Source organism: Thalassophryne amazonica, chromosome 16, assembly GCF_902500255.1.
Source record: "Thalassophryne amazonica chromosome 16, fThaAma1.1, whole genome shotgun sequence".
In the NCBI taxonomy this organism is placed as follows: domain Eukaryota; kingdom Metazoa; phylum Chordata; class Actinopteri; order Batrachoidiformes; family Batrachoididae; genus Thalassophryne; species Thalassophryne amazonica.
Window position 1 is genome coordinate 81,862,583 of NC_047118.1, and position 288,358 is coordinate 82,150,940.

At 43.8% G+C, this 288,358-nt stretch overlaps 3 protein-coding genes across 3 annotated transcripts in view; 2 read left to right on the forward strand and 1 right to left on the reverse strand.

Moving 5' to 3' along the window:
• The first annotated feature begins 65,866 nt into the window (after positions 1-65,866).
• Positions 65,867-197,131, forward strand: gsg1l (gsg1-like). Its single transcript, XM_034191055.1, has 4 exons — positions 65,867-66,112; positions 137,564-137,716; positions 159,259-159,370; positions 196,169-197,131. The coding sequence occupies exons 2-4, from the start codon at positions 137,614-137,616 to the stop codon at positions 196,548-196,550; spliced, it is 597 nt and encodes a 198-aa protein (XP_034046946.1). The 5' UTR covers positions 65,867-66,112; positions 137,564-137,613; the 3' UTR covers positions 196,551-197,131.
• Positions 197,132-231,460: 34,329 nt separating this feature from the next.
• Positions 231,461-276,196, reverse strand: LOC117528771 (UPF0722 protein C11orf88-like). Its single transcript, XM_034191399.1, is given in 4 exon segments — positions 231,461-231,553; positions 275,672-275,946; positions 275,949-276,055; positions 276,057-276,196. Coding segments are annotated over 4 exon segments (615 nt in total).
• Positions 276,197-285,042: 8,846 nt separating this feature from the next.
• LOC117528772 (myosin-11-like) overlaps positions 285,043-288,358 on the forward strand; it is a 14,262-nt gene continuing 10,946 nt past the window's right edge. Inside the window, exons 1-2 of the mRNA XM_034191400.1 lie at positions 285,043-285,352; positions 287,604-287,774. Coding sequence (XP_034047291.1) covers positions 285,188-285,352; positions 287,604-287,774 — 336 coding nt within the window. The 5' untranslated portion in view covers positions 285,043-285,187. The remainder of the gene's footprint in view (positions 285,353-287,603; positions 287,775-288,358) is intronic.

A 288,358-nucleotide genomic window follows, 5' to 3' on the forward strand; every position in this document is an offset into this window, starting at 1 on the left:
GTCAGGGCATGTTACAACATGTCCTGTGAGGCTTCATCACGGAGGTGCTGTTGCTGCGGCATCAGCTTCGTGCCGATGAATTTCGCCGCCACTCTTTTCATGGCAAACTCTTCTTTCACAGTGGAATGTGCTGAAAAAATGCTGATGTCCACCTCTTCCGCAATTTCTCGGATAATCACACGACAGTCCCACATCACCACAGCGTTCACTTTGGAAATGATCCGGTCATTTCAGCGTGTTGATGCCGATCGGTGCGCGGCGCGCCCTCCACCGTTGTGTGGACGTCTTTAAACCAGTTGTAGTTTGTGGCAAAATTTGATGCAGTTGCGCTGCTCCAGTCATTCCGCCATTTCCTTGCAAAGAAAAACGACGAGAGACTACACCCATCCTCACACAAAGGCTGCTTACAAGCAAATGACGAAACCGACAGGCGTGAAAAAAATCACACATGCGCATGAAGGTTCAAGGTTGGCTCACGCAAGCACACGTGATTCAAATCCATCAGGTTTTTGAAAAAAATAAAAAGGTTGGATACTTTTCTAACAGACCTCGTATGTAGCCCTGCGACAGACTGACATACTTTCTAGGGTGTTCCCTCTCACTCTCTGACTGCCGGGAAAGGTTCCAGTCCCTCGATGACCCTTGACTGGAGTGAATATAGAAATTGTTTGTATATTTTATTTATTTATTTTGCATTTTCTGTGTGTGACCAAATTGGTCTGGAATATTTTGGTATTTCTGACAACACTGTCTCAAATTGTTTAAATTTCAAAACATAGGTTGCCCTCAAACAAGGAAGAGGAAATGTGACCCGACCCAAAGGAAGCCCTGGCCTACGTCTGGAGCCAGGCCTGGACAGAGGACCCGTCAGCAAGTGCCTGGTAGCTGGACTTGCCACAGACCCGGCTGGTCACAGCCTGAAAAGGCAATGTGGACTCCACCCTGTGGCTCACCACCCACAGGGAAACCGCTGGGGTTGGGTGCACTGTCCTGAGGGTGGCAGTGAAAATTGGGGGCCTCGACAGACCAGATCCAGACAGCAGAGGCTAGCTCTGTGTGTGTGGAGTGTTACCTTGCTGTGTGGGAAGGAGCCAGAGCTTGTGCTGGAGGTGGAACCCTACTAGTTAGATCTGGTGGGCCTCATCTCCACACACCGCCTCAGCTCCGGAATCACTCTCCTTGATAGGGGTTGGACCTCATTCTTCTCTGGAGTTGCCCAGGGTGTGAGGCACTGGGCAGGTGTGGGGATTGTCACAAGTCCCCGGCTGAGCACAGCTACGTTGGAGTTTACCCTAGCAGATGAAAGGGTCGGATTGAAGAGGAATCATGCGGGTTCCGTCCTAGCTCTGAACAACCGACCAGCTCTTCACTCTCACAAGGATCCTGGAGGGGGCCTGGGAGTATGCCCATCCAGTCTACATGTGTTTTATGAACTTGTAGAAGGCAAATGATTGGGTACGTCAGGAGATACTGTGGGAGTATGGAGTGAGGGGGGGTTCCCTTCTCAGGGCCATCCAGTCTCTATACTCACAAAGCGAAAGCTGTGTTTGGGTTCTCAGCAGTAAGTCGGACTTGTTTCCAGTGGGGGTTGGCCTCCATCACACTGCATCTTGTCACCAATCCTCTTTGTGACATTCATGGACAGGATATCGAGGTGTAGTCGGTGGGAGGAGGATTTCCAGTTTGATGGATTCAGGGTCTCATCACTGCTTTCTGCAGATGATGTGGTCCTGTTGGCTTCATCAGCCTGTGACCTCAAACACTCACTGGATCAGTTTGCAGTCGCATGTGAAGCGGCTGGGATGAGGATCAGCACCTATAACTCTGAGGCCATGGTTCTCAGCACGAAACCGATGGATTGTCTACTCCAGATGCAGAATGAGGTCTTGCCCCAAGTGAAGGAATTCAAGTATGTCACAGTCTTGTTCACGAGTGAGGGGACAATGGCGCGTGAGATTGGCCAGAAAATTGGCCCAGCAGGGGCAGCATTGCATTTGCTGTACTGTACTGCTGTGACGAAAAGGGAGCTGAGCCAAAAGTTGAAGCTCTCCAACTACTGGTTCTTACAACTTTGGCTCCTACTCTTACCTGTGGTCCTGAAGGTTGGGTCATGACCGAAAGAACTATATTGCGGGTACAAGTGGCCGAAATGGGTTTCCTTAGGAGGGTGGCTGGTGTCTCCCTTAGAGATAAGGTGAGAAGCTCGGTCATCCGTGGGGAGCTTGGAGTAGAGCCGCTGGTCCTTGAAAGGAGACAGCTGAAGTGGTTCGGCATCTGGTAAGGATGCCCACTGGGTGCCTCCCTAGGGTACTGTTCCAGGCACATCCTTCTGGGAGGAGACCCCAGGGAAGACCCAGGATAGATTATATCACCACACTGGCCTGGGAACACCTCAGCATCCCCAGACAGATGTGCTTAATGTGTCCCAGGAAAGGGAAGTTTTGAGTCTCCTGCTAGAGCTATTGCCCCAGTGACCCGAGCCCCGAAAAGCGGTTGAAGATGAGTGAGAGAGTGCCCTCGCATTATGAAGTGATTTGAAAACTGTAGGTTTGATTTAGATCTTAATGTTTTTATGGTTACACCCAGAATGGTCTCAGAACTGAACACATCTCCCGTCAAAACAAGTCAGTAGTGAGAACTTGGCCAGGGGCCCACGGGTAAACTGAGTTTCACACCGTGAATGTCTGCAGGCGTAGCATGAAGATAGATAGATAGATAGCTAGATCGATACTTAATTCATTCCCTCATGGAGAAATTCAGTTGTCATTCAGTAGCAAGTATGGATTGAAAGAAAAGGGACAATAAATATATAAAAACACTAAAAGCCAAGGCTTAAACCCCCCACACATTTAAATCAACAGTCTTCATTGTAAAATCAAATAGCAGCAGGAATGAAGGATTTTCTGACACGCTCCATCCAGCAGCACATGGAGAGGAAACGCACAGATCTATTGCTTCTCTGGGCAGTCAAAGTCTCATGCAGAGGGTGTCTGGTGTTACTAAGGATTGCTTGCACTTTTCTCCCCATCCACCGCGCCACCACTGCCCCCACGGTGTCCAGTGACTCCCCGGCCACAGATCCCGCCATCTTAACCAGCTTGTCCAACCTATTGCAGTTTTTGACAGATATGTCATTGCCCCAGCAGACAGCAGCATAGAAAAGGACAGCCGCAGCAACAGATCGATAAAACATAGACATTTGCTTACACACATCAAAGGACCTCAGCCTCCTCAGGAAAAAGAGCCTGATCTGACACTTTTTAGAGAGCCTGTCTGTGTTGATGTTCCAGTCCAAGTTGTTATCCAGGTGAATACCTAGATATACTGGTGGTTGGCTCTCACTGCGGTATTGTATCACTTCCTGTTCCGGAGCACAGCGGTGTTTTGCTGTATCTGTTAGCTGTTTAATCTGCGCAGTTAGATTGATCTAGTTATCTAGAAAGCGATTTGTTTCCCAGTGTAATCTTCACGTGCCTTAACTAAAGCACTCCCTCTGCTGAATCACCTCTAAATTATTTACACATTATTCACTTTGCGTGTTTTTAGGAATCCGCTAGCTTAGCGCAGCTACTAGCTCTTAGCCGATTTAGCATGGCGGCTTCTCCTGTCTCTCCCGCACTTTTCTGCTCTGGGTGTGAAATGTTTAGTTATTCCTCAGCCTCCTTTAGCAGTAATGGTACTTGTAATAAGTGTAGCTTATTCGTAGCTTTGGAGGCCAGGCTGGGCGAATTGGAGACTCGGCTCTGCACCGTGGAAAATTCTACAGCTAGCCAGGCCCCTGTAGTCGGTGCGGACCAAGGTAGCTTAGCTGCCGTTAGTTCCCCTCTGGCAGATCCCGAGCAGCCGGGAAAGCAGGCCAACTGGGTGACTGTGAGGAGGAAGCGTAGTTCTAAACAGAAGCCCCGTGTACACCGCCAACCCGTTCACATTTCTAACCGTTTTTCCCCACTCGGCGACACACCCGCCGAGGATCAAACTCTGGTTATTGGCGACTCTGTTTTGAGAAATGTGAAGTTAGCGACACCAGCAACCATAGTCAGTTGTCTTCCGGGGGCCAGAGCAGGCAATATTGAAGGAAATTTGAAACTGCTGGCTAAGGCTAAGCGTAAATTTGGTAAGATTGTAATTCACGTCGGCAGTAATGACATCCGGTTACGCCAATCGGAGGTCACTAAAATGAACATTGAATCGGTGTGTAACTTTGCAAAAACAATGTCGGACTCTGTAGTTTTCTCTGGGCCCCTCCCCAATCGGACCGGGAGTGAAATGTTTAGCCGCATGTTCTCCTTGAATTGCTGGCTGTCTGAGTGGTGTCCAAAAAATGAGGTGGGCTTCATAGATAATTGGCAAAGCTTCTGGGGAAAACCTGGTCTTGTTAGGAGAGACAGCACCCATCCCACTTTGGATGGAGCAGCTCTCATTTCTAGAAATCTGGCCAATTTTCTTAAATCCTCCAAACCGTGACTATTCAGGGTTGGGACCAGGAAGCAGAGTTGTAGTCTTACACACCTCTCTGCAGCTTCTCTCCCCCTGCCATCCCCTCATTACCCCATCCCCGTAGAGACGGTGCCTGCTCCCAGACCACCAATAACCAGTAAAAATCTATTTAAGCATAAAAATTAAAAAAGAAAAAAATAATATAGCACCTTCAACTGCACCACAGACTAAAACAGTTAAATGTGGTCTATTAAACATTAGGTCTCTCTCTTCTAAGTCCCTGTTGGTAAATGATATAATAATTGATCAACATATTGATTTATTCTGCCTTACAGAAACCTGGTTACAGCAGGATGATTATAATAGTTTAAATGAGTCAACACCCCCGAGTCACACTAACTGTCAGAATGCTCGTAGCACGGGCCGAGGCGGAGGATTAGCAGCAATCTTCCATTCCAGCTTATTAATTAATCAAAAACCCAGACAGAGCTTTAATTCATTTGAAAGCTTGACTCTTAGTCTTGTCCATCCAAATTGGAAGTCCCAAAAAACAGTTTATTTGTTATTATCTATCGTCCACCTGGTCGTTACTGTGAGTTTCTCTGTGAATTTTCAGACCTTTTGTCTGACTTAGTGCTTAGCTCAGATAAGATAATTATAGTGGGCGATTTTAACATCCACACAGATGCTGAGAATGACAGCCTCAACACTGCATTTAATCTATTATTAGACTCTATTGGCTTTGCTCAAAATGTAAATGAGTCCACCCACCACTTTAATCATATCTTAGATCTTGTTCTGACTTATGGTATGGAAATAGAAGACTTAACAGTATTCCCTGAAAACTCCCTTCTGTCTGATCATTTCTTAATAACATTTACATTTACTCTGATGGACTACCCAGCAGTGGGGAATAAGTTTCATTACACTAGAAGTCTTTCAGAAAGCGCTGTAACTAGGTTAAAGATATGATTCCTTCTTTATGTTCTCTAATGCCCCTCCCTGAGCCTGGTTCTGCTGGAGGTTTCTTCCTGTTAAAAGGGAGTTTTTCCTTCCCACTGTAGCCAAGTGCTTGCTCACAGGGGGTCGTTTTGACCGTTGGGGTTTTACATAATTATTGTATGGCCTTGCCTTACAATATAAAGCGCCTTGGGGCAACTGTTTGTTGTGATTTGGCGCTATATAAAAAAAAATTGATTGATTGATTGATTGATAATGCCATATACCAACACAGTGCAGAGTAGCTACCTAAACTCTGTAAGTGAGATAGAGTATCTCGTCAATAGTTTTACATCCTCATTGAAGACAACTTTGGATGCTGTAGCTCCTCTGAAAAAGAGAGCTTTAAATCAGAAGTGCCTGACTCCGTGGTATAACTCACAAACTCGTAGCTTAAAGCAGATAACTTGTAAGTTGGAGAGGAAATGGCGTCTCACTAATTTAAAAGATCTTCATTTAGCCTGGAAAAAGAGTCTGTTGCTCTATAAAAAAGCCATCCGTAAAGCTAGGACATCTTTCTACTCATCACTAATTGAAGAAAATAAGAACAACCCCAGGTTTCTTTTCAGCACTGTAGCCAGGCTGACAAAGAGTCAGAGCTCTATTGAGCTGAGTATTCCATTAACTTTAACTAGTAATGACTTCATGACTTTCTTTGCTAACAAAATTTTAACTATTAGAGAAAAAATTACTCATAACCATCCCGAAGACGTATCGTTATCTTTGGCTGCTTTCAGTGTATTTGGTTAGACTCTTTCTCTCAGATTGTTCTGTCTGAGTTATTTTCATTAGTTACTTCATCCAAACCATCAACATGTCTATTAGACCCCATTCCTACCAGGCTGCTCAAGGAAGCCCTACCATTATTTAATGCTTCGATCTTAAATATGATCAATCTATCTTTGTTAGTTGGCTATGTACCACAGGCTTTTAAGGTGGCAGTAATTAAACCATTACTTAAAAAGCCATCACTTGACCCAGCTATCTTACACAGCTAATTATAGGCCAATCTCCAACCTTCCTTTTCTCTCAAAAATTCTTGAAAGGGTAGTTGTAAAACAGCTAACTGATCATCTGCAGAGGAATGGTCTATTTGAAGAGTTTCAGTCAGGTTTTAGAATTCATCATAGTACAGAAACAGCATTAGTGAAGGTTACAAATGATCTTCTTATGGCCTCAGACAGTGGACTCATCTCTGTGCTTGTTCTGTTAGACCTCAGTGCTGCTTTTGATACTGTTGACCATAAAATTTTATTACAGAGATTAGAGCATGCCATAGGTATTAAAGGCACTGCGCTGCGGTGGTTTGAATCATATTTGTCTAATAGATTACAATTTGTTCATGTAAATGGGGAATCTTCTTCACAGACTAAGGTTAATTATGGAGTTCCACAAGGTTCTGTGCTAGGACCAATTTTATTCACTTTATACGTGCTTCCCTTAGGCAGTATTATTAGACGGTATTGCTTAAATTTTCATTGTTACGCAGATGATACCTAGCTTTATCTATCCATGAAGCCAGAGGACACACACCAATTAGCTAAACTGCAGGATTGTCTTACAGACATAAAGACATGGATGACCTCTAATTTCCTGCTTTTAAACTCAGATAAAACTGAAGTTATTGTACTTGGCCCCACAAATCTTAGAACCATGGTGTCTAACCAGATCCTTACTCTGGATGGCATTACCCTGATCTCTAGTAATACTGTGAGAAATCTTGGAGTCATTTTTGATCAGGATATGTCATTCAAAGCGCATATTAAACAAATATGTAGGACTGCTTTTTTGCATTTACGCAATATCTGTAAAATTAGTAAGGTCTTGTCTCAGAGTGATGCTGAAAAACTAATTCATGCATTTATTTCCTCTAGGCTGGACTATTGTAATTCATTATTATCAAGTTGTCCTAAAAGTTCCCTGAAAAGCCTTCAGTTAATTCAAAATGCTGCAGCTAGAGTACTAACGGGGACTAGAAGGAGAGAGCATATCTCACGCATATTGGCCTCTCTTCCTTGGCTTCCTGTTAATTCTAGAATAGAATTTAAAATTCTTCTTCTTACTTATAAGGTTTTGAATAATCAGGTCCCTTCTTATCTTAGGGACCTCGTAGTACCATATCACCCCAATAGAGCGCTTCGCTCTCAGACTGCAGGCTTACTTGTAGTTCCTAGGGTTTGTAAGAGTAGAATGGGAGGCAGAGCCTTCAGCTTTCAGGCTCCTCTCCTGTGGAACCAGCTCCCAATTCGGATCAGGGAGACAGACACCCTCTCTACTTTTAAGATTAGGCTTAAAACTTTCCTTTTTGCTAAAGCTTATAGTTAGGGCTGGATCAGGTGACCCTGAACCATCCCTTAGTTATGCTGCTATAGACTTAGACTGCTGGGGGTTCCCATGATGCACTGTTTCTTTCTCTTTTTGCTCTGTATGCACCACTCTGCATTTAATCATTAGTGATCGATCTCTGCTCCCCTCCACAGCATGTCTTTTTCCTGGTTCTCTCCCTCAGCCCCAACCAGTCCCAGCAGAAGACTGCCCCTCCCTGAGCCTGGTTCTGCTGGAGGTTTCTTCCTGTTAAAAGGGAGTTTTTCCTTCCCACTGTAGCCAAGTGCTTGCTCACAAGGGGGTCGTTTTGACCGTTGGGGTTTTACGTAATTATTGTATGGCCTTGCCTTACAATATAAAGCTCCTTGGGGCAACTGTTTGTTGTGATTTGGCGCTATATAAAAAAAATTGATTGAAATTGATTGATTGATATATGTATTTGTGCACACACTCAGTGTCCTGTCCATGTATGTTTACTGGCTGGATAGAGTTGCTTTCCTTGCCAAAGTTGATGGTCACTTCTTTGGTCTTATTTGTGTTCAGAGATAGTGGGTTTTTGGTGCTCCATTCACAAAACGCTGTGATCAGGTCTCTGTACTCCCCCTCCTGGTTGTTCTTAACACACGCCACAATGGCTGTGTCATCAGAAAACGTCTGAATGTGACACGTGTCTGAGTGGTAATTAAAGTCAGACGTGTAGATGGTAACCAGGGAGGGCGCATGCACAGTTCCTTGTGGAGATCCAACGCGGCACAAAGCAGTGTCCGAAATGGTGCTGCCCAGCCTCACGTATTGAGGCCGACCCGTCAGGTAACTGTGGATCCAGTTTGTGAAGGTCGAAGGTGCAATTCCCAGAAAACTAAACAAGCAAATAACAATGAAAGTCATCCGTGATGGACATTTTGGTTCTGTGTACCCCTGCAGCATGCTGTCACACAGTATTTAGGATACTGGGAGTGCCTTTGCATGGTTGACGTCATACTTGAGCAGTCATTCTCACTGTGTTTTGTACAGTAACACTACCTCTAACGTTAGTAACATGAAATTTGGGGTTCCACAGCGGTCCGTCTTAGGCCCCCTGATTTTCTCCTTTTATATAGCACCCCTTGGGCACATATTGCAGCGCTTTGGGATTCCCTTTCACTGCTATGCTGATGATACTCAGTTATACATGCCGATAACTTCTGGTAATCTCATCCACATAAAATCTTTAGAAGTTTGCCTTGCATCAGTGAGAGGCTGGATGTCTAGAAACTTCCTACTTTTAAACTCTGATAGACTGAAATGATGGGTCTTGGTCCAGTGAGACATCAGCATCAATTTGACCAGTTAACGCTTAGCCTAGGCTTGTGTGTCATACATCACACTGACAAAATGAGGAACCTTGGGGTAATTTTTGATCCTACATTGTCATTTGACCTCCACATTAGAAATATTACGAGGACTGCTTTCTTCCACTGCTTTCTTCATAGCTGCTGCTTTTTTTTACCTGTTTAATACTTCTGTTAGTTTTTCAGTGTAACTGCTGTGAATTTTAATTCATTTATTTGCGTCTGTGTGAGCTTTAGGAGTGGTTAGCTTATCCATTATTGGCTAGCTTGTGTTTGCTTGGCTACATTCTTGAATTTCTTAGTGTACAAATTGCACTACTAATCCTACTTTACACCCTCTGTAAATCCTGCGTGATGTTGGAAGATAGGGTGGCTCTCTTAGAGAGCCGTGTCCGTAACTTAGAGCAGCTTCTTGCTCAATGGAGTTAGATGTTACGGGCACTCCAGATGAGGTTAGGGTTGGGCCGGCTAGCGAGCCCATTAGCATCAGCTTAGAAACGCCGGCTGTGGTGGACGGATTTCAGACTGTGGCTAGGCGGAGGAAGCCCCGTAGGGCTTGGTGCCCGGTTGTGGCACCCCAATTACACTCACCAGTGCGAACTGTGAATCGGTTCTCCCCCTTAGATTTGCCTGATGTGAATTCTCTGAATCCACAAATGACTTCCACTCCTGTCTCCAGGCCGAAACACCGGACTTTAGTGATAGGGGATTCTATCACCCGCAAAGTCAGGTTACAGACGCCAGCTGACGTTAAATGTATTCTTGGGGCCAGATCTCCTGATATTGCATCTCATCTTGGGGTGCTGACGCTGCAGAAGGGAAGACAGACGAAGGAACATGACATGAGATATAGTCACATAGTTATTCACGTTGGCAACAATGATATCAGGATGAAGCACTCAGAGTTCACAAAAATGGACATAGAGAGGACTTGTGACCTTGCCAGAAAGATGTGTCGGCATCGATTAATAGTCTCTGGTCCCCTCCCCTCCCAGGGTACTGATGAGGCGTTGAGCAGGCTGACATCGTTAAATAGGTGGCTGGCGCAGTTTTGTAGGCAGCAAGGCTTTAGCTTTATTGATAACTGGCCTTCGTTCTGGGGCCTCCATGGCTTGCTGATGCCAGACGGCCTCCACCCTACTGGGGAAGGTGTTGCCATCTTGTCTGCGAACATAGATAGAGCTCTACAGGGAGGGTAACATTAGGAATCTACAGCAGGCCACGGAGCAGGTGATTAGAGACCTTGCAAGGCTTACAACAAATGTGGGTGTGGAATCCATTAGCTTAGTGGGGAAATTAGTGCAGAAAATCCACTATGGTGATAGTGCAGTTTATTTGCCAGGAAGGGAATTTCAACAAGTTGAGACTGTGTCCTGCTTCCGTAGTCGTGTCCATAAAAATCATAGTGATATGCTTTCCAAACTTAATACCCATTACTATATTGGAAGATGTTGAAATTGAGGATGGCCCAGTGGTTGTTCCAGCAATAGCAAAGATTTCGTGTCTGCTACCTACAACGCTCGTGGAATGTCTCAAACCTAAACCTACTTCTAGGCATCTTATATATGCTACTCTGGAACCACCCCTAAAGCCAAACAGTTCAACTGTCAACCCCACTGAGGTCCTTAGACTTGGTCTCATTAACATAAGATCACTGTCCTCAAAATCATTGTTGATCAATGATCTAATTATTGATCATCACTTAGATATGATTGGGCTATGTGAAACCTGGCTTAAACCTAGAGCTGTCCTCCCCTTAAATGAGGCCTGCCCACCAGCATATACATTTAGTCACGTCTCTCGTGATGCGAAGCAAGGCGGGGGTGTTGCCCTTATTTATAAATCTAGGTTTAGCTTATTAGCTGTTGGGGGTTACAAATATAACTCGTTTGAGCATCTGATTCTCTGCTCTGCTCAGGATATTACACATTGCCAAGGTCAGAAGAATAAAAATCAGTCGTATTACTTTGTCACTTTATATAGGCCTCCTGGCCCATATTCTGAATTCTTAGATGAATTTGGTGCGTTCATCTCTAACTTATCAACTAGTGCATATAACATTCTGATCACTGGTGACTGTAACATTCATATAAATAAGCCTTCTCATCCCCTCTGCAAATCATTTATGGAAATTGTGGATGCATTAGGATTTCGGCAATGCATTCGGGATTCGACGCACATTAGTGGAAATACTCTGGATCTGGTTCTTGCACGTGGTATTGCTGTCGCGAATATTGACATCATGCCTCTTACATCAGTGGTGTCTGATCACTCACTTATTAAGTTTACAGTTTCGCTGCCGTGTTTAGTGGAACAACAACCTTATATATCATTACGACGATGCATCAACTCCTCAACTAAGACTGAACTCGAAGCTAGACTGCCTGATGTTTTAGCTTCACATTTGACAAATACCCATTCAGTAGACAGACTTGTTGATAGTTTAAACTCAGTGCTCAAAACTACACTCGACATGATTGCACCACCTGTGTTAAAAGCGCGCTCCCCCAAATTACAGTCACCTTGGTTCAATGATTATCTGCGTGTCCTGAAGCATAAAGCAAGAGGTCTAGAACGGAAATGGCGTTGTTCAAAACTAGAAGTATTCCACCTTGCGTGGCGTGATGCTATCTTAGACTATAAGCATGCATCATTGGCTACAAAGCCGACCTACTACTCTGATTTGATCAACAAAACAAGCATAACTCAAAGTTCTTGTTCAACACGGTGGCAACACCTATGCATGGACAACCACCTGTAGTTCGCTGTCCTTTTACAGAAGATTTCCTGGATTACTTTGGGAAGAAAATAGAAGACATCAGGTTAAACATATCCCAGCATGCCTTAACCCAGCCACTACACCCTGCTATTGAGGTGGGCGCCACTACTGAGGTATTACCTAGATTTACAGAATTAGATAGTATCTCACTAGGCATGCTGACAATACTCGTAACATCAACAAAAAGCACAACCTGTTTACTTGATCCTATACCATCAAAACTGTTTAAGGACCTGTGGCCCACTCTTGGGCCGACTGTGCTGGAAATTATTAATCTTTCTTTAACTTCTGGATCTGTTCCTAAATTTTTCAAATCTGCAGTGATTAAACCATTACTTAATAAACCTAATCTTGACCCTAGTGTATTGAAAAACTATCGGCCGATATCAAATCTATAATTTTTCTCTAAATTTCTGGAAAAAGTGGTGTCACGGCAGCTCGGAGACTATCTTACTGAGAATAATCTCTTTGAGCCACTGCAGTCTGCTTTTAGAAAATATCATTCCACAGAGACGGCTCTCACTAAAGTGGTGAATGATCTTCTGCTTACAATGGATTCGGACACCACTACAGTTCTGTTGCTGTTAGATCTCAGTGCTGCATTTGATACAGTGGATCATCATATTCTACTTGATAGGCTGGAAAATCTGAAATGATGGTTCTTGGTCCAGTGAGACATCGACATCATTTTGACAAGTTAACACTCAGCCTAGGCTTGTGTGTCATACATCACACTGACAAAGTGAGGAACCTTGGGGTAACTTTTGATCCTTCGTTGTCCTTTGGCCTCCACATTAGAAATATTACATGGACTGCTTTCTTCCACCTACAAAACTAGTGAAGATTCATCCCATCCTGTCTATGGCTGATGCTGAGACCCTGATCCATGCATTTATCTCTTCTAGATTGGACTACTGCAATGTTCTATTTTCTGGTTTACCGCAGTCCAGCATTAGGGGTCTCCATTTGGTTCAAAATGCTGCAGCCAGACTTTTAACACGAAGCAGAAAGTACAACCACATTACACCCATTTTGGCATCCCTTCACTAGCTTCCTGTCCCAGTGAGATCAGATTTTAAAGTGGATATGACACTTAAAGACAACATAGTCTTATTACATGTAACAAAGGTTATATAATTTGGTCAACCTAAGCGTTTTGGGAAAATGGACGTGATTCTCCCGTTATATATAACATTTGAACGTCCCACCACTGAAAAATGTGCATGCCCCGTGACCAGCTTCCCGCTGAGCACCAAGCCTAAAATACGTCACTACATATAGACCGTATCGGCTTGCGCGACTGGCGGCCATTGTTTACACTTTTTTTAGCGGCAGAAACTTTGATTAAACACAGCTCTCAGGGACTTGTTTGTCGATATGCCTGACCAGTGTGTCGCAGCATATTGCACAAACACAAGGGCAAAAGGTTTTAACCTTTTCAAGTCCAGTCAGATTGATCAAAAGCCGCGGTGTTGTGTGATGCACGAAATGTCCGACTGCCACTCGCTCCACTCGCACACCTGCATTTGCTCCCGACAGCAGACCCTTTCCTCTACCATCTCCATGTTCTCGCACCACTCACAGGAACACATAAAATGTCAACCCCAAATAATATGTTCACAATAATCTTGAAATGGTCAAGGAACTTACGTAGTAAACACGGCGGCAGCATGTAAACACGGCGGCGGCATGTAAACATGGCGGTGGCATGTAAACACGACAGCGGCATGTTCAGTGTTGTTTTCGGCGACCTTTTTCGAAACTTTCGCTGTTTATTTCCTATTCTTTCGTGAAAATAATGTAACTAAACACGGACGAATGCAATGCCAGGCACTCAAAAACGGCAAAACCCGAAGGTAATGACGGTGGCCCACAAGTAATAGCTACACTATCACGGCTCCGGAACAATAACAAAGGCAGTAAACAGACGCTCGAATCGAAAATGCTATACATTAATTAGAGGGTTATAAACAGCAGCATCAAAAATCAAAGCCTACCTTACCATTCCATATTCTGCAGCCTTTCAAAATCCATTGGAATTGGCACGTCTCTTGCCTCTGCTTTGGCTCCGCCATAAGCACCATCAGCATTATTTTCGCTGCCAGAATGCTCCTGGTTTGAATGTTCGTCCAAAAGAAACGGCTCCAATCTGTAGGGTCTAATCACTGCTGCGACATCCTCAGGATCCGAGTCAGAAATAATCCACACTTGAAGAGGAGTCAGAAAAGTTCTTGATCTTGTCACTGTCCATGCTGAGGTCCATCTGTTCCTGTTGTTAATCTAACAGACAAAGACAGGAGTCTACACGCTGTGACATCACGGCATCACGTGATCGCTGATGGAACGCTACCAGCGCGCTTTCCAAGAAACACACTTTTGAGAAACTGTACAAACTTTATTTCTCAGTGATATAATTAAAATCACGTTCAACTTACTATACTGTATGTATATTTTGATATTTATATCAGTTTTACCTAATTTTTTAGGTGTCATATCCACTTTAAGGTTCTGCTACTAACCTATAAAATTATTCATGGACTGGCACCTCCCTACCTGATCTAATTAAACCTTACGTACCTGCCCGGGTTTTACGTTCTCAGGGTGCAGGACTACTTTGTGTCCCTAAGGTGAATAAGAAGTCTGTGGGTCACAGAGCTTTCTCTTATCGTGCCCCTGTTCTGTGGAATGATCTCCCTGCATCAATAAAACAGTCAGATTCTGTGAAGACTTTCAAGTCCAGACTTAAGACGCACTTACTTTCCCTTTCATATGACTAGCATATTGGTACAGTTTTGTTTTATGTGTTTTACTCTTTTAATTATTTTATTAGTAATTGGAACGGGCCGCAGCCTCAACTTTACCTAGATTCTGGGTCTTTTAGTGAAGTTTAGGACTAGTGGCCGGCGATCACCTTAGTATTTCTTCTGTTTTTCTTGTTGTTTAATGTTGGCAAATTATACAGTATTTTTTTGTCTTTCTGATGCCTAATTTTATTTTTTCTCTCTCTTTAAGGTGTAGCTCTATCCAGAGATGGGAGTTGTATTTGTCTTGGCGACCCTCCTGTCCTGTGCGCCAATAGCATTTCTTGTATATTCGTCTGTGAATTTTTTTGTGAATTGTTCTGTAATTTATGTTTGCAGCATGGCCCAAGCAGAGGGTCCCTTTTGAGTCTGGTCTGCTTGAGGTTTCTTCCTCAGAGGGAGTTTTTTCTTACCACTGCTGCTCTGGGGGTTAGTTAGGTTAGACCTTACTTGTGTGAAGCGCCTTGAATATAATATAAATATATATATATATATATATATATATATATATATATATATATATATATATATATATATTATACTATATAAATGAATGAAAATAAATTGAAATTGAAAATTATTTCCAGAAAGTAACAACAAGTCTCAGCACATTGGACTGTGCCTTTGGTAGAGCTGGTGGCAGTGTGGTCGCACTGAGGTCAGCAACAATGTGATTGGTGGGTTCTTACAGACAGTCAGAACTTCTTTGTGCAGTTCAGAGGTGTGTCACAGCTCTCCTGAAGCCCGTCGGGTAGCTTCACTGCTTCTATTCATCTGCCTCGCTATGCTGCTTCTCATGCTCACGGTCGCCTTTTTTTCTCTGTCGAGTGTTCGATGGAAATGCTTTGAAATTGAAGTTGTGTCCCTCAGAGAATTTAAAATGCTGAATTAAGAAGTCTGATTCTTTCTGTGCAGAATTCAGTTGTCTTTTCAAGTGAGGCTCATCAAACCTGAAAGGGAGAATTTTAGGGGTTTTTTTTCTTGCTGGGTGTCATCATAATGTTTTGTGTGTGTGTGTGTGTGTGTGTGTGTGTGTGTGTGTGTGTGTGTGTGTGTGTGTGTGTGTGTGTGTGTGTGTGTGTGTGCGTGCGTGTGTGTGTGTGTGTGTGTGTGTGGTGTGAGTTTGTCAAATGACAATGCATAAATTTACAGTCAGCAGTTTTGTGTGTTGCATGTGATAAATAAATTTGAGTTTGCCTGTGAATTTCAACAGTGGCAAAAACTAATATTTTTGTAATTTTTTGATGAACAGTCAAAGCACTTTTGTGGTTTGTGCTGCGCTGTTCATGCTCGCTCTGCACAGCAGCCTTCCACATAAATAGAGGCTTAAATACAGACGTTGCCATTTCTGTCATCCATTGGAAATGCCGGCCTTGTTGAACAAGTTAAATAGTTTCACTTGCCCTGGTGTTGTTAAATTAGTCTTGCGATGTTGAACGGCTGTATCGAAATGTTAAAGAAACCTGACATGAACACAAACATACACACGTGTGTGCGTGAGACAACCTCAGCTGACGACTCTATGCACAAGTGCTCTGTGTGCTTCCACTGACAAAACGCGGCATATTTACCAGTTTGAAAAAATAAAATCGTTGGAACAATAGAATGTAACAGAACCATTAAATGATGCTTAGTTATGTGGGTGAGTTCATGTCCAACGGAGCACTCACGCTGTGGATGCAGACAAGAAGCACTTTTAACCTCTGTGCAGCTCATGCAACTGCAAATAAAATATTGTGAGTAATTGCACACAAATCATGGAGTTTCTTAAAAAACTGAGCAACAGGGTGCATCACATCTATGAATAAAATGCAACAACAATTAGAATTAATAATTGTAAATGGGGCATGTCAGAAGCTCTGCCAGATGAAGTACTGGACAAGTTCTTGTCACAGTTTTTCCTCTAAATTTAAGAAAGCAGACGTGCTCCATACACACTCAGCAGCTCAGCAGTGTGTCAGCGAGTCCTGCAGGGCAGAGTGAACTGCTGGGTACACTGGCCCTCCGATTCCTGCAACAAGAAGAAATAAAATAAAATGATGCAGATCTATTTAGGTGTCATATAAAACAAATAATGAATGTTTTGTGCAGTGGAAAAAATCTTCCCATTCACTGATGCCTCATGAATGGTATGTTCAACTCATGCAAGTGTGATCACCTTTGCACTCATAGACATTTGTATATATGAGATTCCAGTCAAAGGTTTCCACACCCGTTCCCATTCAATTGAATGGGAATGTGTATCCAGACTTTTGACTGCCAGTGTGTGTGTGTGTGTGTGTGTGTGTGTGTGTGTGTGTGTGTGTGTGTGTGTGAGAGAGAGAGTACATATGAGGGGTGATTGAGATGTTTTGAGCCTGTCCCAGAAAAAGTAGGAAGTGGTTGGCCAACATTTGCATTTTGAGAAACCAGCATTTCTGAACTCTGCATCCACTGAGTCAAAACTTCACACATTCTTGAGAAATGTTGGCTCTTCGAATGCAAAAGATGGAGAATCACAACTTACTTTTTCTGGGTCAGGTGCAAAACGTCTCACCTCTTGCCCCTTGTGTGTGTGGGGGGGGGGGGGGGGGGGGTACTAGCAGGTATACCCGTTGCAAGGCAATTACATTCCAAGAAAGTATATCTCTTCCATTAAACAGGATAAAGCTTGAAAGTTGGTTTCGTGTCCAGCAGGAGCAGACAAAGGCAATACAGGCAACCTTGCATAATCCGAATCCTCCCATAATCCAAATGAAATTTATGGTCCCTTTCCTAGATCAAGTGTAATCTCATGCTGTAATCTGGATGGATTTTTGTTGGGGTCCCAACCCATTCGGATTATGCAAGGTTACCTGTATTGCCTAATGATGGGCTTCCAGCACCTCAGCATCACAAATTGGCATCATTAGTATCATCCTGATGTGCATATGTGTGCAGAGCATCAGGGTACCATTTTCTTTTTCTTTTTTCTAGCATTTTATAGCAGCTGGGGTTAGCCTCCCCAAACTCAACTTTTTTGTAGGCATTTTGTTAATTTCAGAATAGAATGTAAAAAAAAAAAAAGTAGTCCTCCACAGGTAGCACCTCTGTTGAACAGGCAGGAAACAGTTCTGTAACAAATTGATGCAGCTACATTGTAAATGTCTTGCCAGCTCAGGATGTCAGTGAAGTGCTTTAAAAATATCGCATTTTCAGGCTAAGGCAAAAAAATAAATAAATAAATAAAAAAAAAATAAAATAAAATTATGTTTACTGTCACCTTGTGCCTTCCATAAAGTTTTGTTCACCTTTTTTCTGTTGCTTTTTTTTCCGGGGGGGGGGGGCTTTTTCACCCATGGTTGCTATTCCAGCAATGTGAAAAGAAATGTCTTCCTACCCTACCTACCAGATCTGCATGTCAAACAGATAATTTATAAGGCCAATATTTCAGTGAAATGGTGCCATTCATTCTACCATGAACAACCAAGGATTGTTTTTTTGACATCTCAACTTTATTTGATTTTTGGTTGGCTGTGAAGGCCATACACTCCACACACTGGTTTCCTGGCTCATGGTAATGCAGTTATCCACCACTAGGAGCGCTGCTTTCTTAGAGAGAAGGAGATTAGCGATGTTTTGCCAACTTCTAAAGAAGATGAACAAAAAAATACTGCTGTTCATGTGAATATTTCTTAAAACATACCTATTGCTGTGAAGGTCCCACATACCAAACGTGACGTGTGTCAGGCCAAACTTGCTTAATTACTGTGCCGCATGGCGCACAGCAACGCCATGATGCAGCCTCACGGGACATGTTCTGGCATGTCCAGGCACATCCACAATTTCTCGGATAATCACTCGATGGAAAAATCACTGACAGCTGTCTGAATGCCATCTCAAAGCCGTCCTGTGAGACCAAAACGGAGGTGTTCCTTTGTCTTGCTCCATCAGCAAATCGGTCGTGACGCGCGAAGCCTCTGCTTGGCTTTCCATGACAAAATCTCGTTAAAAGTGAAATCTGACGGAAAATGGTTGATGTCCAGCTCTTGTGATAACCAGAGAAAGTGCACATGATGGTCTCACATCCACAGAGCCATCTGTTTAGAAATGATCCGGTGGTTTGTGGCTCTCTACTTAAAGCTGTAGTAACAGTCCTTATTCTCTGTGAAGCCTGTAAAATTTTCACCAAAAGCCAGATAAATTTTTCTAATGGTTTCCAGCTGCCAGTCTCTAACAGTTTCTGAAAAAATTCTGATTGGAAAAAAGCCCAAATCATTCCGCCATTTCCTGACAATGAAAATCCGCCGAGGGGGTGGACCACTCCTCACTCAAAGCCTGCTCACAAGCGATTGATGCAACCGACAGGGGTGGAAAAACTCATGCATGCGCACAAGGGTTCAAGCTTGTCTGACGCAATCACACGTGATTCAAATCCATATAGTTTTTGAAAAAATAAGGTCGGTTTCTTTTCTAATAGACCTCGTATATATATATATATATATATATATATATATATATATATATATATATATATATATATATATATATATATATATATATATATAATATCAAAGTAAATCAATTTTATTTATATAGCGCCAAATCACAACAAACAGTCGCCCCAAGGTGCTTTATATTGTAAGGCAAAAGCCATACAATAATTACAGAAAAACTCTAAAGGCCTTTTAACAGGAAGAAACCTCCAGCAGAACCAGGCTCAGGGAGGGGCAGTCTTCTGCTGGGACTGGTTGGGGCTGAGGGGAGAGAATCAGGAAAAAGACATGCTGTGGAAGAGAGCAGAGATCAATCACTAATGATTAAATGCAGAGTGGTGCATACAGAGCAAAAAGAGAAAGAAACACTCAGTGCATCATGGGAACCCCCCAGCAGTCTAAGTCTATAGCAGCATAACTAAGGGATGGTTCAGGGTCAGCTGATCCAGCCCTAACTATAAGCTTTTTCAAAAAGGAAAGTTTTAAGCTTAATCTTAAAAGTAGAGAGGGTGTCTGTCTCCCTGATCTGAATTGGGAGCTGGTTCCACAGGAGAGGAGCCTGAAAGCTGAAGGCTCTGCCTCCCATTCTACTCTTAAAAACCCTAGGAACTACAAGTAAGCCTGCAGTCTGAGAGTGAAGCGCTCTATTGGGGTGATATGGTACTAAGAGGTCCCTAAGATAAGATGGGACCTGATTATTCAAAACCTTATAAGTAAGAAGAAGAATTTTAAATTCTATTCTGGAATTAACAGGGAGCCGATGAAGAGAGGCCAATATGGGTGAGATATGCTCTCTCCTTCTAGTCAGTACTCTAGCTGCAGCATTTTGAATTAACTGAAGGCTTTTCAGGGAAGTTTTAGGACAACCTGATAATAATGAATTACAACAGTCCAGCCATAGTCCAGTGATATATATATATATATATATATATATATATATATATATATATATATATATATATATATATATATATATATATATATATATATATATATATATATATATATTTATATAGCACCAAATCACAACAAACAGTCGCCCCAAGGCGCTTTATATTGTAAGGCAAAAGCCATACAATAATTACAGAAAAACTCTAAAGGTCAAAACAACCCCCTATGAGCAAGCACTTGGCGACAGTGGGACATATATATATTGGCGCCACTTTATTGACAGTATAAAGTCAAAAATTTTCACTGAAAACCAGCTTAATTTTTCGAACCATGTCCACTTCGATGTGTCTCACAGGTTTAGAAAAAATTTTGATCAAACAAAGCGCCAGTCTCTCAGCAACTTCTCAGACAAAGGAATTCCGACGAGGGGCTGGACGACTCCTCCCACAAGGAGTGCTCACAGGCGAATGACGTCACCGACAGGCGTGGAAAACTCACGCATGCGCACGAGGGTTCAAGCATGTCTGACGTAAAAACATATGAATGAAATCCATATAGTTTTTGAAAAAAATAAAAAGGACCGTTACTTTATTGACAGCCCTCGTATATATATATATATATATATATATATATATATATATATATATATATATATATATATATATATATATATACACACACACACACCATGGTCAGTGAGAATTCCATGTCTAACTGCCGTGCATTATTTTCATATATACGCACACGTAGTTCGGCGAGGTAAGTCACTGTAATATCACTCCGCTCTGGTTGTCACCATAGCAACGCATAAATCAGTTGGCGCAGATCAGCTGTGTTTTGACAGGTGAATGCGATAAAACGTGGATTTCCAAGTGAAATTTTATATTTTGGACCAAAATAAAATGTTTGAGGAATGGAAAGAGGAGGAGAACAAACGAGAATAACAGCAAAAGCAACAGCGTAAAGATTTAACATCAGACGAACTGGACAAGATTGAAGACGGGCAAGAAGAAGAGAGCGGTTCTATCCTAGTCGGAGCGCTCTGCATCAAAACAGCGAGCATAGTTTCTGGACCTGTTGCCAGAGTTGGTCGCAGCTCCACAAAGCAGAGAGGGGGGCGGTGTGAGTGGCCCGCTGCGGCGCTTACCAAGCCCGCAGACACGGTAAGTGCATCGGCGGCAAAATGTCTTGAGACTGGCATAAAATAGTCCTAAATACTTACACATTTTTATCACGTTCTGTTAACTTAAATAAATATTTGTGTGTTAGCTCACTGTGTGGGACCATGGTATAAGCGGATTAAACAACGAGAAGCCGTGCATTATACGGTTTGAATGCACTTTGCGGAGTAACACCACTCTTCACACCGTGGTGTTTTAGACTCCACGTCGTGCATTCAAACCATATAATGCACGGCTTCTCTTGTTTAATCCTTACATATATGTAAGTATTTGATCCACTGTTGATTTTGCAAGTTTTACCACCTACAAAGAATGGAGAGATCTATAATTTTTATCACTGGCACACTTCAACTGTGAGAGACAGAATCTAAAAATAATAATAATAATAATAATAATAATAAATCAGAAAATCACATTGTATGATTTTTAAATGATTAATTTGCATTTTATTGCATGAAATAAGTATTTGATTACCCACCAACCAGCAAGAATTCTGGCTCACACAGACCTGCGAGTTCTTCTTTAGGGCCCCTTCGCACGTAACATGATTGAAGCTGGCGCACGAAGGAGGAATTGCATGCCACTCATGAAAAATCAGAACCGCCTCGTACAGCTGTCGCCACAGCCATTCACACACAGCAGTGGCCGAAAGACAGCGAGTGCCCTGCGAGTGCTATTCGATCCCCCTCTCGGCAGGTGTCGGCAAAATTCCAGATGTCACACACGAGCATCCAACACCTCTCACTTGGCACTTAGAAAAGGCAGGACTATTCACACTCCTGGCAGAAGAGTAGAGAGCAGATGGCCACATTCGAGCTGTCTGTGAAAATTGTCAACGTGCAACACGAGGGTGGCATAACCTGGCAACACATCGGTGTGGCTGTGCCGAGCTCCCTCCCAGCACCCCCCCCCCCCACACACACACACAAATGGCTCATAGAGTGTGTGCGCCCCCCCCAACACACACACCATGAATCCAACGTTGTCAGCTGTGGCTGAGGGTCCCGGAGTCCGGTCACTGGTCAGTGCAGTGCGCTGCTGGAACAGCTGACCGCTGTGTTCTGCAACTCCGCTTGTGAACACGCGATGCACATGTGTGGGCGGGCGTTCGTGCCCTCATGAGGACCGGCCAGCGTCTGAGCGCATGGCACAGTTCGAAAGTAATGAGCTGGCTGGGCAGGCTGCTGTCACTTCCACTACATAAATTGTTACGTAAATTGTAGTTTACATGACAGACAGACAGAGTGGAAATTAAATAAACCAAATTAGGGTAAAGACATGAACTCTTTCATGTGTTGTTGCTTTGCTCATATGCCTTCCTGTGGACATACGATGCATGTCAACTGACCGCAGAATGACTCTCAGCTGGACCTGACCGTGCACACTAGGTGTTAAATTAAAAACACAGACATCAGACAGATGCAGGGCAAAAAATAATAATACATACATAAATTTAAAATCACAGAACAAAGGAACAGAAAGTGAGCCTTTGTTGCTGTGAGCTGACGAGGTCGGCAGACAAAGGTGGGCGTGTCCCTGTGACCTGCAGCTGTTCAGATATCTGTGGTCGCAAATCACAGCTGGAGAACACCTGTAGTGACTTCTGGAATATGACGTTGCATAACTTCACCGTGAAGCGCAGACGTCAGCATGCTGTCCTCACATAGAAATAAATTAAAACACATATCGCCTGTCAGCTAATTGCCGCATTTATGCCCCGGCTCTCCCTGTGTCAGCAGGGACGGCGTGTCCCGAAAGGCCTATGCTGGGAATCCAACTGTCTGCTTTTGTTGTGTGGGCCACCAGAAGAGGAGGTACTGCTGGCCCACCACCACCAGAGGGCACCCTGCCTGGAGTACGGGCTCCAGGCACCAGAGGGCGCTGCCGCCTAACAGGAGTAGCCGGAGTGACAGCTGACACTCATCACCTATGACAGCTGTCACCACTCATCTGATCAGCATCAGTATATCAGCAAGGCATCATCTCCACCTCTTTGCCGAGATATCGCTCTACAGACGCACCCACATCTGACTGTTTCTGTTCCTCGCCAGCAGTACCGGATCCGACGAGCGGAGGCAGTGGCCACCTGGGAGTTCGGGACTTGGCGGCTCCAGTATTCCCGGGGTTCGGTGGTGGAGGAAATCAGGTGGTTCCGGTTCGACTTGGACAGACGTCTCCTATCTTCGAGCCTGCCCACACGACACCGTTGGAATTCGGCTTATTCTTTGACATTGTAATCGGTTGTGTTTGTTGTGCGTGTTTCACAACAGTAAAGCATTGTTATTTGACTTCCTCCATTGTCCGTTCATTTGCGCCCCCTGTTGTGGGTCCGTGTTCCTACACTTTCCCAACAGCTTTATGAAGGAGTGGTGTTGCTCCTTTGTGTGCAAAGTGTGCATGTCCCGCACTGCCTGTGCAGGGACCTTCACCGCAGGACGGGTCTTGTTTGTCGCTTCGATTGGCAGTACAGTGGACGTGAGCCTTGTGGAGTCCGTTCCAGAGAGCTACACACAAGCAGTAACAGCGCTCTCAATTAAGATAGACCTTGGACAAGTGCATAGCCTTTTGAACTGCACTAATATAACAACAATTGCTGAACCTCAACCAGACCCCAAAATATCTACGTGCAGAAATCCAGTGTTCAAGAAGCATAGGCGTTCAAAATTGTTTACTACTCTGAACAATGCCCAGATTATGTGGGATCCAAGTTATAAGAAGACTGGCATGCTCGGAGGTCACTTAAATGTGCGCAATATGGTATCAAAACGTGAACAATTAGAATATTTAATGTGTGAGTCAAATCTTGATTTTTTTTTTTTCCTTAATCAGAAACATGGCTAACTAGTGCCTCACCAGATTCAGCGGTACTGATACCAGGCTATAATATTTTTAGAAAAGACAGAGACCAAGGAAAAGGGGGTGGGGTACTGCTATATGTCAGGAGTAAATTTAAATGTAATCAAATGGTATGGCCTAATAAGATCACACTAGAATGCATTGGAGTAAATATTTCTCTTTCTGTGGAAATGTCATTGACTGTAATCTGTCTCTACAGTAAACCATCTTCCACAAACGAGTTTCATGATCAATTGCGGGATCTCCTTAAAACATGTGATCATAAAAAGAAATTATCATATTAGGAGACTTCAGTGTCAAATGGGATGACAAAAAAGACAGGAAAAATCTGAAATTAATTACTGATCAGTTTAATTTTACACAATTAATTGAGAATCCGACCAGAATTACAAGTCGTTCAGCATCTCTAATTGACTTGCTTTTCTCAAATAGGCCTGAAAGGATTACTAAAACATATAATTTATTGACTGGTCTCTCAGACCATAATGTTATTCTTTGTACAAGAAAATTAACTAAGCAACGTTTTGAGCATTCATACTCCATCATGTTAGGAAACAAATGTCTAAAGTTATACCAAAGAATCAACAACAAAACTTGGGAAAAGCATTAAAAGATCTCTTGGAAAAGTGGAACCTCATGTGACAATATTGAAATATGCTCTGATATATTTCTTAACAAAATTCCATACGTTTGTAGTTCTTTTACAAAAAACATGAATTATAAGAAAATAAAATCTTACTCTGTCCCATGGGTAGATTCATATTGTATAAATTTAATTAAAAAAGAGACCAGTTATTAAAAAACTCAATTAAATCCAGCTTGACAACAGACAGAGAAATATACAATATGAAATAGAGTAATATCAGAAATGTGAAGAGCAAAAAAAACTTTTTTTTTTAATCATAGTAATGCAAAACACAAACAGAAATGGAAAACAAATATGGCAGAATATTAACAACTTTTAGTGTGGCAGAAAAAGAAAGATGCAAATGATTTGGAATTGAAAATTAATAACCAGCTTGTGAATGATCCTAGGATTTTAGCAAAAGAGCTGAATTTATCATTTCTACACTCTGTTGAAGAGATGGCAGCATGTTTCAAATTGCCAGAAATAACCTACAACAATCCAGGGCACAGTCAAACGTTTAATATAGAACCAATATCAGAGGTTGAAACTCTAAAAATTATAAATGCCATGAAGGAGTCCAAAGCTAAAGACCATCATGGCTTTGATGTTGGATTCCTAAAAACACATAAAATGGCTCTAGCACATCCAGTTACGCATTTAATAAATTTGTCAGTTGAGCATTCCATTGTACCACAGACATGGAAGATGGCCACAATTACCCCAATTTTTAAGGCGGGTGACAAAATAATATTAATAACTACGGACCAATTAGCACACTGGCAGTCTTTTCTAAAGTTCTTGAAAAGTGGGCCGCCAAGCAATTGATTCAACATCTACAAAGTGGCCAAACTACTCTGCATCCCATGCAGTTTGGTTTTTGTGCTTATCATTCAACTGAGACTGCCATAACAATGTTCATGGAAAAAGTGAAAAGTCATTTGCATAAAAACAACTGTGTAGGAGTAGTTTTCTTAGATTTGCATAAAGCATTTGATCTAGTCCATCCAAGCTGAAGAAGGAGTCCTACTTATCTTTGTTGGTAGGTGGGACCCTGGAGGCAGCTGACAGGTACCGGCAGGCCAAGCGTGCCGCAGCCCGTGTGGTCACAGAGGCAAAAACTCGGGTCTGGGAGGAGTTCGGGGATGCTATGGAGGAGGACTATCGGTCGGCCTCGAAGAGATTCTGGCAAACCGTCCGGCGCCTCAGGAGGCAGAAGCAGCTCTCCACCAGCACTGTTTACGGTGCGGGTGGGGAGCTGTTGACCCCTGACTGGGGATGTTGTCGGGCGGTGGAAGGAATACTTCGAGGATCTCCTCAATCCCATTGTCACATCTTCCGAAGAGGAAGCAGAGACTGGGGACTCAGAGGCGGACTCATCCATTACCCAGGCTGAAGTCACCGAGGTGGTTAGAAAGCTCCTCAGTGGCAAGGCTCCTGGGGTGGATGAAATCCGTCCTGAGTACCTTAAGTCTCTGGATGTTGTGGGACTGTCTTGGCTGAGACACCTCTGCAACATCGCGTGGCGATCGGGGACAGTGTCTCTGGATTGGCAGACCGGGGTGGTGGTCCCTCTGTTTAAGAAGGGGGACCAGAGGGTGTGTTCCAACTATAGGGGGATCACACTCCTCAGCCTCCCCGGTAAGGTCTATTCCAGAGTACTGGAGAGGAGAATTCGATCGATGGTCAAACCTCGGATTCAGGATGAGCAGTGTGGTTTTCATCCTGGTCGCGGCACACTGGACCAGCTCTACACGCTCCATCGGGTGCTCGAGGGTTCATGGGCGTTCGCCCAACCAGTCCACATGTGTTTTGTGGATCTGGAGAAGGCGTTTGACCATGTCCCTCGGGGCACCCTGTGGGGGGTGCTCCGGGAGTATGGGGTCTGGGGTCCTTTGCTAAGGGCTATCCGGTCCCTGTACGACCGCAGCAGGAGCTTGGTTCGCATTGCCGGTAGTAAGTCAAACCTGTTTCCAGTGCATGTTGGCCTCCGCCAGGGCTACCCTTTGTCACCGGTTCTGTTCATTATTTTTATGGACAGAATTTCTAGGCGCAGCCAGGGTGTAGAGGGGGTCTGGTTTGGGAACCACAGAATCTCATCTCTGCTGTTTGCGGACGATGTGGTTCTGTTGGCTTCATCAAATCAGGACCTTCAGCGTGCACTGGGGCGGTTTGCAGCCGAGTGTGAGGCGTCTGGGATGAAAGTCAGCACCTCCAAATCCGAGGCCATGGTTCTCGACCGGAAAAAGGTGCTTTGCCCTCTTCAGGTCGGTGGAGTGTCCTTGCCTCAAGTGGAGGAGTTGAAGTATCTCGGGGTCTTGTTCACGAGTGAGGGAATGATGGAGTGTGAGATCAATAGACGGATCGGTGCAGCATCTGCAGTGATACGGTCGCTGTATCAGACCATCATGGTGAAGAGAGAGCTGAGTAGGGGGGCAAAGCTCTCGATTTACCGATTGATCTACGTTCTGATCCTCACCTATGGTCATGAGATTTGGCTCATGACCGAAAGAACGAGATCGCGAGTACAAGCGGCTGAGATGAGTTTCCTCTGCAGGTGGCTGGGCGCTCCTTAGAGATAGGGTGAGGAGCTCGATCACTCGGGAGGAGCTCGGAGTCGAGCCGCTGCTCCTCCACATCGAAAGGGGTCAGTTGAGGTGGCTCGGGCATCTTTTCCGGATGCCCCCTGGACGCCTCGCTGGAGAGGTGTTCTGGGCACGTCCCATTGGAAGGAGGCCCAGGACACGCAGGAGGGACTACATCTCTCGGCTGGCTTGGGAACGCCTTGGGGTTCCCCTGGAGGAGCTGGGGGAGGTGTGTGTGGATCGGGAGGTCTGGGCGGCTTTGCTTGAGCTGCTGCCCCCGCGACCCGACTCCGGATAAAGCGGAAGAAAATGGATGGATGGATGGATGCATTTGATCTAGTGAATCATGATAGTCTATTATTAAAGTTGCAATCTTTTAATTTTTCTGAGCATGCCATAAATTGGATGGCATCTTATTTATCACATAGAAAACAAGCCACTGTGGTTAATGGTATTAAAACCCCCTACTTACATTGTGCACAAGGAGCCCCCCAAGGATCTATCTTGGGGCCCATTTTATTTTCATTATTCATTAATGACCTACCAAATGTTTGTGAGGATGTGGACATACAACTTTACCCTGATGACGGCGGTAATCTACACAAGTGCAAGATCACCTGAGGCAGCAGCTCAAACTCTTATGTCAGCCCTAAAGTATATTTTAAATTGGCTTAATGGATCATGTCTGAAATTAAACATACAGAAAGCTGTCTGTATGTATTTTTCAAAAAAGGCTTCCAATATTGAGCGCTCCAATGTGTATATTGGAGATGATGAACTGCAGTTAGTTAAAGAATTCAAATATTTGGGAGTATTGCTGGACTCAACACTCTCCTTTTAAAAAATAATTTTAAAATGACAAAATAAAATTAAAAATAAAATAATCAAATACAGTGTGTTTAATTTCAACCAAATGAGGTCAATGACAGATCAAGCGGCTATGGTGTTCTTGCACTGTATGATTTTTTTCTCATGTAGGTTACTGCATAACCAGCTGGTCTCTCACAGGTGTGACAGTTTTAAAACCGATTGAAAGGCTTTATAAAAGAGCACTGAAAATTTTAGATAAAAGACCATTTTCATATCATCACTGTAAAGTTTTAACAAAGTACGTATAACTTATTTAGTATAGAAAATTTTATAAAATTTAAAATGCTTGTCTAATATATAAAACTTTACATGGGTTGGCTCCTCCACCTCTTGCGAATTATATTAAATACAGAACAATTGGTCACCAGGGCTATGAGTAGAGGGGACTGTGAAGTGTCTGTGCGAAAAACAGCTTTTGCACAAAATGTTTTGGCAGTGTCCAATGGAACGCTTTGCCAACCAGTGACAGAGGCCCCAAGCTTTAAAGCTTTCAAAAATCACTTAAAGGAGTGGCTCAAATCAAATAAAAAATGTGAGCATTATGAACTAAATTGTAGAAACTAATAAGAACTGTAGGGAATGTGCAGTGCACTACAGCACTTTATAAGTTACTGTTCTTAAAGCTATGGTTTTTAAAATATATAAATGACTGAGTTTGACTGAGTTTGTGTAAGATAACCATGCTCAGATCATGTCAGTGTCCTTTTGTTTCCTGTCTTTGTCTAGTCTGTGTCTTGTTGTAGTAGTTAGTGACCCCTATGTAATGTAGTCTGTTGTTGTATTGTAAGCTCCTGTGAAGTTTGTGTGTTTTTACTGTAAATTGTTTAATTTTTATAGTCTGTCAGGGACAACAGATGGAAATTAGCCAATGGCTATAATCTGACATATTTACACTTTATGAGTACATTAATATGTGTTGTCCCTTTTAAATAAATAAATGAAATGAAATGAAAATTAACAAGCAAAGACGGGGCGAGGATCACCACTTTGTGAAAAACTGCGTGAAAAAAATTGTCCAACAGTTTAAGAACAATGTTCTTAATTCAATTCTCAATGTTCAATTGCAAGGAATTTAGGGATTCTATCATCTACAGTCCATAATATAATCAGAAGATTCAGAGAATCTGGAGAACTTTCTACACGTAAGCGGCAAGGCCGAAAACCAACATTGAATGCCCGTGACCTTTGATCCCTCAAGCGGCACTGCATTAAAAACCAACATCATTGTGTAAAGGATCTTACAGCGTGGGCTCAGGAACACTTCAGAAAACCATTGTCAGTTAACACAGTTCGTCGCTACATCTGCAAGTGTAAGTTAAAACTCTACCATGCAAAGCGAAAGCCATACATCAACAACATCCAGAAACGCCACCGTCTTCTCTGGGCCCGAGCTCATTTGAAATGGACAGACGCAAAGTGTAAAAGTGTGCTGTGGTCTGATGAGTACACATTTCAAATTGTTTTTGTAAATCATGGATGTTGTGTCCTCTGGACAAAAGAGGAAAAAGACCATCCAGATTGTTACCAGTGCAAAGTTCAAAAGCCAGCATCTGTAATGGTATGGGGGTGTGTTAGTGCCCATGGCATGCCATCAAGACAATGCCAAGCCACATTCTGCCCATGTTACCACAGCGTGGCTTCGTAGTAAAAGTGTGCGGGTACTAGACTGGCCTGTCTGCAGTCCAGACCTGTTGCCCATTGAAAATGTGTGGCACATTATGAAGTGCAAAATATGACATCGGAGACCCCGGACTGTTGAACAACTGAAGTCGTACATCGAGCAAGAATGGCAAAGAATTCCACCTACAAAGCTTCAACAATTAGTGTCCTCAGTTCCCAAGCCCTTATTGAGTGTTGTTAGAAGGAAAGGTGATGTAACACAGTGGTAAACATACCACTGTCCCAGCTTTTTTGAAACGTGTTGCAGGCATCCATTTCAAAATTAGCAAATATTTGCACAAAAACAATAAAGTTTATCAGTTTGAACATTAAATATCTTGTCTTTGTGGTGTATTCAGTTGAATATTGGTTGAAGAGGATTTGCAAATCATTGTATTCTGTTTTTATTTACATTTTACACAACGTCCCAACTTCATTGGAATTGGGGTTGTACCTAAGATAAAAATGACAGACCTCTCCATTCTGTGTAGGTGGGAAAACTTGCAAATTGACAATGGATCAAATACTTATTTGCCTCACTGTATAGATAGATAGATAGATAATGATACAATATGGAACATTGCTAAAATCCAACGCTGCTCCCAGAACACTGCTCCCAGAACGATGTGGCCCAGGACATTGCCTCCCCTCGCAGGAGATTAACCAGGTAAGCTATTTTACTATCATCGGTGGAATATCAATCAATTCAATCAATTTTATTTATATAGCGCCAAATCACAACAAACAGTTGCCCCAAGGCGCGTTATATTGTAAGGCAAGGCCATACAATAATTACGTAAAAACCCCAACGGTCAAAACGACCCCCTGTGAGCAAGCACTTGGCGACAGTGGGAAGGAAAAACTCCCTTTTAACAGGAAGAAACCTCCAGCAGAACCAGGCTCAGGGAGGGGCAGTCTTCTGCTGGGACTGGTTGGGGCTGACGGAGAGAACCAGGAAAAAGACATGTTGTGGAGGGGAGCAGAGATCAATCACTAATGATTAAATGCAGAGTGGTGCATACAGAGCAAAAAGAGAAAGAAATACTCAGTGCATCATGGGAACCCCCCAGCAGTCTAAGTCTATAGCAGCATAACTAAGGGATGGTCCAGGGTCACCTGATCCAGCCCTTAACTATAAGCTTTAGCAAAAAGGAAAGTTTTAAGCCTAATCTTAAAAGTAGAGAGGGTGTCTGTCTCCCTGATCTGAATTGGGAGCTGGTTCCACAGGAGAGGAGCCTGAAAGCTGAAGGCTCTACCTCCCATTCTACTCTTACAAACCCTAGGAACTACAAGTAAGCCTGCAGTCTGAGAGCGAAGCACTCTATTGGGGTGATATGGTACTATGAGGTCCCTAAGATAAGATGGGACCTGATTATTCAAAACCTTATAAGTAAGAAGAAGAATTTTAAATTCTATTCTAGAATTAACAGGAAGCCAATGAAGAGAGGCCAATATGGGTGAGATATGCTCTCTCCTTCTAGTCCCTGTCAGTACTCTAGCTGCAGCATTTTGAATTAACTGAAGGCTTTTCAGGGAACTTTTAGGACAACCTGATAATAATGAATTACAATAGTCCAGCCTAGAAGAAATAAATGCATGAATTAGTTTTTCAGCATCACTCTGAGACAAGACCTTTCTAATTTTAGAGATATTGCGTAAATGCAAAAAAGCAGTCCTACATATTTGTTTAATATGCGCATTGAATGACATATCCTGATCAAAAATGACTCCAAGATTTCTCACAGTATTACTAGAGGTCAGGGTAATGCCATCCAGAGTAAGGATCTGGTTAGACACCATGTTTCTAAGATTTGTGGGGCCAAGTACAATAACTTCAGTTTTATCTGAGTTTAAAAGCAGGAAATTAGAGGTCATCCATGTCTTTATGTCTGTAAGACAATCCTGCAGTTTAGCTAATTGGTGTGTGTCCTCTGGCTTCATGGATAGATAAAGCTGGGTATCATCTGCGTAACAATGAAAATTTAAGCAATGCCGTCTAATAATACTGCCTAAGGGAAGCATGTATAAAGTGAATAAAATTGGTCCTAGCACAGAACCTTGTGGAACTCCATAATTAACCTTAGTCTGTGAAGAAGATTCCCCATTTACATGAACAAATTGTAATCTATTAGATAAATATGATTCAAACCACCGCAGCGCAGTGCCTTTAATACCTATGGCATGCTCTAATCTCTGTAATAAAATTTTATGGTCAACAGTATCAAAAGCAGCACTGAGGTCTAACAGAACAAGCACAGAGATGAGTCCACTGTCTGAGGCCATAAGAAGATAATTTGTAACCTTCACTAATGCTGTTTCTGTACTATGATGAATTCTAAAACCTGACTGAAACTCTTCAAATAGACCATTCCTCTGCAGATCATCAGTTAGCTGTTTTACAACTACCCTTTCAAGAATTTTTGAGAGAAAAGGAAGGTTGGAGATTGGCCTATAATTAGCTAAGATAGCTGGGTCAAGTGATGGCTTTTTAAGTAATGGTTTAATTACTGCCACCTTAAAAGCCTGTGGTACATAGCCAACTAATAAAGACAGATTGATCATATTTAAGATCGAAGCATTAAATAATGGTAGGGCTTCCTTGAGCAGCCTGTCTATCCACTATCCACACTGGTACACCCGTGTGTCCTGTGTATCAGTTAATGTCCACATGATGGACGGACCATGTGGACATCGCAGTCGAGTGTCACGTGGTGCACATGGTGCACATAGCGTGAGGCGCAGGGTAGGATTTTTAGTTTTATCTCTTGTGGCGGCTGTGCACACTGCTGCCCGTAATTCCACCTGCACAGGGCCATGCTGTATATGTCATGATGGGTGTTTGACAGCTGTCAGATCCCGCTGACCTTTGTCTGGTGGCAGCCCTGTCACATGCATTGACTCGCCATGGGGATGCAGCATGCTGTGTGCATCTGCACGTCTCATATTACAGCTGTGATGATCATGATGTCTCAAATACAGTGTGTAACCCATGGGAAGGAATGACAAAGTATGTGGTAAATGACGTCCATCATGGACATGACAGATTGTCCGTGTCATTTGTGGACCTCGGCGGGGGGGGGATGACACACTTGCACGCCAGAAATGGTCAGAACATACGATATGTGGTGAATAAGGCGAACCAAACTAGACTACTTGAAAGAGACTTGCTTTCCGGCTGAACTTAGACCTTTTCAAGTGACATTCTGATATCATTGTTGCACATACATCTTCATGAGGTTGATCAGTGAATCAAGGTCATTCGTTCTTGACTTGTACTTTAAGATCATCTACATAGAGTAGGTGGTTGATGGTAACAATCGTTTTCAAAATGTCAACTCCTTGTGTGCATCTGAATGAGCGGATTCAGGCTTATGTAGAATGGTAGTATGAACAGTACATTACCTTGGTATATGCTGAATGTGATGATCACTTGTATGGGGCAATAGCATTATTTTGATTTCAACAGCTGCATTAAGTTCCCAGTGAAGACTACCAGTGTCCTAAAGGCTTAGCACAGTGCTAAGCATTCCAGCATCTATTTGTTGGATATTGACATTGTTAGATATATTTGTGTGCTTATTTGTTATTTTGTTTGCCTTGCTGTTTGTTTTGGTATTAAGTAATTACTTTACTTAAATGGTTATATTCTTAGTTTGATACACATTTAGTGTGCATGTTGAACTGGATTGAACCGGTTTTACCACTTAAAACAAAGAGATTCAGGTTACACTATAAATCATATGTCCTGTTATTGTGCGGGTTATGGGCAGGGGGCAGGACCTCCCCTGAATGCCCAAGGGGTTAGGGTTGATACAGATAAAGATTTTTGATGAGCATGAGCATGATATGAGTAAAACTCATCAATATCTGTGCTCATGCTGAAGGAAAATTCTGATTGGGTAACTGACTGTCTTCACGCTCTGTGATTGGCCAGTCACACACAGCGCCCGCCCCTCCATACGCAGACACGTCTCTGCACCCGGACCTCACTCTCGCACACACACAAAAAGGGACTGATCTCTCTCTCTGTGCTTGGCTTGACTCTACCTCACGTTGCTCTCAGTACTCTTTAGGTTTTCTTCAATTCCCCTCTATTTTGGTTTGTATGGTATTTAAAGTTACTTGGTGAACTTTTTTGTAATGTACGTGGTGCATTTGACAAGACATACCTGAAAACAGCTCGTGTTGTGTCAGTCACCGCCTCCACTCCAGTTGGGTATTTTTTTTTTACCGTTTGTTTGCTCTTAGTTTGGCTGGTGATATAAAGTCAGTTGGAAAAGTTTGCTTGTACTGAACGCGGTGCTTTTGAGAGGAATACAGTGAACAAGGCTGACATATTATTTCCCTGTTTGCCATCACTGGATGTTTGCATGAATCACCGAGTTCACACAGATCATTAAAAAATAAACATTCTTAGAACAACCTCTCTCTCTCCCTCTCACTCAGTCACACACATACACACAGACACACGCACGCACAGACCTTAATCAACATTGTTTAACTTTGTGTGAGAAAAATGCCAAGAATGTTAGGTAGTAAAAATAAATTAAATAATTGGAAAAAAAAATCACAGTTTGATCCTAAAATTAAAAAAATAATAATAATAGTAAAAAGAAAGTTGTGTTGACTTTGAGGTTGTTCATGCATATTTAGTAGCTCATAATTTCCTACTACATTGAATGTCAGTTCTGAGGCTGTTCTGTTATTCATTCATACACTTAAGAATATTCATGCTCTGAGTTTATAAAAAAAACATTCTGTAAAATAGTTCCTTTACTATTGTGATCAAAACATTGAATCTCAATTCTGAGGCTATTCTATAAATATTCATTCATACACTTAAGAATAGTCATGTTCTGAGTTCATAAAAAACTTTAACTGTAAATAGTTCTCTTATTTTTGTGATCAAAATCATTCATTTGAGTCTCAATTTTGAGGCTGTTCTGTAAATAGTTCCTTTACTATTGTGATCAAAAACACTGAATCTCAATTCTGAGGCTGTTCTGCAAATATTCATTCATACACTTAAGAATATTCATGTTCTGAGTTCATAAAAAAAAACTTCAACTGTAAATAGTTCTTTTATTTTTCTGATCAAAATCATTGATTTGAATCTCAAATTTGAGGCTGTTCTGTAAATAGTTTTTAAATAAACAATAAATATAGCAACTTCTGATCAATCCATATCAATTTCAGGCTTAAAATAATGCACCGATTTAAGCCCCACCCATTTCCGGTTAAACCATACGCACTTCCGGTTTAGGCCCCGCCAACTCCAAGTACAGATACAGGTACAGATCATTTAGATGGTTGAACAGATACAGATACAGATAGTGGTGTACTCGCTCATCCCTAATGGGGACCAATAAAGGAAGTATTTTCAAAATACTTTTTCGAAATGTCACGCCCATGTTGTGCTTTATGTGAACTGTTTTACTCCATTGTACGTGGTTCTGAACAGATGACTCTCCTGCGAGAGAGAAGTTCTTCAGAATCCAGGCCTGTTTTTCACCGTGACTTTGAATTAATTTAAAAGTGTGAAATAGTTTGACTTTGTACATTGTGAGGGACAGTATTACAGTAAGAACGGGTAGATTTAACAACTTGTAGGCTTTCTTGCAGGCAACACAACTGGTGCTCAGTTTGTTCTGTTTCTTGTTACAGTCTTGAGTAATGGCTCTGTCCATCTGTGCTTCTTGTTTCTACTCAACTTCAATTCACTTTTATATTGTGTCAAATCACAACTTAAGTCACCCCAAGGCAATACATGTGAGCACGTTTTAAACCCTACTCACCCCATGAGCAAGTATATTGGGGACAGTGGTAAGGAATATGCCCTCAAGTGTTTTTTGAATATAAGAAGAAACTTCAAGCAGGATAGACTCGGGGGTGACCATATGATTTGGCCATATTAACCCTCTGGTGTCCGAGGGCATTTTTTGGACAGTTCACTTGCCTGGCATAAATGTTTTATTATTGCTGTTAACAGCTCTCCCTGCATCCCACAATCAAGTTTTATGTCTCTTTTTTTCAGGACATCCTGTGCTTTTGTAATATATATCCTTTTGTTGTGTTTTATAAGTGTAATAAAGGTTTACAATCATAAATAAGAAAGGAAAAAGTAAAGCGGAAATAATTTTCCACACACATTTATTCAAAACACACAGCAAACTATAATAAGCAACTGTTTTGACACTTTATAAAGGTCTTGTGTGAAAGACTGTACAACAAAACAGTTCAAACAATAAACACAAATGCACATTTTGAACAATATATACAAAATGGTCTATGCGTTTTGTTTGTCAAAGCAGTTTCTGTCTGCTATTACACAAAGGTTACATCACAAACTTCTACTTCTACTGTGTTTTGGAGTGTTCTGTGCTGCTTTCATTCACACTTTGGCCCACTTTGGCTCCTTACAGTCTGAGGAGCGGCCCTCCTCCTCGCTCTATTGATATGGTAAACAGTGCTTTACGCCGAGAAAGCAACAGAATTATCCAGTAACATTCACATGCAAACTAGTGGAGCAATCCTGATAGTTACACACTCTTTGTTTGAGCACGTGAGATTGTCATCAGAGGCTCTCTGTCTGCTTTCACTGATTGCTGTGCGTAATGGCACAGGGCGCATTGGAGCCCAATAGTATGTACTCATTGGAGCACCCAGGGGGCTATTCAAATGGGCCAATGAGTAACATAACACTCCTGAAAACAATCTTTAGCTTTTCACGTGAGGTAAATCTGCCCTACGATTGGATTTTGGAAAACCATGTGATGGTGAACCAATTCCAATTGGACACTCACATTGCACACGTCATCACACAGCTTCTATGAGGAGTAGAAAGATGGCCGATGGTTGGCTCGAAAGTCCGTGGAGTTAACTTTTCAGCAAAAAAAAAGAGTAAGTTTCTATCTCAAATCATTAAAACATTATTTATAATTTAGTAAAGCTTAGTCTTAGCCGTCATATACAACAGTGTCGGCCCCAGAGGGTTAACAACTACAACAAACACACAACACAGAATTGTCAGAATAGGCCATGAGGGAGTCTTCCCAAGGGATTAATAAAGTTCTATCTAATCTCATCTGACAAAAATGTTGCAGCTAACACAACTACATACACCAACCAGCCATCACTTTGTGACCACTGACATGTGAAGTGAATAACACTGATTATCTGTCAGTAGGTGGGACATCACAATTTAACATTTTGTCCTTGAAGTTGATGTGTTAGAAGAAAAATTTGAGTTACTTTGATAAGGGCCAGATTGTGATGGCTAGATGACTGGGACAGAGCTTCTCCAAAACTGCAGCTCTTGTGGGATGTTCTCAGTCTTTAATGGTCAGAACCTAGCAAACAGATCCAAGGAATTAAACCCGGTGAACCAACAACAGTGTTATGGGTGCCCGAGGCTCACTGATGCATGTGGGGAGAGAAGTCCAACGAACGGATGCTAACAACTTGATACCAGATACCACAGCACACTTTCAGAGGTCTAGTGGAGTCCATGCCTCAACTGGTCAGGGCTGTTTTGGTGACAAAAGGGTGACCTACACAACACTGCACAGGTGATTACAATGTAATGGCTGATCAGTGTAAGTCCAGTGTTCACAATGAGAGATGGCTGAACCCAGCAGTGAAGACCAGAGTCCTGGCTAAACAAACCTCTCAGGGTGTGATGATATCTTATGCCACAAGATCACCAGATATTAAAACTTGATATTTCTCATTGAAGTGAAAAGCTGTCTTGCCTTCTTTGTTGTTTTGTTTATATTTTTATTTTGTTTTTGTTTGGGTGACTGCTTTATTTTGAAAATCTCTCAACTGTTCAGAAGCTGTCAGTCACTGCAGCTCCGAAGTGGAGTACAGCGTGCGCGGTCTGAGGTAACAAGCAGCAAATCAATCAACTGTTATTCCACACAAACGATCAGTTTGGAACAGGACTGTGTGTGTGTGTGTGTGTGTGTGTGTGTGTGTGTGTGTGTGTGTGTGTGTGTGTGTGTGTGTGTGTGTGTGTGTGTGTGTGTGTGTGTGTGTGTGTGTGTGTGTGTGTGTGTATTGAAAGCAGTAATGTGATATATAGTGCACGGATGCTGGTTAATAAACGTTGCAGCCCTGTGTGACGCTCCGTGTGGTCCTCCCTGATGTCTGTGGTCTGCCTCAAGTTGCCACTCAAGGAACTACAAGATTTTCCAGAAGGCCGGAGGTTGGATCTTGTACAATATGTATCAGCTAAATACATAAAGACTAATGTACTAGTATTATGAAGGGGGGGTGGGGGGGTCAGTGCTTGTGAAACCCAGAGAACACAGACGAGTTTGTGGTCAAAGCAAGCAGTAAGTATTGATGTTCTCAGATGAAGCCCACCTGGAAGAAGAAAAAGTTGCGGTTCCTTGACTGGCAGCTTGATGCTGACTCCAAAAGTGAGCAGGTTCCCATTTAAGTCCAAGTTAAAACATCCAACTTCAAAACAGAAATAACATATTTAAAACCTGGTATAAAAAGTGGTTGCACAGCGTGATAAGGTCATCCAACAACTGATCTCTCGCTGCCAGCGCATCTTGTAATTTCTGTGTCACGCTGTTGGTAATGCAGCCTGCAATCAAATCAAATCAAATCAATTTTATTTATATAGCACCAAATCACAACAAACAGTTGTCCCAAGGCGCTTTATACTGTAAGGCAAAAGCCATACAATAATTACAGAAAAACCCCAACGGTCAAAACGACCCCCTGTGAGCAAGCACTTGGCGACAGTGGGAAGGAAAAACTCCCTTTTAACAGGAAGAAACCTCCAGCAGAACCAGGCTCAGGGAGGGGCAGTCTTCTGCTGGGACTGGTTGGGGCTGAGGGGAGAAAATCAGGAAACAGACATGCTGTGGAAGAGAGGAGAGATCAATCACTAAAGATTAAATGCAGAGTGGTGCATACAGAGCAAAAAGAGAAAGAAACACTCAGTGCATCATTGGAATCCCCCAGCAGTCTAAGTCTATAGCAGCATAACTAAGGGATGGTTCAGGGTCACCTGATCCAGTCCTAACTATAAGCTTCAGCAAAAAGGAAAGTTTTAAGCCTAATCTTAAAAGTAGAGAGGGTGTCTGTCTCCCTGATCTGAATTGGGAGCTGGTTCCACAGGAGAGGAGCCTGAAAGCTGAAGGCTGTGCCTCCCATTCTACTCTTACAAACCCTAGGAACTACAAGTAAGCCTGCAGTCTGAGAGCGAAGCGCTCTATTGGGGTGATATGGTACTATGAGGTCCCTAAGATAAGATGGGACCTGATTATTCAAAACCTTATAAGTAAGAAGAAGAATTTTAAATTCTATTCTAGAATTAACAGGAAGCCAATGAAGAGAGGCCAATATGGGTGAAATATGCTCTCTCCTTCTAGTCCCCGTCAGTACTCTAGCTGCAGCATTTTGAATTAACTGAAGGCTTTTCAAGGAACTTTTAGGACAACGTGATAATAATGAATTACAATAGTCCAGCCTAGAGGAAATAAATGCATGAATTAGTTTTTCAGCATCACTCTGAAACAAGACCTTTCTAATTTTAGAGATATTGTGCAAATGCAAAAAAGCAGTCCTACATATTTGCTTAATATGTGCATTGAAGGACATATCCTGATCAAAAATGACTCCAAGATTTCTCACAGTACTGCTAGAGGTCAGGGTAGTGCCATCCAGAGTAAGGATCTGGTTAGACACCATGGTTCTAAGATTTGTGGGGCCAAGTACAATAACTTCAGTTTTATCTGAATTTAAAAGCAGGAAATTAGAGGTCATCCATGTCTTTATGTCTGTAAGACATTCCTGCAGTTTAACTAATTGGTGTGTGTCCTCTGGCTTCATGGATAGATAAAGCTGGGTATCATCTGCGTAACAATGAAAATTTAAGCAATGCTTTCTAATAATACTGCCTAAGGGAAGCATGTATAAAGTGAATAAAATTGGTGCAATGCAGTGATGTCCCAGCCTGCCTCGGCTGATAAAATGCAGAACTCTAATTCCACGGCACTGTGGGTGCTCTGACAGATACTATACTAAATAGCCTTTTGGAGGCTGTTGGCCCCCATGAGATGGGTGAAAACTTTACTGAGTAACCCCTCATATGTCTTGAGGACCAAAGACTTGTCCTTATACAGAGCGGTGGATCCACGTCAACACTTCCTCTCAGAGCAAGCTTGTAAGGTAGGCTGCTTTACTATTATTTGTAACTGGAGGGTCTCTGAGAAAAAACAATGGAGCAATGGGTAGCAAACTAATGAATCATGTGCCGATGTAACTGGTGTGTTAGTGGTCATTTACTGTTGCGGGGTCTGGATAGTGCTCAGGGTTGGACCTGTACTGAATGTAGGAATCATGTAGGAGCACGGTGAACTGTGCGCAGAGTTGCGATACCTGAGTTGATAGATGTTGGTTGCTGTCACGGAGTTGCTGGATTTAGTGATTGGGTTTACCAAGTCCTCTGTCCTGAGAGGAGACCACATGCTCCAGCTGAGTCCATGCGGGCCAGATTATTCTGTTGTGGTAGTACTGGGAACTGGACACGGACTCAAAATGCTGTGAGGCAGGAGTTAAGGGATAACTGTTTATTATAACAAGTCTGGACAAAAATGTAATACTGCAAGTGACGGAGACCAGAAGATAAAGACACCCTAGGACGGGCTGCAGGTGCGGGAAGCCAGGCAGGCCAGTGGAACTGGTGGTGGTTTTGGACTGCAAAAAGACAAACACAAAATTAGAATTCATTCACAAACAAGAAAAACTACAGGTCAAGAGCATCTCCAAGACAAGAGACATCACTTGACACCACTATTACCACACCGGAGAATGGAATAATTTGATGGTGTCCTCCTGGTCAGCTGAGGCTTAAGTAGGTGCAGCTGATTTGAAGCAGGTGTGCCGCAGTTGCAGATGTTGGTGATGATCAGCTCCACTGGCAGGAAAACACAGGAAGGAGGGGAGAAGAACAAATAGCAGTCACACCAATTCTCCAGACCAGAACAGTTTCTTCCTCCAGGACAAGTGTCTTAGGTATGGGTATCGAGAACCGGTTCTTTTCAAGAATCGTTAAGAAGTGATTCGATCCACTGACATCAATAGCTTTTTTGCTTAATGATTCCCTTGTCTGTCCTTCAGAGCATCTGCTATTTTTGAGGGTGTTTTATCGGGAAAATTATCATTTCTCTACATTGATTACAGCCCCTGCAGCAGGTCTGTAATTAACCGCTTCTGCAGCTCGGCTCTACTTGAAGCTTGAACCAACGAAGCAGTGCTCTAATCTGCTGCTTCATTGATTCTCTGCTTCGCTGCTTTTCAGAAGCAGCAAGTCCGCTTCTTAACCCCGTCAAAGCTATTTAAAAATGTCAATCATGAGTCAATTTTTTGCGGATTAAAGTCACTAACCGGGACTCTTGTCTTGTTGTGAGCAAGAAATGAGAATCGTCCTCCGTTTCGCTCGCACAGCTCCAAATGCTGTGCCGCTCTCTGTCGACTCACGCTAGAGTCCGCTCGGAATTAATAACTTCAAAGCGAATCACCATTTTAAATCAAATGATGCATCTTTCCAAATGTAATACAACCAATAAACTACAATCGACCAAAAGGTTTTTTCCTCCCAAAATGAGACGTCTTGCGTTCTTTATGAATTACATTGGTGTTGACGGGCAGCACAGCTGGCTGAGCTCAGCTCAGAGCCTATGGAATTACATTTATCCCATTAATGTCTGAAAGGAAATGCTTTTGACAAAAACTACAGATTTTGTTTATTTCTACGAGGTCTATTAGATAAGAAACCAACACTTTTTTTTTAACTATATGGATTTGAATGACGTGCGATTACACAAATCATGCTTGAACCCTTGTGCGCATGCGTGAGTTTTTTTCACGCGTGTCGGTGGCGTCATTTCCCTGTGGGCAGGCCTTGAGTGAGATGTGGTCCAGCCCTCTCGGCTGAATTCCTTTGCTTCACACACTGCTCGAGATGGCGCGCGTTGCTTTATCAAAATGTTTCTGGACCTGTGAGGAATATCCGAGTGGACACTATTCGAGAAATTAAGCTGGTTTTCGGTGAAAAGTTTAATGGCTGATGAGAGATTATGGGGTGTTTCTGTCGGTGTAAGGACTTCCCATGGAGCGGGATGTCGCGCAGCGCTTCCAGGCGCCGTTGTCGGCCTGTTTCGACCTGAAAACATCCTAATTTAAGGCTTAATTCACCCAGGACATCGTGAGAGAACAGAGAAGATTCAGAAGAGGCCGGCATGAGGACTTTATGCGGACATTCCACTGTTTAAGGACAATTTTTAATGAAAGACGTGCGCGCAAATTCGCCGAGTCGTTTCCGTGACGACTCTGCGAATCTGTGTGCGCCGCGACAGGAAAAACACCTCCGTGTTGAAAACCATTTGTAAAATTCAGGCGGCTTTTGATGGCTTTCAACAAGTGAGTAACTGAGAAATTGTTTAACAGCTTGGGCATGTTCCAACTTGCCCGTTAAGGTTTCCAACTGAGGTGTTTTTCCTGTCGCGACCCCCCGCGGTCGGGTCCGGCCCGACATGCGACTCTGCCCGCACGTTCTTTCATTACAAAATGTCCGTTAACAATGGAATGTCCGAATAAACTCCTCATGCCGACTTCTTCTGAAAGTTCTCTGTTCTCTGACGACTTACTGGGTCAACAGAGCCTGAAATGTGGAAGTTTTCAACTTGAAACGGCGAGACGCTGCCGCCTCGAAGCGCAGATCGCCATCAGGCATCGTGGGCCGTCCTTACGGCGACACTACCAGACCAAAATCTTTCATCAGCCGTTAAATTTTTTACCGAAAACCAGCTGAATTACAGTTTTGAAAAAATTTTGATCAAACAAAGCAGCAGTCTCTGAGCCATTATTAAACAATGAAAAAACGACGAGAGGGTGGGCGACTCCTCACTCAAAGACTGCCCACAGGCGAATGACGTAACCGACAGGCGTTAAAAAACTCTCGCATGCCCACAAGGGTTCAAGCATGTCTGATGTAATCACACGTGATTCAAATCCATATGGTTTTTGAAAAAAATAATAAGGTCGGATACTTTTCTAATGGACCTCATATTTATGTCCACAGATAAAGGATCCAGTGACCAATATCATATTTATTTACTTTAAGACTCAATAAAATGTTGACATAGAAAACCTGTAAAGTCTACTTTTAGTACACAGAAAATTTACAAGATGTATTGATAATTAATTAATTAATTATCAATTATTAATTATCAATTATTAATTAATTGGGTTTTTTTTTGCCTCCTTGCTCTCGGCCGAGACGGTCGCATTTTTCTCTTCTCCCTCCCTCCTTATCTTTCCTGCTTCTGTGGCGTGTTGTCTGTGAGGTCTGCCAGCTTTGCTCTTCTGGAAACAGCAAAAATGGATTTGTTAAAGTGGTCTCTGAACGCAATTGACACTATTTTTTCTACAAGACACTCGGGAGTGGAGGACCCGACCTGTTCTGCCGGGACACGTGATGGGCTACGTGATGGACAGTTGGAGGAAATGACAGGTCATGTGCCTTTACACGCTGTCTGTGGAGGACGTCGAAGATGTGTATATATTTGGCACGGTGGTGACCGGGTTTCTGCTGTGTGGAGCGGGCATAGCGCTGGTTTACCGGAAAATTAAGAAAGTGGAAGCGGCAATAATTGGCCCGTCCAGGCTGCCCCACATGATTGATTCGATTGGAAGGGCAGTGTCAGCTCAGTCATCGGGTGTTAACCGCGCGTTGGATACCATCTCTGTGAAGATTGCTGCGCTGGAAAACTGCATTGATCGTCAGTAATGACCACATTTCCTCTTTTAATTCAGATGTATTGGAAGCAACTCTCTCAGACTGTGGAATCTTTCAGGCGTCTGCTAATCTGGATTTTCATTCGGCTTCCCAAACACAGCTGCACTTCAAGGTCGCTGTGATAAAAACCTCCTGGAGAAGAACAACGCTCATGTCTCCCCCCCCGTCTCCCCCCGCCCTCAGCTTCTCCAGCTCTGATGTTGACTGTGGACAGTGGACTGTTCAGGGCTAGGCCCCTCCTCCCTCCAGTTTGGTCGAACAAGGCCGTTGATGGCGCCTAAAGGCGGCCTCCGGGTGTTCTGTCTGATAACTGGACTCTTACAAATCTCGGTCGTCGTCTCTCATCCTGTTGTTGTGTGTGATCATTGTTCATTGTGCTGATGGGTTTTTTTCCTGCTTTGCTGCTGCTTGATTCAATGCAGCAGCAATGAAGGTTTTTCTTTCCCAAGTTTTACCTTGTGTGTGCTTTTTATATGTGTTCATGTACCGGGCTGGCTTATGTGTGTGTTATGTGTGTGTTGTCTGTCGTCATGAGGCCGGTCAAGGTTTGCTCAGCCCTGCTGTTGACCTAAGGCAGGGATATACATCTGGAGCTGGTCCCTGGGCACCTAAAGGTGACTTCTGCTCCTAACTGGCAATTAGGATGGGTTAAATGCAGTAATCACATTTCATTGTGCAGGGAACATGTTCCTTTGTGCATATGACAATAAAATTCTTTTGAATCCTTTGAATCCTTTGAATCCTTGAATTGATAAGGGAATCCATAAGAAATCAGATCGATGAGCTGAATCGATAATGGCATTGATATTGATAAAATCTTATCAATACCCATCCCTGATATGGACTGAATTTTTTTTCTAACTTCTTTCAGGCAAAGCTATGCATAATTAGCCTTCAAACATTACGTACACACTTTTCAGGCAACTTTATTCTGTTTTTGATTTGTTTATTTATTTATTTTTTATGTGCGAGGGGATTGGCCCAACATGAAAAGCAGTAATTTACTGAAAAGTACAGGGCAGCTGTTCAGACGGACTCTGTTTCGTGTTTGTGAAGTTGTTTTTAATGCTATTTTCCAATGGACTTTTTAAATAATTAATACAAATTGAGTCACAAAAAACATTTCTATACTGCTGGAATTAAGCCAAATGTGGTTGGATGACTGATTAATCAGACTTCAGAGCTGCCTGGCTGCAGGCAGAAGGAAAAACGAATGACCAGTGTGTTCACTAAAATTACAATCAAATAATTAGTGAACTCACCTGAAGGTGTGTGTTAACGGAATCTGTTCCGTTACCGTTGTGTTGTCTGAGGGTGATAAATGGGACTCTGTGTGTAATTAACATACTGGAGCAGAGTTGTTTAGTGTGTGTGTGTGTGTGTGTGTGTGTGTGTGTGTGTGTGTGTGTGTGTGTGTGTGTGTGTGTGTGTGTGTGTGTGTGTGTGTGTGTGTGCGTGTGTGTGGAGGAACAGGTTGTTGTGGGAATACTGATGGTGCCGTTAGTTAGTCCTGTCATCAGGTCACAGACGATCTTTGTTACTCTTAATTACATTTTAGATTCATGCTCCAATCAGATGCTCTGCAGATCACCTTTAGGCTGTGGAATATTGTCACTTTCAGCAAGTCATCAACACCTTGGTCGGTTTCATCTCCCTCGCTCTTTACATTGTCATGGATTACTCATCTTGCAAAAATTAGAAGTACTGCAGAGATTGTTGGTAATATTTCCCATGTAGCTTGAGGCTGCGTTGACAATACTTTTCGCTTGAGGCCATGTGGAGATGGAATCCACACCACCCGCATGACTTTGGAGTTTGAACAAATAATTATTGACCTTTAGTTTGTAATATGACTCACATCTATCTGTCAGTCAAGTTTAATGAGGGTATCTGTGCCTGTTCATTAGTTGCTGTGTTCGCAGTGTTGGTCACAGACAACTGCACTGAGAACCGTGGCAAATATTTGTCAGTGCTTTTTTTTTTCCCCAAAGGGATGTGAAGTCAGGTGGCTGCATCTCTACACAAGGGCAAACAGGAGGCTGCGTCTGACTGTGGGCCTGTCATGGTCTCCTGGTTTGTTTTACGTCGATCCTCTGAACAATCAGCCTGTGTTCTTGACCCTCGTTTATGAGCCGTTCATACGCACAGATTTGTGTTTAAACTGCACTCAAAAAAGTGATGTATTGGATGAACTCAATTCAATTGCGTGCAGGATTTCCATCTAATAAATATATGTAGCCCCAATTCAAATAAAGTGCATCCATGCAAGATAATTTAATTTAATTTAGTTGGGACTATATATATTTATTATATGGAAAGCCTGGCCATACATACAATGTTCATACAATGAGTCATTTCTTTGTGTGATACACTCAAAAAACTGACTCTTTGGATTGGATATCATCTAATAAATATATGTAGTCCCAACTCAGTTAAATTACATTATCTTGCATGGATATGTTTTATTTGAATTGGGGCTACATATATTTTTAGATGTAAATCCTGCACATAATTGAATTGAGTTCATCGAAAGAGCCATTTTTTGAGTGTGTACATATGAACATTTCTATGCTAAATCTTGCTGACATAACTGAAGTAATATTATGTTCACACCACAGGAAAACATGATTGATAACTTTAACATTAGAAACCTAAAAGCTCACAAAGGAATACACGTCCAGTTATGTCTGAGCCAGAACACTCACAGAGGAAATAAAATACAGCCAATTAAGCCTGAAAGCTTGTAACAAAAAAAAAAACCATGGCTGATTACATTCTGAGTTTGGAAGCTCAACTTGACAGGTTACTTTCTGAGCCTGGAATATCACGGCACAAAAAACACGACAAGTTACATTCTTGAGCGTGGAAGCTCACATCGGAAAAAAATCACAGGAGGCAACGTTCATGAGCACAGAGCTCACAATGGGAAAAAAACACCACAGGATACATTCATAAGCGTAGCGGCTCACAATGGGAAACGCAGCAGGTGGCATTAGCTCCATAAACAGTGAGAGACGTCAAACCAAGATAACTGTGCAGACAAAACATAAAGACCAGGTTACCGGCTGGGTGTGTTGTTGGAGCACAGCTGGAACCCAGGGAAACCCGGAGGTTCTTGGAGAGAACCTGGGATCAACCAGTGGACGATCTGAGGTTATGTACTGATTGTGATGAGAATCAGCTGTGACGCACCGCTTTGCAGGAATGACAGTCAGCTGTGAGACACCACTCTGACAGAGCCCACATGCTGTCTTGACAGGAGGAGCGCAGCCCTGACATAAAGAGGCCGCTCAGACAGCTTCCACGTGCTGCCTTAACAGCAGGGGAAGAGCCATGACATCACCAACAGCCGAAGCATTGTCCGAACAGAAAACTGCCACAGTAGGCTAAGGCTACTAAGCTTCACCTGGAAAAACAGACAGAGCAGGAACCAGGAGAGACCAGACAGGAACCCAGGGCAAACCCCAACAGCTCCCCCCCCAAAGGGAGACCCCCAGGCAAACTACCTGGCCAAGCTGGAGGCCAACATCCCAGAGGAGGAAGGCAGAGCTGGGCGAAACCTCAAAACCTTGACAAAGATGGAGCAGGAGACAAAGACAGGGCGGGAACCATGTGACCCCAACCAGGGCCCACGGTGGAGAAGAGGTTGCCATGCGACACCCTCCAAGGTCCACGGTGGAACAGAATCAGAGCCATGCGACCCCTCCAGACCCACGTTGGAAACACGGAGGCCGTGCAACTGTTTGAATCCATTGCCAAAACAGGGTAGGAACCTCACAACCCTCCAGGGCTCATGATGAAGAACAGATGCCATGCGACCTTTAGGATCCAAGGTGGACACGAGGAAGGAGCCTCACAACCCTCCAGGGTCCATGATGCAGAACAGGTGCCATGTGACCCTGCTAGGCCGAAGGCAAAACACAGGAAAGGAGCCTCATGACCCTCCAGGGCCCACGACAGAGAACAGGGACCGTGCAACCCTCCAGGGTCTAAGGCAGACACGGCGTAGGAGAGGCCTGTTTGCAGTAAAGGTCTGTCTGGAATGGACGAACTCCACTCAGGAAAGGTGAAGCGGAACATGACCAGGAATAAACAACAGAGAACAGATGTGGGACATATTGCCTGGGGACCTGACTTGGACATGAAGGAACCTAACAGACTATATGCTATACATAAACACACTGCTAGGGACTACCCAAGGAAGCCTACTCGGGACAGTAGGCAAACCAGGAAGGCGGATCAGGTAACACCATGACTGGGAACTCAACACGGGACATGACTAGGGACTCAAACGGGCCTTGGGAACCACATTCAAAGCCCAGGACTAAAGGCAAAAATCTGACTATGGTAAGCACTCTGAGCTGGACACAAACCAGAGAGGAGACTTAGGAACAAAAATGATACAACCAAGAACCAGGAAACATGACTATGACACAACAAGGCCCAAGAACATGAAATCGGACGAGGGTCAACCCACTTAGCTGGACATAAACCAGAGAAGACGCTTGGGAGCCAAAACACAACCAGTGACCAGGAAACATGACTAGGGATTACTAGAAACCTAGACTGGAAGCGGGATTCCAAAAAACCAGGACTTTTTTCCTAGGACCAAAACACAGCTAGGGACCAGACACAGACAGAATAAACAGATTTAGAGCTAATGCTGCAGGAGGAAACAGAGTGACTACAGGAGCAGGAAAAAAATGTCTTAGGAGACTAAGAAAAAATTCCTAGGAGACTAAGACTAGGAGCCTAGGAACAGGCCAGACTAGGAGACTAAGTCTAGGAACAGACTGGACCAGGGATAGACTAGGTAACTAAGAACCAACTAGACTCAGAACCGACTAAGGAGACAAGGACTAGGAGACTAAGGACAGGCCAGACTAGGAACTCAGACTACGAGACCAAGGACAAACTAGGAGACTAAGGACAGGCTGGTCTAGGAAACTAAGGAGACTAAGACTAGGAAAATAAGGACAGACTAGACCCGTACTGCTCCCACTGGGTCTTTGTTTTGGCCAGAATCTTCTGTTATGGTTTGGACCAGGTTTGGATGTTAGACCCAAGTGTAGGGAGCAGTAAGGCAGACGGGGGAAATAAACAAAAGTTTATTAAACAAAAAGGGCACTGCACAGTGGGAAGACTACCACAGGATGGACCACGAGGACCTGACCGATGAGACAGACAGGATGTACCACGGGGACCTGACCAACGAGACAGACGGGACAACAGGACAGGGACTGCAACCAGGTGACACGAACCTGTGAAGCTGCTTTGGACAGGATGAACTGCTGGGGAGAACGTGGGGGCAGGTGAGAATTTCCAGGTGCACTTGGACACACACCCAGATATGAAAAGTCACAACTAAATTCAAACAAGTTCATTCTGAGTTTCAGTTCAGGATTGAAGTTCAGTTCATTAAGGAGATCAGTTCAGATCAGAGTTGAGTTCATTCAGGAGTTCAGTTCAGAATCAAATCTCACTTCATTCATGATCTTATTTCAGATCAAAGTTCAAGATCAAAGTTTACCCTTACCAAAAAGTAGTATATGCAAGTATGTTTCAAGTATACTTCTAGTTTACTTTTATATACTTATCAGTACTATTTTTGGTAAGGGTAAGTTCATTCAGGATTTTACTTCAGATCCAAGTTCAGGATCAATGTCTCAGTTCTACATGAAACACCTCAAAAGTGTGCATATGTGGCAGACAGATGAAGTCTGATGACAGCTCCTAGTGCCAAGGCTCCAGACTTGCGCGGGGCACACTGTAAACTGCAATACAACTGAGTCAGAATTCTCTGGGTGCACATGGGCCAGCCGGGCAGATGCGGTCGCTCCTGCCCATTGCAAATGCAATGTGTTTTATGTATTTCTACGTGAGGACAGCATGCCCATGCACGTGCCTCATGGGGGAGTGCTGTCAGGTCAAATCCTTCATGGAACGGTATGTGGAGACTAGGGATGGGTGTCAAGAACCGGTTCCTTTCGGGTATCGTTAAGAAATGATTCGATCCACCGACATCAATAAGCTTTTTTCTTAATGATTCCGTTATCGGTCCTTCAGAGTGGCTGTTGTTTTGGGGGGTGTTTGTCAGGAAAATGATCATTTCTGTACATTGATTACAGACCCTGCAGTGGGTCTGTAATCTTTTCTGCAGTGCGGCTTTGCTTTGAACCTTGAACCAATCGAAGCAGTGGTTCGCAGATTGAAGCAGTGCTTCGATCTATTGCTTCATTTATTCATTTTTTTCTTTCGCTGTATCTTAATTTTCCCCCGCTAAAACCCTAAAGCGCATATGTCTGTGAGTATTATTTACCTTTTATATGTTAAAACGACCTGTTATGGTCTTCTGACACAGTTGATAGATGTATTTTATAACTTAAAAACGGGAGCGATGCTAACGTGTTAGCATGTCTATGGCATTTTCAATGTTAAAGTTAGCATTAAGTAGTTGCAGCTGTCATCACGTTCGGGTGCATTTGTTTTCTGTATAATAAGCATTTGTTATCGTAAAAGAGTCAAATGTATTACAAATTGTAATATTTTTTTAATTTATTTTGTTTATATATTAATAATCTAATGATTAGTTATTATATACAGTTATAGAGAAAGAGACAACAAGAACCTGAATAGAAACACAACAGAAAATATAAAATCAACTAACAATGAACATAAATAAATACATACATACAGAAATAAATGTGTTTCCTGTGAACACCTAGTTGACTCTTACACTTCCATTTCATCCCTGTCTCTTTTAAGTTTAATGACGGTTTGTTTTGGTCAAACCATATTTTCAATTTGTTAATTTCTTCAGTGATTTCCTCCAGAACTATCTGCCAAGCTGGAAAACTGCTGCATCCTTCCTTGTAAGAGCAGAATTTGAATTTGAATAAGGAATAAGGAAAGTTGAATAAGGAAAGTTGTTTTTTTTTTCTCACCAAAATGGATGCTGCACTCACTCCAGTTTATCGTCTGGAATAGTCCCAGATTGCATTTCAGAGCTTCTAGAATTCAAACATTTGCGTGCAGGTGGTGTTGGGGGGTAATTTTGGGTTTCAGCTTTTTTTGTTTTTCACCACTTTCATTCCTGAATATGTCCATCGTGAGTCAGTTTTGTGCAGATTAAAGTTGCTAACTGGGACTCCTGTCTTGTTGTGAGAAAGAAACAAGAATCATCCTCCATTCTGTTCACACAGCTCCAAACGCTGCGCGGCTCTCTGCCGAGTCAAGTTAGAATGATAGAGTCCAGTCGGAATGAATAACTTCAAAGCGAAACACTGTTTTGTTTATTTTTATGTCCAGAGATCAAGGATACAGTGACCAATTTCATATTTATTTACTTTAAAACTCAATGAAATACATAGAAAACCTGTAAACCCTACTTTTAGTACAAAATTCACAAGAGGTGTCGATAAGGAATCGATAAAGAATCGGATCGATAAGCACAATTGATAATGGCATCGATATCGATAAAATCTTATCAATACCCATCCCTAGTGGAGACGGAAGGATTTTCAGGCTGTCTGTGGAAAGAAAGAGTCAAGACATTGACCGTTCGCCAAAATAACAGGCTCTTTAATATGAAGCTTCGGACACTGTGTCAAACAGTTTGTTCTGATTGGAACAGTATAAAGTATGGCTCTCTGGGTTCTGCTTTTGATTTTTTTTTTATTTAATCTTTATTGAACCAGGTAAGTTATTAAGAAAAAATTCTTATTGACAATAATGACCTTTTATGCACATGTCAGGGCAGGGGGTCCCATGGGCCAGTTTGATCCCTCTGTTGTTTCCACAGGCCTGAACAGCTCCCTTCTGCTTGTAGGTGACCATTAATCACACTCCTCCTCGTCCCTTCCTCTCACATTTTCTCCTGCTTATAGATCTTCTACTGTACATCACATTCCACAACATATCCCTCATCTCCTGAAATCTTCCACTGGTATTTAATTAAAAGCCTTTCCAGTGTTCATTCTCTTCAGTATATGTTGTGTGAATGGAGTCAGTCCTTTGTTTCACCTAAAAAAAAATTTAGTATTTAAAGCTGGCAAACACAGAGTTTTTCTTTCTTTTTTTTTTTTTTGGATGTTTTAGGGGAGTGGATATAGCTGTGGGCCTGTTGGCTTCTCCTGACACTGAACATTCTGAATTATGGCTTATGTTGTGGCGGCTGATCTGTGACCTGCAGGCTTTCACCATTGTTCAAGGTTGGCATTCTGAAGCCACAAGATAAACCACAGGAACCACAGAGTCTGCATTTATAAATATTTTACCTTTGCAATATTTCTATATTACTACTTGCATTTCTTAACTCAGCTACTTGCACTGCACAAGTCAGTGCACATTATTGACATTGGAAAGGAAAAACTACCTCTTTTTATTATAGGAAGAAACTTCAAGCAGACCATGCTCATTTTTTTGGGGGGGGGGGGGGGATTTGTTGTGGCATTATTAAAAAAGACAAAACTAAAAGCACAACACAAGATTAGCACACCAAGCAGTGAAAGAAATGTTGCAACTAAACAACCGTATATAGGTCAGTGTGGACATTGACGGATTAGATGAAATTGCAACAACAAGGTGCCGATGACCATCCCACTGAAACATTAGTAAATCAGTTATTGTACTGATCCCAGATCAGTCAATCAGACATCAGATATTGTGCAGCTCATCCTAACCCAGATGCACCTCCAAATATTCTCCAAGGTGCCCCATCATACAAGACTGTAATGCATTTACACTGTTACTTGGAAGGATAGGAGGACAGAGAACAACATGATGATGGCTACAGTACCTCTCCATCCATTGGGGAATTCACAATTTGGGTTCTGTCTGTTTTGGGTTGCCCTTTCTGTCACACAGGGGAAAATTGTTCCCCTGAAAAAGCACAAGGAAGGGCTCAATATGGTCCATCCACAAAATGTGTCAGGTGCACATTTTTGTGATTTGTAATGATAAAGTTGTCCTGTTGGACATTAATTAATCACCTTTTATTTCTTCATTCTTGCTTTGTTTTTGGGAAATGTGTGAGATCTGTAAACAAAGATTGAACAGACCTGAGGTTGTTCATGGTCTGTCAGGTTGAGTTTGGAACAGAAATTAAAAATGTAAGCAGAAAGGCCCGTGAGGAATGAGATGCAAAAATGACTATATTCACCAAGATATAAAAATTCTCAAAAGCAGAGACAAAGTATATATATATATATATATATATATATATATATATATATATATATATATATATATATATATATATATATATATATATATATATATAATTTTCATGATTTTCCTTTATAGCTCATTGGTTGTCTGGATCAGAGATTTCAGTTAAATAGTATAGCAAACAGATATTTGAGAAACAGGGTTCTCCCCACACAATGGAACAACGGCACTGCGCCATTATAGTGTGCCCTGCTCTCAGGTAGTTTTCCTTCTGCCTGCATAGCTAACAAGTGTAGCACATGGCCTCGATTCGCCCTAATTAAATAAATACATTAATGCTGTCTCAACAAAAACCTGAGTTTTGAACTGCAGACAGAGACGGTGTCTTCACTCCCAGTTGAGAAATTCCTGTGCCACCTGAAATCTGGAGATGAGATGGAGACTTACTTGTAGTTCCTAGGGTTTTTAAGAGTAGAATGGGAGGCAGAGCCTTCAGCTTTCAGGCTCCTCTCCTCTGGAACCAGCTCCCAATTTGGATCAGGGAGACAGACACCCTCTCTACTTTTAAGATTAGGCTTAAAACTTTCCTTTTTGCTAAAGCTTATAGTTAGGGCTGGATCAGGTGACCCTGAGCCATCCCTTAGTTATGCTGCTATAGACTTAGACTGCTGGGGGGTTCCCATGATGCACTGAGTGTTTCTTTCTCTTTTTGCTCTGTATGCACCACTCTGCATTTAATCATTAGTGATTGATCTCTGCTGTCTTCCACAGCATGTCTTTTTCCTGATTCTCTCCCCTCAGCCCAACCAGTCCCAGCAGAAGACTGCCCCTCCCTGAGCCTGGTTCTGCTGGAGGTTTCTTCCGTTAAAAGGGAGTTTTTCCTTCCCACTGTCGCCAAGTGCTTGCTCACAGGGGGTCGTTTTGACCGTTGGGGTTTTCTGTAATTATTGTATGGCTTTTGCCTTGCAAGATAAAGCACCTTGGAGCAACTGTTGTTGTGATTTGGCGCTATATAAATAAAACTGAATTGAATTGAATTGAATTGAGACATCCCACATGGGCCAACACTGGTCTTCACAGCAAAACAGGCCTGTAACTCAGAGTTCTTCAAAGGGAGCCCTTCCCTTTCTAATGGTTAAATTTCGGTCACTATGAATTACATGACATTATAATTGCTTCAGGTCAGAGTTTGAGCTTCTTCAGGCCAGAAGAACCCACTTTTATGGCCTCACACCAAGGCCAGACCCTCTCAAGACTGCAAGACGATATCACTTCCATGATAAGAGTGGAAGGGATATAACAGCTATTATCTTTAGGTCTAAGTTAAGAAAGACATTCTTAAAAATAAAAGAATTGCATCAGTATTCTTTGATTCATATATAAAAAGACTTCCAATGTTGTTTGTACTGATTAATCAAACAAAATGTTTTGCATAAATCATTCCATTTTATTGACATGTGTTCCTGGTAACTGATGTGTGTTTAAGTGTGATCTTTCTGCATTATCAATATGTTGATGGTGAAGTATTCTGTTTATCCAAAGGATGAGTTGAAGTGATGATTAATAATGTGTATCCATTCGAGTGTCTTAGAACAATATATACCAAAATAGTTAATGTGTTTAAATAGTTGAATCATTTGGGTCTGCCCTGTGAACACATGAAGTATTCTGTGAAATTACACACCCTAAATGGGTGGAGTTTGGTGACGTCAGTCCCCCTTAAAAAGTTAGAACAGAGTGCTGCTCTCGCTCTTGCCCTTCTTTTTTTGTCTCTCTTGCCTCGCTCTCTTCCGTTCTTAAACACTTAATTATTTATGGGTCAATAAGGCCCCATGCTAAGCTAACCTAGCTGAAGCTACCATGTGGCGTTTATTCTTTGTTTTATACTTGTTTCATTTTTTGAGAATTTTAAGCTGACGCTTTAAGGTGCGTCAAGTCTTTCGAAGTTTTAAGAAAACGTCCGATCGGAACTTTTCCAAATAATAGCAAATTTACAAAAAAGCAATTTTCTTTTTCTGTCGGCTAATTTTTTCAGTGCTCTTAAAGTTTTTATCTTTTTTCTAAAGTCACAAAGACTTTTAATCTGGCTCCAACAAATTTTTAAAAGCTACCAGAAACCATCTTCAACAAACGCCTTCCACCTCTGGGGTCCAGCAAGCTGACGACCTGACTGCAAGCCAAGTAGCCATCCTGTCGGTAAAGCCAGCCGACACAAGCCTTTGTGATCACCCAGGGAGACCACTGAGTTAACCCTTGACCCAAGTGAGAACGCTGCAGAACCTACATCAACGACGGATGGATGGATCATCCGAACCACCTTTTCAATGGATCAGCTAAGTGACCCAGTTAAAGGTTCCAGAAAAAGGGTTTGCTGTCAATGGATACAAAGTGGCTTCTCTTTATTATGCTTCTGCTTTTTAAACATATTAATAGGTTTGTTTAATATTTTTCTTAATAATTGGCTTCAAATTTCATCACTAAATTCTAATCAGATTTATTCACTTAAAGTCTTTAAGCTTCATCTATCTCTTTCAACGTCTCCTGAGTTAGTAAGAATTGTGTCCATAAATGAACATATTTAATCACTGTCCACAGAAATGCCAGTAAACTGTTCATTTCTTGTATAATTGTAAATAAATTGTAAATATTTCTGCTGTGGTTCATTTGGCGTTCAGAAGGAAACCTTTGGTCAGTCGTATCATAGAATTCAGACTTTCAGACCCGAGACTGATTAATTCAATTGAGACTGATTGATTTGAGACTGATAAATTAATAAATGTTTAAGTTAAAGTACCTATGCTTCAAATAGGTGATGCCCCGAGTAAATTAAATATTAAATAAAAATTATTAAACCCTAAAATTGTTAATTATTTTGGTGACCCATTAAATGGTCTAGGCCAATCTAATTCAATTTGGGAGTTTAACAATACCTAATTACATTTTATTTTGGTGCTCCTGTGGTGAGCCGATCTAGAATTGACCAAATTTATTACATCTTTATGGTGCCTCCGTGTGAGGTCTAGCAAATACTTTCACTACACAAGAGAGGGAAAAGAGGGAGAGGGAGGAGAAGAGAGTGTGAACAGCGGATGCTACAAGCTGTAAAAAAGCAGCGAAGCAATTTTAATCAACGATTATCTTCACCACACAGCCTCAGTGAAACAGTAAATTGAAAAACTGATTCAGAAAGTTTTTCATCCAATGAAATGAAATGAAATATGAAATGAAGTTTCTAGTATTTAAGATACTAATAATAAGATACTTATAGTGGGCGATTTTAACATCCACACAGATGCTGAGAATGACAGCCTCAACACTGCATTTAATCTATTATTAGACTCTATTGGCTTTGCTCAAAAAGTAAATGAGTCCACCCACCACTTTAATCATATCTTAGATCTTGTTTTGACTTATGGTATGGAAATAGAAGACTTAACAGTATTCCCTGAAAACTCCCTTCTGTCTGATCATTTTTTAATAACATTTACATTTACCCTGATGGACTACCCTGCAGTGGGGAATAAGTTTCATTACACTAGAAGTCTTTCAGAAAGCGCTGTAACTAGGGTTTAAGGATATGATTCCTTCTTTATGTTCTCTATTGTCATATACCAACACAGAGCAGAGTAGCTACCTAAACTCTGTAAGGGAGTTAGAGTATCTCGTCAATAGTTTTACATGCTCATTGAAGACAACTTTGGATGCTGTAGCTCCTCTGAAAAAGAGAGCTTTAAATCAGAAGTGTCTGACTCCGTGGTATAACTCACAAACTCGTAGCTTAAAGCAGATAACCCGTAAGTTGGAGAGGAAATGGCGTCTCACTAATTTAGAAGATCTTCACTTAGCCTGGAAAAGAGTTTGTTGCTCTATAAAAAGCCCTCCGTAAAGCTAGGACATCTTTCTACTCATCACTAATTGAAGAAAATAAGAACAACCCCAGGTTTCTTTTCAGGCACTGTAGCCAGGCTGACAAAGAGTCAGAGCTCTATTGAGCTGAGTATTCCATTAACTTTAACTAGTAATGACTTCATGACTTTCTTTGCTAACAAAATTTTGACTATTTAGAGAAAAAATTACTCATAACCATCCCAAAGATGTATCGTTATCTTTGGCTGCTTTCAGTGATGCCAGGTATTTGGTTAGACTCTTTCTCTCCGATTGTTCTGTCTGAGTTATTTTCATTAGTTACTTCAATCAAACCATCAACATGTTTTATTAGACCCCATTCCTGCCAGGCTGCTCAAGGAAGTCCTACCATTATTTAATTGCTTCAATCTTAATATGATCAACTTATCTTTGTTAGTTGGCTATGTACCACAGGCTTTTAAGGTGGCAGTAATTAAACATTACTTAAAAAGCCATCACTTGACCCAGCTATTTAGCTAATTATAGGCCAATCTCCAACCTTCCTTTCTCTCAATAGATTCTTGGAGGGTAGTTGTAAAACAGCTAACTGATCACCTGCAGAGGAATGGTCTATTTGAAGAGGTCAGTCAGGTTTTAGAATTCATCTAGTACAGAAACAGCAATTAGTGAAGGTTACAAATGATCTTTATGGCTTCGGACAGGGACTTATCTCTGTGCTTGTTCTGTTGGACCTCAGTGCTGCTTTGATACTGTTGACCATAAAATTTTATACAGAGATAAGAGCATGTCATAGGTATTAAAGGCACTGCGCTGCGGTGGTTTGAATCATATTGTCTAACTAGATACAGTTTGTTCATGTAATGGGGAATCTTCTTCCAGACTAAGTTATTATGGAGTTCCACAAGGTTCTGTGCTAGGACCAATTTTATTCACTTATACATGCTTCCCCTTAGCAGTATTATTAGACGGTATTGCTTAAATTTTCATTGTTACGCAAGATGATTACCCCAGCTTTATCTATCCATGAAGCCAGTAGGACACACACCAATTAGCTAAACCTGCAGGATTGTCTTACAGACATAAAGACATGGTGACCTCTAATTTCCTGCTTTTAAACTCAGATAAAACGGAAGTTATTGTACTTGGCCCACAAATCCTTAGAAGCATGGTGTCTAACCAGATCTTTACTCTGGATGGCATTTCCCTGACCTCTAGTAATACTGTGAGAAATCTTGGAGTCATTTTTGATCAGGATATGTCATTCAAAGCGCATATTAACAAATATGTTAGGACTGCCTTTTTGCATTTGCGCAATATCTCTAAAATCAGAAAGGTCTTGTCTCAGAGTGATGCTGAAAACTAATTCATGCATTATTTCCTCTAGGCTGGACTATTGTAATTCTTTATTAATCAGGTTGTCCTAACAGTTCCCTAAAAAGCCTTCAGTTAATTCAAAATGCTGCAGCTAGAGTACTGACGGGGACTAGCAGGAGAGAGCATATCTCACCCGTGTTGGCCTCTCTTCATTGGCTTCCTGTTAATTCTAGAATAGAATTTAAAATTCTTCTTCTTACTTATAAGGTTTTGAATAATCAGGTCCCATCTATCTTAGGGACCTCGTAGTACCATATCACCCTAATAGAGTGCTTCGCTCTCAGACTGCAGGCTTACTTGTAGTTCCTAGGGTTTGTAAGAGTAGAATGGGAGGCAGAGCCTTCAGCTTTCAGGCTCCTCTCCTGTGGAACCAGCTCCCAATTCAGATCAGGGAGACAGATACCCTCTCTACTTTTAAGATTAGGCTTAAAACTTTCCTTTTCGCTGGGGCTTATAGTTAGGGCTGGATCGGGTGACCCTGGACTATCCCTTGGTTATGCTGCTTTAGACATAGACTGTGGGGGGTCCCATGATGCACTGTTTCTTTCTCTTTTTGCTCTGCTATGCATCACTTCCGACATTTAATCATTGATCGATCTCTGCCCCCCTCCACAGCATGTCTTTTTCCTAGTTCTTTCCCTCAGCCCCAACCAGTCTCAGCAGAAGACTGCCCCTACCCTGAGCCTGGTTCTGCTGGAGGTTTCTTCCTGTTGCCAAGTGCTTGCTCACAGGGGGTCGTTTTTGACCGTTGGGGGTTTTTCATAATTATTGTATGGCCTTGCCTTACAATATAAAGCGCCTTGGGGCAACTGTTTGTTGTGATTTGGCGCTATATAAAAAAAAAGTTGATTGATTGATTGATAGTATTTACAGAAAGTGTGCAATAATTATTTAAACAAAATTAGGCAGGTGCATAAATTTGGGCACCCTTGTCATTTTATTGATTTGAATACATTGATTATTGGAACACAAGTTTGGTTTAGTGAGCTCATTGAGCCTTGACCTCCTTACACAGGTGAATCCAAATATGAGAATGGCTATTTAAGGTGGCCATTTACAAATGTTTCCCCTCTTTGCATCTCTTCTAATGACTGGCAACATTGGAGCCTCTAAACAACTCTCAAATAACCTGAAAGATTGTTCAACATCATGGTTTAGGGGAAGGATACAAAAAGCTATCACAGAGATTTCAGCTGTCAGTTTCCACTGTGATGAACATAGTGAGGAAATGGAAGACCACAGACACAGTAGTAGTTTAGGCACGAAGTGGCAGGCCAAGAAAAATCTCAGATAAACTGAAGTGTTGGATGGTGAGAAAAGTCATAGTTAACCTATAGACCTGTTCCAAAGATCTACAACATGATCTTGCTGTAGATAGTGTCTCTGTGCATCATTCAACTATACAGCACACTTTGCACAATGAGATGCTGGATATGAGAGTGATGCAGAGGAAGCCTTTTCTGTGTACACGCCACAAAAAGAGTTGCTTGAAGTATGCTAAAGCACATTTGGACAAGCCAGCTTCATTTGGAATAAGGTTGTGTATATATATAATATATATATTATATATATATATATATATATATATATATATATATATATATATATATATACGAGGGCTGTCAATAAAGTCACGGTCCTTTTTATTTTTTTCAAAAACTATATGGATTCATTCATATGTTTTTACGTCAGACATGCTTGAACCCTCGTGCGCATGCGTGAGTTTTTCCACGCCTGTCGGTGACGTCATTCGCCTTGTGGAGCACTCTTGTGGGAGGAGTCGTCCAGCCCATCGTCGGAATTCCTTGTCTGAGAAGTTGCTGGAGACTGGCGCGTTGTTTGATCAAAATTTTTTCTAAACCTGTGAGACACATCGAAGTGGACACGGTTCGAAAATTAAGCTGGTTTTCAGTGAAAATTTTAACGGCTGATGAGAGATTTTGAGGTGATTCGGTCGCTTTAAAGGACTTTTCACGGTGTGAGAACGTCGCACAGCGCTCTCAGCCGCCGTCATCAGCCTGTTCAAGCTGAAAAACCTCCAACATTTCAGGCTCTATTGATCCAGGACGTCGTGAGAGAACAGAGAAGTTTCAGAAGAAGTCGGTTTTCAGCATTTTATCCGGATATTCCACTGTTAAAGGAGATTTTTTTTTAATGAAAGACGTGCGGAAGGGTCCGCGCGTCGGGACGCAGCCGCCGCGACGCGCCGCCACAGGAAAAACACCTCTGTTGAAAGCCTTAAGGACAAGCTGGAACATGTCCTGCATGTTAAACAATTCTCATATACTCACGTCCACTGAAAGCCATCAAAAGCCGCCTGGATTTTACAAATGGTTATCAACACGGAGGTGTTTTTCCTGTGCCGCCGCACCGCGTCGTCTGCGTCCTGACGCGCGGATCCGTCCGCACGTCGTTTCATTAAAAAAATCTCCTTTAACAGTGGAATATCCGATAAAATGCTGAAACTGACTTCTTCTGAAACTTCTCTGTTCTCTCACGACGTCCTGGATCACTAGAGCCTAAATGTGTATGTTTTCAGCTTGAACAGGCTGATGACGCTGCCTGAGAGTGCTGCACGACGTCTCGCACGTGAAAGTCCTTAAATCGACAGAATCACCTCAAAATCTCTCATCAGCCGTTAAATTTTCACTGAAAAACCAGCTTAATTTTTCGAACCGTGTCCACTTCGATGTGTTCTCACAGGTTAGAAAAAATTTGATCAAACAACGCGCCAGTCTCTCAGCCACTTCTCAGACAAAGGAATTCGACGAGGGGCTGGACGACTCCTCCACAAGGAGTGCTCACAGGTGAATGACGTCACCGACAGGCGTGGAAAAAACTCACGCATGCGCACGAGGGTTCAAGCATGTCTGACGTAAAAACATATGAATGAAATCCATATAGTTTTTGAAAAAAATAAAAAGGACCGTTTACTTTATTGACAGCCCTCGTATTATATACACTCAACAAAAATATCAAACGCAACACTTTGGTCTTGCTCCCATTTTGTATGAGATGACTCAAAGATCTAAACTTTTTCCACATACACAATATCACCATTTCCCTCAAATATTGTTGCACAAACCAGGCTAAATCTGTGATAGTGAGCACTTCTCCTTTGCGGAGATAATCCATCCACTCACAGGTGTGCCATATCAAGATGCTGATTAGACACCATGATTAGTGCACAGGTGTGCCTTAGACTGCCCACAATAAAGGCACTCTGAAGGTGCAGTTTGTTTTTATTGGGGGGGGATACCAGTCCAGTATCTGGTGTGACCACCATTTGAGTGTGTATATATATATATAGAGAGAGAGAGAGAGAGAGAGGAGAGAGAGAGAGAGAGAGAGAGAGAGAGGAGAGAGGAGAGAGAGAGAGAGAGAGGAGAGAGAGACAAACAACCATGAGTACCATCCCCAGAACCAAACACGTGGGACATGGGGTTCAACACATACAAGGAAACACCAAAACAGAACACAAGAAGTACTACCACCCCCCACACTCCAACCCCAGGGCAGCACAGCACAGGATGACCCAAAACAAGGCACAACAAACAAGGACAGACCACAACAGGAAGCAGGAGCTGGGCAGGTTGATGGGGGTTTAGAAGATGTGTAAAACCAAAAGTACAACAAAAAGAAGCTATAGCAAAACAACAGATTGAAGGGTGGAGGGGGCTGGCACTGAAGGTCAAATCTGGCACAAAAGGAAACGTGTCAACAGAAAACACACAGGTCATCAGGTGGGGCGGCGGCCATACAGCCGACAGAAAGGTGCCTGGAATTGTGGCTGAGCTGCCAATCCCAGGATGGGAAAAAACATCGGGGGCCCCACTGTCCAGGAACAGGATGAAGTGTGGAACACTGTCCCTCAACTGCTTGGAGCAGGAACAGGGACCTCGGGCAATCATCAAGCACAAAACTTTATTAATCCCACAAGGGGCAATAAATTTACGCAGCCCATAAAAAAACCACATAACACAACATATAAGAACAATAAAACAAATAAAAACAGACTTAAGTAGGAGTTAAATGGATAGCCAGAATAAAAATAAATAAATAAATAAAATACACCAGACCGAATCGAACCGCCGAAGTGATAACCGACTTTAAAAAAGGTTGGTTCTACAAACTGTTGAAGCATAACGGCATCCTGTAGGAAGCAGAGAAAACTCCCCTAAAAGAACATGACCTGACAAAGACATGATGCTCTCAGCCTTCTGGAGGATCTGTTGATTACAGAAAAAATTTAAATCTTTGTTTTACTCCGTAATCTTTGAACAGATTTAACAGTGTAATTCAGGCTGTTCTGTCTTTCACTGAGAGGGCTGTGAAACGAGCAGATAAATGAAAAGCAACAGAAGACTCTCAATAAAGGACTGATAAAAAAGACAAAGGATGACAGACAGAAAATGAAATTCATTTTACGGAGAAGATAAATTCTCTGCTGTCCCCGCTTCACAATGGCGTACCGTGTTTACATCAAACTTCAGGTTATCATCAAAAATAGTGTCACGTTCTGTCTTAGTCCTTTGTTCTGTTTAACCGGTGTGTGTAGTTTGTCTGTTTTCCCTCCAGGTGGAGCACTGCGGAGCTGAGGAACACCTGCTGCTCGTCAGCTACTCACACCAGAGGCTTATCTGCGGCTCATCAGGAGCGGGTTACTTAAACCCCAGCTTTGAGCTCAGTCACTGCCGGATTCTAGATGTCGACTCTCCATGAGAAGTCCATGACCTTGTCTACGCTGACGCTTCCATGCACTCTGATGTCTGAGCTTTCCGCAGCTCATCTCAAGGTAACCTGGCCAACTCTAATTTCCATATTAGAGCTTGTTGATCTTTTTGGTGTTTTTTGGTGTCTCATATGCTCCTGGCTCCCATGCCACTACCAAGCACTACGTCACTTAGGAACTCTTCGGATCTCAGCTTCAGAACACATAGCTCTGCCATGCTTCAGTTAAGTTCCTGCATGTCATGTGAGGCTCCCGTGCTCCACGGCTGCACCTGTTTGTGACTGTGCATAACTAAGAACTGTTTCCAAGAACTAGTACCAAGAACTGTTTTCCAAGAACTGTATGAACTCTGATATAGAACCACTAAAGAACTTTCCAAGTTGTTTCTAAAAATCAAGTCCTGCTTAATTGGAACTGCGTCACAAGACACGCAGCACCTGACCTCTGAAGGACTATTCATGAACTGTGAACGAATCCTGAAACAGTGAACCTTATTTCCAAACAGTAAGCCTTATTTCCTAGAAAGTGAACTTTATTCCTGGACCTGTGAACATTCCTGTTTTTAAGCCTACTGTGAACTTTTGTTGCTGAAGGTTACAGTGTTACAAGTGCTCACTCACCTCTGTGCTCCTCCATCCTCCTAGTTCCTCATCCTTGGCTCTGTGCCTCCCACCTGGCTCTGGATCCAGTTCCCAAATACTCCAGGATTCCTGCTCCTTCTCAGACTCCAGAGTCTGTCCGTGTGTACACTGCAGCTCCCAGATTTCCACCGCTACAAGCGGGCCCCTGTCTTGGCTTCAGCAGGCTGTATAACCAGTGCACCATTGTTCATTTGTTTATTGTAAATAAATCTCTTTTCATTCACAACCAGTTCTGTTCCTTGCTCCCAGCATGTAAGTCCATCACCTGTAACGGTCCGGTCCCGTCCAGACCCCTAACCATAACAAACAGTCCCAAAATACTTATATGATGTGACAAGTTCCACTTTTTCTTAGTGTATAATACACTCCTTGGCCACATCCCTGTTACGTCTGAAGTCAATGATCATTTCTTTAGTTTTGGACACATTTAAATACAAAACGTTATCACACCAACAAATGAAATCTGATAAAGCAGCTCCGTGGTCTGATTCTGTACCATGGAGAAGGAACAGCTGTATGGTGTCATCAGAAAATCTGACCAGATAGCTGCCATCTTGAGAACTCCTGCAGCTGTCTGTAAACATAATAAAAAGGAGGGGCGAAAGAACGTACCCTTGTGGTGTGCCTGTGGACAACACGACAATGTGAGAGGCAGCCATTTACATAGACCCTCTGCTCTCGGTCAGATAAAAAATTCAAACTCCATAGGATAAGCTGGTGAGGCAGGTGGAAATCATTACGCAGCCTTCTACTCAAAGATTAACACCCCTAAAAGATATGGCTGCATCGTATTAAATGCCAAAGAGAAGTCTGCAAACAAGAGTCTGGCATGTGCCGCTGGCTTCTCCAGATGTTTATACAGGGAGTTGAGAATAAAAGCTTCCCATCCTCCACCCCTCTCCCCTGCCTGGTAAGCAAACTGAAGTGTGTTCAGGGCTCCATCCACTGTTTCCAGAATAAGATTCTTCACAATTCTGTCAAAGCTTTTCATTATTAATGACGTTTAAGCGACAGGTCTAAAATCGCTAAGTTGCTTCGGTTTAGTCGTCTTTGGAACTGGAACCACTGTAGATGATTTCCAACTGACTGGGATTTGGTTAGAATTGAGAGACATTTTTGCAAATATAGTGGAGTACACCACTAAGCTGGTCTGCACATATCATAATGTGCGCCCACAGATGTTATCTGGACCAGGGGCTTTCTAATGTTTACACTCTTCACAATGTTTCTGACCAATTCCTGGTCAATGACAACATCAGACTCAGGACTGAAAGACTCACTAAACAGGGAGATATTTCTGGAAAAGTCATGTTTTCAAAGCAAGAATAAAAACATTTACCATATTAGGGAGATCAGAATCCTTGATTCCCTGTCAATACAGCTGTCCCTCTGAGTGGCTGAGGACGTGGATTTTATTCCTCTCCAAGCTGCCCGTAGATCACCACTATTGTACTTCTTTCCACTTTATCCTTATACTTTAGCTTTCCTTATCTCATACCTTACTTCTGTTGTGATTTCTTTCTTTTCCTGGCTATTCCCTGTATAAAAAATATGGTTGTTGTTTGGGAATACTGTAATGACCTTCTGGGGAATATTAGAGTTCACACAGAAGAATATATACGATGAAATGCCAAATTGTGTCTACCAGAGCTATAAAAAACATCCCAATCAGTACAGTCCAAACAAGCCTGTAAGCTGGTAATGCTGTTTTCTGTCCAGCATTTCACTATTTTAACGGTTTGCTCACGAGTCTTACAAATAGGCTTGTAGGTTTGTAAGAGAAGACACTGTTGTGGTAGGATGCTCCAAAGGAAGGCAGAGGTAACGCACTGAAGGCGCCAGGTACTGAGCCATAGCATAAGTCAATGGTGGAATTCCTTTTAGCAGTTGTACAAGTAACATATTCTTCATATGTTTTTAAAATCTTATGAACCTGGCAGTGATTAGGGCGGGTGTTGTGGTGGCTGCAGCAGTCTCTGGACTCTGTGGCTGTGATGTTTGCTCAAAACTGAATATGGAATAAAAAGTAAAAGGCCTTGGAAATAGTCTTCCTTTAAATGTACCAGTTCTGGAAATGATTTGACTTCTTTGGAATGGGTCATGAACATGTCCAAAGCCAGGTGATTGTTGTATAATGAAAGTCTAAATCTCGAATGTTACGGGGAGTGTTTCTGGTTGAATAAATAGTCTGTACACACACATACAGACAGTTAACTAATACATTTCTTATGAGTGCCCTGTTTGTTTTTAGCTTTCCAACAGGTTAATCTTACTTCTGCTCTCAGTGACAAACACGTTTCTCCGTCCAAGCAGCAGACGACTGCACAGGTTTTAACCACACTGTGGTGTCACTGGAACAATACGAGCTTCAGGACCACTGTGTCATTGCTGCTCTAGCGACTCCTTGACTTGTTATTTTTCATGGTTTGATACAATGACACTAATGTTCCTTTTATGTTTTTCTTTTTCTGTTCTTTTCCGTTTCCTTGTAAATTCATTTTCATCCTCACATCATATTCTCTTCCTTCCTAACCACTTCATCTTCTGTCCCTTCGACCTTTCTTTCCTTCCGTCTTTTCTCTCCTCTCTGTCATCCCCACTTCATTTCATTTTCCATTTTCCCTTTTCCAATCTTCACTCTACATTCTCTCCTTTCTCTCTGTCTCAGGTGAGAAGTTGTCGGAGTTTCATTGATCTTGTCGCCGGCGTCGGAGAGAGGTGAGTAATGACTGCCATTAAGCATCACTACTTCTGCTGTTGACCACCTGTTCATCAGCTTGAGGGAAGTCATGAACACACAGGAAAATCTAAATTTTACAGACCACACCTCCTTTTGTAGTCCCTCTGAATCTTAAACCTGACCACACAATATCTTTGAAGCGCTGATTAATCTCATCATACATTTATGACATAGAACTTATTTTTTCCTTCTCATTTGTGTTTTTGCTGCCTTTCAACGATGTACTTTTACATCGAATCAATAATATACAATTATAGACTTTTGATTTTGGTGTTCTTCTTCTGGAAGGGCCTCTGATGTTGTGTTTACAATCTGTTGGACCCACTCTTCCAATTTGGGGGTTGCAGCTCCTAGTGCCCCTATTACCACTGGGACCATTTAGGACTTTACCTTCCACATTTGCTCCACTTGCTCCTTCGGGACTTGGTACTTCTCTGTTTTTCTTGTGCTCCTTCTTGGTGCTGGACTGTCTCTGGATCACATCTGCACAGCTTGCAATGTAGGTCGTGTCAGCTGTGGTAGACCCCTGCCTCTATGGATCTGGTGCTTAGGGCTTGTTCTTGTGCTGCCATGATCAGAGCCTGTGTGCTGTCCTTTTGGTCGGGCTTTTCAAGCCACTGGTAGTAGCTGGATAGTGTAGTGGTAGAAATGCTGCCTTTGAAACAAGACATTGTGGGTTCAAACCCCAGTCAGGACACACATCCAGTAAGGGTCCCCAGTTTAGACCCGCATTTACTCCCCATCCTACCTTGAAGTCATGAGAGAGATAAATCAAGTAATACTGGATTAACAAGGTCTGCGTCAGTTGCATGTTGAACATTAATTAATATGAATCTGTATCTAGATACAAATGTGCGCAAACCGAGGGCATCAATTTATTCAGTGTGCATCATTTCAATTGACAGGTGAAATCGTGATGCATCGCTCGCTGCCTGCTTGCATCGATTTTTTTTAGGCACATTGAATGCACCACGGACGGAAGCCAGAAAGCACATTTCTACCACAGCATACATGATTACATCAATAACCTTTTTGCTTAACGATTCCCTTATCGGTCCTTCACTTCGGGGCACCAGAGCGGCCATTGATTTTGAGGGTGTTTATCGGGAAATGATCATTTCTCTATGTTGATTGCAGACTGCAGGGGTCTGCTGTTTGCTGGTTCTCTGCTTCACTAAGCGGCAAGTCCACAACTTCCTTGGTGTTTTATAGCTGCAGTGATTAAACCATTGCTTAAGAAATCTAGTCTTGACCCTGGTGTATTGAATAATTATAACCCGATATCAAATCTGTCATTCTGCTCTAAAATTCTGGAAAAAGTTGTTTCACAGCAGCCTGTGGACCATCTTACTGAGAATGATCTTTTTGAGCCACTGCAGTCTGCTTTTAGAAAACATCACTCCTCAGAGACAGCGCTTACAAGAGTAGTGAATGATTTTCTGCGTGCAATGGATTCGGACACCACTATGGTTTTGGTGCTTTTAAATCTTAGTGCTGCGTTTGATACTGTCATGTTTGACTTGATAGGCTGGAAAATTATTTTGGGATTACTGGAGGTGTCCATGTTTGGTTCACATCATACTTGTCCAGTCGTTATCATTGTGTTGTCTATAATAACACTACCTCTGGCCTTAGTGACATGAAATTTGGGGTTCCACATGGGTCTATGTTAGGCCCCTTGCTTTTCTCCCTTGATATAGTGTGCCTTGGGCATATTCTGCGGTATTATGGGATTGCATTTCATTGCTATGCTGATGGTATTCAATTGTACATGCCGATAACTGCTGGTAATCTTATCCACATAAAATCCCTAAGTGAGAAGTTGGTTGTCTAGTAACTTCCTACTCTTAAACTCTGATAAGACTGAAATGATGCTTCTTAGTCCAGCCAGACATCGGCATCAATGTGACCAGCTGGCGCTTACATCATACAGACAAATTGAGGAAAGTTGGGGTACCTTTTGATCCTACGTTGTCCTTTGACCTCCACATTAGAGATGTTACAAGGACTGCCTTCTTCCATCTGCGAAACATAGCGACGATTCGTCCCATCCTGTCTATGGCCGATGCTGAGATTCTGATACATGTATTTATTTCTTCTACTTCTTCTTGTATGGCCTTGCCTTACAATATAAAGCGCCTTGGGGCAACTGTTTGTTGTGATTTGGCACTATATAAATAAAATTGATTGATTGATTGATTGACTCTAGACTGGATTATTGCAATGCTTTATTTTCTGGTCTGCCACAGTCCAGCATTAGGGGACTTCACTTAGTGCAGAATGCTGCTGCCAGACCTTTGACACAAAGCAGAAGGTTTGACCACATTACACCCATTCTGGTGTCCCTTCATTGGCTTCCAGTTTCTGCCAGATTGGATTATAAAGTCCTGTTGCTGGTCTATAAAATTGTTCATGGACTGGCTCCTTCCTACCTGGTGGACTTGGTCAAACCCTACGTACTGGCATGGCTCTTGCGTTCGCAAGGTGCAGTACGTCTGTGTGTTCCAAGGGTGAATAAAAAAGTCTGTGGGGTATAGAGCCTTCTCTTACCATGGTCCTGCTCTCTGGAATGATCTACCTGCATCTATAAGGCAGTCTGACATGGTGGAGACTTTTAAATCAAGATTGAAGACCCACTTTTTTAGACTGTCTTATTGTTAATTTATTATGTTTTTATGTTTGATTTGTAATTTCTTTTTATTCTACTATGTTTTTACATTTTTATGTGCCCTGTTCGATTTTAATTCACTTTGTGCTGCTATGAATTGTATGTTGTGTGAAGTACCTTGAGGCGAATCTGTCATGAGATGGCGCTATATAAATTACGAAAATTGAATTGAATTGGACTTCTTCATTAACCCCTCTCAAAGCCATTCATAAGATGTCAATCCTGAGTCACCTTTGAGTGGATTAAAGTCATAAACTGGGACTCTTGTCTTGTTGCAGGTAAGAAATGAGAATCGTCCTCCATTCCACACCGGAGTTTTATGCAGTGGTTCTCTGGCGTGAGCACCAGCCGGTGCGTAAACTAAGGTTGCCCATCAGGTAAAGGAAATAATAATTAGTGGGGCAGATATGCGCAATATCTGAGGTGAATCGTAACTTTGACAATAAAAGCATGAAATTTGGCCAGTTAGACCATACCAACCAGATAATTTTTGCCTGTAGGGATATTGCAGAGGCGGCCATTTTCCAAAATGGCTGCCACAGGTTGTTGTTTTATCATTTCCTCAGGCTCTAGACCATCAAGGCTCTTGATTTTGGTGGCTAATCCTACACATTCAAGGATGAGGAATGCAGTAGTATTATTTACAACATGCTAGCACCTATGTAACAACATATGGCTAGCATTCAGGTAATTAAATAATTGTAATACCATTAAAATATGTAATATTAGTGATATTATTTCAACATTCAGTTAGTTTGGGTCCGATGCCGATCTGAATTTTTGGGACTAATCTGTATGTACATTTGTGTGCTTTCAGCTGACCTTGACTGGCCTGATGCAGCTAAAGGTGCCCTGACAATTGCACAAATTTGATCCGTGCACTTGTATGCACTTCATCATGACAATCCCACCTGCTGTGTCACTCTCTGTCTCACTCTCATTCGCTCCATGAGGTGGAGAATGTATTGGAACCGTCTAAATGGTATTTCTAATATTTCTATTGTAATGGGTTGGTAAAACAGTTGCATGTTTTTCCTTCTTATGAGTAGCTGTAAAATGATGTTTATGATAGATGTAACATCTCGTTATAATCGTTCGTTTGCACAAAGTTCACATGAAGTTGACATTATTAGTGCGTGATGGAGATTTTGAACATTTCAAAATTTTCTTTGCGCACTTGCATGAAGCCGCGCACAGTTTACAGCGGTTTATGAGTTTGAGATGAGTTTACTCTCCTACACAGCAGAGTGCACACAAGTGCGTGGATCAAAGTTGTGCAAGCGTCAGGGGGTCTTAACTGTACTCTTCCATATGACTGTGCTGGCAGCTGACAAACCTTCCTGGTGGTTTCAGCTGATGCTGGATTGGTGGTGCTAGAGCTAGTACATACTGTTCTTTAAATTGCATAGTGTATTGTGAGACAGTGGCCAAGCAATTCAAGTTAGTGGACCCTACTGAGCCTGGAATGTCAGACACACAGTGCCTGACCACAGACTGGAATAAATGTGTTCTGTGTCAAGAAGACAGAGAAGAGATACTGAAATATCCAGCTAATTCAACATGTGAAAGAGATGGGACAGGATACAAGAACATAGCTGACACTCTTGTGTCACCAGAATTCTACCAAGAACCTGTCTTGAACTCCTCTGCTGTGGATGCAAGAAGGGATGCAGTGAAAAGTGCAAATGTTTCAAGGCAGAGCTTAAGTGCACTGCGATTTGCCACTGTGGTGGCTCATGTTTTCAGAACTAATGTTGTGTTTAAATATAACTTTCTTTTTTGTGTCACTATGCCACTGCAGTTGTGTTTTCAGAGCTAGCGTTGCATTTCAGCATTCACTGTAACTGTGTGACCTCTTTTCTTGTTGTCATTAAAAACAAACAAACAAAAAACCCCATTAGATTTCACTGATTTAGATGAAAGCTTTTAAAGATACACTAATCCTAATTCAAAGGTTTGACCTAATGGTGGCACTAGAGGGAAGGTCCTAGGGTCACCAAAATCAATAGGCATCATCCTCAGGAGGCCATGAATGTTTCCAGATAATTTGAAAAGAATCTGATGAAAACTCTTGGAGTTAATGTGCTAATGTGAAAACTCTGCAGTGGCGGACACAGTGGTGGTCCACGAAAAACCATAATATCCCTCCCTGACTCATAGTTTGGGGATATAAATAATACCACTGCATTCCTGATCCTTAAAAATGTAGGATTAGGGACCTGGATCAAGACCCTGTTGGTCTCGAGTCTGAGCTGCTAATACAACAATGTGTGGTGGCCATCTGGTAAACGGCTGCCTCTGCGATGCCCCTACAGCCAAAATTATCTTTAGGGTATGCTTGAACACTGTGCCAAATTCATGCTTTTATTGTCAAAGTCACAATTCATCCACATATCTGCTCCGCAAATAATAATAAAAAGATTTCAGTTGGAATTAATAACTTCTTTCACTGTTTTAAATCAAATGACACCTCTTTCCAAATGTTATAATACAAACAATAAACTACAACAGACCAATAAATTTACAACCCCAATTCCAATGAAGTTGGGACGTTGTGTAAATGTAAATAAAAACAGAATACAATGATTGTAATCCTCTTCAACCTATATTCAATTGAATACACCACAAAGACAAGATATTTCATGTTGAAACTGATAAACTTTATTGTTTTTGTGCAAATATTTGCTCATTTTGAAATGGATACCTGCAACACATTTCAAAAAGCTGTGACAGTGGTATGTTTACCACTGTGTTACATCACCTTTACTTCTCACAACACTCAATAAGCGTTGAGAACTGAGGACACTAATTGTTGAAGCTTTGTAGGTGGAATTCTTTCCTATTCTTGCTTGATGTACGACTTCAGTTGTTCAACAGTCCGGGGTCTCTGTTGTCATATTTTGCGCTTCATAATGTATCACATTTTCAATGGGCGACAGGTCTGGACTGCAGGCAGGCCAGTCTTGTACCAGTCTAGTACCCGCACTCTTTTACTACGAAGCCATGCTGTTGTAACACGTGCAGAATGTGGCTTGGCATTGTCTTGCTGAAATAGATGTAGCAATGAACTGTGTTAACTGACGATGGTTTTCTGAAGTGTTCCTGCGTCCACGCGGTAACATCCTTTACACAATGATGTCGGTTTTTAATGCAGTGCTGCTTGAGGGATCGGAGGGATCAATGTTGGTTTTCGGCTTTCCCGCTTACGTGTATAAAGTTCTCCACCGTGGCTTCGTAGCACCACAACAACGCGAGGGGCGCAAAGGAGAAGCAAGTCGGGGCGCCGAAAAATTAAACCTGTTTTAATTTTTTTGGCGTCCTGTGCTCAACGCAGAATCGGAGTGGTTCCAGCGCAAGTTGGGGCAAAGAGGTGTAATTCAGGGCAAAGAGGCGTTACCCGGCATGACTTGGAAGCCAATTTATGATTCCTGCTGTGTTACATTGTTCCCGCAGTATAAATCACGCAGGATTGTTTTTATACCATGTACTTAATGCAGTAGAAACTACATGCTGAAAAAGAAGACCACAGAAAGAAATACAAACTGATTGCCAGAAATATCGAGTAAAAAGTCCGGACATCTCTAGTCCACTCATGGACGTTCGTTCACGTATGCACATGTAAACAATTAAAAGAAAAAAAAAGTCTGGCTGCAGGCAGTTAGTTCCTTGTTCTCTGCTCAAACTCTCACATCACAGTTAAAAAAAGGACAAAAAAGGACATAAGTCCTGAGACAGGACATGTCACATCAAGTAGAACTCCAGACATCACATTTGCTCAAGGACGGTTCGCGCGCACGCATCTCGCGGTTAAGGGAGGAAAGATAAACTATAACAGAACTCAGAGCACAGCCTGCAGCTCAGCACAAGTAGAAGAGAAGTCAGAGTGCACAGTCTGTCTGCAGCCAAACTGTGCACTCTGACTTCTCTGTGCAGAGAAGCTGCAGGCTGCATTCTCACCTCCTCTCTGCCCCCTGCTGCACGCACCTGATGCAGAAATTGGGAGCAGCCCCGGTGTGAAAGGAGCTTAAAGTTACAACACAAACTTTTTAATTCCATGGCGTTTGACTCCCTCTTGGAATGTGTTCCTGCATTGTACACAACCTATCTTCACAGTTTGAGGCCCTGTTAACACCCTTCCCCCCATTCATATGCGCGACGTTGCACTTTACGCATGAAGCCAGCAGCCAGAGGGCTATTCAAACAGCATTCACAATCACAAGGTAAAGGTGCACTGACGCGAGCATGCCTTTTCTTCATGACACATCACGACGTGTTGTGTGGGCCGCTGAAGAGGAGGTACTGCTGGCCCACCACCACCAGAGGGCGCCCTGCCTGGAGTGCGGGCTCCAGGCACCAGAGGGCGCTGCCGCCCTACGAGAGCAGCCAGGGTGACAGCTGTCACCCATCACTGGACACAGCTGACTCCACTCAGCACGGAGGTATATCACCAGGACGGCGTCCTCCACCTCAGTGCCGAGATATCGCCTTAAGATAGAGGTAACGATTCTCTGCTGTATTATATTGCCTTTCTTGTTGAGCATTGCAGGACAGCTGTCTACTAAAAGCCGTTGCTTCAGATAAGTTACTCACCTTCCTGCAGTATTGTGACGTGAGGTGGAGACGGCTTCTCCCCTCTCTGTGTTACTGGGTGCAAGCCGCATCCACACCTGTGTGTTTGTGTCTCTTGCCAGCAGTACCGGATCCGACGAGCGGAGGCAGTGGCCACCTGGGAATTCGGGACTTGGCGGTTCCAGTACTTCCAGGGTTCGGTGGCAGAGGAAATCTGGGTGGTTCCGGTTCGACTTGGACGGACGTCTCCTACCTTCGAGCCTGCCCACACGACACCAGTGGAATTCGGCTTAACCCCAAATTGTCAATTGTTGTATTGGTTGTGCACATTTCACAACAGTAAAACCTTGTTATTTACCTTCTCCATTGTCCGTTCATTTGCGCCCCCTGTTGTGGGTCCGTGTTCCTACACTTTCACAACAGGATATCTCGGCCAGCGTCATGGATCCCGAGGGGCGTCAACCGGCTGTTGAACGGCCAATGGAAGAACAGGGCGCGTCGGCATCTTCGGGAGGGGTAATCGGTGAGTTGCAGCGGATCCTCACCGCTTTCACCACTCGGATGGATTTAATGACCGAGCAGAATGTTCTCCTAAACCGCAGGGTGGAGGCTCTCGCCGCACAAGTGGAAGCGCGCCCTCCGGGCGCCGCTGCGGCTCTCCCTCCCGTGGATCCTGCGCGTGATAGTGACGTTCCACTGGTCGTTCAACGGCCCCTCCCTCCGTCCCCAGAAGCATACATAAGCCCTCCAGAACCGTACGGAGGCTGTGTGGAGACGTGCGTGGATTTTTTGATGCAGTGTTCGCTCGTCTTCGCACAGCGTCCCGTGATGTACGCGACTGACGCTAGCAAAGTAGCTTATGTAATAAACCTGCTTCGTGGGGAGGCACGCGCTTGGGCTACAGCGCTCTGGGAGCAGAACTCACGGCTCCTTCATACATACGATGGGTTTGTGCGGGAGCTCAGAACGGTGTTCGATCACCCCAATAGAGGAGAGACCGCTTCAACCGTGCTACTGTCAATGAGACAGGGGCGTCGGAGCGCAGCTGCCTATGCAGTCGCCTTCCGCATCGCGGCGGCGAGATCCGGCTGGAATAGCACTGCCCTCCGCGCCGCCTTGTAAACGGACTGTCACTGGTCCTAAAGAGCACCTGGTGGCGAAGGACGAACCGCGGGACTTAGATGGGCTCATCGATCTAGTCATACGACTCGACAACCGGCTAGAAGAACGCCGTCGGGAACGAGGCGAAGGGCGTGGCCAGGCACGCGTCGTCCCTCTCCCTTCCGGTTCCGACCAAGCTCCGCCCTCCCCACGCTCCTCTGTTCCTGCGCTCCGTGCGCCTACGGCTCCCCCTGCTGACGAAGCTATGGACACGAGCAGGGCAACATTTAGGGCACCTGAAGCACAAAGGAGGCGGGCCTACGGAGCTTGTTTTGTTTGTGGCTCGAGTGAGCATCTTGCAAGCGACTGCCCCGAGCGGTTAAACTCCAACGCCCGCCCCTAGAGACTGGGCCAGGGGTGGGCCAAAACATTCACGTGGGACACACCCACATTGCCACACGACTCCCAGTCACGATCCTGTATGAGGATTCAACCCTGAAGGCCCCAGCACTGGTGGACACGGGCTCTGAGGGGAATCTGCTAGACAGTAGATGGGCCAGGGAGATAGGGCTCCCTCTGGTGGCTCTTACCTCGCCTGTACAGGTTCGGGGCACTAGATGGCTCCCTACTCCCACCGATCACGCATAAGACACCACCAGTAACTCTGGTGGTGTCAGGTAACCACCGGGAGGTGATCGAGTTCTTTGTGACTCAAGCCACCTCCCGTGTGGTTCTGGGTTTTTCCTGGATGCTAAAGCACAATCCCCGGATCGATTGGCCGTCCGGGGTAGTGGTACAGTGGAGCGAGACCTGCCATCGGGAGTGTCCTAGGTTCCTTGGTTCCTCCCCGGCTCCCACGCTAAGGAGGAGGTCCGAGTCCCGCCCAATCTGAAGGCGGTGCCGGCGGAGTACCATGACCTTGCAGACGTGTTCAGCAAGGATCTGGCTCTCACGCTTCCTCCCCACCGCCCGTATGATTGTGCCATTGATTTGGTTCCAGGCAGTGAGTTCCCGTCCAGTAGACTGTACAACCTCTCACGGGCCGGAACGCGAATCAATGGAGACCTACATCCGGGACTCATTAGCTGCCGGGTTGATCTGGAATTTCCACCTCCTCGATGGGTGCTGGTTTCTTTTTGTGGGTAAAAAAGATGGCGGGCTTCGTCCATGCATTGATTACAGGGGTTGAACGAAATCACGGTTCGCAACCGATACCCGTTGCCCTTGTTGGATTCAGTGTTCACCCCCTTGCATGGAGACCAGAATCTTCACCAAGCTTGATCTTAGGAATGCGTATCATTTGGTTCGGATCCGGAAGGGAGACGAATGGAAGACGGCATTTAACACCCCGTTAGGTCATTTTGAGTACCTGGTCATGCCGTTTCGGTTCTCACTAATGCTCCCGCGACTTTCCAAGCATTGGTAAACGATGTCTTGCGGGACTTCCTGCACCGGTTCGTCTTCGTGTACCTAGACGATATACTCATCTTTTCCCCGGATCCTGAGTCTCATGTCCGGCATGTCCGTCAGGTCCTACAGCGGTTGTTGGAGAACTGCCTGTTTGTGAAGGGCGAGAAGTGTGAGTTCCACCGCACTTCTTTGTCCTTCTTGGGGTTCATCATCTCCTCTAACTCCGTCGCCCCTGATCCGGCCAAGGTTGCGGCGGTGAGAGATTGGCCCCAACCCACAAGCCGTAGGAAGCTGCAACAGTTCCTCGGCTTTGCTAATTTCTACAGGAGGTTTATTAAGGGCTACAGTCAGGTTGTTAGCCCCCTGACAGCCCTGACCTCACCAAAAGTCCCCTTCACCTGGTCGGATCGGTGCGAAGCCGCGTTCAAGGAGTTGAAACGGCGCTTCTCATCTGCACCAGTTCTGGTGCAGCCCGACCCTAGCCGCCAGTTAGTGGTTGAAGTGGACGCCTCGGACTCAGGGATAGGAGCGGTGCTCTCCCAGAGCGGGAAGACCGATAAGGTCCTTCACCCGTGTGCCTATTTTTCCCGCAGGTTGACCCCGGCCGAACAGAACTATGACGTCGGCAATCGAGAACTCCTTGCGGTGAAAGAGGCCCTCGAAGAGTGGAGACATCTGTTGGAGGGAACAGCCGTGCCATTCACGGTTTTCACTGACCATCGGAACCTGGAGTACATCAGGACCGCCAAGCGGCTGAACCCCAGCAAGCCCGCTGGTCACTGTTCTTTGGCCGTTTTGACTTCCGGATTACCTACCGTCCCGGGACCAAGAATCAAAGATCGGATGCATTGTCCCGGGTACACGAAGACGAAGTCAGAACGGAACCGTCGGATCCCCCGGATCCCATCATCCCGGAGTCCGCTGTCGTGGCCCGCCCTCACCTGGGACGTGGAGAAGACCGTCCGGGAGGCCCTGACCCGTGACCCGGACCCCGGCACCGGACCAAAGAACAGACTCTACGTCCCACCGGAAGCCAGAGCGGCGGTGCTGGACTTCTGTCACGGTTCTAGGCTCTCCTGTCACCCTGGGGTGCAAAGGACCGTGGCAGTCATCCGGCAGCGCTTCTGGTGGGCGTCCCTGGAGGCCGACGTCCGGGACTACGTCCAGGCCTGTACCACCTGCGCCAGGGGCAAGGCCGACCACCGAAAGACCTCAGGGCTGCTACAGCCGCTGCCCGTGCCTCATCGCCCCTGGTCCCACATCGGCCTGGACTTTGTCACGGGTCTCCCGCCGTCCCAGGGAAACACCGTCGTCTTCACGATAGTGGACCGTTTCTCCAAGGCGGCCCACTTTGTGGCCCTCCCGAAGCTACCAACGGCCCAGGAGACAGCGGACCTCCTGGTCCACCACGTCGTCCGTCTGCATGGGATACCATCAGACATCGTCTCCGATCGCGGTCCCCAGTTTACCTCACACGTTTGGAGGAGCTTCTTCGTGGCTTAACCCCAAATTGTCAATTGTTGTATTGGTTGTGCACGTTTCACAACAGTAAAACCTTGTTATTTACCTTCTCCATTGTCCGTTCATTTGCGCCCCCTGTTGTGGGTCCGTGTTCCTACACTTTCACAACAACGACGTGTGTTGTGCTGGAGAGTAAACTCATCTTTAACTGGTACAGACAGGACGTGAGAGGGGCACCTGTGCGTGCTATTGCGCGCAAAGAATTTTGAAATGTTCAAAAAATCTTTCATGCACAAATGTCGTGCTATGTGGCATGATCTAATCTCCAGCTCGACGTGCAGCTCGTCAAGTGGAGTAAACAAGCAGTGAACAGAGCGAGTGGTGACGTCAGCGGATCACATCAGAGCACAGCTCATCTGAAGGATTATAACAAGAAGTTAAATCTGTTATAAACATAAAAATAAATACTTTAACAACTGCAGACAAGGAAACACACATAACTGTTTTATAAAGCCATGACAATGTAAACAAGACAAATAATTACCTTTTAGACGGCTCAAATGCTTTCTGCAGCTTTTTAGGCGTGCGCGCAAAGCTCCAGCTGCAGCCTCCTCTGTGATTAACCCTCTGGGGTCCGAGGGCATTTCTTGGACACTTCACTCGCCTGGCATAAATGTTTTATTATTGCTGTTAACAGCTCTCCCTGCATCCCACAATCAAGTTTTATGTCTCTTTTTTTCAGGACAACCTGTGTTTTCAGAATATATATGTTTTTGTTGTTTTATAAGTGTAATAAAGGTTTACAATCAAAAATAGGCAAGGAAAAAATAAAGTGAAAAATAATTTTCCACACATATTTATTCAAAACACACAGCAAACTATAATAAACAACTGTTTTGACACTTTATAAAGGTAATTTGAGGTCTTGTCTGAAAGACTGTACAACAATAAAGTTCAAACAATAAACACAAATGCATATTTTAAACAATATATACAAAATGGTCTATGCATTTTGTTGTCCATTGATATGGTAAACAGTGCTTTAAGCAGAGAAAGCAACAGAGTTATCCAGTAACATTCACATGCAAACTAGTGGAGCAATCCTGATAGTTACACACTCTTTGTTTGAGCATGTGAGATTGTCATCAGAGGCTCTCCGTGTGCTCCTGCTTTCACTGATCGCTGTGCGTAATGGCGCAGAGCACACTGAGTATGTACTAATAGTATGTACTCATTGGAGCACCCAGGGAGCTATTCAAACGGGCCAACTAGTAACATATCACTCCTGAAAATGATTTTTGGCTTTTCACGTGAGGTAAATCTGCCCTACGATTGGATTTTGGAAAACCATGTGACAGTGAACCAATTCCGATTGGACACTCACATTGCGCACATCATCACACAGCTTCTATGAGGAGTACAAAGATGGCCGATGGCTGGCTCGAAAGTCAGCGGAGTTAACTTTTCAGCAAAAAAAAAAAAAAGTATGTTTCTATCTCATATCATTCAAAAGTTATTTCTAATTTAACACACACCAATTAGCTAGGCTGCAGGATTGTCTTACAGACATAAAGACATGGATGACCTCTAATTTCCTGCTTTTAAACTCAGATAAATCTGAAGTTATTGTACTTGGCCCCACAAATCTTAGAAACATGGTGTCTAACCAGATCCTTACTCTGGATGGCATTACCCTGACCTCTAGTAATACTGTGAGAAATCTTGGAGTCATTTTTGATCAGGATATGTCATTCAGGGCGCATGTTGGGCAGATATGTAGGACTGCTTTTTTGCATTTGCGCAATATCTCTAAAATTAGAAAGGTCTTGTCTCAGAGTGATGCTGAAAAACTAATTCATGCATTATTTCCTCTAGGCTGGACTATTGTAATTCATTATTATCAGGTTGTCCTAAAAGTTCCCTAAAAAGCCTTCAGTTAATTCAAATGCTGCAGCTAGAGTACTGACGGGGACTAGAAGGAGAGAGCATATCTCACCTATATTGGCCTCTCTTCATTGGCTTCCTGTTAATTCTAGAATAGAATTTAAAATTCTTCTTCTTACTTATAAGGTTTTGAATAATCAGGTCCCATCTTATCTTAGGGACCTCGTAGTACCATATCACCCCAATAGAGCGCTTCGCTCTCAGACTGCAGGCTTACTTGTAGTTCCTAGGGTTTGTAAGAGTAGAATGGGAGGCAGAGCCTTCAGCTTTCAGGCTCCTCTCCTCTGGAACCAGCTCCCAATTCAGATCAGGGAGACAGACACCCTCTCTACTTTTAAGATTAGGCTTAAAACTTTCCTTTTTGCTAAAGCTTATAGTTAGTTATGCTGTTATAGACGTAGACTGCTGGGGGTTCCCATGATGCACTGTTTCTTTCTCTTTTTGCTCTGTATGCACCACTCTGCATTTAATCATTAGTGATCGATCTCTGCTCCCCTCCACAGCATGTCTTTTTCCTGGTTCTCTCCCTCAGCCCCAACCAGTCCCAGCAGAAGACTGCCCCTCCCTGAGCCTGGTTCTGCTGGAGGTTTCTTCCTGTTAAAAGGGAGTTTTTTCCTTCCCACTGTAGCCAAGTGCTTGTTCACAGGGGGTCGTTTTGACCGTTGGGGTTTTACATAATTATTGTATGGCCTTGCCTTACAATATAAAGCGCCTTGGGGCAACTGTTTGTTGTGATTTGGCGCTATATAAAAAAAATTGATTGATTGATTGATTGATTTAGTAACGCTTGGTCTTAGCCGTTGTGTACGATGGCGTCGGCCCCAGAGGGTTAACACATCGCTGCTCCTAACAATCTTTGGCCTACCACGTGAGACTGCTCTGTCCTACAACTGGATATTGGCAAACCATGTGACGGTGAACCAATTCTGATTGGACACTCACATTGTGCACGTCATCACACAGCTTCTATGAGGAGTACAAAGATGGCCGATGGCTGGCTCAAAAGTCCACGGAGTTAACTTTTAAGCAAAAAAAAAAGTATGTTTCTATCTCATATCTTTAAAAAGTTATTTATAATTTGTAAAACTTGTACTCAGCTGTCGTATATGACTGTGTCGGCCCCAGAGGGGTAAATTAACCGTTAACCGTATATCTAAGCTACACCCTTGAGTGGATGATTCTATTACACTGGAGCTTCCTGTGTGGCAGCTGTTCACATAGAAAGTGAAGGCATGTAGACATGGTCAGGAGAATCGGCTGAAGTATCAGAGTGGTGGAAGAAGTGTACTTTAAGTGACTTTCGGCCGGTATTTTCATGCACACTGTGGAAAGGGTGAAGAGAACAAATGAGAAAACCAAACATAGAGTGAACAGTGGTTAGCAGAGGAAACATGTCTTGTTGCTGCAGAGAATGTTTCAAACTGATAAAACAACACCAGTGAATTAAATCAGCACTTCATCCACTGGTTGATGCACAGCAGGTACTTCATCAAAATATTTCACTGATGGTTTCATGTGCTGATGTCATCTGGAGGATGTGCAGGAGCACTGCTTTGCTCTGCAGCCATCAGTGGTGGATAATATATGATGTATAACACAGGGTGACTTTGTTTCTCACACACACACATTAAATCACTCAGTGCCAGATTTTACACAGTGTGCACAGCTGCTCTTTAGTGCTGATGTTTCTGTATTTATGATAAAACAGGGAGGAACTTCAGACCACTTTGTGGGAGGACACAGTCTGTAGAAAAGGGCGGGGTTACGCCTGGTGTTGTAATCACTTCTTTGGCTCCTGAGCTGTTGCTGTATCATCTGCTGGAGTAATTCATTATACTTAAATATTCATCCATTTGCTTCCACTTTTCCCATTAGGGGTCAGTGAGGTCACTGGAGCCCATCTTAGCGCACACTGGGCTCTGCAGTCCATCACGGCGCGAACAGCTGTTCACTTTCACACCTACGGTCAGTTCAGTCATCAGTCAGTCAAACCTGCGCGTCTTTGAACTGTGGGAACAAACAGGAGCACCCGCCTAAAACTGACTCACACACGTGGAGAACATTCAAACTCCACGTCTGTGAAGTCCGTCACTACGCACTGCTCCGCGCTGCTCCACCATACACGAATTTATGCCTCATCTACAGTATTAAATCATTTTATAATCTGCATCCAAATGTTACCAATGAACAAGCATCAGAACACAACAGAATTTGTTTGCAGTCGCTCTCGTCAATTTTTGCAGTTGTCCTTTGGACTGAGGTCCACAGGACCATCACGAGCCACAGTCTGATGATTTTCTGAAAAAGTGTTTGATTAATTTTTGTGAAATTTGACACAAGCAATACTTGGGGGACGGTCTGGTCCTGGTAAGTTGGACTTCCTGAATCCCTGTGGGCCCCTAACAAAGACAAAACATGGCATTGTTCACACTGTACAGTTTATTGCAGAAAAAGTGTTCGGTAACTTCTCTTATTTTGTTTAAACATTCTTTGGGAGGCTGCCTGCAGGCAAGAAAAATGCCATTGTCTGTGAATCCTCCTAAGGGCCCTCTAGACTCCTCCAAAATGGCAAAAAAAAATGTGCAATTTTTCTTACTATTCGATTTATTGCAGAAAAAAACTGTTCAATAATTTTCTCTAATTCTGCATAAAGATTGTTCAGGAGGCTGCTTTCAAGTTAAAAAAAAATAAGTTATTGTTCTTGATTTTGTGTAAGGGTTGTCCAGGGCCTCCAAAATGGCCAAAAATGCCATTTTTCACACTTATCAATTTATAACTGAAAAACTACTCTGGACATTTTTTCATTGTTTCTACATTTGGATTCCTTGAATCAATGGCAACCTGCACAAGTATCTTTTTTGAATTTGTCCACACATTTGGTCAACATTGCTCTTTTTGTTGAAAAGTCTTCAAGGTCTCCTGCAAATGACAGGACCCAGAATCACACTTTACTTATTAATAAAACTCATTATCGAATCAAACACTAAACAGTATGAACTCCAATAAGAAATAGATTGTGAATTGTAAATTTTCCCGGGTGTAATGGGGAGCAAATTCAAAACACTCAAAAACCACAGATAACAGACTTCAGTTTTAAAAGTTGTATTACTTAAAAATCTTCTCTGGACAGGAACATGCTACACAGCCTGCAGGCTGACTAACCCCGCCCCCCGCCTGCCTTTTACTCCCCTGCACTCCAGCCACGCCCCCAGATGGGCAGGCCACTACCCTCAGCATGAATCTACAGTAAAGTTATATGTGTTTGCATGAAACATGTTGCATTTTAACATGTGATGTGTGGTGTGCTGTTCGCGTTGTTATATAAACAATGTGTGTAAAAGTAAAACTGTGTTTGTCTGTGTAGCGTCATAAGCAGATAAACAGTATGCCTCATGGCGTTCCAGAGAAAATATTATTATTATTATTATTATTATCAATTATTATTATTATTAATATCATTATAAGATTTGAGGTTTGCAAGTTATTAGTAAATTATATTCTGATTTATATTACAAAGAAATTAGCCATGATGTTGTGTGGGCCGCTGAAGAGGAGTACTGCTGGCCCACCACCACCAGAGGGGGCCCTGCTTGAAGTGCGGGCTTCAAGCACGAGAGGTCGTCGGAGCACAGAGAGTGACAGCTGTCACTCATCAACAGCACCAGCTTCACTCATTCTAACATCACCATAAAAGCCGGATTGCAACTCCACCTCCCCGCCGAAAAATCAGCTACCACTCAAGTTAACCTTCTCTGCGGTAATTTTCTGTGTCTAAACGTTGTTCTGTGTGCAGGCCGTTTTCCTGTGGCTACAGTCAGAAGCGGATTGGCAGAAAGTGTGAGCGCGACGTCTTCGCCTCTCACTCCTTCCAGGGAAGTGACTGACAGGAGCTGCATGGGTGACTCTGTTTCTGGAGGTGGAGGTTCTCCCTCCCAGAGGAACTGATCAAGAAAAGATCACTGGGTGTGTCTTCACACACCCACCATTAACTGTTTCTGTTTCTGCCAGCAGTACCAGGTCTGACAGCTGAAGACGGTGGCCACCTGGGACTCGGGACTTGGCGGCTCCGGTGTTCTTCAGATCCGCTGGCGGTGGAAGCCGTATGGGATCCGGCTCTTCTCTGGACAGACATCTTCTATCCTCGAGCCTGCCCACACGTCACCTTGTGTATGATTGACTGTACTCCTCTATTGTTATTGTCTGTATTCCGTATGCAATTCACAACATTAAATTGTTACTTTTTGGCTTATCCATTGTCCGTTCATTAACGCCCCCTGTTGTGGGTCCGTGTCACTACACCATCACAACAGGATTTCTCGGCCAGCGTCATGGATCCCGAGGGGCGTCAACCATCGCTTGAACAGCCAATGGAAGAGCGGGGTGAACAGACGTCAGCAGGAGGCGTGTTAGGTGAGCTGCAGCAAATCTTAACCGCTTTCACTGCTCGGTTGGACTTAGTCACCGAGCAGAATGTTATTCTCAATCGGAGGATGGAGGCTCTCACCGCCCGGGTGGAAGCGCATGCTCAGGGTGCTGCTGCAGCACCTCCTCCTGCTGACCGGAGGCCTGAAACAGACATTCCAGTGGTCGTTCAACGAACCCCCCCTGCTTCCCCTGAAGCATACATAAGCCCTCCGGAGCCGTACGGAGGTTGTGTCGAGATGTGCGCAGACTTCTTAATGCAGTGTTCGCTCGTCTTTTCACAGCGTCCCGTCATGTACACGTCAGACGCTAGCCGGGTGGCTTACGTTATAAATCTGCTTCGAGGAGAGGCACACGCCTGGGCTACGGCGTTCTGGGACCAGAATTCACGGCTCCTAACGGCATATACTGGGTTTGTGAGGGAGTTCAGACAGGTGTTCGACCACCCTCATAGACGCGAGACCACTTCAAGCGTGCTGCTGTCGATAAGACAGGGGTGCCGGAGCGCAGCTAAGTATGCCGTCGACTTCCGCATCGCGGCAGCGCGAGCCGGCTGGAATGCTGTTGCGCCGCCTTCGTAAAGGGACTGTCTCTGGTCCTTAAGGAGCACCTGGTGGCGAAGGACGAGCCGCGGGATTTAGACGGCCTTATCGACCTGGTAATACGGTTGGACAACCGATTAACAGAACACCGACGGGAGCGAGACGAAGGGCGTGGTCAGGCACAAGCCGTCCCTCTTCCTCCCGGGTCCGAAAGGGAGCCGTCTTCCCCACGCTTCACAGCCAGGGTACTCCACGTGACAACAGCTCCCCCTGCTGCTGTTGTTAGGGAAACGAGCAGGAACAAAATGAGATCAGATCAGAGACAAAGGAGGCTGGTCCGTGGGGAGTGTTTTCTCTGCAGCTCAACCGAGCACACGCAGAAAAACTGCCCCAACGGTCAAAACAGCAGCACTCATCCTTAGAGACTGGGCTAAGGGTGGGTCATAACACTCACGCAGGGAAACCCCGATGATCTGCACGCATCCCAGTTATGATCCTGAGTGGGGATCTAACCCTTCACGCCCCAACACTGGTGGAGGTGGAATCTCTACCATTGTTGTTACTGGGTGTATGTTACTGGGTGTACACACACCCACTTCTTATTGTTTCTGCTCTTCGCCAGCAGTACCAGATCCGACATTCGGAGACGGTGGCCACCTGGGGACTCGGGACTTGGCGGCTCCAGTATTCTCCAGGTTCGGTGGTGGAGGAAATCGTGTGGTTCCGGTTCTTCTCAGGACAGACGTCTTCTATCCTCGAGCCTGCCCACACGTCACCGTTGTGGATTGACTGTTTGCAAAATTCTGTATTCCTCTGTATTGTGGTTGTGCTCATTCACAACAGTAAAGTGTTCCTATTCGACTCTTTCATTGTCCGTTCATTTACACCCCCTGTTGTGGGTCCGTGTCACTACACTTTCCCAACAGAGGAGATTGTGTTTTATGTAACACCTTCTACCTCCCGAGTGATTTTGGGTTTTCCATGGGTGTTAAAACACAATCCCCGGATTGATTGGCCGTCTGGGGTTGTGACGCAGTGGAGCGAAACCTGCCACTGGGAGTGTTTAGGATCCTCGGTTCCACCAGGTGTGACAGCTAAGGAGGAGGTTTTAGTCCCCCCCAATCCGGCGGCGGTGCCAGCCGAGTACCATGACCTTGCTGATGTCTTCAGCAAAGATCTGGCACTCACGCTGCCCCCGCACCGTCCGTACGATTGTGCCATTGATTTGATACCGGGCGCTGAGTACCCGTCCAGCAGGCTGTACAACCTCTCATGTCCGGAACGCGAATCAATGGAGACCTACATCCGGGACTCGTTAGCTGCCGGGTTGATCCGTAACGCCACCTCGCCGATGGGTGCTGGTTTCTTTTTTGTGGGCAAAAAAGATGGCGGACTCCGTCCATGCATTGACTACAGAGGGCTGAACAAGATCACGGTTCGCAACTGATACCCGTTACCTCTGTTGGATTCAGTGTTCACGCCCTTGCATGGAGCCCAAATTTTCACTAAACTGGATCTTAGGAATGCTTATCACCTGGTTCGGATCCGGGAGGGAGACGAGTGGAAGACGGCATTTAACACCCCGTTAGGTCACTTTGAGTACCTGGTCATGCCGTTCGGCCTCACCAATGCGCACGCGACGTTCCAAGCGTTGGTTAATGACGTCTTGCGGGACTTCCTGCATCGGATTGTCTTCGTATATCTAGACGATATACTCATCTTTTCTCCGGATCCTGAGACCTATGTCAAGCATGTACGTCAGGTCCTGCAGCGGTTGTTGGAGAACCGGCTGTTCGTGAAGGGCGAGAAGTGCGAGTTCCACTGCTCTTCTTTGTCCTTCCTGGGGTTCATAATCTCCTCCAACTCCGTCGCCCCTGATCCGGCCAAGGTTGCGGTGGTGAGAGATTGGCCCCAACCAACAAGCTGTAGGAAACTGCAACAGTTCCTCGGCTTTGCAAATTTCTACAGGAGGTTCATTAAGGGCTACAGTCAGGTAGTTAGCCCCCTGACAGCCCTGACCTCCACTAAAGTTCCCTTCACCTGGTCGGATTGGTGCGAAGCCGCGTTTAGGGAGTTGAAACACCGGTTCTCGACTACACCAGTCCTGGTGCAGCCTGATCCAAATCGCCAGTTCATAGTTGAAGTGGATGCCTCTGACTCAGAGATAGGAGCCGTGCTGTCCCAGAGCAGGGAGTCCGATAAGGTTCTCCATCCTTGTGCCTACTTTTCCCGCAGGTTGACCCCGGCTGAAAGGAACTATGACACCGGCAATCGGGAACTTCTGGCAGTGAAAGAGGCTCTGGAGGAGTGGAGACACCTGTTGGAGGGAGCGATGGTACCATTCACAGTTTTCACGGACCATCGGAACCTGGAGTACATCCGGACCGCCAAGCGTCTGAACCCCAGGCAAGCCCGCTGGTCACTGTTCTTCGGGCATTTTGACTTCCAGATCACATACCGCCCCGGGACTAAGAATCAATGATCTGACGCCCTGTCCCGGGTGCACGAAGAGGAAGCCAAGGCCGAGTTGTCAGACCCAACGAAAACCATCATCCCCGAGTCCGCTGTCGTGGCCACCCTCACCTGGGACGTGGAGAAAACCATCCGGGAGGCCCTGGCACGGAACCTGGACCCGGGGACCGGCCCGAAGGACAGATTGTACGTCCCACCAGAGGCCAGAGCTGCGGTGTTGGGCTTCTGTCACGGTTCCAAGCTCTCCTGCCACACGGGGGTGCGACGAACCATGGCAGTGGTCCGGCAGCGCTTCTGGTGGGCGTCTATGGAAGCCGACATCCGGGACTACGCCCAGGCCTGTACCACCTGCGCCAGGGGCAAGGCGGACCATTATAGGACCCAAGGTCTCCTCCAGCCTTTACCGGTGCCTCATCGCCCCTGGTCCCACATCGGCCTGGACTTCATCACGGGCCTCCCGCCGTCCCAGGGCATGACGACCATCCTCACGATAGTGGACCGGTTCTCCAAGGCGGCCCACTTCGCGGCCCTCCCGAAGCTCCCGACAGCCCAGGAGACTGCAGACCTCCTGGTCCACCACGTCGTGCGTCTGCATGGGATCCCTAACAACATCGTCTCTGATCGTGGTCCTCAGTTCTCCTCTCAAGTCTGGAGGAGTTTCTGCAGAGAACTGGGGGCCACCGTGAGTCTCTCGTCTGGGTACCATCCTCAGACAAACGGACAGGCAGAGTGGGCGAACCAGGACTTGGAGCAGGCCCTCCGCTGCGTGACCTCCGCGCACCTGACAGCCTGGAGCAACCATCTGGCCTGGATCAAGTACGCCCACAATAGCCAAGTCTCGTCTGCCACTGGCCTCTCCCCATTTGAGGTATGTTTGGGGTAGCAGCCCCCATTGTTCCCGCTCGTGGAGGGAGAGGTCGGGGTGCCCTCGGTCCAGGCCCACCTCAGAAGGTGCCATCGGGTGTGGCGTACTGCCCGTTCTGCCCTGCTCAAAGCCCGGACGAGGGCCAAGGCCCATGCAGACCGCCGGCGTTCCCCGGCCCCTGCATACCAGCCCGGGCAGGAGGTTTGGCTGTCAACCAAGGACATCCCTCTTCAGGTTGAGTCCCAAAAACTCAAGGACAGGTTTATTGGACCATTTCCTATCCTGAAAGTCCTCAGTCCAGCCACAGTGAAGCTGAAGCTGCCAGCTTCACTGCGGATTCATCCTGTTTTCCATGTGTCACGCCTCAAGCTCTACCACACTTCACCACTCTGCACCCCCGGACCTGCGCCACCTCCTGCCCGGATCATCGATGGGGAGCCGGCATGGACCGTGCGTTGGCTCCTAGACGTTCGTCGGAAGGGCCGGGGTTCCAGTACCTGGTGGACTGTGAGAGGTATGGACCTGAGGAACGCTCCTGGGTGAAGAGGAGCTTCATCCTGGACCAGGCCCTCCTGGCCGATTTCTACACCCGACACCCTGACGACCCTGGTCGGGCGCCAGGAGGCGCGCGTTAAGGGCGGGTTCCTGTTGTGTGAGCCGCTGAAGAGGAGGTACTGCTAGCCCACCACCACCAGAGGGCGCCCTGCTTGAAGTGCAGGCTTCAAGCACGAGAGGGCGTCGGAGCAACAGAGAGTGACAGCTGTCACTCGTCAGCAGCACCAGCTGTCACTCATTCTAACATCACCATAAAAGCCAGATTGCAACTCCACCTCCCCGTCAAGAAATCAGCTACCACTCAAGGTAACCTTCTCTGCAGTAATTTTCTGTGTCTAAACGTTGTTCTGTGTGCAGCCGTTTTCCTGTGGCTGCAGTCAGAAGCTGGACTGGCGGAAAGTGTGAGCACGACGTCTTCGCCTCTCACTCCTTCCAGGGAAGTGACTGACAGGAGCTGCATGGGTGACTCTGTTTCTGGAGGTTCTCCCTCCCGGAGGAACTGATCAAGAAAAGATCACTGGGTGTGTCTTCACACACCCACCATTAACTGTTTCTGTTTCTGCCAGCAGTACCAGGTCTGACAGCTGGAGACGGTGGCCACCTGGGACTCGGGACTTGGCGGCTCCAGTGTTCTTCAGATCCGCTGGCGGTGGAAGCCGTGTGGGATCCGGCTCTTCTCTGGATAGACGTCTTCTATCCTCGAGCCTGCCCACACGTCACCTTGTGTATGATTGACTGTACTCCTCTATTGTTATTGTCTGTATTCCGTTGTGCAATTCACCACATTAAATTGTTACTTTTTGGCTTATCCATTGTCCGTTCATTAACCCCCCCTGTTGTGGGTCCCTGTCACTACACCATCACAACACATGAAACATAATATCCAACAAAATAAATGCCAGTAGTAAAAACGTACAAAAAATTAAAAGAAATGGAAAAACAGGTGAGACATATATAGAGTCTATCCCGGCAATCATAGAGCATGAGGTGGGGGACACCCTGGACAGGACGCCAGTCTGTCACAGGGCCACATACAGACAAACAGACACATTCACACCCGCACGCACAACCACGGACAATTTAAAGTTTGCAATCCACCTAACCTTCACATCTTTGGAAGGAGCACCAGGAGAGAACCCACACAAACATGGGGAGAACATGTAAACTCCACACAGAAAGGCCACAGGTGGGAACCCATGACCTTCTCATTGTGAGGCAACAGTGCTAACCACTAATGCCCCGTGTTGCCACACTTTTACGCACACTTATGGTCAGTTTAGATTCACCAGTTCACCTAAAGCCTGGTTCACATGGCAAGTTTTTAAAATTATCTGTAGGTTTCCAAAACCTGAGAGACCACACACGTGGAGATAAAAAAATCATAGATCTGACAGGTTTGGTCGTACAGTGTGTGGTGTTCAGCCACACGGTGAAGTCAACACACCACACACTAACAGATTTCACACACGAACATTCCCAGGTCAGACAGGAAATCTCACAAAATCTCTTCAGATTAAATGTGACTTCAGAGTAAAGAGACAGTTTGTGGACTATTTAAAACAGAGTGACAAAAATGACACAAAAAGAAAAGGAAAAGGTGTTCTTTAAAGGAGTGGAGACAGCGCCACCACCAGACTTTCTGGTAAGTCAGAACAGCTGTTCTGATTTTATTTTCCACTCCGTTCATCCGTCACCTCGCTTTCTGATTGGCTGCACATCACCTTCAGCAGGCTGCGTGCTCGTTTGTGGCTGGATCAATCAATCAATCAATTTTTTTATATAGCGCCAAATCACAACAAACAGTTGCCCCAAGGCGCTTTATATTGTAAGGCAAGGCCATACAATAATTATGTAAAACCCCAACGGTCAAAACGAGCACTTGGCTACTGTGGGAAGGAAAAACTCCCTTTTAACAAGAAGAAACCTCCAGCAGAACCAGGCTCAGGGAGGGGCAGTCTTCTGCTGGGACTGGTTGGGGCTGAGGGAGAGAACCAGGAAAAAGACATGCTGTGGAGGGGAGCAGAGATCGATCACTAATGATTAAATGCAGAGTGGTGCATACAGAGCAAAAAGAGAAAGAAACAGTGCATCATGGGAACCCCCCAGCAGTCTACGTCTATAGCAGCATAACTGGATGGCATGGATGACACCACACACGCTGCGATATCGGGACAAGACAATCCAACATGTTGAATATCCTCGATTTGTGATCGGAGCACCCCAGACGTCCTTTCGAGCAGATCAGAGCGCTCTTAACACCACATACGGTAGGAATATCTGGAAAGATTATATTTAGCGTCATCACGATTGTCGGGGCGTCCTTAACCCTCTGGGCCGATGCCGTTGTATACGATGGCTGAGACCAAGTTTTACTAAATTATAAATAACTTTTTAATGATATGAGATAGAAACTTACTATTTTTTTTTTTGCTGAAAAGTTAACTCCGCGGACTTTCGAGCCAGCCATCCTTCCACCATCTTTGTGCTCCTCATAGAAGCTGTGTGATGACGTGCGCAATGTGAGTGTCCAATCGGAATTGGTTCACCGTCACATGGTTTTCCAATATCCAATTGTAGGGCAGAGCAAGCTGCTGGCTCCATGCGTAAAAGCGCAGCGTTGCGCATATGAATGAAGGTGATCAATGTAAGAAGGCCTCATACAACCTCACGTGGTCCACCAAAGATTGTCACTGGGAGAAATAACTCACTACTTGCCAGGAATTGTTGAATAAGCCTCTCTCACTCTCACTCGTACAGTGCCAGTTACACATATGAATTGAATGGGGGGGGGGGGGGGGTGTCAAGAGGGCCCCAGAGTCTGAGGAGAGGCTGTTTACACTGCAGGAACACATTCCAGTAGAGAGTCAAGCTCCATGGAAATAAAAAGTTGTGTTGTAAGCCTTTGTGTAATAACAGACAGAAATTGCTTTGAGATGTGGCATAAAGACAAACAAAACGCATAGACCATTTTGTATATATTGTTCAAAATGTGCATTTGTGTTTATTTTAAAACCTTTATTTTTGTACATTTTTTAAACAAGACCCCAAACAATCTTTGTAAAGTGTTAAAATAGTTGTTTATTATAGTTTTCTGTGTGTTTTGAATAAATGTGTGTGAAAATTAATTTCCACTTTATTTTTTCCTTTCTTATTTCTGATTGTAAACCTTTATTACACTTATAAAACACAACTATAGCATACATATTCTGAAAGTACAGGTTGTCCTGAAAAAAAGATACATACTAGTTGATTGTGGGATACAGGGTGAGCTTTTAACAACAATAATGAAACATTTATGCCAGGCGAGTGAACTGTCCAAAAAATGCCCTCGGACCCCAGAGGGTTAAGATTGTCGGAAGGTGACGATCGGGTCCGATATCAGCCTAATTATCTTGCCGTGTGAAACAGGCATTACCTGCATGTATTTGGAAGGGGGAGGAAGCCGGAGCACCTGGAGAAAACTCACGCGAACACGGGAAAAACATGCAAACTCCACAGAGAAAGGAACAGGTAGGAATCAGTCCTAGGCTTTTCTTGCTGTGAGGCAACAGTGCTAACCACTAAGCCACCATGCCCAGGAAACATTAGCCATTTGTGATTTAGTTTTTGACATTTTTGAAGGCAAAGATTAATTGATGCGTGTAATTAATAGGTAGATTAAAGGATAATGAAAATAACTATTAGCTGCAGCTAATTAATTTCCCATGGACCATAGTGGTTGAGATGAACTGGCCTGACTCCCAATTCAGCCACAGTATGAAGCCGATTAAACTTTGTTGTTGCTAAGCTCATTAAACCTCGGAGTGCAGACGTCTTAGTGTGGAATCATCGGAAAATCTCTCTGACAGGAGGCGTCATAAATGTATAACCAGTACATCTGCATGCTCACTTATAAACTAATTAAAGATGTGATAGATGAGTTTGCAGTGTGGCTCAGGCTTACGAGCTCCTTCTTTCCTTCCTGTTATTAGTCTTCTGGTGCCTCCAGGAAAGGTCCCTCAAAACATGTTTTATTTACTGTTTTCTAATTAATGAAGTTCATTCTGATCCATCTGCTGATACATATTCATTGTGACACAAACTGGGGTAAAAAAAAAAAAAAAAAAAGATTGCTGATGTTGCTGCACTGTGAATTTTCCTTGCAGGCATTTTATACCCTTGGAATTTGTTTCATCAACTGGCTGGAAATGAACCCTGCAGCTAATGAGAAAGGACAGGTTCAGGCTGTGGCTGCTGTATCTGACTGGCTCTTTGGTAAAAATCACATTTTGCTTCAGCACTCCTGAGTTCATTATCTGAAAGGTCTGTCACCCGTTTCTCATACGTTTATAACTGCAGCAAAGTTTTCTGTCCGGGGGACACTGCTACAGAGTGTCACATGTTTTGGACAATCTAAACAAGACCCCCTGACCCATAGTATCGTGATTTGAGCCTTATGCGTGCATCAGTACTGGTGTCATTTTAGGATATTTTGTGATATTGCTGTGGTGTAACAACAGAGTAACAAATCAAAACTAAACTAAAAATATTTTGCATCATAACATACAGTTTTGTAGTATTACAGTTTTTGTCCTAATATTATGAAGAAACCTGTCATATGTAACTTTTAGGAGTTAGCCGTGATTGACATCGTTGATACTTTCAGTTGCTTCTAATGAAATGTTGAGGACACACTGTCTTGTCCCCTCTGGGTGAGACACCCCCGTATGATGTGCTAGAACCACTGCAGTCTGTCCGTCTGTGCTTACACACACCTCGCGGACAGCTCAGATGATTCCTACGACAGATTTATGATGTTATTCTTCAATCAGTCACGACAAAATTATGATTGATGACACATCAGATAAACTGTTCCAGGTTTACAGGCATGAACCAAGAAATGTTTCAGCTCTTTGACAAATATCTCAGCAACCATTTGTTGGCTTTCCAACATATTTGGGTTTACATTGTGTGCTGGGATGTGCGGCGCAGGTCAGACGCCTGTATCAAAAAGGAGGTTCAACAAATACTTGAGTCTAGATTATATTAGAGATTAGATTACATAGAACTTTATTAATCCCTTTGGAAGACTCCCTCAGGGGGATTAAGGTTCCAGCAGCATTGTATAGTAGCACACGGTAAGAAAGCGCACAGAGTATCAGAAGTGAAAGTAAAAAACAATTTGCAAATATAAATATCCGACATACTGATCAATACTGGTTTACTGTTCCTCTCCTTCCTGTCCTCTGTCTTCCTGTTAAGTGAGTGAGGAGTTGTACAGTCTGATGGCCTGAGGGACAAAGGAGTTTTTCAGTCTGTTGGTCCTGCATTTGGGAAGGAGCAGTCTGTGGCTGAAGAGGCTCCTCTGGTTGTTGATGACGGTGTGCAGAGGCTGACTGGTATCGTCCACAATGTCCAGCAGTTTGTCCAGTGTTCTCTGCCACCATCACCAGAGAGTCCAGCTTCATGCCAGCTACGGAGCCAGTCCACCTGATCAGATTGTCCAGCCTGGATGTGTCCTTTTTGAATGTGCTGCACACCATAGTGTAAAAGAGGACGCTGGCTACCACGGACTGGTAGAACATCCACAGGAGTTTCCTACAGATGTTAAATAGCCATAGCCTCCTCAGGAAGTACATCCTGCTCTATCCCTTTCTGTACAGGTGGTTGGTGTGGGTTGTCCAGTACAGTTTGCTGCCCAGCCACAGCCCAAGGTAGTTGAGGGAGGAACTTGGTCTGGACTTCCCAAAGTCAATGACCAGCTCCTTAGTCTTCAAGGTGTTGAGCTGTAGATGGTTTGTGTGGCACCAGGCAGCAAAGTCCTTCACTAGCATCCTGTACTCCTCCTCTCTGTCATCCCTGATGCATCCAATAATGGCTGTGTCATCTGTGAACTTCTGGATGTGACACAGCTCAGAGTTGTAGCAGAAGTCAGAGGTACAAAGAGTGAAGAGAAGAGTGGCAAGCACCGTGCCCTGGGGTGCTCCGGTGCTGCTGATCACAGTGTCAGATGTGCGTCCCTCAGCCTCATACAGCAGCCTGTTGGTGAGGTAGCTGGAGATCCAAGTGACCAGGCAGGAGTCCACTCTCATCCTGTTGAGTTTGTCCTGGAACACAAGGGGCTGGATGGTGTTGAAGGTGCTCAGGAAGTCCAGAAAGAGAATCCTCACTGTGCCATTTCCCTTATCCAAATGCGAGTGGGCTCTGTGTAGCAGGTAGAGATGATAGGTAGGCAGGTAGATGGTGTCCTCCATACTAATACCTGCCCAATATGCAAACTGCAGACAGTTCTGGGCGTGTTGAACTTAGAGTTTGAGGAAGAACCGCTCCAGCGTCTTCATCAGATGTGAAGTGAGTGCCACTGATCGGAAGTAATTCAGCTCACTGGGCTGGTTCTACTTAGGAACTGGAACGATGCGTGATGTCTTCCAGAGGGTGGACACTCTCCCGAGCTGCAGGCTAAGGTTGAAGATACATTGTAGCAGTTCTCCCAGTTCAGTCGCACAGGTCTTCAGTAGCTGCTGCTGCTGACCCTGTGCCTTGTATATATATTCTATGGCCACAGGGGTGCGCATATTGCACATTGCCAAAGTTTATATTGCAAAAGTTTATACAATAGGTTAGGTTAAAAAAAATGGTCCCAGTTAACTACACCAAGACCTGGAGAAACTGCATTTCGTTCTGCCTGTAAGGGTCGAGTGACAATAAAAGTGAGTCTGAGTCTGAGTCTGAGTTTAGTCGGGGACACACCTTGTCCGGGCCTGCAGCTTTCCTGGGATGAAGCTTCCTCAGCTGTCCTCTGACCTGGTCCACAGTGATGTATGGAGAAGGTTTTGTTGAGGTGGGGGAGGAGGTGGGGGCTACTGCTGTGATGTCTGGGGGAGGTGTGCTGAGGGAAGAAGGAGAGATGTCTGCAGTGAGGGAGAGGGTGGGGGGTGGGGGGGAGGGGGGATCATGGACTGGTTGAACCGGTTGAAGAAGTTGTTAAATTTGTTGACCCTCTCCATTGTCCTCCTTGTGACTCTAGTCTTTGTGTTATGGCCTGTGATAGTTTTCACACCTTCCCAGACCTCTTTCATGTTGTTTTCTTTCAGCTTCTGCTCCACCTTTCTCCTGTAGCTGTCCTTTGCTTCCCTCATGCAGTGTTTCACCTCTCGCTGTGCTGCCTTCATGGCCTCCATGTCTCTGCCTCTGAAAGCGGACTTCTTCCTGTTGAGGACAGCTTTGACTTCCCGCGGTACTTATGGTTTGTTACTGGTGTAACAGCAGATAGTCTTGTTTGGGCAGACCGCATCTGCACAGAAGTTAAAATAATATGTCATCTAGTGTGTCGGCCCTCTGTGTCCTCACTGTGAGGGTTGATCAGCTCATCCCAAACCGCGGTGTTGTCGCAGTCTCTCAGGGCACTTTCCATTTCAGGGGACCACCTCCTGACGGAGCAAGTGCTGCCTTTAATTGGCAGCCACCATTAATTGACATGTACAGAATGGACAAAAAACTCTTCAGCTATAGCTGACTGAACCCAGAAAAAAAAAATCACCACTACATCATTCCTGAACTTCCAGTATGCCAACAACAACAGCTTGTCATCCTTGATGGAAGAAGGTGTTCAGAAAATCCTTCAAACCTTTGACAAAGTTGACACGACGATTCCTCTTCACATCAACTTGAATACGACACAGGTCCTGTATTAGCACGGGGCCCCCAGACTGATGCACATGTCATTCTGGGGGCCCCGTGCCTCTCCCTGGAGGAATTTCATTCATCCAGGAATACCTTAGAGGAAAATCCACACTTTGTGTATGATCACAGTGTGCTATCATCGGCTAACCTAACTCACTTCTCGCCCCCCTCCAGACTTCCACTTTTCACTCACACAGCCCCACCAACACTCAGGGACAAAGAGGGGCTCACCTCTTACAAATTGGCCGATTTTCAATTAGGGAATTCTCACACTTGTCTTCACTGAGGGATTGGAAGCAATGGAATTGCATAAAGATGTTTTCCTCATGGATGTGCACTGTGGTGGGCCCAACTGCCTCTGAGGATGGGCAAGGCACCCTAAGGCCCACCCATGACACCAGGACTGGTTTAATTAGGTCAGCTTAGGTCACCTCAAAATCCATGTGTATTTTTTACCTAATTCCTTGTTTTTGTAGCATTTTTTTTTTTGTATTGATACTGGTATAGACTGTCTTGGCTGTGTTAATGGCCAAAAAAAAAAAAAAAAAAAAAAAAAATAGAAAAAGGTGTTTTGGACATGGGGGGGGGGGGTGTCTCTAAATGAACTTCTGTGTTCTATGCTGACCGCTTTTTTCAGTAACGAGTAATCTAAGGTGTTAATCTTTCCAAATCAGTCATCACATTAAAGATACTTCTCCAAGTCACTGCATGCTACTATTATTTTTGCATTGCGTGTTGCTCACAGCATTAAACTTGGTCCGTGGGCAGGAGGTCGGGGTTCGGCTGAACTGCCCACGTTCAGCGAGCTGCGAGCTTTTCATCCGTGGTTTTCTGTAGCAGCTACAACTTGTCCTCATCTCTCAAAGTGCAATGACAACAGCACACCTGCAACTGATCTTAACAAAGACATTTTTATGCTTTTTTCCTCTTAATTTAGAACTCTGAGCTGAGCTGTTCCGTGTCTGCTCGCTAAAAACAGCTGATCCGCGACGCATCAACAACTAACACTTTTTTCCACTCAAATGCACCTAAACTCTTTCTGAGGACGACACGTTCATAACAAAACGATAAAACTTTCTTACCTGTCAATCGGATTATGTTTTCTGCATAAATAACATTTTCCATTCTTCCTAAGGTGAAGGTCTAGTGGTTAAGGTGTTGGGCTTAAGTCCAGAAGATCATGGGTTCAAATCCCCGCCTGACTGGAAAATCACTAAGGGCCCTTGGGCAAGGCCTTTAATCTCCTATTGCTTCCGGTGTGAAGTGAGCACCTTGTATGGCAGCACCCTGACATCGGGGTGAATGTGAGGCATAACTGTAAAGCGCTTTGAGCGTCTGATGCAGATGGAAAAAGCGCTATATAAATGCAGTCCATTTACCATTTTCCTGCTCAGACGCTAAAGCAGGGGTGAATCCAAATGGAAAGGGGGCATGGGGCGGGGCAGGGATGTGCCCCCCACAACACCCCTAGATTAAAGGTTCAGTTTTGAAGCTGTTTTTTATTACTACCAATACTACTTATAATAATAATAATGATTTCAACAACTAAAATGTTTATAAAGAATTTAAATGTTGGAAAGAATTGAAATGTTTGAAAAAATTTTGAAACAATTTAATAGTTACATTTATAAACAATGTAGGTTAGAAGTTTTACTGTTACAGTGCTGTCAACAGTTAAATATGAGGTCAAGAAAGGTGTCTTTATTTTACTTTTTATAAAACAAGTATTTATGTTCATTGAAGTCAAGAAAGGGTGACTATGACATGTCAGGATGTGAGTTTTTGCTTTGTTTTATTTTATATTTTGGTTTGCTTCGTTTGTTCAGTTACTTTCTGGTTTGTTTATTCTCTTGCTGGGTTTTTTCCTGCTTGGGTTTGTCTGTCCCTGTCTCTCTTGTCTGTCTCTTGGTTCTTGGTGGTGCGTGTTTCCTTCTCTCTGGCCACACCCTCGTTCTGGTGCTTTCCACACACACCTGTTTCCTTTTTGCAGCTCATCACCCCATTTTTTTAAGCTCCTCATTTTGCTCTGCTCCTTCGATAGATTGATGCACCTTGTGCCTTCTCTCCAGCTCTGTTTTGTGTATTCTCGACCTGCTTGCCTCTCGTGTGTTTTGACCGCCTGCCTCTATTACCGTCCATGCCCAAGCCTGACGTTCCTTGTACTTCTGCTCTTGTTGGACTGCCTTTTTGTGTACCGGCCCCCATTTGCTGTTTCAGTAAATGATTTTTACACACAGCCTTTTGTTCGAATCCTGCATTTGTGTTCAACCATCTCTGTTATCCAAGGCTGATATAAAGTGACTATTGGCAAAACAGGTTATCATTTTCATGTTGAGGTGGCAGAGGGTTGTTGTTGGCAGCTGGTGAAAGCAACTAAAAAAGTAACTAGTAATCTAACTTAGTTACTTTTACAATTGAGTAATCAGTAAAGTAACTAAGTTTCTGTGTAGGCTCTCAGTTGTCCAGGTGGTTTCCATAGTAGAGAAGCTTGAATCTGCGAAGCCTCCTCCGTCCAACATCACAGGAGAAGAACAGAAAGCTTTGGCAGCACTGCAGAAGGACCAAAGCATCCTTATCCTGCCAGCAGATAAAGGCAGATGCACGGTGGTCCTGAACACATCGGACTACGAGGCCAAGATCAACAACTTGCTCAATGACTCCAGTACATACGAACGTCTGAAGAGAGACCCCACGAGTGGCTATAAGAAGAAAATCATTAGCTGCCTCCAAAACCTGGAGAAAGAGGGACTCATCGACAGGCAGACATACTACAGACTGTACCCGGGGGATGCCACTCCATGCATCTATGGACTGCCCAAATCCACAAACAGGACATGCCACTCAGGCCTATTGTATGTAGCACAGATTCCATCACATACAATTTGGCCAAGCACCTCAAGTGGATTTTGGCTCCTCTAGTGGGTAACTCAGACCACCATGTGGAGAACACACAAGATTTTGTGAACAAAATCAAGGACCTGCAGCTGGAGGCAGATGAAACTATGGTGTCTTTTGATGTGACTTCGTTGTTCACCTGCATCCCCACCACTGAGGTCGTCTCAGCTGTGAGGCAGAGACTGTTGGAGGATGTGTCTCTACCTGAAAGGACCAAACTCACACCAGACCACATCTGCCAACTCTTGGAGATCTGTCTCAACACCACGTATTTCCTGTTTAGGGGGAATTACTACAGGCAGATCCATGGTTGTGCGATGGGGTCTCCGGTATCCCCCATTGTGGCCAGTCTGTACATAGAGCGAGTGGAGAAGACAGCCTTGACGTCATTCATGGGCATCTCTCCCAGTCACTGGTTCAGATATGTCGATGACACATGGGTTAAAATCAAGCAACAGGAGGTCGAGGACTTTACAAAACACATCAATTCGGTGGACTCCAGTATCAAGTTCACACGTGAGGATGCCAGAAACAACCATTTAGTCTTCTTGGACTGTGATGTTACGATTGGAGAGAACAGGCAGCTCCAGACAGGGGTTTACAGAAAACCAACTCACACTGACCAATATCTGCTCTTTGGCTCAAACCACCCCCTTGAACACAAGCTCGGGGTGATCAGAACTCTTCAACACAGAGCCCTACAGGTGCCCACAACTGCAAAGGGAAGGGCTAAAGAATAACAACTTGTACGGAAAGCCCTCACAGTATGTGGGTACCCACGTTGGTCCCTGGACAAAGTGCAGAAGTCCCAGAAAACAAAGAGACCAGATAGACAGGAGATGGAGACAAGAAGAAGAGGAGTGTCTCTCCCTTATTTAGCAGGAGTAGGAGAAAAACTACAGAGGATCTTCAGACAGCACAAAATCCCAGTTTACTTTAAACCAGTCAACACCTTGAGACAGAAATTAGTTCACCCTAAGGACAGGATCCCTAGTTACAAACAGAGCAATGTAGTGTATCATATCAGATGTCAGGAAAACTGTAATGAACACTACATAGGTGAGACGAAGCAACTTTTAGACAAGAGGCTATACCAGCACCGCAGAGAGGTCACCAGTGGACCTCAGTCTGCAGTTCATCTCCACCTGAAAGACACTAACCACACGTTTGAGGACAAGGAAGTTAAAATCTTAGCCAGAGAGAAGAAATGGTTTGAGAGAGGGGTCAAGGAAGCATTGTTTGTAAAACAGTTGAAACCCAGCCTTAACCGCGGAGCAGGTGTCAGACACGCTTTGTCCCCTGTTTACAATGTGGTACTCAGGTCAAAGCATCAGGGGAGGCTTCCGTCCTGTCATCAGGAGAGTGCTAACTAGAGCACAATAGGTGCTAATTAGAGCTATTGTTTAGTCACTAGCCTATAGCAGTCAGCCTCTCGGTAGGAGGGGTCTGGTTAGGTTAAAAAACTCCAGCTTTTGTTGGCTTCTGTTTTATTCTTCTCTACAAGAGTCAAGACAGAAGTCAGACCACCAGAGCAAGAATTTTAGCTGAGAAAGCTTCTGTGATTTGAAGCGAAACGTCCTCCCGTCAAGCAACCCAGTCCAGTCAACGATTCAAGCTTCTCTACTATAAAGTAACTAAGTTACTTTTTCAAGGAGTCATCAGAAATCAGTAATTAGATTACTTTTTCAAAGTAACTGTGGCAACACTGGTCATCAATCCCACGTGGAGTTGGTGAATGTGATTGGTTAGTTCTTGAGTTTTCCACCAATGGTAACACCCCTCTCTCCTGCTGCACTTGAGGGAGTTGTATTTTATTCCAACTAGAGCATGACACGGGAGTGGATTTTCACTCCCGTCCCATCCCGCTCCCAGAAAAAAAAATCCCATCCTGCCCAATCCCGGACTGGAGTAAAAAAATAAATCCCATCCTGTCCCACTCCTGTATGTCTCACGCCGTGATGATCAATCAGGGACTTGTGACGTGGAGATGTCTGGAGATTGACTGAAGATGTGAACATGTCCTGTATCTGGTAGCAGCCTGTGAGCAGGACTTATGTCTCTTTTGTCCTTTATTTCACAATTATGACAGAGTTTTTGGAGTGAGCAGAAGCACCACAGCAGGGCAGAGGCGTAGTACCAAATTGTGGGCCCTAGGTACTAGCCATATTGAAGACCCCCCCCCCCCCCCCCCCCCCCCCCCCCCCCACTGTTATGTTCTTTTTTATTAACACAAACACCAAATTTCTAATGCGTAGTCAAACCAGGTCTAAATCATGTATACCTTCGATCACACCTGGGAATCAGAACCCTTTTTAAAGTTGGGGGAGTAATATTGAGTTGGGGGGTCTGGGGGACCAAATCCAAAAAAATAATAATTTGGTCCCCCAGACCACCCAACTCTATATAGCTGGCTTTCAAGCTCACCTCTCTTTTCAAATAATTTGGTTAGCAGCTTGCTTTCCCTCATTTAGTTTTCTTTCCCTGTCCTTTTTTTCTCTTCTTTTTTGAAATCCAGACTTTGATTTTTTTTTTAGGAAAGACATGTTTTATTTCAGCCTAAACACCAGGGCTGCAACTAACGATTATTTTACTAATCAGTTCATTGATCGATTATTTTTTTTCAATTAATCGTTTTTTTTTTTTACTTACATGTGAGTTTTGCCATTATTTCTTTAAGTGAGCTATTATTAAAGGCCTTTGTCACACATCAACTGTTTGACCTTTGTAACAATGTTATGTTATATTCTCGTCAAAAACATACCTGGAGTAGTGTTTTGTTTATTTTGCACATACATACATCACCGACACACCACAAAGAGATTTCCATCAGGTTTAGATGCCTACAGCAACTATCTCAACCACTGACAACATATTACAGCAAGAGTCCAATAAAGTATTTTAAAGGCCTGACGAAAGTGTAATATGTTATATTTAATAAGATATTTTCATGAAAAAAGACAAATTGTTATGTGTCGACGCGGATTGAGGAGCGAACCTGCGTCAGACAGGACCCAGCGCTAAAAATAACCAGAAAGCGGTTCCAAACAAAAACTATTTATTATACACCTGTGTTTAAAAGTGTAAAAACATAAAAAACAACGTCCCTCTGGTAGAGTGATTCGTGGCTCGCTCTCCAGCGCCCGCAAGGATTAAAGCCGGCGCTCCTGGACTTCCTACCACCGCCAAACATCCCCCAGGTGGACACGACAAACTGATTCTCTGTGAAGCAAAGAGACGGTGAGGTAAGTCAACAGATACAACTATATCTTCCAATAAACACACGCTGCCAGCAACACACTCAGGTCAGTGTTCTTTCTTTTACTTTATGCAAATGAGCAGCTTCTCACAACAAGTGGAGGATCACTTATCCTTCACGCCACAGCAGTGAGAAGCAAACTGCGCAATTCTCTTTACAATTCCAGTATACTGTGTAACAAAACACCAAGTTACTATCAACAAGTACCTAAACACTTAATTACCTTTCGTGTGTGCTGACAGCATGTGTCCTCACCCCTCCCTGCTTCACGGGCTCGATGTGTCAAACCCAGGCGCGGTCCTCAGCATCTCACAAACGAACGTCACAAGGTCGAGTTCCCGGCAGTTCTGCTTGAATCACACATGACTTAAATGCAGAACGCCATCCAATTATCTGCTCAGCTGCAAGTCATCCAGGTTGCACGTGAGCACCAAGCACAGGTGCTTTCCATGATGTTGATGAGGGTGAAGACTCTTCAGCCAGCACCTTCTTCACAGACAAATCAGCCCTCATGCCACCTGGAGAGCAAAGAAAAGAAAAGACACCAAAACATCCAGCCACGCCCCCCCAACACACAACAGTACCCCCCCATCAACGGGAAGCCTCCCGGCGACCGAACAGACCAGGCCCGAGAACAGCCCCTCCCTCCAGGGTCCACGTCAGGAAGCAGACGGCAAGACAGGCACCGCAGCTGGAAGGCCGGCTGGAATCAACAAAAGCCCCAAAACATTCCCCAGAACAAGTCCACTCACACAAAAAAAACATAAAACCCACCCAAAACCTCCCCAGGGGACCGTCCCATCAAACCCGGGAGGAAAAGAAAAACTCCAAAACCAAAAACCCAACACAGTCCCACAACACAGTACAACGTAGATGCATAAAGAAAAATAACAAACAACCCCCCCAGAATGACCTGCAGAGCCCAACCCCCCCTCAGAAGGCCTTCATTGCCAGTTCCAGGAGGAACAGCCAAAACCGTGATCCCACAAAGGTCCCCAGGTATACATGGAGTGAAACGGTGCCCCCAGGGGACCGTATCATCAACCCCAGGAGGCACCCTCCCCACAACCCCGGAACCCCAGATCCGGTCACACTTGGCCGGCCGGTCCCAAGCCAATTCCCCCCCAGAGGACTGTCCCATCAACCCTGGAGGCGGAACCCGGAAGGAAACAAAATAAAACCAAAAACCAACCCCCGGAGGACAACCAAAAACAACCCCGGGGGGATATAAAACGACCATAAACCCCGTTGCCCTCCCCGGCACCCCGAAAGACCCCAGGTCCCTCCCAGAGCCCTTTGGCGGCTCTATTTTGGCAAACGGCTCAAAATAGTAAGCCGGAGAAGGGAACAGGTAAAAACTAACCCAGCTCCAACCCCAAAGCGCAGCGGAGAACCGGAAATACGTCCGGTGTCCCAACTCAACCATACCCCAGCCACTCGGGAGGGGTGGAACTACCGAAATGGCAAACAGCAACAGATCGGCCCACCCCTCCGACTGAGGCATGTCTCCGCTGCACCACACCCCCGGCAACACCCATGACAATCGGTCCAAAGGCTCACCGAGGCTGGAGTGGAACCGGGCCCTAACCAAACCAAAAGAACGCCTCTAACACCCCCCCCCCCCCCAGGTGCAGAGGTCTTCTGAGAATGCTCAGCGTGACCAACCTGCACCACCCCACAACCCACAAGACAAGTGGTCTAAGGGCAAGTGAGGTTGGGGTTAGGAATGTAGAGAAATAAAAACAACAAAACAAAACGACCCCCAACAACCCAAACAGAAAATACCTAAAAACACATACACAATTGACAGGTAAGTGAGCCCAGGCGGGCTTCTGACCGCCTATCACTCCACCAGATACGCCCCTACCTCCCCAAACAAGTATAACCCCTGATTAAAGAAACCAAACATTACGTGTGCTAAAATTTTTTTTTTTTTTTTTGTTATGTGGGTTCTGTTGCCTGTCCAAGAACACTTGGAGTTACGTCACCGTTATTTCTCTTGACGCTTACGTGTCAGGGCAATACAGGAATCTCGACTCGTCCGAGCTGCATGGGCTCGTCAATAGGAGGAGCCGGAGGTCCCGTCGGAGAGCCTCAGTGGGGCGAAGAAGAGGCGGCCCAGCTTTGTGTCGGGGAAAGCCCCGAGACAAAAAAAACCGCTCTGATGGGCGTCCTCTCTCGCGTCCACGCTCCTTCATCCGATCATCTAGACGAATCACCAACGATATTAGCTCGTCTAAATCGTTTGGCTCATCACGGACCGCCAGCTCGTCTTTAATGACTCATTTAACCCGTCTACAAACACGCCCCGTAATGCTGCGGCATTCCAACCTGATTGAGCAGAAAAAATCCGGAAATCCACGGAATACTCCGCCGCACTCCGCCTCCCCTGCTGAGATTCAGCAACCGTTGAGCAACGGTATTCGTTTTCATCCGAATGGTCAAAAACCAGTCGGAACTCCCGGGAGAAATCCTTAAAGGACCCTAACAATGGCGAGTTGTTACTCCACAACACTGTGACCCAAGCTAAGGCGTCACCTCGGAGCAAATTTGTCACATACGAAACACGACTTCCATCAGAAGAGAAGGAAGCCGGTCGCTGAGCAAAAACCAGAGAACATTGCATCAGAAACGAAGCACAAGCTTCGACGTCTCCCGCATAAGGCTCCGGATGACAAATGATCGGTTCAAACACCGAATCTTTGGGTGACGGAGTTATCTGCCTTGGTATCGATGATGCCGCAGCTGGCGCTGCAGGAAGCGGAACGGCTTGAGCTGCAAGCTCCGTAACACGGGCGTCTGTTTGTTTAATTTGATTTGCGAGGTGCTGTAATTGCTCCCATATTTTCTCCAAGTGTTCTTGAATCTTTTCGGCAAAAGGAACCGCCTCTGCCGCTGGGTCCATTATGGAATGGCCGGGAACTTCTGTTATGTGTCGATGCGGATTGAGGAGCGAACCTGCGTCAGACAGGACCCAGCGCTAAAAATAACCAGAAAGCGGTTCCAAACAAAAACTATTTATTATACACCTGTGTTTAAAAGTGTAAAAACATAAAAAACAACGTCCCTCTGGTGGAGTGATTCGTGGCTCGCTCTCCAGCGCCCGCAAGGATTAAAGCCGGCGCTCCTGGACTTCCTACCACCGCCAAACACCCCCCAGGTGACACGACAAACTGATTCTCTGTGAAGCAAAGAGACGGTGAGGTAAATCAACAGATACAACTATATCTTCCAATAAACACACGCTGCCAGCAACACACTCAGGTCAGTGTTCTTTCTTTTACTTTATGCAAATGAGCAGCTTCTCACAACAAGTGGAGGATCACTTATCCTTCACGCCACAGCAGTGAGAAGCAAACTGCGCAATTCTCTTTCAATTCCAGTATACTGTGTAACAAAACACCAAGTTACTATCAACAAGTACCTAAACACTTAATTACCTTTCGTGTGTGCTGACAGCATGTGTCCTCACCCCTCCCTGCTTCACGGGCTCGATGTGTCAAACCCAGGCGCGGTCCTCAGCGTCTCACAAACGAACGTCACAAGGTCGAGTTCCCAGCAGTTCTGCTTGAATCACACATGACTTAAATGCAGAACGCCATCCAATTATCTGCTTCAGCTGCAAGTCATCCAGGTTGCACGTGAGCACCAAGCACAGGTGCTTTCCATGATGTTGATGAGGGTGAAGACTCTTCAGCCAGCACCTTCTTCACAGACAAATCAGCCCTCATGCCACCTGGAGAGCAAAGAAAAGAACACCAAAACATCCAGCCACGCCCCCCCCCAACACACAACACAAATGTGCAGTTTACTGCGTTTTTTTTTTTTTTTTTTCTTGTGTAAAAACACAGCTTAGATGTGGTTTGACCGAAACAAATTGTCATTAAACTTAATAAAACAGGGATGAAGTGGAGGTTTAAGAGCCACTAGGTGTTCACAGGAAACAGTTATTTCTATATTTATTTATGTTCTTTGTTGGTTTGTTTAATCTTTTCTGTTTTGTTTTATCATATTCTTTTGTCCGTTTCTCTAAAACTTTGTGGCATTATTAGTATTATTTACTACAGTATTATTGTTGTTGTTTATATTATTATTATTGATATATGAATAAAAATAAATGAATAAATATTACAATTTGTAATACATTTGACTGTTTTAGGACAACAAACGCTGGAGCCATGAATTATTATAAAGAAAACAAAGTGCTGACAGCTGAAACAGCTTAATGCTAACTTCAGCATTGTAAACGCCATAGACATGCTAATGTGTTAGCACCGGTCCCGTTTTTAAGTTATAGAATACATCTATCAACTGTTTCAGAAGACCATAACAGGTCAGATTAACATAAAAAGGTAAATGTTACTCACAGGCATAGGCTCTTTAGGGTTTTAGTGGGGAAAAATTAAGCGAAAGAAAGGTGATGGTCTAGTGGTTAAGGTGTTGGGCTTGAGTCCAGAAGATCATGGGTTCAAATCCCCGCCTGACTGGATTGCTCACGGTGTGTAATGAGCGCCGTGTATGGCAGCACCCCTGACATCGGGGTGAATGTGAGGCATAATTGTAAAGCGCTTTGAGCGTCTGATGCAGATGGAAAAGCGCTATATAAATGCAGTCCATTTAATAAAACAAAGCACCAGATCGAAGCAGTACTTCAATCTGCGAATCACTGCTTCGATTGGTTCAAGGTTCAAAGCAAAGCCGCACTGCAGAACGGTTGATTTATATGGACGAAACGAACATTTGCGGCAAAACAAAGTTATTTAACAACTAATTGATGACTAAATTAGTTGACAATAATCGATTAAATGATTAGTTGTTTCAGCACTGCTAAACACCTCCTCTTTCTGTAAGATCCCGTTTGGGATGTGTGTGTGTGTGTGTGTGTGTGTGTGGACTAAACTATTGTACAACTCTGCAGGGGTGGAAGGGCCCCTCAGAGATCTTTCAATATTATTGTTAGAGCAGAATTATGTTTTGCAACATTATACATTCATTCTAATTATATTCATTTACAACATGAATTGTATGGACGTTAATAATATGCAACACAAAAATGTATTTAATGCCAGTTTTTTGTGGGCTCCCCATGCTCTGGGCCCTGGGTACATAGTACTCTTTAACCCCCCAGTCCGACGCCCCTGCAGCAGAGGGAGCAGTTTTTTTGGTTTTTGTTTTTTTTCTTTTTGCTTTTTTACGTGCGCGTGCCGAGCGACTCGTCTATGGACATTATTTTATAATTAACTACACAGATGTATAATAAAACAAATGGTGACTGGTTTCTAAACACAATTATGACAGAGTTTTGGGGGGAGAGCAAGCAACAATACCACAGCAGACAGCAGAGTTTCTTTTTTATTATTATTATTATTGTTTACCATGCGCGCATGTGAACGGGACAGTTGGTCCTCAAACTGCGCCTGCAGGACCGCTGAAAGCGGCCGTCATCCAGACACAGCTCCTGAAGCAAATAATGATACTGATAATGAGCTTTCCACAACAACTCACTCCGTGTGATCAACATCCGTCATGTTAACTTAACTTACAACCGGAGCCGGCGAGCGGAATGGAAGCTCCTCCTATTTGATGATGCACCAGGGCGAATTTTCGCAGCAAAAGCAGAGCGACACACCGAGTGAAGGAGGCGCGTCCGTCGCCACGCGACCCCCACGAATTTGTAGCGTCTGATCGCGGTGTGAACGTGTTTTGGTTGTTTTAAATAGATGAAAATCATCATCTATTTTTGGCATTTCCTGCTCCCGTCCGCTCCCGTTCATTTTATTCCCGTCCCATCCCAATCACGTGATTGATAAAATTTGACTCCCATCCACACGAGAATCCCGCGGGAATCACGTGACCCACGGGAAATCCCGAAAAATGTCATCCTATAATTCCAAAATCCTCGCTGCTACAGCTGAATCAGGAAATCAGCCGTTTTCTTCTGCTGCACTCTGCAAACCACGCAGCGAATATGACAATACCATCCCCCCCAAAACTTGTGTAAATTATTACTCATAATTTCTGCTATGACCAATTAATTAGGTCATGTGACTTTTTGACGTGAGGGTGTGTCATTCAACTCCAGAGGGTTAACCACTGCAGCTTTAAAACATTTTGGAACAGATCCTGAGGTTTGTCACAGATGTAGAATTTCCAACACAATAGGCCCAAGAGTGGACCACAGGTCCTTAAACAGTTTTGTTGGTATTGGGTCAAACAGACACATTGTTCTTTTCTCAGAAGTTACAAGTTTCTTCAGTACACCCAGTAAAATAATATCAAATGCGGTAAATCCAGGTAATATCAGTGATGGCACCCACCTCAATAACAGGGTGTGGCTGGACTAAGGCACGCTGGGATATGTTTAACCAAAGGTCATCTATTTTTTCTCTAAGTAATCTAAGAATCTTGGGCTGTAAAAGGACAGCGACTTACAGGTGGTTGTCTCTGAATAAGTGTTACCACCATGTTGAACAGGAACTTTGAATTATGCTTGTTTTTGTTATCATATCAGAGTAGCAGGCCACTTTGTAGCTAGTAGTGCATGCTTGTAGTCCAGTATAGCATCACACCATGCAAGGTGGAATACTTCTAGTATTGAACTACAGCACTTTTGTTCTTTACCTTGAGACTTATGCTTGAGACCATGTAAGAAATCATTGAACCAAGGTGAATGTGATAGGAGGGCACGATTTTAATGTTGGTCGAGCAGTCATGTGAGTGTGGTTGTGAGTACTGAGTTTAAGCTGTCCATAAGACTGTCTACTGAATGGTCATTTTCCAAAAGTGACGCTAAGATATCAGGGAGTCTAGCTCACAAGTTCAGTTGTTGTTGAAGAGTCTATGATCGCAGGCGAGTGTGAAGCGGCTGGATGAGGATCAGACCTCTAAATCTGAGGTCATGCTTCTCAGCAGGAACCCGATGGATTGCCTACTCTGGGTAGGGGAATGCAGTCTTGCCCAAAGTGAAGGAGTTCAAGTGCCTCAGCGTCTTGTTCATGACTGAGGGAACAATGGAGCGTGAGTTTGGCTGGACAATGGGCGCAGCATTCGCTCTACCCTACTGTTATGATGAAAAGGGAGCTAAAGCCCCTTTCACACCGGGGCTGCTCCCAGTTGCTCCCTGTTGCGTCATGACAATGCAGGAATTTTTGCGTCAGGTGCACGCAGCAGGGGGCAGAGAGGAGGTGAGGACGCAGCCTGCAGGTTCTCTGCACAGAGAAATCAGAGTCCACAGTTTGGCTGCAGCCAGACTGTGGACTCTGATTTCTCTTCTACTTTATATTTGTTCTTGTGCAGAGCTGTAGGTCTGCGCTCTGTGTTCTGTTATAGTTTATCTTTCCTCTTTTGTCCGCGTGATGCACGTGTGCGCGCGATCGAACCGTTCATGAGCAAATCTTGAGATGTCTGGAGTTCTACTTGATGTTGACATGTCCTGTCTCTGGCAATCAGTCTGTGAGCAGGACTTATGTCCTTTGGTGTCCTTTTTTAAACACAGTGATGAGAGTTTGGGGGGAGAACATGGAACTAATGCCTGCAGCCAGACAGTTTTTTTTTCTTCCTTTCTTTAATGTTCACATGTGCGCACGTGAACGAATCATCCATGAGTGGACTGGAGATGTCCGGACTTTTTCCTGGATGTCTCTGGCAATCAGTTTGTGAGCAGGACTTTTATGGATTTTATTTAAACACATTTGTGAGAGAAGAAGGTGCTTCACAGTGCCTCTCTTCACCAGACAGCTCCACACAGAGAGGAGCAGCAGCTGCAATCAGCATTTTTTTTCCTGTGGTCTTTTTTTTAAGCCTGTAGTTTTTACTGCATTGAGTACATGGTATAAAAACAATCTTGCATGATTTATACTGTGGGAACAATGGAACACAGCAGGAATCATAAATTGGGGTTGGGTAACATTGTCTTGTGAGTGTGTGGCTTTCAGTCACGCTGAGTACCGTCCTGTTGCTCTGACTTGCACTGAAACCACTTAATTCTGCGCAAAAAAAAATTAAACATGTTTAATTTTTGTTTGCACCCATCGCGCTGTTGTGGCACCGAGCTACATCATCTCGGCACTAGGTCACTTCCATGCGGCCTCGTCACAATGACGCACAATGCAACCAGGAGCAACTTGGAGTAGTCCCGGTGTGAAAGGGGCTAGAGCCAAAAGGTGAAGCTCTCGATCAAGCTTTGTTTCTCTCACCTATGGACATGACATGGCATGTCTTTTTCCTGATTCTCTCCTCTCAGCCCCAACCAGTCCCAGCAGAAGACTGCCCCTCCCTGAGCCTGGTTCTGCTGGAGGTTTCTTCCTGTTAAAAGGGAGTTTTTCCTTCCCACTGTCGCCAAGTGCTTGCTCATAGGGGGTCGTTTTGACTGTTGGGGTTTTTCTGTAATTATTGTATGGCTTTTGCCTTACAATATAAAGCGCCTTGGGGCAACTGTTTGTTGTGATTTGGCGCTATATAAATAAAATTGATTTGAATTGATTTGATGACAGTTGGGTCATGACCAAAAGAACTAGATCATGGATATAAGCAGCTGAAATGGGCTTCCTTAGAAACGTGGCTGGTGTCTCCCTTAGAGATAGGGTGAGAAGCTCTGTCATCCGTGGGGAGCTTGGAGTAGAGCCACTGCTCCTTTGCATTGAAAGGAGCCAGTTGAGGTGGTTTGAGCATCTGGTGGGGATACCCCCTGGGTGCATCCCTAGGGAGGTTTTCCAAGCATGTCCATCAAGGAGGAGACCCTGGGGAAGACCCAGGACTAGGTGGAGAGATTATATCTCCACACTGGCCTGGGAATGCCTTGGGATCCCACAGTCAGAGGTGGTCAATGTGGCCCAGGAAAGGAAGTCTGGGGTCCCTTGCTGGTTCCCCCTAACCCTAACCTTAACCTGATGCCATCTAAGCAGTTGTAGATGCATGATAACTCAGTCTATGTGTCGCCGCAATGATAAATTAGGTTCTCGTTCTAGTAAACAAGGCAACGAGACTGAGACCACTGACGCAAGAGGCATGATGTCAATATTTGCAATATTGATGCCGTGAACGAGGACCAAATTCAGGGTATTTCCACTAATGTTTATTGAACTTGAATGCATCGCTGGAATCATAATACATCTATAATGTGCATAAATTATTTGCAGAGGGTGTCAGAAGGCTTATTTTTTATGAATGTTAAAGTCACCTACAATCAGAATGTTATCTGCATAGGTTGCCAAATTAGAGATAAACTCACCAAATTCATCTAAGAATTCAGAGTATATACGGTGACAAAATAATGTGGTTAATTTTTATTCTTCTGACTTGGCTTTCCTGGGCAGGACAGAGAGTCAGATGTTCAAATGAATTAACAGCCAGTAAACTAAACCCAGATTTATAAATTAAAGCAACACCCCAGCCTTACTTCATATCATGAAGGAAGTGACTAAATGTGTATGCCGGTGGGCAAGCTTCATTTAAGGAGAGGACAGCAGTAGGTTTAAAACAGGTTTCACATGATCCAATCATATTTAGGTGGTTTTCCATAATTAGATAATTTATCAACAGTGATTTTTAGGACAGTGACCTTATGTTAATGAGACCAAAACTAAGGACCTCAGTGGGGTTGACATTTGGACTATTGGGATTCATGGCTGGTTCCAGAGTAATATATAAGATGCCTAAAATTAAGTTTGGGTGGATGACGGCAATGACGCTGTTTATTTTAATGGTGTTATTAACTGTGTTATTTTGTGGGTTCACCCACAAATGCAAACAAACATGCAATGCAACATTAGCATTTCTAAACTGGAACTACAGACATTACTTTCCTCTCTGTTATGGTTAGAGGTCCGGGCGGGACCAAACCGGTGCTTGGTTATGAACTCAAATGCTGGGAACAAGGAACAGAACTGGTTGTAAATAAAAAGATATTTATTTACAATAATGGATAAATAATAATGGTGCACTGGGGAGCCTGCAGAGTGGAGAGTCAACCCGCTCATAGCGGTGGAATATAGGGAGCTGCAGCTTCCTGAGCCAGTCTTGTAAGAGAACTGAAATCCTGGAGTATATGGTAATGGAGCTGGGACCGGGTGGGATGCACAGAGCCGAGAACAGGAACAAGGAGAACGGAGGAGAGCGGAGGTGAGTGACTGCACTCGTAACACTGAAGCCTTTAACAACAGACAGTTCACTGAAGGCTTAAAACAAGAATGTTCACAGTTCTGCAAATCATGTTCACAGTCTAGGAAATAAGGTTTGCTGTTCTGGAATTGTTCACAGTTCATTATTTATCTTCAGAGGTCAGGTGCGTCTTGTGACGCAGTTCCAATTAAACAGGACTTGACTTTAGAAATGACTTGGAAAGTTCTTAGTGGTTCAGTATCAGTTCATACAGTTGTAGAAAAACAGTTCTTGGAAATAGTTCTTGGTACTAGTTCTAGGAACAGTTCTTGGAGCCAGTTCTTGGAAACAGTTCTTAGTCATGCACAGTCATATACAGGAGCAGGGTGAGAGCGGGATGTCACCGAACATGAACTGACTTCACTGGAGTGTGGCAGAGCTATACACTCTGTAGCTGAGAGCCAGAGAGTTCCAACATGACGTGTTGCAGATAGTCGTAGAGCCAGGAGTGTAAGCAACATGGAAGCCGCACAGGAGAGTGTCTGGAAATACCAGAAAAAACAGTGAGCTCTAATACGGAAATTAGAGTTGGCCAGTTTACCTTGGAACAAGTTGTGGAGAGCTCAGATGTCAGAGCGCATGGAAGTGGCAGGAAAGACAACCTCAAGGTCATGGAAGCTTCGGCAAGAATCTGGCTTGGCGCTTGGATCATGGATCATGGAAGAATCTGGCAGTGAATGAGCTGAAAGCCTGGTTTTAAGTAACCCGCTGCTGATGAGCTTCTCATGAACGTCAGGTACATGAGCGTTGATAAGCGGTGTGCCATTTGGGGGAAAAACTCACAAACTACACAAGGTTAAAAACAGACAGGAAAGAGAGGCAGACAAAGGCAGTCCACAACACCCTCACTGAGATAAAAAAAAAAGCAAGAATGTACATGTGAATGAGTACAATATAATTTTAGATTTATTTGATGGCCAGTTGTGGCCTGTTGAGGTGCAGTAAATATAAAAAAAAATCTAAAATATCTATTGTGTTTGATTGTTAGACTATATAAACATAGCCATGATAATATCGACAATAATGTATTAACTTTGATAGATGTCTTGTCTCACGTTGGGCCACAGAAACTTTAAGATAGTATAGATTAGTGTACAATGTTTTTGGTCAATAATTTATTCTATTAAGTGTCCATTTCATTCATTAAACATTTAATATTCAGTTTTATAAATAACTGAACATACAGTTAAATTTAAAGTTCCATTAAAGGTGGGGGGAAGGGGGGGCAGAGATCCAAATTCCTTGACATATTTGAATATTTTTCAAAAAAGTAATGCAATAGTTACTTTTCCTAGTAACTAATTAGTAGTAACTCTGTGTGCCCATCTGGCTCCAGATCCAGTTCCCATATACTCCAGGATTCCTGCTTGTTCTCAGACTCCCAAGTCTGTCCATGTGTACATTGCAGCTCCCAGATGTTCCACCGCTACAAGCAGGCCCTGTCTTGGCTCAGCAGGCCATCTAACCAGCGCAGCATTGTTCACTTTTTTATTGTAAATAAATCTCTTTTCGCTCACAACCAGTTCTGTTCCTTGCTCCCAGCGTTTAAGTCCATTACCTGTAACAGTCCGGTCCCGTCCGGACCCCTAACCATAACACTGTCCGTGGACAAAGTCAGTTCAATCAATCGAGTTTAGACAAACAACTCCAACTTATGACAAAAGTTTTATAGGAATTAGTGTAAAATTACACAGACGAAATTGCAACACTTCATACAATGATTTCAAATCTGTACAGAGTGAGATTCGATGAGATGATGTAATTTCAAACATTTAAAATTGAACAAGCTTAAAATGGACAAAATATTGAAGGCCGTCTGTGTTGTGATATGTTGTTATGGGACTATATTACACTTACGCGGAGTAATCTATACTGTAACAGGGCCCTTGTAATAACACTGCATGTTCTGTGTTCTACGTCAGTCAGTACCTGAGTTAAAACGGCAACTTTATCTCCGAGACTCCTCATCATTGTGTACCTAATATATTCAATAACACATCATGGTGGCAGCGGAAAAAGATCACCAACAACGCCATTCAGCACTACCTTGCGCCGATAGAAGTCACCAATAAAATTGTCCGAGGATAATTTATTTCTCCGCCTGACGGGTGAGAGCACTTCAATGGCTAGCGGGATCAAGCTAACGCTAAGTGGCTGGTTGCAACAGTTCAAGCTCGATACCAGAGAAATGTAAAAAAAAAAATAAAAAAATGACTTCACATCTGCCAACAATGAACTGGTCCAACCCGGATCTGAGTGAGGCTATTTCACTTTTCAAACAGAAAATGTGTCTATATCTGGAGAATGAGGAGATAGAGGACGCAGCTAAGAAAGCTAGGAAGATATGCCGAGGGATTGGAGATGAAGGCCTAAAGAGACAACGCAAGTGGACTCAGTGAAGAGAATAAAAAGAAACCAAAGCAGTTGTGGAAGTTTTTCGAAGGTCAGTTAAAACTAAACGTGAATTTCAGAATACACAGACTTCATTTGATGCAGTACAGACAGAGGTCTGATGAAACGATTGACGACTTTGTTACCAGAGCTAGGACGCTAGCGCTGAAATGTCAGTTCACAGACGAGGAACTGAGTGAACATCTGATTGAGCTCATAATAGCCAGTACCCCACACGACACACTGAGAAACGATCTATACAGTAAACCCAAAGGCTACTCCTTGGCTGAAGTGCTAACTGAAGGAAGAAAATACGAAGCGCTGTCAGCAGGCAACGAGCAGTTAAACCAGCTGGGCCTGACTACTGCAGAAAAGGTTCACGCCATACACCGAGGACGGGCATGTCAGAACTGCGGCAGAAGCCATCAACCGCGTCAGTGCCCTGCCTATAACGATGAATGCTCTGCGTGTGGCGTGAAGGGACACTGGGCGAGTTGCTGCAGGAAGAACCGACATCAACAGAAGCCAGGCTCCACTCCACAGAGAAAAAGTAAGCCCCGTCCACCACCACCACCAAACAAACATTACAACCAGCACCGGGCAGCCAGGAGAAGAGACAAGCCACACCATAGAGCCACAGTTGATGGAGTTAACTGTGAGGACCCAGAGGATGAAAACATCTACCAACAACAGTTCCATTCCATCACCATAAGCGAAAAATGCATGCACAGCATCAGAAGCAAACCACCTAGAGATGAAGCCTACACAACACTCAACGTGAGACCACCCGACGTACCTGGCCAAGGACACACACTTAGGCTGAAGATCGACACAGGGGCATCTGGGAACACTCTTCCTCTGTGCACATTCATGCAGATGTACGACAATGACACAGGTGCATACCAATGCCTGAAGAAGAACAACATGAAGCTGTCAGCATACAGTGGACATGAAATACCGTGCTATGGAACCATCAACATCCCATGTCAGTACAAGGACTCCAGATGGGTAAACGCCAAGTTTTATGTTGTGAATGTACCAGGGCCTGCTGTCATTGGACTACCCACGAGTGAACTGCTTAACCTTGTTACCCTGCATGTGGACACTGTAAAGAGGAAGACTGATAACACTAAGGAAGACAGGGAAAAGCCAAAACACTTGAAAGTAAGCAATTGTACTGATCTCATGAGAGCATACCCCAACCAATTCGACCAAATCGGCAACTTCAAAGGAACTGCAAAACTCATCCTGAAGCCTGATGCTGAACCATTTATCGACCCACCACGGAAATGCAGCATCCACATCAAAGACAAGCTCCAAGGGGAACTGAACAAGCTAGTTGCACAAGATGTCCTGAGGAAAGTAGAACACCACACAGACTGGTGCTCCAGCCTTGCATACAGCACAAAGAAAGATGTATCCCTGCGCATATGCCTTGATCCACAAAAGCTCAACTCCAGCCTGAAGAGATGCCCACACAAAATACCTACCGTGGAGGAACTGAATCCCAGATTCGCAAACTGCAAAGGTCTTCAGTAAGCTGGATGCAAAAGCAGGGTACTGGTCCATACATCTGGATGAAGAGTCACAAATCCTGACAACATTCCGCACCCTCTTTGGCAGATACTGCTGGAAACATTTGCCATTCGGACTGAGTGTGTCTCAGGATCTCTTCCAGGCCAAGATGGACCAAATCCTGGAAGGACTTCAGGACGTGGCCAGCATCGCCGACGACATTGTCATCTACGGGAAGGATGAAGAGGAGCACGACAGAAACTTGACTGCGCTGATGGAGCGTGCTGCAGAGGCAGGTATGGTGTTCAACAGTGATAAGTGTGTCATCAAGCAAAACAACATTTCATTCTTTGGCAACCTGTACACAGACAGTGGCATAAAACCAGACCCTGCAAAGATCAGAGACATTCAGAAAATGCCAACACCACGAAGCAAAGATGAACTGCACAGATTCTTGGGAATGTTAACCTACCTTGCCACATACATACCAAAGTTTTCAGAGAAAGCGCACACACTCAGAGGACTGTTGAAAAATGACGCTATGTGGATATGGGAAGCCGACCACCAGAAATGCTTCGATGACTTAAAATCTGCCATCACAGAGGACGCATGTCTGAAATACTACGACGCCAGCACACCTCTGACACTGGAAGTAGACGCATCACAGAAAGGCCTTGGCATAGCACTGGTGCAGAACAACAGACCCATCACATTCAGATCAAAGACCCTGACTGACTGCCAATCCAGGTACAGCAACATTGAACGTGAAATGCTTGCAATTGTTTATGGAATGCAGAGATACCATACCTACCTGTATGGGAAGTCATTCACTGTGATTACAGACCACAAGCCACTTGTCATCATCTGCTCGAAACCACTGCATGCTGCACCACCCCGACTCCAGTGTATGCTGATCAAGACTCAAGGCTACAACTACGAGGTGAAGTACCGACCTGGCGCAGAAATGGTCCTGGCAGACACCCTCAGTCGACTCCCAAACCCCGAGAACGACGGCGACATCTAGCTGGATGAGCGGATAGACGGCATCGACACAGAGTTTGAAGATCCAGAGAGGCACACCATCGCCATTGTCAACTTTTCACCTGAAAAGCAAGACACTCTACGCAACCAAACTGCTGACGATCCAAAGCTCCGTGCACTGACAGAACTCATTCAGCAGGGATGGCCTGAAAACATCAAAGACTTACCCAAAGATCTTTGTCCATACTGGTCCTTCAGAGACGAGCTTGCCATGGAGTCAGGAGTCATCTTCAAGGGCAGACAGGTACTCATCCCCGACACTATGACTGCAGACATTCTCACACAATTACACATAGCACACCAAGGTATATGGAAAACAAGTAGACTGGCAAGAGAAAGTGTCTATTGGATTAAAATGAATGATAACATCGAAAGAGTTTGCAGGTCATGCAGCGTATGTACTGAACACCAAGACGCCAACCCAAAACAACCTCTTAAGCCACACGAGACACCATCCAGACCATGGCAGTCTATAGCCTCTGACCTGTTCGAAACCAACGGACGCCACTACCTATTGACTGTAGACAGATACTCAAAATACCCACTTGTTGACGAAATGCCCACTCCAGTATCCAGCCATGCAGTCACACAAAAGATGCAGTCTTACATGTCTCTGTTCGGACGACCAGGCGAAATCCTTACAGACAATGGACCACAGTACATGGGACAGACTTTCTAAGCATTTGTGAAAAGGTGGGGAATCACACATGTAACCAGCACCCCCCACTACCCCAAAAGCAACGGGTTCATCGAAAGGCATGTCAGACACATCAAAAGCATCATCAAGAGGACACAGCAGAACAAAAGTGACCTCCACATTGCCTTGCTGCAAGTCAGAGCAACACCCATCGACAGCAAGCTGCCTTCACCTGCAGAACTGCTCTTTGGGAGGCCTGTCACCACCCTACTGCCAAGCCGAGCAGAACCAGATAAAGAGCAACACCGTCAACACCTAGCCCACAGAGCAGTTGTGATGAAAGAACACCACGACTGCAGCTGCCGCAGAGCACTACCACCACTCCAGCCTGGACAGCACGTGACGGTGTGGAGCAAGGAGAGAAGGACATGGCACCCAGCAGTCGTCCAGCAGAAGTGTAAGGAGCCAAGGAGCTATATCGTCCGGACACCCAATGGACACATGCTGAGGCGCTGCAGGAGCCACCTGCGTGGACCCTACAACACACACACCACACAGGCACAACAACATGCTGTGAGCAGAACACACCCGGCAGTGCCACAAATGCTGGGTGAACGTCAAGAGGGTCACAGTGAACAGACAGAGACTGCACCATCCTGTGAACCTGTAAGCAAACCACCAGACCCACACACCCCTCAGTCAGTCCGTACACGCTTCGGAAGGGCTGTGGTCAAGCCAGCGCACTTCAAAGACTATGTCCAGTAACAAGTATAATGTACTCTTGCTCACTTTCAGAGACTAAATGTTAATATGTGTTTTCTAAATTGTTTAAAAATATGTTCCTCTTGTCATTTGACAGTGATTGCCAGATGTTTACAGCCTCGACTTAATCTGTTTACAACCTTGAATTACACGGTTCACAATTTTGCATTAATATGTTTACACCAGTATTGTGAGAGATATAGTAAGCCTTAAATGACATGTGAATTGAAATGTTCAGTCTATATAAGAACAAGTGACCATAACTAAATAATACAGTGCTGATGTGAGTTTAAATGAAACATTTAATAATAACCAGAGCTGAATTTTGTAAAATTAAATGAATGCAGTTCATGGCAATGTTTGCTACACAGCTATGCATCGGATCTTATTTTCTAGGATTGTCTCTCAAGCTAAACAAGGGGGATGTTGTGATATGTTGTTATGGAACTATATTACACTTACGCGGAGTAATCTATACTGTAACAGGGCCCCTGTAATAACACTGCATGTTCTGTGTTCTACGTCAGTCAGTACCTGAGTTAAAACAACGGCAACTTTATCTCCGCGACTCCTCATCATTGTGTACCTAATATATTCAACAACACATCAGTCTGGAGATCCAATCCTGTCACGAGCAAAAAATGACTACTTAGCTGTTTAAATTATCACCAGATCGGAGGCTGATAATTCTGTTTTCTATTGTGTAACATGGCAAATATATGATCTTGTACTTTTTTGAGATTAAATTGAAAGCTGTGTGTTCTGGTGGTGAATGTCACTCCTCAGACCAGTCTCTGCGGCACGGTGACCAGCTCCACTCTGCTTTCAAAATGTTCACATTTTCACTGTGGGGAAAGGAACAGTGGAACCATAAAACATCACAATGTTCAGATGGGATTTTTTTTTTCTATCACAGTGCTTGTTGTACAGCAGTGTGTCACCGTAGGGCTCAGAACGTGGAGTTATCATCCAAACAGATGGCATGGCTCCACCCTCTCTTCCCTCTAAGGGCCAATCACCATCAAATACTTCACCTTGTATTGATCTCTGTCATGCTGTGCTTGTACTGTGAAGATTTATAGTGATTCTAATCAAAGTTTCATCAGAAACATCTGGAATATCAAACAGCATGACTGGATAAAGGTACTTCCATACATAATGAATGGAAGGACAATCTAATGTCCACACCCTGGATTTCATCCTGGAAGACAAAGTTACAACAAATACAGGCTCTAATTCTCAGATCCATCACTGCACATGACAGGACTGGACCCGGAATCGTGTTGGGAAACACATTTATTCTAAAATGTGTGTTGGGTGGTTTGTGTGGCTGCTGAGCGCTCACATCACAGTCACATTTTTCTTCATCCTGTGAACATTAAAACTCATCCAACACCCGTTTAATCCCTTCAGACGTGACTTCTAAACCACTCAGTAGGCTTCACCCAAACAAGCATCTGTTGAAATTGACGTTGCCAATGTAGATGATGATATGATGTCAAATTGAAATGTGTTCGTTTCTCTTCGCAACCTGTTGTGATCTTCTCTCTGTTACACTTTATCCCGAGCTCTTAATCTGACGTCTCTTCTGTGTTCTTGTGGCTTCACAGATCTCTGCACTGCCCTTTCTAATTGTTTGCTGGCCTTTGTAACTGTTGTTAGATCACATCCTCCTGACCAGGTTGTCTGGCTTTTTGCCTGCTCTCTCGTGTCATTTCATCGTGTTTGCCTTCATGTTTTTTCCATATTTACTGATTTGTATGTAGTTTTGGTCGCCTTTTAATGTTTGCTAAATATGCACCGAACCTCTTCCTGTATTCTCAGATTACTCTTCTGCTGCTCCCTCTCAGAACACCGTTGGTGATTGACCTGATCTCCCATGTTCCTCCTGACTGCTACCTGTGTAATACCTTCAGCTGTTGTTGTCCTGTTGGCTGCTCCTGTTTTTTTTGGGGTCGCCACAGCAGATACAGCCAGATCCGCATTGGTATTTGGCACAAGTTTTACGCTGGATGACCTTCCTACATTGCATTGAATCATGTTGCTACCTTCAACCAATTGCAAGGAATTGTGGCAACCAGCAGGGTGCTGCATGATCAACCTCCACACTACCATGTTTGATAATAATTAGGTTGCACATGTTTGTGGCACAGCATTGGGATGAGCACAGTGACAATGTGCTCATTTTTGAGCTGCAAAGGGATTGTAATAGACTACTGAATTGGATGTAGTAGGCACTTGATCATGCTCTGTTAAGAAAATAGTGGGAACAAAATAAAATATTTTACTCCTTCGTGATTTATTTCATCCACCCCCAAACCATCCGCAATGAATCAGAATCGTTATTTTAATTCCTTGGCCTGCTCAACACATTTTTGTCCTGCTTCTGGAGAGCCATGATATCATGTGAGGTGGTTCTGTACTTCCACAGCTGTAAGGGCACTAGCATCAGATCTGCCAGGATAAATCCTCTCAAGCTGATTCTTCCTTGTAGACGGCAAAAGACCGGAAACAGACAGCAATAGACTCCATCTAATGGCCATTTCATCACCATCTGACAGCATACAGTAATTTATGGTCGGCGTCTTCTGCATTCTGGGATTTGTGATTGCAATGCGATAACAAGGCAGTTGAACACAATCACACTAATCTGAGTTATGCCATGGTCTCCAACCACCGTTTTGCCTAATGTGACTAAGGTATGAGTGACCAAGAGAACTGCGTATCGTACCAAAGAGTTGAAGTCTTTCTTGGCACTGTGACACTATTCTTTAGTAATGGTTCAATAAAACCAGTTTTTGCTCAGATACATTTTTACATGATTCTCTGCTTTGGGATCCTCTGTTAGTCTTTACAGAATTGTCAAGATCAAAAACTACCATCATGTAACAGTAGTTCTCTTGTCCATTTGGCCCACCCACTATGTAGTCATGACAATAGTGAGACAGTCACACAAACAATACTGCTGTACATTGCAGTCGTGTAGGCCTGAAAAAATACCAGCAACAATCAACAAATTGCCAAAATATCAATATGAAACATCACAAATATGATGTGATGCCACTACAATATATAAATACAGCGACAACATGTTGCAACAAAGCAGCCAAAGGTTGTATGTCTCCAGGGAAAGCAAATCAAAAATCAAATCAAATCAATTTTATTTATATAGCGCCAAAGCACAACAACAGTTGCCCCAAGGCACTTTATATTGTAAGGCAAAAGCCATACAATAATTACAGAAAAACCCCAGCGGTCAAAACGACCCCCTATGAGCAAGCACTTGGCGACAGTGGGAAGGAAAAACTCCCTTTTAACAGGAAGAAACCTCCAGCAGAACCAGGCTCAGGGAGGGGCAGTCTTCTGCTGGGACTGGTTGGGGCTGAGGGGAGAGAATCAGGAAAAAGACATGCTGTGGAAGAGAGCAGAGATCAATCACTAATGATTAAATGCAGAGTGGTGCATACAGAGCAAAAAGAGAAAGAAACACTCAGTGCATCATGGGAACTCCCCAGCAGTCTAAGTCTATAGCAGCATAACTAAGGGATGGTTCAGGGTCACCTGATCCAGCCCTAACTATAAGCTTTAGCAAAAAGGAAAGTTTTAAGCCTAATCTTAAAAGTAGAGAGGGTGTCTGTCTCCCTGATCTGAATTGGGAGCTGGTTCCACAGGAGAGGAGCCTGAAAGCTGAAGGCTCTGCCTCCCATTCTACTCTTACAAACCCTAGGAACTACAAGTAAGCCTGCAGTCTGAGAGCGAAGCGCTCTATTGGGGTGATATGGTACTACAAGGTCCCTAAGATAAGATGGGACCTGATTATTCAAAACCTTATAAGTAAGAAGAAGAATTTTAAATTCTATTCTAGTTAATTCAAAATGCTGCAGCTAGAGTACTGACAGGGACTAGAAGGAGAGAGCATATTTCACCCATATTGGCCTCTCTTCATTGGCTTCCTGTTAATTCTAGCTCTGTATGCACCACTCTGCATTTAATCATTAGTGATCGATCTCTGCTCCCCTCCACAGCATGTCTTTTTCCTGGTTCTCTCCCTCAGCCCCAACCAGTCCCAGCAGAAGACTGCCCCTCCCTGAGCCTGGTTCTGCTGGAGGTTTCTTCCTGTTAAAAGGGAGTTTTTCCTTCCCACTGTAGCCAAGTGCTTGCTCACAGGGGGTCGTTTTGACCGTTGGGGTTTTACATAATTATTGTATGGCCTTGCCTTACAATATAAAGTGCCTTGGGGCAACTGTTTGTTGTGATTTGGCGCTATATAAAAAAATTGATTGATTGATTGATTGAATTAACAGGAAGCCAATGAAGAGAGGCCAATATGGGTGAAATATGCTCTCTCCTTATAGTCCCCGTCAGTACTCTAGCTGCAGCATTTTGAATTAACTGAAGGCTTTTCAGGGAACTTTTAGGACAACCTGATAATAATGAATTACAATAGTCCAGCCTAGAGGAAATAAATGTATGAATTAGCTTTTCAGCATCACTCTGAGACAAGACCTTTCTAATTTTAGAGATATTGCGCAAATGCAAAAAAAGCAGTCCTACATATTTGCTTAATATGCGCATTGAAGGACATATCCTGATCAAAAATGACTCCAAGATTTCTCACAGTATTACTAGAGGTCAGGGTAATGCCATCCAGAGTAAGGATCTGGTTAGACACCATGTTTCTAAGATTTGTGGGGCCAAGTACAATAACTTCAGTTTTATCTGAATGTGAAAGCAGGAAATTAGAGGTCATCCATGTCTTTATGTCTGTAAGACATTCCTGCAGTTTAACTAATTGGTGTGTGTCCTCTGGCTTCATGGATAGATAAAGCTGGGTATCATCTGCGTAACAATGAAAATTTAAGCAATGCCATCTAATAATACTGCCTAAGGGAAGCATGTATAAAGTGAATAAAATTGGTCCTAGCACAGAACCTTGTGGAACTCCATAATTAACCTTAGTCTGTGAAGAAGACTCCCCATTTACATGAACAAATTGTAATCTATTAGATAAATATGATTCAAACCACCGCAGCACAGTGCCTTTAATACCTATGGCATGCTCTAATCTCTGTAATAAAATTTTATGGTCAACAGTATCAAAGCAGCACTGAGGTCTAACAGGACAAGCACAGAGATGAGTCCACTGTCTGAGGCCATAAGAAGATCATTTGTAACCTTCACTAATGCTGTTTCTGTACTATGATGAATTCTGAAACCTGACTGAAACTCTTCAAATAGACCATTCCTCTGCAGATGATCAGTTAGCTGTTTTACAACTACCCTTTCAAGAATTTTTGAGAGAAAAGGAAGGTTGGAGATTGGCCTATAATTAGCTAAGATAGCTGGGTCAAGTGATGGCTTTTTCAGTAATGGTTTAACTACTGCCACCTTAAAAGCCTGTGGTACATAGCCAACTAACAAAGATAGATTGATCATATTTAAGATCGAAGCATTAATTAATGGTAGGGCTTCCTTGAGCAGCCTGGTAGGAATGGGGTCAAAATGGGGTTGTTCTTATTTTCTTCAATTAATGATGAGTAGTAAGATGTCCTTGCTTTACGGAGGGCTTTTTTTTATAGAGCAACAGACTCTTTTTCCAGGCTAAGTGAAGATCTTCTAAATTAGTGAGACGCCATTTCCTCTCCAACCTAGCTTTACGGAGGGCTTTTTTTTATAGAGCAACAGACTCTTTTTCCAGGCTAAGTGAAGATCTTCTAAATTAGTGAGACGCCATTTCCTCTCCAACTTAGGGGTTATCTGCTTTAAGCTGCGAGTTTGTGAGTTATACCACGGAGTCAGGCACTTCTGATTTAAGGCTCTCTTTTTCAGAGGAGCTACAGCATCCAAAGTTGTGCTCAATGAGGATGTAAAACTATTGATGAGATAATCTATCTCACTCACAGAGTGTAGGTAGCTATTCTGCACTGTGTTGGTATATGGCATTGGAGAACATACCAAAGAAGGAATCATATCCTTAAACCTAGTTACAGCGCTTTCTGAAAGACTTCTACTGTAATGAAACTTATTCCCCACTGCTGGGTAGTCCATTAAAGTAAATGTAAATGTTATTAAGAAATGATCAGACAGAAGGGGGTTTTCAGGGAATACTGTTAAGTCTTCAATTTCCATACCATAAGTCAAAACAAGATCTAAAGTATGATTAAAGTGGTGGGTGGACTCATTTACATTTTGAGCAAAGCCAATTGAGTCTAATAATAGATTAAATGCAGTGTTGAGGCTGTCATTCTCAGCATCTATGTGGATGTTAAAATCGCCCACTATAATTATCTTACCTGAGCTAAGCAATAAGTCAGACAAAAGGTCTGAAAATTCACAGAGAAACTCACAGTAACGACCAGGTGGTCGATAGATAACAACAAATAAAACTGGTTTTTGGGACTTCCAATTTGGATGGACAAGACTAAGAGTCAATCTTTCAAATGAATTAAAGCTCTGTCTGGGTTTTTGATTAATTAATAAGGTGGAATGGAAGATTGCTGCTAATCCTCCCCCTCGGCCCGTGCTACGAGCATTCTGACAGTTAGTGTGACTTCGGGGGTGTTGACTTATTTAAACTAACATATTCATCCTGCTGTAACCAGGTTTCTGTAAGGCAGAATAAATCAATATGTTGATCAATTATTATATCATTTACTAACAGGGACTTAGAAGAGAGAGACCTAATGTTTAATAGACCACATTTAACTGTTTTAGTCTGTGGTGCAGTTGAAGGTGCTATATTATTTTTTCTTTTTGAATTTTTATGCTTAAATAGATTTTTGCTGGTTGTTGGTGGTCTGGGAGCAGGCACCGTCTCTAGGGGGATGGGGTATTGGGGGGATGGCAGGGGGAGAGAAGCTGCAGAGAGGTGTGTAAGACTACAACTCTTCTTCCTGGTCCCAACCCTGGATAGTCACGGTTTGGAGGGTTTAATAAAATTGGCCAGATTTCTAGAAATGAGAGCTGCTCCATCCAAAGTGGGATGGATGCTGTCTCTCCTAACAAGACCAGGTTTTCCCCAGAAGCTTTGCCAATTATCTATGAAGCCCACCTCATTTTTTAGACACCACTCAGACAGCCAGCAATTCAAGGAGAACATGCGGCTAAACATGTCACTGCCGGTCCGATTGGGGAGGGGCCCAGAGAAAACTACAGAGTCCGACATTGTTTTTGCAAAGTTACACACCGATTCAATGTTAATTTTATTTATTATTATTATTATTATAAGTAGTATTAGTAGCAGTGATAGTATGAAAAAATGTCTTCAAAAGTGGACCTTTAATCTGGGGCTGTTGTGGGGTGACACCCCCCCACGCTCCTTTCCACGGTTTTTAAAGACCGCTTTAAATGCCGATTTTTATCTTCTAATGTCTACTCCACTTTTGAACTTCAGTTGTTTGTGATGGAGTTTGACTGTCCTGTGCTCTGTGCTGTTGTTTACCATCCACCAAAATTTAATAAGGATTTTATTCAGGAGTTTTCTGAGTTTCTGGCAGATTTTATCCCAAAATATGACAAATTTTTGGTCTGTGGTGATTTTAATATTCATATCTGTTGTCCTTCTAATCAGCTGGCTGATGATTTTAAAAGCCTCCTGAACTCTTTTGGTCTAACACAAGTTGTGGATGGACCAACACATAATCTTGGACACATTTTGGACCTGGTCATGTCTTATGGGCTCTCAGTTTCCCTTATGGACATATCAGACATTGCTATTTCAGATCACTTTCCTGTTATTTTTGAATTTATTGCTCCTCCATCTGCTAGTAAGCCACTTGTTCCTGTCTCTCGCCGCCGTTTGGTCACCTCCTTGACAGCGGGGGACTTTGCTGCTTCCTTCATGGACTCTCAGTTTTATGCTATGAATGGACTGGTTTCTCCATTACTCCCAGATAACATCCTCTATTCTTTCCACTCTACATGCACAGTAATTTTGGACTCTGTTGCACCGATGCGCTGCAAATCCAGGAAATCAAAATCCGACCCCTGGTTAAATGCTACAACCCGTGCGCCCAGGCAACGCTGCAGACGGGCGGAGAGAAAATGGAAAAAGGACAAACTACAGGTGTCTCTGGGTTTTCTGAGGGACAGTCTAACTGACTATCAGGAGGCTGGGAGGAGGCAAAAGCACAATATCTGTCTCATATTATTTCGAGCAGTTGTCATCGTCCCAGTGTGTTATTTCAGACTATAAACTCAGTTGTAAATTCACGCACCTCTGTTTTGATGGACGCTACAACCACAACCTGTGAGGAGTTTCTTCAGTTTTTTATTGACAAGGTTTCATTAGTCAGACAGAACTCTGATCAGAGCTGTAATGTTGAGTTGTCTGCTCCTCGTGCACATTCTGCTGTGGTCGAGCAGTTTGAGCCCATTTCTTTTGCATCTCTTGCTGATGTTGTCAAACACATAAAACCCACAAGTCGTCCTTTAGATGTTGTTCCAGCTAAGGTGCTGAAGGAGGTTTTTAATACTGTTGGGGCGGGTCTCCTAACTTTTATCAATGCTTGTCTTAGATCAGGGTCTGTTCCAGCTGCTTTTAAACATGCTGTGGTTCGACCTCTTCTTAAAAAACCTCACCTGGACTCATCAGTTTTATCCAATGTTAGACCCGTGTCTCATCTGCCATTTCTGTCTAAGGTTTTGGAAAAGTTTGTCTTTTTACAGTTACAATCATTTTTAGAAGACAATCACATCCTTGAAAAATTCCAGTCTGGGTTTAGATCGCGACACAGCACTGAGTCAGCACTTTTAAAAGTTCATAATGATGTTACTCTGTCGGTGGATGCAGGGAATCCTGCTGTGCTGGTTCTGTTGGACCTCACAGCAGCCTTTGATACTGTGGATCACACAGTACTTGTTTCCCGGTTGGAACATTTTATTGGCATTCAACATCCTGCACTTAAGTGGTTTAGATCATATTTGGCTGAAAGGAGCTTTTCTGTCATGATTGGGGACCTCTCCTCATCAACTGCTCCTTTGTGCTGTGGAGTGCCGCAGGGATCTGTCCTTGGGCCGATTCTATTTTCTTTGTACATTCTGCCATTGGGGTCAGTTATAACCCAGCACAACCTGTCCTTTCATTGTTATGCAGATGATCTTGCAATCTATCTGCATGTGACGACTAATGGGAGTGATGCTTTGTCATCATTATTTAATTGTATTCGCGATGTAAAGCAGTGGCTGTCCCAAAACTTTCTTTACCTGAATGATGGTAAAATGGAGATCATGGTGTTTGAGCGCTCTGGCACACCAAATGTGGTAAAACCAAATTTTGGTGCTTTGGCTTATTATGTAAACCAGCTGTCAAGAATTTGGGAGTGATATTTGACAGCTGTTTGAGGTTTGATCAACAGATAACCTCTGTTGTCAAAGCTAGTTTTTTTTCCAACTTCGCCTTTTGGCTAAATAAAGCACTTCCTCAGTAGACGTGATCTTGAGACGGCCATTCATGCTTTCATCAGCTCCAGACTTGATTATTGTAATGCTTATTCTGGCATTAATCAGTCGTCTCTTGCAAATCTCCAGTTGGTGCAGAATGCTGCTGCTCGTTCTTTTAACAAACACTTAGATGTGAGCATATTACACCCCATCCTGTACTCACTCCACTGGCTTCCAGTTCGTTTTAGAATTGATTTAAAATTTTAATGTTTGTCTTTAAAGCTATTTATGGCCTTGCAACCTCCCTACTTGACTGAAATTTTAACTTTGCGCACCTGTTGTACAGTAGGACATTAAGGGTGTCTGGCCAGCTTTACTTAGATGTTCCGAGGTCAAGATATAAATGCTGGGGTGATCATGCTTTCGCGGTAGCTGGCCCCAGACTGTGGAATGACCTACCTCTTGAGTTACATACTATTCCTGACCTAGCACTTTTTAAAATATAAGTTAAAGACTTATTTATTTAAAGTGGCTTTTAACACTTAGTGGGGAGGTGACATGTTCTGTTTTTTATGTGCTGTTTTAAAATTTTATTCTATATGTGTTATATTTTTGTGAATCTGTGTTTTTAATGTTAAGCACTTTGGACACCAGTCGGTGCTGTAAAGCGCTTTATAAATAAATGTTGATTGATTGATTGATTGAAGTATTTAAAGTTTACCTTTCCCACTTGACTTCTTGCAACCTCATTCACACACATGCATAAAAGAATAAAAATCTTTCAAATCTTGCTACTATTGACTTTCATTCCCCTTCTCTGCAGAGTGTATCCCCACCTCTCCAGGTTAGTCTCAACCTCACTGCAGATCACAGTGTCATCTGCAAACATCATAGTCCCTGGAGACGTCTGACTCCTGTCTGATTTCATCTATCACTATTACAAACAAAATGGGGCTCAGAATCGATCCTTGAATTAATCCAACCTTTTATGGTTAGAGGTCCAGATGGGACCGGACCATGACTTGGCAATGGACTTACACGCAGGGAGCAAGGAACAGAACAGGTTATGAACAAAAAGAGATTTATTTACAAAAAGCAAGAACAAAACTACAAGGTCTGTTAGAAAAGTATCCGACCTTTTCATTTTTTGCAAAAACTATATGGATTTGAATCATGTGTGATTGCATCAGCCAAGCTTGAACCTTCGTGCGCATGCGTGAGTTTTTTCACGCCTGTCGGTTGCGTCATTCGCCTGTGAGCACGCCTTGTGGGAGGAGTGGTCCAGCCCCCTCGGCGGATTTTCATTGTCAGGAAATTGGCTGATCGACTGCCGCTTTGCTTCATCAAAATTTTTTCAGAAAGTGTGAGAGACAGCCAGGTGGAAACCATTTGGAAAATTCAGATGGCTTTCGGTGAAGATCTTATGGGATCACATAGATTAAGGACAATTACAACTGATTAAAGACGGCCCACAGCGGCAGATGGTGCGCCGCGCACCGAGCTGCGATCGACAGGCTCAAATGCCCAGATCATTTCCAAAGTGAATGCTTTGTTGATCCGGGACGTCGTCTGACTACCAGAGAAATGGCAAGACAGCTGGTCATAGCACTTTTTCGGCACATTCCACTGTTACAGGAGTTTTTGTAATGGAAAGAGGAGCGGAGAAATTCGCCACGGAGCCGCTCATGGCGCGTGAAGAAAGCACCTCCATGTTGGTCTCACAGGACATGCCCTAACATGCCCAGCTCTTGCACCATTCGGAAAATTCAGACGGCTTTCGGTGGCTTTTCAGTCATGTGACTATCCGAGAAATTGTGGACGAGCTGGACATGCCACAACATGTCCTGTGAGGCTTCATCACGGTATTGCTTTTTGTTCTGTGCCCTGCGCCTCCGTCCCGACGCGCAAAGTCCTCCGCACGTCTTTTCATGCCGAAAAAGTGCTGATGTCAAATTCTTCTGCCATTTCTGTGGTAGTCAGACGACGTCCCGGATCAACAAAGCTTTTACTTTGGAAATGAATGGCACATTCCACTGTTACAGGAGTTTTTTGTCATTATTATTATTATCTTCAGAGGTCAAGTGCCGTGTGACGCAGTTCCAATTAAGCAGGACTTGATGGCTTGGAAAGTTCTTAATTGTTCAATGTTAAAGTTTATACAGTTCTTAGGAAGAGTTCTTGGAACAGTTCTTTAACATGCACAGTCACAGGCAGGAAGGAGTGTGAACGGAATCCCACTGAGACATGAAGGAACTTAACTGGAGCGGAGCAGAGCCGCGCGCTGTGAGCTGAGAGCAGTAGAGTTCTAAACTGACATTGCTGTGCAGGTAGCAAGGAGCCAGGAACCAGGGCAGCGTGGGAGCCATGCAGGATAGCATCTGGAACACCAGGAAAGATGGTTTGCTCTAATGCGGGAATTAGCGAGCTGCCCTGGTTACCTTGAGTTTAGCTGCGGGAAGCTGCGTCGTCTTAGTGCTTGGGAGCACCAGGAAGACAAAGTCAAGGTCAGGAGTCTCGGTGAAGCTCTGGGAAGCTCCTGGAAGAATCTGGCTTGGCTCTTGGATCATGGATCAGTGATCATGGAGAATCTGGCCTCAGTAAAGGAAAACCAACCAAGAATCTGGCAAAGAATGAGCTGAAAGCCTGGGTTTAACAACCCGCTCCTCATCAGCCGCTCATGCACGGCAGGTGAGTGGCTGTAATAAGCAGTGAAGCACAGTAGGAGTGATTCAGCTCTGAGTGCGCCATCTGGGGGAAAACTCAGAACTACAAACAGTGTTAAAAATAGGACAGGGAGGCAGACACACCCTCCACCTTGAATGTATCTCACCATTGTCACAATATCCTCATACACATCCTGCACCACCCTCACATATTTCACTGTGCATCTGTTCTCCCACAGTTTTGTTTTACTCAGTATAAAATAGATGACTTTATTTTGGATGTTACTTATTTTATTTTATTTTATAAATAAATGTTTTACTTACTTTTGCATTTGAAACCTCTTTGAAACAAACATATTGCATTGTTTTGTACAATTAGGATAGAAATGAAATAATTGTCAATCATTAACCACAGAAATTCCTTTACTTAAGGCAAGCAAAATAATACCGCATACCCTGTGTGGTGTGCATATGAATGAAACCACCACATGCATAACCTGATGTGAACAATAAGATGTCAAAATCAGCAGGATATTTACATTCTGTTGACCATAGACAACATTTGGTGCAGCTTAAACCTGTCTGTACTTTCATATGCAACCTCCCCCTTGGAGGTGTGTGTGTGTGTGTGTGTGTGTGTGTGTGTGTGTGTGTGTGTGTGTGTGTGTGTGTGTGTGTGTGTGTGTGTGTGTGTGTGTGTGTGTGTGTGTGTGTGTGTGTGTGTGTGTGTGTGTGTGTGTGTGTTCTTCAAGCTCTTCTCTCAGAGGCATGGTACTTTCAGGGTTCTGCACAGTATCCAGAAAGTGTGCAGAATGTTCTACAAGTTGATCAGTTTTAAAACCCCTTCAGCCCTAGAGCCTATTTCACCAAACTCACATACCCATACATTATGATTTATTTCTCAGCTTGTACAAGGTCAAAAATGCAAAAGTTTGGCTCAGCTAAAAGACAGGTCCTAGGGGATGTTGTGGATGCAAAAAATTGAAAGTAAATAATACTTGGTAGGAGTAAATGAGTTTTTTTTTTTCCAAAAAAATCAATTCGGATTTATGTCTTTATTTGCTTGGCGTTTCAGCTGTGGTTAGTTAATATGTGATTGAAGTGGATACTTTTGTAGAAGAGACTTCGCTTGACATTTTGATGTGTAATAAGTGTATGTTGTTGTCAACATTGGTTAGTTATGAGTGTTCAAATGTTCCAAAACAGGGCAAGTCCCCAAATTTGGGGACTCTAGGGTTTAAGAGGTTAAGAAGAATCTGGGGTTTACACAGATGCCAGACCTTCATTAAATTCCTTGTCAAACACACACACACACACACACAAACAGGATATTGACAGCCTAACCTTGAACATGACCCTTTGCCCTGCTCATATCAATCTGAATCACTGAATATCACTAAATCATTCACGTCAGTAAATTCAAATGTTTTTGAATTTACAAATGTATATCAGTCTAGTTATGCCAGCAATGCTTCTTCCACTATCCTTTATGTCCATTTCGCAGAACATGTCAGACATAATATGATTGAAGGTACTGTATTGGTGCAACATAGAGATAATAATAATGTAATTGTCCTGGTTCAATGGTAATGAAGGACTTTCTAGTCTAACTTTCACCATCATAATCTGAAAAGCATAATCTCCGCATCCTCCTGATATTGAAATATGACTAAAATTCATGATTTGCATCAATAGACTGTCCTGCAGTTATCAGAGTCTCAGTGTCCATCACCTCCCCACAGAATAACTCGGTAACCATGGAAACGGGACGCTCAGTGATCGTGGAACCAGCACGACACCATGTGAAGAGCTCTCATGATGTTCAGCTGCTGCACCTGGTTACAAATTAAAAACCCAGGTGGAGTAAGAAAATCATTTACTAACCGACGTGCAGTCAGAACTAATTCTCAGCATCACTTCTGACCGGAGTAAATTATTTTAGTTTTAAGGGGAAAACTCAACTTGGTCAAATCAGTACTAATTAAAAAAATAAACTTATTGTTTTAGTCAGGTTCACAATAACATTGATTGCACAAACACACTTTTTCATGATATGTGTATATGAAAAATGTGTCCTGCAGGAGGTGGATCTGGACACTATGGAGAGAGAGGAGATGCTTCCTCTGCCCTGCAGGAGCATCTCCATCAGTGCCTCGGCATAAAACTGTTGCATCAGTTCAACAACAGTGAACTGATGCAGCCATGATTGAAAAATGTTACCTGTAGTGCTGGTCAGACTGTTCTGTGCATAAACATCTCCATCAGATGAACGCAGCACTCGTGACAAATCAAAGGCATTTCCCATTAAAACGCACCGGACCTGGTGATAGAAGAACAACTGCTCACCTGACGGCAGGTGGTAACATGATGTCGACAGCCATATGTAAAGTAGAACTGTGCGTGTGTTAATGGCCATAAGCACAAAATGGAACTGAATCTTCCACTTGCAGCTATGTGTGTTACGGTTAGGGACCAGACAGGTACTTGGCGATGGACTTAAATGCAAGGGAGCAAGAAACAGGATGGAATATGAACGCAAAGAGATTTATTTACAAGTAAGCAGAGAATAAAGTTGAACGGGTTAGGTGGCCTGCTGAGGTAAGAGTCAGCCCGCTCATAGCTGTGGAAATCTGGGTGCTGCAGGATTCCAAGCCAGTCTTGAAGGATAACATCAACTAAGGGTTCAATGACCAAGGCCAGGTGGAATGCTCGGCTCCGAAACCAGGAAGTAAGGGAGAAGACACACAGGGTGAGTGAAATGCACTCATAACACTGAAGCCTCAGAACAGTCACAGAACAAAACAGTCTTAACACAGAATGCTTCAGAGGTCAGGAAATAAAGTTCTCTTCTTAAGAAATAAAGTTGACTGTTCAGGAATTGTTCATAGTTCATAAGTTGTATCCAGTGGTCAGAGGTCAAGTGCTGCACATTGTGAGGCAGTTACAAATAAGCAGGACTTGATACAGCTGGGTTCTCAATTGTTTGATATCAGAGTTCATGCAGTTCTTAGGCAGAGTTATTGAAATAGTACTTTATCATAGCACAGTCACAAACAGGAACAAGTGAGAAAGGGATCCCACTAAGACAAGGAGGACCTTAACTGGTGTGTAGTCGAGATGTGCTCTGCACTGAGAACCGAGGAGTTCCAAAGTGATGTTGCTGTGCAGGTAGTCAGGAACCAGGAGCCAGGGTGGTGTGAGAGCCACTCAGGATAGCATCTGGAACACCAGGAAAGACAGTTCACTCTAATACGGGAATTGAGTGGGCCAGGTACCTTGAGTGTAGCTGTGGTAAGCTCTGATATCTTAGGCGCATGGAAGCAGTGGGAAGACGCGGTCAAGGTCACACGGAGGCAATCAGGCTTGGTCCTCATGGAATGGTCTGGATACACATTTGGCCACATGGCACAGACAGGAGATGAACACCATCTGGCTTCATGGCATGGAGAAACAATCAACAATCCAGCAAAAATAAAATACTAGCCTGGGATTATATAGCCCGCTCCTCATCAACCACATATGCACGGGAGGTGAGTAGTGGTCAGCAGAGGTGCGCAGCAGGCGAGAAACAGCTCAGAGTGTGCCATCTAGGTGAAAAACTCAGAACTACACTCAGGGTAAAAAAAAAGGAAGGAGAGAGAGGCAGGGCAGAGGCTAGCCATGACAATGTATAAAATAAGACAGACTTTTTAACTGAAAATGTTTTTCTATTGAACATTTACTGAATCAAGAATGAATGTGCCTTGAAAAGCATTTGTCTTTAGGCCCATTTCCAAACTACCATTCATTTCCAAAATTATGGAAAAAGTTGTGTTAACACAGCTGCTTTCCTTTCTTAATTCAGCAGAGATCCTGGAGCCATTTCAATCTGGCTTTAAGGCCCGCCATAACACTGAGACAGCCTTGTTAAAAGTAACAAATGACCTGCTGCTCACTCTTGACTCTGGTGACAATGCTATCCTTATCCTGTTGGATTTGAGTGCAGCATTTGACACTGTAGACCACACAACCTTGCTGACCCGGCTTGAACAGTGGGTTGGGATTAAGGGTTCTGCACTAAAATGGTTCCATTCATACCTCCAGCAAAGAACCTTTTCTGTGTCTATAGGCCAGTACTCCTCACTCCCTGCCCCTGTGTCTTGTGGGGTCCCTCAGGGGTCCACCCTGGGTCCTGTTCTTTTCTGTTTATATATGCTTCCATTGGGGAACATAATCAGAAAATGTAATATTTCATTCCACTTTTATGCTGTCGATTCTCAGTTGTATCTTCCACTCAAATCTGGAAATTCCCTGCAGCCTCTCCTGGATTGTCTGTAAGAAATTAAAATTTGGATGGCCAATAACTTCCTCCAGTTAAATGAGGATAAAACTGAGGTTATAATTTTTGGCCCCCCAAAATCCATTAACTCCATCTCCAGGAATGTTGGCTCCCTCACTCCATTTGTCAAAACGTATGCAAGAAACTTGGGTGTAATTCTAGACTCCCAACTCAATCTTGACAAACAAATCTCTTCTGTTGTTAAAACTAGCTTTTATCAATTAAGAATTATTGCAAAACTCAAATCTGTTCTGTGTTACAGTGACCTGGAAAAAGTTATCCATGCCTTTATAACTTCACATCTAGACTACTGTAACTCTCTTTACTTTGGTCTCCCTCAAACACTGGTGTCACAGCTTCAAATGGTCCAAAATGCTGCTGCTAGGTTGCTTATTAACAGAAAAAAACATGAACATATTTCACCTGTCCTAGCCACATTACACTGGCTTCCTGTCCAGTACAGGATCCAATTTAAATTACTGTTAATGGTTTTTAAAGCTCTTCATGGCCTGGCCCCTAACTACATAGCTACTGCCATTCATCCTGCTGTTGCTCCCAGGTCTCTGAGATCTTCCAGTAAAGGTCTCCTTCATGTCCCCCGAACTCGTCTCAAGTTAAAAGGGGACAGAGCTTTTGCAGTCGCTGGTCCCTGACTGTGGAACCATCTGCCTCCTGATATCAGAGATACCCCATCTATTACTGTTTTTAAATCCAAGCTCAAGACATACCTTTTTACACTAGCATTCCCTACTAATTAACCGTTAACTGCTTATGCCATGTCTTGTCATGTCAATGATTGTTGTGTTTGTATCTTGCTGCTGATGTTGTAATCAGTTGTTTTGTTTCTTTGAATATTTCTTGCTTATTTATTTATTTTTAACTATGTACAGCACTTTGGTCAGTGTAAACTGTGTTTAAATGTGCTTTAGAAATAAATTTTGTTGTGTGGGCCGCTGAAGAGGAGGTACTGCTGGCCCACCACCACCAGAGGGCGCCCTGCCTGGAGTGCGGGCTCCAGGCACCAGAGGGCGCTGCCGCCTTATGGGAGCAGCCTGGGTGACAGCTGTCACCCATCACTGGACACAGCTGTTCCACTCAGCACAGAGGTATATCAGGAGGACGGCGTCTCCACCTCAGTGCCGAGATATCGCCTTTAGACGAAGGTAACGTTCTCTGCATTTATATTTTGACTAAATAGCTAACAGATTTGTTAAACCTTTTCAGGACAGCTGAATTGCTTAGATAAGTACTCACCTGCCTGTCATACTGTAACTGGAGGTGGAGGAGGCTTCTCCCCTCTCCGTTGCTGGGTGCTGTCGCATCCACGCCTGTGTTGTTGCTCTCTCCCGCCAGCAGTACCGGATCCGACGAGCGGAGGCAGTGGCCACCTGGGAATTTGGGACTTGGCGGTTCCAGTATTTCCAGGGTTCGGTGGCAGAGGAGATCTGGGTGGTTTCGGTTCGACTGAGACGGACGTCTCCTACCTTCGAGCCTGCCCACACGACACCAGCGGATTCGACCCCAAATTGTGATTGTTGTATTCATTGTGCTCGTTTCACAATAGTAAACCTTGTTATTCACCTTCCTCCATTGTCCGTTCATTGCGCCCCCTGTTGTGGGTCCGTGTTCCTACACTTTCACAACAAATTTTACTTACTTACTTACTTACATTCTGCTTCAATAAGGCCTATTGTTACCAAACAAGTGCAAAGTATTCACTGACCATAGCGCCATTTCCATTTTTGTTGTTGAAAAAAAGAAAAAAACTATTTGCTGTCACTGGGACGGACTTTGAGTATGGACTGGACTGCAACTTTTGTATTCCTTTTTTAGATTAAATTGCACTGTTTTGTATTGTTTGGACATAGCACCTTTTTACTTATTCATATTGTGGGAGCTGTCAGGACTTTCTAAATACGTATCTGCACAAAATCTGAACAGCAAATCTGCTTTTATTTGTTATTTCATGTAATGATTTTATTCCTTATTCATTTATTATTTATTTATTTATTATTTAATTCGTTATTTATGTTGTGTTGTGTTATTTTTATTTGTGTGTGAGTGTGTTTAATCGACAGTTAACCCTTTAAGGTCTGTCATATAACAGTTGTCCTTTAATGTTTGAGGTAGTGTGTGTGTGTGTGGGGGGGGGGGGGGGGGGGAGGAGCACCAAACCATAATCTCACTGTGGATACAGTGGTTTTGATCATATATTGTATATATGTGTATTATATCAACTTGTGGCCAGTTAACCTCCTCATTATTCACTTTTGACTGTGAAATATTTAAATAATTTAAAATATATTTTCAACAACAAAACAGAATCTTCAGCGCTTGATAAACTGTCAGCCGTTTATCTGCAGCTGTGCTTCTTAGTGATCTGTTGACCGTAGTACTGGTTTTATCCCTTTGCAAATCAGCAAATCAACAAGCAACTTTTAAAAACAAGATTTTAATTAGAAGTATGTTTAAATATGATCTTGGTCCATGTGTCAGACTGACACGATGGGGAAAAAGTACGGTAGATTCACTCGACTGAAACCAGCCACAAGGAGGTGACAGAGCGCATCTTCAGGCTAGCTAGTGTTACGTCCACAGAAATAGCCAATCGACAACAACCAGACGTGTCAGATTTTAAGAGTTCATGGTGCAGAAGGCACTGGATTATTATTATTTTATTTTTTTTCTGGAATATTTAATTTGTTATGCCTGTCCTGGAGTAATGTGTGCTGTGTGTGCAGGTGTGTTGTGGTTGTCGGTGGTGTCAGAGGTGCTGTACATCCTTCTGCTGATGGTCGGCTTCAGTCTCATGTGTTTGGAGCTTTTCCATTCCAGCAACGTCATCGATGGACTTAAACTCAACGCCTTTGCTGCTGTCTTCACCGTGCTGTCTGGTAAGACAAACACAATATAAAGCACAAAATCTAACAGATGAGCCAACACCAGGGTTATGAGAGATTTTATATGGAATGGTGGACATTACAGATGATGATGTTGTTTGATTCCATCAGAATCAAAAGGTGATTCCTTTGGTGACCCCCAGCAGATCTAACTGTTCAGATCAAAACACACAATATTACATTTTCATACCTTGTTGTACTGTGAACATTTAATGTGTGTCGCCCCCCCAAATTTAACACTCATGTATTGATACATTGTTTGCATCAGTGTTTTGTTTTTGTGTGTGTGTTGTTGTTTTTAATGAACTTTAGAATTTGGCATTATGACAAACTCTATACTGGTTAAATATAAAAAATATATATATAAAAAAGGATGCTGTCTCTATCCACTATGTATACTACAAGTTGCCTTTACAATGCAGAGGTCCTGTACAGTGACTGGTGTGCTTTTAAAAGCAATGGAATTGATTGAATTGTTTGTAAAGTGTTATGTGTCGGACGCAGCTCGGAGAACCGACCAGCGTTTGAAGGACCCAGTATGAAATAAGCAGAGCACGGTACAAAGGCTAACTGAATTTAATACATAACAGTGAAATATAATAAAAAGGTGCGGCCTGGAGTGGTGCGCTCCCAGCAGCGCTAACGGTCCGGAGCCAGAAGCTGTTTCGGACCCAAGGACCCCGCCGACACCCCCCAGGTGGCCGCAACAACCGAGTCTGTGAAAGAAGGAACCATTATGTGAGTCCACACTCTACACACAGAACACTTAAAGGTGTACAAACAGCAAACACTTCCTGGCTTGATTACTGATCAGCTTCCCAACCTGCAGGCATGGAACCTCCCGTTCACAAAACTCCACTGCAGTGGAAGCTGATACATGACTAACAAACAGCTCAATACAATAAGGTGTGAGGGACACCACATTTACTGACTGTATAGCTGTTAGTCACAAAATCTAACGTACCTCAGGAAGTGTGCTGACGAGCGTGAGACCTCACCCCCTCCTCTTTCACAGACTGTGCATCAAACCTGGACGTTCTCAGCATCCGCTGCTGATGAGATGGCTCCCGAGACGACGATCTCACCCGTCTGGTCACAAGGTCGAGTCTCTGGCAAATACACACTGTGCACTCCAGTCTTAAATGCCAACATGTTCCAATCCATCCAGATGCACTACAGCTGTGAGTCCTGACGAGTCGCAGGTGATCAGGGTGAGGTCCTGACAGCCTCAGCAACACAGCCACTCAGTCCCAAACGCACGCCACCTGGGAGGAAACCAAAAGACAAACAAACCGGCAGCCAGGCCCCCCCCCAGCCATATAACATAAAGCTTCTGAATGACCAGTTGGCATAACTGGAGGCTAATTGGGGGACCTTTTTGCTGGCTTAAGGACCTACCTGAAGAAGCGATGGCTTCAGTAGGAACAATATCTAAAGAATTAAATCAAGGCTTACAGAGCAGAATTTTGCGTCCCTGTGAACTGGATTTCTCCTTTAGAGCAAACTTTAGAGCAAAGCTTCATGGTACCATCAGGCACTGAACAATATATATATACAGTGAGGCAAATAAGTATTTGATCCACTGTCGATTTTGCAAGTTTTCCCACCTACAAAGAATGGATATTATATATATATATATATATATATATATATATATATATACATACATATATATATATACACATACACACATACATGCTTATGTATATACAGTGAGGAAAATAAGTATTTGAACACCTGTGAAAATCAATGTTAATATTTGGTACAGTAGCCTTTGTTTGCAATTACAGAGGTCAAACGTTTCCTGTAGTTTTTCACCAGGTTTTCACCCACTGCAGCAGGGATTTTGGTCCACTCCTCCATACAGATCTTCTCTAGATCTTTCAGGTTTGAAGTTTCAGCTCCCTCCAAAGATTTTCTATTGAGTTCAGGTCTGGAGACTGGCCAGGTCACTCCAGGACCTTGAAATGCTTCTTACGGAGCCCCTCCTTAGTTGCCCTGGCTGTGTGTTTGGGGTCATTGTCATGCTGGAAGACCCAGCCATGACCCATCTTCAATGCTCTTACTCAGGGAAGGAGGTTGTTTGCCAAAATCTCGCACCCCGTCCATCCTCCGTTCAATACGGTGCAGTCGTCCTGTCCCCTTTGCAGAAGAGCACCCCAGAGTATGATGTTTCCACCCCCATGCTTCACAGTTGGGATGGTTTTCTTGGGGTTGTTCTCATCCTCTAAACATGGTACGTAGAGTTGATTCCAAAAAGCTCTATTCTGGTCTCATCTGACCACATGACCTTCTCCCATGCCTCATCTGGATCATCCAGATGGTCACTGGTGAACTTCAAACGGGCCTGGACATGTGCTGGCTTGAGCAGGGGGACCTTGCTGCCCTGCAGGATTTTAAACCATGACAGCATCATGTGTTACTAATGTAATCTTTGTGACTGTGGTCCCAGCTCTCTTCAGGTCATTGACCAGGTCCTCCTGTGTAGTTCTGAGCTTTCTCAGAATCATCCTTACCCCACAAAGTGAGATCAGTGCATGGAATCCCAGACTGAGGGAGATTGACAGTCATCTTGTGTTTCTTCCACTTTCTAATAAATAATCATAACAGTTGTTGTCTTCTACCAAGGTGCTTGCTTGTGGTCCTATAGTCCATCCCAGCCTTGTGCAGGTCTACAGCTTTGTCCCTGGACTCCTTAAGCTCTTTGGTCTTGGCTATGGTGGACAGGTTAGAGTGTGACTGATTGAGTGTGTGAACAGGTGTCTTTTATACAGGTAACAAGTTCAAACAGGTGCAATTAATACAGGTAAAGAGTGCAGAATAAGAGGGCTTCTTAAAGAAAAATTAACAGATCTGTGAGAGCCAGAATTCTTGCTGGTTGGCAGGTGTTCAAATACTTATTTTCATAAGTTACTTCATCCAAACCATCAACATGTCTATTAGACCCCATTCCTACCAGGCTGCTCAAGGAAGCCCTACCATTATTTAATGCTTCGATCTTAAATATGATCAATCTATCTTTATTAGTTGGCTATGTACCACAGGCTTTTAAGGTGGCAGTAATTAAACCATTACTTAAAAAGCCATCACTTGACCCAGCTATCTTAGCTAATTATAGGCCAATCTCCAACCTTCCTTTTCTCTCAAAAATTCTTGAAAGGGTAGTTGTAAAACAGCTAACTGATCATCTGCAGAGGAATGGTCTATTTGAAGAGTTTCAGTCAGGTTTTAGAATTCATCATAGTACAGAAACAGCATTAGTGAAGGTTACAAATGATCTTCTTATGGCCTCAGACATTGGACTCATCTCTGTGCTTGTTCTGTTAGACCTCAGTGCTGCTTTTGATACTGTTGACCATAAAATTTTATTACAGAGATTAGAGCATGCCATAGGTATTAAAGGCACTGCGCTGCGGTGGTTTGATTCATATTTATCTAATAGATTACAATTTGTTCATGTAAATGGGGAATCTTCTTCACAGACTAAGGTTAATTATGGAGTTCCACAAGGTTCTGTGCTAGGACCAATTTTATTCACTTTATACATGCTTCCCTTAGGCAGTATTATTAGACGGCATTGCTTAAATTTTCATTGTTACGCAGATGATACCCAGCTTTATCTATCCATGAAGCCAGAGGACACACACCAATTAGCTAAACTGCAGGATTGTCTTACAGACATAAAGACATGGATGACCTCTAATTTCCTGCTTTTAAACTCAGATAAAACTGAAGTTATTGTACTTGGCCCCACAAATCTTAGAAACATGGTGTCTAACCAGATCCTTACTCTGGATGGCATTACCCTGACCTCTAGTAATACTGTGAGAAATCTTGGAGTCATTTTTGATCAGGATATGTCATTCAAAGCGCATATTAAACAAATATGTAGGACTGCTTTTTTGCATTTATGCAATATCTCTAAAATTAGAAAGGTCTTGTCTCAGAGTGATGCTGAAAAACTAATTCATGCATTTATTTCCTCTAGGCTGGACTATTGTAATTCATTATTATCAGGTTGTCCTAAAAGTTCCCTGAAAAGCCTTCAGTTAATTCAAAATGCTGCAGCTAGAGTACTGACAGGGACTAGAAGGAGAGAGCATATCTCACCCAAATTGGCCTCTCTTCATTGGCTTCCTGTTAATTCTAGAATAGAATTTAAAATTCTTCTTCTTACTTATAAGGTTTTGAATAATCAGGTCCCATCTTATCTTAGGGACCTCATAGTACCATATCACCCCAATAAAGCGCTTCGCTCTCAGACTGCAGGCTTACTTGTAGTTCCTAGGGTTTGTAAGAGTAGAATGGGAGGCAGAGCCTTCAGCTTTCAGGCTCCTCTCCTGTGGAACCAGCTTCCAATTCAGATCAGGGAGACAGACACCCTCTCTACTTTTAAGATTAGGCTTAAAACTTTCCTTTTTGCTAAAGCTTATAGTTAGGGCTGGATCAGGTGACCCTGAACCATCCCTTAGTTATGCTGCTATAGACTTAGACTGCTGGGGGGTTCCCATGATGCACTGAGTGTTTCTTTCTCCTTTTGCTCTGTATGCACCACTCTGCATTTAATCATTAGTGATTGATCTATCTATGTGTGAAGGGGCCAGTGGTGGGACCTTTCACACATAACCAAAACCAAAAAGTTAGCTTCGATAACAGCTAATCAGCTAACTGAAAAGTTATGTTATATAAAGCAAAAACGCTAAACCACCCGAAATTTTATATGAAGCTACAGCTAACCGATAACTTTCAAGCTGATTTTGAGTTTTAATCAATCAATCAATCAATTTTTTATATAGCGCCAAATCACAACAAACAGTTGCCCCAAGGCGCTTTATATTGTAAGGCAAGGCCATACAATAATTATGTAAAACCCCAACGGTCAAAACGACCCCCTGTGAGCAAGCACTTGGCTACAGTGGGAAGGAAAAACTCCCTTTTAACAGGAAGAAACCTCCAGCAGAACCAGGCTCAGGGAGGGGCAGTCTTCTGCTGGGACTGGTTGGGGCTGAGGGAGAGAACCAGGAAAAAGACATGCTGTGGAGGGGAGCAGAGATCGATCAACTCAACTCAACTTTTTTTCTTATATAGCGCCAAATCACAACAAACAGTTGCCCCAAGGCACTCCATATTGTAAGGCAAGGCCATACAATAATTATGAAAAACCCCAACGGTCAAAACGACCCCCTATGATCACTAATGATTAAATGCAGAGTGGTGCATACAGAGCAAAAAGAGAAAGAAACAGTGCATCATGGGAACCCCCCAGCAGTCTACCTCTATAGCAGCATAACTAAGGGATGGTTCAGGGTCACCTGATCCAGCCCTAACTATAAGCTTTAGCAAAAAGGAAAGTTTTAAGCCTAATCTTAAAAGTAGAGAGGGTGTCTGTCTCCCTGATCTGAATTGGGAGCTGGTTCCACAGGAGAGGAGCCTGAAAGCTGAAGGCTCTGCCTCTCATTCTACTCTTACAAACCCTAGGAACTACAAGTAAGCCTGCAGTCTGAGAGTGAAGCGCTCTATTGGGGTGATATGGTACTACGAGGTCCCTAAGATAAGATGGGACCTGACTATTCAAAACCTTATAAGTAAGAAGAAGAATTTTAAATTCTATTCTAGAATTAACAGGAAGCCAATGAAGAGAGGCCAATATGGGTGAGATATGCTCTCTCCTTCTAGTCCCCGTTAGTACTCTAGCTGCAGCATTTTGAATTAACTGAAGGCTTTTTAGGGAACTTTTAGGACAACCTGATAATAATGAATTACAATAGTCCAGCCTAGAGGATATAAATGCATGAATTAGTTTTTCAGCATCACTCTGAGACAAGACCTTTCTGATTTTAGAGATATTGCGTAAATGCAAAAAAGCAGTCCTACATATTTGTTTAATATGCGCTTTGAATGACATATCCTGATCAAAAATGACTCCAAGATTTCTCACAGTATTACTAGAGGTCAGGGTAATGCCATCCAGAGTAAGGATCTGGTTAGACACCATATTTCTAAGATTTGTGGGGCCAAGTACAATAACTTCAGTTTTATCTGAGTTTAAAAGCAGGAAATTAGAGGTCATCCATGTCTTTATGTCTGTAAGACAATCCTGCAGTTTAGCTAATTGGTGTGTGTCCTCTGGCTTCATGGATAGATAAAGCTGGGTATCATCTGCGTAACAATGAAAATTTAAGCAATGCCGTCTAATAATACTGCCTAAGGGAAGCATGTATAAAGTGAATAAAATTGGTCCTAGCACAGAACCTTGTGGAAAGATCATTTGTAACCTTCACTAATGCTGTTTCTGTACTATGATGAATTCTAAAACCTGACTGAAACTCTTCAAATAGACCATTCCTCTGCAGATGATCAGTTAGCTGTTTTACAACTACCCTTTCAAGAATTTTTGAGAGAAAAGGAAGGTTGGAGATTGGCCTATAATTAGCTAAGATAGCTGGGTCAAGTGATGGCTTTTTAAGTAATGGTTTAATTACTGCCACCTTAAAAGCCTGTGGTACATAGCCAACTAACAAAGATAGTTTGATCATATTTAAGATCGAAGCATTAAATAATGGTAGGGCTTCAAATACCAAATACCGGCATCACTGAAAGCAGCCAAAGATAACGATACGTCTTTGGGATGGTTATGAGTAATTTTTTCTCTAATAGTTAAAATTTTGTTAGCAAAGAAAGTCATGAAGTCATTACTAGTTAAAGTTAATGGAATACTCAGCTCAATAGAGCTCTGACTCTTTGTCAGCCTGGCTACAGTGCTGAAAAGAAACCTGGGGTTGTTCTTATTTTCTTCAATTAGTAATGAGTAGAAAGATGTCCTAGCTTTACTGAGGGCTTTTTTATAGAGCAACAGACTCTTTTTCCAGGCTAAGTGAAGATCTTCTAAATTAGTGAGATGCCATTTCCTCTCCAACTTACAGGTTGTCTGCTTTAAGCTGCGAGTTTGTGAATTATACCACGGAGTCAGGCACTTCTGATTTAAAGCTCTCTTTTTCAGAGGAGCTACAGCATGCAAAGTTGTCTTCAGTGAGGATGTAAAACTATTGACGAGATACTCTATCTCACTTACAGAGTTTAGGTAGCTACTCTGCACTGTGTTGGTATATGGCATTGGAGAACATAAAGAAGGAATCATATCCTTAAACCTAGTTACAGCGCTTTCTGAAAGATTTCTACTGTAATGAAACTTATTCCCCACTGCTGGGTAGTCCATCAGAGTAAATGTAAATGATATTAAGAAATGATCAGACAGAAGGGAGTTTTCAGGGAATACTGTTAAGTCTTCAATTTCCATACCATAAGTCAGAACAAGATCTAAAGTATGATTAAAGTGGTGGGTGGACTCATTTACATTTTGAGCAAAGCCAATTAAGTCTAATCATAGATTAAATGCAGTGTTGAGGCTGTCATTCTCAGCATCTGTGTGGATGTTAAAAACGGCCAGTATAATTATCTTATCTGAGCTAAGCACTAAGTCAGACAAAAGGTCTGAAAATTCACAGAGAAACTCACAGTAACGACCAGGTGGACGATAAATAATAAATAAAACTGGTTTTTGGGACTTCCAATTTGGATGGACAAAACTAAGAGTCAAGCTTTCAAATGCATTAAAGCTCTGTCTGGGTTTTGGATTAATTAATAAGCTGGAATGGAAGATTGCTGCTAATCCTCCGCCTCGGCCCATGCTACGAGCGTTCTGGCAGTTAGTGTGACTCGGGGGTGTTGACTCATTTAAACTAACATATTCATCCTGCTGTAACCAGGTTTCTGTAAGGCAGAATAAATCAATATGTTGATCAATTATTATATCATTTACTAACAGGGACTTAGAAGAGAGAGACCTAATGTTTAATAGACCACATTTAACTGTTTTAGTCTGTGGTGCAGTTGAAGGTGCTATATTATTTTTTCTTTTTGAATTTTTATGCTTAAATAGATTTTTACTGGTTATTGGTGGTCTGGGAGCAGGCACCGTCTCTACGGGGATGGGGTAATGGATAGTCACGGTTTGGAGGGTTTAATAAAATTGGCCAGATTTCTAGAAATGAGAGCTGCTCCATCCAAAGTGGGATGGATGCCGTCTCTCCTAACAAGACCAGGTTTTCCCCAGAACCTTTGCCAATTATCTATGAAGCCCACCTCATTTTTTGGACACCACTCAGACAGCCAGCAATTCAAGGAGAACATGCGGCTAAACATGTCACTCCCGGTCCGATTGGGGAGGGGCCCAGAGAAAACTACAGAGTCTGACATTGTTTTTGCAAAGTTACACACCGATTCAATGTTAATTTTAGTGACCTCCGATTGGCGTAACCGGGTGTCATTACTGCCGACGTGAATTACAATCTTACCAAATTTACGCTTAGCCTTAGCCAGCAGTTTCAAATTTCCTTCAATGTCACCTGCTCTGGCCCCCGGAAGACAATTGACTATGGTTGCTGGTGTCGCTAACTTCACATTTCTCAAAACAGAGTCGCCAATAACCAGAGTTTGATCCTCGTCGGGTGTGTCGCCAAGTGGGGAAAAACGGTTAGAAATGTGAACGGGTTGGCGGTGTACACGGGGCTTCTGTTTAGGGCTACGCTTCCTCCTCACAGTCACCCAGTCGGCCTGCTTTCCCAGATGCTCGGGATCTGCTGGAAGGGAACGAACGGCGGCTAAGCTACCTTGGTCCTCACCGACTACAGGGGCCTGGCTAGCTGTAGAATTTTCCACGGTGCGGAGCCGAGTCTCTAGTTCGCCCAGCCTGGCCTCCAAAGGTACGAATAAGCTACACTTATTACAAGTACCATTACTGGTAAAGGAGGCCGAGGAATAACTAAACATTTCACACCCAGAGCAGAAAAGTGCGGGAGAGACAGGAGAAGCCACCATGATAAATCGGCTAAGAGCTAGTAGCTGCGCTAAGTTAGCGGATTCCTAAAAACACACAAAGTGAATAATGTGTAAATAATTTAGAGGTGATTCAGCAGAGGGAGTGCTTTAGTTAAGGCACGTGAAGATTACACTGTGAAACAAATCGTTATCTAGTTATCTAGATCAATCTAACTACGCAGATTAAACAGCTAACAGATACAACAAAACACCGCTGTGCTCCGGAACAGGAAGTGATACAATACCGCAGTGAGAGCCAACCACCTGTAGAGGCAAGCAAGAGAGTCTTGTTCACAATTCAAGGGTAAGTTGGTCCGTGAAATCGACACAGTCCCGGCGCCAGAAAAAAAAATATTAAGGGGGCGATGAGTTTATCACGGAGGGCAGGGTCCCCCCCCCCCAAAAAAAAGTGCGCACCGGAGGAGACGTGCCTCTGAGCGTGCGTAATGAATTGGGTGCGCTCCTGGAAAGCTCGTGTATTTAGGCTACACCATTGTAAGAGACTGACTAAGAGTGATGACAGTATTTTTTTAATTATTATTTGAATGTATAGACCCTTGGTCAAGTGATCTCCTGCATACCACACAGAGCCGGTGTTCTGTCGAGATGAGGTGCGCCAACTTTCGACACTCTGAGCTGTGACGTACCTTCGTGTTGTCCAATAGGAACGACGTGTCGGGCCAAAACACGGAAGACTCGTGGCAGAAACCACTGATCTGTACAAAATAGATTGGACCAATCCGATTGGTGCAGAAACCATTGATCTGTACAAAACATTAACGTGTCACAGGACTGCTCATTTATAGAGCAGTTTTCTGAAGAAAAATCATTGGAAATGTTTTTTTGTTGTTGTTACCTCAAAATTTCGGATTACTATTAAAAAAGTTTAGAACACTTGTAATTAAAATAGCTAAATAAATCAATAAATGGTTCTTTAGAAACCTTTCATCTGTAAATTAAAACCACCTGTTATTTCAGATTAGATAATTTCTTGTTTAACATAAGGAACCTCAGACATTTATTTTTAGACAAATAAAATAACATGGAAACTTGTATATTTTTTAAGTCTGGTAGATTATTTATATCTTATTTCAACCAGAAAAACAAACACTAAATAAATACAAATGTTTATTATAAATGCAAAAGGAAATAATTTAACAATGACTGCAGTGTGATTGTAAAGTAGGATTTCTGTGACATAAACCTCATGATGAATTTTTTTTTATAGTCATTTAAACTTGTAATTTCGTCAAAATATGTAATTGTCTTTAATGTTGTTATCAGGACAGAGTCATTTCTAAAATATGAATTTGAGCACAATAAGTGGAGAGCTTCTACTTGTGCAAATGTCTTTTGACTTTGATTTGTGGACATTTTTAATGATCCGTTCATTTATTGTTAAAATATAAAATGAAACAGCTTTTTTAAAAATAATAAAATAGTTGCTGTTCAAAGAGCCTTTTATTTAGAAACAGGTGATGTTCTGCTGGATTCATGGGACCAGATGAAGGTCTCTTCTGCAGTTTTGAACTCTGGTGGTGTTGCTGAAAAGCAGAGATGTTTTCTTTCGACTGGACTTCGTGGTGTTCAGCTCATCAATGGAAGTTTGGTTGTCTGCACAGCAAATGTTCCTGATTGGGACAAATATAAATATTTCTTTAAATATAAAGAAACACTAAACAGTTTATACATTAAAAAAGGGGGGGGGGGGGGGGATGGCAAAAAAACGTGGAAAAAACGATGGAAAAAATGCCCGAAAAAATAAGTTATTTAAAGTTGAGCTTTTGTGGTGTCGGAAAAAAGCTGTAGCTTTATTTGGTAAAAATAAAAAAGACTGAACCATTTAGAAATTAAAGTGTTCACTCAGATCAACTGTGCTAAAAGGCTATGCTAACGTTAGCTAATCATTAAACCTTCACAGTTCAGTAAACGTCACGTTTTATTTTTACATTATTCTCACCTCAGTAAAGCTGCAGAACTAAACTCCGTTGGGCAAACTGGGACTTCACATATATCCAAAAAGTGGAAGATTTCGGACTGAGTGGGTTTGCTCCATCACCCCGGCGGCCTGGATCGCTCTGCCCAGTGATGATGCCTGAAGGCCGGCTTTTCCATGCGGGTCGGCCCACTGTCGTGGTTCGATCGATATCCCATCAAGTCGTCAGTCCTCCCTCGGTCGGTGTCACTCCGAAAAGTAGCTGAAAAAAGCTTCTCCCAGCAGGGTGATGGCAGAATCGTTCTACTGCTGTTTTTTAAAGGTTTTTTGTGGTTCAGGCGACCGAAGTTCTAGACGGCGATCGCTGAACTTTTTTCAGATTGTGGAAACAGCCAGAGTGTGACGTAGCAATCTCTGCCCCCTTCCCGCTTCCGAAGCGACGCGTCTGATGTCACGACGCATTGGAAACGCACCGCCCTCTGCCGCATTGACAAGCGCAATCCTCAACCTATCAAATTCCTTGAACACAGACACACGCCATATCTCTTTGTTTTAAAATTAATTACTTTAGTTAATTAATTTGGTTTATTTGTTAAATACGTGATATTATTGAATAACTAATATTTTGCTATATTTTCCAGTATTTCTTTTTCTTTCTCTTTTATTTTTTTGATAACTCTAACATCCGAGGGGGCAAGGTTGATGACGTGAGGGGGCGTCGCCCCCAAACGCCCCCTCGTGGCGCCGGCTATGAATCGACAGATGGTTTGGGGTGGCGCCTTATGTTTTACGGATGCTGTACTGGACTGTCATGGTGAAGAAGGAACTGTGCTCCTATTCTCACCTATGGTCATGAACTTTGAGTAATAATAATATAATTCGTCCATCATCTAGGCTTACACTCCTGGACATGGTGACAGGTTTGGTTATCAGGGAGAGACTCAGAGCAGAGCTGCTGCTTCTTCACATCAAAAGGAGCCAGTTGAGGTGATTCAGGCATCTGGTGTGGGTATCCCCTGATCTCCCTACAGAAGTCTTCCAAGCACATCCAACTGGAAGGAGGCTTCAGGGAAGACCCAGGACATGCCGGAGAGATTATATTTCCCAGTTAGCTTGGGAACCCCACAGGAAGAGTTATAGGACTTGACTGAGGGGAAGTGTGGGATGAGTTGCTTAAACTTCTGCCATGGTGACCCGGACCAGAATAAACTGTAGAAAATGAATGAATGGATAGAAAAACATGTTTATTTTGAGAAAATTTGTAAATGAGAAAGTTTTATCACCATCTGAATGCTGATTTCTTTTATGTCAGTATAACAACACATCAGTACGATGAATTAGTGGCTAGCACTGTTGTCTGACAGGAAGAAGGTCCTGGGGTCGCATCCCGCGTGCCTGGTCCTTTCTGAGTGAATTTTGCATGCTCTCCCCATGTCTACTTGGGTTAACTCCCACTATCAAAAACATGCTTCTTTGGGGTCTGCCCCTAACCACGGCAGCATCTCTACATCTGGAGCTGCCCTCTGGGTGCCAGACTATGGCTGCTCACTGCTCCTAGTGGCTAGATTGTGCCTAATATTTAGGATGGGCTACATGCAGAGGACAAATTTTGTTGTGCATGCTATTATATATATATATATATATATATATATATATATATATATATATATATATATATATATATATATATATATATATATATATATACACATCCATCCATATCCATTTTCTTTCGCTTTATCCAGAGTCGGGTCGCGGGGGCAGCAGCTCAAGCAAAGCCGCCCAGACCTCCCGATCCACACACACCTCCCCCAGCTCCTCCGGGGGAACCCCAAGGCATTCCCAAGCCATCCAAGAGATGTAGTTCCTCCAGCGTGTCCTGGGTCTTCCCCGGGGCCTCCTCCCAATGGGACGTGCCCGGAACACCTCTCCAGCGAGGCGTTAGGGTTAGCATGAGTCCACCTCTGAGTCCCCAGTCTCTGCTTCCTCTTCGGAAGACGTGGCGATGGGATTGAGGAGATCCTTGAAGTACTCCTTCCACCGCCCGACAACATCCCCAGTCAGGGTCAACAGCTCCCCACCCGCAGCGTAAACAGTGCTGGTGGAGAGCTGCCTCCGCCTCCTGAGGCGTCGGATGGTTTGCCAGAATCTCTTCGAGGCCGACCAATAGTCCTCCTCCATAGCCTCCCCGAACTCCTCCCAGACCCGGGTTTTTGCCTCTGCGACCGCACAGGCTGAGGCATGCCTGGCCTGCCGTTACCCGTCAGCTGCCTCTGTGGTCCCACCTACCAACAAAGACAAGTAGGACTCCTTCTTCAGCTTGACGTCATCCCTTACTTCCACTGTCCACCACCGTGTTTTATTTATATATATATATATATATATATATATATATATATATATATATATATATATATATATATATATATATATATATATATATATATATATATATATATATAAATAGGGAACGTGGACTTTGCTGACTTGGTCTTCGGAGTGAGATTGCATCAGAATTTTGGCTCTCTGTTGGGACTGTTTACACAGAGACTGCTACCTGCTGCTTTGGACTTGAACTAACAGTCTTTTTCAAGACTTTTTTACATTTTTACCTTTTTACTTTTTTTAACTTTTTTACTGTGCTCCAACTCCTAAGGAAGACCTCTAACGGTCGAAACATCGCGACGGAGCACTTTTATCAGCTAACTTTCATTAGCGTTGGCAAGCTAACTAGCTTGCTAACGCTTTTGTTTTTATTTTTTTTTATTTTTTTTATTTTTATTTTATTTTAGCACCGTTGTCATGCGTTCGCTGTTGTCGTGCGTTGCCTGTGCTGCTTCATGGCCTGTTTGGTGCCTTGATTGGGGCACTCCTTCTGCTGAATCACCTCTGGATTATTTGCACATTATTCACTTTGTGTGTTTTTGGGAATCCGCTAGCTTAGCGCAGCTACTAGCTCTTGGCCGGTTTGGCATGGCGGCTTCTCCTGTCTCTCCCGTACTTTTCTGCTCTGGGTGTGAAATGTTTAGTTGTTCCTCGGCCTCCTTTGGCAGTAACGGTGCTTGTAATAAGTGCAGCTTATTCGTAGCTTTGGAGGCCAGGCTGGGCGAATTGGAGGCTCGGCTCCGCACCGTGGAAGGTTCTACAGCTGGCCGGGCCCCTGTAGTCGGTGCGGACCAGGGTAGCTTAGCCGCCGTTAGTTCCCCCCTGGCAGATCCCGTGCAGTCGGGAAAGCAGGCTGACTGGGTGACTGTGAGGAGGAAGCGTAGCCCTAAACAGAAGCCCCGTGTACACCGTCAACCCGTTCACATCTCTAACCATTTTTCCCCACTCGACGATACACTCGCTGAGGATCAAACGCTGGCTAAGGCTAAGCGAAAATTTGGTAAGATTGTAATTCACGTCGGCAGTAATGACACTCGGTTACGCCAATCGGAGGTCACTAAAATTAACATTAAATCGGTGTGTAACTTTGCAAAAACAATGTCGGACTCTGTTGTTTTCTCTGGGCCCCTCCCCAATCAGACCGGGAGTGACATGTTTAGCCGCATGTTCTCCTTGAATTGCTGGCTGTCTGAGTGGTGTCCAAAAAATGAGGTGGGCTTCATTGATAATTGGCAAAGCTTCTGGGGAAAACCTGGTCTTGTTAGGAGAGACGGCATCCATCCCACTTTAGAGGGAGCAGCTCTCATTTCTAGAAATCTGGCCAATTTTTTTGGATCCTCCAAACTGTGACTGTCTAGCGTTGGGACCAGGAGGCAGAGCTGTGGTCTTATACACCTCTCTGCAGCTTCTCTCCCCCTGCCATCCCCTCATTACCCCATCCCCGTAGAGACGGTGCCTGCTCCCAGACCACCAATAACCAGCAAAAATCTATTTAAGCATAAAAATTCAAAAAGAAAAAATAATATAGCACCTTCAATTGCACCACAGACTAAAACAGTTAAATGTGGTCTATTAAACATTAGGTTTCTCTCTTCTAAGTCCCTGTTGGTAAATGATATAATAATTGATCAATGTATTGATTTATTCTGCCTAACAGAAACCTGGTTACAGCAGGATGAATATGTTAGTTTAAATGAGTCAACACCCCCGAGTCACACTAACTGTCAGAATGCTCGTAGCACGGGCCGGGGCGGAGGATTAGCAGCAATCTTCCATTCCAGCTTATTAATTAATCAAAAACCTAGACAGAGCTTTAATTCATTTGAAAGCTTGTCTCTTAGTCTTGTCCATCCAAATTGGAAGTCCCAAAAACCAGTTTTATTTGTTATTATCTATCGTCCACCTGGTCGTTACTGTGAGTTTCTCTGTGAATTTTCAGACCTTTTGTCTGACTTAGTGCTTAGCTCAGATAAGATAATTATAGTGGGCGATTTTAACATCCACACAGATGCTGAGAATGACAGCCTCAACACTGCATTTAATCTATTATTAGACTCTATCGGCTTTGCTCAAAAAGTAAATGAGTCCACCCACCACTTTAATCATATTTTAGATCTTGTTCTGACTTATGGTATGGAAATAGAAGACTTAACAGTATTCCCTGAAAACTCCCTTCTGTCTGATCATTTTTAAATAACATTTACATTTACCCTGATGGACTACCCTGCAGTGGGGAATAAGTTTCATTACACTAGAAGTCTTTCAGAAAGCGCTGTAACTAGGTTTAAGGATATGATTCCTTCTTTATATTCTCTAATGTCATATACCAACACAGAGCAGAGTAGCTACCTAAACTCTGTAAGGGAGTTAGAGTATCTCGTCAATAGTTTTACATCCTCATTGAAGACAACTTTGGATGCTGTAGCTCCTCTGAAAAAGAGAGCTTTAAATCAGAAGTGTCTGACTCCGTGGTATAACTCACAAACTCGTAGCTTAAAGCAGATAACCCGTAAGTTGGAGAGGAAATGGCGTCTCACTAATTTAGAAGATCTTCACTTAGCCTGGAAAAAGAGTTTGTTGCTCTATAAAAAAGCCCTCCGTAAAGCTAGGACATCTTTCTACTCATCACTAATTGAAGAAAATAAGAACAACCCCAGGTTTCTTTTCAGCACTGTAGCCAGGCTGACAAAGAGTCAGAGCTCTATTGAGCTGAGTATTCCATTAACTTTAACTAGTAATGACTTCATGACTTTCTTTGCTAACAAAATTTTGACTATTAGAGAAAAAATTACTCATAACCATCCCAAAGATGTATCGTTATCTTTGGCTGCTTTCAGTGATGCCGGTATTTGGTTAGACTCTTTCTCTCCGATTGTTCTGTCTGAGTTATTTTCATTAGTTACTTCATCCAAACCATCAACATGTTTATTAGACCCCATTCCTGCCAGGCTGCTCAAGGAAGCCCTACCATTATTTAATGCTTCAATCTTAAATATGATCAATCTATCTTTGTTAGTTGGTTATGTACCACAGGCCTTTAAGGTGGCAGTAATTAAACCATTACTTAAAAAGCCATCACTTGACCCAGCTATCTTAGCTAATTATAGGCCAATCTCCAACCTTCCTTTTCTCTCAAAGATTCTTGAGAGGGTAGTTGTAAAACAGCTAACTGATCACCTGCAGAGGAATGGTCTATTTGAAGAGTTTCAGTCAGGTTTTAGAATTCATCATAGTACAGAAACAGCATTAGTGAAGGTTACAAATGATCTTCTTATGGCTTCGGACAGTGGACTTATCTCTGTGCTTGTTCTGTTGGACCTCAGTGCTGCTTTTGATACTGTTGACCATAAAATTTTATTACAGAGATTAGAGCATGTCATAGGTATTAAAGGCACTGCGCTGCGGTGGTTTGAATCATATTTGTCTAATAGATTACAGTTTGTTCATGTAAATGGGGAATCTTCTTCACAGACTAAAGTTAATTATGGAGTTCCACAAGGTTCTGTGCTAGGACCAATTTTATTCACTTTATACATGCTTCCCTTAGGCAGTATTATTAGACGGTATTGCTTAAATTTTCATTGTTACGCAGATAATACCCAGCTTTATCTATCCATGAAGCCAGAGGATACACACCAATTAGCTAAACTGCAGGATTGTCTTACAGACATAAAGACATGGATGACCTCTAATTTCCTGCTTTTAAACTCAGATAAAACTGAAGTTATTGTACTTGGCCCCACAAATCTTAGAAGCATGGTGTCTAACCAGATCGTTACTCTGGATGGCATTTCCCTGATCTCTAGTAATACTGTGAGAAATCTTGGAGTCATTTTTGATCAGGATATGTCATTCAAAGTGCATATTAAACAAACATGTAGGACTGCCTTTTTGCATTTACGCAATATCTCTAAAATCAGAAAGGTCTTGTCTCAGAGTGATGCTGAAAAACTAATTCATGCATTTATTTCCTCTAGGCTGGACTATTGTAATTCATTATTATCAGGTTGTCCTAAAAGTTCCCTAAAAAGCCTTCAGTTGGTTCAGAATGCTGCAGCTAGAGTACTGACGGGGACTAGCAGGAGAGAGCATATCTCACCCGTGTTGGCCTCTCTTCATTGGCTTCCTGTTAATTCTAGAATAGAATTTAAAATTCTTCTTCTTACTTATAAGGTTTTGAATAATCAGGTCCCATCTTATCTTAGGGACCTCGTAGTACCATATTACCCCATTAGAGCGCTTCGCTCTCAGACTGCGGGCTTACTTGTAGTTCCTAGGGTTTGTAAGAGTAGAATGGGAGGCAGAGCCTTCAGCTTTCAGGCTCCTCTCCTGTGGAACCAGCTCCCAATTCAGATCAGGGAGACAGATACCCTCTCTACTTTTAAGATTAGGCTTAAAACTTTCCTTTTCGCTAAGGCTTATAGTTAGGGCTGGATCGGGTGACCCTGGACCATCCCTTGGTTATGTTGCTTTAGACGTAGACTGCTGGGGGGTTCCCATGATGCACTGTTTCTTTCTCTTTTTTCTCCGTATGCATCACTCTGCATTTAATCATTAGTGATCGATCTCTGCCCCCCTTCTCGGCATGTCTTTTTCCTGGTTCTTTCCCTCAGCCCCAACCAGTCTCAGCAGAAGACTGCCCCTCCCTGAGCCTGGTTCTGCTGGAGGTTTCTTCCTGTTAAAAGGGAGTTTTTCCTTCCCACTGTGGCCAAGTGCTTGCTCATAGGGGGTCGTTTTGACCGTTGGGGTTTTTCATAATTATTGTATGGCCTTGCCTTACAATATGGAGCGCCTTGGGGCAACTGTTTGTTGTGATTTGGCGCTATATAAGAAAAAAGTTGATTGATTGATTGATATATATATATATATATATATATATACACACACACAGTGAGGAAAATAAGTATTTGAACACCCTGCGATTTTGGCCTTGGCTTATTTTCAGTGAAGATCATAAAGCAAAAAACATATTTTAATGACCACCAACTCCACACCCTTCCCCTACACATGTTAATTACATACGGGTCATTCAGATCTACTGGACCTGGAGACATTAAAGTGTAGAAATAGTAGGTGATGTGTGATTTCACACGGTCCTCCTTTTTGGACCTTCTGTTAGTGTATGTGTGTGTTTTGTGTGTATATGCATCTGTATGTGCATGGATATATGTGTGGATATGCATGCATGCGTGCATGTGTGGCCAATTTTGACTTTAAACACCACCAATGCTTCTGATTAGAATCAAAGATGATCATAAACTCAACCCAACCAACAAACCAACGCTTCAGTCTTTGTCCATTGCCATAAGAAAGCATCATTTCCATTCACAGGATACGACAGTTCAGCTGTGAGGCCGAAGTCCTCAAAAGGAAAGCAGGTTTAGCTTACGGTTTTGATTTATAAATTAAATTAATCCAGATAGTTTAACTGCATAAATGTCAAGTCTGTCATTTGTACAAAGTGAAAATATTACACATATCTTTTAATTTTAGAATAATGCACTAATTCTGACGTTTTTTAACATTAACACACACAGATGCCAAACTGCATTATGGGTAAACTGCACCTCAATTTCAATTCAGTTTATTCACTTTATATAGCGCCAAATCACAACAGAGTCACCTCAAGGTGTTTCACACTAAACAATTCAGAAAACAAAATAAAATGAATTAAAAGATTAAAAAGCATAGTAAAAGAGTAAAAAAGCAAAAGGCATAGTAACATAATATGTCGGTATGTCCTATGCCATCCAGTTGGCAGTGTTCTATGCATTTTGACCCATCTACTGGATGGCATTGTGAATTACGCCCGGTTATATCACAAGCTTGTTGCTGCCTGGCTGAATCACAAATTTTAGTTTTGCAAATCCATTTTTTTGAACAAATGAAAAAAATATATATTTTACAAATACACATTTATTTGTAAAAGCAGCACACACATTAAGTTTTGTGTTAAATGAATCAACCAAGTGATCGCAGGCTCAGGTTACCCATAATGCAGTTTGGCATCTGTGTGTTAATGCTCAAAACTTCAGAAATAGTGCATTATTTTAAAATTTAAAATTAAAAAACGTGTTATATTTTCACGTTGTACAAATGACAGGCTTGACATTTATGTAGTTAAACTATCCGGGTTAATTTGGTTTATAAATCAAAGCCATAGGTCAAACCTGCTTTCCCTTTGAGGACTTCGGCCTTACGGCTGGACTGCTGCATGCTGTAAGGTAATGGCTTTTTTGTTGTGTTTTCTTTTGTAGCAAGAGCAGCAGCAACAGTCTGGCGGCCAGTCCCCTTCTGTTGGGGTAGAGTTGAGCTCAGCTCCTTTGAGCTGTGTCACTGCTGCAAAATACATAGCAGACAGGAATTGACTGGGTTTATAAATGTTTTTCACCGTTGCTAACTATGTAAAAAAAAAAAGTTTGCAGTCTAAAAGTCCTTGGAACGAAACTTATCGGAAGTTAATTGGTCCACTGATGGTTTTTGAAGTTAGCTGAAAAGCTAATCTGCTAACAAAAAAGTTTGATAATTAGCGGTTAGCAGATTAGCAGAACTGTGCCCACCACTGTGTGTGTATATATAGCTGGACATAGCACTTTTGCGGCACATTCCACTGTTACAGGAGATTTTGTAATGAAAGACATGCAGAGGATTTCGCGTTCAACAAAAAAACACCTCCATGTTGGAAACCATTTGTAAGATTCAGACGGCTTTTGGTGGCTTTTCAGTCGAGTGAGTATCCGAGAAATTGTTTAACAGCTGGGCATGTTCCAGCTTGTCCTGTGAGACTTCCAACACGGAGGTGTTGTTTGTCCTGCGCCATGAGTGGCTGCGTCGCGACGCACGAATCCGTCCGCACATCTTTCATTACAAAATCTCCTTAAACAGTGGAATGTGCCGATAAAGTGCTGATCCCGACCTCTTCTGAAACTTCTCTGCTAGTCACACGACGTCCTGCATCAACAGAGCCTTAAATTTGGAAGTGATCTCCTCGTTCCAGCCTGTCGATGGCCGCTCGGGGCACGGTGCGCCCTCCGCCGCCATGGGCCGTTTTTAATCCAGTTTTAATGGTCCTTAATCCGTGTGATACCAATAGAATCTTCACCGAAAGCCATCTGAATTTTCCAAATGGTTTCCATCTGGCTGTCTGGCAGAGTTTCTGAAAAAATTTTCATGGAACAAAGCGGCAGTCGCTCCGCCATTCCTAAACAATAAAAATCCGACGGGGTGGACCATTGCTCACTCAAAGCCTGCCCACAGGCGAATGACGCAACCGTCAGGCGTGAAAAAACTCACGCATGCGCACGAAGGTTCAAGCTTGTCTGATGCAAGCGCACATGATTCAAATCCATATAGTTTTTTAAAAAAATAAAAAGGTCGGATACTTTTCTCACAGACCTCTTATATGACTTGGTACAAATCACATAATTTTTCTCATAGTAAAAATTGAAAGATCCCATAGACCAGAACACCATACAAGGGTTAAAATACATAAATTAAACATAACAGAGCGACGTGGATTGAAAGTGAATTGATGGCTGAAGGGTTTAAGGCCTGTGCAGAACAGCAGTGGGGACAGTGCAACACCTTGGTATATTCTGCATTTGATGATGACTTATGCAATTGCATTGGAGTTGGCCTCCAGTGACATCTTCCACAGCCCCAGTGAGTTCCCAATGAAGGTTATCAGTGCACCGTCACCTTGTATAGTGCCAAGCACTCCAGTATCCATGTGTGGGACACTGAATCATCAGCTTTCTTGTAGTCATTCCAAGCTGTGCTCAGGTTGGTCTGCCTGGTCTTGTCCTGGTGCTCAGTCAACTAGTAGCTGGATAGTGTTGTGGTTGGATTACTGTCTTTGAAACAACAGACTGAATCCCAGTCAGGACATATGAGGGCCAACTGAGAATTTTTGAGCCTGACCTCGAAAAAGTAGGGTGAGGATGCTGTTTTCCATCCAGTTCTCTTGATTTTATGTTCCTTTTTTCTCCTTTCTGCATCTGCAGGAAATTTATACATCATATATTAAATTTTAGAAATACTTTTGCTTATATATACGCACCAATCTGTCATTTTGAAACTTTTTAGTAAAAACATGCATCCAACTGTTGCACTGAGATGTGCCTGATGTGCAGTACAATCAATGCACAATCACTTTTGCTTTAGTAACAATATGGTACCTGTCAATCAAAACCCTGGGATGCACTCTCTGTATATTGGCACTCTACGACCCCCCATTATTCTAACAAGGGACTGCGGCTGCTTGCCCTGTTTCTCTGTCATTTACAGAAATTTATATTTGCTGGTGATGACTGACAGTTCTTTCTCTGTATGTTGACAGGTCTTTTAGGCATGGTGGCACACATGATGTACACTCAGGTGTTCCAGATCACTGTAAGTCTTGGTCCTGAAGACTGGAGGCCTCACAGCTGGGACTACGGCTGGTCCTTCTGGTTAGTTCACAGCAGCACAAATCCACCTTCCGTATGAGGGGCAGACATGAAGGGCCAAGATAGTCCACATTTTTCTTGCTTCCAGTCATCTCTGCTGGTGATTTCACAGATGATCTGGGGTGTCATGTACAAAAACGTGGCATACGCCCGTCTCCATGTTAACGTTCAGATGTATCAAAAGTGAAATGACCATGAAAATGTGCCTTACACCACACCAAAACCATGGCTGGTGTACGCACGTTTCTACAGCTATTGGTCCACTGCCGACACATAGAGGTGATGCTGGGAAACTGTTAATAGCATGAAAGCATGAAGTCATCAGAGTGATGTGCACATCAGAGACACACTTATGAGCAATTAACACACCCATGTGTTTGCACTTATATGGGTGGATATAAAAGCATGCGCAAAGTGATGAGAAAAATAGCATTAATGGCTTCGTTAGTGTTGTTAGAGGACCTTGGAAATGGTGCAATCCGACGTGAGCATGTATTCAGGGAACATGAGGATTTACTTGCAAATGATGATAATTTGCTCATAAGCCAATTTCAATTACCAAGGCCACTGTTACTGGAGGTGCACACAGAACTGCAGCCAGCCCAGAGCACAGTACGGCAGGGAGCCAGGGATGGTCTGTGCTCACACAGGTGCGGCCCACACAATCACATTCCAACATTACAGCACAATTTGCAGTGACAGCCAGTTTCCCTAATGTGATCGGCGCTATTGACTGCACACATATTCCTATAAAGGTGCCATCACATGATTAATTTGTTTTTGTTAATAGGAAACAGTTTTATTCCATCAATGTTCACATTATATGTGATGTGCAAATGCATTGGGTTGGGTTGGGGACAGGCTAGAGGCTGGCACGGTCCATGATGGGTGGCTCCTTAGTGAATAAATAGTTTATTCATGTAATTGTTCCAAACAAAAAACAGCACTGGCACATTTAGGCATGTGCACATTCAAATATGTTTTATGTTATTATTATCAATGTCTTTTTGTTTTTCTTTTTTACAGTTGGAGCACTTCTTAACAGGTCGCAATTGTCTTCCTGTGTTCAGTATTTGTCAATAAACGTGTGTAAAGTTGTGAATGTCACACACTGTCAGCCATGGTGCAGCATTTGTTGTGAAAGTGTAGGAACATGGACCCACAACAGGGGGCGCAAATGAACGGACAATGGAGGAAGTCAAATAACAACACTTTACTGTTGTGAATAGGCACAACAAACACAACGGATCACAACAATAGACAAAGAGGTCAGTTCACAAGAATGTGTCACGTGGGCAGGCTCGAAGATAAGAGACGTCTGTCCAAAGCAGAACCGGAACCACACGATTTCCTCCGCCACCGAACCCCGGGAATACTGGAGCCGCCAAGTCCCGAACTCCCAGGTGGCCACTGCCTCCGCGTGTCGGATCTGGTACTGCTGGCGAGGAACAAAAACAGTTAAATGTGGGTGCGTTCGCACCCAGCAATCCGTATGGAGAGAAAACCACCTCCACCTCTCGTTGGAAGAATGTCTGCTATTCAACACACAAAAGTAATAAAGGGTTACTGTCAAAAACACAGTCAGCTGAGTACGTTACCTTCTAGGTAGAGCGATATCTCGGCAAAGAGGTGGAGATGTCGTCCTGCTGATATACCACTGCAGATCAGATGATTGGTGACAGCTGTTGTAGGTGATAAGTGACAGCTGTCACCCTGGCTGCTCCTGTAAGGCGGCAGCGCCCTCTGGTGCCTGGAGCCCGCACTCCAGACAGGGCGCCCTCTTGTGGTGGTGGGCCAGCAGTACCTCCTCTTCAGCGGCCCACACAACAGCATTTGCGCCCTCACACACACACACACACACACTCCCACTAACTTTATTTCCATTTCATGTTTATTCCGTTTCATAGACTACCCTTGCGTGTCTCCACGTTATTTCCAGTCATCTGTAGCACACACTCGGTATAAGTTTTTTTTCTGTGTTCATGTGGAATTATCAGAGAGAGGGGAATACCATGTCCCAGGTTCTATTTACATGAATTTGCATATTTAAATAGGGGCATGCACAGGTTACAAGTATGGTACATCTGCATGTGCGCTCAGTTTCAGGTTCAGAGGGATGTACAAACAGAACGTGCTTGGATCCATGCGTATGCACACTTTGATACTTCCATCCATCCATCCATCCATCCATCCATTTTCTTCCGCTTTATCTGGAGTCGGGTCGTGGGGGCAGCAGCTCAAGCTAAGCTTTGATACATCTGGATTTTTTTGTGCTCACGCCAGTTTTTTGTTTTGTTTTTTTTGCGTATGCCATGTTGCAGTACGAAATCCACACAAGTCTTTGTACATGACATGGCTCCAGGACTTTAAGTTAAGGAGAGGAGCTCATCAGTTAAGCTTGTCTTGGCCCTTCGTGGTACATTCTTCCCCAGCCCTGTTCTATTTTGATGTTTTGTTAAAAGACTAAGTTGGACACCAATTGTGTTCCTTATGAAGTGTGTGGACGCACTCTTAGTGTTCAGGTGTACGGACAAAAGCAGAGCTGTTGTTGCTGTCTGTGATAATTAAGCAGACTCTGACCTTCACTGTTCACTGCAGATAGCTCTCACAGCAGCTGTTGTCTGACTTCATCAGTTAATTTATGGATCAGTACACATCTGTGCAGACAAGCACAGAGTCGTCTTATGTAGCACCTTGGCTGATAAACAATCTATGAAACAAACAGTGGGAAGAAAAACTGCTGTCATTTAGTCAGCTGGCAAACTTCATCCAGGTGAACTTATCTCAGCACTTTGGATCCAGATCAGAATGTCTCCATGTGTTTACTTCATTCTCAGGACTTCTTTAAATTTTACACAGGTTTTTATACAACCCCTAATAAAAAAAAGGTTTGGAGAGTCTTTGGAAAATGCAAACAAATAAAAAACAGTGATTCTTGCATTTACTTTGATGACTGTTTCATTGCAGACTGTAAGAACAAAAGATATTTTATGTTTTGTGTGTTCAACTTCATTCCCTTTGTTATAATATAACAGAGTGGATCCTTGTCATTTGATTGGTGCTTTGTATGTCACATGACATGGATTAATTCATCCCATTTGTGTTCCGTTGCATTTAGAGTGCGGCTTGGTTCCATTTAGAGTGCAAATTTGGTTCCATATGTTTGGTACCATTGCACTCTGCACACATGCTCGTGCATGTGCATGGACGCGCACCACACGTGCCCGCGCACGCACACACAAAACAAATCCACTGTGCTGTCTGGAGGCTGTTGGCAGGAAGTTGGAATGATAAGCTGGACTAATTTCTGACGTGTTTTTTTTTTTTTTTTGCGCTGCACTGAAGATGTACACAGTCTTTTTTTTTTGGTAGTACACGCGTGCACAAGTGCCAACCCGGTTGCGTGTGTGTGCGCACGTGGGACAATGACACACTGATTTGATTGAGCTACCTGACGCTTTGGTGAAAGCTGGAACATACCATGGTCACCTCATGAAATATTCGTATCATTGAACTCATAAATTTGTATTATTTGTATAATATACATCCATTCCTGTATTTCAGGCCTGTAGCGCATTCCAAAAAACAGTTGAGGCAGGGGAAATTAAATAATTATGTTATTTCAAACAAGTGATGTCAACAGGTGATTGTAATCATGATTTGGCATAAAAGTAGTATCCATGAAATGCTGAGTCTTTGAGCAGCAAAGATGGACACAGGATCTCCAGTTTGTCAACAAATGCATTAGAAAATTATTGAAATGTTTTGAAACAATGTTCCTGAAAGAAAGATTGGAAAGGATTTGCACATTTCCCCCTCTACAGTGCATCATATCATTAAATGATTCAAGGAATCTGGAGGAATTTCAGTGCATAAAAGACAAGGGCACAACCATAAGACAAACACCCATGATCTCCTACCTGTCAGATGGCACTGCATCAAGAGCAATCATTCATCAATAGCTGATATATCCACACAAGCAAGGAATTACTTTGGGAAACATTTGTCAAGCACTAAAAAAAAAAAAATGCTTATTTTGGGTCTGCTCCTTTGCAGCCGGTCTGCTCTGTGTCAGCCTGATCCTGTCAGGTCTCAGAAACTAAGCAGTGCAGCATCTGGTTAGTACTTGGATGGGAGACCTCTTTGGAACACCAGCGGCTGTGTGTGTGTTTCTCTGGGTGAAACTGGAGTTGCGTCAGAAAGGGCATCCGGCGTAAAACTTGTGCCAATTACCAATGCAGATCTGGCGGTATCCGCTGTGGCGACCCCGTCCCAAGACTGGAGCAGCTGAAATGACAACACACACATTTTGGGTCTGCTCTTTTCTCAACCCCTGGCCAAGGCAGTGTCTCTACATCTGGAGATGGTCACCGAGTGACTGTGGCTACCCACTGCTCCTAGTGGTTGGATTGTGTCTAACTATAATTAGGATGGATTGCAGAGGACAAGTTTTGTTGTATGTATTCATGTACGTAAAATGACAATAAAGGCTCTTCTGCTGCTTCCTGTTCTTCTACAAAACAGAGATACATTCACAAATGTCACTTAAAAGGTTACTGTGAAAATAAGAAGCCTTATGTTAACATAGTCCAGAAGTGCTGTCAACTTGTCTGAACCCAGAAGCATAAATATGTATCAGTAGAAATATGTATTGTAACAGACGAATCAGTATTCCAGATGTTTTTTGTTTTTAAAGAAAGGGACATCGTGTGCCCTGGACAATGATCCAGACTGTTATCGGCAATAAGTCCAAAAGCCAGGGTCTGTCATGGTGGTGGGTGGCAAAAGGTAATTTTCACTTCTGTGATGGCAGCATTAATGCAGAAAAGTACACTGAGTGTTTAGAGCAATTTACGCTGTCTTCAGGATGACATCTTTACCAGGGACAGCCATGCATTTTTCAACAAGGCAAAACCATATTCTGCCCACATTACAGAGGCCGAACTGCAGAAGAAGGTGTATGGATACTGAGCTGGCCTGCTTGCTGTCAATCAATCAATCAATCAATCATTTTTTTTTATATAGCGCCAAATCACAACAAACAGTTGCCCCAAGGCGCTTTATATTGTAAGGCAAGGCCATACAATAATTATGTAAAACCCCAACGGTCAAAACGACCCCCTGTGAGCAAGCACTTGGCTACAGTGGGAAGGAAAAACTCCCTTTTAACAGGAAGAAACCTCCAGCAGAACCAGGCTCAGGGAGGGGCAGTCTTCTGCTGGGACTGGTTGGGGCTTTACGGAGAGAGAACCAGGAAAAAGACATGCTGTGGAGGGGAGCAGAGATCGATCACTAATGATTAAATGCAGAGTGGTTGCATACAGAGCAAAAAGAGAAAGAAACAATGCTCATGGGAACCCCCAGCAGTCTACGTCTATGCAGCATAACCTGCTATAGACCTGACCTGTCCCTAGTGGAGAATGTGTGGAGAATTTAAAACATAAATGCCCGTTTCCTCTGAGCGGTTCTGGTTCAGTACTGCACAGTACGTGTTAGAATGGTTAAGTCTGGCTTAGCTTTCATTTCCACTGCCAGCAGAACCCTTTTGTCTGGTAGAAGGAGCATGTAGATGTTGGCATGCATGTCATTGAGAGACGAACACATTTCATGGGCCTCGTCACTTCCACACGGAGTCCAAACAGAGTAATTTCACTTTGTTTTTTTTATTTTATTTTTGTCTTGGTAGATCATGGGATTTATTTTCATTCCGTACAGAATGCTGATGTGTCGACTCATGTCTGCAGTAAACGCTGACGTCATTGAATGAGGTGCTGTGAGTCCTTCAACTTTTAAAAAAAGTTATTTTTCTTGTGGCACAAAGCGCCGGCATGTTCTGGTTCAGGCTGAGACACACACTGGGAGAGGGACTTTGTGGGGTATTTTCTCCTCCAATAATTCTTAAAACCTTGATAAGACAAACAGAGTCAAGAAACACCAGTGAGACAGAAAGTCAATTTTAGCTCGCGAGGAGTGCAAGTCAGGCTGTACACCAAAGCTACACTAAAGTCTGGCCTGCGCTCCTGCTCTTTTATTTAGGACTTCCCTACATACATGGGCGGTACAGCTCCTAAGGGGAGGAGTGATAGCGCGTGAGCTGTTGCCGCAGAACTGCTGATTGCACAATACATTCAGGACTTTCAGAACCTTTTTAATCTTGGGCTCGATTAAGATGTGTTTAAGACATCTAACGATTAATCACACTTCTTCTGACACAAGGACTAATGTATCATAATCACACTGTGGTTGGAACATTCAATTCTCTATTCTTTATCTCACTGCTGCGCTTATGGCTGCATTCTGCCTGGGTCATCTTCACATGTCCTGAAAAAGAGCTTAGCGTGCACACAGAGATACCACAACTTGCAGAAGCACGTCATGTCACATATCTTAAGTAACCTTCACCCATCACATCAGTACAGTACACTTTATCAGAGCAGAGAGAACTACATTCTACCAGAGCAGAGAACACAAAACATGCATGATAAAATAAAACAGTGTATCTACAGAATAACTCCAACATTCCCCACTGTTTATCATGCATTCCAACGGTATTACATCTTCACCTAAAAGTAAACAATTGTTACTAAGCAACCACTTCTTATTCAGATTTTCAGCTGCAATTTTCAGGCACCACAGACTTTAGGTGCGTCAACAAGTCCTTGGCTAAAACGGGAATGGCTTTTTCTGGGAGGAGTAGGGACACTAAAGCACAGTAGCCTGACACATTCCTAGGCAATCTGTCAAAAATTCTATTATCTCCACACCACCACCACACGTCACTTCGGCTGACTGGTATAAATGAACCGTTTTTCTGTATTATTCGACTACACCACTTGTCTTATTACATTTTCAGCTAAAGCTTCATTGGCTAAGAGTGTGTTAACTCATCACGTCAACAGTTCAAGCTTGAACTGGAGTTGTGAGCTTTTCAATATCATCATAATTCTCAACACAGTCATTATAGTTTTCTCCACTAAGGTCTGACTGTTTCAATGCTTGATATTTTGGCATAGTTTGTTGGAAAGCCAGATTACACTGTACAAATGTATTTGACACCATTTTGCCAACCATTGTTTTGATATAAGGGATCACACAACACATGCAAAGTCCAATCAGAATTAGGACTATAATAACTGGTGTCACCATTTTCAATAGTAACTGCCAACATGGTCCTGAAGTCAACCAGGACCAGGGATTCCACCGGTTCACGGCTAGGGTGTCTTTATGCATTGCATCACAAAGTTTATTCAGCTCTTCCAATGCGTCCTGCACATCCACTGAATGAATGGAGTCTGGGATGAAGTACAGCATGTTGTGTTCAGCAGAACACAAACTCCTCCCTGTGAACCAGTAAGGAAGTCTAAAACCATGCGATTTTGCATCACCATGGTACGTAAAGCATCTATTTCAGTGTTTTGAGCTGCTACTATTTTTTCAGTTACATTCATGAACAGACCCAATCGATAATTCAGAGTTTCAATCATTAATAAATTTTTTCCCACTCCTATCCAGGGGAACAATGAATGTGCTATTTTATCTCCTACAGACCACAATTTTTGGTCCTTTGGTACATCCGAGCCCCACATGTGATCATGTGGTAACACATCTGGGTATATCAATCTCCTCCGTCTGGTGCTGCCATTCTTCTCTGTGGAGGTCCTTGGCACTACCACATATGTATGGTCAGTCACCGGGTAGGTGCACACACACCACCCCAATTTGGTGGGAGACTCATGTACAGTCTGGAACCACAAAGCCAATAGATGTCATCATACACCGGAGTACCATTTACAGGTGGTAGCAAAAACCTACTAACATAAGCACATGATTCATCCGTTCCCCATGGACAGGAGCCTGTATAATTACATCCCCGTCCAATGTGATGAAGATAAGTACCATCCACATATTATGTTTTGGTTAGGCTTAAATTATTTGATAAAACATACGTTTGGGTACACAGACGTTTCTTAATTTTACCTACAGTTTTATTCCCTGTCCCGTAAAAGCAAATCGGGAATGGCCGTTGTGATGACAATTTAACGTGATGATATTTTTGCGTTCCTTCAGTCTAGTCAATGGAGCAGCACTTGGGCACGCTTGTACGTCCTCTGTTGAAATCCCTATCATATAAGTGGTTGCACTGAGGCAAGTGGTGTTACATCTTATCAGATTTGCTGAGAACTGCTGCCCCCGAAATACAGTTTGATTATGCATCCGTATGATAAGACATTCTGTCACCCTAGCAGGGTACGGTTTAGCCGTCAGAGCTGGGTGTGTTGAGGATATAGGTATTTGCGAACAAACATAACAATTAGTAACGTAATTCCATAGCCAATAAATGAACATATCTGTACCACATATTAGTATGGTATATATGAGGGTGTCCATCTGTCTCATTCACATTATGAATAAACCTCTTCTGACGTTGCTTGCGTTGTTCTCTGGCTCGGTCCACAGTGAGCTGCAATTCTTGGGTCAACCACCAGGCCAGGAATCCGAGGAGCACGAAACACACTAAGATCACAACGCAACCGGCTGCCCTACCAACAGTCCGGCAGCGGCGGCGCTGAGCACGCCGCTCCGGGGTCTGCTGTAGTTCAGTCATGATTGCTAGGATACAGTGTTGTTAACCAACCTCACCTAATAGTGCAAGGATCTCCCTGCTTCACTGGCGTTGAGACAATCTATTACTAATTAAATAGACTCCCTTTGTAGCCAGACTTCCCCTTACACTGTGGAGGCAGCCAACACACGCTGTATCTTACAGTGATGTATCCACGTTGATCTCTCCGCTATCTTTACTGCAGTTGGTGTTGTTAACAGCACTTGGTATGAACCTTCCCAACGAGGACTGGACCAGTTCTTCCTCTTAATCACTCTGATGAACACCCAGTCTCCTGGCTAGACTACTGGAAGGCCGTCCTGTGGAAGATCAAAATTATTCGGCAGTAAATGTGTTTAAGTTATCTCTTTCTGTGTTAATGTCTTTTTCATAAAATTTGCTAATGTTGTTCCTCATCTGCTGTTTTAGTATCCATGTCAAAATTGGTAGACGATATGGTCGTCCATAAAGTATCTCAAATGGTGTTAACCCTGATGGTGTTGGTGTTATTCTCATATACAATTTTACTAGGTCCAAACATTCAATCCAGGTTTGTTTTGTCTCTTCTATACATTTCCTTAATCTTATTTTTATTGTGCCCTTTGTCCTTTCCACTAATCCTGCACTGTGTGGGTGGTAAGCACAATGATGTTTTAATTTAATTTTCATGTGTTCTGCTACTCTTTGTACAACTTCATTTACAAAATGTGTTCCATTATCACTGTACAATGTCTCTGGTATTCCATAATACGGAATAATTGTCTTACACAGTGCTTTTGCTACTGTTAAAGCATCTGCTTTTTGTGATGGAACAATTTTTACCCATTTTGAAAAGGCATCAATTAATACTAGACAGTATTGATAAGGTCCACATCGATTTAGTTCAATAAAGTCCATATGAACAATTTGAAAAGGATACTGTGGTTTTGGGAATTGCCCTCTCCGGGGTCTTATACTTCCCTGTGGTTTGTGTTTCAATCAGGTAACACAGGCTTTAAAAAAATGTTTTGAGTATAAATTAAATCCATAGGTAGTAAAGTATTGGTCTACCATATATACCATCCCCCCTGTCGACACACCCATGTGTCGCAATTGCAGCTGCTTTGAATAAGCTTTTGGGTAGGATGGGTTTGTTATGTATACAATAAAGTCCTTTGGGGGTTTGGGGGTTGCCCCATTTTTCACCACAAATGTCGTTCCTGCGCTGGTGCCTGTTTTTGCATATCCAATAAAAGGTCAGAATCTATTAATGGTTCATTGTCTGTCTGGCAGGCGATAAGAATGTATCCAAACGTTTGGAATAATAGCCAACTGGTTTATTTTTATTACCGTGTTGTTGTAGCAAGACTGCACACATGAATCCCTGTTTTGTGTCCACCATGAGAGTGAATGGCTTGGCATAATTGGGCAGAGATAATACTGTGGAACTCACAAGTTCTTGTTTAAGAGCTGTAAACTGTTCTTCAGCTTCTTTATTCCACTGTATTTTGTCAGTCATATCCATTGGTATAGAGTGTATTAAATCCTGAAATTTCTGCACCATCTCTGCATAACATGGAATCCAGGCTCTGCAATAATTACAGATACCTAGAAAAGTCATCATTTCCTTTTTCTGCTTCAGGTTTTAACGGGTATTGTTTGATCCGTGGTCTCCAATCAGATCGTGGCTTAATTTTGACTGGCGGAATATTTTTCAACAGTCCTACATCTGTGGGTGCATTCACCCAGAGATGAGGAGGCAGTTTGGCCAATAAAGTCTCATCTTCCTGTGTCAACAACACAGATGTTGTTAAATTTCAATCATCCAGATCTACTTCATGTATCACCGGTGTCGTCCAAGCACTTACAAACTTGTATTTCCGATACAAGTCTGTGGATGGACTGAAATCCCACACCGACATTGCATCTGCTTCATGCCAATCAGTTGCTTCCTCAGCTATTTTAACAATTCCTCCAAGGTCCTTCCAGGACTGAGTGTCTGCCCTTATCAGTGAAATATGCGGCACAGCCTCAGGTTTTCCTCTGTACCATTTGTCTGCACTTTGGGTCAGCACTACACTACACACAGAGGTGGTTTTTCTGTCTGTGTATAGGTGTGCTACTGTCTGTAATTCTGATGGAATTTTCAGAAATCCTGCTCCACACCTTTCATCCTTTCGTGGAGTGAATAGCATAGTTATGTGTAGATCTTTAGGTGACATCATTACTACATGTTCTCTGTTTTCACAGGTCATCAGACCTTCCTCCAATAATTGTTCAGTTTGTCTCAATTCCGACAGATCCAAAGAGTACTGCCAGGCCTGGGCCAAATTTGTATATACAGTAGCGGGCTGCCTTTTTTGTTTTCAGATTTCTTTCTGCGTGTATGGCGTGGTCTACATACTCTTGTAACCCAGCTGTTGGGAACGTTATCATGTGTTTGTCTACCCATGCTCGGGTATCTGATCTGGAGTTGGCATGGAGTGCATTTGTCAATTGTTCATACACGCTATCATTTTTCAGTGGTAGAAGACCACTGTGCACTTTAAAAACTTTTTCCATTTGATGTCGATAGTCTTCGAATGGTTCATCATCTTTCTGTTTTGTGCGATTTATTTCTGTGTAATTTGACTTCTGCTGGTATTTCTGCTTAATTCTCAGCAATAGTGCGGCCAATCGATCTTCCAATTCCTGACTATCATGGGCTAATGGAGTGTGGTCTGCCTCTGCAGGATCCCAATCTCCTTTTACATCAGCCCAATCCTTTGTCACAGTTGCCATTATGACTTGTTGAACTTCATCCCCTCTAAGATTGTAGGATTTAACCAAAGCGGTTACGTCAATAATGTACTGGGCTACATCTTCTCGTGGGGGAGTTACACCTTCCACAGCTGCCTTAACGTCTGCTTGTGTCCAAGTTCGGTACACAAGAATAGTTCTTGGTCCTGACGTATGTGGATTTGCCACATGAATCATTGGATAGACTCCTGATCCACCTGGTTCCTGATCAGCCGGTGGGGCTGATGGTCCAGGTTGTTTTTCTTCATCTTTTGGTGTTTTGGATCGTGTTCTCATGACGTGTTGTGTAGGGTCTACATATGATGGGGGTTGTCCCTGTGGTAAATCTGGATAGAGTTTATTCTCCTTTATTTCAGCTTCTGGCTGACTGTGTTTTGTAGTATCCAATTTTACTACCATTTCTACTTTGGAGCCGCAGGCCCTGTCTCATTATCTTCTTGTCTGTGAAACATCACGTTCCCCTGCTCCTTCTTATCATTTACTGTTTCTTTCTGTCTTTCCTTTGCTTCTCTAAGGCCCTTCTTTCGTTTCTCAACTTCTCTTTCCCATGCTACAATTTCACCTTGACCTTCTTTTTTTTTTTTCAATTTTTTTTTTACTTGTTCCACACTTTTTCTCAATACTGTTCTTTAGTGTAGTTAATGACTCTTGCTGCAGGCGTCCATCAAATCCATGATCTTTTATCCACTTATCTAAGTGTTTTGTTGAATTTGGATCAATTTTATTCATGTATATCCAATTTTTTGTTTTTAGATCGTCCCGGGACTTAGGTCTCTCATTTTTACTGTTAGATTTACCCATTTTGTGTTTCAGAACGTTTTAGACCAGTGATGGTTTTGCCCCTACAGGGTCCTAATCCACTGGTGTTGTTACAATCACAGGGTAGTAATCAACTATTCTGAGAAGTGCGTTCCCTTTCGCCACCCCGGAGGGCACGGGAAGGCCTTGCCTTTGCTTCTTCTCAAAACTTACTACTTACTTTCCTGTGAGATTTTCATAGAGGGGAGTCGAAGTGACTCCACACTCTCACTCAGTCACTTTTATTACACTCACACACAGTTATTTTATTTACACAAATACATAGAAACACTTTTAATAACCGTACGCGTATTCTTAGGCCAGGGGAGCTCGCCCTCCCGTGGAATTTAACTAATGTCCTGCATTAGGGGAGTCCACCATCCGTGCGACGTTTAACTGCCTTTTCACTGTGCACTTATTTCTAACCGGTATTTCCTTTACGTATTAAAACAGAGGAGTCCATACCCTCCTTCCGGAATTTAACTACGTGCGTCCTTCGCTAACCGTAGAGGAGTCCGCCCTCCTCGCTGAGTTTAACTGCTTTACATTAACAGACGATTCCACGCCATCGCTTATGGAGTTTAACTGTTTATGTGATCACACTTTTATTCCCTACCGGTACGCGTATATAAACAGAGGAGTCCGCACCCTCCTTCGGAACTTAACTACGTGCGTTCCTCGCCATCGTAGAGGAGTCCGACCTCCTTACAGAGTTTAACTGTGTTTCATTAACAGACGATTCTGTATCATCGCTTGCGGAATTTAACTGTTTATGTGATCTGATCACCACTCATTCAGTACTGTCACAAAGAAATTTTACTCACTGACTCGACTTCCTGTCTGTCTTCTTCGGGAAAATCTCGTCAACCAGACGATGCCAACGGCGGTCGACAATTGCAGACACGATCAATCGATCGGACCTTGGCCAAGGATTTACGTCTGGACTTGACGACCTCCGCTGGACACCTCCGGTATTGTTGAGATCCCGGACGAGCCCCCAGTCAATGTGGGGTATTTTCTCCTCCAATAATTCTTAAAACCTTGATAAGACAAACAGAGTCAAGAAACACCAGTGAGACAGAAAGTCAATTTTAGCTCGCGAGGAGTGCAAGTCAGGCTGTACACCAAAGCTACACTAAAGTCTGGCCTGCGCTCCTGCTCTTTTATTTAGGACTTCCCTACATACATGGGCGGTACAGCTCCTAAGGGGAGGAGTGATCGTGCGTGAGCTGTTGCCGCAGAACCGCTGATTGCACAATACATTCAGGACTTTCAGAACCTTTTTAATCTTGGGCTCGATTAAGATGTGTTTAAGACATCTAACGATTAATCACACTTCTTCTGACACAAGGACTAATGTATCATAATCACACTGTGGTTGGAACATTCAATTCTCTATTCTTTATCTCACTGCTGCGCTTATGGCTGCATTCTGCCTGGGTCATCTTCACATGTCCTGAAAAAGAGCTTAGCGTGCACACAGAGATACCACAACTTGCAGAAGCACGTCATGTCACATATCTTAAGTAACCTTCACCCATCACATCAGTACAGTACACTTTATCAGAGCAGAGAGAACTACATTCTACCAGAGCAGAGAACACAAAACATGCATGATAAAATAAAACAGTGTATCTACAGAATAACTCCAACAGACTTCTTTTAAAACACTACATTTCTTCAGCCACGACAAGGAACTAAAGTATTTTCAGACGTTATTTTCAAAAATCAGGACACATATGGATAAGGTTTCGTCAGGCTGTGATGATGAATCTGACTGAAATGAACAGGTAAGATTAAGACTTTATTTTACTACGTGTGTGAATGGTTTTAATATTTGAAACAAATCAAATCAAATCAATTTTATTTATATAGCACCAAATCACAACAAACAGTTGCCCCAAGGTGCTTTATATTGTAAGGAAAAAGCCATACAAATATTACAGAAAACCCCAACGGTCAAAACGACCCCCTATGAGCAAGCACTTGGCGACAGTGGGAAGGAAAAACTCCCTTTTAACAGAAGAAAACCTCCAGCAGAACCAGGCTCAGGGAGGGGCAGTCTTCTGCTGGGACTGGTTGGGGCTGAGGGAGAGAACCAGGAAAAAGACATGCTGTGGAAGAGAGCAGAGATCAATTACTAATGATTAAATGCAGAGTGGTGCATACAGAGCAAAAAGAGAAAGAAACAATCAGTGCATCATGGGAACCCCCCAGCAGTCTACGTCTATAGCAGCATAGCTAAGGGATGGTTCAGGGTCACCTGATCCAGCCCTAACTATAAGCTTTAGCAAAAGGAAAGTATTAAGCCTAATCTTAAAAGTAGAGAGGGTGTCTGTCTCCTGATCAAATTGGGAGCTGGTTCCACAGGAGAGGAGCCTGAAAGCTGAAGGCTCTGCTCCATTCTACTCTTACAACCCTAGGAACTACAAGTAAGCCTACAGTCTGAGAGCGAAGCGCTCTATTGGGGTGATATGGTACTATGAGGTCCCTAAGATAAGATGGGACCTGATTATTCAAAACCTTATAAGTAAGAAGAATAATTTTAAATTCTATTCTAGAATTAAGCTCTCTGAAAAGAGAGCTTTAAATCAGAAGTGCCTGACTCTGTGGTATAACTCACAAACTCGTAGCTTAAAGCAGATAACCCATAAGTTGGAGAGGAAATGGCGTCTCACTAATTTAGAAGATCTTCACTTAGCCTGGAAAAAAGAGTCTGTTGCTCTATAAAAAAGCCCTCCGTAAAGTAGGACATCTTTCTACTCATCACTAATTGAAGAAAATAAGAACAACCCCAGGTTTCTTTTCAGCACTGTAGCCAGGCTGACAAGAGTCAGAGCTCTATTGAGCTGAGTATTCCATTAACTTTAACTAGTAATGACTTCATGACTTTCTTTGCTAACAAAATTTTAACTATTAGAGAAAAAATTACTCATAACCATCCCAAAGACGTATCGTTATCTTTGGCTGCTGTCAGTGATGCCGGTATTTGGTTAGACTCTTTCTCTCCGATTGTTCTGTCTGAGTTATTTTCATTAGTTACTTCATCCAAACCATCAACCTGTTTATTAGACCCCATTCCTACCAGGCTGCTCAAGGAAGCCCTACCATTATTTAATGCTTCGATCTTAATATGATCAATCTATCTTTGTTAGTTGGCTATGTACCACAGGCTTTTAAGGTGGCAGTAATTAAACCATTACTTAAAAAGCCATCACTTGACCCAGCTATCTTAGCTAATTATAGGCCAATCTCCAACCTTCCTTTTCTCTCAAAAATTCTTGAAAGGGTAGTTGTTAAAACAGCTAACTGATCATCTGCAGAGGCTATGGTCTATTTGAAGAGTTTCAGTCAGGTTTTAGAATTCATCATAGTACAGAAACAGCATTAGTGAAGGTTACAAATGATCTTCTTATGGCCTCGGACAGTGGACTCATCTCTGTGCTTGTTCTGTTAGACCTCAGTGCTGCTTTTGATACTGTTGACCATAAAATTTTATTACAGAGATTAGAGCATGCCATAGGTATTAAAGGCACTGCGCTGCGGTGGTTTGAATCATATTTGTCTAATAGATTACAATTTGTTCATGTAAATGGGGAATCTTCTTCACAGACTAAAGTTAATTATGGAGTTCCACAAGGTTCTGTGCTAGGACCAATTTTATTCACTTTATACATGCTTCCCTTAGGCAGTATTATTAGACGGTATTGCTTAAATTTTCATTGTTACGCAGATGATACCCAGCTTTATCTATCCATGAAGCCAGAGGTCACACACCAATTAGCTAAACTGCAGGATTGTCTTACAGACATAAAGACATGGAGACCTCTAATTTCCTGCTTTTAAACTCAGATAAAACTGAAGTTATTGTACTTGGCCCCACAAATCTTAGAAACATGGTGTCTAACCAGATCCTTACTCTGGATGGCATTACCCTGACCTCTAGTAATACTGTGAGAAATCTTGGAGTCATTTTTGATCAGGATATGTCATTCAAAGCGCATATTAAACAAATATGTAGGACTGCTTTTTTGCATTTACGCAATATCTCTAAAATTAGAAAGGTCTTGTCTCAGAGTGATGCTGAAAAACTAATTCATGCATTTATTTCCTCTAGGCTGGACTATTGTAATTCATTATTATCAGGTTGTCCTAAAAGTTCCCTAAAAAGCCTTCAGTTAATTCAAAATGCTGCAGCTAGAGTACTAACGGGGACTAGAAGGAGAGAGCATATCTCACCCATATTGGCCTCTCTTCATTGGCTTCCTGTTTAATTCTAGAATAGAATTTAAAATTCTTCTTCTTACTTATAAGGTTTGAATAATCAGGTCCCATCTTATCTTAGGGACCTCGTAGTACCATATCACCCCAATAGAGCGCTTTGCTCTCAGACTGCAGGCTTACTTGTAGTTCCTAGGGTTTGTAAGAGTAGAATGGGAGGCAGAGCCTTCAACTTCAGGCTCCTCTCCTGTGGAACCAGCTCCCAATTCAGATCAGGGAGACAGACACCCTCTCTACTTTTAAGATTAGGCTTAAAACTTTCCTTTTTGCTAAAGCTTATAGTTAGGGCTGGATCAGGTGACCCTGAACCATCCCTTAGTTATGCTGCTATAGACGTAGACTGCTGGGGGGTTCCCATGATGCACTGTTTCTTTCTCTTTTTGCTCTGTATGCACCACTCTGCATTTAATCATTAGTGATTGATCTCTGCTCCCCTCCACAGCATGTCTTTTTCCTGGTTCTCTCCCTCAGCCCCAACCAGTCCCAGCAGAAGACTGCCCCTCCCTGAGCCTGGTTCTGCTGGAGGTTTCTTCCTGTTAAAAGGGAGTTTTTCTTTCCCACTGTAGCCAAGTGCTTGCTCACCGGGGGTCGTTTTGACCGTTGGGGTTTTACATAATTATTGTATGGCCTTGCCTTGCAGTGTGGGGTGCCTTGGGGCAGCTGTTTGTTGTGATTTGGCGCTACATATTTGTTTAATATGCGCTTTGAATGACATATCCTGATCAAAAATGACTCCAAGATTTCTCACAGTATTACTAGAGGTCAGGGTAATACCATCCAGAGTAAGGATCTGGTTAGACACCATGTTTCTAAGATTTGTGGGGCCAAGTACAATAACTTCAGTTTTATCTGAGTTTAAAAGCAGGAAATTAGAGGTCATCCATGTCTTTATGTCTGTAAGACAATCCTGCAGTTTAGCTAATTGGTGTGTGTCCTCTGGCTTCATGGATAGATAAAGCTGGGTATCATCTGCGTAACAATGAAAATTTAAGCAATGCCGTCTAATAATACTGCCTAAGGGAAGCATGTATAAAGTGAATAAAATTGGTCCTAGCACAGAACCTTGTGGAACTCCATAATTAACCTTAGTCTGTGAAGAAGATTCCCCATTTACATGAACAAATTGTAATCTATTAGATAAATATGATTCAAACCACCGCAGCGCAGTGCCTTTAATACCTATGGCATGCTCTAATCTCTGTAATAAAATTTTATGGTCAACAGTATCAAAAGCAGCACTGAGGTCTAACAGAACAAGCACAGAGATGAGTCCACTGTCCGAGGTCATAAGAAGATCATTTGTAACCTTCACTAATGCTGTTTCTGTACTATGATGAATTCTAAAACCTGACTGAAACTCTCAAATAGACCATTCCTCTGCAGATGATCAGTTAGCTGTTTTACAACTACCCTTTCAAGAATTTTTGAGAGAAAAGGAAGGTTGGAGATTGGCCTATAATTAGCTAAGATAGCTGGGTCAAGTGATGGCTTTTTAAGTAATGGTTTAATTACTGCCACCTTAAAAGCCTGTGGTACATAGCCAACTAACAAAGATAGATTGATCATATTTAAGATCGAAGCATTAAATAATGGTAGGGCTTCCTTGAGCAGCCTGGTAGAAATGGGGTCTAATAGACATGTTGATGGTTTGGATGAAGTAACTAATGAAAAATATGTAGCAGACAGGAACTAACAGGGTTTATAAATGTTTTTCATTGCTTCTAACTACGTTACCAGTCTAAAATGTTAGCAGTCTAAAAGTTATTGGAACTAAATTTTTTGGAAGCTAGTTGGTTCGCTGATGGTTTTTGAAGTTATTTGAAAAGCTAATCCGCAAACAATAAAATTAGTGGATTACCAGAACTATGCCCACCACTGCCGTTAGAGCTCTTAGGTAAGACCTTTGATGTCTGAGATTATAGTATTTAATCTCATCTTTGGTGTTTCCATCATGTTGAATATGAATATATGCATTTAAACCACAGTGCAGCTTTTTGCAGGTGTCACTATACCTTCAGTAATGCTGTCTCTGTTCCTCTGTCTGCAGCTGTGCAAACTGTCCCATGTGCACCCAAATGAAAACACAGTCAGGCTTCAGGATTGTCACCTCTTCATTCTTGCATGCACTTTACAGTATCTGTGCAGCCAGGCTTTGGCATAATGTTCACTTCATATTTTACTGCACATTTATTCTGAGGTGAAACTCCATTCATGCTTGAAAGGTCACGTTGTTTGACAGATCTGCCTTCAAAATAGGAACAATTTCATGTGATTTATTTCTTGACATGTCCTTGAGAACAGCTCAAATGTTGCTCATAATAGCTGTAGCAGGGGAGTTGATGTTACAGTTTTGTCATAGAATCATTAAATTCTACACACCAATACTTGGTAGCCTGGAGCTACATGAATTCACTCAAATTGTGTGTTAGCAATAACTGTAATTCATGTGCTGTGCATGTTCTGTGACAGTTCATTAGAGAATTGTCAGAAACTCAGCAGTTACGTGGATTGTTTCCTGTTTTAACCCTGTTTTGTTGAACATGGCTGGATATTAGTACTGCTATTTATCATATGTCATCCGAGTGAGTGGATGTTTTGTTTGTACGTTTTTGTGTGAGAGAAACAGAGATTATTTTTTATTAACCCAAAATTTCAGACAGCTACTACATGAGAGATGAAGAAATAATGGGAACTGTCTGAAAACATTAGAGACATAGGTGGTGAGTTGGCAGTTAAGTGGAGAGTCAAGGACGACACTGTTGGGAAGGTGTCGTGACACGGACCTACAACAGGGGGCGTTAATGAACGGACAATGGATAAGCCAAAAAGTAACAATTTAATGTTGTGAATCGCACAACGAAAAACAGACAACGACAAAGAATGTGGATCATCAATCATACACGAGGTGACGTGTGGGCAGGCTCGAAGATAGAAGACGTCTGGCGAGAGAAAAGCCGGATCCCACACAGCTTCCACCGCCAACGGATCTGAAGAACACCGGAGCCGCCAAGCCCTGCGCCCCAGGTGGCCGCTGTCTTCAGCAGTCAGACCCGGTACTGCTGGCAGAAACAGAAACAGTTAATGGTGGGTGTGTGAATACACACCCAGTAGTCTTACAGTGCTTAATTCCTCCAGGAGGGAAAACCTCCACCTCCAGATACAGAATCACCCGTGCAGCTCCTGTCAGTCACTTCCCTGGAAGGAGTGAGAGGCAAAGACGTCGCGCTCACACTATCCGCCAATCCAGCTTCAGACTGTCACCACAGGAAAACGGCTGCACACAGAACAATATTCAGTCTCAGAAAATTCACAGCAGAGAAGGTTACCTGAATGGTAGCTGATTTCTCGGCGGGGAGGTGGAGTTGCAGTCCGGCAATTAATGGAGGATGTAGTTGATGAGTGACAGCTGGTGTTGATGATGTGTGACAGCTGTCACTCAGTAGTTCTGACGCCCTCTCGTGCTTGAAGCCCGCACTCCAAGCAGGGCGCCATCTGGTGGTGGTGGGCCAGCAGTACCTCCTCTTCAGCGGCCCACACGACAGACACGAAGGAATTCAGGGAAAGAGGAATGCAGGGTGAGAAACGTGTTACAGGAACAACACAAACCAGAATAATCCTACAAAGAAACAAGAACTGTGGCCAACTTAAATGGACATGCACAGTGAGATGAAGAGTGAGAGGTGAGGTCAATGTGATATGATTTAGCAGGTGACATGGACAAGCCACAAAATCTACAAATAAACCTGAGTGCAAATAACTTAACACAAACATACAAAACTACTGAACATAAGACCAGTGACTGAAAATGGTAAATGGACTTTACAATAATGAGGCTTTACAATAATGCCTCACATTCACCCTGATGTGAGGGTGCTGCCATACAAGATTCTCACTACACACCGGCAGCAACTAGGGCATTAAGGACCTTGCCCAAGGGCCTTTAGTGATTTTCCAGTCAGGCTGGGACTTGAACTGAGGATCCTCTGGTTTGAAGCCCAAAGGTTAACCACTAGACATCACCTCCCCTAAAACTAAAGGAGAACTCAAAAATGGCTGAAGAACAAAACAATCAATCATCCCAGAAACCAACAAAAACAAGATGGAACAGGAACAAGGAGTGGAGAGCAGCTCAGTCTCACATTTGTTTGTTTGTTTGTTTTTTCATCCTCCCATCACAAAATTTTCATGACGGGGTTTTTTAACTCACTATTACTAACCCTACTCCTACTTCCAACCCTAACCTTAACCATAACCATAACCACCCCCGACTCCCTACACTGCACTTTTAATTACATGCACCCGTCACGGAATGAATTAGAATCAACTTGTGCTGCCATGATGAAAATTTTGCACTTTTTGTGACCATATTACGAACCAATAGATTAATGTTCGTGCTGCTGAATCAGGACCATCTGTGAGACTGGGTTGGTAGAGAGAGAGAGACTCGTAAATGTTTTTATTCTTCCTCCTTCCATTCCCCTTTTTTCAGAATGTGGTTATAAAATGCCTTTGAAATGAATAATACACCAACACAGGTATCTGGTGATGATATGTGCAGACAACCAGGGTTGTAAACCTTATTCAAGTCATTTCATCTGTTTCATTGTTTAAATAAAGACATTGAGAGTGCAGGATTATAGACCCGGACCTGTATTCACAAAGATTCTCAAAGAGTCCTCTGAGAGAGCTCTCAACTTAGCCTAAAGAATCCTAGCAAGCAGCGGTTTGCAGTTTCGCTAATCCGCTAATTGCTAATTAGCAAAGCTAACTTTTTTGTTAGCAGATTAGCTTTTCAGATAACTTTGAAAACCATCAGTGGACCAATTAGCTTCTGCTAAATTTAGTTCCAAACATTTTTTGCTGGCATCGTAAGTAAAGCTTAATGGTCAAAAACATTTGTAAACCCTAAAATTGTACATGATAGTTCCTGTCTGTTGCACTTTTTGCAACAGTCAGACAGCTGTGAGGAGCTCAGCCCTCCCCCAGCAGAAGGGGGCGGGCCAGCTGCTGCTACAACAACAACAAGCTCCAGCTCCAGTCAAAAGCCGAGCAAAGTAATTTAAGACCCTGGAATGACCTGGAATTTTCTTTTGCTGGCCTTGAAAAAAAAAAAAAAAATCTTTGTAAATCAGCACAGCCTAAGAACTCTCATGCAAAAAAAATAAATAAATAAATGAACAAACAAACAAAAAACAAAACAAGCTATTATTATTTTTTATTTTATTAGGGGTGTCTAATAAAAGTGGAGGCTTTTTTGCATGGGAGCACTTTGGTTGTGTGGATTTTTGCTTTAATATTTGTCTCACCTTGATCCAGCACAATGTTGTACACATCTTGGATGTGCGTGTCTTTTTGATCAATCAATCAATCAATCAATTTTTTTATATAGCGCCAAATCACAACAAACAGTTGCCCCAAGGCGCTTTATATTGTAAGGCAAGGCCATACAATAATTATGTAAAACCCCAACGGTCAAAACGACCCCCTGTGAGCAAGCACTTGGCTACAGTGGGAAGGAAAAACTCCCTTTAACAGGAAGAAACCTCCAGCAGAACCAGGCTCAGGGAGGGGCAGTCTTCTGCTGGGACTGGTTGGGGCTGAGGGAGGAGAACCAGGAAAAAGACATGCTGTGGAGGGGAGCAGAGATCAATCACTAATGATTAAATGCAGAGTGGTGCATACAGAGCAAAAAGAGAAAGAAACACTCAGTGCATCATGGGAACCCCCCAGCAGTCTAAGTCTATAGCAGCATAACTAAGGGATGGTTCAGGGTCACCTGATCCAGCCCTAACTATAAGCTTTAGCAAAAAGGAAAGTTTTAAGCCTAATCTTAAAAGTAGAGAGGGTGTCTGTCTCCCTGATCTGAATTGGGAGCTGGTTCCACAGGAGAGGAGCCTGAAAGCTGAAGGTTCTGCCTCCCATTCTACTCTTACAACCCTAGGAACTACAAGTAAGCCTGCAGTCTGAGAGCGAAGCGCTCTATTGGGGTGATATGGTACTACGAGGTCCCTAAGATAAGATGGGACCTGATTATTCAAACCTTATAAGTAAGAAGAAGAATTTTAAATTCTATTCTAGAATTAACAGGAAGCCAATGAAGAGAGGCCAATATGGGTGAGATATGCTCTCTCCTTCTAGTCCCCGTCAGTACTCTAGCTGCAGCATTTTGAATTAACTGAAGGCTTTTTTAGGGAACTTTTAGGACAACCTGATAATAATGAATTACAATAGTCCAGCCTAGAGGAAATAAATGCATGAATTAGTTTTTCAGCATCACTCTGAGACAAGACCTTTCTGATTTTAGAGATATTGCGTAAATGCAAAAAAGCAGTCCTACATATTTGTTTAATATGCGCTTTGAATGACATATCCTGATCAAAAATGACTCCAAGATTTCTCACAGTATTACTAGAGGTCAGGGTAATGCCATCCAGAGTAGGGATCTGGTTAGACACCATGTTTCTAAGATTTGTGGGGCCAAGTACAATAACTTCAGTTTTATCTGAGTTTAAAAGCAGGAAATTAGAGGTCATCCATGTCTTTATGTCTGTAAGACAATCCTGCAGTTTAGCTAATTGGTGTGTGTCCTCTGGCTTCATGGATAGATAAAGCTGGGTATCATCTGCGTAACAATGAAAATTTAAGCAATACCGTCTAATAATACTGCCTAAGGGAAGCATGTATACGAGGGCTGTCAATAAAGTAACAGTCCTTTTTATTTTTTTCAAAAACTATATGGATTTCATTCATATGTTTTTACGTCAGACATGCTTGAACCCTCGTGCGCATGCGTGAGTTTTTCCACGCCTGTCGGTGACGTCATTCGCCTGTGAGCACTCCTTGTGGGAGGAGTCGTCCAGCCCCTCGTCGGAATTCCTTTGTCTGAGAAGTTGCTGAGAGACTGGCGCGTTGTTTGATCAAAATTTTTTCTAAACCTGTGAGACACATCGAAGTGGACACGGTTCGAAAAATTAAGCTGGTTTTCAGTGAAAATTTTAACGGCTGATGAGAGATTTTGAGGTGATTCTGTCGCTTTAAGGACTTCCCACGGTGCGAGACGTCGCTCAGCGCTCTCAGCCGCCGTCGTCAGCCTGTTCAAGCTGAAAACCTCCACATTTCAGGCTCTATTGATCCAGGACGTCGTGAGAGAACAGAGAAGTTTCAGAAGAAGTCGGTTTCAGCATTTTATCCGGATATTCCACTGTTAAAGGAGATTTTTTTAATGAAAGCCGCCGCGACGCTCCGCCACAGGAAAAACACCTCTGTTGAAAGCCTTAAGGACAAGTTGGAACATGTCCTGCCTGTTAAACAATTTCTCATATACTCACTCCACTGAAAGCCATCAAAAGCCGCCTGGATTTTACAAATGGTTATCAACACGGAGGTGTTTTTCCTGTGCCGCCGCACCGCGTCGGCTGCGTCCCGACGCGCGTATCTGTCCGCACGTCTTTCATTAAAAAAATCTCCTTTAACAGTGGAATATCCAGATAAAATGCTGAAACCGACTTCTTCTGAAACTTCTCTGTTCTCTCACGACGTCCTGGATCAATAGAGCCTGAAATGTGGAGGTTTTCAGCTTGAACAGGCTGACGACGGCGGCTGAGAGCGCTGCGCGACGTCTCGCACCATGGGAAGTCCTTAAAGCGACAGAATCACCTCAAAATCTCTCATCAGCCGTTAAAAGTTTCACTGAAAACCAGCTTAATTTTTCAAACCGTGTCCACTTCGATGTGTCTCACAGGTTTAGAAAAAATTTTGATCAAACAGCGCGCCAGTCTCTCAGCAACTTCTCAGACAAAGGAATTCCGACGAGGGGCTGGACGACTCCTCCCACAAGGAGTGCTCACAGGCGAATGACGTCACCGACAGGCGTGGAAAAACTCACGCATGCGCACGAGGGTTCAAGCATGTCTGACGTAAAAACATATGAATGAAATCCATATAGTTTTTGAAAAAAATAAAAAGGACCGTTACTTTATTGACAGCCCTCGTAAAGTGAATAAAATTGGTCCTAGCACAGAACCTTGTGGAACTCCATAATTAACTTTAGTCTGTGAAGAAGATTCCCCATTTACATGAACAAATTGTAATCTATTAGACAAATATGATTCAAACCACCGCAGCGCAGTGCCTTTAATACCTATGGCATGCTCTAATCTCTGTAATAAAATTTTATGGTCAACAGTATCAAAAGCAGCACTGAGGTCTAACAGAACAAGCACAGAGATGAGTCCACTGTCCGAGGCCATAAGAAGATCATTTGTAACCTTCACTAATGCTGTTTCTGTACTATGATGAATTCTAAAACCTGACTGAAACTCTTCAAATAGACCATTCCTCTGCAGGTGATCAGTTAGCTGTTTTACAACTACCCTTTCAAGAATTTTTGAGGGGAAAAGGAAGGTTGGAGATTGGCCTATAATAAGCTAAGATAGCTGGGTCAAGTGATGGCTTTTTAAGTAATGGTTTAATTACTGCCACCTTAAAAGCCTGTGGTACATAGCCAACTAACAAAGATAGATTGATCATATTTAAGATCGAAGCATTAAATAATGGTAGGGCTTCCTTGAGCAGCCTGGTAGGAATGGGGTCTAATAAACATGTTGATGGTTTGGATGAAGTAACTAATGAAAATAACTCAGACAGAACAATCGGAGAGAAAGAGTCTAACCAAATACCGGCATCACTGAAAGCAGCCAAAGATAACGATACGTCTTTGGGATGGTTATGAGTAATTTTTTCTCTAATAGTTAAAATTTTATTAGCAAAGAAAGTCATGAAGTCATTACTAGTTAAAGTTAATGGAATACTCAGCTCAATAGAGCTCTGACTCTTTGTCAGCCTGGCTACAGTGCTGAAAAGAAACCTGGGGTTGATTCATCTTTGTAACAAAACCAGGTGAGCGAAGCAGAGGAAATTAAAGTGATGTCCCATGTGTGTGTATGTGTGTGTGTGAGAGAGATAAATACATTCAAATGAACAATCCAAACTTGTTTCTTTACTAAATTATAAAATTAATTTATACATTTATCCATATGCCATACCATATGTCTTTGTTAAAGAGCATAAGACAAAGTCTTTCAGGAAAGTACATATTTTTAATGTGTGACAGCATCCTGTATTGTAACTGAATCTCTGCTCTTTCTAACAAACCAAACTCTGGGAAAATCGGGTAAAAATTCGGGGAGTTATGGATTATTGTAGTTGGGGATACACCTTCCTCAGTACAAATAAATGCACTGGGGGTGCAATCAGGACCCATCCAAGATGGCAGCCTGCTGATACGTCAGCTCCAATAGGCAGCGGCAGTTCATGAGGTGTCTATGTATATAATGTCTGTGCATGCAACAACCTAGGTTCTGGCCACGGTGGGCAGCACCGGGTGGCCCTGCCTGGTACTGCAAATTTCCGCCCGGCTCTCGGGTTAAAATTGGCTGTTCCACCCAGCACAGAATTTCTGAAAAATGAACTGAAATGTTGTTGAAAATGTACTTATTCAATCTTAGATTTATATATTTATATCTTAGATTTCAAGTTTATAGAGTCATATTTTTGTCATTTTAAACCAATAATCAAAGTAATAAGAAATATATTTCTAATTTTCTTTGAATCAAATTCCAAACAGCAGAGATCCGAGAGTCAGCGCGTTCTGTTGCCACAGAACTGTGAAGAGCAGCTGAAAACTGTCTCTGCTGTGTGCTGAACTGAAAAAAAAACTTGCCATGAAAATTCTACAATGATTCAGAAATTTGCAGTTTATTTTACTGTTGAAAGGCCTTTTGTTTCCAAAAAGCTCCGCGTTTCAAAAACAGCAAATGCGTGAGTGATCAGAGAGGGAGGGGGAAAAAGAAGTGAAAGAGGTAAAAAACCGATTCACAAAGTTTTTCATTTAAAAGAGCAGGTTTAACAAATCAGTCCAGGTTCAGTTCTTGTTCAAACAAGGCAATTAGGTGTTATATTGTTTACAAAGAAAAAGTAATGCAATCCCACAAAAATTGTTGAAAAAAAACAAACAAACAAAACTGTCAGGATGACAGAAAAACTGCTGCTAAAATGAATTAAAAGCTTCTGTGTGTCATTTTTGAGTAAATGCTATGTCCATTAAATAATGTGTTTTTAACATGTTATTTAATGGTTAATGCACTTGGTTTCAGTGTGGAAGGTTCCCGGTTCGAATCCCACCCCTACCACATTTCTCCATGTAATGTGGAGTTGCGTCAGGAAGGGCATCCGGTGTAAAATTTGTGCCAATTCAACATGCAGATCCACCCTGCATCCATCCATGCAGCAGCCGAAGGGACTTACTATTTAATTTATTAACTTAGACTTTGACAGAAACATGCAAAAAAGAACTTTGATCTTACAAATATTACAACATACAGTAAATATCTTTTTTTTGTTTGTTTATTATTCTTGCTTTCATTACATCTAAAACCACCCAAAATTAGTTAAAATAAGGCTTGCCAATAATGTTTTAGTGGTATAAAACATTATAGCTTCAGGGGCCACGGGTCCAGGGGCCTGTGGCCCTTTGAAGTTATGAGCTGTAGTCACATAATTTACCTAACACTAAAATGGTCCTAGCTAGAACCCTGGCAAAACACAGACGTGTGGCAGGAAACATGAAAAGCAAGGCACTTTTCACTCATGGTTTCATTTATAAACAAAACTAATTCCAGACAGTTTATCAACATTAATAGCTACTCTATCAGTTTTTAGAAAGTGAAAATATCACGCATATCTTTTAAAATAATGTGCTAATTCTGAAGGTTCCACAATCTACTTCTGTTGGGAAAGTGTAGTGACACAGACCCACAACAGGGGGCGTAAATGAACGGACAATGAAAATGCCAAAATATAACAATTTAATGTGTGAAAATGTGCACAATGGAATACAGGTGCTGCTTTTAGGTAACAGTCAATTAAATAACAGGTGACGTGTGGGCAGCCTCGAGGATAGGAGACACCTGTCCAGAGAAGAGCCGGTCTCCACACGATTTCCACTGCCAACGGAGACCTGCAACACACCGGAGCCGCCAAGTCCTGAGTCCCCAGGTGGCCACTGCCTCCAGCTGTCAGATTGGGTACTGCTGGCAGGAAGCACAAACAGGTTATGTGGGTGTGCGAACACCCAGCAACAGTCAGCAAACTCACAGTTCCTTCCTGAGGGAAAAGTCCTCCACTCCCAGGTAGCAGGAAAACAGAGTTCGTGCAGTGCCTACTGTAACACTTAAGAAATTTAGGAGTGAAATCGCCAACTCCTCCAAATTCCCACTAACCAGCTCCAAGCTGTAAGTTTACAGAAGGTTACGACTGCAAAGAGTTCAGACTCAGATATGTGCGTACGGCACAGAAACGGCTGAGAGATTACCTGTCGGGTAAGCTGATTTCTCGGCAGGGAAGTGGAGTCGCTGTCCGGCTTTTATGGGTGGATGATGAGGATGATGAGTGACAGCTGTCGCAGTCAGTGTTCCAGGGAGGCAGCTGCGCCCTCTGGTGCCTGAAGCCCGCTTTCAGGCAGGGTGCCCTCTGGTGTTGGGCCAGCAGTACCTCCTCTTCAGCGGCCCACACAACAACTTCAGATCTACTGTGGCGACCCCGAGTGAAAACAAGAGGCAAGCTGAAGGGACTTACAATTTTATATGTGGTGCATTAAGTCTCATGTAGAGATGGACTGCTTCCTAAAGTTCAAACTTGTTGATCTTTGTCTGTGCACAGATCGGGTAAGTGAAGATAGATTTGTGAGGGGTCGTGGTCATCAATCATTTCTACCCTCACGTCACATTTAGGCTAAGAGTGAAAATAAAAGTGGATACGAGAGATCAGATGCTGAAAGCTCCATCAGGTTACTGTGACCCTGAACATGACAAATGCAGTGTTTTCATTCATGAGCTGGGAAACTTATCTTTGGAAACTGATATGCAGTTTTCAGGAGAATCAAAATTTCAATTAAAAAAAATGCAACAACAGCAAAAGAAATAATAATAAAGGAGTTCACACTCTTTTCCAGTGATGGACAAGCCCACAGCCAGTGTGACAGTGGCTTCAGCGCATCAGTTAATGCTGTGAAATTAGACTGCATGTCACCGAGTCGGCACAGTCAGCAGCGTGTCTGTCAGGTGGCTCGCTTTGATTGGATTATTTTTAGGGATGCACCAGCCAAACCCAAACTCTGTATCAATCTGATTCCACAACTTTTAAAAGTCACAAATGACTCTGTGTGGTTTGGATCAAGATTAAATCCTGATTAGGATCATTTTTGTGTGATGCTATAAATCACTTCTTACTTAAAGATGCAGTCCAACTCCAACATCACGCTTAGATATTTACCAGTTTTAATGCTTGAAGCTTTGTGACACTGGACTAAATTCCAGTTTCACCATCTGCTGATTGTAGATGAAACATCATGTGTGTATTTTACATGTTAGGGGTCCTTGTGCGGTGTGAAACCAGCGTGGGGACCTGAACTGCTGTGCATGTTGTGTGGAACGCCAGAAGAGGAGGTACTGCTGGCCCACCACCAGAGGGCGCCCTGCCTGAAGTGCGGGCTTCAGGCACGAGAGGGCGCTGCCACCACGGACACAGCCGGGGGTGACAGCTGTCACTCATTATCTCATGACAGCTGTCATCCATCTACACTTCATCATTCCACTCCATAAAAACCAGACGTCATCTCCACCTCGTTGCTGAGATATCATCTACCTGTGAAGGTAATATTCTCAGCTTTAACACTAAACTGTGTCTTAGTCTGAACTCTTTTTGCAGCCGCTTTCCTGTGGTGTTCCTTATCTGAGAGATTGGCGTTTGGTGTGATCAGCGACGGCTTCGCTTCACACCCCAACCAGATAAGTGGTTAGACAGGAGCTGCACGAGTGTGTATTGGAGGTGGAGGTGGAATTCCCACCATTGTTGTTTCTGGGTGTGCACGCACCCACATCTGACTGTTTTTGTTCCTCGCCAGCAGTACCAGATCCGACACTCGGAGACGGTGGCCACCTGGGGACTCGGAACTTGGCGGCTCCAGTATTCTCCAGGTTCGGTGGCGGAGGAAATCGTGTGGTTCCGGTTCTTCTCAGGACAGACATCTTCTATCCTCGAGCCTGCCCACACGTCACCTTTGTGGATTGACTGTTTGCTCAAATTCTGTAATCCTCTGTGTTTTTGTTGTGCTCTTTCACAACAGTAAAGTGTTCATATTCGACTCTTTCATTGTCCGATCATTTACACCCCCTGTTGTGGGTCCGTGTCACTACACTTTCCCAACAGGATATCTCGGCCACCGTGACGGATCCCGAGGGGCGTCAACCATCTGTTGGACAACCAATGGAAGAGCAGGGTGCACAGGTGTCTGCAGGAGGCGTGATTGATGAGTTGCAGCAAATCCTCACCGCCTTTACCGCTCGGTTGGATTTGATGACCGAACAAAATGTCATCCTTAACCGCAGGATGGAGGCTCTCACCGCGCAGGTGCAAGCGCGCGCTCAGGGCGCTGCTGCAGCTCCTCCTCCTGCCGACCCGGTGCAGAATATAGACGTTCCACTAGTCGTTCAACGACCCCCCCCCCACCCCCCACCATCCCCTGAAGCATACATAAGTCCCCCAGAGCCGTACGGAGGTTGTGTGGAGACGTGCGCGGACTTTCTTATGCAGTGTTCGCTCGTCTTTGCACAACGTCCCGTAATGTACGCGTCTGACGGCAGTAAGGTGGCTTATGTAATTAACTTGCTTCGTGGTGAGGCACGCACTTGGGCTACAGCGCTTTGAGAGCAACATTCACGGCTCCTTACCACTTATACTGGGTTTGTGAGGGAGTTCAAAACAGTTTTTGATCACCCTAATAGAGGAGAGACTGCTTCAACTGTGCTGCTGTCAATGAGACAGGGGCGCCGGAGCGCAGCTGAATATGCAATCGACTTCCGCATCGCGGGTGCGAGGTCCGGCTGGAATAACGTTACACTCCGCGCCGACTTCATAAACGGACTGTCGTCGGTCCTGAAGGAGCATCTGGTAGCCAAGGAAGAACCGCGGGATTTAGATGGGCTTATTGATCTCGTTATACGGTTAGACAATCGGTTGGAGGAACGCCGTCGGGAGCGAGATGAAGGACATGGCCGGGCACGCGCCGTCCCTCTCCCTTCCGGGTCCGAAAAGGTTCCGCCCTCCCCACGCTCCACAGCCTCAACGCTCCGTGTGGCTACAGCTCCCCCTGCTGACAAAGCTATGGACATGAGCAGGGCCACATTTAGACCACCTAACAGACAGAGGAGGCTGGCCCGCGGGGAGTGCTTTGTCTGTGGCTCGAGTGAGCATCTGCAGAGAGACTGCCCCAAGCGGTTAAACACCAACGCCCGCCCCTAGAAACTGGACTTAGGGTGGGCCAAGACATTCACGTGGGACATACAGATATTTCCACACGACTCCCAGTTACAATCCTGAGCGGGGATTTAACCCTTCAAGCCCCAGCACTGGTGGACACGGGGTCAGAAGGGAATCTGCTAGACAGCAGATGGGCTAAGGAGGTAGGGCTCCCTCTCGTGGCACTCCCTTCGCCATTGCAGGTGTGGGCACTAGATGGCACCCTTCTCCCTTTAATCACGCACAAGACACAACCTGTAACTCTGGTGGTGTCTGGAAATCATCGGGAGGAGATCGAGTTTTTTGTGACTCCTTCTACCTCCCGCGTGATTTTGGGCTTCCCGTGGATGTTGAAACACAATCCCCGGATTGATTGGCCGTCTGGGGTGGTGGTTCAGTGGAGCGAAACCTGCCATCGGGTGTGTTTAGGATCCTCAGTTCCTCCCGGTTTACAGGCTAAGGAGGAGGTCAAAGTCCCTCCCAATCTGACGGCAGTGCCGGTTGAGTACCACGATCTTGCTGACGTCTTCAGCAAGGATTTGGCACTCACCCTTCCCCCGCACCGTCCGTATGATTGTGCCATTGATTTGATTCCGGGCGTTGAGTTTCCGTCCAGCAGGCTGTACAACCTCTCACGACCTGAGCGCGAATCAATGGAGACCTACATCCGGGACCCATTAGCTGCCGGGCTGATCCGGAATTCCACCTCCCCGATGGGTGCAGATTTCTTTTTTGTGGGCAAGAAAGACGGCGGACTCCGTCCATGCATTGATTACAGCCCCTGACAGCCCTGACCTCTCCACAAGTCCCCTTCACCTGGTCGGATCAGTGCGAAGCCGCGTTCAGGGAGTTGAAATGACGGTTCTCGACTGCACCAGTTCTGGTGCAGCCCGACCCTGGCCGCCAGTTTGTGGTTGAAGTGGATGCCTCTGACTCAGGGATAGGAGCCGTGCTATCCCAGAGCGGAGAGACCGATAAGGTTCTTCACCTGTGTGCCTACTTTTCTCGCAGGTCGACCCCGGCTGAACGGAACTATGACGTCGGCAACCGAGAACTCCTTGCGGTGAAAGAGGCTCTAGAGGAGTGGAGACACCTGTTGGAGGGAGCATCTGTGCCGTTCACGGTTTTCACTGACCATCGGAGCCTGGAGTATATCAGGACCGCCAAGCGGCTGAACCCCAGGCAAGCCCGCTGGTCACTGTTCTTCGGGCGTTTTGACTTCCGGATCACCTATCGCCCCGAGACCAAGAACCAAAGATCAGATGCCTTGTCCCAGGTACACGAAGACGAAGTCAAAACTGAGCTGTCAGATCCACCGGAGCCCATCATTCCGGAGTCCACTATCGTGGCTACCCTCACCTGGGACGTGGAGAAGACCGTCCGGGAGGCTCTGGCACAGAACCCGGACCCCGGAACTGGACCAAAAAATCGTCTGTACATCCCACCAGAGGCCAGAGCTGCAGTCTTGGATTTCTGTCACGGTTCCAAGCTCTCCTGTCATCCAGGGGTGCGAAGGACCGTGGCAGTTGTCCGACAGCGCTTCTGGTGGGCGTCTATGGAAGCAGACATCCGGGAGTATATCCAGGCCTGCACCACCTGTGCCAGGGGCAAGGCAGACCATAAGAGGACCCAAGGACTTCTCCAGCCGCTCCCGGTGCCTCATCGCCCCTGGTCCCATATCTGCCTGGATTTCGTCACGGGCCTCCCGCCGTCCCAGGGCATGACGACCATCCTCACGATAGTGGACCGATTCTCCAAGGCGGCCCACTTCGTGGCCCTCCCGAAGCTCCCAACGGCCCAGGAGACTGCTGACCTCCTGGTCCACCACGTCGTTCGTCTGCATGGGATACCAGCTGACGTAGTCTCGGATCATGGTCCCCAGTTTTCCTCTCAAGTCTGGAGGAGTTTCTGCAGGAAACTGGGGGCCATCGTGAGCCTCTCGTCCGGGTACCACCCACAGACGAACAGACAGGCAGAACGGGCCAACCAAGAGTTGGAACAGACCCTCCGCTGTGTGACATCCGTGCACCCGACGGCCTGGAGTAACCATCTGGCCTGGATCGAGTATGCACACAACAGTCAGGTGTCTTCTGCCATCGGCCTCTCCCCGTTTGAGGTGTGTCTGGGGTACCAGCCCCCGTTGTTTCCAGTGGTGGAGGGAGAGGTCGGTGTGCCCTCGGTCCAGGCCCACCTGCGGAGGTGCCGTCGGGTGTGGCGCACCGCCCGTTCTGCCTTATTGAAGGCCCGGACGAGGGCTAAGACCCATGCAGACTGCCGGCAGTCCCCGGCCCCTGCATACCAGCCCAGGCAGGAGGTGAGGTTATCAACTAAGGACATTCCCCTGCAGGTGGACTCACCCAAACTGATGGACATTCATTGGACCCTTCAAGATCATCAAAATCCTCAGTCCTGCTGCAGTGAAGCTCCACTCCCGGCTTCACTGCGGATCCACTCTGTTTTTCATGTCTCCCGGATTAAACCACACCTCATCTCACCCCTCTGTGCTCCCGGTCCGGCACCGCCTCCTGCCCGGATCATCGACGGGGAGCCGGCTTGGACAGTGCACCGGCTCCTGGACATCTGTCGAATGGGCCAGGGGTTCCAGTATTTGGTGGACTGGGAGGGGTATGGACCTGAAGAACGCTCCTGGGTAAAGAGGAGCTTCATCCTGGACCCGACCCTCCTGGCCAATTTCTACCGCCGTCACCCGGACAAGCCTGGTCGGGCGCCAGGAGGCGCCCGTTGAAGGGAGGGGGTCCTGTTCTGTGGGCCGCCAGAAGAGGAGGTACTGCTGGCCCACCACCAGAGGGCGCCCTGCCTGAAGTGCGGGCTTCAGGCACGAGAGGGCGCTGCCGCCACGGACACAGCCGGGGGTGACAGCTGTCATTCATTATCTCATGACAGCTGTCATCCATCTACACTTCATCATTCCACTCCATAAAAACCGGACGTCATCTCCACCTCGTTGCCGAGATATCATCTTACCTGTGAAGGTAATATTCTCAGCCTTAACACTAAACTGTGTCTTAGTCTGAACTCTTTTTGCAGCCGCTTTCCTGTGGTGTTCCTTATCTGAGAGATTGGCGTTTGGTGTGATCAGCGACGGCTTCGCTTCACACCCCAACCAGATAAGTGGTTAGACAGGAGCTGCACGAGTGTGTATTAGAGGTGGAGGTGGAATTCCCACCATTGTTGTTTCTGGGTGTGCACGCACCCACATCTGACTGTTTTTGCTCCTCACCAGCAGTACCAGATCCGACACTCGGAGACGGTGGCCACCTGGGGACTCGGAACTTGGTGGCTCCAGTATTCTCCAGGTTCGGTGGCAGAGGAAATCGTGTGGTTCCGGTTCTTCTCAGGACAGACGTCTTCTATCCTCGAGCCTGCCCACACGTCACCTTTGTGGATTGACTGTTTGCTCAAATTCTGTAATCCTCTGTGTTTTTGTTGTGCTCTTTCACAACAGTAAAGTGTTCATATTCGACTCTTTCATTGTCCGATCATTTACGCCCCCTGTTGTGGGTCCGTGTCACTACACTTTCCCAACAGTGCACATCTTATAAAGAGACAGCGGCTTCACTACGCACTGAAAATGTGACATTTGTCCACAAACTGCTTTGTCTGTCTTACTGTTCTTTTTTTAGGCCAGTTTCTCCCTGGGCATACCTGGAGATATGAATTAGTGACAAATTTGCAGTTGGTATCTTACTGAAGTGGTACAAATGACACGTTCTGCACAAAGTGCTCAGCTTCTATTAACCTGATATTATCCATGTGAATAGACACTGTTGACATTCCCCCAGTTGTATTGAGTATCAACTGTATTTATTATTTTAATACTATTTAAAGCCCTGTAAATAATAATAATAATAAAGACAAAGTGTTTTTCCTGCACCAAGGAGAAAAAAAATAAAACAGGAAGAAAACTGTGAACAAGGCATTCACTCACTTATAGAATGATTTCCTGCAGAATGAAATATGTAATGTCCAGCGGGCCACGCCATCAATGAGGTTCTGGCTGGCACCATCATGCCCGATTGGCGTGTGATCACCAGCTGAAGGACAGTCCACACCATCAAAGAACTCTTGGCTGGCACAAATGGTGTAGGATATCATCCTGTGAAATGTCCTCCTTGGTTGGCAGGAATGGCCAGTATTCATCCCCTGCTGTGCTGAAGCCCACCCCTGAGTGTAGACTGATCATGCGTGCACACAGCCCATGACCATCAGCATGAGACTGTTTCCCATTGTCCTCTACTGCCAACAGGTGTCTCCAGCCTGCTGACACGAGTTAGCAGTTGAGCTGTGGCTGCCGGACTGCCTTGGTGGCTTCCAGAAGCATTGTCTCTCGAAGACCTTTGTCGCCTTGCTAACTTTAAGTAGTTCAAAATTCAGGTGACATGCAAGCAACACCCTGTGACTTGTGCAAAGGGATGGTGCCACCCAGCGAATGTCATGCAAAATCTTGTGAAATCCCTCAACAAATGGCATTAGACTGTCATAGCCCAGTGAGAAACTACTCTACTATCTCACTGGCCTGCGAAAGCATGCGAACAGCAACTGTGAGGGAAATCGCTTGATTTGATTCCAAGTGACGTGTCTGCATTTTAAACAGTTCAAAGATGGCAAGGCGACACGGGTCCTCGCCACACAGTCCCACACTTACCCAGAGCTATCGTAGGTGTCAGGAAGTCCTCTGAATATAGTCCTCACAACTCATAACGTACAAGAATTGTGAGAAAACTTTGTGAGGGGTGAATGGCTGACATTACATTATGAGTGATCAGAGACAAACATGAGAATCTGATATTCCCTGTGAGAGACACGCCAAAATAGCAGAGATGATGGGAGAAAGGTAGTGCTTCTGGAAGTGGCTGAGTTTATTTTATTTCAGGGTGGCCAAGTGGTTAGTGCGCTTGGTTTCAGTGCTGAAGGTTCCCGGTTCAACACCCTCCCCTGCAACTTTTCTCCATGTAGTGTGGAGTTGTGTCAAGAAGGGCATCTACCGTAAAACTTGTGCCAAATCAGATCCAGCTGGGATCTGCTGTGGCGACCCCAAGTGCAAAACAAGGGAGCAGCCGTAGGGACTTGTGAAATGTAAATAAATACAGAATGATTTGCAAATCCTCTTTAACCTATATTCAATTGAATACACCACAAAGGCAAGATATTTAATGTTCAAACTGATAGACTTTTTTGTTTTTGTGCAAATATTGCTAATTTTGAAATGGTTTGTCAGGCGGATGCACAACACACAAACTCTGGTGTGCCCACAATGAAACTATCACACTTAGGACTCATTCATTCAGTACATAGGAAATATGTATATGATAGCACATATCAAACATGCGTACAACATGCTGTAACCCTGACAGTGATCAGTGCGATTGCTAACAGTCATTCAACAAAATAAAAGTAAACTCTCATGGAAAAATAAGAATGTTCACCTTTTTGCTTCACCACAGGTAGCCTTGGTTGCTGCTCTCCACTTGCACTTTGGTGCAGATCCATAAACGTGCCAGAATAACTCACTCGAGTGCCATTTGAATTCAGTGTGCCAGCTGCTGGCACATCCCGGGTCTTAAAACGTGAATGGCAGATGATAATCTCAGTCTCAGATGACTGGTTTAATTAATCTTACACCCAAAACACACTCATGATTCATTAACAGATCTAATAAAACCACTGAAATGAAACCTCAGATTTATGTGCTGTGTAAATAGCAAAGTGGAGCAAAATGCATCCCAAATGCACCTGTGCCATGTGCATCAGAATGTGCACTGTAGCTATCAAGCTGTGTCCCAGAAAGGTTTTAGTTAAGGTGGATGTAAATGTATGGTCTCAGCTATGTGCGTCTATGAGCTTTTCTTTAGGAGTAGAAAGTCATCTGTATACCTTTGTTTATTTTTGTAATAAACCAACAGATCAACCAAACAATATCTGCCCTCTTGCCAATGATTTGTCTGTCTGTGTGTCTCTGCTGTCAGCATGGCGTGGGGTTCGTTCACTTGCTGCATGGCTGCCTCCGTCACCACCCTCAACTCCTACACCAAGACCGTGATCGAGTTCCGCCACAAACCCAAGTTGTTCGAACAGGGCCTCCGTGAGGAGAACTACCTGGACCAGGAGGCTTTTCACTACTTCCGAGACCGCTCTCTCCAGTTCATCTCCAGCACTGTGGAGGTCTACCCTGGACATGCAGATGGGAGCATCCCCGGGGCTGGTGGCAACAGAGCTGGACTTGTTGTGGGTGGCATTGGTCCCGGACCTGGTCCTGGTTGTGGTCCTGAAAAAGGAACCATCAGACCCACATCCACATCCATGGATGTTGGGGAGAACACAGACTCATTGGGAGAAGAGCAGTGCTGAGAAGAGGGGTGAGATAACCAGAGCAACAGGAAGGCAGTTTGGGATTGGATGGGAGAGGTCACATCATGAGGTCTGAACCCAGCCACAGGTTCTGTAACCCAAATAGAAGAGTACCACAGCAGCACATTGTTTTGTGTTTGAAGGACATGACCAGAGGAGGCATCTGTCACATCAACAAAAGTAACTTTCGAAAAAGAAATACTGCTACTGTGTATGAAGTGTGGAAAAACAGGATTCACACATTTGTGATAGATTCCTTTTAGTAAGAAGCTTCTCTAACATATCTCCAGGTGCTATATGTAGTATTTTAATCAGTATATGTCAGCTATAAGACTTTAATAATTATCACGTTGAACAAACGGACCATTATCAAAGAACCTTTACACACCACAAATAGACTGCATCATCTTTCTTTTTTTTAAATCAGTATTCAGCTTTTTTAAACAACAAATAATTTAATGACTCCACTCAGGCATCAGTCACAGCAAATACTGATCAAATTCCCCTATAATGCTTCCATCAATGCCCACTGTTTTGTTTGTATCTTCACAAAACTATTTAGGTTTTGGTGGCATCAGTAGCCAAGCAGACATGTGATGCTATTACACAAAACAACACAAACTTTTCTTTGGCAGATCAAGACCAAAATTTAATCAACCCCTTTCATGGTTCACAAACAAATTCTCCACAAAACACCAAAATGTATCCATTAGCTTTACAGATCTTGTCAACAGGCAGAAGTTCAGTCATTTTGTTGTCAGAGGTAAATATCTCACCAAAACTAGAACAAACAAATCTTACTGAAGTTATGTCATAAAGACTCAGGAGACAAGAAGTGAACATTTTAAATCCATGAGGAGATAGTGAAGAATGTCAGAACAGTCTTTAGGGGAGGTCCCAGTCATGAAGGAGTAGGGGTACGTAGATCTCGAATCCTGCCGTCAGAAGAAGGCAGGGGTGGAGCCTTCCGCTGGTGTCAGACAGATATTGACTGGAGGCAGTGGGATGGAGGAGGTAGCATTTTGGGCCAGAAACTGCAGGCAGCAGAAAGGTGAATTAGAACAAACATTTTTAATTTGCACATTTCCTACTGGTCATGAGTTGATGACTACAAGGGGGAGCAGCTGCTGCTTCCTGTCAGAAATACAGCTGTTACTTATTTAGTGAATCTGAATGAAACCTTTGAAAACTGAGTTTTCCTGGCATTTCTTACTGTAGAAGACACCATGGAGAAAGCTGGGGTATTTGAAGGTTTAAAAGCAGTAAACCAGAGTTTTAATGAGTATTTGTCAAACTTGACAGGTTATAAAATCCTTTTGCACCATTATGTGAATCCTATATAGGCCCTGAGGCCTGTTGGTGCCAGCAATTATCGCCAAATTCTGTTGTGTAACACATGAGAGTCTAACACTCCCCCAGGGATGGTTCATTAGTCTGATGTTGATTACTTCCCCAGCTAAGACTGGAACCCATTTATAGCTAGGTGCACTGAGACAATGTTGACAAAGTGACTTGTCCAAGGACACAAACAGGAAGCACAACCATGAATCAAATCCAGGTCTCTGTATGGTAGCCTAACTCCTTTTGCCACTGAGCTACTTGCTCTACAACAATTTCAAATGCCCACTGCTAGACATTAGAAGTAATTAGCATGTAAGCTAATGGGTGATTATTCGCTTTGTTTTCAGATATGCAGTGTTTCATCGTAGGTCTTGTTGATTATGTTTACGACTGTTATAAAAAAAACCTTGTAAATTTATAAAGTGATGCCTACTTACTGTCCGTGAACCAGTCACGGAGTCTTGCATTTCTAGTTTTTCAGTTTCACAGTAAATTTTATGTGGTTGCATTAAAATTAACATGTATTTTGTAAGCACATTCATGAAGTGTGTTGATATCATTAACAGCTTTATGAACTATTTCTTGCTGCAGTGCCCAAACTCCTCTGTACAGATATACAGTGCATACAATAAGAACTGTGTCAGCATCCTGTTTGAGTGTAGAATTTCTGGTCTTTTCAGGCCCAGTGGTCTCCTGTGTTTTTTCCAGTTATAGGAGAAAACATATTTAATTGTGTGGACTGTTTAACAAGCTGTAAGTCCAATATATCACCAAAATAAATGAAATTTAAAAATTATTCCAATTTGAGCAACATTTTCAGTGGCTTGTATTGTTCCTTGTTATAAAGTGAATAATATTACATAAACCCATAATTACCGTGGTACATCAGGCCCTCTCCCACACAGAGAACAAGGACTCCTATGCGAGGCTGCTGTTCCTGGACTTCACTTCTGTGTTTAACATCATCATCCCGCAGAAACTGGTGTCCAAGCTGGCTGAACTTGGAGCCCCTTCAGCACTGTGCAACTGGGTCCTGGACTTTCTGACTGGAAGGCCACAGAGTGTCAGGATCAACACCACCTCATCCTCCACCATCATCCTGAACACTGGCTCACCCTAGGGTTGTGTGCTCGGTCCACCTCTGTACACAATTGATGACCTTTGACTGCAGAGCCCAGCACAAGAATAATCTTGTTGTTAAGTTTGCAGATGACACAGCAGTGATTGGGCTCATTAGCCAAAGGGATGAGGCAGCATACAGGCGAGAAGTGGAGAACCTGACACGGTGGTGCGGAGACAACAACCTCATCCTCAACACCCAGAAGACCAAGGAGATAGTTGTTGTCTTCTGCAGGTCAGCCCCCAGCACCCCCTCCCCCCTCTACATCAATGGAGCAGTGGTGGAGATCGTCTCCTCCATCAGGTATCTTGGAGTCCACATCTCCAACACTCTCACCTGGGACACCAACACCACGTCATCAAGAAAGCCCACCAACGTCTCTATTTTTTGAGGAAATTGGGAAGGGCCGGACTGAACACAGAGGTCCTCAGGGCCTTCTACAGCTGTGCAGTGGAGAGTGTCCTGTCCTGCTGCCTCCCTGTGTGATCTAGTGGCTGCACGGTGGCAGAGAAGAAGGCGCTGCAGTGGGTGGTGAAGTCTGCACAGAGGACCATCGGATGCAGCTTACCGCCCATTGAGGACATCTACATCTCCAGATGTAGAGACAAAGCCACCTGCATCCTCCGAGACTCCACCCACCCTGCGCACAGTCTGTTCACACCCCTTCCCTCTGGAAGGAGGCTGTGCGGCAAAAACGTCCAGACTGAAAAACAGCTTCTACCCGAATGCTGTCAGACTGTTGAACAGTTCAACATCCACCACCAAACTGTGAACATTGCACTACATGCACATTGTCACCTTCTTAATACTCTAATGCTGCTGCTGCTGCTGCTGCCGACAATGTGCCTTGTACATATATTCTATGGCCACAGGGGTGCGCATATTGTACAATGCAAAAGTTTGCAAAGGTCAGGTTAAATTGTCCCAGGTAACTACACCAAGACCTGGAGAAACTGCATTTCGTTCTGCCTGTAAGGGTCGAGTGACAATAAAGTGAGTCTGAGTCTACAGTAGTGTTCGAAATAATAGTAGTGCTATGTGACTAAAAAGATTAATCCAGGTTTTGAGTATATTTCTTATTCTTACATGGGAAACAAGGTACCAGTAGATTCAGTAGATTCTCACAAATTCAACAAGACCAAGCATTCATGATATGCACACTCTTAAGGCTATGAAATTGGGCTATTAGTAAAAAAAAAGTAGAAAAGGGGGTGTTCACAATAATAGTAGTGTGGCATTCAGTCAGTGAGTTCTTCAATTTTGTGGAACAAACAGGTGTGAATCAGGTGTCCCCTATTTAAGGATGAAGCCAGCACCTGTCGAACATGCTTTTCTCTTTGAAAGCCTGAGGAAAATGGGACGTTCAAGACATTGTTCAGAAGAACAGCGTAGTTTGATTAAAAAGTTGATTGGAGAGGGGAAAACGTATACGCAGGTGCAAAAAATTATAGGCTGTTCATCTACAATGATGTCCAGTGCTTTAAAATGGACAAAAAAACAGAGATGCATGGAAGAAAATGGAAAACAACCATCAAAATGGATAGAAGAATAACCAGAATGGCAAAGGCTCACCCACTGATCAGCTCCAGGATGATCAAAGACAGTCTGGAGTTACCTGTAAGTGCTGTGACAGATAGAAGATGCCTGTGTGAAGCTAATTTATTTGCAAGAATCCCCCGCAAAGTCCCTCTGTTAAATAAAAGACATGTGCAGAAGAGGTTACAATTTGCCAAAGAACACGTCAACTGGCGTAAAGAGAAATGGAGGAATATTTTGTGGACTGATGAGAGTAAAATTGTTCTTTTTGGGTCCGAGGGCCGCAGACAGTTTGTGAGATGACCCCCAAACTCTGAATTCAAGCCACAGTTCACAGTGAAGACAGTGAAACATGGTGGTGCAAGCATCATGATATGGGCATGTTTCTCCTACTATGGTGTTGGGCCTATATATCGCATACCAGGTATCATGGATCAGTTTGGATATGTCAAAATACTTGAAGAGGTCATGTTGCCTTATGCTGAAGAGGACATGCCCTTGAAATGGGTGTTTCAACAAGACAATGACCCCAAGCAAACTAGTAAACAAGCAAAATCTTGGTTCCAAACCAACAAAATTAATGCCTTGCAGATGTGAAGAAATCATGAAAAACTGTGGTTATACAACTAAATACTAGATTAGTGATTCACAGGATTGCTAAAAAAGTAGTTTGAACATAATAGTTTTGAGTTTGTAGCGTCAACAGCAGATGCTACTATTATTGTGAACACCCCCTTTTCTACTTTTTTTTTACTAATAGCCCAATTTCATAGCCTTAAGAGTGTGCATATCATGAATGCTTGGTCTTGTTGGATTTGTGAGAATCTACTGAATCTACTGGTACCTTGTTTCCCATGTAACAATAAGAAATATACTCAAAACCTGGATTAATCTTTTTAGTCATATAGCACTACTATTATTCTGAACACTACAGTAAGTCTGATTAATTAATTGTGATTAATTAGGCCATAAAGTTGTTCATTTGTTGAAAGCTGGGTCAGTGACCAATGGTTATGAAATAAATGAACTGATTTTAATTTAATGTTATTAATGTAGAGAACACAATAAATACAAACTGTACAAATCAATACATTCATTCAAAGGAAAAGGAGTTTGGTTGGAAAGAAAAAAACATTATTTGTTCATAGAAAGAACTGAAACTGCTGACGCAGCTACTGTGGATTTGTGAGACACCGCAAGAGCTAAAGCAACAGAAACATTTATATATCAAACATGCCTGGCTGAGAAAAGTAACTGTGTAAAACAGACTCTGAATGACTCATGATGATAGTGCATTAATTTATTAATTAATTTCTTTCTGATTTACATTGGAATTCTTTTTTTATGGCCCAAATCTTGTTCAATGGAGTAACTCGCTGCTGACTGCTGGTCTTCTTTTCACACCTAGCGGAGGAGGCGGGGACCAGCCAGTGTACAGGTCAATAACCAAGTTCAGAGGTCAAGGTCAAATTTTAAGCCTCATGCTAATGTACAGGAAATGGCTGAGTTTATGTAAAAGAGATCAGGTAATTAATTGTCCATGAACTTGACTATGTAAAACCCTGTGTAACTCTGAGCACTTTGATCTAGTTTGTCAAAAATCCAAGGCAAGAGTCATTGCCTCATTAAAAATCTGCCTTTGATCTTTGATCCCTTATCAGGATCATGGGGACGGAGCCTGACCTTTGTAATCACTGAAATAACCACAATCGTGATTACAGAATCAAAAATCAAAGTCAAGACAACACACTTGTTCCACATCAAATCGTACTGAAGCCCTGGCCAAATTCTCAACCAAATTACTGTGAACCCAGTGGGAAAAATTGCATTGATCCAACTTTGATCCACTGGATCAATGTACAGAATATGCTGGATTTGAAAAATTTGATCAATGTAGATATTCACCATGGATAATCAAAATAGTATTCAACTTATTATAATAAATGTCAAAATAAACAAGTAACGCATCTGCTGCTACAGTATGTATAAATAAATAGAATTCCTACAGGTTTCTGATAGAAATTTGAAATAGAGAAAATGCACAAGAGGAACCTAACCACATTCAACATCGTGTCAGTGTCATATAAGCCAAATCAGCATTAACAACATGCATGTGCTGTGACCGCGTCAAATATTCTGGTTACAATTCATGGTTATCCACTTTAGTAAAACAAAGCCCACTGTCTGATAGATCTTCAACTCGCACCTCCGGCGGAGCTTTTCTGGCATCCCTGTGGAGGTTGGGGGCATTGAACCAGAATGGGCCATGTTCAAATCTTCTACTGCTGAAGCTGCAGCGGGGAGCTGTGGTATGAAGTTCTTAGGTACCTCAAGGGGTGGCAACCCTCAAACACTGTGGTCGACAGCGGTGGTCAGCGAAACCTTTTGGACTGAAAGAGGAGTCTTTCTGGGATATGTTATCTCGGAGGACTCCAGAGGCAGTTGCAAGATACTGACAGGCCCAAAGGGTGGCAGCCTCTGTTGTGAAGGAAGCAAAGCAGCAGGTGTGGGAGGAGTCCAGAGTAACCATGGAGAAGGACATTCGTTCAGCACCAAGGTCCTTCTGGCAGACCGTGAGGTACCTCAGGAGAGGAAAACGGGGAACCATCCAAGCTTTCTACAGTAAGGATGGGATTCTGTTGACATTAACTGAGGAGTTATTCACACATTGAAAGGAACACTTTGAGGTCACTGAGGTAGTCAAACAACTTCACAGTGGCAAAGCCCCGGGCTTGATGAGATCCATCCAGAAATGCTGAAGGCTCTGTGTGTGGAGGGACTGTCTTGGATGAGACGTCTCTTCAACACTGCATTGAGGTCTGGCACAGTGCCTCAGGAGTGGCAAACTGGGGTGGTGGTCCCCATATTTATAAAAGGAGACCAGTGAGTGAGTGCCAATTATAGGGGCATCACACTACTCAGTCCCCTTCATCAAGTCTACTCCAAGATGCTGGAAAGCAGGGTCCAGCTGATAGTGGACCTTGGACTTAAGAGGAACAATGTGAGTTCTGTCCTGGCTGTGGAACGACTGACCAGCTCTTCACATTAACAGGGATCCTGGAGGGGGCCTGGGAGTATGTCCATCCAGTCTACATGTGTTTTGTGGACTCTGAGAAAGCATATGATTGGGTACTCTGGAAGATACTGTGGGAGGTGCTGCGGGAGAATGGCGCGAGGGGGGCTCTTCTCAGGGCCATCCAATCTCTACTCACAAAGTGAGAGCTGTTTTCAGGTTCTCTGCAATAAGTTGGACTCGTTTCTGGTGAGGGTTGGCCTTGCCAGGGCTGTGCCTTGTCATCAATCCTCTTTGTGATTTTCATGGACAGGATATTAAGGTGAAGGGTCTTCAATTTGGTGGGCTCAGGGTCTCACCACTGTTTTTTGCAGATGATGTGGTCCTGTTCTCTTCATGGACCTGTGACCTCTGGCACTCACTGGGTCGGTTCGCAGCAGAGTGTGAAGTGGCTGGGATGAGGCCATGGTTCTCAGCAGGAAACAGATGGACTACCTACTCCAGGTAGGGAATGAGATCTTGCACCAAGTGAAGGAGTTCAAGTATCTCGGGATCTTGTTCATGAGCGAGGGGACAATGGAGCGTGAAATTGGCCAGAGAGTCGGTGCAACAGGGACAGAACTGTATTTGTTTTACTGTACTGTTGTGATGAAAAGGGAGCTGAGTCAAAAGGCAAAGCTTATGGTGGTGCACCATTGAAGATGGATGAGGCTGCACTTAAAAGGCATCTTGAACAGACAGAGCCAACTGCAGACGAGTGACCGCCTCAGCCAGGCATGTCTAGTGTCTGGATCTTCGATGAGATGGCTGCTTTACAGAAGCTCAAGCCCATTCCTCCAATGTTTGAGGAACTCACAAATTTCTGTCTGATATAGGCTAGTCTCTGTTGCCAAAAAGCATGGTGCACAACATGTTGACTTTGTCACAGACAACTATCCTGAAAACAGAATCAAGGACTGCGAACGTGAGAGAAGCTCTGCGTCTGGGGTACAAGAGGCAATGAAAACACCACAAGCAATTCAAAAATAAAATACCTATTTTCTGGATCTAACAATGGGCAACTAGTGGAATTCCTCTTCACTGAGTGGATGAAAATGAGGCCCGAGTTGTTGGAAGAATGGACAGTAGTGATCTCATATGGCCACAAGTGTCACAAGATTGAGCCCAGAGAGGGAAGTCTCGTTCAAACTGAGGTTGTTGAACTCTGTGCTGATCATGAGGAGGCGGATACGTGCATGATTCTACATGCAATACATGCATGAATACGAGGACATCATAATTAGGAGTGAGGACACTGATGTTTTCGTTTTGGTGGTTGGTTCTGCTCAGAAGGTGCCCTCAAACCTTTACATGCATGTTGGGTTCTGACTCATCCTGATATCATGGGTGGCTAAGGGACTTGGAGATGAAGTCTCAGATGCACTCATCGGTTTGCATTGTTTCACCGGGTGTGATTCGGTGAGTGCATTCAAAGGAAAAGGCAAAATCAAAGCCTACAAATTGATGGTAGGAATGGAGGAGTATGTTAAACTGTTCCAGCAATTTGGGAAGAACTGGGACCAGTCAGAACTGGATCTGGCTCAGGTGGAGAAATTCGTATGTGACTATATGGAAAGTCCAGCCTCAGTTCAGTAAATACGGCAAGATATGAGATCTTCTCAGCTAGGTACAAAACTGACACGGCACTGCCATCGAATAAGGATTCTCTCAAGCCTCATGTGAAGAGGGCTAACGACCAAGACGGGATTCATTGCAAGTGCACTGAGAAACTGATAGATGCGCCAACCCCTGTTGGGTATGGCTGGGAAATGAAAGGCCATTTAAGGATACTCTGGAATGAACTTCCAATTGTTCCAGGTGCGGTCCTGAAGCACCTGTCCTGTGTATGCCAAAAGATCAACTTACACCCAAAGGAGGTGTACATGTCATGCGAACAGACTGAAATGTTCAGAACTGTGCAGCTGCAAAGACTATGATAACCATGAGACCAAAACATCTGAAATGTCAGCAACATTGGATGGCACTCATTATCATGATCCTGAAGATGAAGACTAAGATAATGGAATATATTGCATGTCTAACATCTCTTGCATGGCTTGCATGGTAGTAGCACAGTTTAGCCATTAACCAAGTGAACCTATAAGGAAATGTGATCACTGGCATTGACTTCTTTGGCAAAAAAAAAAAAAAAAAAAAAAAGTATTGAAAATAGGGGTTTCAGCAGCCAGCACGTAAAGGGTTAATGTGCATGTTTACTATGTGAACATTTCCTTTTTGGAAAGAGCACCCCCCAAAATACCTAAAAAAAAAAAAAAACACCAACATTACATAGCTGCCAGATGTGTCAAATAAAATTCATTTTCTAGGCATGGTTCAGGAATGCGGTAAGGATGCCCCCCCGGGCGCCTCCCTCAGGAGGTGTTCCAAGCATGTCCATCTGGGGGAGACCCCGGGGAAGACCCAGGACTTGGTGGTGAGATTGTATCTCCACATTGGCCTGGGAACGCCTCGGTATCCGCCAGTAAACAAAATGTTCTCTGCTTCATGACTCTGAAAAACTGGACTACAAGCTTTCAAATTTTTTCCTGTTTGGAGTTTTTTTCAGCTTTGGCCTTGACCATGTGCACAGCTATTTCTTTTATGATGGGTTTTCTCATTCATGGGATAACAGAATGGCATGAAATATGATGTGTATGGATGGCCTCTGTTAGAACCACAGTACATTTAGTGGAACTGCACCAGTAGATGGTGCTGCAAAGCATATTTTTTAATGGATTTTGAATCTCTAACATCCTCCAAAATTCATGTAGATCTTCCCTGAGAGTCTTACAAGGCTTCTCCATGGTCAGTACTTTGGGCAGGCCTCGGTCCACAGTGGCGCGGAGGTGCTTGGACTCTTAATATTTGCTTGCAAATCTAGTTCTGATTTGGGGTTGTAAATTTAGATGGATTCAGGGACTTTTGCTAATTTTGTCAGATGGTTCATCTGTGGTTCATGGTTTAAACACACCATGACAGAACGAGGTAGAGGAAATGTGACCCAGACCGGCGGAAGCCCGGGGCCCCCATCTGGAGCCAGGCCTGGATGTAGGGCCGTCACCGAGCGCCTGGTGGCTGGGCTTGTCATGGAGCCCAGTTGGGCACAGCCCGAAAAGGCAACGTGGACCTTCCATCTCCACCCTGTGGGCTCACCACTCGCAGGAGGAACCGCTGGTGTCGGGTGCGCTGTCCCATGGGTAGCAGTGAAAGTCGAGGGCCTCAACGGACCAGACCGGGCTGGCTCTGGGGGGGCTGTGAAACGTCACCTTGCTGTGGGGGGAGGGGCCGGAGCTTGTGTGGGAGGTGGAGTGATACCAGTTAGATCTGGTGGGCCTCGCCTCCACGCACAGCCTCGGCTCTGCAACCACTCTCCTTGAGCAGAATTAACACCAAGGACATCCAGAGACAGACTGTTCATCCCATAGTGCCGTATGTAATGCCAGCCACCACCTTCCACTGCACAATATGCAAGAATGTTCCAGGTGGAGGTAGACAGAGGTCTAATGAATACTGTGGTACTAATATTACATCCCTGGCTCCTCAAACACACTGCAGAGCTGCAAAATTACATTATATAAAGTAAGTCACCATTTCACTGATTGCTTCATACAGCAATGTATGGTTTACATGGTCAACATGGTCGTATATCATCCCAGAGTGTAGTCCTATATACAGTGTCATATTTAAAAGTACGGTGGTAGTAGTGTTTAGCACCGTTGCCTCACAGCAAGAAGAAAGTGGAATCAATTCCTGCTTGGGATATGAAATATGAAACTATCGTACCAAAACGTCAAAACTATCGTATTTTGGGAGAAATTATCGTACACAAACAAAACGCATACAACGTAGCTATTTTTGCGGGTTTTTTTTAATTTACAAAGAATTTTATGTCACATTTTAAACAGTAATTATAGTAATGGGGAAACTATGGCACAAAAAGAACGCAAATGCACTACCAGACTAGAAAGATTTTTTTTTTTCTGTGAAAGGACACAACATGTGTTAATTACCAGACAAGACTAGAAAGAGTCAAATTCAACCTCGAGGTCGCTGTCGTCATCCGATGCCATGGCCACTTGTGCAGATTTTGTTGAACACAGAAAAATGTTGACACCTCCATAAGGAACTTGAACTTTTTTATTTTTCTTGTCTATCTCTTTGCTCTTGTGTTTTGTTCGTTGTTATTGCATTTGTTGAAATAAAGTTTCAAAAAAAAAAAAAGATGTTGGTTGGGGAATCTCCTGTCACGGCAGAGATTGGATGGGAACTCATTACATTTGTATGAGAGGGGGCGGGCTTTCAAATGACTTTGTCCCGGCCGCCCAAAGCCAGCAGCAGCCCTGTGTGTGGTGTGTCTTTGATGCCGCCTGAGTGCAACACCTGCAAAATGATCTTGGGTGTCAGAGAGAGATGCGTGTTTGGGCAACCAACTGAAATTATCGTACATATTGGATTTTTTCCCATTAATTGATCGTACATCGTACAGAGGGCAAAACTATCGTACAAATACGATAATTATTGTACATCTGGCAACACTGCACCGGAGCCACCCATCCTCTGCGCTCCGGGACCTCCCACTTTACAAATTAAGCACTGCCTGCCACAAGATGCGCTTTGTTTACGTCCATGTGAGAAGAACGTGAGCCAATGAAATTGCAATATGGGTAACCCTGTCACTCTGGCACGTCAAAAACACAAAACGTGACGACTAAAATTATAGTATCGAGTTCGCAAAAAAATAGTGAATGATTTTGTTATATAAAAAATGCTAAATATTGGTAGGGACTATTTGCCATCCCAAAATATTGGTTGTGACTTGTCCCTATGGTCCATATGCAAACCTACGCCCCTGGCTCCTACAACCCCTGGCAAAAATTATGGAATCATCACGGCCTCGGAGGATGTTCATTCAGTTGTTTAATTTTGTAGAAAAAAGCAGATCACAGACATGACACAAAACTAAAGTCATTTCAAATGGCAACTTTCTGGCTTTAAGAAACACTATAAGAAATCAGGAAAAAAATTGTGGCAGTCAGTAACGGTTACTTTTAGACCAAGCAGGGGGGAAAAAATATGGACTCACTCAATTCTGAGGAAATAAATTATGGAATCACGCTGTAAATTTTCATCCCCAAAACTAACACCTGCATCAAATCAGATCTGCTCGTTAGTCTGCATCTAAAAAGGAGTGATCACACCTTGGAGAGCTGTTGCAACCAGTGACTGACATGAATCATGGCTCCAACACGAGAGATGTCAATTGAAACAAAGGAGAGGATTATCAAAGTCTTAAAAGAGGGTAAATCATCACGCAATGTTGGAAAAGATGTTGGTTGTTCACAGTCAGCTGTGTCTAAACTCTGGACCAATACATACAACATGGGAAGGTTGTTAAAGGCAAACATACTGGTAGACCAAGGAAGACATCAAAGCGTCAAGACGGAAAACTTAAGCAATATGTCTCAAAATTGAAAATGCACAACAAATGAGAACGAATGGAGGAAACTGGAGTCAACATCTGTGACTGAACTGTAAGAAACCGCCTAAAGGAAATGGGATTTACATACAGAAAAGCTAAACGAAAGCCATCATTAACAACCTAAACAGAAAAAAACAAGGTTACAATGGGCTAAGGAAAAGCAATCGTGGACTGTGGATGACTGGATGAAAGTCATATTCAGTGATGAATCTCGAATCTGCATTGGGCAAGGTGATGATGCTGGAACTTTTGTTTGGTGCTGTTCCAATGAGATCTATAAAGATGACTGCCTGAAGAGAACATGTAAATTTCCACAGTCATTGATGATATGGGCTGCATGTCAGTAAAGGCACTGGGGAGATGGCTGTCATTACATCATCAATAAATGCACAAGTTTACGTTGATATTTTGGACACTTTTCTTATCCCATCAATTGAAAGGATGTTTGGCGATGATGAAATCATTTTCAAGATGATAATGCATCTTGCCATAGAGCAAAACTGTGAAAACATTCCTTGCAAAAAGACACATAGGGTCAATGTCATGGCCTGCAAATAGTCCGGATCTTAATCCAATTGAAAAATCTTTGGTGGAAGTTGAGAAAATGGTCCATGACAAGGCTCCAACCTGCAAAGCTGATCTGGCAACAGCAATCAGAGAAAGTTGGCACCATGCAACATGATTTGTTGCATGGGTGGCAGTCCTTGTTAGCCCGCGACCAACCTAGAATGGAAATTAGATTTGTGACCTGCATGTTTTATTTGTATAAATCTAGATGCCCTTCCTAATGTAGCCACACTAGTTTATCCGGGCTTGGAACCAGCACTCAGAATGTACTGGGCCTGATTGCCCCATGTGGCTGACTTATTTCAAGTAATACAGTAATGGTGTAATATGATTAGATTTTGCTGCTTTGGATTATCTCAGTCCCAATACATATTAAAAGCATGGGAAAAGTTAGTGTGATGACTTTTAAATAAGGTGTATTCTGGATTATGCTGTGAAATTATTCCATTATTTATTATTTTAGCATTAAAAATACAATAAAGGCTAAAGTTCCCTAGCAGTGAAGGGTTGGGTTGCAGTTATCATGTTAATCTGAAAAGGAGTCGTTCAGTTACAGCTAACTTAATGCTGCTCACCAGTTTCAGAATGTCAAATCACTCAGCACATATTCTCATGAATCTGATTTAAAGTTAAGGCTGAGATTGTTTTCTCTCTTATCAGCTGTGATTACAGTGTGTGACATCACTGAGCTTTGTTCAGAGCACAGAGCTGATCTGTGGAATAATTCACAGCACGATGGAGACACATTTAACTGAAATTCTCAATGTTGCAGGTTTGAGAAAAGTGCGCGCACGACTGCCTGTGGATATTGCGTGTGTCTGTTATGTAAGGCGCGGCAGATTGGAAACGGCAAGGATTAACTTTGGCTGTGAGCTGCAGCAGTGGCGGGATGTCAGAGGTCTGTACATGTAATAGCAAACACGTGTTCCAAAGCTGGAAATGTGCTTCACAGCACAATGTTGCTCCAAGCTAAAGAAATGTTTGAATTTACTTACAAATATACTTAACAATAAACCCTGCTCCTTGTCTTTTTTGTCTCAAAAGAGCGAGGCTGCAGTCCTACAACAGCAGGACGGGTATCATGAAGGAAGGAAGCAGAAGCTGGAATGAAAAAGTTACACATCCTCAAAACTGTTCAGTTTAAATTTCTTTGTGTTTGTGTTTAGCTTCTGGTGCCAAAATAACCAAAATAAGAATAATATATAGATACCACAGTAAATAAGTATGGAACATGTCACAATTTTTCTCAATAAATATATTTCTAAGGTGCTATAGACATGAATTTTCACTAGATGTTGGTAACAATACAAGTAATATATACATACAAAGAAACCCAAACCATTGAGGTCCATAAATTAAGTTGTGTGTATAATGTGAAATGACAGTTTATTGAACACCTGCAAAAAGGGAAGAGCAAAAATGCATGGCAAGCCAAGGCACCAGCTGAAATTTATCAGTAATTAGAAAGCAATCCTGTCCCTTGTCAGTGCAAATCAATATCACCTAATTCAGTCCCAAATAATAAACAACATAAAGATGTTTCTTTACCAAAGGTATCACACAAGAAACATCATATGGTGGATAAAAGCAAAGAGCTCTCTCAAGATCTTCGAACCTTAGATGGCATTGAATTACAGAAGGATTCTAAACTTCTGAATGTTCCAGTTAGTCACTGCAAGAGAAACATCCAACATCAGCAAGGCCAAAGAAAGCAAGGCAGTGCACAGTAATGTCAAAGCCATGTCAACCAATTCTTTGACTCTCATGGGGTGGTGCATCATGAGTACACACCACAAGGCCAAAATATTATTAAACACAGCTTCATCATGACAATGCACCTGCATATTTTGCTTAGCTCATTCAGGCTTTCCTGGGAAATACAACACTCCTGTGAGTCTTCAGACTCCCTGCTCTCCGGACATGCTCCCTCTGTTTTTTCGCTGTTCCCAAGATCAAAACACTAAAAATGTGACTCGAATTGAGTCACAAGAAGACATCATGTGGAACAAGATGTCCCAGCTGGACGCCATTACAAAGCACTGTTGTCAATGCCCACAGTACCAACTAGCTGCCAACTCGACTAGAATCCACTTCTTGAAGCTGTAGGAGGGGCTGATCCTTCTCTGGACAGGAGGTGACCATCACAACTACAAATGCTCTCCAAAGCGGCTGATTTACAACATGGTCAGCCAGGAACACGGACGTCTGGCCTCCAAGTCACATTATTCCCTGCTGTCATTCTGACTATGGTAATGCCATTATCTGTGAGGATCTTACGCGGAAAAAAAATCTGACATGGATGGATGAAGATGAACAGATTCAAGTCCACACTTGTGGATTTATTACCTTCGCATTCATACAGCTTGAGACTCCGGCAAGGACGGTCGCATTCCTCCCCTCTCCTCCTTTCTGCTCTCTATCTCTGCTCCGACCTTCAAAGTCCAGCTTCACCACACTGTGAATTATTCAAATTAAGATTTGGATTAACTATGGAATTGATCAGTTGGTCTCTCAACGCTATTGACACCATTAAGGAGATCAGGGTTGGGGGACCCTGCATGCCCTGATGGAACCTACCCAGCAGGTTTTGCTCTTGACGCCTGAGAGAATGGAGTGTGACATGTGGCTCTACTCTCTGTGGAAGACGTTGAGGATTCATTCCTATTCGCTTTTATGGTGGGAGGTTTGGTGCTGATTGGTTTTTGCGCTGCCCTGACCCACAGGAATATTAGCGAGATGTCTGCTTCCAGAATTTCATCCCCCCATCAGTCCATCATGATTAAAGAGTTGGGCAATGCTGTGTAATCTCAGACAGCGTGAACTCTTAAACTCAAATGCAAAATGGATAAAATCTTGGTGCAAATCGCTGCATTGCAAAGGAATATACTGCTGAGGACCGGAGAATATTATTCATAAATTTGGACACTAGATGGTCAGAGGTGCAGTAAATAGATTCTGTATCTTTCCGCCCAACATCAACATGGCAGCCTTATCAGCTCCTAAAGGCCAAATTCCCTGCTCTTCCCCCAGAAGGATTCTACGGCCTTGGTGAAGGAATTCGGCTCCCCCTCTCATCTGTCCCCCCTCCAGCCTGCTGTTGCCTAGCAACATCAGACTTTACACACATGGACAGAAACTGTCAGACTTTACACACACACGGACAGAAATAGCCAGAAATTTAACTCATCTGCACACGATGCATGTCCGCCAATCCCTATTACCCCGCCCGTGTCTCTCCACTCCTCTCACCCTGGCTTCCTCCCTGCCACCTCGAAGGCAGCACAGTTTTTACTGCTGCAGCCTTCAACCCCAAGCTGGTGGTGTGGGCCCCTCCTGCTGCAGCCTTCACCCACTTACCTCAATTCGGATGACGGACTGCTTCAAGTTGAGAGCACATAAACAATGTCAAATGTATATGTGTTGTCTTTAATTTTGATGTGTGCCATTATTACGGTAAACAAGTAATAATTGTGGATTAATTGCTGTATCTTGTCTGAGGTAATTGGAGTGTAAACGTAATTGCCCCTTTTGGGACCAATATAGTTGTCTGAAACCTGAAGTCCTTGCAGAAATGCTTCCAACAATGGCAGAACCACTGGGAGAAGAGTGTGCAGTCCCAAGCACACTACTTCAAAGGGGATTTGCCAGGATCTCTGCATCCATCCATCCATCATCCATCCATTTTCTTTCCGCTTTATCCGGAGTCGGGGTCGCTGGGGCAGCAGCTCAAGCAAAGCCGCCCAGACCTCCCGATCCACACACACCTCCCCCAGCTCCTCTGGGGGAACCCCAAGGCGTTCCCAAGCCAGCCGAGAGATGTAATCCTTCCAGCGTGTCCTGGGTCTTCCCGGGGCCTCCTCCCAATGGGACGTGCCCGGAACACCTCTCCAGCGAGGTGTCAGGGGGCATCCGGAAAAGATGCCCGAGCCACCTCAACTGACTCCTATCGACGTGGAGGAGCAGCGGCTCGACTCAAAGCTCCTCCCGAGTGACCGAGCTCCTCACCCTATCTCTAAGGGAGCACCCAGCCACCCTGCGGAGGAAACTCATCTCGGCTGCTTGTACCCGCGACCTCGTTCTTCTTTCGGTCATGAGCCAAATCTCATGACCATAGGTGAGGACTGGAACGTAGATCGATAGGTAAATCGAGAGCTTTGCCCCCCTACTCAGCTCTCTCTTCACCACGACGGTCCGATACAGCGACCGCATCACTGCAGACGCTGCACCGATCCGTCTATCGATCTCCACGCTCCATCCGTCCCTCACTCGTGAATAAGACCCCGAGATACTTAACTCCTCCACTTGAGACAAGGACGCTCCACCGACCTGAAGAGGGCAAAGCACATTTTTCCGGTCGAGAACCATGGCCTCGGATTTGGAGGTGCTGATTTTCATCCCGCATGCCTCACACTCGGCTGCAAACCGCCCCAGTGCACGCTGAAGGTCCTGATTTGACGAAAGCCAACAGAACCACATCGTCCAGCAAACAGCAGAGACGAGATTCTGTGGTTCCCAAAACCAGACCCCCTCTACACCCTGGCTGCGCCTAGAAATTCTGTCCATAAAAAAAATGAACAGAACCGGTGACAAAGGCAGCCCTGGCGGAGGCCAACGTGCACTGGAAACAGGTTTGACTTACTACCGGCAATGCAAACCAAGCTCCTGCTGCGGTCGTACAGGGACCGGATAGCCCTTAGCAAAGGACCCCGGACCCTGTACTCCCGGAGCACTCCCCACAGGGTGCCCCGAGGGACATGGTCGAATGCCTTCTCCAGATCCACAAAACACATGTGGACTGGTTGGGCGAACTCCCATGAACCCTCGAGCATCCGATGGAGCGTGTAGAGCTGGTCCACTGTGCTGCGACCAGGACGAAAACCACACTGCTCCTCCTGAATCCGAGGTTCGACCATTGGTCAATTCTCCTCTCCAGTACTCTGGAATAGACCTTACCGGGGAGGCTGAGGAGTGTGATCCCCCTATAGTTTGGAACACACCCTCCGGTCCCCCTTCTTAAACAGAGGGACCACCACCCCGCTCTTCCAATCCAGAGGCACTGTCCCTGATCGCCACACGATGTTGCAGAGGCATGTCAGCCAAGACAGTCCCACAACATCCAGAGACTTAAGGTACTCAGGATGGATTTCATCCACCCCAGGAGCCTTGCCACCGAGGAGCTTTCCAACCACCTCGGTGACGTCTGCCTGGGTAATGGATGAGTCCGTCTCTGGGTCCCCAGTCTCTGCCTCCTCTTCGGAAGACGTGATGATGGGATTGAGGAGATCCTTGAAGTACTCCTTCCACCGCCCAACAACATCCCCAGTCAGAGTCACAGCTCCCCACCCGCACCGTAAACAGTGCCGGTGGAGAGCTGCTTCCGCCTCCTGAGGCGTCGGATCGGTTTGCCAGAATCTCTTCGAGGCCGACCGATAGTCCTCTTCCATAGCTCCCCGAACTCCTTCCAGACCTGAGTTTTTGGCCTCTGCGACCGCACGGGCTGCGGCACGCTTGGCCTGCCGGTAACCTGTCAGCTGTCTCTGGGGTCCCACCTACCAACAAAGATAAGTAGGACTCCTTTCTTCAGCTTGACAGCATCCCTTAACTTCCGGTGTCCACCACCGGGTTCAGGGATTGCCGCCACGACAGGCACCAGAGACCTTGCGACCACAGCTACGAGCGGCCGCAATCAGCAATGGAGGTGGAGAACATGGTCCACTCGGACTCCATGTCTCCAACCTCCCCCGGGATCTGGGAGAAAGCTCTCCCGGAGGTGGGAGTTGAAGACCTCCCTGACAGAGGGTTCCCGCCAGTCGTTCCCAGCAGACCCTCACAGTACGTTTGGGCCTGCCAGTCTGACCGGCTTCCTCCCCTCCCAGCGGATCCAACTCACCACCAGGGTGGTGATCGGTCGACACGCTCTGCACCTCTCTTTATGCGAGTGTCCGAGACACGTGGCTGAAGGTCAGATGATACGACTACAAGTCGATCATCGACCTCCGGCTCAGGGTGTCCTGGTGGCCACGTGCACTTATGGACACCCTTGTGCTCGATCATGGTGTTCGTGATGGACAAAACTGTGACTACACAGAAGTCCAACACTGAACACCACTCGGGTTCAGATCAGGGAGGCCGGGCTTCCCGATCACTCACCTCCAGGTCTCACTGTCGCCGCCCACGTGGGCGTTGAAATCCCCCGGTAGAACAATGGAGTCCCCAGTCGGAGCATTATCTAGTACCCCTCCCAGGGACCTCCAGGAAGGTCGGGTACTCTGCACTGCTTGCTCGGGCCCGTAGGCTGAGACAACAGTGAGAGACCTGTCGCATAGGGACGAACCCTGTCGTTCACCGGAGTGAACTCCAACACATGGCGACTGAGCTGGGGAGCAGTAAGCAATGCAACCCCAGCTCTCCGCCTCTCCCCGTGGGCAACGCCAGAAAAATGAAGCGTGCAGCCCCTCTCCAGGAGTTGGGTACCAGAGCCCATGCTGTGCGTGTAGGTGAGCCCGACTATCTCTAGTCAGTATCTCTCAACCTCCCGCACAAGCCCAGGCTCCTTGGCCCCCAGCGAGGTGACATTCCACATCCCAACAGCCAGGGGCTGTCAGCATGGACCGGGCCGCCGGGCCACCCGCCCTCGACCACCACCCAATCCTCTCTGCACCCGACCCCCATGGCCCCCTCTGCAGGTGGTGAACCCACAGGAGGGCGGGCCCACGTTGCTCCTTCGTGTTGTGCCCGGCCGGGCCCCATGGGCTAAGGCCCGACCACCAGGCGCTCGTGCGCGAGCCCCAACCCCAGGCCTGGCTCCAGGGTGGGACCCCGGCTCCGCCATACCGGGCGACGTCTCAGTCCTTGATCTTTCACTGGTCATGGAGGTTCTCATGAGAACCTCCATGACCAGTGGCCAGTGGACCTCACATCACAGACTGAGGTCCACTGATGCCCTCTCTGCGGACCTCAGTCTGCGGACCTCAGTCAGTGGACCTCAGTCTGCGGTTCATCTCCACCTTAAAGACACTAACCACACGTTTGAGGACAAGTAATTATTAGCCAGAGAGAAGAAATGGTGTGAGAGAGGGGTCAAGGAGGCATCTTTGTGAAACGTTTGAAAACCCAGCCTTAACCGGGAGGGGTCTGAGACAACCTTTATCCCCTGTTTTACAATGGGGTACTCAGGTCAAAGGAGTTTCAGTCTTTTGTTCATGGTAATGAGTTCATTCACGTCATCAAAGGAGCCATCAGAAAGGCATCCATCCCATCATTAGAGGGACAGCTGTCCTGTCATTAGGTGTGCTAACTAGAGCACAATAGTTGCTAATTAGAGCTATTGTTTAGTCATTAGCCTATAGCAGTCTGCCCCTCAATAGGAGGGGTCTGGTTAGGTTTAAAACTCCAGCTTTTGTTGGCTTCTGTTTTATTCTTCTCTACAAGAGTCTGACAGAAGTCAGACTTCCAGAGCAAGAATTTTAGCTGAGGAAGCTTCTGCGATTTGAAGCGAAACGTCCTCGCGTCAAGCAACCCAGTCCAGTCGAAGATTCAAGCTTCTCTAAAATTAAAGCTTTGTGTTTTGTTTCCTGCTAACAACACTCTGACACCACAGTTTCTCGAGAAACCACTGAACAAGGAGTTCATTGAAAACATTTCACCTTTAATGCAAAAGACTTCATCAGTTCAAGTGGTCAAACACAGATATTTAATGCTTGTCATTATGCTGACTGTGCTTGACATTGCACCTCTGTGCCTGTAGAGCACATAGCATCAGTTTTCATTCTTTAATTGCATTCACAGACTAACAGATAACCAATTCTCTGCATGAGTTCTTATTTTGACACCACACAAGTTTGGTTCGTACATTCTTCTCATTAGCAGAAATTTTCAAAAAATGCTGCCCCCTGCTACCTGTGACAGTCTGCAGTTTTGCACAGACTTTGAAAGACAACCAATTCCTGGAGAAGTCCCTGGTGACCTGTCAAGTTGCCCTTTTCTGTCTCCCAGCCTCCACATGTCAACCAGATTGATCCACAATATCTCCACAGAGGACTATGATGAATGGTGAGTCATAATGACAAGCAGATATGCAGAATGTGACGACTGCAGCGCACTGAGGATGGATGTTTCACTATCATTGCTGCAAATGCATAAAACAATCATTATGGCATATAAAGAGACATGCAGAGAGGTTATACTGTTGGAAGATAGAAAGAAATGCACCTCACATTATCTATCTATCTGTAACATACACCGGAGCTGTGCATTGTCACTTTCAATGTCAAATGATTCATGTAGCTCTTAGAAACTGCATAATGTTGGTACTGACAAGTCGAGTCTTTCCTTTCATTTTACTCCTTCTCAGAGTCACCACAGTGGATCTGGTGTGCGTCCACAGTTTGATTTTGCGCAGGTTTTCCAAAAGAGTTCCTTCCTAGGGGAGGTGATGGTCTAACACTCGCTGGGCTTGAGACTAGAGGTTCCTTGGTTCAAATCCCAGCCTGATCGAAAAATCACTAAGGGCCCTTGGGCAAGGTCCTTAATCCCCTAGTTGCTCCCGGTGTGTAGTGAGCACCATGGCAGCAGCCTGACATCGGGGTGAATGTGAAACATTGATGTGTAAAGCACTTTGAGCATCTGATGCAGATGGAAAAGCGCTATATAAATGCAGTCCATTTACCATTTCCTGTCCCATCCCTTGATGCTCATGGAGAAAGAGGCAAGGATGACATTGAAGTGTGAGACCTGTTCTCCCTCTGCTTATTCCCCTGCTCCTCCCACTTAACTGTGCACACCTGTGTCATATTAACTGTTCTGTTTCAGTCAGGCTCTGGCTCACCTCCAGTGCAAGATCATATTGTGAATAATTTCACAGTTATGGCTAGATCTAACATACGTAGTGTCACACCTCCACCCAGTTTATTCACCCTATTTCTGGCAAAAAAATAAATAAAAATCATAACCCTCAAACTGGACAGAGTCAATATACTCATCTTTTAACCACGTCTCAGTCACTGCAATAACTGAAAAACATTTATTAGCAGTTTTTAAACAATCCTGAATTTTTGAGAAATTCAGAGAAAGACTGAATTTTCTCTGCTATTAAAATGTATAATAGATAATGTACCATTTACGAAAGAACAATGCTTAAATTGTTCCTCAGTAAAATAATTACAAAGATGATTTCTGTTTTCAAGAAAAAAAAAAACAGTCCAGAGCAATTATCATTATCAATGTTATGAAATCTGTGTTCGACCTCATCAAAAACTTAGAATTGTGAAGAATCAGTTATCATTATAAAAGAAATACAATCCATAGACCAAGAGATGCATTTAAGTAAGTTCTAACTTCATGATATGAACCTAAACATGATATATAATTCCTGAAAATTTGTCCCATAACAAAAGATGAAAAGACCACTCCAAGCAAGCAACAACCAAACTGTTTAACAGTTTCAACAATCACTTAAAATGATCCAACTCCAAAAGCTCTCTTATCAACATAACTTTCGCCTCCTCCAGCGTTCCTTTTAATTTAATCTACACTTTACAGTTTCTGGTCCAGGTTGCTTTTTTCTGCTTTCACATGGCTCTTGCCTGTCTGGCTATCTCTGCATTTTTCTTTGTCAAATGTTCATTTACATACATATCCGTCCCTTCTAACTTTTTGTTTGTCGAAGCAACTCATTCTTGAACTTCATGTTCGCAAACCGAATAATAATGGCAGGTTTAGACTTATCTTTTCTTGGTAATTAGTGGCAGTCTGCAATGTCACTATTGTTACTGTGGATGTTCTTTGAAGAAAAAAAATTAATGACTTGATGCTCCAGGGAGTGAATTTCGTCCTGCGAATCCTCGTTGACACAGGCACCACTGCCAACGGCAACAGACCTCTGACTGCCTGCCCACAGGCTAACTCTAACATGCCTACTGGTGTTACAGGACAAGGTCCAAAAACCTCCGTCACCATTCTTCCCTGTTCCCTGGACCCTTGAACCTACCGTTTGCATCTGGACCTGTATTAATCTCAAGATCAAAATTCTCTGTCATCAGAACTCAGTTATCCCTCAACAATCTGATCCAGGCCCCATTTTTGGAGGGATCCCATCCTGGTATCTAAGTCTGGCCCAACATTCACCCAGAACTCCAATATCATGACATGTTTAACAGCTGAAACAAACCAGTAAACTTATCCTCACTTTCACTCTGTGCACTTGAACCTTGCTCATCTGGTCCATTATCCTTACAGGGAGGACCTCGCAACACTGTGCTGCCCCTGTTTCCTCTTACGAACAATTAAAAAAATAATGATAATCAGGAAGACTTCACAGGAAATGCAGGCCCCAAAATAGAAGATAAATGCAACAAAAGTCAGTAAATGTCTGCCTTTTAATAAAACATGTAAATCTTACATCTGTCCTAACACGCAGCACCTGTACAATGTTGTGCTGTATGGGTCATAAAACATGATTTAGGGATCGCATTCTGAAAAAGTCCATGTTAAATGACACCGCATTTAAGTAGCAGTTTGGATACTGCATTTCACACCACAATATTACACATAATCATAAAACATGGCGCAAAATTTTCTAAAAATGCCACTTTCACATCACTTTGTGGGACACCTGATGTGTAAAAATGGTGTTTGGCATTTAAAAAGCAGTGGCGGCTCCAGAGATTTTTTCTTTTCCTGCAAGTGCTATGGGGGAGCTTGGCATTTTTATGAGGGTGCTATGAAATAAGGGCTGGTTATCGTTAGAGGTCCGGACGGTACCGGACCGGTACAGACGATGAACTCAAATCCTGGGAGCAAGAAACAGAACTGGTTGTGAACGAAAATATATTTATTTACAATAACTGGATGAATAATAATGCTGCGCTGGGGGTGCTTGCAGAGTGGAGCGTCAGCCCGCTCGTAGTGGTGGAAATTAGGGAGCTGCAGGTTTCTGAGCCAGTCTTGTAAGAGAACTGAAATCCTGGAGTATATGGTACTGGAGCCAGTTGGGACACATAGAGCCAAGAACAGGAACTAGAAGAACAGAGGAGAGAGGACGTGAGTGGTTGCACTCGTAACACTGAAGCCTTTAACAACAGACAGTTCACTGAAGGCTTAAAACAGGAATGCTCACTCACTCACTCATCACTCATCTTCAACCGCTTATCCGGGTTCAGGTCGTGGGGGCAACAGCTCCAGCAGGGGACCCCAGACTTCCCTTTCCCGTGCCAGATTGACCATCTCTGACTAGGGGATCCTGACGCATTCCCAGGCCGGTGTGGAGATACGAGGTCTGTCCATAAAGTATAGGTCCTTTTTATTTTTTTCAAAAACTATATGGATTTCATTCATGTTTGTACGTCAGACATGCTTGAACCCTCGTGCGCATGCGTGAGTTTTTCCACGCCTGTCGGTGACGTCATTCGCCTGTGAGCACGCCTTGGGAAGGACTGGTCCCGCCCCCTCGTCGGAATTCCTTTGTCTGAGAAGTTGTTGAGAGACTGGCGCTTTGTTTGATCAAACTTTTTTCAAAACCTGTGAGGCACATCGAAGTGGACACGGTTCGAAAAATTCAGCTGGTTTTCGGTGAAAATTTTAACGGCTGATGAGAGATTTTGAGGTGATTCTGTCGCTTTAAGGACTTCCCACGGAGCGGGACGTCGCGCAGTGGTCCCAGGCGCCGTCGTCAGCCTGTTTCAAGCTGAAAACCTCCACATTTAAGCCTCTGTTGACCCGGGACGTCGTGAGAGAACAGAGAAGTTTCAGAAGAAGTCAGTTTCAGCATTTTATCCGGATATTCCACTGTTAAAGGATGTTTTTTTAATGAAAGACGTGCGGGTGGATTCGCACATTGGCTTGCAGCCGCCGCGATGCGCCGCCACAGGAAAAACACCTCCGTGTTGATAACCATTTGTAAAATCCAGGCGGCTTTTGATGGCTTTCAGTGGAGTGAGTATCTGAGAAATTGTTTAACAGTTGGGCATGTTCCAACTTGTCCTTAAGGCTTCCAACGGAGGTGTTTTCCTGTTGCGCGTGGAGTTGTTTGACTACCTCAGTGACTTCCACCAGGGAAACTGATGAAACTCCTCCATCAGCTTCCAGTTCTGCCCCTACTACAGAGGGTGCTCCGGTCTGATGCAGGAGTTCCTCAAAGTGTTCCTTTCAGCACCGGATTACATTCTCAGTTGAGGTCAACAGTCCCATCCTTACTGTAGACAGGTTCCCCGTTTTCCCCTCCTGAGGTGCCTCACTGTCTGCCAGAAGCACCTTGGTGCTGACTGAAAGTCCTTCTCCATGGTTGCTCCGACCCTCTCCACCACCCACTGCTTTGCCTCCCCCACAGCAGAGGCTGCTGCCCTTCGGGCCTGTCGGTGCCTTGCAACTGCCTCTGGAGTCCTCCAAGATAACATATCCCGGAAGGACTCCTTCTTCAGTCGGACGGCTTCCCTGACCACCAAAGTGTTCAAGGGTTGCCGCCCCTTGAGGCACCTAAGACCTTCAGGCCACAGCTCCCCACTGTAGCTTTAGCAATGGAAGCTTTGAACATTGCCCATTCTGATTCAATGCCCCCAACCTCCACAGGGATGCTAGAGAAGCTCTGCCGGAGGCGTGAGTTGAAGATCTGTCGGACAGTGGGCTCCTCCAGACGTTCCCAGTTCACCTGCACTATCCGTTTGGGCTTACCAGGTCTGTCCAAAGTCCTCCCCCACCCTCTGATCCAACTCAACACCAGATGGTTATCAGTTGACAGCTTTGCCCCTGTCCAGAACATGCGGCCAGAAATCAGATGATACGATCACAAAATCGATCATCGATCTTCGGCCTAGGGTGCTCTGGTACCATGTACACTTATGAGCATTCTTATGTTCGAACATGGTGTTTGTTATGGACAGTCTGTGATGAGTACAGAAGTCCAATAACAAACGACCATTTGGGTTTAGATCAAGGAGGCCATTCCTCCCAATCACACCTCCCCAGGTGTCTCTGTCATTGACCACGTGTGCGTTGAAGTCCCCCAGCAGAACAATGCAGTCCCCACCAGAGGCCCATACAGGACTCCATTCAGGGACTCCAAGAAGGCCAAATACTCAGTGGCAAGCCCAGGCACCAGGCACTCACTGACGGGCACTACATCCAGGCCTGGCTCCAGATGAGGGTTCGGGGCTTCCTCTGGGCCGGGTCACGTTTCCTCTGCCTCGTTCTTTCATGGTGTCTTGTGAACCATTCTTAGTCTGGCCTCTCGCCTGAGACCAATTTGCCATGGGAGACCCTACCAGGAGCACAAGGCCCCAGACAACACAGCTCTCAGGTTCATAGCGGCACACAAACCTCTCCACCACGATAAGGTGATGGTTCCCAGAGGTTGCCTCTCCGGGAACCATCACCTTACCTAACCATCTGCCCCTAGAATTGCAGACATTGTAGAACATTGTGGAATGTTGACAGTTCTGTAAATAATGTTCACAATCTAGGAAATAAGGTTTGCTATTCAGGAATCGTTCACAGTTCGTGAATATCTTCAGATGTCAAACGTCAGGTGCTGCGCGTCTTTTGATGCAGTTCTAATTAAGCAGGACTTGACTTTAGAAACGACTTGGAAATTTCTTAGTAGTTCAATATCAGAGTCCATACAGTTCTGGGAAAACAGTTCTTGAAGATAATTCTTGGTACTATGTCTTGGAACAGTTCAAACAAAGAGCCATTTCTTGGAAACAGTTCTTAGTCATGCACAGTAACGGGGCAGACTGAGAATGGGATCTCACAGAACATGAACGAACTTAACTGAAGCAGAGCTACGCGCTCTGTAGCTGAGAGCCAGAGAGTTCCAATGTGACGTCATGCAGAATGTGGCGTCAGAGCCAGGAACGTCTGCGGCAAGGAAGCAGTGCAGGAGAGTGTCTAGGAACACCAAAAACATCAACGAGCTCTAATACAGAAATTAGAGTTGGCTAGGTTACCTTAGAACATGCTGCAGAGAGCTCAGATGTCAGAGCGCATGAGAGCAGCATGAAAGACCAGGTCAAGGTCATGGAAGCTTCACGTTCAGGACACAATGCATGAATCTGGCTGTGAATGAGCTGAAACCCTGGGTTAAGTAACCCACTGCTGATGAGCCGCTCAGGTGCGTGTCTTTGATAAGCAGCAGGTGTTCCTCTGCTCTGAGTGCACCACCTGGAGGGAAAACAGATGTACAGCACACAAGAGGAGAGAAAGGGAAGGGGACAGAGGCAGACAAAAGGCTTGCCACAACAGGGCTTGTGAGTCACAAAGGCGACTGCTACACCGCTGCCACATTCACGGGCACACACACAAATAGCCACATTCTGATCTGCGACAATCAATAATGATATACAGAATGACCAAAATCACACACAAACCTAGGCTACTGTTTCTGCCCTGCCTTCACTACATATGCATCATTTGGGACCACAGCAGCACGTCTGAGACTGACTCTCTCCCCAAAGCGATCAATGGTAAATGGTAAATGGACTGCATTTATATAGCGCTTTTCCATCTGTATCAGACGCTCAAAACGCTTTACAATTATGCCTCACATTCACCCCGATGTCAGGGTGCTGACATACAAGGCACTCACTACACACCGGGAGCAATAGGGGATTAAAGGGCCCTTAGTGATTTTCCAGTCAGGCGGGGATTTGAACTCATGATCTTCTGGACTCAAGCCCAACACCTTAACCACTAGACCATCACCTCCCCCGATCAAGGGGAATAAGGTCATTATTAACCATCAGATGATAAAGTAAAACCTCTGAAATCATTCTAAATTCAGTTTTAAGCAGAAAAGAAGCTGTTTTAAGCAGAAACGAGACGATAATTGGTGAGTCACTACTAACGTTGTGAATGATGTAGGCTCAGCACATCAAACTCAGACGTGCTGCTGTGGCCCTCTGATCGCTTCCCCATCTTGGATTATGAAATAATGCTGAATGTATGTGGAAATGATTGTTGTAAAAAAGCTTCAGGTATCTGTGGCTGAGATAGATGATGACTGGAGTGCAGAAATGAGGTGATAATTGATGAATCATTGCTGATGCTCAGAAATGACATTGCTGTGCTCTGAAATGACGCATGTGCAGTGAAGGCAGGGCGGACCAATTTTTAGGGGGGACCATTCGGTCGGTGACACCGGGTCACTGGTGTGTCCGTGCCTACTGCTGTTCTTCATGTAGTCCTTTAGGTGACACAGACTTTATTTCCAGTTCCACTCTGGAAATAAAGTGGAACTGGAACTCACTCACTTCTCCCTCAGCCCCAACCAGTCCCAGCAGAAGACTGCCCCTCCCTGAGCCTGGTTCTGCTGGAGGTTTCTTCCTGTTAAAAGGGAGTTTTCCTTCCCACTGTAGCCAAGTGCTTGCTCACAGGGGGTCGTTTTGACCATTGGGGTTTTACGTAATTATTGTATGGCCTTGCCTTACAATATAAAGCGCCTTGGGGCAACTGTTTGTTGTGATTTGGCGCTATATTAAAAAAAATGATTGAAAATGATTGATTGATGGATATTTGGGCAGTAAATACTGATCTATTTCAGCAACTTGAAACTACACTCACTACAGTACAATGAGATCATCATGACATTGTTGAACATGATGTCACTGAACGTCACATTACACTCATTTGTGTAAAACAATCAGTTCTGTTGGAATGTTTATTTTCTTTTATGAGTGAAATTTTATCTAATCACGTAAATCTGAAAATGGTTACGGTTTAGTTTTCTGATGATGTCATCGCCCTGCCTCTGTAACATGTTAACAGTGTAATTTACAGTGTAATTGAGCATATTTCTTTTTTTTCTTCTTGTTGGTGGTGGGACAAAGCTCCAGCGTCCTCCAGCTGAGAAACACACTCAGAGCAAACACTGAGGGACGTCTTAAAAAAACCTTAAAAACCTTAACAAGTAACTTCCGTCTTAAGGAATTAACACATCTCCAGACGTCATCTTCCAAAACAAGGGTGTCATGTGCAGAACAGTCTTGAGCTGTGATGATGAATCCATGCAGCAGGTCACATTAAAAGACTGTATTTAAACTGTGTGCCGGCTTGTAATGTTTTAGCATCCTTTGCTACACTGATTAGCTCCACGTCTTCTCCATTTTTTGTAGAAGTGTTACAGCGCTACATACAGGCCTGGCATATGTACTACAGTATTTTCACAAGGTTTCACTGGATCTGTGAGAACAGAGATATTTACTGAATGGAAAACTTTTTGAAAATGACAAAGAAAAAGAGTGTATAGGGGAAGTTCGGTATCAGTGTAGACAAGGCCTTAAAAACATGGGATGGAATTAAAATAATAAATGAGGAATTATTTTCTTGGGGGTGCTATGACTAATCCAGGGGGAGCTATGGCCCCCTTGTGCCCCGCTGCCGCCGCCCATGTTAAAAAGTATCAGGTATCTTTACACACATGAGCGGCGACAAAGATGTGTGTGGGAAAAATATGTTTTCTTATGCATTCAGCCAATCAGTAACGGAGAAAAACAGACTTCACCAAGTCAGCACCAGTCGTGGCTGTGCAGCACAGAAGACTCATACTGTGGCAAACATTAAACACTTCCAATCAAAAACTGGATTTGAGAAAAAAGACAAGCGTCATCATGGCAAACACTTCAGCAAAAGATTTAAAGTTTTATCAGCAATTTAGTGCGAATTATTCCTATTTTGTTGTATGATAAATTTTAATTTCAGTCAATAACTAATTATATAGTGTAACCTGGACAAGTGCTTACCTTAATTTTGTCCATATTTGTTTTAAACTCTAAGGTTGTGTGTTTAAAGTGATTTCTCTTTCTCTGATTTTGCAGTTTTAACAGCATAGGTACAGACATTGAATGTAGTTTGTCATATGAAAAAGAATGTATCCGCTTATGTTTGGTGTGTACACCATCTAGCTGACAACGTCAAGTACTGCACAGGAATGATGAACGGGAAGCTGACATTTCCAGGTCAGTTGGGACACAGGTTTTCTTTGCAGCCACTGACTCCACCAGGTGCGTTCACTGATTAACATCACTTTGAGCAGATGGAATCAGTTAATGAGTGAAATCACCTGGTGGAGTGGGTGGTTACAAAGAAAACCTGCACACTCATGGCCCTTTCTGGAATCCGTTTGAGACATCTGGTGTAGAGGATCTGGGAGCAGCCACGGAGGACCGCGGCCCTCCCCCATTCCTAACTGTCATTATTAAATGTATTTATTTAAACTGCTACACAGATCAGAAGCAACTGGTTGATCAGAAAGAAACAAGTCACATCACCAAAATACATCTTTACGGGTGGTCAGCACATCAGATTCTTGGGATTTTTCAGAGATGGATGAGATAATGGAACAGATTTTAAAAGATTATTGGTCTTAGGCCCAACACTCACCAATTTCATGTGATAACTCTTCAGGTAAAAGTCTAAACAATTTGTTTTTGCTAAATGTGTTAGAGATTTAGTGTTATCACAGTTTACCTTTTGTTAGCAGATTTGTAGTTATCAAACAACCTGTTGATTTCCAAAGCTCTATAACTCATGTCTGCAGTGTGACGTGATGTCTGAGACACCTGTGTTTCAAACAGAGCTGCCACAAATGACTATTTGATAGTCGACTAGTCAACGATTATTTTTGCAATTAGTCGATTAGTCGGATCATACGTAAATTGCAGCTTATCACATTTATCGATATTGATACCATTATTGAGTCCACTTATCAATCCAATTCTTTATCGATTCCCTTATCGATACCTCCTGTGAATTTTCTGTGTGCTACAAGTAGGCTTTACAGGTTTTCTACGTCAACAACATTTTATTGAGTCTTAAAGTAAATGAAATTAGTCACTGGATCTTTGATCTCTGGACATAAATAAACTCTACATGGTGGATCCTTGATCTCTGGACATAGATAGAAAAAATTTGTAGTTTTTGTCAAAAGCATTTCCTTTCAGACATTAACAGCATGGATATCACTCCATACGTCTGAGCTGAGGTCAGCTGGCTGCTGCATGTCAGCCAGGACGTCTCATTTTGGGAGGAAAAAAAAACATTTTGATCTACTGCAGTTTATTGTTGGTATTACGTTTGGAAAGAGGCGTCATTTGATTTAAACTGCGATTTGCTTTGAATTTATAAATTACGAGCAGACTTGACTCAGCAGAGAGCGACACAGCATTTAGAGGAGAGGTCTCAAACCGGTTCCAGAAAGGGCAGAGAGGGTGCAGGTTTTCTGTGCAACCATCCACTCCAGCAGGTGATTTCACTGATTAACATCACTTTGAGCAGGTGAAATCAGTTAATCAGTGAAATCACCTGCTGGAGTGGATGGTTGCTCAGAAAATCTGCACTCTCTTGGCCCTTTCTGGAACCGGTTTGAGACCACTGGTTCAGAGCAACCGAATGGAGGACTATTCTCTTCTTTCTCCCAACCAGACAAGAGTCCCAGTTAGTCACTTTAATCCACACAAAAGTGACTCACAATTGACATATTTTAATGGCTCCGAGAGGGGTTAAGAAGCGGAGTAGCCGCCTCTGAAGAGGAGCGAAGCAAAGATCCAATGAAGCAGTGGATCGAAGCACTGCTTCATTGGTTCAAGGTTCAAAGCAAATGGCTTGTCGACTACTAAATTAGTTGTCGATGGTTTCAATAGTTGATGTAGTCGTGACTAGTTGACAAGTTGTGGCAGGCCTCGTTTCAAATGCTGGTTGACACATGATACATCACACAATGCTTGACACTTCTGCAGTTCTCTGAAATTTTGGATGTCATATCCTGACAGCAACTTTTTGCATCACAGTGAAACTTGTCATATTAGGTCACATTCTGACATTTTTGACATCGGGTGTTTGTGTCTAACTGTACCCACCTGGATTAACTGTACCCACCAACTGTACAAGTTTCAGAAACGTTGTCTACATACCGTCTTGACAAAGGCTTCACATATCCAGATGACGGTTTGTATAAAAGTCACAACCATAACACTACAGATGTTCAACTTTGGCCCCAGGGAGCAGTTTCTGAAGACTAGTGTATGCAAGAATTGCATGCTGCCTTCATGGATCATGATCAGATTTGCTGCTCTAGGTTATTCTATTCCTAAAATCTTGGACAACTTCAAAGCTGGACTCAGTGAAGCAGGTGGGTATTGCCCTTGTTTGTATATGGATATATGGTGTGCACAGTTCAAGACAGTTCAAAGATATAGAAAAACAACAGTGCCACTACATTCATGTCCACAGTGAGTGTAGTGTATCAATTCTCTGGCTTGGCTCCAGTGATGTGAAGGTCGAATCATGATCTTAACTTATCCGATTATCTGTGTGTAAACTCTGGACCAAATCTGTTTTTGGGTGCATTTGTTCTTAAATAAAATGCTTTCTTTTTTCTCCCAGGAATGTATTGAGTTTGGGCATATTTGTTCTTGGGTTGACCGATATGGGTTTTTAAGGGCCGATACTGATTATGGACAATGTTCGGAGTATTTGCCTGCAGTAAAAGGCGTCAAAACTTTCTTTAAAATGTTTTGCAGAATATGTTCAATTCGCAGAACCTTTGAACAAGACCTTCACACAAAATGTGCAAGGTGATAGAAATAACATTACGAAGTTGAACGAAAAATAAATACAGCCAACTTTTTCTCACGAGGTTAGTCCCACTGACATCGAGACCTTTTGCAAGGGAGACCTGGACAATTATAAAGTTTCCAATTCACCTAATCTGCATGTCTTTGTACGTGGGAGGAAACCCACACAAACCCCACACAGAAAGGCCACAGGTGGGAATCTAACCCATGACCCTTCTTGCTTGCCTCTACTGGTGGTTGGCTCTCACTGCGGTATTGTATCACTTCCTGTTCCGGAGCACAGCGGTGTTTTTCTGTATCTGTTAGCTGTTTAATCTGCGCAGTTAGATTGATCTAGTTATCTAGATTACGATTTGTTTCACAGTGTAATCTTTACGTGCCTTAACTAAAGCACTCCCTCTGCTGAATCACCTCTAAATTATTTACACATTATTCACTTTGCGTGTTTTTAGGAATCCGCTAGCTTAGCGTAGCTACTAGCTCTTAGCCGATTTAGCATGGCGGCTTCTCCTGTCTCCTGCACTTTTCTGCTCTGGGTGTGAAATGTTTAGTTATTCCTCGGCCTCCTTTAGCAGTAACGGTACTTGTAATAAGTGTAGCTTATTCGTAGCTTTGGGGCCAGGCTGGGCGAATTGGAGACTCGGCTCCGCACCGTGGAAAATTCTACAGCTAGCCAAGCCCTGTAGTCGGTGCGGACCAAGGTAGCTTAGCCGCCGTTAGTTACCCCTGGCAGATCCCGAGCAGCCGGGAAAGCAGGCTGATTGGGTGTGTGAGGAGGAAGCGTAGCCCTAAACAGAAGCCCTGTGTACACCGCCAACCCGTTCACATCTCTAACCGTTTTTCCCCACTCGGCGACACACCCGCCGAGGATCAAACTCTGGTTATTGGTGACTCTGTTTTGCGAAATTTTGTCTGTCTGTGTGTCTCTGCTGTCAGCATGGCGTGGGGTTCGTTCACTTGCTGCATGGCTGCCTCCGTCACCACCCTCAACTCCTACACCAAGACCGTGATCGAGTTCCGCCACAAACCCAAGTTGTTCGAACAGGGCCTCCGTGAGGAGAACTACCTGGACCAGGCTTTTCACTACTTCCGAGACCGCTCTCTCCAGTTCATCTCCAGCACTGTGGAGGTCTACCCTGGACATGCAGATGGGAGCATCCCCGGGGCTGGTGGCAACAGAGCTGGACTTGTTGTGGGTGGCATTGGTCCCGGACCTGGTCCTGGTTGTGGTCCTGAAAAAGGAACCATCAGACCCACATCCACATCCATGGATGTTGGGGAGAACACAGACTCATTGGGAGAAGAGCAGTGCTGAGAAGAGGGGTGAGATAACCAGAGCAACAGGAAGGCAGTTTGGGATTGGATGGGAGAGGTCACATCATGAGGTCTGAACCCAGCCACAGGTTCTGTAACCCAAATAGAAGAGTACCACAGCAGCACATTGTTTTGTGTTTGAAGGACATGACCAGAGGAGGCATCTGTCACATCAACAAAAGTAACTTTCGAAAAAGAAATACTGCTACTGTGTATGAAGTGTGGAAAAACAGGATTCACACATTTGTGAGATTCCTTTTAGTAAGAAGCTTCTCTAACATATCTCCAGGTGCTATATGTAGTATTTTAATCAGTATATGTCAGCTATAAGACTTTAATAATTATCACGTTGAACAAACGGACCATTATCAAAGAACCTTTACACACCACAAATAGACTGCATCATCTTTCTTTTTTTTAAATCAGTATTCAGCTTTTTTAAACAACAAATAATTTAATGACTCCACTCAGGCATCAGTCACAGCAAATACTGATCAAATTCCCCTATAATGCTTCCATCAATGCCCACTGTTTTGTTTGTATCTTCACAAAACTATTTAGGTTTTGGTGGCATCAGTAGCCAAGCAGACATGTGATGCTATTACACAAAACAACACAAACTTTTCTTTGGCAGATCAAGACCAAAATTTAATCAACCCCTTTCATGGTTCACAAACAAATTCTCCACAAAACACCAAAATGTATCCATTAGCTTTACAGATCTTGTCAACAGGCAGAAGTTCAGTCATTTTGTTGTCAGAGGTAATATCTCACCAAAACTAGAACAAACAAATCTTACTGAAGTTATGTCATAAAGACTCAGGAGACAAGAAGTGAACATTTTAAATCCATGAGGAGATAGTGAAGAATGTCAGAACAGTCTTTAGGGGAGGTCCCAGTCATGAAGGAGTAGGGGTACGTAGATCTCGAATCCTGCCGTCAGAAGAAGGCAGGGGTGGAGCCTTCCGCTGGTGTCAGACAGATATTGACTGGAGGCAGTGGGATGGAGGAGGTAGCATTTTGGGCCAGAAACTGCAGGCAGCAGAAAGGTGAATTAGAACAAACATTTTTAATTTGCACATTTCCTACTGGTCATGAGTTGATGACTACAAGGGGGAGCAGCTGCTGCTTCCTGTCAGAAATACAGCTGTTACTTATTTAGTGAATCTGAATGAAACCTTTGAAAACTGAGTTTTCCTGGCATTTCTTACTGTAGAAGACACCATGGAGAAAGCTGGGGTATTTGAAGGTTTAAAAGCAGTAAACCAGAGTTTTAATGAGTATTTGTCAAACTTGACAGGTTATAAAATCCTTTTGCACCATTATGTGAATCCTATATAGGCCCTGAGGCCTGTTGGTGCCAGCAATTATCGCCAAATTCTGTTGTGTAACACATGAGAGTCTAACACTCCCCCAGGGATGGTTCATTAGTCTGATGTTGATTACTTCCCCAGCTAAGACTGGAACCCATTTATAGCTAGGTGCACTGAGACAATGTTGACAAAGTGACTTGTCCAAGGACACAAACAGGAAGCACAACCATGAATCAAATCCAGGTCTCTGTATTGGTAGCCTAACTCCTTTTGCCACTGAGCTACTTGCTCTACAACAATTTCAAATGCCCACTGCTAGACATTAGAAGTAATTAGCATGTAAGCTAATGGGTGATTATTCGCTTTGTTTTCAGATATGCAGTGTTTCATCGTAGGTCTTGTTGATTATGTTTACGACTGTTATAAAAAAAACCTTGTAAATTTATAAAGTGATGCCTACTTACTGTCCGTGAACCAGTCACGGAGTCTTGCATTTCTAGTTTTTCAGTTTCACAGTAAATTTTATGTGGTTGCATTAAAATTAACATGTATTTTGTAAGCACATTCATGAAGTGTGTTGATATCATTAACAGCTTTATGAACTATTTTCTTGCTGCAGTGCCCAAACTCCTCTGTACAGATATACAGTGCATACAATAAGAACTGTGTCAGCATCCTGTTTGAGTGTAGAATTTCTGGTCTTTTCAGGCCCAGTGGTCTCCTGTGTTTTTTCCAGTTATAGGAGAAAACATATTTAATTGTGTGGACTGTTTAACAAGCTGTAAGTCCAATATATCACCAAAATAAATGAAATTTAAAAATTATTCCAATTTGAGCAACATTTTCAGTGGCTTGTATTGTTCCTTGTTATAAAGTGAATAATATTACATAAACCCATAATTACCGTGGTACATCAGGCCCTCTCCCACACAGAGAACAAGGACTCCTATGCGAGGCTGCTGTTCCTGGACTTCACTTCTGTGTTTAACATCATCATCCCAGAAACTGGTGTCCAAGCTGGCTGAACTTGGAGCCCCTTCAGCACTGTGCAACTGGGTCCTGGACTTTCTGACTGGAAGGCCACAGAGTGTCAGGATCAACACCACCTCATCCTCCACCATCATCCTGAACACTGGCTCACCCTAGGGTTGTGTGCTCGGTCCACCTCTGTACACAATTGATGACCTTTGACTGCAGAGCCCAGCACAAGAATAATCTTGTTGTTAAGTTTGCAGATGACACAGCAGTGATTGGGCTCATTAGCCAAAGGGATGAGGCAGCATACAGGCGAGAAGTGGAGAACCTGACACGGTGGTGCGGAGACAACAACCTCATCTCAACACCCAGAAGACCAAGGAGATAGTTGTTGTCTTCGGCAGGTCAGCCCCCCAGCACCCCCTCCCCCCTCTACATCAATGGAGCAGTGGTGGAGATCGTCTCCTCCATCAGGTATCTTGGAGTCCACATCTCCAACACTCCACCTGGGACACCAACACCACGTCATCAAGAAAGCCCACCAACGTCTCTATTTTTGAGGAAATTGGGAAGGGCCCGGACTGAACACAGAGGTCCTCAGGGCCTTCTTACAGCTGTGCAGTGGAGAGTGTCCTGTCCTGCTGCCTCCCTGTGTGATCTAGTGGCTGCACGGTGGCAGAGAAGAAGGCGCTGCAGTGGGTGGTGAAGTCTGCACAGAGGACCATCGGATGCAGCTTACCGCCCATTGAGGACATCTACATCTCCAGATGTAGAGACCAAAGCCACCTGCATCCTCCGAGACTCCACCCACCCTGCGCACAGTCTGTTCACAACCCCTTCCCTCTGGAAGGAGGCTGTGCGGCAAAAACGTCCAGACTGAAAAACAGCTTCTACCCGAATGCTGTCCAGACTGTTGAACAGTTCAACATCCACCACCAAACTGTGAACATTGCACTACATGCACATTGTCACCTTCTTAATACTCTAATGCTGCTGCTGCTGCTGCTGCCGACAATGTGCCTTGTACATATATTCTATGGCCACAGGGGTGCGCATATTGTACAATGCAAAAGTTTGCAAAGGTCAGGTTAATTGTCCCAGGTAACTACACCAAGACCTGGAGAAACTGCATTTCGTTCTGCCTGTAAGGGTCGAGTGACAATAAAGTGAGTCTGAGTCTACAGTAGTGTTCGAAATAATAGTAGTGCTATGTGACTAAAAAGATTAATCCAGGTTTTGAGTATATTTCTTATTCTTACATGGGAAACAAGGTACCAGTAGATTCAGTAGATTCTCACAATTCAACAAGACCAAGCATTCATGATATGCACACTCTTAAGGCTATGAAATTGGGCTATTAGTAAAAAAAAAGTAGAAAAGGGGGTGTTCACAATAATAGTAGTGTGGCATTCAGTCAGTGAGTTCTTCAATTTTGTGGAACAAACAGGTGTGAATCAGGTGTCCCCTATTTAAGGATGAAGCCAGCACCTGTCGAACATGCTTTTCTCTTTGAAAGCCTGAGGAAAATGGGACGTTCAAGACATTGTTCAGAAGAACAGCGTAGTTTGATTAAAAAGTTGATTGGAGAGGGGAAAACGTATACGCAGGTGCAAAAAATTATAGGCTGTTCATCTACAATGATGTCCAGTGCTTTAAAATGGACAAAAAACAGAGATGCATGGAAGAAAATGGAAACAACCATCAAAATGGATAGAAGAATAACCAGAATGGCAAAGGCTCACCCACTGATCAGCTCCAGGATGATCAAAGACAGTCTGGAGTTACCTGTAAGTGCTGTGACAGATAGAAGATGCCTGTGTGAAGCTAATTTATTTGCAAGAATCCCCCGCAAAGTCCCTCTGTTAAATAAAAGACATGTGCAGAAGAGGTTACAATTTGCCAAAGAACACGTCAACTGGCGTAAAGAGAAATGGAGGAAATATTTTGTGGACTGATGAGAGTAAAATTGTTCTTTTTGGGTCCGAGGGCCGCAGACAGTTTGTGAGATGACCCCAAACTCTGAATTCAAGCCACAGTTCACAGTGAAGACAGTGAAAACATGGTGGTGCAAGCATCATGATATGGGCATGTTTCTCCTACTATGGTGTTGGGCCTATATATCGCATACCAGGTATCATGGATCAGTTTGGATATGTCAAAATACTTGAAGAGGTCATGTTGCCTTATGCTGAAGAGGACATGCCCTTGAAATGGGTGTTTCAACAAGACAATGACCCCAAGCAAACTAGTAAACAAGCAAAATCTTGGTTCCAAACCAACAAAATTAATGCCTTGCAGATGTGAAGAAATCATGAAAAACTGTGGTTATACAACTAAATACTAGATTAGTGATTCACAGGATTGCTAAAAAAGTAGTTTGAACATAATAGTTTTGAGTTTGTAGCGTCAACAGCAGATGCTACTATTATTGTGAACACCCCCTTTTCTACTTTTTTTTACTAATAGCCCAATTTCATAGCCTTAAGAGTGTGCATATCATGAATGCTTGGTCTTGTTGGATTTGTGAGAATCTACTGAATCTACTGGTACCTTGTTTCCCATGTAACAATAAGAAATATACTCAAAACCTGGATTAATCTTTTTAGTCATATAGCACTACTATTATTCTGAACACTACAGTAAGTCTGATTAATTAATTGTGATTATTAGGCATAAAGTTGTTCATTTGTTGAAAGCTGGGTCAGTGACCAATGGTTATGAAATAAATGAACTGATTTTAATTTAATGTTATTAATGTAGAGAACACAATAAATACAAACTGTACAAATCAATACATTCATTCAAAGGAAAAAGGAGTTTGGTTGGAAAGAAAAAAACATTATTTGTTCATAGAAAGAACTGAAACTGCTGACGCAGCTACTGTGGATTTGTGAGACACCGCAAGAGCTAAAGCAACAGAAACATTTATATATCAAACATGCCTGGCTGAGAAAAGTAACTGTGTAAAACAGACTCTGAATGACTCATGATGATAGTGCATTAATTTATTAATTAATTTCTTTCTGATTTACATTGGAATTCTTTTTTTATGGCCCAAATCTTGTTCAATGGAGTAACTCGCTGCTGACTGCTGGTCTTCTTTTCACACCTAGCGGAGGAGGCGGGGACCAGCCAGTGTACAGGTCAATAACCAAGTTCAGAGGTCAAGGTCAAATTTTAAGCCTCATGCTAATGTACAGGAAATGGCTGAGTTTATTGTAAAAGAGATCAGGTAATTAATTGTCCATGAACTTGACTATGTAAAACCCTGTGTAACTCTGAGCACTTTGATCTAGTTGTCAAAAATCCAAGGCAAGAGTCATTGCCTCATTAAAAATCTGCCTTTGATCTTTGATCCCTTATCAGGATCATGGGGACGGAGCCTGACCTTTGTAATCACTGAAATAACCACAATCGTGATTACAGAATCAAAAATCAAAGTCAAGACAACACACTTGTTCCACATCAAATCGTACTGAAGCCCTGGCCAAATTCTCAACCAAATTACTGTGAACCCAGTGGGAAAAATTGCATTGATCCAACTTTGATCCACTGGATCAATGTACAGAATATGCTGGATTTGAAAAATTTGATCAATGTAGATATTCACCATGGATAATCAAAATAGTATTCAACTTATTATAATAAATGTCAAAATAAACAAGTAACGCATCTGCTGCTACAGTATGTATAATAAATAGAATTCCTACAGGTTTCTGATAGAAATTTGAAATAGAGAAAATGCACAAGAGGAACCTAACCACATTCAACATCGTGTCAGTGTCATATAAGCCAAATCAGCATTAACAACATGCATGTGCTGTGACCGCGTCAAATATTCTGGTTACAATTCATGGTTATCCACTTTAGTAAAACAAAGCCCACTGTCTGATAGATCTTCAACTCGCACCTCCGGCGGAGCTTTTCTGGCATCCCTGTGGAGGTTGGGGGCATTGAACCAGAATGGGCCATGTTCAAATCTTCTACTGCTGAAGCTGCAGCGGGGAGCTGTGGTATGAAGTTCTTAGGTACCTCAAGGGGTGGCAACCCTCAAACACTGTGGTCGACAGCGGTGGTCAGCGAAACCTTTTGGACTGAAAGAGGAGTCTTTCTGGGATATGTTATCTCGGAGGACTCCAGAGGCAGTTGCAAGATACTGACAGGCCCAAAGGGTGGCAGCCTCTGTTGTGAAGGAAGCAAAGCAGCAGGTGTGGGAGGAGTCCAGAGTAACCATGGAGAAGGACATTCGTTCAGCACCAAGGTCCTTCTGGCAGACCGTGAGGTACCTCAGGAGAGGAAAACGGGGAACCATCCAAGCTTTCTACAGTAAGGATGGGATTCTGTTGACATTAACTGAGGAGTTATTCACACATTGAAAGGAACACTTTGAGGTCACTGAGGTAGTCAAACAACTTCACAGTGGCAAAGCCCCGGGCTTGATGAGATCCATCCAGAAATGCTGAAGGCTCTGTGTGTGGAGGGACTGTCTTGGATGAGACGTCTCTTCAACACTGCATTGAGGTCTGGCACAGTGCCTCAGGAGTGGCAAACTGGGGTGGTGGTCCCCATATTTATAAAAGGAGACCAGTGAGTGAGTGCCAATTATAGGGGCATCACACTACTCAGTCCCCTTCATCAAGTCTACTCCAAGATGCTGGAAAGCAGGGTCCAGCTGATAGTGGACCTTGGACTTAAGAGGAACAATGTGAGTTCTGTCCTGGCTGTGGAACGACTGACCAGCTCTTCACATTAACAGGGATCCTGGAGGGGGCCTGGGAGTATGTCCATCCAGTCTACATGTGTTTTGTGGACTCTGAGAAAGCATATGATGGGTACTCTGGAAGATACTGTGGGAGGTGCTGCGGGAGAATGGCGCGAGGGGGGCTCTTCTCAGGGCCATCCAATCTCTACTCACAAAGTGAGAGCTGTTTTCAGGTTCTCTGCAATAAGTTGGACTCGTTTCTGGTGAGGTTGGCCTTGCCAGGGCTGTGCCTGTCATCAATCCTCTTGTGATTTTCATGGACAGGATATTAAGGTGAAGGGTCTTCAATTTGGTGGGCTCAGGGTCTCACCACTGTTTTTTGCAGATGATGTGGTCCTGTTCTCTTCATGGACCTGTGACCTCTGGCACTCACTGGGTCGGTTCGCAGCAGAGTGTGAAGTGGCTGGGATGAGGCCATGGTTCTCAGCAGGAAACAGATGGACTACCTACTCCAGGTAGGGAATGAGATCTTGCACCAAGTGAAGGAGTTCAAGTATCTCGGGATCTTGTTCATGAGCGAGGGACAATGGAGCGTGAATTGGCCAGAGAGTCGGTGCAACAGGGACAGAACTGTATTTGTTTTACTGTACTGTTGTGATGAAAAGGGAGCTGAGTCAAAAGGCAAAGCTTATGGTGGTGCACCATTGAAGATGGATGAGGCTGCACTTAAAAGGCATCTTGAACAGACAGAGCCAACTGCAGACGAGTGACCGCCTCAGCCAGGCATGTCTAGTGTCTGGATCTTCGATGAGATGGCTGCTTTACAGAAGCTCAAGCCCATTCCTCCAATGTTTGAGGAACTCACAAATTTCTGTCTGATATAGGCTAGTCTCTGTTGCCAAAAAGCATGGTGCACAACATGTTGACTTTGTCACAGACAACTATCCTGAAAACAGAATCAAGGACTGCGAACGTGAGAGAAGCTCTGCGTCTGGGGTACAAGAGGCAATGAAAACACCACAAGCAATTCAAAAATAAAATACCTATTTTCTGGATCTAACAATGGGCAACTAGTGGAATTCCTCTTCACTGAGTGGATGAAAATGAGGCCCGAGTTGTTGGAAGAATGGACAGTAGTGATCTCATATGGCCACAAGTGTCACAAGATTGAGCCCAGAGAGGGAAGTCTCGTTCAAACTGAGGTTGTTGAACTCTGTGCTGATCATGAGGAGGCGGATACGTGCATGATTCTACATGCAATACATGCATGAATACGAGGACATCATAATTAGGAGTGAGGACACTGATGTTTTCGTTTTGGTGGTTGGTTCTGCTCAGAAGGTGCCCTCAAACCTTTACATGCATGTTGGGTTCTGACTCATCCTGATATCATGGGTGGCTAAGGGACTTGGAGATGAAGTCTCAGATGCACTCATCGGTTTGCATTGTTTCACCGGGTGTGATTCGGTGAGTGCATTCAAAGGAAAAGGCAAAATCAAAGCCTACAAATTGATGGTAGGAATGGAGGAGTATGTTAAACTGTTCCAGCAATTTGGGAAGAACTGGGACCAGTCAGAACTGGATCTGGCTCAGGTGGAGAAATTCGTATGTGACTATATGGAAAGTCCAGCCTCAGTTCAGTAAATACGGCAAGATATGAGATCTTCTCAGCTAGGTACAAAACTGACACGGCACTGCCATCGAATAAGGATTCTCTCAGCCTCATGTGAAGAGGGCTAACGACCAAGACGGGATTCATTGCAAGTGCACTGAGAAACTGATAGATGCGCCAACCCCTGTTGGGTATGGCTGGGAAATGAAAGGCCATTTAAGGATACTCTGGAATGAACTTCCAATTGTTCCAGGTGCGGTCCTGAAGCACCTGTCCTGTGTATGCCAAAAGATCAACTTACACCCAAAGGAGGTGTACATGTCATGCGAACAGACTGAAATGTTCAGAACTGTGCAGCTGCAAAGACTATGATAACCATGAGACCAAAACATCTGAAATGTCAGCAACATTGGATGGCACTCATTATCATGATCCTGAAGATGAAGACTAAGATAATGGAATATATTGCATGTCTAACATCTCTTGCATGGCTTGCATGGTAGTAGCACAGTTTAGCCATTAACCAAGTGAACCTATAAGGAAATGTGATCACTGGCATTGACTTCTTTGGCAAAAAAAAAAAAAAAAAAAAAGTATTGAAAATAGGGGTTTCAGCAGCCAGCACGTAAAGGGTTAATGTGCATGTTTACTATGTGAACATTTCCTTTTTGGAAAGAGCACCCCCCAAAATACCTAAAAAAAAAAAAAAACACCAACATTACATAGCTGCCAGATGTGTCAAATAAAATTCATTTTCTAGGCATGGTTCAGGAATGCGGTAAGGATGCCCCCCGGGCGCCTCCCTCAGGAGGTGTTCCAAGCATGTCCATCTGGGGGGACCCCGGGGAAGACCCAGGACTTGGTGGTGAGATTGTATCTCCACATTGGCCTGGAACGCCTCGGTATCCGCCAGTAAACAAAATGTTCTCTGCTTCATGACTCTGAAAAACTGGACTACAAGCTTTCAAATTTTTTCCTGTTTGGAGTTTTTTTCAGCTTTGGCCTTGACCATGTGCACAGCTATTTCTTTATGATGGGTTTTCTCATTCATGGGATAACAGAATGGCATGAAATATGATGTGTATGGATGGCCTCTGTTAGAACCACAGTACATTTAGTGGAACTGCACCAGTAGATGGTGCTGCAAAGCATATTTTTTAATGGATTTTGAATCTCTAACATCCTCCAAAATTCATGTAGATCTTCCCTGAGAGTCTTACAAGGCTTCTCCATGGTCAGTACTTTGGGCAGGCCTCGGTCCACAGTGGCGCGGAGGTGCTTGGACTCTTAATATTTGCTTGCAAATCTAGTTCTGATTTGGGGTTGTAAATTTAGATGGATTCAGGGACTTTTGCTAATTTTGTCAGATGGTTCATCTGTGGTTCATGGTTTAAACACACCATGACAGAACGAGGTAGAGGAAATGTGACCCAGACCGGCGGAAGCCCGGGGCCCCCATCTGGAGCCAGGCCTGGATGTAGGGCCGTCACCGAGCGCCTGGTGGCTGGGCTTGTCATGGAGCCCAGTTGGGCACAGCCCGAAAAGGCAACGTGGACCTTCCATCTCCACCCTGTGGGCTCACCACTCGCAGGAGGAACCGCTGGTGTCGGGTGCGCTGTCCCATGGGTAGCAGTGAAAGTCGAGGGCCCTCAACGGACCAGACCGGGCTGGCTCTGGGGGGGGCTGGAAACGTCACCTTGCTGTGGGGGGAGGGGCCGGAGCTTGTGTGGGAGGTGGAAGTGATACCAGTTAGCTCTGTGGGGCCTCGCCTCCACGCACAGCCTCGGCTCTGCAACCACTCTCCTTGAGCAGAATTAACACCAAGGACATCCAGAGACAGACTGTTCATCCCATAGTGCCGTATGTAATGCCAGCCACCACCTTCCACTGCACAATATGCAAGAATGTTCCAGGTGGAGGTAGACAGAGGTCTAATGAATACTGTGGTACTAATATTACATCCCTGGCTCCTCAAACACACTGCAGAGCTGCAAAATTACATTATATAAAGTAAGTCACCATTTCACTGATTGCTTCATACAGCAATGTATGGTTTACATGGTCAACATGGTCGTATATCATCCCAGAGTGTAGTCCTATATACAGTGTCATATTAAAGTACGGTGGTAGTAGTGTTTAGCACCGTTGCCTCACAGCAAGAAGAAAGTGGAATCAATTCCTGCTTGGGATATGAAATATGAACTATCGTACCAAAACGTCAAAACTATCGTATTTGGGAGAAATTATCGTACACAAACAAAACGCATACAACGTAGCTATTTTTGCGGGTTTTTTTTAATTTACAAAGAATTTTATGTCACATTTTAAACAGTAATTATAGTAATGGGGAAACTATGGCACAAAAAGAACGCAAATGCACTACCAGACTAGAAAGATTTTTTTTTTTCTGTGAAAGGACACAAACATGTGTTAATTACCAGACAAGACTAGAAAGAGTCAAATTCAACCTCGAGGTCGCTGTCGTCATCCGATGCCATGGCCACTTGTGCAGATTTTGTTGAACACAGAAAAATGTTGACACCTCCATAAGGAACTTGAACTTTTTTTATTTTTCTTGTCTATCTCTTTGCTCTTGTGTTTTGTTCGTTTGTTATTGCATTTGTTGAAATAAAGTTTCAAAAAAAAAAAAAAGATGTTGGTTGGGGAATCTTCCTGTCACGGCAGAGATTGGATGGGAACTCATTACTTTGTATGAGAGGGGGCGGGCTTTCAAATGACTTTGTCCCGGCCGCCCAAAGCCAGCAGCAGCCCTGTGTGTGGTGTGTCTTTGATGCCGCCTGAGTGCAACACCTGCAAAATGATTCTTGGGTGTCAGAGAGAGATGCGTGTTTGGGCAACCAACTGAAATTATCGTACATATTGGATTTTTTCCCATTATTGATCGTACATCGTACAGAGGGCAAAACTATCGTACAAATACGATAATTATTGTACATCTGGCAACACTGCACCGGAGCCACCCATCCTCTGCGCTCCGGGACCTCCCACTTTACAAATTAAGCACTGCCTGCCACAAGATGCGCTTTGTTTACGTCCATGTGAGAAGAACGTGAGCCAATGAAATTGCAATATGGGTAACCCTGTCACTCTGGCACGTCAAAAACACAAAACGTGACGACTAAAATTATAGTATCGAGTTCGCAAAAAAATAGTGAATGATTTTGTTATATAAAAAATGCTAAATATTGGTAGGGACTATTTTGCCATCCCAAAATATTGGTTGTGACTTGTCCCTATGGTCCATATGCAAACCTACGCCCCTGGCTCCTACAACCCCTGGCAAAAATTATGGAATCACCGGCCTCGGAGGATGTTCATTCAGTTGTTTAATTTTGTAGAAAAAAGCAGATCACAGACATGACACAAAACTAAAGTCATTTCAAATGGCAACTTTCTGGCTTTAAGAAACACTATAAGAAATCAGGAAAAAAAATTGTGGCAGTCAGTAACGGTTACTTTTTAGACCAAGCAGGGGGGAAAAAATATGGACTCACTCAATTCTGAGGAATAAATTATGGAATCACGCTGTAAATTTTCATCCCCAAAACTAACACCTGCATCAAATCAGATCTGCTCGTTAGTCTGCATCTAAAAAGGAGTGATCACACCTTGGAGAGCTGTTGCACCAAGTGACTGACATGAATCATGGCTCCAACACGAGAGATGTCAATTGAAACAAAGGAGAGGATTATCAAAGTCTTAAAAGAGGGTAAATCATCACGCAATGTTGGAAAAGATGTTGGTTGTTCACAGTCAGCTGTGTCTAAACTCTGGACCAAATACATACAACATGGGAAGGTTGTTAAAGGCAAACATACTGGTAGACCAAGGAAGACATCAAAGCGTCAAGACGGAAAACTTAAAGCAATATGTCTCAAAAATTGAAAATGCACAACAAATGAGGAACGAATGGGAGGAAACTGGAGTCAACATCTGTGACTGAACTGTAAGAAACCGCCTAAAGGAAATGGGATTTACATACAGAAAAGCTAAACGAAAGCCATCATTAACACCTAAACAGAAAAAAACAAGGTTACAATGGGCTAAGGAAAAGCAATCGTGGACTGTGGATGACTGGATGAAAGTCATATTCAGTGATGAATCTCGAATCTGCATTGGGCAAGGTGATGATGCTGGAACTTTTGTTTGGTGCTGTTCCAATGAGATCTATAAAGATGACTGCCTGAAGAGAACATGTAAATTTCCACAGTCATTGATGATATGGGGCTGCATGTCAGGTAAAGGCACTGGGGAGATGGCTGTCATTACATCATCAATAAATGCACAAGTTTACGTTGATATTTTGGACACTTTTCTTATCCCATCAATTGAAAGGATGTTTGGCGATGATGAAATCATTTTTCAAGATGATAATGCATCTTGCCATAGAGCAAAAACTGTGAAAACATTCCTTGCAAAAAGACACATAGGGTCAATGTCATGGCCTGCAAATAGTCCGGATCTTAATCCAATTGAAAATCTTTGGTGGAAGTTGAAGAAAATGGTCCATGACAAGGCTCCAACCTGCAAAGCTGATCTGGCAACAGCAATCAGAGAAAGTTGGCACCATGCAACAATGATTGTTGCATGGGTGGCAGTCCTTGTTAGCCCTCGACCAACCTAGAATGGAAATTAGATTTGTGACCTGCATGTTTTATTTGTATAAATCTAGATGCCCTTCCTAATGTAGCCACACTAGTTTATCCGGGCTTGGAACCAGCACTCAGAATGTACTGGGCCTGATGCCCCATGTGGCTGACTTATTTCAAGTAATACAGTAATGGTGTAATATGATTAGATTTTGCTGCTTTTGGATTATCTCAGTCCCAAATACATATTAAAAAGCATGGGAAAAGTTAGTGTGATGACTTTTAAATAAGGTGTATTCTGGATTATGCTGTGAAATTATTCCATTATTTATTTATTTAGCATTAAAAATACAATAAAGGCTAAAGTTCCCTAGCAGTGAAGGGTTGGGTTGCAGTTATCATGTTAATCTGAAAAGGAGTCGTTCAGTTACAGCTAACTTTAATGCTGCTCACCAGTTTCAGAATGTCAAATCACTCAGCACATATTCTCATGAATCTGATTTTAAAAGTTAAGGCTGAGATTGTTTTCTCTCTTATCAGCTGTGATTACAGTGTGTGACATCACTGAGCTTTGTTCAGAGCACAGAGCTGATCTGTGGAATAATTCACAGCACGATGGAGACACATTTAACTGAAATTCTCAATGTTGCAGTTTGAGAAAAGTGCGCGCACGCTGCCTGTGGATATTGCGTGTGTCTGTTATGTAAGGCGCGGCAGATTGGAAACGGCAAGGATTAACTTTGGCTGTGAGCTGCAGCAGTGGCGGGATGTCAGAGGTCTGTACATGTAATAGCAAACACGTGTTCCAAAGCTGGAAATGTGCTTCACAGCACAATGTTGCTCCAAGCTAAAGAAATGTTTGAATTTACTTACAAATATACTTAACAATAAACCCTGCTCCTTGTCTTTTTTGTCTCAAAAGAGCGAGGCTGCAGTCCTACAACAGCAGGACGGGGTATCATGAAGGAAGGAAGCAGAAGCTGGAATGAAAAAGTTACACATCCTCAAAACTGTTCAGTTTAAATTTCTTTGTGTTTGTGTTTAGCTTCTGGTGCCAAAATAACCAAAATAAGAATAATATATAGATACACACAGTAAAATAAGTATGGAACATGTCACAATTTTTCTCAATAAATATATTTCTAAAGGTGCTATAGACATGAAATTTTCACTAGATGTTGGTAACAATACAAGTAATATATACATACAAAGAAACCAAACCATTGAGGTCCATAAATTAAGTTGTGTGTAATAATGTGAAATGACAGTTTATTGAACACCTGCAAAAAGGGAAGAGCAAAAATGCATGGAAAGCCAAGGCACCAGCTGAAATTTATCAGTAATTAGAAAGCAATCCTGTCCCTTGTCAGTGCAAATCAATATCACCTAATTCAGTCCCAAATAATAAACAACATAAAGATGTTTCTTTACCAAGGTATCACACAAGAAACATCATATGGTGGATAAAAGCAAAGAGCTCTCTCAAGATCTTCGAAACCTTAGATGGCATTGATTACAGAAGGATTTCTAAACTTCTGAATGTTCCAGTTAGTCACTGCAAGAGAAACATCCAACATCAGCAAGGCCAAAGAAAGCAAGGCAGTGCACAGTAATGTCAAAGCCATGTCAACCAATTTCTTTGACTCCCATGGGGTGGTGCATCATGAGTACACACCAGAAGGCCAAAATATTATTAAATACAGCTTCATCATGACAATGCACCTGCATATTTTGCTTAGCTCATTCAGGCTTTCCTGGGAAAATACAACACTCCTGTGAGTCTTCAGACTCCCTGCTCTCCTGACATGGCTCCCTCTGTTTTTTCGCTGTTCCCAAGATCAAAACACTAAAAATGTGACTCGAATTGAGTCACAAGAAGACATCATGTGGAACAAGATGTCCCAGCTGGACGCCATTACAAAAGCACTGTGTCAATGCCCACAGTACCAACTAGCTGCCAACTCGACTAGAATCCACTTCTTGAAGCTGTAGGAGGGGCTGATCCTTCTCTGGACAGGAGGTGACCATCACAACTACAAATGCTCTCCAAAGCGGCTGATTTACAACATGGTCAGCCAGGAACACGGACGTCTGGCTCCAAGTCACATTATTCCCTGCTGTCATTCTGACTATGGTAATGCCATTATCTGTGAGGATCTTACGCGGAAAAAAATCTGACATGGATGGATGAAGATGAACAGATTCAAGTCCACACTTGTGGATTTTATTACCTTCGCATTCATACAGCTTGAGACTCCGGCAAGGACGGTCGCATTCCTCCCCTCTCCTCCTTTCTGCTCTCTATCTCTGCTCCGACCTTCAAAGTCCCAGCTTCACCACACTGTGAATTATTCAAATTAAGATTTGGATTAACTATGGAATTGATCAGTTGGTCTCTCAACGCTATTGACACCATTAAGGAGATCAGGGTTGGGGGACCCTGCATGCCCTGATGGAACCTACCCAGCAGGTTTTGCTCTTGACGCCTGAGAGAATGGAGTGTGACATGTGGCTCTACTCTCTGTGGAAGACGTTGAGGATTCATTCCTATTCGCTTTTATGGTGGGAGGTTTGGTGCTGATTGGTTTTTGCGCTGCCCTGACCCACAGGAATATTAGCGAGATGTCTGCTTCCAGAATTTCATCCCCCCATCAGTCCATCATGATTAAAGAGTTGGGCAATGCTGTGTAATCTCAGACAGCGTGAACTCTTAAACTCAAATGCAAAATGGATAAAATCTTGGTGCAAATCGCTGCATTGCAAAGGAATATACTGCTGAGGACCGGAGAATATTATTCATAAATTTGGACACTAGATGGTCAGAGGTGCAGTAAATAGAATTCTGTATCTTTCCGCCCAACATCAACATGGCAGCCTTATCAGCTCCTAAAGGCCAAATTCCCTGCTCTTCCCCCAGAAGGATCTACGGCCTTGGTGAAGGAATTCGGCTCCCCCTTCTCATCTGTCCCCCCTCCAGCCTGCTGTTGCCTAGCAACATCAGACTTTACACACATGGACAGAAACTGTCAGACTTTACACACACACGGACAGAAATAGCCAGAAATTTAACTCATCTGCACACGATGCATGTCCGCCAATCCCTATTACCCCGCCCGTGTCTCTCCACTCCTCTCACCCTGGCTTCCTCCCTGCCACCTCGAAGGCAGCACAGTTTTTACTGCTGCAGCCTTCAACCCCCAAGCTGGGTGGTGTGGGCCCCTCCTGCTGCAGCCTTCACCCACTTTACCTCAATTCGGATGACGGACTGCTTCAAGTTGAGAGCACATAAACAATGTCAAATGTATATGTGTTGTCTTTAATTTTGATGTGTGCCATTATTACGGTAAACAAGTAATAATTGTGGATTAATTGCTGTATCTTGTCTGAGGTAATTGGAGTGTAAACGTAATTGCCCCTTTTGGGACCAATATAGTTGTCTGAAACCTGAAGTCCTTGCAGAAATGCTTCCAACAATGGCAGAACCACTGGGAGAAGAGTGTGCAGTCCCAAGCACACTACTTCAAAGGGGATTTGCCAGGATCTGCATCCATCCATCCATCCATCCATCCATTTTCTTCCGCTTTATCCGGAGTCGGGTCGCTGGGGCAGCAGCTCAAGCAAAGCCGCCCAGACCTCCCGATCCACACACACCTCCCCAGCTCCTCTGGGGGAACCCCAAGGCGTTCCCAAGCCAGCCGAGAGATGTAATCCTTCCAGCGTGTCCTGGGTCTTCCCCGGGGCCTCCTCCCAATGGGACGTGCCCGGAACACCTCTCCAGCGAGGTGTCCAGGGGGCATCCGGAAAAGATGCCCGAGCCACCTCAACTGACTCCTATCGACGTGGAGGAGCAGCGGCTCGACTCCAAGCTCCTCCCGAGTGACCGAGCTCCTCACCCTATCTCTAAGGGAGCACCCAGCCACCCTGCGGAGGAAACTCATCTCGGCTGCTTGTACCCGCGACCTCGTTCTTTCGGTCATGAGCCAAATCTCATGACCATAGGTGAGGACTGGAACGTAGATCGATAGGTAAATCGAGAGCTTTGCCCCCCTACTCAGCTCTCTCTTCACCACGACGGTCCGATACAGCGACCGCATCACTGCAGACGCTGCACCGATCCGTCTATCGATCTCACGCTCCATCCGTCCCTCACTCGTGAATAAGACCCCGAGATACTTAAACTCCTCCACTTGAGACAAGGACACTCCACCGACCTGAAGAGGGCAAAGCACATTTTTCCGGTCGAGAACCATGGCCTCGGATTTGGAGGTGCTGATTTTCATCCCGCATGCCTCACACTCGGCTGCAAACCGCCCCAGTGCACGCTGAAGGTCCTGATTTGACGAAGCCAACAGAACCACATCGTCCGCAAACAGCAGAGACGAGATTCTGTGGTTCCCAAACCAGACCCCCTCTACACCCTGGCTGCGCCTAGAAATTCTGTCCATAAAAAAAATGAACAGAACCGGTGACAAAGGGCAGCCCTGGCGGAGGCCAACGTGCACTGGAAACAGGTTTGACTTACTACCGGCAATGCAAACCAAGCTCCTGCTGCGGTCGTACAGGGACCGGATAGCCCTTAGCAAAGGACCCCGGACCCTGTACTCCCGGAGCACTCCCCACAGGGTGCCCCGAGGGACATGGTCGAATGCCTTCTCCAGATCCACAAAACACATGTGGACTGGTTGGGCGAACTCCCATGAACCCTCGAGCATCCGATGGAGCGTGTAGAGCTGGTCCACTGTGCTGCGACCAGGACGAAAACCACACTGCTCCTCCTGAATCCGAGGTTCGACCATTGGTCAAATTCTCCTCTCCAGTACTCTGGAATAGACCTTACCGGGGAGGCTGAGGAGTGTGATCCCCCTATAGTTGGAACACACCCTCCGGTCCCCCTTCTTAAACAGAGGGACCACCACCCCGCTCTTCCAATCCAGAGGCACTGTCCCTGATCGCCACACGATGTTGCAGAGGCATGTCAGCCAAGACAGTCCCACAACATCCAGAGACTTAAGGTACTCAGGATGGATTTCATCCACCCCAGGAGCCTTGCCACCGAGGAGCTTTCCAACCACCTCGGTGACGTCTGCCTGGGTAATGGATGAGTCCGTCTCTGGGTCCCCAGTCTCTGCCTCCTCTTCGGAAGACGTGATGATGGGATTGAGGAGATCCTTGAAGTACTCCTTCCACCGCCCAACAACATCCCCAGTCAGAGTCAACAGCTCCCCACCCGCACCGTAAACAGTGCCGGTGGAGAGCTGCTTCCGCCTCCTGAGGCGTCGGACGGTTTGCCAGAATCTCTTCGAGGCCGACCGATAGTCCTCTTCCATAGCCTCCCCGAACTCCTTCCAGACCTGAGTTTTTGCCTCTGCGACCGCACGGGCTGCGGCACGCTTGGCCTGCCGGTACCTGTCAGCTGTCTCTGGGGTCCCACCTACCAACAAAGATAAGTAGGACTCCTTCTTCAGCTTGACAGCATCCCTTACTTCCGGTGTCCACCACCGGGTTCAGGGATTGCCGCCACGACAGGCACCAGAGACCTTGCGACCACAGCTACGAGCGGCCGCAATCAGCAATGGAGGTGGAGAACATGGTCCACTCGGACTCCATGTCTCCAACCTCCCCCGGGATCTGGGAGAAGCTCTCCCGGAGGTGGGAGTTGAAGACCTCCCTGACAGAGGGTTCCGCCAGTCGTTCCCAGCAGACCCTCACAGTACGTTTGGGCCTGCCAGGTCTGACCGGCTTCCTCCCCTCCCAGCGGATCCAACTCACCACCAGGTGGTGATCGGTCGACAGCTCTGCCCCTCTCTTTATGCGAGTGTCCGAGACACGTGGCTGAAGGTCAGATGATACGACTACAAAGTCGATCATCGACCTCCGGCTCAGGGTGTCCTGGTGCCACGTGCACTTATGGACACCCTTGTGCTCGATCATGGTGTTCGTGATGGACAAACTGTGACTAGCACAGAAGTCCAACAACTGAACACCACTCGGGTTCAGATCAGGGAGGCCGTGCTTCCCGATCACTCCCCTCCAGGTCTCACTGTCGCCGCCCACGTGGGCGTTGAAATCCCCCGGGAGAACAATGGAGTCCCCAGTCGGAGCATTATCTAGTACCCCTCCCAGGGACTCCAGGAAGGTCGGGTACTCTGCACTGCTGCTCGGCCCGTAGGCTGAGACAACAGTGAGAGACCTGTCGGCATAGGGACGAACCCTGTCGTTCACCGGAGTGAACTCCAACACATGGCGACTGAGCTGGGGAGCAGTAAGCAATGCAACCCCAGCTCTCCGCCTCTCCCCGTGGGCAACGCCAGAAAAATGAAGCGTGCAGCCCCTCTCCAGGAGTTGGGTACCAGAGCCCATGCTGTGCGTGTAGGTGAGCCCGACTATCTCTAGTCAGTATCTCTCAACCTCCCGCACAAGCCCAGGCTCCTTGGCCCCCAGCGAGGTGACATTCCACATCCCAACAGCCAGGGGCTGTCAGCATGGACCGGGCCGCCGGGCCACCCGCCCTCGACCACCACCCAATCCTCTCTGCACCCGACCCCCATGGCCCCCTCTGCAGGTGGTGAACCCACAGGAGGGCGGGCCCACGTTGCTCCTTCGTGTTGTGCCCGGCCGGGCCCCATGGGCTAAGGCCCGACCACCAGGCGCTCGTGCGCGAGCCCCAACCCCAGGCCTGGCTCCAGGGTGGGACCCCGGCTCCGCCATACCGGGCGACGTCTCAGTCCTTGATCTTTCACTGGTCATGGAGGTTCTCATGAGAACCTCCATGACCAGTGGCCAGTGGACCTCACATCACAGACTGAGGTCCACTGATGCCCTCTCTGCGGACCTCAGTCTGCGGACCTCAGTCAGTGGACCTCAGTCTGCGGTTCATCTCCACCTTAAAGACACTAACCACACGTTTGAGGACAAGTAATTATTAGCCAGAGAGAAGAAATGGTGTGAGAGAGGGGTCAAGGAGGCATTCTTTGTGAAACGTTTGAAACCCAGCCTTAACCGGGGAGGGGTCTGAGACACACTTTATCCCCTGTTTACAATGGGGTACTCAGGTCAAAGGAGTTTCAGTCTTTTGTTCATGGTAATGAGTCATTCACGTCATCAAAGGAGCCATCAGAAAGGCATCCATCCCATCATTAGAGGGACAGCTGTCCTGTCATTAGGTGTGCTAACTAGAGCACAATAGTTGCTAATTAGAGCTATTGTTTAGTCATTAGCCTATAGCAGTCTGCCCCTCAATAGGAGGGGTCTGGTTAGGTTTAAAACTCCAGCTTTTGTTGGCTTCTGTTTTATTCTTCTCTACAAGAGTCTGACAGAAGTCAGACTTCCAGAGCAAGAATTTTAGCTGAGGAAGCTTCTGCGATTTGAAGCGAAACGTCCTCGCGTCAAGCAACCCAGTCCAGTCGAAGATTCAAGCTTCTCTAAAATTAAAGCTTTGTGTTTTTGTTTCCTGCTAACAACACTCTGACACCACAGTTTCTCGAGAAACCACTGAACAAGGAGTTCATTGAAAACATTTCACCTTTAATGCAAAAGACTTCATCAGTTCAAGTGGTCAAACACAGATATTTAATGCTTGTCATTATGCTGACTGTGCTTGACATTGCACCTCTGTGCCTGTAGAGCACATAGCATCAGTTTCATTCTTTAATTGCATTCACAGACTAACAGATAACCAATTCTCTGCATGAGTTCTTATTTTGACACCACACAAGTTTGGTTCGTACATTCTTCTCATTAGCAGAAATTTTCAAAAAATGCTGCCCCCTGCTACCTGTGACAGTCTGCAGTTTTGCACAGACTTTGAAAGACAACCAATTCCTGGAGAAGTCCCTGGTGACCTGTCAAGTTGCCCTTTTCTGTCTCCCAGCCTCCACATGTCAACCAGATTGATCCACAATATCTCCACAGAGGACTATGATGAATGGTGAGTCATAATGACAAGCAGATATGCAGAATGTGACGACTGCAGCGCACTGAGGATGGATGTTTCACTATCATTGCTGCAAATGCATAAAACAATCATTATGGCATATAAAGAGACATGCAGAGAGGTTATACTGTTGGAAGATAGAAAGAAATGCACCTCACATTATCTATCTATCTGTAACATACACCGGAGCTGTGCATTGTCACTTTCAATGTCAAATGATTCATGTAGCTCTTAGAAACTGCATAATGTTGGTACTGACAAGTCGAGTCTTTCCTTTCATTTTACTCCTTCTCAGAGTCACCACAGTGGATCTGGTGTGCGTCCACAGTTTGATTTTGCGCAGGTTTCCAAAGAGTTCCTTCCTAGGGGAGGTGATGGTCTAACACTCGCTGGGCTTGAGACTAGAGGTTCCTTGGTTCAAATCCCAGCCTGATCGAAAAATCACTAAGGGCCCTTGGGCAAGGTCCTTAATCCCCTAGTTGCTCCCGGTGTGTAGTGAGCACCATGGCAGCAGCCTGACATCGGGGTGAATGTGAAACATTGATGTGTAAAGCACTTTGAGCATCTGATGCAGATGGAAAAGCGCTATATAAATGCAGTCCATTTACCATTTCCTGTCCCATCCCTTGATGCTCATGGAGAAAGAGGCAAGGATGACATTGAAGTGTGAGACCTGTTCTCCCTCTGCTTATTCCCCCTGCTCCTCCCACTTAACTGTGCACACCTGTGTCATATTAACTGTTCTGTTTCAGTCAGGCTCTGGCTCACCTCCAGTGCAAGATCATATTGTGAATAATTTCACAGTTATGGCTAGATCTAACATACGTAGTGTCACACCTCCACCCAGTTTATTCACCCTATTTCTGGCAAAAAAAATAAATAAAAATCATAACCCTCAAACTGGACAGAGTCAATATACTCATCTTTTAACCACGTCTCAGTCACTGCAATAACTGAAAAACATTTATTAGCAGTTTTTAAACAATCCTGAATTTTTGAGAAATTCAGAGAAAGACTGAATTTTCTCTGCTATTAAAATGTATAATAGATAATGTACCATTTACGAAAGAACAATGCTTAAATTGTTCCTCAGTAAAATAATTACAAAGATGATTTCTGTTTTCAAGAAAAAAAAAAACAGTCCAGAGCAATTATCATTATCAATGTTATGAAATCTGTGTTCGACCTCATCAAAAACTTAGAATTGTGAAGAATCAGTTATCATTATAAAAGAAATACAATCCATAGACCAAGAGATGCATTTAAGTAAGTTCTAACTTCATGATATGAACCTAAACATGATATATAATTCCTGAAATTTGTCCCATAACAAAAGATGAAAAGACCACTCCAAGCAAGCAACAACCAAAACTGTTTAACAGTTTCAACAATCACTTAAAATGATCCAACTCCAAAAGCTCTCTTATCAACATAACTTTCGCCTCCTCCAGCGTTCCTTTTAATTTAATCTACACTTTACAGTTTCTGGTCCAGGTTGCTTTTTTCTGCTTTCACATGGCTCTTGCCTGTCTGGCTATCTCTGCATTTTTCTTTGTCAAATGTTCATTTACATACATATCCGTCCCTTCTAACTTTTTGTTTGTCGAAGCAACTCATTCTTGAACTTCATGTTCGCAAACCGAATAATAATGGCAGGTTTAGACTTATCTTTTCTTGGTAATTAGTGGCAGTCTGCAATGTCACTATTGTTACTGTGGATGTTCTTTGAAGAAAAAAAATTAATGACTTGATGCTCCAGGGAGTGAATTTCGTCCTGCGAATCCTCGTTGACACAGGCACCACTGCCAACGGCAACAGACCTCTGACTGCCTGCCCACAGGCTAACTCTAACATGCCTACTGGTGTTACAGGACAAGGTCCAAAAACCTCCGTCACCATTCTTCCCCTGTTCCCTGGACCCTTGAACCTACCGTTTGCATCTGGACCTGTATTAATCTCAAGATCAAAATTCTCTGTCATCAGAACTCAGTTATCCCTCAACAATCTGATCCAGGCCCCATTTTTGGAGGGATCCCATCCTGGTATCTAAGTCTGGCCCAACATTCACCCAGAACTCCAATATCATGACATGTTTAACAGCTGAAACAAACCAGTAAACTTATCCTCACTTTCACTCTGTGCACTTGAACCTTGCTCATCTGGTCCATTATCCTTACAGGGAGGACCTCGCAACACTGTGCTGCCCCTGTTTCCTCTTACGAACAATTAAAAAAATAATGATAATCAGGAAGACTTCACAGGAAATGCAGGCCCCAAAATAGAAGATAAATGCAACAAAAGTCAGTAAATGTCTGCCTTTTAATAAAACATGTAAATCTTACATCTGTCCTAACACGCAGCACCTGTACAATGTTGTGCTGTATGGGTCATAAAACATGATTTAGGGATCGCATTCTGAAAAAGTCCATGTTAAATGACACCGCATTTAAGTAGCAGTTTGGATACTGCATTTCACACCACAATATTACACATAATCATAAAACATGGCGCAAAATTTTCTAAAAAATGCCACTTTCACATCACTTTGTGGGACACCTGATGTGTAAAAATGGTGTTTGGCATTTAAAAAGCAGTGGCGGCTCCAGAGATTTTTCTTTTCCTGCAAGTGCTATGGGGGAGCTTGGCATTTTTATGAGGGTGCTATGAAATAAGGGCTGGTTATCGTTAGAGGTCGGACGGTACCGGACCGGTACAGACGATGAACTCAAATCCTGGGAGCAAGAAACAGAACTGGTTGTGAACGAAAATATATTTATTTACAATAACTGGATGAATAATAATGCTGCGCTGGGGGTGCTTGCAGAGTGGAGCGTCAGCCCGCTCGTAGTGGTGGAAATTAGGGAGCTGCAGGTTTCTGAGCCAGTCTTGTAAGAGAACTGAAATCCTGGAGTATATGGTACTGGAGCCAGTGGGACACATAGAGCCAAGAACAGGAACTAGAAGAACAGAGGAGAGAGGACGTGAGTGGTTGCACTCGTAACACTGAAGCCTTTAACAACAGACAGTTCACTGAAGGCTTAAAACAGGAATGCTCACTCACTCACTCATCACTCATCTTCAACCGCTTATCCGGGTTCAGGTCGTGGGGGCAACAGCTCCAGCAGGGGACCCCAGACTTCCCTTTCCCGTGCCAGATTGACCATCTCTGACTAGGGGATCCTGACGCATTCCCAGGCCGGTGTGGAGATACGAGGTCTGTCCATAAAGTATAGGTCCTTTTTATTTTTTTCAAAAACTATATGGATTTCATTCATGTGTTTGTACGTCAGACATGCTTGAACCCTCGTGCGCATGCGTGAGTTTTTCCACGCCTGTCGGTGACGTCATTCGCCTGTGAGCACGCCTTGGGAAGGACTGGTCCCGCCCCCTCGTCGGAATTCCTTTGTCTGAGAAGTTGTTGAGAGACTGGCGCTTTGTTTGATCAAACTTTTTTCAAAACCTGTGAGGCACATCGAAGTGGACACGGTTCGAAAAATTCAGCTGGTTTTCGGTGAAAATTTTAACGGCTGATGAGAGATTTTGAGGTGATTCTGTCGCTTTAAGGACTTCCCACGGAGCGGGACGTCGCGCAGTGGTCCCAGGCGCCGTCGTCAGCCTGTTTCAAGCTGAAAACCTCCACATTTAAGCCTCTGTTGACCCGGGACGTCGTGAGAGAACAGAGAAGTTTCAGAAGAAGTCAGTTTCAGCATTTTATCCGGATATTCCACTGTTAAAGGATGTTTTTTTAATGAAAGACGTGCGGGTGGATTCGCACATTGGCTTGCAGCCGCCGCGATGCGCCGCCACAGGAAAAACACCTCCGTGTTGATAACCATTTGTAAAATCCAGGCGGCTTTTGATGGCTTCAGTGGAGTGAGTATCTGAGAAATTGTTTAACAGTTGGGCATGTTCCAACTTGTCCTTAAGGCTTCCAACGGAGGTGTTTTTCCTGTTGCGCGTGGAGTTGTTTGACTACCTCAGTGACTTCCACCAGGGAAACTGATGAAACTCCTCCATCAGCTTCCAGTTCTGCCCCTACTACAGAGGGTGCTCCGGTCTGATGCAGGAGTTCCTCAAAGTGTTCCTTTCAGCACCGGATTACATTCTCAGTTGAGGTCAACAGTCCCATCCTTACTGTAGACAGGTTCCCCGTTTTCCCCTCCTGAGGTGCCTCACTGTCTGCCAGAAGCACCTTGGTGCTGACTGAAAGTCCTTCTCCATGGTTGCTCCGAACTCCTCTCACACCCACTGCTTTGCCTCCCCCACAGCAGAGGCTGCTGCCCTTCGGGCCTGTCGGTGCCTTGCAACTGCCTCTGGAGTCCTCCAAGATAACATATCCCGGAAGGACTCCTTCTTCAGTCGGACGGCTTCCCTGACCACCAAAGTGTTCAAGGGTTGCCGCCCCTTGAGGCACCTAAGACCTTCAGGCCACAGCTCCCCACTGTAGCTTTAGCAATGGAAGCTTTGAACATTGCCCATTCTGATTCAATGCCCCCAACCTCCACAGGGATGCTAGAGAAGCTCTGCCGGAGGCGTGAGTTGAAGATCTGTCGGACAGTGGGCTCCTCCAGACGTTCCCAGTTCACCTGCACTATCCGTTTGGGCTTACCAGGTCTGTCCAAAGTCCTCCCCCACCCTCTGATCCAACTCAACACCAGATGGTTATCAGTTGACAGCTTTGCCCCTGTCCAGAACATGCGGCCAGAAATCAGATGATACGATCACAAAATCGATCATCGATCTTCGGCCTAGGGTGCTCTGGTACCATGTACACTTATGAGCATTCTTATGTTCGAACATGGTGTTTGTTATGGACAGTCTGTGATGAGTACAGAAGTCCAATAACAAATGACCATTTGGGTTTAGATCAAGGAGGCCATTCCTCCCAATCACACCTCCCAGGTGTCTCTGTCATTGACCACGTGTGCGTTGAAGTCCCCCAGCAGAACAATGCAGTCCCCACCAGAGGCCCATACAGGACTCCATTCAGGGACTCCAAGAAGGCCAAATACTCAGTGGCAAGCCCAGGCACCAGGCACTCACTGACGGGCCCTACATCCAGGCCTGGCTCCAGATGAGGGTTCGGGGCTTCCTCTGGGCCGGGTCACGTTTCCTCTGCCTCGTTCTTTCATGGTGTCTTGTGAACCATTCTTAGTCTGGCCTCTCGCCTGAGACCAATTTGCCATGGGAGACCCTACCAGGAGCACAAGGCCCCAGACAACACAGCTCTCAGGTTCATAGCGGCACACAAACCTCTCCACCACGATAAGGTGATGGTTCCCAGAGGTTGCCTCTCCGGGAACCATCACCTTACCTAACCATCTGCCCCTAGAATTGCAGACATTGTAGAACATTGTGGAATGTTGACAGTTCTGTAAATAATGTTCACAATCTAGGAAATAAGGTTTGCTATTCAGGAATCGTTCACAGTTCGTGAATATCTTCAGATGTCAAACGTCAGGTGCTGCGCGTCTTTTGATGCAGTTCTAATTAAGCAGGACTTGACTTTAGAAACGACTTGGAAATTTCTTAGTAGTTCAATATCAGAGTCCATACAGTTCTGGGAAAACAGTTCTTGAAGATAATTCTTGGTACTATGTCTTGGAACAGTTCAAACAAAGAGCCATTTCTTGGAAACAGTTCTTAGTCATGCACAGTCACAAACGGGCAGACTGAGAATGGGATCTCACAGAACATGAACGAACTTAACTGAAGCATGGCAGAGCTACGCGCTCTGTAGCTGAGAGCCAGAGAGTTCCAATGTGACGTCATGCAGAATGTGGCGTCAGAGCCAGGAACGTCTGCGGCAAGGAAGCAGTGCAGGAGAGTGTCTAGGAACACCAAAAACATCAACGAGCTCTAATACAGAAATTAGAGTTGGCTAGGTTACCTTAGAACATGCTGCAGAGAGCTCAGATGTCAGAGCGCATGAGAGCAGCATGAAAGACCAGGTCAAGGTCATGGAAGCTTCACGTTCAGGACACAATGCATGAATCTGGCTGTGAATGAGCTGAAACCCTGGGTTAAGTAACCCACTGCTGATGAGCCGCTCAGGTGCGTGTCTTTGATAAGCAGCAGGTGTTCCTCTGCTCTGAGTGCACCACCTGGAGGGAAAACAGATGTACAGCACACAAGAGGAGAGAAAGGGAAGGGGACAGAGGCAGACAAAAGGCTTGCCACAACAGGGCTTGTGAGTCACAAAGGCGACTGCTACACCGCTGCCACATTCACGGGCACACACACAAATAGCCACATTCTGATCTGCGACAATCAATAATGATATACAGAATGACCAAAATCACACACAAACCTAGGCTACTGTTTCTGCCCTGCCTTCACTACATATGCATCATTTGGGACCACAGCAGCACGTCTGAGACTGACTCTCTCCCCAAAGCGATCAATGGTAAATGGTAAATGGACTGCATTTATATAGCGCTTTTCCATCTGTATCAGACGCTCAAAACGCTTTACAATTATGCCTCACATTCACCCCGATGTCAGGGTGCTGACATACAAGGCACTCACTACACACCGGGAGCAATAGGGGATTAAAGGGCCCTTAGTGATTTTCCAGTCAGGCGGGGATTTGAACTCATGATCTTCTGGACTCAAGCCCAACACCTTAACCACTAGACCATCACCTCCCCCGATCAAGGGGAATAAGGTCATTATTAACCATCAGATGATAAAGTAAAACCTCTGAAATCATTCTAAATTCAGTTTTAAGCAGAAAAGAAGCTGTTTTAAGCAGAAACGAGACGATAATTGGTGAGTCACTACTAACGTTGTGAATGATGTAGGCTCAGCAGCACATCAAACTCAGACGTGCTGCTGTGGCCCTCTGATCGCTTCCCCATCTTGGATTATGAAATAATGCTGAATGTATGTGGAAATGATTGTTGTAAAAAAGCTTCAGGTATCTGTGGCTGAGATAGATGATGACTGGAGTGCAGAAATGAGGTGATAATGATGAATCATTGCTGATGCTCAGAAATGACATTGCTGTGCTCTGAAATGACGCATGTGCAGTGAAGGCAGGGCGGACCAATTTTTAGGGGGGACCATTCGGTCGGTGACACCGGGTCACTGGTGTGTCCGTGCCTACTGCTGTTCTTCATGTAGTCCTTTAGGTGACACAGACTTTATTTCCAGTTCCACTCTGGAAATAAAGTGGAACTGGAACTCACTCACTTCTCCCTCAGCCCCAACCAGTCCCAGCAGAAGACTGCCCCTCCCTGAGCCTGGTTCTGCTGGAGGTTTCTTCCTGTTAAAAGGGAGTTTTTCCTTCCCACTGTAGCCAAGTGCTTGCTCACAGGGGGTCGTTTTGACCATTGGGGTTTTACGTAATTATTGTATGGCCTTGCCTTACAATATAAAGCGCCTTGGGGCAACTGTTTGTTGTGATTTGGCGCTATATTAAAAAAAATGATTGAAAATGATTGATTGATGGATATTTGGGCAGTAAATACTGATCTATTTCAGCAACTTGAAACTACACTCACTACAGTACAATGAGATCATCATGACATTGTTGAACATGATGTCACTGAACGTCACATTACACTCATTTTGTGTAAAACAATCAGTTCTGTTGATGAATGTTTATTTTCTTTTATGAGTGAAATATTTATCTAATCACGTAAATCTGAAAATGGTTACGGTTTAGTTTTCTGATGATGTCATCGCCCTGCCTCTGTAACATGTTAACAGTGTAATTTTACAGTGTAATTGAGCATATTTCTTTTTTTTCTTCTTGTTGGTGGTGGGACAAAGCTCCAGCGTCCTCCAGCTGAGAAACACACTCAGAGCAAACACTGAGGGACGTCTTAAAAAAACCTTAAAAAACCTTAACAAGTAACTTCCGTCTTAAGGAATTAACACATCTCCAGACGTCATCTTCCAAAACAAGGGTGTCATGTGCAGAACAGTCTTGAGCTGTGATGATGAATCCATGCAGCAGGTCACATTAAAAGACTGTATTTAAACTGTGTGCCGGCTTGTAATGTTTTAGCATCCTTTGCTACACTGATTAGCTCCACGTCTTCTCCATTTTTTGTAGAAGTGTTACAGCGCTACATACAGGCCTGGCATATGTACTACAGTATTTTCACAAGGTTTCACTGGATCTGTGAGAACAGAGATATTTACTGAATGGAAAACTTTTTGAAAATGACAAAGAAAAAGAGTGTATAGGGGAAGTTCGGTATCAGTGTAGACAAGGCCTTAAAAACATGGGATGGAATTAAAATAATAAATGAGGAATTATTTTCTTGGGGGTGCTATGACTAATCCAGGGGGAGCTATGGCACCCCCTTGTGCCCCGCTGCCGCCGCCCATGTTAAAAAGTATCAGGTATCTTTACACACATGAGCGGCGACACAAGATGTGTGTGTGGGAAAAATATGTTTTCTTATGCATTCAGCCAATCAGTAACGGAGAAAAACAGACTTCACCAAGTCAGCACCAGTCGTGGCTGTGCAGCACAGAAGACTCATACTGTGGCAAACATTAAACACTTCCAATCAAAAACTGGATTTGAGAAAAAAGACAAGCGTCATCTCATGGCAAACACTTCAGCAAAAGATTTAAAGTTTTATCAGCAATTTTAGTGCGAATTATTCCTATTTTGTTGTATGATAAATTTTAATTTCAGTCAATAACTAATTATATAGTGTAACCTGGACAAGTGCTTACCTTAATTTTGTCCATATTTGTTTTAAACTCTAAGGTTGTGTGTTTAAAGTGATTTCTCTTTCTCTGATTTTGCAGTTTTAACAGCATAGGTACAGACATTGAATGTAGTTTGTCATATGAAAAAGAATGTATCCGCTTATGTTTGGTGTGTACACCATCTAGCTGACAACGTCAAGTACTGCACAGGAATGATGAACGGGAAGCTGACATTTCCAGGTCAGTTGGGACACAGGTTTTCTTTGCAGCCACTGACTCCACCAGGTGCGTTCACTGATTAACATCACTTTGAGCAGATGGAATCAGTTAATGAGTGAAATCACCTGGTGGAGTGGGTGGTTACAAAGAAAACCTGCACACTCATGGCCCTTTCTGGAATCCGTTTGAGACATCTGGTGTAGAGGATCTGGGAGCAGCCACGGAGGACCGCGGCCCTCACCCCCATTCCTAACTGTCATTATTAAATGTATTTATTTAAACTGCTACACAGATCAGAAGCAACTGGTTGATCAGAAAGAAACAAGTCACATCACCAAAATACATCTTTACGGGTGGTCAGCACATCAGATTCTTGGGATTTTTCAGAGATGGATGATGAGATAATGGAACAGATTTTAAAAGATTATTGGTCTTAGGCCCAACACTCACCAATTTCATGTGATAACTCTTCAGGTAAAAGTCTAAACAATTTGTTTTTGCTAAATGTGTTAGAGATTTAGTGTTATCACAGTTTACCTTTTGTTAGCAGATTTGTAGTTATCAAACAACCTGTTGATTTCCAAAGCTCTATAACTCATGTCTGCAGTGTGACGTGATGTCTGAGACACCTGTGTTTCAAACAGAGCTGCCACAAATGACTATTTTGATAGTCGACTAGTCAACGATTATTTTTGCAATTAGTCGATTAGTCGGATCATACGTAAATTGCAGCTTATCACATTTTATCGATATTGATACCATTATTGAGTCCACTTATCAATCCAATTCTTTATCGATTCCCTTATCGATACCTCCTGTGAATTTTCTGTGTGCTACAAGTAGGCTTTACAGGTTTTCTACGTCAACAACATTTTATTGAGTCTTAAAGTAAATGAAATTAGTCACTGGATCTTTGATCTCTGGACATAAATAAACTCTACATGGTGGATCCTTGATCTCTGGACATAGATAGAAAAAATTTGTAGTTTTTGTCAAAAGCATTTCCTTTCAGACATTAACAGCATGGATATCACTCCATACGTCTGAGCTGAGGTCAGCTGGCTGCTGCATGTCAGCCAGGACGTCTCATTTTGGGAGGAAAAAAAAAACATTTTGATCTACTGCAGTTTATTGTTGGTATTACGTTTGGAAAGAGGCGTCATTTGATTTAAACTGCGATTTGCTTTGAATTTATAAATTACGAGCAGACTTGACTCAGCAGAGAGCGACACAGCATTTAGAGGAGAGGTCTCAAACCGGTTCCAGAAAGGGCAGAGAGGGTGCAGGTTTTCTGTGCAACCATCCACTCCAGCAGGTGATTTCACTGATTAACATCACTTTGAGCAGGTGAAATCAGTTAATCAGTGAAATCACCTGCTGGAGTGGATGGTTGCTCAGAAAATCTGCACTCTCTTGGCCCTTTCTGGAACCGGTTTGAGACCACTGGTTCAGAGCAACCGAATGGAGGACTATTCTCATTTCTTTCTCCCAACCAGACAAGAGTCCCAGTTAGTCACTTTAATCCACACAAAAGTGACTCACAATTGACATATTTTAATGGCTCCGAGAGGGGTTAAGAAGCGGAGTAGCCGCCTCTGAAGAGGAGCGAAGCAAAGATCCAATGAAGCAGTGGATCGAAGCACTGCTTCATTGGTTCAAGGTTCAAAGCAAATGGCTTGTCGACTACTAAATTAGTTGTCGATGGTTTCAATAGTTGATGTAGTCGTGACTAGTTGACAAGTTGTGGCAGGCCTCGTTTCAAATGCTGGTTGACACATGATACATCACACAATGCTTGACACTTCTGCAGTTCTCTGAAATATTTTGGATGTCATATCCTGACAGCAACTTTTTGCATCACAGTGAAACTTGTCATATTAGGTCACATTCTGACATTTTTGACATCGGGTGTTTTGTGTCTAACTGTACCCACCTGGATTAACTGTACCCACCAACTGTACAAGTTTCAGAAACGTTGTCTACATACCGTCTTGACAAAGGCTTCACATATCCAGATGACGGTTTGTATAAAAAGTCACAACCATAACACTACAGATGTTCAACTTTGGCCCCAGGGAGCAGTTTCTGAAGACTAGTGTATGCAAGAATTGCATGCTGCCTTCATGGATCATGATCAGATTTGCTGCTCTAGGTTATTCTATTCCTAAAATCTTGGACAACTTCAAAGCTGGACTCAGTGAAGCAGGTGGGATATTGCCCTTGTTTGTATTATGGATATATGGTGTGCACAGTTCAAGACAGTTCAAAGATATAGAAAAACAACAGTGCCACTACATTCATGTCCACAGTGAGTGTAGTGTATCAATTCTCTGGCTTGGCTCCAGTGATGTGAAGGTCGAATCATGATCTTAACTTATCCGATTATCTGTGTGTAAACTCTGGACCAAATCTGTTTAATTTGGGTGCATTTGTTCTTAAATAAAATGCTTTCTTTTTTCTCCCAGGAATGTATTGAGTTTGGGCATATTTGTTCTTGGGTTGACCGATATGGGTTTTTAAGGGCCGATACTGATTATGGACAATGTTCGGAGTATTTGCCTGCAGTAAAAGGCGTCAAAACTTTCTTTAAAATGTTTTGCAGAATATGTTCAATTCGCAGAACCTTTGAACAAGACCTTCACACAAAATGTGCAAGGTGATAGAAATAACATTACGAAGTTGAACGAATAAATAAATACAGCCAACTTTTTCTCACGAGGTTAGTCCCACTGACATCGAGACCTCTTTTGCAAGGGAGACCTGGACAATTATAAAGTTTCCAATTCACCTAATCTGCATGTCTTTGTACGTGGGAGGAAACCCACACAAACCCCACACAGAAAGGCCACAGGTGGGAATCTAACCCATGACCCTTCTTGCTTGCCTCTACTGGTGGTTGGCTCTCACTGCGGTATTGTATCACTTCCTGTTCCGGAGCACAGCGGTGTTTTTCTGTATCTGTTAGCTGTTTAATCTGCGCAGTTAGATTGATCTAGTTATCTAGATTACGATTTGTTTCACAGTGTAATCTTTACGTGCCTTAACTAAAGCACTCCCTCTGCTGAATCACCTCTAAATTATTTACACATTATTCACTATGCGTGTTTTTAGGAATCCGCTAGCTTAGCGTAGCTACTAGCTCTTAGCCGATTTAGCATGGCGGCTTCTCCTGTCTCTCCTGCACTTTTCTGCTCTGGGTGTGAAATGTTTAGTTATTCCTCGGCCTCCTTTAGCAGTAACGGTACTTGTAATAAGTGTAGCTTATTCGTAGCTTTGGAGGCCAGGCTGGGCGAATTGGAGACTCGGCTCCGCACCGTGGAAAATTCTACAGCTAGCCAGGCCCCTGTAGTCGGTGCGGACCAAGGTAGCTTAGCCGCCGTTAGTTACCCCCTGGCAGATCCCGAGCAGCCGGGAAAGCAGGCTGATTGGGTGACTGTGAGGAGGAAGCGTAGCCCTAAACAGAAGCCCTGTGTACACCGCCAACCCGTTCACATCTCTAACCGTTTTTCCCCACTCGGCGACACACCCGCCGAGGATCAAACTCTGGTTATTGGTGACTCTGTTTTGCGAAATGTGAAGTTAGCGACACCAGCAACCATAGTCAATTGTCTTCCGGGGGCCACAGCAGGCGACATTGAAGGAAATTTGAAACTGCTGGCTAAGGCTAAGCGTAAATTTGGTAAGATTGTAATTCACGTCGGCAGTAATGACACCCGGTTACGCCAATCGGAGGTCACTAAAATTAACATTAAATCGGTGTGTAACTTTGCAAAAACAATGTCGGACTCTGTAGTTTTCTCTGGGCCCCTCCCCAATCAGACCGGGAGTGACATGTTTAGCCGCATGTTCTCCTTGAATTGCTGGCTGTCTGAGTGGTGTCCAAAAAATGAGGTGGGCTTCATAGATAATTGGCAAAGCTTCTGGGGAAAACCTGGTCTTGTTAGGAGAGACGGCATCCATCCCACTTTGGATGGAGCAGCTCTCATTTCTAGAAATCTGGCCAATTTTCTTAAATCCTCCAAACCGTGACTATCCAGGGTTGGGACCAGGAAGCAGAGTTGTAGTCTTACACACCTCTCTGCAGCTTCTCTCCCCCTGCCATCCCCTCATTACCCCATCCCCGTAGAGACGGTGCCTGCTCCCAGACTACCAATAACCAGCAAAAATCTATTTAAGCATAAAAATTCAAAAAGAAAAAATAATATAGCACCTTCAACTGCACCACAGACTAAAACAGTTAAATGTGGTCTATTAAACATTAGGTCTCTCTCTTCTAAGTCCCTGTTGGTAAATGATATAATAATTGATCAACATATTGATTTATTCTGCCTTACAGAAACCTGGTTACAGCAGGATGAATATGTTAGTTTAAATGAGTCAACACCCCTGAGTCACACTAACTGTCAGAATGCTCGTAGCACGGGCCGGGGCGGAGGATTAGCAGCAATCTTCCATTCCAGCTTATTAATTAATCAAAAACCCAGACAGAGCTTTAATTCATTTGAAAGCTTGACTCTTAGTCTTGTCCATCCAAATTGGAAGTCCCAAAAACCAGTTTTATTTGTTATTATCTATCGTCCACCTGGTCGTTACTGTGAGTTTCTCTGTGAATTTTCAGACCTTTTGTCTGACTTAGTGCTTAGCTCAGATAAGATAATTATTTTAACATCCACACAGATGCTGAGAATGACAGCCTTAACACTGCATTTAATCTATTATTAGACTCTATTGGCTTTGCTCAAAAAGTAAATGAGTCCACCCACCACTTTAATCATATCTTAGATCTTGTTCTGACTTATGGTATGGAAATAGAAGACTTAACAGTATTCCCTGAAAACTCCCTTCTGTCTGATCATTTCTTAATAACATTTACATTTACTCTGATGGACTACCCAGCAGTGGGGAATAAGTTTCATTACACTAGAAGTCTTTCAGAAAGCACTGTAACTAGGTTTAAGGATATGATTCCTTCTTCATGTTCTCTAATGCCATATACCAACACAGTGCAGAGTAGCTACCTAAACTCTGTAAGTGAGATAGAGTATCTCGTCAATAGTTTTACATCCTCATTGAAGACAACTTTGGATGCTGTAGCTCCTCTAAAAAAGAGAGCTTTAAATCAGAAGTGCCTGACTCCGTGGTATAACTCACAAACTCGTAGCTTAAAGAAGATAACCCGTAAGTTGGAGAGGAAATGGCGTCTCACTAATTTAGAAGATCTTCACTTAGCCTGGAAAAAGAGTCTGTTGCTCTATAAAAAAGCCCTCCGTAAAGCTAGGACATCTTTCTACTCATCACTAATTGAAGAAAATAAGAACAACCCCAGGTTTCTTTTCAGCACTGTAGCCAGGCTGACAAAGAGTCAGAGCTCTATTGAGCTGAGTATTCCATTAACTTTAACTAGTAATGACTTCATGACTTTCTTTGCTAACAAAATTTTAACTATTAGAGAAAAAATTACTCATAACCATCCCAAAGACGTATCGTTATCTTTGGCTGCTTTCAGTGATGCCGGTATTTGGTTAGACTCTTTCTCTCCGATTGTTCTGTCTGAGTTATTTTCATTAGTTACTTCATCCAAACCATCAACATGTTATAGACCCCATTCCTACCAGGCTGCTCAAGGAAGCCCTACCATTATTTAATGCTTCGATCTTAAATATGATCAATCTATCTTTGTTAGTTGGCTATGTACCACAGGCTTTTAAGGTGGCAGTAATTAAACCATTACTTAAAAAGCCATCACTTGACCCAGCTATCTTAGCTAATTATAGGCCAATCTCCAACCTTCCTTTTCTCTCAAAAATTCTTGAAAGGGTAGTTGTAAAACAGCTAACTGATCATCTGCAGAGGAATGGTCTATTTGAAGAGTTTCAGTCAGGTTTTAGAATTCATCATAGTACAGAAACAGCATTAGTGAAGGTTACAAATGATCTTCTTATGGCCTCGGACAGTGGACTCATCTCTGTGCTTGTTCTGTTAGACCTCAGTGCTGCTTTTGATACTGTTGACCATAAAATTTTATTACAGAGATTAGAGCATGCCATAGGTATTAAAGCCATAGGTATTGTCTAATAGATTACAATTTGTTCATGTAAATGGGGAATCGTCTTCACAGACTAAAGTTAATTATGGAGTTCCACAAGGTTCTGTGCTAGGACCAATTTTATTCACTTTATACATGCTTCCCTTAGGCAGTATTATTAGACGGTATTGCTTACATTTTCATTGTTACGCAGATGATACCCAGCTTTATCTATCCATGAAGCCAGAGGACACACACCAATTAGCTAAACTGCAGGATTGTCTTACAGACATAAAGACATGGATGACCTCTAATTTCCTGCTTTTAAACTCAGATAAAACTGAAGTTATTGTACTTGGCCCCACAAATCTTAGAAACATGGTGTCTAACCAGATCCTTACTCTGGATGGCATTACCCTGACCTCTAGTAATACTGTGAGAAATCTTGGAGTCATTTTTGATCAGGATATGTCATTCAAAGCGCATATTAAACAAATATGTAGGACTGCTTTTTTGCATTTACGCAATATCTCTAAAATCAGAAAGGTCTTGTCTCAGAGTGATGCTGAAAAACTAATCCATGCATTTATTTCCTCTAGGCTGGACTATTGTAATTCATTATTATCAGGTTGTCCTAAAAGTTCCCTAAAAAGCCTTCAGTTAATTCAAAATGCTGCAGCTAGAGTACTGACGGGGACTAGAAGGAGAGAGCATATCTCACCCATATTGGCCTCTCTTCATTGGCTTCCTGTTAATTCTAGAATAGAATTTAAAATTCTTCTTCTTACTTATAAGGTTTTGAATAATCAGGTCCCATCTTATCTTAGGGACCTCGTAGTACCATATCACCCCAATAGAGCGCTTCGCTCTCAGACTGCAGGCTTACTTGTAGTTCCTAGGGTTTGTAAGAGTAGAATGGGAGGCAGAGCCTTCAGCTTTCAGGCTCCTCTCCTGTGGAACCAGCTCCCAATTCAGATCAGGGAGACAGACACCCTCTCTACTTTTAAGATTAGGCTTAAAACTTTCCTTTTTGCTAAAGCTTATAGTTAGGGCTGGATCAGGTGACCCTGAACCATCCCTTAGTTATGCTGCTATAGACGTAGACTGCTGGGGGGTTCCCATGATGCACTGTTTCTTTCTCTTTTTGCTCTGTATGCACCACTCTGCATTTAATCATTAGTGATCGATCTCTGCTCCCCTCCACAGCATGTCTTTTTCCTGGTTCTCTCCCTCAGCCCCAACCAGTCCCAGCAGAAGACTGCCCCTCCCTGAGCCTGGTTCTGCTGGAGGTTTCTTCCTGTTAAAAGGGAGTTTTTCCTTCCCACTGTAGCCAAGTGCTTGCTCACAGGGGGTCGTTTTGACCGTTGGGGTTTTACATAATTATTGTATGGCCTTGCCTTACAATATAAAGCGCCTTGGGGCAACTGTTTGTTGTGATTTGGCGCTATATAAAAAAATTGATTGATTGATTGATTGATTGATGACCTTCTTGCTGTGAGGCAACGGTGTTAACCACTAAGCCACTGCTATGCCAGTCTGTGGGACAGCAGCCTTCAGCATTGACAGGCTGAATTTCTGATGTCTAACAAATCAAGCAGCGCTGTGGGAAGGACTGTTACAAACCAGAATGTTGGGAAGGTGTCAGTAGCACGGACCCACAACAGGGGGCGCAAATGAACGGACAATGAGTAAGCCAAAAGGTAACAATTTACTGTTGTGACAATACACAACTAAATGTACAGAAATTGCAAAGTCAATGAACACCAGGTGACGTGTGGGCAGGCTCGAAGATAGAAGACCCCGACGAGAGAGAGACCGTGTCCCACACGGCCTCCACCACCAACGGTCTGAAGAACACCGGAGCCGCCAAGTCCCGAATCCCCAGGTGACCTCTGTCTTCGGCTGTCGACCCTGGTACTGCTGGCAGAAAGCAGAAAAAAGATGAATGAGTGTAAATCCTTACACTCAGTGGTCTACAGTCTGTGCACAGTTAGGAGGAGAACCTCCACCTCCGAATCACACACTCGTGCAGCTCCTAGTGTGACCACTTATCTGTAGCGCGGTTGTCGTCGTCACACTCCACGCCACTTCCCAGATAAGGGTGAACACCACAGGATACCGGCTGCAACAGAAGTTCAGAATCCTACACAACGTGTTAATCAGCAGAGAAAGTACCTCACGGTAGTCGATTTCTCGGCGAGGAGGTGGAGTCCCGATCCGGCTTTTAAGATGGTGATGATGATGATGAACGAGTGACAGCTGGTGCAGGGGATGAATGACAGCTGTCACTTCTTCAGGGTCCGGCGCCCTCTCGTGCTTGGAGCCCGCACTCCAAGCAGGGCGCCCTCTGGTGGTGGTGGGCCAGCAGTACCTCCTCTTCAGCGGCCCACATAACACAGAAAGCAACGATTCATATTTTAAAACAGTGGTATAGGCTAACAACCAATCAGTGCCAGAAGTCGTGGGCCATATTATTATAAATCTGAGATTTTATTTTTAGGCCAAATCGCCCAGGCCTACCTGCAGCTATCCATTATTTTAGTAATCGAGTGTTCTATTGACTATTCTGGCGATTAATCGAGTAATCGGATAAAAAGTACTTCTGCATTTTTAAACAACATCAATAGTCCAGGGCTGTCCCTAAGCAATAGCACAATGTTGTGCCAAAGTCTTGACATTTTGTTGAAATGGTGATGGGATGTGGCTTTCTGTTCTGAAACCCCCACCACCACCACCACCACCCCCACCCAACTTGTAAAATGTATCCATTTTCGAGGGTTATTTTTTTAAGGTTAGTGGACTGGGTCCTTGCATTAATTTTTTTTTTTTAATCCCTCTTTCTCTTTCTCTGCAATTCAGCAGATGCATTTCAGCTGAACATGCAAGCCTCTCAGTCAATGTTTTTTTTTTACAGTTTTTTCAATTGCTTACACACAAAACCTTTATATATCACACTATTCCTAAACTCTGTCACTCAAACTTCACAACTCCACCTCAAATCAGCAAAACCATAAATTAATTCACAGCCTTGACACAGTTTTCAATTTAGCTATTCACTTTTTGCAAATCAATACACACAATTCTCTACCTAACACACAAAAATCTAACAGGAAGTAATTTAGTAGTAAGTAATCATTTCCTATTTCAAACACAACCAATCAAAATGCCACACTTATTCATCAGTGCCTCAGACTATGTCCTCGCAGGTGCAAACAATTTCTTTACTGAACACCAACCAATCAATGCCTGTCATAGGCCTATATATCAAATCAAATCAAATAAATTTTATTTATATAGCGCCAAATCACAACAAACAGTTGCCCCAAGGCGTTTTATATTGTAAGGCAAAAGCCATACAATAATTACAGAAAAACCCCAACGGTCAAAACAACCCCCTGTGAGCAAGCACACAGTGGAAAGGAAAAACCCCCTTTTAACAGGAAGAAACCTCCAGCAGAACCAGGCTCAGGGAGGGGCAGTCTTCTGCTGGGACTGGTTGGGGCTGAGGGGAGAAAATCAGGAAAAAGATAATTGCTCAAGTTATCAGTCTTGAACAATGGATGACAACAATGCAGAGAGAGCCAGGGGAGTCAGAGGAAGACACAGAGGAGGACGAGGAGTTTCGGGTTCGTGGAGGACGCTTTGGAAGGGGAGCAGGAAGAGGACGGAGGACGAGGACAGGTTGAAGGAGGAAGGGACGAAGAACCAAGAAGAACAGTCTCTGATGAGATTAGGGCTACTTTGATTGATCATGTGATCAATCATGGGTTGACCATGAGAGAGGCTGGACTCAGAGTACAGCCCAATTTGAGTCGATTTACAGTGGCGGCCATAATTCGAACTTTTCGAAATGAGAACAGGTATGCAACAATCAACAGTGCTGTAATGTACATGTACTTGTAATAGCCATTTTAAAAAACATTTATACTATTGTATAAATAGTATACAATTGTATTTGCCCCTTCTATTGTTTTCAACCATTTCCACCCTGTGTCTGTCACTCACCTGAACAAAATAATTGGTAGCCTGAAGTCTGCAACCTGTACCTTAGACGCCCTTCCCTCCCGTCTCCTTAAGGATGTTTTTGAAACTGTTGGGCCCACTGTCCTATCTATTATAAACAGCTCTCTCATGACTGGGATAGTTCCAAATGATTTCAAACATGCTGTGGTATTTAATAAACAAAATCTTGATCCCTCAGTTCTCTCTAACTTTCGTCCTATATCTAAACTATCTTTTTTATCTAAGATCCTGGAAAAAGCTGTCTTCCAACAACTCCAGACATTCTATTCAAATTTTTATCTTTTTCATTTCTTCAGCACCTTGGTCAACGTCTGTTGTTTTTAAATATGCTCTATAACAAAATTTGACTTGACTTGACTTGACTATTGTAGCTCCAAGCATCCATTTTACCACACTACACTGTATGAATGGTCACAGGGCAGTACAACCCTGACTTTATAGAGCACTCTTACTACTGTATTTCTGAATTTTCTAGAGTGGAAAGACAACAGTATCATGGAGAACAATATTGTATATTCTCAAAAGACCAGGAGACCGCAATTGTGAATATGGTGTTGGCAAATATTGCCATTAGAATCCGTGAGATTCAAAATCACATTTTGGAAGACATCATCATATTCAACAATATTGATGCTGTTAGTCTATCTACGATTCATCGGGTCCTCCAGAAGAATCAGCTACGGATGAAGCAACTGTATAGGGTCCCATTTGAAAGGAATTGTGACAGAGTCAAGAACCTGCGGCGTGACTATTTGGAGGTACAGTAGTGTTCAGAATAATAGTAGTGCTATGTGACTAAAAAGATTAATCCAGGTTTTGAGTATATTTCTTATTGTTACATGGGAAACAAGGTACCAGTAGATTCAGTAGATTCTCACAAATCCAACAAGACCAAGCATTCATGATATGCACACTCTTAAGGCTATGAAATTGGGCTATTAGTAAAAAAAAAAAAAAGTAGAACAGGGGGTGTTCACAATAATAGTAGCATCTGCTGTTGACGCTACAAACTTAAAACTATTATGTTCAAACTACTTTTTTAGCAATCCTGTGAATCACTAAACTAGTATTTAGTTGTGTAACCACAGTTTTTCATGATTTCTTCACATCTGCGAGGCATTAATTTTGTTGGTGTGGAACCAAGATTTTGCTCGTTTACTAGTGTGCTTTGGGGCATTGTCTTGTTGAAACACCCATTTCAAGGGCATGTCCTCTTCAGCATAAGGCAACATGACCTCTTCAAGTATTTTGACATATCCAAACTGATCCATGATACCTGGTATGCGATATATAGGCCCAACACCATAGTAGGAGAAACATGCCCATATCATGATGCTTGCACCACCATGTTTCACTGTGAACTGTGGCTTGAATTCAGAGTTGGGGGTCGTCTCACAAACTGTCTGCGGCCCTTGGACCCAAAAAGAACAATTTTACTCTCATCAGTCCACAAAATATTCCTCCATTTCTCTTTAGGCCAGGTGATGTGTTCTTTGGCAAATTGTAACCTCTTCTGCACGTCTTTTATTAACAGAGGGACTTTGCAGGGGATTCTTGCAAATAAATTAGCTTTACACAGGCGTCTTCTAACTGTCACAGCACTTACAGGTAACTCCAGACTGTCTTTGATCATCCTGGAGCTGTTCAATGGGTGAGCCTTTGCCATTCTGGTTATTATTCTATCCATTTTGATGGTTGTTTTCCATTTTCTTCCACGCGTCTCTGTTTTTTTTTTTTTTTTTTTTTGTCCATTTTAAAGCATTGGACATTATTGTAGATGAACAGCCTATAATTTTTTGCACCTGCTTATAAGTTCTCCACTCTCCAATCAACTTTTTAATCAAACTACGCTGTTCTTCTGAACATTGTCTTGAACGTCCCATTTTCCTCAGGTTTTCAAAGAGAAAAGCATGTTCAACAGGTGCTGGCTTCATCCTTAAATAGGGGACACCTGATTCACACCTGTTTGTTCCACAAAACTGACGAACTCACTGACTGAATGCCCAGAGGTGTAAAACTCCGGCTTCCCAAAGTAAAAGTCCAGCCACATATTTGGTCCATCTTCCTAATAAACCAGCTGACTGTAATTAGTTCAGCTCTTCAGGCAGGTGAATGAGCTAATTATTGAGATCACCTGTTTTAGGTGCACAGGTAGAAGCAACACATGGGAGGGTTTTACTTTCTGAAGCCGGAATTTTACACCTCTGTGAATGCCACACTACTATTATTGTGAACGCCCCCTTTTGTACTTTTTTTATTAATAGCCCAATTTCATAGGCTTAAGAGTGTGCATATCATGAATGCTTCGTCTTGTTGGATTTGTGAGAATCTACTGAATCTGCTGGTACCTTGTTTCCCATGTAACAATAAGAAATATACTCAAAACCTGGATTAATCTTTTCAGTCACATAGCACTACTATTATTCTGAACACTACTGTATGTACATGGCACTGCCAGGACATCAGACTTTCACCTGCTGAAACAGAGTATTGTATTGTGCATATCCTATCTATTCTTTTGTCCAATACAGAGAATTTTGGAGATGGATGCCCCACCCCATCCTCCGTGAATACATTTATGTGGATGAGGTGGGATTCAACCTCACTAAGTCAAGACGGAAGGGGAGAAACATCATTGGACAGAGGGCAACTGTCAATGTCCCAGGCCAACGTGGAGGAAATGTCACGATGTGTGACGCCATAACGCAGGATAGTGTCCTGCATCACCATGCAACACTTGCCCCCTATAACACTGGTCATATCCTGACATTTCTGGACACTATTCATGGTATTCTTTCTCCAAATGAAGAGAATTCAGAACAGGCAAGATTTGTGGTTATATGTGATATGTCAATTTCATCACTCCCAGCTGGTCCAAAATTGGTTTGTCAACCATCCCCATTTTCCTGTTGTCAACTTACCTCCATATTCACCATTTCTTAACCCGATCAAGAATTCTTCTCAACATGGTGTTGGAAAGTGTATGATCATTGTCCCTATGCCCGCCTTACACTTCTCAAGGCAATGGAGGAAGCATGTGGTAACACTGATGCTGTTTCTATCCAAGGTTGGATTCGCCACACAAGAAGATTCTTTCCTCGATGTTTGGCAAGAGAAAATACAGCATGTGATGTTGATGAAATATTGTGGCCAGACCCAGCCCGGAAGAAAGACTGACCCTAAATAAACACCCAACTAGCTCTCCCCCATCAACAAACACTTTTTCACACGTCTATTTTTTGGTTGCTGTATCACCATATGTGGTGGTTGGTGTACTTTGCTTTGTTTTTTTTTTTCTTGTACAAGTATGCTGTACAATACTGCATTCACAACAGTAGCCAATTTATTCAGAAAATAAAATATTTTTTGTTCCAATATTGCTTGTGTTGACTTCTATTTGCATAATACTGTATTTTCATTTTAGTATGGCAATATATATAAAAGAGCCCAAAAACAAAAGAGCTTTAGATTTAGAGCTATAGTGTGTAAATGATATACACAAGTATGTCATACTATGGTAAAAGTGTTTATGATGTGAGACAAATGCTTGCTTTTGAGTTGTGTTTAGAATATTTTGAATACTATGTTTCATTTCGCAGGAGATAGGGTGCTTTTTGCATTTCGTGTGAACTTTTGTTGGATTTGCGTGTAAAGTTTTGAGAAAATGACACAGAGCTTTGAAAATGTGTGTAAGCAGTTGAAAAAAACTGTAATTTAAGTTACTGTGTTTATGAAGCATTGTGTGTTGCCCAAAAAAAGTAAAAATTGTAACCCTTAACACTCGAATCTGAGCAAAACACAGAAGAAAGAGTGGACATCTGCTGAGAGTCCTTCCTCCGGGCAGCAAGAGACAGCAGCCGGCCCACCGGGTCAGTAGATAGATATCCGATGATGTCACGGATTTCCCACAATGTTGTGAGTCAATTTTCTTTGTCACTGATCTATTATATACAGATCAGTGACATCGCCACGATAATGTTGATGTCAAAGCCGGACAAAAATAGCAAGAAGGAAAAACGAATATATCGTGACATATTACATGATTACTGATTCATATGGGGTGAATCGTTAAATCTGAGATATGTGGTATGAATTAATTACTGGTAAGGAAGAAATCAATGTGTGAGTGATTTATGAACTGATGAATAAAATGAGTATTGTCTAGTGGAAGGGTGATGCAAATACCATCTATTGCCAAGACAAACACTACTCATGACCTGTGTTATTGTTTCTGAAGACTGTGAGTTGTGTTCGTTTGAGGCGATCACCTTAGTATTTCTTCTGTTTTTCTTGTTGATTAATGCCGGCAAATTATAAAGTATTTTTTGTCTTTCTGATGCCTGATTCTGTTTTGTTTTTCCTCTGTTTAAGGTGCAGCTCCATCCAGAGATGGGAGTTGTATTTGTGTTGGCGACCCTCCTGTCCTGTGCACCAACAGCAATTCTTGTATATTCGTACATGAATTGTTCTGTGAATTATTTCTGTAATTTATGTTTTGTAGCATGGCCCAAGCAGAGGGTCACCCCTTTGAGTCTGGTCTGCTTGAGGTATCTTCCTCAGAGGGAGTTTTTTCTTATCACTGTTGCTCTGGGGGTTGGTAAGGTTAGACCTTACCTGTGTGAAGCGCCTTGAGGCAACTCTGTTGTGATTTGGCGCAATATAAAGGAAAATAAATTGAAATTGAAATTGAGGTGTTACTTCTGTCCATTGACGGGTTGAAGTTGCCTCTTATTATAACTGGGCCGTTACAGTTGTTGGAGATTGTGGAGAAGAAACTATTGAAAGAAGTGTGTTATGTGCAAATGTTGTGTTGGGGGTTTTTTTTTTGGGGGGGGGGGGGGGGGCACAGTTATTCCTCCGGAATGTACTTTGATATCTTTTGGACACACTTATTATTCCATAAAATGTTTTTTTATTTTTTATTACTTCTTAATATGCTTTTTAAATTTGGACACCTTTGCCTTTCCATACAAAGCTTTAAAAAATAGGCACCTGTCCGTGTGTGTGTGTGTGTGTGTGTGTGTGTGTGTGTGTGTGTGTGTGTGTGTGTGTGTTGTGGTGGTACCTGGGCTGAGGACAGTGTTTTAGTGAGCTGTCTCACCAGCTGTCTCTCTGTCTCTGAGTCTGAATCTTGCTGAGGTTTCAGTGTGTTTCCTCTCCCGACTTTCTCCTTCGCTTTCTGAGCTCCAGACAGCACCTCCTTCTGGATCCTCCTCCCTCTCTGCCTCTTCAGCAGGGACATGATGTCTCTCCTCTTGTCCTCGAACCGCTGTCTCTCCTCCTGCTGCTGCTGGACAGAGAACAGAACCGGCGCACTCTGCAGGTCCGGGCCGGAGGATGTGGTGCCTGCCGCCGGGTCACCGACAGCCTGTGCCGCGGATCAGCGGACTCCAGCGGCGGCAGGAGGAGCAGGGAGCGCCACAGCTGTTTGGCATGAGACACCTCCTCCGGAAGAGCCGGCGAACACGGTGAGCTCTTCTTCCAAGTCCTCCTGAGACATCGGCACTTCGCTTTCCGGGCTCCTTCGGCTTGTTGGCTGACGGGTTACCATGGAAACCAGGCGGCAAAGCAGCAAGCAGGTGAGAAGCATTTCCGGATAAGCCTTTCAAAGTAAAACAAAGGCTTTTTTATTTTCCCTGCACAGGCTGTTTGTCAGCACGTGTGCACCTCCATCCTTTACCACCCTAACCTGCTGCACATCCTTTCCAACTCTGTCTCTGGTCAGTCCATGCAAGTTATTTTCTCCTGGCCATCAAAACGATGAAAGTTTTTTAACTAATCAGTTTCTTTTCTCATCCCTCCACAGGAGTATCTGGGGAGCTTTTGAGGGTTTCCCCATCTAAAAATGCTGCATGTGCAGAAAGCATGCACATAAAGTTCCACTTGTGGGGAAGAGATTGACAGGCCTGATGATCTGAGGAGTCGAGGTACACAGGTTCAATTTCAATTTCAATTTATTTTCCTTTATATAGCGCCAAATCAACAGAGTTGCCTCAAGGCGCTTCACACAGGTAAGGTCGTTGAGGCTGCGGCATGCTCCAGTTACTAATAACATGAATTAAAAGAGTAAAAGTGTAAAACAAAACTGTACCAGTATGTTAGCCATATGAAAGGGACAAGAAGTGCGTCTTAAGTCTGGACTTGAAAGTTTCCACAGAATCTGATTGTTTTATTGACGGTTGCGCAGTTTATTGCACTACTGTTTATTGTTAATTTATTATGGGTTGCTGCAGACTTTAAGCCGAGCGCCCTCTGGTGGTCATTTTTGGCCGATGGAAACATCACAGAGCACAAAAATACATGTAATTTGGTCACGTTTCAAAGGGGTCAAACTCATCAATAAAGTCAAGTTAATGTACAGTGGTTCATTTCAGCTCAGCTTGGTGTATAAATCTCGTCGTTCCAGGCAATGATAGCTGTCAGCTGGCCGTTAGAGACTAAACAAAACCAGCTGATTTAAAAAGACAATGCAGCCGAGTTTGTTTTCATCGGGCGGCCAGTCGTGGAGGTACGAATTCTCGCTTTCGGATTGGTCACTTTGCCAGAAGTGGCTCCGCGGCAACCCATAAAGCAGTGGTTATTCTTCCATGGCTGGAAGTGGACTTACTTTGTCTGAAGACGATGTGATTGGTCGAGCATGATGATGTCATCACATGACCAACTTTAGAAAGTCACTGGGTTTTTAATATTGTTGTGACACTTTTTTCTACTTCTAACCCACCCTTCCCTAACCATACCCCCCGTCACTCTCCATGCTCCCATCACAGCGTGTGCTGGACAAATAGCCAAAGTAAGTCCTCTTCCGGTCACGGAAGAACATCCTGGTGTTCACCTAAACAATAAAGTGAACTGGTCAACAACACTACTGCACTTAACACAAAAGGGCAGAGCAGACTCTACCTGATGAATGGCTCAGGTCCTTTGGACTGCAGGGGGCGCTCCTGAGGGCCTTCTTTGATTCTGTAGTGGCATCAGCCATTTTCTACAGAGTGGTCTGCTGGAGCAGCAGTATCACAACTGCAGAGAGGAGGAGACTTGACGAAGTGATTAGGAAGGCCAGCTCTGTCCTGGGAAGTCCTCTGGACTCAGTGCAGGAGGTGGGTGAAAGGAGGATGATGGCTGAGCTGTGATTCCTGTTGGAACATCTCCCACCCCATGAGTGACACCCTGACTGCACTGGAAAGCCTTCAGTGACAGACTGCTGAAGAAGCGATACCACAGGTACTTCCTTCCTGTTGCTGTCAGACTCCACAACCAACCCTGACTAATGACTAATAACGTGATAGTAACAATTTTTCAGCCATTTGCAATAATACTACACATGCTGTGCAATAATACTGGTACACTCATGTTGTACAAAATCATTTCAACACAATATTACAAAACATTCTTTCTGCTTGTGTATAGTGTGATCTACTGTTTATATTGTTGTTCCATACAGAACTTGACTTCCATATTAGGTAATTATTTTTCTTCCTCTAGAAGAGACAGCTGCTATGCTACTCCTACTGCTACGCAACTGTTACTTGCAAAAATGTAGCGGTAAAAAGTCAAAGGAAAAAGAAGAGAAAAGTATGACACCAACCGTTTTTAGCACACTTGCCAATGATGACGTGTCTCTCCCCTTATGGCGGAGCAGATATGTGGATGAACTTTGATGATAAAAGCATGAAATTGGGCACAGTGTTCAAGCATACCCTAAAGATAATTTTTGGCTGTAGGGGCATCGCAGAGGCAGCCATTTTCCAAGATGGCCACCATGCCTTGTTTTATTAGTAGCTCAGGCTCTAGTCCACCAAAGGTCTTGATCCCGGTGCCTAATCCTACATTTGTAAGGATGAGGAATGCAGTGGTGGTGAAGCATGGTGGTGGCAGCATCATGCTTTGGGGATGTTTTTCAGTGGCAGGAACTGGAAGACTAGTCAGGACTGAGGGAGAGATGAATGCAGCAGTGTACAGAGACATCCTGGATGAAAACCTACTCCAGAGTGCTCTTGACCTCAGACTGGGCCGACGGTTCATCTTTCAGCAGGACAATGACCCTAAGCACACAGCCAAGATATCAAAGGAGTGGCTTCAGGACAACTCTGTGAATGTCCTGAGTGGCCCAGCCAGAGCCCAGACCTGAATCCGATTGAACATCTTTGTAGAGATCTGAAAATAGCTGTGCACCGACACTCCCCATCTAACCTGATGGAGCTTGAGAGGTGCTGCAAAGAGGAATGGACAAAACCACCCAAATATAAGTGCACCAAGCTTGTGGCCTCATATTCAAGAAGGCTTGAGGCTGTAATTGCTACCAAAGGTGTATCAACAAAGTATTGAGCAAAGGCTGTGAATACTTACGTACATGTAATTTCTTAGTTTTTTATTTGTAATAAATATGCAAAAATTTAAAAAAAGAAAATTTTCATGTTGTTATATTATGGGGTGTTGTGTGTAGAATTTTGAGTGAAAAAAATCAATTTACTCCATTTTGAAATAAGGCTGTAACATAAAATGTGGATAAAGTGAAGTGCTGTGAATACTTTCTGGCTGCGCTGTATACACGCATCCAGTTTGAGTAACAGAGCTTCTGCAAATTTGTCTGAAGTGTGTGAGTAATCTGAAAATAAAATGCGATGTTAGTCCCACCACTGAATGCTAACATTAGCTTAGCCTTTAGCTGCAGTATGCTGAATCAATCACTCAGTCGAATGACTTTATTTATTTGTACATTGTTTGATTTATTTTTATCAAATAAATCTACACAATTTTTTTTTATTATTATTGTTAGCTCAGTCTAGATGCATAGTCTCAACTTTAAATAGCTGATTTTTTTTTAACTTTCAAGCAATCAGACCTTTTAAAAAAAAAGCACAGCACTGTTTTGTGTTTCTTTATATTTTAAGAAATGTATGAGGTCTATTAGAAAAGTATCCGACCTTATTATTTTTTAAAAAATCATATGGATTTGAATCACGTGTGATTACATCAGACATGCTTGAACCCTTGTGGGCATGCAAGAGTTTTTTCACGCCTGTCGGTTACGTCATTCGCCTGTGGGCAGTCTTTGAGTGAGGAGTGGCCCACCCTCTCGTCGTTTTTTCATTGTTTAGGAATGGCTCAGAGACTGCTGCTTTGTTTGATCAAAATTTTTTCAAAACTGTAAGGCACAACTGAGTGGACACCATTTGATAAATTCAGCTGGTTTTCGGTAAAATTTTAACGGCTGATGAGAGATTTGGTGGTAGTGTCGCCGTAAGGACGGCCCACGGTGCCTGACGGCGATCTGCGCTTCGAGGCGGCAGCGTCTCGCCGTTTCAAGTTGAAAACCTCCACATTTCAGGCTCTGTGACCCAGTAAGTCGTCAGAGAACAGAGAACTTTCAGAAGAAGTCGGCATGAGGAGTTTATTCGGACATTCCATTGTTAACGGACATTTTGTAATGAAAGAACGTGCGGGCAGAGTCGCATGTCGGGCTGGACCCGACCGCGGGGGGTCGCGACAGGAAAAACACCTCCGTTGGAAACCTTAACAGACAAGTTGGAACATGCCCAAGCTGTTAAACAATTTCTCAGTTACTCGTTGAAAGCCATCAAAAGCTGCCTGAATTTTACAAATGGTTTTCAACACGGAGGTGTTTTTCCTGTCGCGGCGCACACAGATTTGCCGAGTTGTCACGGAAACGACTCGGTGAATTTGCGCGCACGTCTGTCATTAAAAAATGTCCTTAAACAGTGGAATGTCCGCAAAAAGTCCTCATGCCGGCCTCTTCTGAATCTTCTCTGTTCTCTCACGACGTCCTGGGTGAATTAAGCCTTAGATTAGGATGTTTTCAGGTTGAAACAGGCCGACGACGGCGCCTGGAAGCGCTGCAGGACGTCCTGCTCCATGGGAACTCCTTACAGTGACAGAAACACCCCATAATCTCTCATCAGCCGTTAAACTTTTCACCGAAAACCAGCTAAATTTCTCGAATAGTGTCCACTCGGATATTCCTCACAGTTCCAGAAAAAATGTTGATAAAGCAACGCGCGCCGTCTCGAGCAGCGTGTGAAACAAAGGAATTCAGCCGAGAGGGCGGGACCACATCTCACTCAAGGCCTGCCCACAGGGAAATGACGTCACCGACACACGTGAAAAAACTCATGCATGCGCACGAGGGTTCAAGCATGATTGGTGTAATCGCACGTCATTCAAAACCATATAGTTTTTTTTTTAAATAAAAAGGTAGGATAGTTTTCTAAGAGACCTCGTATTTCTTCACTTGTCCCACATCAGGAACATTTCAACATTTGCTGTGCAGAGAATCTTGTAAATCCAGATGCACTTCAAAACTTCTGGTGATGGAGCTGAACACCAAAACCTGAAGTCCAGATGGAAGAAGAGAACATCTCTGCTCTTCAAAATGTGTGGAAAGTGTCTCCAAAAACTCAACTAAGCTGCAGTGGAGGCCTTTATCTGGAAAATTTCCTGAGGGTCCAGGGGCCTCATGGGCAAAGCGTCTTAATGCACAAAAACATGGTGTATGTCCATCTCCACGCCAATGCCAATGTGTCAAAAGTGAAATGATGAGAAAATGTGCGTTTCATCATGCAAAAATTGTGGCTGGTGTATGCATGTTTCGACAGCAATTGTTCCACTGTGGACATGTAAAGTTGATGCTGGGAACCTTTAATAGTGTGAAAACAAGAAGTCAACAGAGTGGTGTGCACGTCAGAGACACACTGAACATTTAACACACTCACGTGTTTATAATTATATGGATGGAAATAAAACCATGTGCAAAGTGATGCGTAAAATGGCACTACAACAGTGGCTGCATTAGTGTCAGAAGACCTTGCAAACGTGGCAATCTGACGTGAGCGTGTATTCAGGGAACACAAGGATTTTCTTGCAAATGACAATAATTGGCTCATAAACTGATTTTGATTACCAAGGTCACTGATACTGGAGTTGCACGCAGAACTGCGGCTGGAGCGTGGAGCCAGGTGGCTGTCTGTGTCCACGCAGGTGCTGACCACGCTGGGCTTCCTGTAAAGGGGCATTTCAGCGTGAGCTGGCCGATCAGTCAGGCGTGTGCCAGTCAACCTTGAGCTGAGACATGCCAACTGTGTGGAACACAATCATCCGAAAGTCATCCAGATACATCCCATTCCAATATTAAAATACCATTTGCAGCTAGAGCTGGTTTCCATGTAATCGGAGCTATTGACTGCACACATGTTCATATCGTATGTGGTGCGCAAATGCGCATCAGGCTGGCTTTTGGCAGGGTGTGCGATGGCAGCTGCTCAATTAATCAAACAACTTGATTAATCCCACAAGGGGCAATTAAGTAGCTGCTTGCTGTATAAATAGTGTATTTGTGTAATTTATCCAAACGTAATCCAGTGTGGCCACATTTGGGCATGTGTGCATTCAAATGTTTATTGTTATTATTGTTTTTATTTTTGCTTGACAGTGAGAGCTGCACAGCTTCTTAACAGACTTCCTGTGTTCCATATTTGTCAATAAACGTGTGTGTAAATTGTGAATGTCACACTGTCAGTGGAGGTGCTCCTCACCTTTTTATCGTCAGTGTGTGCACGCTGTTTCACAGGGGGAGGTGATGGTCTAGTGGTTAAGGTGTTGGGCTTGAGTCCAGAAGATCATGGGTTCAAATCCCCACCTGACTGGAAAATCACTAAGGGCCCTTGGGCAAGGCCTTTAATCCCCTATTGCTCCCGGTGTGTAGTGAGCGCCTTGTATGGCAGCACCCTGACATCGGGGTGAATGTGAGGCATAATTGTAAAGCGCTTTGAGCATCTGATTCAGATGGAAAAGCGCTATATAAATGCAGTCCATTTACCATTTCACACCCTCATACTAAGTAGCTTTCACAAACATTTTTCCAGTTTCACAATTAATCCATTTAACATCGTACTGAATATACTGTCCCTGCGTGCCTCCACGTAATTTCCAGTCATCTATGGTATAATTTCTTTTCTGTGTTCATGTTGTCTGATATGATGTCGTGGGGAATCCCTGCTCAAAGGGCTTATTTACATAAAATTGCATATTTAAATGGGGCGTGGCCAGGGATTAGTTTGGTTCCACGTTCGTTCAGTTCCACGTTCAGTGGGATGGACAAACGGAACGTGCGTGGATCCATGCCTACGCACATTTTCATACATCTGAATATTTTTCTGCTTATGACTCTTTCTGGGTTTTGGCGTATGCCACATTCTAGTAGGAAATCCATGCAAATCTTTGTACATGAGGTCCCTGGTCACCTGTCATCTCTGGAAACCAACACCTGCTGCTACGTTTCTAAATAAAACAAAGGTTCCTTAAAGAGCAACTACTGTTGTTTCCATTTATATTTTAACATTAAATGAATGAATCATTAAACATGTCCATGAAGTCAAAGTTCAGTCAAAAAGACACTTGCATAGGTAGAAGAAGCATCGCGCAACCTTGGTCTTTAAGACACAGTGTTTGCATGAAGCTTCTCATTGAAAATAATGAGTTTTAGAACAATGTGCACCACATTTACTCGGTTGGTGTGAAAATCCCTTTAAGGGGTTACAGGAATGTAGATGTAAGGGGGGGACGGATGTAATGAGGTGTGAGATAACATGAGTCAGGAATGATTGTGAGGAGTTTCATCATTGTCACATAGTTATCAATAGAATACAAGCAGCAGCCCCACGGCTTCACAGGGGGCCTGAAGCCACAGCAACATCACAACGCCTCCGCCTCAGTGAGAGGGGTCATACACAGCGACAGGATCAGTGAGAGGCACCCACGGGCACCACAGCTCATCCACTCAAAGAGAGGGTGCACTCAACCACCTAGAAGTGGGGGGAGGAAGCAGCACCCTGAATGTGACATTTAAGACACATGCCCCCAGTCTGACCGCTAAACGGACTTGAAACCCCACAGAGAGAGCAGGCTAATGCCCCATCTGGGAACACCCATCAGGTTACAAGTTGGAAGCATGCCCAGGTCCCTCTGCACCCCGAGGGTCGAGGTCCCATCTCCACATTGAGAGCCCACATGTTGTTATATATATTTTGCATGTAGGTGCTATTAATTTGTGTAGGATAATCTATTTCCCATTTTTGGATTTTGGAGGTTCTGTAGTTTATTTAGTAGTCATTTAATTCTATATTTTTATCATGAAGGTACAATGTTTTTGTAAACTCTTGGACAATGAGCATCCTGCCCAGTGCTGCCATTTTTGGGAATGAGGGCGATTTTGCGTATAGCTCCACCCCCAGGTGTGTGGGGCCACTTTAAATAGTGAAAGATGGTTCAACATCATTAGTGTGCCTTGATAGAGATCATCACCATCATGGCTTCTTTTTCATGACATTATTCTGTTGTCGAGTCTCCATCCTGCACTGAAGCACAAGTGAGTATGAAGCTGCTTTTATTTCTCTCAGTAACACTAAACTGGAGAACTTTAACTGTTACTGGAACCAAAGAGTATCTTTAAAGCATGACTCTGTTAGGAATAGAGTAATAAAAGTCTACTCGTGTTCAGTGATGCTTTATAACTGTGCTGTTGCTCTCTACAAATGTATGTTGAAGACAACTAAATGGTGGCAGATGGATTTGACCAGTCTTTTAAAAAATACATCTTTCTGCATTACCTGGAATGTGATAAAGGTTGTAATTCGAGCTGTTACATCATTATTAAATGAGAGATGTGTCTGTTTTTTTTTTTTTTCCTTCTTCTTCCCCCGCTGGTCAAACCTGGATGACCCCGTGACCCGCCACCTTGTTGGCGTAAACGCTAAGCTTGGCTCAACCCGCCAACTGCTCCTTATAAGGTAGCATGCCGCTAAGACTTAGCATCCTTCTTTGGGCTAGCTGGCTACAACGTGCTAAGTTAGCCAAACATGGACATTGTAGCGTGGCAGCTCACTCTGATAGTTGGTCTTATGTGCCTGCTGGGTTTCATTTTCTTATTGCCTCCTTTTTGATGTGAAGTCGAAGCAAAGAGGACGACCTCGTGACCCAGAGAGAAGGACGAGCGCGTACGTTGCTCAGTTCAAACAGGAAAATTACAGCAACTCAGTTCACTAGAATTCTAATGTAATTTAACTTGATGGCAATTAAATGCAAGTTGTCTGAGTCAAACAGGTCTGTTATACTGAAGCTTTCATCCTCACTACTTTTCATTTTCAGTGTGTGAAAATTCCTTCAACATGGACTTTATTGGTTTAAAAGGTTTAAAGCCTTTGAGTATGTTTACTGTATATAATCCTGTGGTGTGTGCAAACCGCCAAAATTCATAATTTGGCTTTACATTATCCTTTTCTTCATTATCAAAGTCTTTCATACAATAAGACCTTTTCAACAGCCCACGCTGTCGGTTGTAGGAGATAGTTGCTTCCTGATTTTCTTTCTATGTTTTTCATTGTGTCACTTCATAAATTTCTGCCTCATGTGGAGTTGCAGGCCAAAGGTGAGCTCGGCTGCCATCCAAGCAGCAGGGACCGACCTGGTCGACTTTGGCTCAACACCTATCGACTCTCCAGCAATCGACACTTCTATCACTGTCCTGTTGCAAGAGGTTGACTTCATCAGAAACGACAACAGTGTGAATATGACTGACATAGCCACAGATGACAGCAAATACCTCTTCCTTGAAAATGATGTTCGCAGCAGCGGTCTCGCTCAAGCGGATTGGGCAGCCAAGAAGATGGCGTGGGTGCCATCGGAGAGGGAGGGCTTCGAGCAGGCCAGCATCAAGGAGGAGCAGGGTGACGAGGTATTATCAGTACTACCACATGGTGTGTGTGTCAATGTTCCAAATACAGTATTGGCATGCTGGTTTATGGAACTAAAGAATGGCTTTTTGAAAGTGGATCATCGTTAATGCAAATGTGAAATGTCCAGACATTAAAACATAAAATTCTTCAAGAATTTTTTTCTATTTCAGTGTTGAAAAGTAATCAGTTTTAGAATGAGAAACATCAGGTAAAATAGTAAAAATTGTAAGTAAAAATTCCCTTTATTGTTGGTGTATTGTTCAGTACAAAATAACATAAAACAGTCTCAGACTCAGAAACTAAATGATTGCATGATCTTTATTAAATACAACCTCATTTATGTAAAATTAGCAGTCTGAGAGGTTAACATGCAATAAATACTGTGGACGTTGCTGGAATAGATGTCATCTAGAAGGCAGCATATGTTGTACTAAAATCTCAATGTTCTTTTCTGCATTAATCTTGCCATCACAGGAGGGTAATTTACCTTTGCCAATGGCACTAACACAACCTCACACCATGACAGACCCTGGCTTTTGAACGTCTTGTTGTTGCTTTCATCTTTGGTCTGAAGCACATTTTATCCATTTATTTGGGGGGGAAAAAAAAAAAAAGATCAGTAATACTGACCACCACTGTGTGATGGTCCAACCCAGATGCCTCTGAGTCAAGAGACGTTGATGGCGCTTATGGACAAAGTTAAAATAAGGCTTCTTTTTTGCACAGTAAAATTGTATGTGGCGTATGTGACCGTAACTCCGTATTGTAGTGTTTGAGCGAGGTTTTATAAAGTAATTCCTTGCCCATATGGTTATATCAGGTATTGATGAATGTCTGTTTTTGATGCAGTTCCATCTGAGAGATTGGAGATCACGGGTGTTCAGTTAAGGCTTGCGCTCTTGCCCTTACACTAAAATTTGTCCATATTCCTTGAATCATGTAATATATTGTGCCCTGTAGAGGGAGCAACATGCAAATCTTTTCCCATCAGTTTTGAGGAACATTGATTTTAAACAGTTCAATCATTTTTACACTTATTTGTTGACAAACTGGAGATTCTCTGCCGATCTTTACTCCTCAGAAATTGCGATGACAGGCAACTGTCGACATCATGCATTTGAAATAAAATCATCTTCATTTTTTTAACCTCATAATTGCCCTAAATTGCCCCATCGTAACTCTTTTTTTCAGAATGTGTTGCAGGCCTTAAATGCAAGAATGGATGTATCTTAACAAATGAAATCACCTCACAAAACATGAAATATTGTGGGTTCATACAATCTGTAATGAAAGAGAGCTCAAAGTAAATTTAAACATCACTGCAGTGGGGGGGTGTTCAATACTGCCCTACTTTTTCTTAGTTTTGGTTGTATTTTGCTGTAGCCAAGGTGCTTGTACTTGCTCTATCTTTCTATTATTCGAGAAGTTCTTCATAATTATAATAAGATGTGGTTGGTCACAAAATGCAGCAGCGCTTCAAATAATCATCGTTATACAAACTTAGATAATGGGCTAAGTTTTCACATTTTGGTGCCAAATGAGGGAAGTCATGTAAGTCATGTACCCATCCATTCATGAACTGTACATTTCATAGGGTGCCAAACCATAAACAAGTCTTGTCTTTTCAAATACTGGTTCATGGCTTCCTTGTCTCTTTTTCCCAGTAAATTCCTTCTCTTTTGTCTGTTTTCCTTCCATTGTTATAGCGTTTTTGTTACCTTCAGATGGTAACAGAGCAGTGTGTTGTCTACTACACTAGTGTCCAACATGGCCAACACACACCATAATGCAATGCACAGTGATATTGATTCACAAGCCCCATAAAATATGAATGAACTTATTATGATCACTTGATGTAATTATATAAAACCTGTCAACTTTTCTTGATATTAGAATAATTATTAACCAATAGTTGGTAACCATTGGTAGCCAACAGATAAGGGAATGTGCAGTGCTAATACTGGGCCACTGTTTCCAAACATGAAATAACAAAAACTGGTTTACGGGTGAAAATTTGTATCAAGATGGTACTTTGGTCAAAGGAAGAGTTTAGACTTTTTGGTGATGATCTGAAGGAAACTTTTTCTTGTACAGCTGCATCAGAGTTTCAGTCACAGGGCCCCCAAAGTATTAGAAAAATAAAACAAACAAAAAAATTGTATCTTATAGTCCAAAAACTATGGTACGTAATTGTGAAATCACAAAAGTAGAGTCACAGAGTGGCTGTTTCTTGATGCTGCTGTGCTGCAGGTAGTGGTGCAGCTGTCCAATGGTCAGAAAGTGAAGGTCAACAAGGATGACATCCAGAAGATGAACCCACCCAAGTTCAGCAAGGTGGAGGACATGGCTGCTCTCACCTTCCTCAATGAAGCTTCTGTCCTGCACAATCTGCGAGAGAGATACTACTCCAGCTTAATCTATGTGAGGACAACACGCACAGAGACACACTCACAGACACACACACAGAGTATTAATTTCATGAGATCAGACAAACTGTCTTCGCTGCGGTTTCATGCACTAGAGGTGGGTGATACCGGAATTTTGACATTGATCCGATACCAAGTAAATACAGGCCCAGTATCGTAGATATCAATACCGATACCGATACTTTTTCATATTTAAGCTTCATAGCTTCATATCTTAGATCTTGTTCTGACTTATGGTATGGAAATAGAAGACTTAACAGTATTCCCTGAAAACTCCCTTCTGTCTGATCATTTTTTAATAACATTTACATTTACCCTGATGGACTACCCTGCAGTGGGGAATAAGTTTCATTACACTAGAAGTCTTTCAGAAAGCGCTGTAACTAGGTTTAAGGATATGATTCCTTCTTTATGTTCTCTAATGTCATATACCAACACAGAGCAGAGTAGCTACCTAAACTCTGTAAGGGAGTTAGAGTATCTCGTCAATAGTTTTACATCCTCATTGAAGACAACCTTGGATGCTGTAGCTCCTCTGAAAAAGAGAGCTTTAAATCAGAAGTGTCTGACTCCGTGATA

Coding starts and splice junctions, on each gene's coding strand:
- gsg1l (XM_034191055.1), top strand. CDS start 137,614: ATGGTCGGCTTCAGTCTCATGTGTTTGGAGCTTTTCCATTCCAGCAAC. Junction 137,717..159,258: donor TGTCTTCACCGTGCTGTCTG/GTAAGACAAACA, acceptor GTATGTTGACAG/GTCTTTTAGGCATGGTGGCA. Junction 159,371..196,168: donor GACTACGGCTGGTCCTTCTG/GTTAGTTCACAG, acceptor CTCTGCTGTCAG/CATGGCGTGGGGTTCGTTCA.